This window comes from Syngnathus typhle, linkage group LG6 (assembly GCF_033458585.1).
Source record: "Syngnathus typhle isolate RoL2023-S1 ecotype Sweden linkage group LG6, RoL_Styp_1.0, whole genome shotgun sequence".
In the NCBI taxonomy this organism is placed as follows: Eukaryota; Metazoa; Chordata; class Actinopteri; order Syngnathiformes; family Syngnathidae; genus Syngnathus; species Syngnathus typhle.
The window spans coordinates 9885806-10143784 of record NC_083743.1 but is presented as its reverse complement, the minus strand read 5'-3'; the positions used below and the strand labels follow the sequence as shown (position 1 = coordinate 10143784).

General features: G+C 38.9%; 6 protein-coding genes and 1 long non-coding RNA gene across 10 annotated transcripts; 3 read left to right on the top strand and 4 right to left on the bottom strand.

The window, feature by feature from the left end:
- Positions 1-43713: 43713 nt before the first annotated feature.
- Positions 43714-46587, top strand: mrps22 (mitochondrial ribosomal protein S22). The gene is made up of 8 exons (XM_061281892.1): positions 43714-43869; positions 44140-44294; positions 44375-44539; positions 44886-45029; positions 45177-45260; positions 45334-45479; positions 45587-45695; positions 46367-46587. Exons 1-8 carry the CDS (start codon positions 43743-43745, stop codon positions 46457-46459), a joined length of 1023 nt encoding a protein of 340 aa, XP_061137876.1. The 5' UTR covers positions 43714-43742; the 3' UTR covers positions 46460-46587.
- Positions 46588-47420: 833 nt separating this feature from the next.
- Positions 47421-48915, bottom strand: LOC133156114 (retinol-binding protein 2-like). Its single transcript, XM_061281893.1, has 4 exons — positions 48798-48915; positions 48076-48254; positions 47830-47931; positions 47421-47551 (listed from the first exon to the last, which is right to left on the bottom strand). The coding sequence occupies exons 1-4, from the start codon at positions 48868-48870 to the stop codon at positions 47498-47500; spliced, it is 408 nt and encodes a 135-aa protein (XP_061137877.1). The 5' UTR covers positions 48871-48915; the 3' UTR covers positions 47421-47497.
- Positions 48916-66930: 18015 nt separating this feature from the next.
- On the top strand, positions 66931-202795 carry LOC133155591 (calsyntenin-2-like). The gene is made up of 17 exons (XM_061281034.1): positions 66931-67207; positions 127202-127324; positions 147644-147839; positions 152782-152990; positions 156291-156440; positions 162458-162643; positions 164232-164489; positions 164757-164878; positions 178503-178665; positions 186583-186749; positions 188817-188965; positions 191855-192066; positions 195190-195360; positions 195831-195976; positions 196742-196865; positions 199730-199914; positions 200081-202795. The coding sequence occupies exons 1-17, from the start codon at positions 67144-67146 to the stop codon at positions 200258-200260; spliced, it is 2805 nt and encodes a 934-aa protein (XP_061137018.1). The 5' UTR covers positions 66931-67143; the 3' UTR covers positions 200261-202795.
- On the bottom strand, positions 140388-200208 carry LOC133155592 (uncharacterized). Its single transcript, XR_009714700.1, has 3 exons — positions 200068-200208; positions 187454-187552; positions 140388-140506 (listed from the first exon to the last, which is right to left on the bottom strand). It is a non-coding gene; the product is annotated as an uncharacterized LOC133155592 (long non-coding RNA).
- Positions 202796-204044: 1249 nt separating the features above from the next.
- LOC133155590 (SPRY domain-containing SOCS box protein 4-like) lies at positions 204045-211501 on the bottom strand. 3 transcript variants are annotated; one of them, XM_061281031.1, is made up of 4 exons: positions 211185-211501; positions 209636-209702; positions 206861-207703; positions 204045-204803 (listed from the first exon to the last, which is right to left on the bottom strand). In XM_061281031.1, exons 3-4 carry the CDS (start codon positions 207561-207563, stop codon positions 204676-204678), a joined length of 831 nt encoding a protein of 276 aa, XP_061137015.1. In that variant the 5' UTR covers positions 207564-207703; positions 209636-209702; positions 211185-211501; the 3' UTR covers positions 204045-204675. The 3 variants fall into 3 exon arrangements, with proteins under 3 accessions (XP_061137015.1, XP_061137016.1, XP_061137017.1); XM_061281033.1 differs by having other exon boundaries at positions 204664-204803; positions 206806-207703; XM_061281032.1 differs by lacking the exons at positions 209636-209702; positions 211185-211501 and adding an exon at positions 208676-209520.
- Positions 211502-212408: 907 nt separating this feature from the next.
- On the bottom strand, positions 212409-221872 carry LOC133155636 (solute carrier family 25 member 36-A). Its single transcript, XM_061281103.1, has 7 exons — positions 221493-221872; positions 219688-219852; positions 218710-218787; positions 217527-217627; positions 215704-215770; positions 214998-215287; positions 212409-214929 (listed from the first exon to the last, which is right to left on the bottom strand). Exons 1-7 carry the CDS (start codon positions 221531-221533, stop codon positions 214736-214738), a joined length of 936 nt encoding a protein of 311 aa, XP_061137087.1. The 5' UTR covers positions 221534-221872; the 3' UTR covers positions 212409-214735.
- A 4553-nt stretch (positions 221873-226425) lies between these two features.
- Positions 226426-235645, top strand: pxylp1 (2-phosphoxylose phosphatase 1). 2 transcript variants are annotated; one of them, XM_061281445.1, is made up of 6 exons: positions 226426-226566; positions 228152-228298; positions 230770-230958; positions 231425-231551; positions 233314-233453; positions 233710-235645. In XM_061281445.1, exons 2-6 carry the CDS (start codon positions 228217-228219, stop codon positions 234735-234737), a joined length of 1566 nt encoding a protein of 521 aa, XP_061137429.1. In that variant the 5' UTR covers positions 226426-226566; positions 228152-228216; the 3' UTR covers positions 234738-235645. The 2 variants fall into 2 exon arrangements, with proteins under 2 accessions (XP_061137429.1, XP_061137428.1); XM_061281444.1 differs by lacking the exons at positions 226426-226566; positions 228152-228298 and adding an exon at positions 228309-229591.
- The last annotated feature ends 22334 nt before the right edge of the window (positions 235646-257979 follow it).

Here is a 257979-nt window from a genome sequence, read left to right as displayed (position 1 = left end):
ATTTGTTAATTGAAGCTTTCCGAGATGAAAGAAAGGCACGCATGGAAAAAGGAAGGATGGATGAACAGCAGGATGAGGGCGGGGTAAAAAAGGCAATGGGCCCTCAGCCCTCATGTAGTTCCTTCATCATGGCTGTGGTCTCTCTCAAAAGAGATGATAGAGCAAATAAACAGTGACCACCAGGTTTCCTCCTCCACCTCTACATCCCCCACCAGATTAAGTTTGGGGAGGGATGAGGGTTCCTGGGAACCTATTGTTAAAATGTGATTTAAATGTTTGCTCTAGGCCACCAACTCATGTGGTGTAAGACTTTTGTGATGTTGTATATTCATATATTTCCACGAGGACTACCTTTTTGAAAGAGGATGTTCAGTGGGTGGTGTGTGAGGAACATTTCCTTACTTTGTCCACTCCATCTCCTCTAACACACATAGTAGGTTTTTACAGCACTATCACCATTTATTCATTTTAATTGAAGGGCAGGTTTAATTTTGTATTCACGGTTCTAAATAGTTAGAAAAAGAAAATCAGTTTCAGAGTGAACTGTCACCATCTTCATAAGCATGATAGATAATTTGTAAGTGCAATTTGAAACATTTTAGTTTTCATATAGGTCTGAATTGAGATGGAAAAATAATACAATTAATTTTAATTCCTACAATAAAGCCACGATTATGACGGAAGAATAAAAACCGGAAAACCACTGAAATATGCACCACCCAATGTTGTTTTTTAAATTCACAGACACGCAAACCTTAAGAGAAACCCCCCCAAAACAAAACGTTGCATGACTTGTTCTTGCTAGTCAGATTTCACCCCCAAATCTTACTAAAATTAGCAGTAGTATAAAACCTTAGGGGTGTTTGGGTCTAGAGCAGGGGTCACCAAACTACGGCCCGCGGGCCGGATACGGCCCGCGGGACCGTTTAATCTGGCCCGCCAACCCTGAATAAATTGTATTATTAAACTTTTTTTTTTTTTTTTGCTCATTTTGCCTGCAATGACTGCGTTTCCCCAGTAGATGGGGAAGCGCTCGCCTGCGCATTTACTACCGGAAGCCGTGTCAGAAAGCTCGGTGCACACTCACAAGTGCGTGTACGGACATGGCGCACTCGCGCTCTATTTGTATCAGTCCCGAATTTAGAGCGTGGGCTGTGACGACAGCATTCTTGTAATTTGCGCGCTGAGCTTTCAGATGCAGTTTTGCGCTAAAGCCACCCACAAACCTTCCCCTGGAATCCTTCCGTTAAAATGTCGCCCAAGTAAAGCAGTGCCGAGCGTTTAAAAGAGTTGCCAATTTGGCTCGACGTACGCGACGTGACGTTCAGCCACATGAACGTCAACATCTGGGTAGTCACAGATCGAGGTAAACGGACCAACACCTCGGATCTCGCCTAAGAATTGCCACAACAAATTTTACTCCAGACTATGACGCACTATCAAACTTTAACAAAAAAGACAGCAGTGTCTACAAGCCTACTGGAACCTACAAAAGGATTATAAGGAAGGAACACAAGAACTTTAAGAGACTGCTCATATGTGTCAGAGAGGTTCTGCTCTGACAACTGAGCTGAACTTTTATCTGTTAAGATTGTGCATGGCACAACAGAAAGTTAATGTTCCATGTTTTTTTTTCTATGAAGAACCCAGAGAGAGTTATTTAGTTATTTATTTCCTGTTTTTTCTGTGAAGAACTCAGAGAGGGTTTAGTTATTATTTATTTCATTAATAGTGTTATTATTTGTTTCCTGACTTTTTTTCTGTAAAGAACCTGGAAAGGGTTATTAAATAACCGTTATTTGGTTATGTGTGGCTTTCTGGAAAACAATAATTTTTTTAAGCTCCCCTACGATCGTCACACTTTTTCTGTTACAAACTGCCACCGGCCCGCCATCAGAGAAGGGAAAGGTTATGTGGCCCTCACAGGAAAAAGTTTGGGGACCCCTGGTCTAGAGGTTTCACTATATTGCATGAAAGGTAGATTTAAAAAAAAAAAAAAAGAAGACGAAGACCAAACCCTATGCGAGTCATCAGTCAGTTACACGGTAATTGTGGTTGGGGCACTGAGCCATGTGCCCCAAGGCAGTGATGTGAACCAGTGACCTTCGCATGATACTCCATCCATCGCAACCAAAAAAACAAAACAAAAATTAAAAAAAGCTATGTAACTGGAGACATTATTTAAAGCAGAACAATCCTGCAAACATTTTTTAATAGCATACGGCATAAAAATATGAAATGCTCTATCCATTTTTTGTTGCATGTGCAAAAACAAGAAAATTATTATAGTTGTTATTATATAATTATTATTGTTGGACTGATGAAATGGATAACATGATGGAAAAAAAAACGAGGGACTGGAGGAGAAAGGTGAAAAGAGAAGAGCCACATTGTGTTCTTGCTAACCTTAGAGAGGGTTGAAGTACTGCAGCCTGCTGCCAACAAGCTTTTCTTTGAGGTTTTTTTGAACTGCTGCCAATACTTAAATGATTCACAGGAGCACATCGACTGTATGTGCGTACTGTACTCAAATACAAACTGATGTGGACATTTCTATTTTCTGTTTATTCTGTTCTTAGCATGCAAATCTAATGCAAAAAAAGGACGAGAGGGAAAAAGGCAGGCAAAAAAAGGTGTGCCAGGTAGCAACGGTCCAAACCCGGGGGTGGGGGTGTCGAAAAAGAAAGCATCAAGGCACACACATACTAAGTAAACATGTTCTCCTCACATATAAACGTCCTCACCCGAGGAACTTCTTTTCACCCTGGCAACTTAACAAGCTGCAGCCCCAGCCGTGCTCACGCTTCAAAATCCCCAAGTAACCACACACCCATCTCACTACCTGATCCCAGTTTGGGATTAGATTTCAGCCCAAATCAAAACAAGTCACTTCGTTAGAGGTAATTACACAGGTAGCCTACCACGCTGGGCAAACAAACATGGCTGCCAGCTGACACTCTGAAGACAGATCAAAGCTGAGGACTGACAAGAAACAGCAGAACATTCAAACAAGGGCTTGTTAACCACTCCAATACTTTCATTTTCCCCTCACACATGCACAGCACTCACACACTGTCTTCCTCATACCTCTCTTCAGTTGTGTCCAAATGGACAGATGACTGTGCACAGTTGAAAGATGACCCTGACGTGAAGAGAGTGATCTTTATAGTGAGCTGCATGTGAAAAGAATAACGCACAGGATAATGGTGAGGAATAGTAGAGCTGTCTTGTGCTGTGCTGCTCTGCTTTGGTGGTCTGCGCGTCTTGTGAGGAACAAAATGTTAGATAGTCTTTACCCAGTGGTAGCTGAAGGAATTTTCACCAGGGAGGGTGCTCAGCGGCCACTTCACAACGGCCATTTTAACGCCATCTTGGATGGATGGATAGACACTGACATTCTTGTCATGTCTGGCCTCTCCTGTGCTGAATTTGGAAAAAAAAGGAGAGGAGCTGCTTCGATTGGCCAGGAAGCAAGTTGGCTGTGCTCACTCCCACAGCAGCGCAAACGCCCATCACTAACTGTGCGTGTCCAAAAAAATATCAAAGGAGAGTCCATCCATGCGCATAGTTGGAATGCGCTTTTAATCTTGCCCTGGCTCTCTGAAAATGTCTTCCCTTCCTTTTATACAATTCCTTTTAATTGAATAAACGTGATTTTAGCATTTCCCACACACTGTTCTGCTAAATACAGTAAGTGGTTAAATGATCCATTTTTGAAATGCAGTTTTATATCCACAAGTTATTTGTTAAAGCAAGCCATTGTAATCAGATACATATTTTCATGCTCATATTCAATGTCCCCAAATCTGATGTCTACCCTGTCATTATTGGGTAACTGCCACTTTAAGAAACCATCTGTTGTCTCAGTTACACTTCAACAAGCATTTTGCCTTTCTTCACTGGAGGCTGAAACAATGGATAATTTCTACTCTTTTGTTTTGTAATTTTGACCATAGTACGTACAGTATGTAAATAATTAGACATTTTCAAGCTTAACATGTCCGCCCTGTCATAGTAAAATATCAATTGATATAAAAGCCTTTCAAATATATTTGTAAAACAGCAAAGAGCTAACCTAATTGGTCATTTATGGAGCTCCATACTGTACCCCTTTTATTAACAGTGCAAACACATCAAGCACTCTTACAAGCATTCAGAAAAGCATTGCAAAGAATTCAAGGTGGCTGAGAGGTACTATTACCATCAATATTTTACTTATTACGTTTAGAACAGGACTTTGCTTTGTAGGCATTTTTTTTTTCTTGCTTTCACAGTCGCATGTATGGCTCTTTCTCTTCCTTTTTTTTTCTCTGTTTTGCTTTCACACACCCTTCAAGTCTCCTCTAAAATCACTGTGTCAGGGCAACCACAAAGATATTTGTAATTTAGCTAACATGCCAACCTATCACTGTTTAATATAACAGAGTGTAGGTAGATTTCAGTGAATACGGCAACTGATGTTATCTGATCATTTCATGGAAAGAAAAGAACCTGAGACCAGTAAAGTCCTCACCAAGCACCAGCTGTCCATTACCGATTGATAGTCTTTAGCTATACCACTTAATCTCACTTCCTTCCGTTTTATTTATTATTTGAAGTTACCGAAGTAATTAAGTCACGCGAAATCTTTGGTATTGGAAGGGATGAGGCTCCAATAGAATCATGCTACAGACTTCATGAATGGTATAATGAATATGGAGTCATTGGTATATTTAAAAGTGAAAACAGTTTTGATTTTGGATTACTTTGATTTACACATCAGGAGACAATGACAGCCAGTGTTACGACTTCAAACGGACAATCCAGACTGAGTAAAATAATATAGGCACGAGATTTGCAAACCACAAATACACACACACACACCACCAAAGCACACTGTGCTCTGCCAATACTGTGTCATTCTCTGCCGGATCGGATTCCACATAGCGCACCACACAAGCCTCCTCAATTCCAGCTCTACTGCCTCTGTCATGACCACAATAACAAACAGGAAAACCAGGCAGTCGAGCACACAGGCACGAAAGATAACACACGGCGCACGCACACAGTGTGGCAGTGACTGAACAGACATGTTTGACCGATTATTTGACTTCTCAAAGAAAATATCACCAAAAATATACTCTTAATATTTTTATGACTGTTATGCTTCTTCTTCCTTTTGTTAGTATTCAGATAGTTTTATTATAATTGTGAAATTAATTTTTTCAAATAAATGAAAGTGTTGCCGCACGACTGGCTGCCGTCTAGTCTATGGTGTCTCTCCAAATGTCTGCCGGGATAAGCGCCAGTACCCTAATGAGGACAAGCGGAAGAGAAAATCAAAAGATGGATACATTAAAATGCCACCAGCATTAGAGCTACGTTCATCCTAGTGTTTCAATTTAGTACATCTGCACCTTTCTTTTGTTAAGATGAAAATTTCAGCCAGTGGATTGGCTCTCCAATAACTAATAAATTAGTAATGGAGAAATGGGAGATACTAAAAGTCATAACAAATGTGATGTCATAACCCTCATTAAATGGGTTACAAAATTTTCCATTCTTTGTTGAGAGGACAAAAGCAATTTTTGAGACTTGTCTGTGATTAAGGGCTCTATAAATAAACTTGACTTGACATAGTATCTGTCAGACATTTGGAGAAGAGCAGAAGTAAGTCGGGGAACACATCCCATGGCGAGTAGAGCAATGCAAAGGCAGAAAATGGGGGATAAAAGGGGGGAGAGAGAACACTTCCTCTGGTGCATTGTCCCCCGAGGGCAGAGAGGAGGAGAGGGCCTACTCCCCTGACAGATCTGAAGATGTCCTGTTTTGCTTTTCCCCAGTTCTCCCTCTTCCTGCAGGAAGTAACATCATGCTGGGCACCAAAGCTTTGGCAAGTGCAAGACAGCTCTGGTACTGATGTGTGCTGTCCACAAATGGGATGGGACATTGCAGATGTGCACAAGTCAAATGGAATCAATATGAAATGTTGACAAATTCCTCAAAATTGCTGAAGTTGTCTTTATTTGGTAAATGATAGAATTACATTTTGAATACAAACAAGAGGACACGCCAGGAACTTGACATAATCATAAGACTTGAGAGACACAGCCATACATGCTCACCCACATCACCAAAAAAATCCTAATCAGTGCATAATACCACTCTTAAAATAACATTCAAGTCATTTTTATTCATAAACTCAAATGGAAAATGAAATACAATTTCCGTTTTTTGGGCCACACTCAAATCAACTCATTACTGTCTTCTTTCTATTTCCACACATGAGCCACATTGTGCCGCCAATCCTGTCCATTCAGCCACACTGGCTGCCTCTGTGTGCATTTTCCTCTCATTCTTGGTGTGAGACCTTATCTCTGGATCAGATAAGGCTTCAGTACTGGTTTTAAAACTTCAGCGCAGATCTGTCCAAACACATGAGCTCATGCCAAAGCACCGCTGCTGCCTGTTAACTCCATGATCTAATATGTAGTCCATGTGTTGGTTGCTCATGCTGCTCGAAGGTGTGGCGGATTCTTTCTCCATCTCTCACTTCAATTTTCTCCTCCATTTTCCCCACTCTGCGTCCCTCTTTTACCAAATGTGTTTCTTATCTGTCACTTTTTTGTCTTTCTTTTGTCTGTGCTACATGGATCCAAAGTGATCATGCTACCGCTATCAGACGTGGGGATCTCAAACACACCGGGTAGTCAGGACAACAAAGCTCGACGCCACACAGGTAGCTCGAGTCTGACCTGCATGATAGTTTCCATGGTGATCAGCGTCACTTCCTCTAGGTGAGCAAAACGATGCGTCTCAGACAAAAAGCAATTGATGGGCAAAAGGTTTTTACGTGTGCATGTCTAGTTCATCACCCTGTGTGGCTGCTCTTGTAGACGTGTGCATTATATCTCCGCGGGAGGGGGTTCAGGGTACTAAGGTTACCCCCTGATAGAGGTAGTGTAGGGTCATCTCGTTGCGGGACATCTCTCTGGGGTGACCTCGCCGCCCCTCGTGGCCCCATGAACGAACGAGACTTCTGAGGAGAAAGGAAGAATGGAGAGACCCCCAGAGAACAGGACCCCTGGATTGCCCCAGACCCTAGACCCCAGCTCTAACAGGGTCCGACCCAGGCCCAATGTGTTCCCAATCAGGAGAAACACAAACAATTCTTTTATTAAAGAGATCGCCAGTCAGCCGCACACACACACAAAATCACACACAGTACGCAACGCAACCTGTGATGCATTAACACTGAAATGAGAACAAAACATTTGAGGTATTTGTCAAGAGAAATAAAACAAGCGTAAAACAATGCTGGCAAACTGCTGTCAAACCACCAATAATTCTGACTACCCCCAAAATAGTGTCTTCTCTTTCTTCTTCTGCCCATTTTCTTCTCAGTTCATCTTAGTCTCTATCTGGGAAAACAAACTGAGGGATTAGGGATTTGAGGAGGAGTAATGAGTGCCAGGTGGAGAAGTATGACTGTGGGGGACCTCTGCCAGATTAGGGGAGATGGTGGGGTTGGGGGCGTTGGGGATGACCCCCCCCCCCCAAACCCTCACACTCCTTCCTAAAGGCGGCTAATGTTTCTTTTGAAGAAATAATCCTGTTTGGCCATCTAATAGCACTCGGCAATTATGAGCCTTTGCAGGGCATGTATGGTATTACAAGAGGTGGCTACCAGCATGTGTATGGAGGTGGAGTGAACTAGATCAAAAGTCCTGAGCGGGTAAGAGATGTTTTCAAACATGTAACTAAATAAAGCTATATGTTAATTAAATGAAATTACTCACTTTTAAAATCCCTCTTTCGGTGATACGGAAAATGCTTACATTGCAAAAGGGTGGAAATAGCTGGAATCTTTTTGTTTCATTGGTTTTTGAAACAATATTGTATGTGAAAAAGTGTCATTCATATCATCAAACTTGAAGGGAACAATTAATCTTCTGCGCTATAAATGTAATCAGTTAATGTATTGTTGGTGTACTCAATATTAAAATGAATATTTTTGCAATACCATATATTGAGAATTGCATCAACAGTAACATTTTGGGTGAATAACCATTGCAGAAACTTCAAACTATCTCATGTGCTGACTTTTTGTAGATTGTGCCAGTGCAATATTTATTTCAATCGTTAGTAAATCATCCCCAGAATACAAAAAATTCATGAATTAAACTGTTCAATTTATTTTCATTCAAAATTCAACTATCTGTATCTCCTGATTCCCTTATATTGTACAAAAAAAAACATAGGCTTTTGTGATTCATTTGATTTAATTTCCAATTTCCTATGTACAGTATTTGTTATTTCTTACATAATTTAGGTCACAATAATTGTATGCGACAGGTTGGGGTTCAAATGTTGCCCCCTTGTGGATCACTTTAAAGCATAAAATGTGTTATTTACCAACTGTGACTGTCCTTCACTATTCCATTTGATCACATAATACAGTACAATACAATAATATCTGTGACGATGAGCAGTTGTTCATGCTAAAAGCTACAATTAATTGTTCTCACTCAGAAGAAATAATGTGTTCATAAAAAAAAATAAAACCTCTTCCTCTATAATTTCAGGTGAGCTTTATAGAGAGGAAGAATTGGCCTCTATGCAGAACTGGAGGTGAATAAGAAGTCCGACTTTTCACACCCACGCTGATCATGTACGCGCACACACGCGCACACACAAAACGCACCCATTCTCTATGCCAGCCCAAGCGTGACATCCACCAGACGATGGAGAGGTGCATGTATGTGTGTGTCTTTGGGCGTGAGACTCATGTAACACAGCCTTATCTTCCTCTGTCTATTCTACGTCTAAGACATCAACGGCTGCTGGACGGCATAACTATGAACTTAAGCCAAAGTCGGTTGAACTAAACTAAGAATGGCACTCATTTACTTTTCCGTGTTTCAAAATTAAAATGTCTTCTGTATTTTCTTAAATGCTGGCTGAATGTGTGGTATGATTCACTGACCAATTTGACCGGATTTACAGGTAATGAGTAGCCGAAATTCACTGAGACTATAGCTAACCAAAATAGCACGCAAAACATCTGAGTGGTCTCTTTGAATTTAAACGTGACACATCTAACACATTGCACTTTGGATACTGTAAACAAGATCTCTACAGGAGTGGTTTGTAAAACTTTTTAAATCAAGCATTACATAAAAAATAATTAGCCCACCGAGTATCACCATCATGACCAACATTAAAACACAGGACTGAAGTAGGCCCATGTTCCATCAAAAACGCAACATATAAAAATTATATTGAATATCATTATTGCTGTTTTTCTGCATTTTTTAATTAAAATTTACATCATTATAAAACGGATTCTTCTTTTTTTTTTTTTTTTTACAAATAAACGTAACTTATCACTGCGGAGTAACGTAATTTTACAGCATGAGTAAATAACATCAATTATTTTATCAGAATTATTTAAAGTGATTTAAGGTGACTACCAACGTTTCAATTAAGAGAAAGACTAAATATTAAAGTAATATTGTACAATTGAAACTGAGAAGGAAACGTTCTTACTTCTGCCAAAGGCCAAGATTCTTTGTTGAGGGAAGCTTGAGACAAATATTGGTGTGTTATACATCAAAGTCCAACACACGCAAGCGTAGTAACGCCCTAAACGAAAACCATGTCAAAAATAAACATCACCCTTTGTTCTGACAGCTGAGGCCTGTCTCATCCATGATTAGAGAAAGAGCAGGAGAAGAAGAGGATACGGGTGTGCAGGCGACATAATGATTGGCCATATTAGCAGCGTCTAATTCAGTATGGTGAAAAGACCGGAAGTTATCAGTCAGCGGTGACCCTGTCGCCAGGAAATGTTACTGTGGTGGGGCTATAATGGTGGCACGCCACTGCTAATCACAAATTGCTGATTAGCTCTTCCGTGTATGATAGCCGCTGACGATGGAGTGTAGTTGCAGAGAAGGGGAAATTTCTGAAAAAAAAAATACTGTACATGGATGTGTAAAATGGATGTCGCTTCATGTTCATGAAGTTGCTTTGAAGTTATTTCCTTCGTGCGTAAGTCCAAATTTCCGCTCAATTCCTCATTTTAGGCAGGTATGATAAATTAAACAGGAAAAACAGGAAAACCCTTGAACTCTTTCACACCCTCAATAAATTGTAGTTTTTCATGCAATGCTTTAACATGTTTTTATGGGGGAATATGCAAGTCAAATGATTATTATTCTATTTTTAGTCCTCACAATCTTTATGCAAGTACTAAAGTTAAATGACACTAAATATTTGGCATAATGGAGAAAATTGCTATCTAAAAACATTGTTACGATCTTTAAATATTTAATTCGGGGAGAAAATCAAAACAAAATGAAACAACACTGTGGCCGGGGATATTACATCTGACCGCTGTAAATCAAACACAGGTGGATGAACTCCCTTCTTCCTTTGCCTGACTTCCAGTGTGACCCTTCCTTTCTTCTCCCCTGTCAATCTTTATTCTTCCAGTCACTCTACACAGACACACACGTCACTGAAGACTATCCCAGAGAAAGAAAACAAAGAAAGACATTATTGTAGAATGAAAACATCCACGTAATCACAAATTTGAGATGTTAATAGAAAACATGAAGAGTTAGAACACGGTGCATGTGTTTACCGCATCAGCTTTGACTTTCTTTTTCCTCAAAGGCAATTTGATCAGAACTAAACATGCAGATAAAAGGTATGTGGAACTTATTCATTAAAAAGAAAACAAAAGCACAGGCATACAGCATATTTACAACCTACTGAGAGTGTGATGAGTGTGACCCTTCTCACCCCTGACCCCATACCCGTGTTGCAGGGAAAGAGATTGATTTAAAAAATATAATAGATTATAATAATAATGATGATATGGTATTCAGTGAATCGATTCTACAATGACTCAGAGGATTTGACGCAGGATGTTATTATATTTATGAATGAAATACAATTGTGATATGACTGCCCGCACTTCCATCAAATTCATTAAAATCACGTTACACAACCTGTGTCACAACTTAGACCATGTTCCAGCTGGTCTAAAGTTTAGTCTACCTCCAGCTACCAATTTGTCAGGCGTGCTCGGGACATGTAATGGAAAAATCAAGATGTGCCAGGTTTTTCAAGTGCTTGTGTGATGTGTGTTTTGTTTTCCGTGTCTTTTTTTATTTATTTCCAATACATTAGTTGCCTGTGTAAAATGATTCTGAGGCATTATGTACATGTACCACATTCATTCAGTCGAGGACACGGGTCCTCTATGTACAGTGTGCCCACATTCGTTGATAGAGAGTTGGAAAAAAAAATTAAAAATTTGTCTAGAATCTCACTAATTTACATACACACAGTCAAGCCCGGAATTATTTGTACCCTTGTCAATCTACTGTATACTCAGCAAAATTAATACATGCTCAATTCCCATGCACAGCTCAGATTCTTCGGTGACACAAATGTTTATTCCTCATCACCATAAAGACCTTTCTTCCATTTATGTTATGTAGGCTACAGATGAACCATTTTTTTTTTAAAAGCACAAATATTTTTCAAGCTGTTGTTGCTTCTGAGTTGAGGCTAAACATTCCACGCCGAAGGCCATCAGCTCAGACAGTGCCATGTCATGAGTGGTGTACCAATGGGGGGGAAGAGATTGTCGCAGACATCAGATATTGAACCAAATGTTCTCCAAGGCTGAAACCTTGATGATATGTCCCACAGTCTGGGGTTTTAGGTCAATTTTTTTCAGACATGACACATTTTTATGGGGCATAGTTTGACAGGTGTTCTCATTCAATAGCATGGAAAGTGTGTCAAAACTTTTTGAACGTTAAATTATTTATATAACTTAAACTGTGGGCAGTATGGTGGAGTAGTACCTCACACTTGAGCAGCAGCCACAGGTTTGAACCTGGATTCAGGCCCTTCTATGTGCTTGTGTGGGGTTTTTGTGGTACACCAGGTTCCTCACAAATTCCAAAAACATGTCTGTAGGTCAACTGAAGACTTTACATTGGCCATTGGTGGACATGTATGTTTATTTATATCGGTTTGTGCCGTGCAATTGGTCCAGTCCAGCGTGTACCACGTCTCTCTTGCCCCAAGTCAGCTGGACTCAGCTCATCTGCAAATCTAATGAGGATCATCCATCCATCCATTTTCTATACCGCTTGTCCCCACGGGGGTCGCGGGCATGCTGGAGCACACAGGAGGTGGAATCAAACCTGCACCCTCCTAACTGTGAGGCAGACGTGCTAACTAGTGTGCCTCCGTGCCGCTATCTAATGAGGATTAGTGGCGTAGAAAATGGATAGCAATTTTTTATGTGTTCATTACAAGCCAATGGCTAAGTTTGTGACCTTTGAAAAAAAAAAACTTGCAATGGGAGTTGAACAAGTGCATGTGAATAAATCACCACATCTACATTTTAACTCAGGCTTGTCACAGGTGCTATGCTGTAGTATTTCTTTTTGTATAATCGTTGAAAAAATAATTTCCTGTGTAATCTTGCCTTTGTATTATGACAGATCCAACACCAATATTTTGACACCCTGGAGTGTTACAAGTTTTTCATTGGTAATGAGGGGGTTGAGCTGGGATCCAGCTAGAAGGTGGAAAAGAAAAGATTTGCCAGCTCTGTTTGTATTAAATAATAATAATAATAATAATAATAATAATAAGAATGATGATGATAATAATAATGATGATAATAATAAAGGAAAGACTTGCTACATAATCTATGTAAATCTATGACAGAAGCCTGGCAAGCATATCCCTTATGACACACTCCTGAGCGGCTGCTACACAGAGTGTTATGAAAACATCTCGACTATTTGATGGATTGAGAGGAGTTTGCTTAAACAAACGCACACTGTCAGTAGTCCTTCAGTTCAGCCGTCGGGTCATTTAAGAGCACATTTCTATGTACAAGGACAGAGGGAGGGGGTTTGCCCCTTAAACGGGAGTGGGAGTCAAGAATTTAGATGGAAGACAAAAAACATTAATTATCGAAGGACACAAATACTGTAGATAGTAATACAGAATAGCAATACCCAGCAATCTACGGAAATATTTATGCAAAAATATGCTTAATTGGGGACAGGTTGAGATGGAAATTGACAGAGATTTTACAATAAACTCATCCAGTTAAAAGTATTCTCTTCATTTTAGTTTAATTTATTCTCTTCATTTTACAGTTGTTACAGTGAAAATAAAAGACTGAAAATATAAAATGTCTATTGTTTTTTGAAACAAATTTAATATCAATCTTATTTTAGCTTTAAAGGTATTCATACGACAGACATAATTTTGTTGTTGTGCCACAGCAGCCAAAGCAGAAGATTTTAATAAGCAAAATTAAATAATAATGGCTATCACTCATCTGTTACATCCTGACCTAATTTTATCTGTCACACTGGAGCTGTTGACACTCACAATGTTCCTGATAATTGGTACAACCATTTCTACAATGCCCCCGAGAGTCCTCTTCACTTCTTCCTCGTCGTTGCCGAGGCCATGGGCCTCATGGGAACAGCCTATCTCTACCCAGTGCCCTATCAGATTGTTGACACAAACAGATATTCTGGCAATGAAAATATTTTGCTTCCCCTAATGCTGACATTGGTCTACATGCTCCTGCATCTTTCCCTCTGTTGGGATAAACAGCTCCCGTGTAGTGTGTATGTGTGTGGGAGGATGTAAATTCTTGTGGGGGTCTGGATTTGCTGACAGGTGCATTAAATACACAGCTCAGCATACTTGATATCACTGAAAGTGAAGAGTTTATAAGTGTGCGTGTGTGTGTGAGTGTGTGTGCGTGTGCTCATACAGGAACTTGCTTAAACACCTAAATTTAACAGTGCAAATCTAATGATAAAGGACACATACTATGCATATTATTCAAGTTCCCACATGTGTAAAAGTAATCTGACATGCTTTGGTCGAAATATTCAATGCAGACAATACAGAAATGTGTGTGCATCTGTGTATCAAACAACACTGCTGGTTTTAGAAAACTAAGAAAGCCAACTATTTGTATACAAGCAACTAAAAACTAATTTTGTACAATAATATGCTGCTGCATATCTCTCTCTTTCTCTACCCCTGCGTGATATGATGCAAGAACAGCAAGAAATCAGTTGACGCTCAGAAATGTATTTGTTGTCATTAGAGTCACACATTTGATACATTGCAAGCTTCAACAATTACATCACATTTACTGGGTGCAGGTGGATACTCGAAGAATGAAAGCTGCATTGTAGTCAGCCCTTAAATAGAATTCATTGCCGAAAGGTCCAATAAAACCATTAGCTTGGTGGAAATTGCTTGGTAATGCTGGCATACTGGTTTTGCTTATCACCTGTGACACATCAACCACCTTCTTCACCATCGGCGCCATTAAGCATGCGTTTCCTTCTGACACTTTCTCTTATTCAATCGATAAGCACAATGTTGGTGGCTAACTTCCTCACTATCGCTGACATCTGACTTCATTTAACTTGGCACAAAAGAAATGTATTTTTGAATATGTAATTAAACATGGTTAGAGTCACAGAAGGCCTGATTCTTGTTAATCTATGAAAGGTTAACCAGACTGACAAATCCTCTGATACGGATGTGTTAAGATTGACAATTATTCTACTTAGGGTTGTAACGGTTGTGACTGACAATCATGAAGAAGCTTTTTTTGCAAATCCCTTTGTGTGCTCGACACTGAGTTTGACATGATTAGGACGTGAAATGGAACGACAGCCGATAAAGAAAGGATTTTAAGCTTATGTTGGCGTAGCAACTTGTGAGTGTTGAGTGTGTTGTTGTCATGAAGTGAATGGAGCTGGGCGATGTAACAAAATAACCGTGCTTGTATTTCTTCATTCCACTCTTTCTTCTTTTTATTATTGGTCAGGCTTCATGCCCTGTGGCATCATGCCAGGTCAGTCTTATCACACACCATAAGAGCAGTAGTTCTTCCTTGACAAGTGTAAGGAACTCATATTTTCTAAATCAGTTTTGATGTTAAAAATAGGTATGCGTATTGGTCGCTTGAGTAGGAATCGGTGGGCATTCCCCACTATAACCCACAAACTAGAAGTTGCTTCAACTTTGTCTTATACAGTCGATCCAACACTTCCCCTTGGAGAGTCAGCAATAAAAACAAATCTGGACCTAATCGGTCAAATGCATCACTGGGACAACATGATTATTTTTGCCTAACACAGGAAAGAGTCCTCTCATAATAAACGCAGGGCGAGGTGCTGACAGATTGTGTTAACCCCAATCTGAATGAAAGAGGAGGAACCTTAACCATCTCCTCGATGTTCTTTTTTGATGTTCAGTAGACTGTTCGTGTTTTTTTTTTCTTGCAGTATGAATATCTCATGTTAACTCTTGATGTGCTAAATCACTTGATAAATACATATTTCTGTGTAATGATTGGTTTACCTCACTCTGTAACAACATTAGACGGGCAAATTGGCATCTTGCATCAGCATGCAGTTGTGAATATTTTTAAATGTCTTCAACATAGTACATGTTGAAGGCTCCTGGGTTTCGTGTATGTTTGCTCAGTCTAATGCTTTACCAGTTACATCAACAGTAATTTTAGTGCAGCAAGTCACTGACAGATGTTACATGTGCAATGGTGGGTCAATCATACCTGATTCCAATAAATAAACAGTGAGCATATGGTCACAGTATGTGTTTATAGAGAATCTGATGTGATAACCTTACAAGGCAGGTTATGGCTTTTCTCACTCTTACTCACTCGTGGATCAATCAACACCTCACGTGATAGCAAATCCAGAATATTTTTAATCTGAGTCATTGATGTAAAAACGTTGGTCAGAGGAGGCTTTTGTAGAGATCTGCACTCAATGACAGTTAAATCCATACTTGGATAGAGTTTTACTTTAGATGATTGTTTTCCCTTTACATACCACCACAATGAATTTGAAATAAACTGTCCTGAATAAATCCAGTATCGTGGCCCTCTACATATTTTTATGAGCAAATTGATTCACCGATACAGGTGCAGTGTTTTCATAGATTAAAAAAACATTTAGCATGGGGGCAATGGGACCAAGAATATCCGCAAAACAATTTTTTTTACAAAGCCAAAGCAGTCTTCAAAAAAATGCTGATAAAGTTTCATTATGTGTTGCCTGCAGGGATGGGTGGAAATGTCTAAAAAAAATAATCCCTGCAAAATTGTAAAATACCCAAAAGTCAATTTTCTGGCCTGGCACCTGGGGCGGACCAAGCGTATTTTAGGGGAAGGGAGCAGTGTCCCCATGGACCCCTCTAGCTCTGCTAGTACTGCCACTTTGCATAATTCTCAGCATGTCTAGTTGCGTAACAATTTCTAATTTCCTGAGCACTGCAACTTTGTCTGTGCATTCACGATATGACAGGTGATCCAGCAAAAAGTATCTCAGCTTCTATTTATTTTGAACTTGGCTGTTCTCCTCGCCAACGTTTCCTTTCGGATTTTGAAAGACACGACTAACATTAAACTTTTTATGTTAAATAGGGGCCACCAAAATATCATGCTGCAAGCCACAAATGACCCCCGGTGTGCAATTTTGAGACCCAAAGATTTAATGATTGAAACATGAAAATTAATAGACACTTTTCCAGTTCATTGATTGTGATTATCTATCTCTAGTCCCACATTGAGCATACCCACATATTAGATATTTGATCAAATCAAACAGTTCCAGTTTGGCTCTGTAAAAAAAAAGTGAATAATGTGCAATCAACGATAAATCAAGTACAATCCAAGAAAAAAATGAGGAAACGTCACACTGACGACATTGTGGACTTGGCAGCTGGCCATTGTTCTGATGAGTACCCGTTAGGAAATGGACTGATTCCCTCTCTGAGAGCTCAAACCAATTTCCTGAGGCTTGTCAACTTCTTTGATGAAGGCTGGTACTAAGAGGTTGCGTGTGCCACTGGGTTGCCAAGGTGACGGGACATCCTGGCAGGATAAACAGGACATGAGGCTGATCAAAGACTGATTAGAAGTCCCTTTGCCCAAGAAGAATGGGTCTGAGTGGCCAGTGGTAGCATTACCTTCTCAACTTCTATCATTTATTGAGTTTGGAGATGCACTCGTAATGTTAGACTGTGGCTTTGTCAAAATTAACACAAATACACTGCCTCTATGCATGCAATGCATCATTTAGAGATAGAAAATAATGTGAAACCCCCGCAGAAGTTGTGCATGCAAGTATTCTATATTTTTACATGTTTTTTTTAAAAAATCCGAATACTGCTAATATTCGGGTTTTCAAAGTGTTATTGACATGTAACCAGTCATTATTTACATTCTAGTCATCAGTGTCTTCTTTTTTTCCTCCCACACACTCTAGGTCTTTGAAATACCAGTCGATGATATGGTAAAATGCTGAAGAAGGTCAATGCAAATTCTACTATCTCTAGCCTCTTTATCATCACTCTTGAGCTCTCTACTGAGACCTTGGGCTTATTATCAGACATAACACCTGGCTACATACAAAAAGGACAAGTGCTCAGCAAAATGGAGCTTCCAAAATAAAAACAATTATTTCAGTGTAACATCTACCCAGAGTAGGAACCAAATGAGATGAAGTCACTCCCAGGTCACTGTCACACATCTTAACCCTGTGAGTCGCAATTCATTCATTTGGCTCTCCTCTAAGGACCTTTATGAATCTATGTAGAAATAATATTGTGTTTGGATACTTAGTAAATCTTATACATGGTCTTATGTACTGTATTAGGGTGTGTTACAAGCAGTTCTTGTCACGTTACCCAATAATTTATACAGTATGAAATTCAGAGAAGGTCAGAATAAGCGTGCGGCCTAGCTGTATTTGACTGATTTTCTGAAAATTTGTAGGAGAACTTTACATTTTTTATCCAGATATTGACAATGGTACCTGTACCTTCACTGGACTATCCTGATGATATTCTGAAGATTTTTTAATTTTCCACCGAACTCTACTTTTACCACACTCAACCCTCTCCACTAAAGGTCCCTCAAGATCCGACGACACCTGTAAGAGGAGACAGTGAGGTGGTTGAGTGCTCATCACAACATTGAGCTGCTCATACATGTCCAAGGACAAAGACCCCCAACACCTGTGGGTGCAGAGGTCAGGGACACGGTGGGTGGGTTCTATTTCTATGGGTACATTTCAAGACATCTGAAAGTTAGCAACTGTGTCAATTTTATGGAGCCAAGCATGGTGTTTGTAGGTGGTTGATAGGAATTGTGTGTTTGAAGCTTAACTAGATGAAGTAAATGAATGAGAACGTTTTGAACACCTCTGGATGTGTGTGTGTGTGTGTGTGTTGGGGGGAGGGGCAGAGGGGATATAACAGCTCTCTGCACATCACTGCCTTTCCATACAGTCCAGGTGTGCATTGTGAGTCTATTGTCACCCAACTGGACTTATCAGCCCCTCTTCTTCTTGACAGCTACCTGGCCTTTGATGTCTGGGAAGTCTTTCACCCTTTTTCGGTGAGGGTCATAGAAATCTCACACAGACACAACCACACACACACTAACACACACACACCTGCACGTGCACACACAGACATGAAGAAGCATGTGCAGAAATTCACACGCACATGCAAACGCTTAGAGGGGAGGGAAGGCAGGAATAACAAGAGAGCAGGAGGGAAGGGAAGTACAAGTAAACACTTGCTCTATCAAAAGCACACGCTTTGAGTCAGCTCGTAGGATGAAGTCTTGTTGGGTGTTCTGGCGGACTGAGGGCGTTTCTTTTTACAAGGCGCACTGCAATAAATCCTGAGAATCCTTCGTGGAATCAATTCATTGGACACATTATTATTAGTCGTAGTATCTTTGATATTATTTTCAAAAAAAAAAAAACCTGGCCGTCACATGACTAAGGTTAGAATGCAGTCATATACAGACAAGAACCATTGAGTTGAAGGCAAGCTCCAAGTGGCCAATTCACAGCTTGTGATCCGCAAGTGGAGATCTTCTTGCAGTTCCTTATCCACCTATGTACACAGCCAGACTGTGCTTTAGGCTAGACTTGTGCTGGGCACAAAAATAGAGCTCAAAGAGTTAGTAATAGTCTCAGAATTAGGAACACACCTCTCAAGTCAAACAAGTATGATTTGGGTTTTATTTGAGGCTCAATTCAATTTGAATAAATATTTTTAGATTCAACAATGAATCTATATTTTCTGGAAAACTATTTCTCGAAAGTCAAACTTTGAACTGCCATCATCATTCAAGATCTAAGCATGTCTCACACTTAATTTTTGCGTTTACTTTACTTTTTAACTCTCCACATTAATATAAAAATTGCTGGAACATAATTTAGGAAATAATTCTAATTTGATACTTAAGAATTAAACATCTGCGACTTACAGTGGAGCACATTGTTGCTTGATAAAATAAAACAGCTGTTGGTCTCATAGCAAATAAGAATACAAAAAAGGCTCAAAATTACTCATATACTGTATAGATCTGTAATGATCTGCATGTAAACACCATGCTGTTTTGTCTACTTGCCACTCCCCCCTCCTCACACTGAGCCAAAGTCTGTGATTATTTTCTTAGTGCTCCTGATGGGCCGTGATGACAGATGACAGACTGTCAAGAGGGTCTCTGATTGCACAAACAGCTTCAGCAATACACTTTCACTCACAGTTAAAATCACTTTTTCATTTACTGCATAACTGTGTCAACAAGCAATTTGAAAAGGGCATAATTTCCTTCTTTTTTTTTTAACAAAATGCATTACTAAGCGTTATTGTTTTTAATATTTATTTTGACAGCGACTCTCATTCATAGGAAAATGCAAGCATGCAATTGTTGTCATTTTCAAACCCAAAGCGCTTTGTTGGAATACAATATTAAATACATTTACATAAATATAAATGTGACATGAGTTATCTGACGTTCACTTATTAGAGTGTGAGGGGGGGGGGGGTGGTCCTCTGGTTCAATTTCACAATTTGACCTTTGAACCTCATGGTGTTGTTTTACACCTCAGGTTAATTGGTGTCCCTGTCAGTATGTCTGCCGCTATGTACGTGTGTGTATGTCCCATAATGAGCGCGCTCTCTCTCTCTCTCTCTCTCTCTCTCTCTCTCTCTCTCTCTCTCTCTCTCTCTCTCTCTCTCTCTCTCTCTCTCTCTCTCTCTCTCTCTCTCTCTCTCTCTCTCTCTCTCTCTCTCTCTCTCTCTCTCTCTCTCTCTCTCTCTCTCTCTCTCTCTCTCTCTCTCTCTCTCTCTCTCTCTCTCGCGCGCGCGCGCTCTCTCTCTCTCTCTCTCTCGCACGCTCACTCTCTCTCTCTCTCTCTCTCTCTCTCTCTCTCTCTCTCTCTCTCTCTCTCACCAGGTGCATAACAGCAGTAGGGAGCTTTTATCCCAGGCATATCCCTGAGAATTTCGGGAATTTCTCCCAGACCCTCCTGGTCACACTGCCCTGGCAGCTCCTGCTCACTCACTCACTCACACACACAAATGCAACACTTCCACCACCCCTCCTTCACAACACAATTGATAGACACAGCCCAAAGAGCAGACACCTGGCTGTACGTGCACATCCACCCACACACACCCTGGGGAACCTCAGGGATCAGCAGAAACACTCTAGAGAAACAGGAGAAGACAGAAGGAACCAGATGCAAGATAGCACTCAACAAAACTGACTGAGAAGGGGGCGAAAGGGGGTGTTCAGCGAGTTGTGGGCAAAATTGTGACAGAAACAGACACATATAGGCAATTGAAATGTCAGTGTGTACAAAAAGCAAACAGCGTCAACGATCATTATGTTTAATTTGAATTATTATTTGGTAAACCAGGATGGCACAAGTACTAAACAAAGTATACGAAACTAAGTTTAGAAACATCCCACCCTAAGAGTCAAGCCATGAAAGTGTTAACAGTTTATCCATGCTTGTCAACAAGGGTGCAGCCGACCTGTCATTCCGGAGTTAACACCACCTGAGTGTTCTGTCAGCTTCACTTCCTCTCCTTTCTACTGCTTGCCAATCAAACATCCACCCCACAAAACGCACTTGTGTGCATCCAACTACAGAGCATGCTGTGTGATCCACAACTTTGGATTTTTTGGGAGTGGACGCTAATGTGATGGAAGCCGAGTCGGCATCAACCAGTCACCGATGACATCATTGATTTATTTCAGTACAGTACTATAATTTAAAAAAAAAAAAAAAAAAAAAAAAGGACAGAATCCTTTGCAATGATCAATAGTCACTGAAAACACTACGTTTACGCAAAACATACACATTAGGACAAGTGACTTGGAAACTTGTCCACATTCTGGACCCACCACAGCAATGGCCTCTGAATTGTTGGAAATTGCCCTCTTTGTGTGTGGTGGAATAATTTCCCACTCTCCTCTCACTTTGATTGTGTGGGCTGGGGAAAAAAAGGGTTGACCTACTGGAGTCTGGCGTTTTCCTTCTTGCTTCACCTTCACTTACCAAAGCTGCACAATCAGGAGTAGATAACAATCTAAGTTGATGACGGTGACTCAGGTGTTACTGGTAGCATCTCTGCCATTCCCTCAAGGACGGCAAAAATATGTGACTAAGAAATGGATAGTTGACCTCAAGCTCGAAAAGTCATTGTGGAGTAATAAGCTTGACTAGTCGATTTGCCTGAATGATGGTGGCCATTCTAGATAGAAACCAAAGTATGGAGTGGATTGAGCGAATGCCATCAAGCGCACGCACGCACACGCACACACAAACACACACACACTCGCACACACACAAGGTTTACTATCCAAACACTGCGGGCATAGTTCCAGTATGTGCTCTTCTTCATTTCTTTCCAACTGTGTCTGCACCTTTGGGGCCAAGGTAAACACGCCAAGCCCTATCTTTGTAAGTTAGTGCCTGTGTGCTCGGGATAAAAACGGGCGCATCTTCATTTTTCTGTTGCAGCAAGTCTAGTATAGCATGTTTGTGACTTTGGCAGACCGTGCTGCGTGTCATGAGGTGTTCTAGGAACTGATGGCTGATGTTTTCTATTTCACTACACCTGGTGCATTTGTAAATTTAATATAAAAGGTAGATTAAGTTAGTACATTTTAGACTTGGTAAAACCACGTCTAACTTGTGGCGCAGGTGGTGTAACAGTCGTGCGTGCAAGCTGGTCTCCAAATGTCCATTTCACATGTATTGCCGACTATAGTTTCCTCAAGGGGAGATCTTGTATGAACATGACCAATGACAGAATCAGTGATTCTATTTCTGCTTCTGCAATGTCAAACTCCGTTTGCTTCCAACACACCTGATTTTAATGCAAATGAGGGATTTACCAATTGGGCTACCAATCACAATGTGGAATGATGAAAATTCTTCCTTACTCCCAATTCTATCTAGTCTAGGAAAATACCAAAATAAAATACCTATGCAGACAATTAGAGTGTGCTAGACTTAGTAATAGGCCCCTACATGTGTGTAATAGTCGTATGTCAGCATCTAGCTCTAGGACAGGCCCACCGCTTCCATTTCCGTGGGTAAACTCAAATTTGAAGAGAAACAAAATTAAATCTAAATTAAATTAAGAACTACAGCTCTAGCTATATGCTATGATTTTAATGGGCTATGCCATGACAAATACTGTTTTTCTAACCTTTGTGCTTCTTTCAGAATAAAAATAAATTAAGTAAATGTCCGAATCCAGTCACATGTTTGCATGTTTACTGACGCTATTATGAATTGCTAAAATGTGATGCTGGATGTAAGATTTCTAAATAAATAATTGACTAAATAATAATAATAATAATAATAATAATAATAATAATAATAATAATAATAATAATAATAATAATAATAATAATAATAATAATAATAATAATAGATGAAGAAATACAATGATTGACAAATTAACATTAAGAGAGTGAGGTTTCATAAAAATACAAGGAGGTCTGCAGCATGTGAGTGACACTGTTGCCTCACAGCTGTTTGCTGTCTCCATCAGTCATCTGGTCTCTGTTTCACAGACAATTCCTCTGTGACTCGCTAATAGACTTACAACCACCCACCCAGCCATCCGTTCCGTCCTGAACTGCTATTGGTTCCCTGGGGTTCTGGGACCTCCTCCACACTTGGTGCACTTAAGGTGGTTGTGCAAAGGTGAAAGATCTAGTCACTGAACAGTGTGTTTAATCATGTGGGAAATGAAATTTGAGTGAGAGGCCATCATTCCAACATTTATCCTTTATTTTGTAATTCTGAAACAAAAATAAAGAAGAAAGAGCTGAATGAAAATTCTGGCAGTGTTCTGAGGAGGCCTGTCTATCATGTTTTATGCTGCGGTCTCATCCTGTGGGTATATAAGTGTCTTTAGAAAGCTCAACTTTGGAAGCACTTATACATGTTGAACTGTTTTAATCCATAAAAATGCTGAGTTTTGACCTCAGATGCTCCTGTTCAGCTTTTTGATATGATGTACTAGTTGCATAGATGAAGACGGTAACACAAAAGTGGGCGCATCCTCAGGTCACCAGTTGGTTGAGGATGCGCGTATACCAAACATTCATCATAATTGAACTCAGCAGTGTCTTCTCCACATTTCCAATAACTAATACATTTCAGGTGAAGGGCTTAAGGTCATCCCTGAAGTGGGGATTGAAGTGGTTAGCACATCAGCCTCACATTCAATAAGTTCTAGTTTTAAGGGTCTGATGGAGTTCAGTGAAGCCTCTGAATAAGTCGTCAATAAGTGTGATCACAAGTGGTTGTCTTTACAGTATGTGATTTCTAATGCGCCTAAATTCAGCCGGGAAAGATTCCAGCTCACCCGAGACCCACAAGCGGAATCTCAAATGGATGGATGGATGCTTCATAGAGTTCCAGAAGGAACTGGAGAAAGAATGGGTTAGTGGGAGGTTAGGGAGTAAAAGACAGCGCTCCATCACAATGATTTGTCCTGGCAGCGCTCCGACAGGAGCTCTCACAACATGAAGAGAGGGGCACAAGAGGAAGTAGAAGTCAGCCATCCTCGATCATCAATCACCATATGTGGTGCTGACAGTAATTGTTCACAGACAAAAGGGAAATTTGCTGGATACCAGCGGCAATAACATTTTGGCTTGGAAACAGAACTATGAAATCTTGGTAACATGATACCGGTATTTTATTTTATTTATCTATTCGCTCCCCCCTCGGCTCCTTCATATCAGATTGGATGGGAAAACTGTCACGTGAAAACTGAAACATACTGAATGAGTGAAGAGTGTAATTCATAGCAGTCAAGATAAGTGAAGACGAGTGTCAAGCAGACGCAAAAATAAATAAATAAAGCTCCTCTGTAATCCTTAAACCAGGCCACTATGTTCCTATGTTTGTATTCTTAAATTCATTGTTGCTGGATAATAATTTCAATTGTAATACTATTACTGTAATAAATGTTCCAAAAATACTATTGCCCATTATTAACCATGCTAACTCATACACACAGGAAACGTGCTGAATGTATGAGAGGAACTGAGGGGTGAAATAAAAGAAGGGAACTCAAGGACTTTGGCTCCTCACCGAGTGCTTAACAATATCTCCATCATCATCATGTCATCACTCAATTAAAAGGTTAGGCATGTTTATTCTTTCTATTAGCAACATTTACAAAACATCAACAAGCACCTATTACTGAGTCTCTCTGCCTCCAGGCAGTCACCGCTAATTGTGGTTCTTATGTAACGGTCTGCGTGAGTGTGTTTGCATTCTCTGAGGATTAGACAAATGGTTACAATTTTAAAAATTATTTTACAAAAAACTGTATATTCAGAGAAATTAAATCTCTTTGTCAGGTAAATCAATAAAAAAAAAGGCAGTTTAGTAAGCACTGCAAAATGATAACAGTCTTTTTTCAAACTTTATCCTGAGATAGTCCGATGTATATCTTTGAATTGTCAACAGAATTAATACAATCGCCTATACTAACTTCTAAACATTTCAAAAAATATCTGAATGTACATTAACAAATCTGTCTTGACGTATTCATTTGCTGTATTTTGAGCATTGCTGATTTTTCACATTGATTTTTTTTTTGCCCATTGCAAAAATGCTGACATTTGATTTTTTACTCGACATAAAAAAAATTCAAGTATGAGCTAATGATACCAACACCACAGCTACAAACTCACCAAGGATGGCTCTGCACCAGGTCAACATAAACCAACATAAGAAATCTGCGTCGCCCCAGCACTTCATTAAATAATCAAAAATATGATTCAAAATTATTTTTAACCCCAGAGGTGAAAAAAGTTTGACACACACGCATACACATTCACACACACACGTATATATAAAATAACCCCCCACCAAGACACTTTATCGTGTTTTGTTTGAGATAAAAAATTGAAATATACTATGCTTCTCCCACAGACCAAAGGCCATTCCAGGAAGATCTTGTGGTCGTCCTTCTAACCTTCTGTCGTGTTCATGCATGTGTGTCTGTATTCAATGAACAATAGGCACTCCTTCAATTGTTTTGTTATCAGTCCCCCCCCCCCCCCACACACACACAGACACACACACACTCACGGGATCTAGTAAAAGTGCCTGTATACTGAAATACTGTCGCTTTAGTTAAAACTTAATATTATGCATTAAATTCAATAAATGTCTGTATTGTGCTAAGCAGGAAATGGACCACTATGCAGCATGATGTCTGCGATAATGACGCGTGTGCGAACTTGTGGCTTACTCTGCTGCCAGTGTGTGTGAGTGTCTGTATAGTTTAGTCATATGGGGGGGTGGGACCGGGTTCAGTGGTAGGACAATCTCAACCATGCTGGTATTCGTGAGAGGCTCCCAAAACCTCTGATGGTATGAGAAGGGAGTGGAGGTGGGATGGTTGTGCCAGGGATGTGATCAAATCTTGGTATTTTATCTCTTTGAGATGAAAGGAAGTCAACTGGTGAAATGCTGTCATGGAATTTTACTTACTTCCACTGAGGGCGACATGTTAATATATAGTACACTCCCTTATATTTATATTCGTACCTCTCAAACAACAAATTGTAGACATGTGATTGATGTCAGTACTGTATATTATGTGCACATTTCCATTTTTAATATTTTCATGTCTTTAATTATATACATACTATGCAGATCAACGGATGCTGCCAGCTAAATAAATAAATAGATAGATAGATAGATAGATAGATAGATAGATAGATAGATAGATAGATAGATAGATAGATAGATAGATAGATAGATAGATAGATAGATAGATAGATAGATAGATAGATAGATAGATAGATAGATAGATAGATAGATAGATAGATAGATAGATAGATAGATAGATAGATAGATAGATAGATAGATAGATAGATAGATAGATAGATAGATAGATAGATAGATAGATAGATAGATAGATAGATAGATAGATAGATAGATAGATAGATAGTACAATTATGACCCAATGTACCCCAATGTAAACCAACTTGACATGGTTCATCTATATACAGTAGATACCACCTGCGTGTGCATCCATTTTAACTAGATTTGCACTGTTTCAAGTTTTTTTTGACACACAACAAATAAAAAAGATTATACACGAGGTAACCTATCAGCCATGTACACGTAAACTTGGCACAGGAAGTAAAATAATCAGATTGCTGACAAGAGCCAAAATAAACATAGAAAAACAATGAACATTGAGAGAGTGAGAAACAGAAAGAGAGAGAGAGAGAGAGAAAGAGTGTGTACATTTTGCCATATGCTGTTTAAAAAAAGCATCTTTTTTTTCTACTCTCCCTGAAACCAGCCCATCCTGCATGTATTATGTACTTTGTATGAAATAATAGTAAATAGCTAAAATTACAAATATAACTTTATACTTGGAGAAAAAAATCAGTTTTAGAGTTTTTCATTTCAAAGTTTTCATGCAAAACGAGTCTTTTGAGTAGTGAAAATTTCACCATAATAAAAATGAACTTGATTATTTATTTCAATTTATATTATATAAATTTATATGAATAATTTATTTTTGCTTGAGTGTATTCATCATACAATTTGCTTTTTGCAGTGTGATATACTGCTGGGATTTGCCGCTATTCTTTGAAGAATTTAAAATGAACAGGTTGAAAAAAAATAATAGAAGTGCTTACATTGCATGTAGGAGAAGCAAAGCTGTTTGTCTAAGGCCTTTGTACTCTTCCTTGTGTGAAGTTGGCTACTCGATAAAGACTGCTCGCCTCTTAGATATGAAGAAAAAGAGTGAGGGAGGGATGTCAAAACAAACACCAAAATAAACACAGGGCATCACCCCAAGCGCCTATCTCTCACAAACATTTACTGTACTGTGGCACAACAAATAATAAGTCGACAAGTGAGGAAAAATACAACTTAACACAAAATAGATATAGTATAGGAACTGTTCGAGAAGTAAAATGTAGTTCAAATTTACAGTTGAATCATTCCTTTCAGGTATTTTAATTGCCCAACATTGAATTGGAGAAGGAAGGAAAACATGAATAATTTAGTGGGCTACTTTTTAGGCCCGAGAACAGGGTCGGAACATGCAGACAAGGAGAAAATGAGGCAGACATACTGTAGTGTAGATGTCAAGATTAGAAGCAGCGAGAATGTGGAAAGAGCTTCGGTGGGACAGATGATGGAGAGATAACTAAGCCAATAAGGTCTTGAGATTGGAAGAAAGAGACTTTTCTCTACAGTTCAGGGTTCAGAATGTCAACCCAAAACAATCCTTGTGCCAAAGGAAACTTTATTCAACAAATATAATAAAAATGGAAAAATGTGATGAACTTTATGTTGAATTTAATTCATGGTTACCAACACTGAGCAGTATATGAACAGTAAATCTCTTTTCTTTCATGCAAACGCCCATCACAGGCTGAAAGCAATACATCTACAAAATCTTGTTTGTTGTTTCACAATTAAGAATTTAGGGGCTCATCAGGTCTTAATGAGGAATTTTCTCAATCAGTTGTGATTGGGAATTAGTCTCCCCTTCAATCCAGTAGTGTCAACCAGCTCAACAAGAACCAGATGGGGTCAGTGATTGCTTCTCATCTCCCCACTGCTTGACCTATGTAAGTACCCCAATGGCCCCATCAGCAAAGACGCTCAGTATTTGTAGCACAAACACTCTCTCAGAACAGCATGCTACTTCTGCACTCTTGATGTTATTAATTACCGTAATTTTCGGACTATAAGTCGCACCAGAGTATAAGTCGCACCAGCCATAAAATGCCCAAAAAAGTGAAAAAAAAACATATATATGTATATAAGTCGCTCCTGAGTATGTCGCCCCCCCACCCAAACTATGACAAAACCCGCGACTTATAGTCCGAAAATTACGGTATATCAAACGCCACTTTAAGTTGACCACACCTGAGCAGTGTTTAATTTCTTGTTTATTTGCGCCCCAAGGCAAAGAAATTAGAAGAGCTTGGAAGCCAGGAAGTGTCCTTTCAATGGGGAAGCAGCTTTAAAATATAATGACACACTTCATTGCATCGGACTGCAAATGTATATGGCACGAGACCTCGGGATAACCCCGCATGACCCTCCGAGCCGTTGAACTGCGGCGCCATCAAAACAAGGCCTCACCGGTCGATGCTCTCCTCTCGCTCCTCTTGTTATTCGTTCAGTGTGTAGAACAAATTTCCCCATGTTGCAGTCATATAGGGATCAGCGCGGCGAACTGTGCCCAACCTCGGTTTACCTTTTGGAGCTTGTTACGATGCCGTAAAGTTCATGCCTGACAGATCCAATAACCCCTTCTCTGTTGTTCTCGAAGAAAATTGCTCGGAGCTATCCTCTTGGAGAAAAAAGAATTTAAAAAAAACCCCGCTTGCCTCACCCCACGTTAAAGGTTAGGATCCTTATCATAATTAATTCAATAAAGAGGTAATGTGCTGCAAACCCGGCACCCCCCCACCTGCTTTGTCCAGTGTGCTGGGCCATATAAGCTTACACGTCCGCGTTCTCTCACTGACTTTAGTGTCAGAAATAATATGGAGCAGACAGCAGTTAGACAGCGATAGGTATGTCTGCACTGGTGCGAGTAAAGATCCCTAATTGAATTTGTTTTAGACTTTAAAAAGATACTTTCAGGGGTTTGTGTTAATAACCTAATAATAATAAGAAATGGAAAGCTGATCCGAGGGCAACGGTGGATGGAGGTCATCTCTAATTGGAAAAACTAGAATGGGCTCTTAATAATTTGCTACCATCCTGTGCCATGCACACACACTAGATTTAAGGCTTGCTACAAAATCAAAGGGCCACTTGGACAGGAACATAAAACTAATTTGATTGGCATCAAAACGTGTATGGACTAACCTTAACTGGGGATACAAAGATAAATTGAGATAACAGATCATACAGTGTTCATTAAAATTTAGAAAAGAAAATAGCCTGCATAACCAAAGAAAAAAGGTTTGTTTTCTTTCTACCTGCACATTTTTTTTTTCAAGTTTGTCCATTTGTCACTGGTTATGATAAAATGCGTTAAAATCTAAGAATATTTTCTGTGAAAACAGGATACTACTTGTAATCACAACATTTTAGTGTAATTGAGGATATGACCTGGCTTTAGTTGAAACTAAATAACTGGTTGTGTATATTGTTTAACACGAGCCTTTATTATTGCTGCAGCTTTTAGTAGAACTGGAGGAGTGATCCCAATTAATTTCCTTTTACAGTAAAAATAAACTAAAGATATTTGGGAGGCAAAACTAACTTTTGATGTTTTATTGCCAGGTATCACCATCGGGTGAACAACTTGGAATAATTTGTCCCAAAACATCACGTTTATAGTTTAGCAAAAGTATTGGAACAGATATTAAAATTAAACGTCCACAAATAAGAATATTTACTTGCCAATCGTTTGTTTACAATCATTTCTGCAGGCCTGTGGAACCTTTCACACAAACTGTGCTTTAACAGGCTTTTGGAGCAACGTCTTTGAGCGGTTGTTTATGACATTATTTCACGTCGTCTTCTCTTTAGCAGGTAAAAAGCATGCTTTGAGTTCAAGTTGACGTGACAAGTTTTAAAGCTTTTACTTCTTGCCGCTGATACTCAATTTTTTTTAGCAGAATTATGAATTCATAAACATTTATATATAGTATATATATTTTTTTAAATAACCTATTTCCTCCTCTGTATTTTATCGGAAAAGTTTAGAAATTTTGAAAATAAAATACTGATCACTCTACATGTTTCAATGTCACATCTAAATATTATCAGTCTATATAAATCATCGTAATAATAATAATATTTATAATCGCCGATACTTTTTGGTAGTAAGTATTTATATCTTTCCGTGGGAGTTATTTTTGTTTTCTTTTAAACCTTTATGAGGACATTGAGTCCCGGTAGTTTGCAAAGTAAAAAAAAATGAGTAAAACATTTTAAAAATTTTAATAAAAATAATTTTAAGGGTAACATACATTTGGATAAGTAAAGCCCTTGATCAATTAAACAGGTTGATTGAAAAATGTGAAAACATAACATTTCTTAACTTTTCAACTGTGATAGCTTCCATTCTTCTTTAGTCTTTGGAATGCATCTGAGAGAGTTTCTGTCCCATTACTTTAGTCCACATGTCATTTAATCCAACATTTAAGCTTACCGTTATATCCTATCCCAGTCAAAAGAGAAAACTGGTATAGCGAAAGCGGCATGCGGCCGCTCGAATATGAACTAAAGAACTTGTACTTGCGTGTTTACAGAGTGACAGTGGATGTAGGGTCGACTTAATTCTTAGTCAGATCAGGTTAACTGACCAACGTTTGCACCCTCACACCACTCCAAGCCTTCCCTCACTGCTAAATTGGATCAAGATGACACCAATAATTGGCTCAAGCTGGGGCCGGTGTGCAGAACCAATGATGCATATCTAACTCCTTTTGTTGCAATGGTGTCCCTTTTCCTGTGCCGTACTCCATTTGGAAGGGTTTACCTTGGCTCCCTCACAAGCGTTTTAGCCCAATCCCCCGCTGAACACAACAGCCGACTGACATCATGAGAGCAACGGAAAGGTTACATTTTTCACAGATGTCTGGGAAATTATCGGCATGCTTGGATTTTGATGGTCACACAATGATTCCCTTTTGTTCAATATCTCATGGGGGGGCACACGCAGAGAGAGGATGAGGTGTTTTGGGATAAAATGTCCTGCCTTGATATTAATATCTGTGACCTTTTGGGGTGAAAATAGATTCAGAGAGCCACATGGAGAATTCTCCCGAGTGCTGAGTAGTTGTGACTAGACTGTGCCATTCATGTAAAGTAATTCCAAATGCATAAATAAACAAGGAACAGTACACTGGGAAGTTGCATAAAATGATATTAACCTAATAATGATTGATAATAATGAAATAAATGTCCCTTTTAAAGTAAAATAGCTGCAGCCAAGCTCATAAGTAGCTCAATGATTCATTCCTTTCATGAAGCTAATTTATTGTTTTATGGATATGGCAAAGTTAGATGTTTGAAACTCTAATGAATTTTAAGTAAATTGTGAGAAAGTGCGGTGCAGAGAATGTTAGAAAGCTTAATTAATAATAATATACATCTCACATCACCAGCTAGCAACATGTGTTAAATTAAATAGAGATGACATGTTTGTTATGCTTGGACATTCCTGACTACTGGAATCTACTTACAGTCTTCAGGTTGCGAAGTTTCCTGGCCACAGCATCGGCTTGGCCCCATCTTTTCCTCACTTCTTAAAAGGTTCATGAAGAAAGTCAAATTGTTTGATATTTGATAGTCACATAAGCCAGTGCCTTTGCGAAAAAAAAAAAAAAAAAGTGGCCTTCCAAAGCACATGGGATGATAGCAACTATTTGACGATGTTGCAAATTATCAGTGCACAATCAGTGGTGTGTTTCCCCAACCCTGGCTGATACGTTCAAGTAGGTTGTCTGGAAATTTATCTAAAGCTTTCTATTATGGTGATGTTTGGGCACAAAAACTCACCTTGTTAAACGTGATTGAAGCAAAGCCTCATGGATCCCATCGCTTGGTTACCACGGATACTAATCAGATTTCCACCTAGGAGAACGCACAAAGGATTTTCTGATCAAACACTATGACTTGACCAAGGCGGCTGACCGCCTCCATTATCTAACATGTTTTCTATGGATGTGGGGTCAAGCGCAGTGTAAGGCTCACTGAGAAATTCTATACCTGTCTTTGGGGAGCAAGCTGTGGGTAAAGCCACCAGTTGCATAAAAAGGCAAGAAATTGATCTCAAGAGGGTCAAAGGCAGACCTCGGTTCTACTCACATCAGGGGACAATTGCAAGTAACCCTGAAACATATGACCATCTGTAACAATAGTTTGGAGAGTGAAGAGAGCAATAATGCGGGTTGAGCAGATTCATAAAGTACTTGATCAATTCAGGGCTGGTAGTGTGGCTTTAAACGCGTCAAAGAGGGCTACAGTAATGCTTTCAGTCAGAGTGAAGCCAATCACTTGCTCCTCTGTTTATTGACACACGACTGACCTTTGAGCCCAGCTTGTGCGTGCCAAGATGTACGGTATTAGTCATGGTCACACTGAGTGTGTGTATGTGTGTCCTGGTGAATATAGAGGACATTTGTGTGCGGGGTAAGTTAGCTAAAAAAAAAAACTTGCCAAAGCCAAAACCACACAAATTCCCCATGTGATAGTTTTAAGAGGTGTAAACAAGCAGAAACTAAACTGTTACAAAATGTTTGCTTTAGAAGAAAATCACTTTTTAACCTGCCAAAATCCGAAACTTTGAATTTGCCTGGCAAGCTACTGTAGATGAGTGGAGTAGTTTAGTTGTGATTAATGCATGGAATAATCATGTTAGAAAATAAAATAACTCTTAAGGGAAAAAAACATTTTTAAAAAAATGGCTCCAACGCCACCTGGGGTTCTCATATTAACAACAATCGTATTGTCTACTTTAATGATATTTTTAATGACATATTTTAATGGGGCTAAGAATGACTGATTGTGATTTCTTCTCATAACATGAGCACATTTTAAAATATATATAAAAGACTTACATATACCGTAGACAACTTTATTGTGTATTATGTAGATTAAATGTAAAACAAGCTGTTGGGTTCAACTCAAGTTTGAAAGGAATGAATCTGTTCACTGTCATTTAATAGTTAATAAATATACAATGTAGTTACGATTAATTGATTAAATAATTCAGTCACCTTGGCCTTCTTTTTAGCAAAAATCATTTACTATGGTTTGTTTTTTCAGTGCACTGTGGCAGGCGTAATGTCAGATTTTTTTTAACGTGTTTATCATGGCCTGATTTTCTGGACATATCTAAAACTGTGATGTTAACATTACCATCGTCCACCAGAAGGTGCAGCGTGCTGTTTGAAATTGCGTGAGGTGCATACCACAGAAATTTTGCAACGATTCTATTCATGGAAAGAGAAGTGAGAGAAAGAGGCAGGCAAATTGTTGGGATGGAATAGAAGACAGAAACGCAGAGTGTTGAGTGGTGAGAGTTCGACTGATTCTATTTCACTTAATGTAACCATGGAGTGCTGAGAGCCCGCTCTGGGGTCTTTAATGTAAATAGCCGTCACTGGCCCATCGCTCAGACACATGTGAATGCACCGAAGTCGTGTTATATGACTCTGTCTAACCAAACAGCACTCACGGACACAAAAGTTCTTGCTCCTGCTCGTTTCCCATCACTGACATGAAGAAGGAATGAAGGGAGACAGACGGAGCCAGAATGAGAGAGAGATCATGGCGGTGAGGGAGGAAGCATTTCTTTGGCATGAGGCAAAATACAATTACTAGGGAGACATACTTTTCCAAGACAGGAAAAAAAAAAATATGGAAGCATACAAGGAGACAGAGCTCTCCTGAAGTGAAAGGTTCATGATCAGGGTCCCGCGTAAAGTTTAGTCCTCCCGCAGGGGCTTGATGAGGGTCCCATGACCTGACTAGCTGCTTGCCTGATCTTGAGACACCTGATTGACTGTGGCGCATTCCATAATATGACCAACTTACATTTGTATTGCTCTACCCCATTAAAGAATGAGTTTACTGAAGACAGATAGGAGATGCTAAATTTGTTCAATAGAATTTGCAAGCAGTTTTTTTTTTTTTGGGAAAATAACTATGAAGTAATTCTGTCTTACATAATTGGACTATTCTTTACGATACTGATAAAATCACCCATAGAGACAGCAGTGAGAAGTTCAACTTTAAAGTTCATATTAGTTTCCACGCCCACCAAGTCAGCTATACGTCAGTCAGCGTCCTCATCACATGTGTCAAACCATGACGTTTGCCTCTGGTAGCTCTCGCATCCTCACCCTACAAGCTAAAACAATAGCACACATCCTTCCATTGTGCTCTGATGCCAAAGCTTCAGAGCAACAGGGCCCCCAGCAATGTGGGCATACATGTGGTGCCCATCCTGTTCGCAGGCATCATGCCTGGCCACACGCGTCTACCGACAGTTAAGGGAAGTGGACCTTCACACATGCAAGCATAAGTGGGAATCCATTAAGTTCCACGATAAACAAACTCAAAGCGTGCCGCTTCCTTTTCCTATAGTGGAGAATTTTCATCCACTTTGACCTGAAGGCTGACAGCTCGAGGCCCTGAGCCAGCGCGTAGAGTTGAAAGACAGGGCAATGCCTGTGGGTACAGTGTATAGGTGAGAGGTCAAAGACAATACAAATTATCACGCTTGTTACATAGTAATCGATGTGGCCGAGAGGTCGGTTTCTGCGCTCTGAGGAATTCCTGGACTATGTCAAAAGCTTTGCTATGTTAATGTCCTATGTTCAGCTTCCGTAATCAACTGTACTTTCCCTTATTCATCCAGTTTGTGAGTTTCCGTACTGCTCATACAAAAACCTCTCCAAAACCTCAAATACCAAATGTTGTCGCTTGTGCTCAACAACTGGCAAAGCACCAAGAGGATCTTTTGGAATGAAGGAAAGCCAACCCCAGAGGTGAATCCATGTAACAAGTTCTACAAAAGAATTACAGATGTGCATCTGGGGTCACGTTGTGTCCGCCTTTGCTTAACAAAAGGTGATTCTTTACTTGACATCATGATAAGAAGAGGAAGAGGTTTAGTAAAACATCTCCAGCAAATGGAAACAAATGGCAAACTAAAAATATAAAATTCTTTTTACCGCACACTGCAATGACGACGATTTCAACCCACCAATTCAAACATCCCCATCACGCAATGGAGCCCACATTACACAAGTGGATATTATTCATAACAGTAACAGCAGGCTCTGCCTCTGCAGTGCAGTAAACTAAGCAAGAAATTTCCCAAACTTGTATGGATCTTATCTGCACCACATCTCGGCTCATTCAAATTTGAACTTCCACTCTTGGTTTTATGGACACGCCTCTGAAATGGTCAAATGTATCATAATGAAGATTGCATGTCAGTGGATCAGCCACATTAACACGCCATTTAAAACAGATTTCTTCTTCCAGTTTGCACACACACACAGTGTGGTCCTAGCGCTGTCTCCATCGTAACTTGAGACCGGAGAGGACTTTTCAAAGGAAAGCAGCTCAAAGCTAAGTGAGAGCAGCTGATGTTGCATCATACTTCAAACATTCTTCAATTTAACAATATGTCAAAGGGTATGGAGAGTTCCTTGGGGTGCAGGCACACACACACGCACACACACACACACACACACGAAAAATCTTAAGGATCTCATTTAAGATTAGGAATAACGCCGACACCTTTACAAATAAGTCCAACCTGTGTGTCAAACACATTAATTCCGCTGAGCGCATCGCACAATATTAGTAACTCTTTCAATATTATTAACCAATTCTGTTATTCCACTGATATGTTCTTAAGCAGCGGGGGGTGAGATTCTCACCAGTGGTGGACATTGCAGATGTTTCTGGAACTTTCTGAAGCCATCTGTTGCAGTGTTTTCCCACCACATGAAGAGGCAAGGCCAACATCAGTATCAACTGCCCCACTGTGTCACGTGACCCACTTCATGTGACCAAGGCAGACAGGCCTGTACGATGACCGTCATTGCAGCGGTCATCTCAACCGGGTCGGCCCACGCAGGCCCGGGCCACTGATCTGAGGCGAGGCGGAGAGAGGAGGCAACTGTCAGCAACATCAAACGCATGAAACCTCCCACTCGCAAAGCACTCTGCTGGCCTGCAGATATAGACAGCAATGGTGGACACACTGAGGTCAGACACACAACTGGACACGCGTACAAGCACATTCTTCAACACATATACGCTGAGTTCAACCGGCCAAATGAAATCTTGTTCTGTCGTTTCACTATTGTGGCTTAGCAGTTTCTAACAATGAGTCTTTTTGAAAGCTCTCTGATTTTTCAGTTACCATGAGTACTTATTATTTATTTATAAAGAATTACATGGCTTGCTGACAAGACTAAGAAAGCAATTTATTGAAAAATACTCAAGTTTTAACTTTTAACTCACACTGCTCCGCCATTTTTGCTGAGATTGCACCTTTTTAAACTTTGTACAATTCCTGCCATTAATCCCAAATCTTGGTTAAAGGAGAACATTCCCTGCCTTCAATACAAATGTCGGCGATTTGATGGAAATCTAGCCAGCTTCTTGTACATAGTTTTCACCCTAAAGAACTGGAAGTTAAACTCATTTCTGTGGTTAGCTTCTCATATTTTGCAAATCTTATCTCCTCCAATACGAGAAATCCAAGGTTCCTTTTTGACATTATATAACATTACTGGTCTGCAACCACCTGCTCTACTAGTATCTCCTGATAAACGTTTTGTGAACAAAGTTGCTGGTGTCAAGGCTAGGATAACGCCTCCTTCCGTATCCTCCTTTCCAAATCTTCCCACGCAACAGCCAATCATTGATCATTTCTCTTTTGCCTCCTTGCAAGTCTTAACACCTCATGAGTACAATGAAGACTTCTTCTAGTCTATTAGATGAATAGCCCATCTGCAGAAACAAACCCACAATTGAGCATTTCCTCTGCAAATGGCAATAACAACTGTTTTTAGCATCTCGCGTGCAACTCAGTTTCCCTCTCAGCATCAGTACCATTGCATCCTCCTTCTTGTGCGTAATTCAATCGGGACCATCATGACAGTTACAAATCACTGTTTCTTCCGCTTTTGGAAGCTGAGGCTAAACTTGGAGACCGGCTCACTCAGCGGCCTAATTAAGAGCTAGAGTGTGTGTTTGTGTGCGTGCATGTGAGTGTCGTGTGTGTTTGTGTTTTTGTTGAATCCCATGTGTGACAAAGAAAGCTTGATTCTTCTCTTCATTCTTGACAACGCAATGTTAATCAAATATGTTGACAAGTATGTGTAAAACAAAAATCGTTTTGTCCATGATTGCGCTCACATAAAATGTCCATGACCCTACAAAACATTAAAGGATGTGACGCTAAAGTTTTGCTTGCAAAAAAACATCCTCATCATTGCTTAAGTGAGCAAGTGTCCACATGATTGACTGTGTATGACCATAATTAAATGGCATATTTGACAAAATATTCAAACAACACTTTGGTATCCTAGTAGAAAAAAACTTTTGTCGTTTTTCTCTACCCGAGTCTCACACACACTGCAACACAGAGCTAGAATGTGTGTCACCCTTACTGGGAGCAGCAGGAAGCTGGGAGGTGTAACCTGAGTGCGGAAGCAGGGACTGAATGGGGGTCCAGGGAGGGTAGAAGAAAGGCAATGGATTGGTAGGTGGGCAGGCAGGCGAGTGAGCGGTGGTGGTGGTAGCTTGTTTATTTAGTTTTCTTCATGTTGAACAGGGAACAGGTTCAGAGCGGGGTGAAACGGAAAGGTGTCGTGTGCGTGTGTGCCTCTGAGAGGGCGCGAGAAAGGGAGTGAGAGACAAATAAAGACAGAAACCAAGAGACAATGAGAGACAGAACTTTTGCGTACATTGTGGGAGATTAATTTATGGGGTGTGGGAATAGCTAATTCTCTAATTACATGTTGCCGTGGTATAAATGAGCTACCAAGTAAATTGCAATTGCGTCACAGCGCCACTGATGCGAACGAAGGCGCTTAGCATAGTGTAGTCGGTGAGGGGAAACTCATGCCACATGACAAAATGTGTCATCTCCCTGTTTTAATCAGGCATCTCCCCAAAAATCTGAAAATCTGAAATAGTGACTACTGTGGAGTCTGTTTTTGCAGACAGGCACATGTGTGTGCTTGGCCTAAAAACGGTCGCGTTTTGATTTTTGTACTGGAGCGAGTCTTGCTTACTGTGTTTGGGAATTTGGCAGACGGCGTTGTGCCTTGATGAGCATTCTGGCGGTCTGAGATCGTTTTATATTGCACGCCACTGGCGCACATGACAATTCTATAAAAATGCCAAAATAAAAAAAACACTAACTATATTTCATGCTGGACTTGCCCTGGGCACAAAAATAGGAACTCGCAACAAATCACTACCTTAATGCATTGTTCTCTGTTTTCAGGAATTACTGTTTCTTCAAACATGTTTTTTAGAAACAAATCTTTAATTCAATTCTAGCAAAGATAAGCTTTTTATAAAGTAAATGCATCACCTTATTTATTTTATTTGGCTTTTGGGGAGCACTTGATAAAAATGAGAAGTGTCTCATCGGTGAGGATGTGATCACACTGTGGAAACTTGCAACATTTCATTTTTTCCTATTCAATGAAGTCTTAAGCAGTAAGGCCATATTGCTTTTGACACACATTATTTTATATCATTCTGTAGCGAGCGCTAAGTTGTTGAGTGTGTGTGTACGTGTGTGGAGGGGGGGGTCTATGCACCTGCGTGTGAGACGTTGTGGCTTGAGAGTGAGAACTCAAGGTCGGTCTTATTCCCCCCCTCCTCCTCCTCCTCCTCCTCCCTCATAGAGGAGGAAGAATGAGCATGGGGAGAGTGCAGACTGAAGGCTAGAGGAGGCACAATGATAGGAACAGTAAGTGGGGGGAGTTGGGTGATAGTTTGGGTGGACAAGGGGGCACTGTGACATTACTACATCTGGCCTCCAAAAGATCCCTCTGAAGCCACTTCATAATTAGAATGAGCGTGTGCAACACATTACCCTTTTTTTCCCCATTAAGAATGACTAGAGAAGTTGACAGGGCAAGGAATTTGGGAAAGATGGAAAGATCAAAATGTAAAATTTACAAATAACACACTTGTTTTTATTTTTTAAAGGGCATTTGAGTGTAAACTCCAAGGGTGCTGCATTTGCAGATATCACAGCTCCGCACAAGCATAAAAACTGGCGTATCCTGATTTTTATGTCGACGCCAGCCTCGTTGCGCTTGCGTGAGAATTTGATAGACACGGACACTTAGCCAACGTTATGTATATTATCTTCCCTTGGAGATCAGCTTTCAGTTTCTAATAAATGTCTCAACCTATTGCAGGACAAAAGTAGATCAGTTTATCCTTCCGTCATGACAAGGACTGCATGAGAATCCTGCTATATTTAAAGAGACTGAGAGCAGGATCTTTGATTGGCATTAAATCAATTTGGCTATGTCAGTGCCCACAACGGCGCACAATGCCCTTTTTAAAATGTGCCATTCTCATCGCACAGGTTTGGTAAAATACCAAAACTTACTCCAGCTATCCCTTGCACATATTTTAGGCCACGCTTCACGCCAGACTCTCGATGGGCATGAAAATAGAGTGGTTAGCCTCACAGTTCTGGGTTTGAATCTCATCTCATGCCGTCCGTCTTGCGTGGAGTTTGCATGTTCTCCCTGTGCTGGGTGCTCCGGCTTCCTCTCATTTTTCCAAAACATCCATGTTAGGTTAATTGAAGACTAAATTGCCCATAGGTGTGAAAGTGAATGGTAGCTTGTTTGTCTGTGCTTTCTCATCCGAAGTCAGCTTGGATACTTTACTTTTATGACGACAAGCCGTGTAGAAAATTAATGGAGAGTTATGATGGGGGAAACATCAAAACATATGGAAGGTTGACCAGCATCCCTGTGACTGATTGTGTTAAATCATGGAGTTTTCAATTCATTCACTTTATTTGGAATAAAATACACTCACACATGCACACACAAACCTGACCTTCCGCTCACCTTAGTTCATCAAGTTGAAAATCAAACCAACGTAGCTACACACACAGATCCGAAAGACCTCTGCATCGTTGCATTTGTTAACTCACGACTGACTGAGTTCACAGGTTTGCATGCAACACGAGAGGCTGCCTACCAGCGCAAGGACCCCCCTCCCTCACTCTCACTTTGTTATTTTTATAATTTAAGATTGCATTGACCAAGGGATAAAGTGACAGGAGGAGCGTGGCACTGATAAGGCAGTTAATACTCTGCTTTCAAGAAGGTTAAAGGTCACCTTTGCTCCACCGGGGAAAGCATGGGTTGTTTTGAGAGACTATGATCATTTGGAGGGATAAAGAAGCTTTTATCTATCATAAAGTGTATATACTAATATCTCTATGAACACCCTTTTGGTAAAATCACGGTGGAGGGTATTTCAGAGCAGAAGTTTTGTCGTATTAGAGGAAATACAGGGAGATTAGTTGTCGGATGTGGTCAGGCAAGTGCTATTGCTTCAGCATTGCCTTTGTGTTCCATCTGCAGTCCAGATGAAAAAATAAATAAAAAAAGCTGTTTTCTAAATATGCTGCATCCCTTTATTTCGTCTTTGGTATTGATTAATGTGTGCACTCATCGGCCATAAACTGAATCATTGCAATAATAAAACTCTTGACACGTTTTTTGTTAAAAAAAAAAAAAAACAGACAGTGTGTATTATTTTGTGCTTTCTAGTGGGGAATTAATAGAATAGAATGTTCTAAATTTAAAGTACATGCATTTTGAAGCACGGTGCCACAGAGAGAACACATGTCGCAAGCCTTCTCAATGTTTTCAGCAGAGGTGCAAGCAAATGTCATTACATGTGACTTCTCGTCATTGCACATTTGTGATGGGGTGATTTGTCTCCTACGGGTAACAGAAAGATGGCGGCGAGACGTGGAAAATAATTAGAGGCCGACAATTATACTGTTATTTATGTTGATGTGTAAGAAGTTTAGAACCTATTCTTGTGTAGTATTACTGAGATTGATTGTGGGTTTTTAAAATGACTGAACACTGATAAATCAAAGCCGTTTACACACTGTACCTTTTATTTGAACTTTTATTTGGATTTTAAAGTTTATTAATGCTGTATTTATTAATAATTTAATGCTGTCTAGTTTGTGTTCTAGAGCTAGTCAGGAGTGATTTTCATATTTGTAAATATTTTCTAACCTGATTTTTTTTTTTTTTTTATCTGAGTCTGACAGGCTCCACAAGCATGTTTAAAGCGTTCTTGAAAATGTTCATACAGTGAGTGTTACACGTGTGCAGATGACTGCTTGTCACGTTTATTTTGTTCAAGTATTTAATACATTGAAATAACATCTAAAGACTCCTTCTTGCTGGCCTACAAATTACAAAGTATGGATGTTTATATTCACATTAATGCACAGCTTAAATGTTTTTGCACAACACACACACTTGACATGTCCACCTGCATTGCTTCACCACTTTTATACACTTGTTGATCATTTCCTGCTTGATAATTATGTCATGCTCTAGATATGTATGCAGTGTGATACTACAGTTCAAAACTTTGGGTTCCACTACATCCTGACAGAGAAAAAGACAGGCAGCAAGACTGGCTGAGAGAGACAGACAGATAGTCTGACTGACTGAGTTTAGGTCACATGGTTACTTGTCTTCCTCCGTCAGCAGTGTGACAGCTGCATACATCTGGCAGTATAGTCGGGGCCTCTTGCAGCTCAATCAACACATCATTCCACCGGTGTCTGTGCTTCTGGACATACTGCTGCTAACGATTCACCTCATTACCCACTTAAACCACACCTCCATCTGCCCCAACAATGTATAATTTGGTAGATTAGTGAACTGGTGAGGTAGAGATGTATACATTTCAAGGACAACCTAAATCCTTGACGATATTTGTTTAGCGTCTGAGTGGCAGAGTAACCTATATTTTTGTTACCATAAAAAACTGTATAAATAAATAAATAAATAAATTCCCGATACATTTGCAAGGAATAGAATAATGAAATAACTAATAAATCCTAGAAATAGAATTAATCTGGACTGCGTCAGACAAAACTTGGCAACCTTGAGCAAGGCACCATGCCAGTTCATCTCAGCTCAAGTGGTGCTGCACAATTTGCATTCCCCTTTCACTCTGATTTCTCCTTGCATGTCTGCATGTGTGCAGCGTTCAGCACAAATATAGAGCAGAGTCTGAGTTTAATTATTACAGTAATTTAGAGTAAATAAGTAGATACCATGACTGATGGTGTTGTGGTAGTACATTTGCTTAACTAGTCTCATTGTGAGTGTGAATGGTTGCCCGTCTTCATTGCATATGTGTCCGACATTTGAATATAGTGACCAGCACAAGATGTCATTCGAAGTCATGCTCAAGATTCCCATGACCTTAAACATGACGAGCGGCTGAATTACTGCAATTCTTCTTTACTTCTACTGATAATGGTGCTGTAGTGCTACTGTGAATGAAGAAAGTGGTGAGATTATATAGCATGTGTGAACACAGGAGATGAAAAGTCCTTTGGTGCATCATGTGAAATTCTCAAAGGCAGTGATTCCCAACCAAATTGTAATGTGTTCTGTTTGTAGATGATTTTAGATGTTGCACTTTTGGTTGGTGTAACATAATGAGTTGCCCTGCGTATGAAATGTGCTATAAAAATAATTGCTTAATTGTTTTTATCATTGTTGTTAATTTTTTAATTATTATTGGCTATGTTTGGTTATGGACAAACTCCTGCTCCAGCCCATTTATCAGTAATACAGTCAAAATTTGTGTGATTTGATTGTCAACATTTACACAAATCTATTTACAGTTTACACCCCTAAATATTGCTTGCAGCCGTAAATTTTCAGGTTAGGGTCAAAGTCAAAGTCAAAGTCAGCTTTATTGTCAATCTCTCCACGTCACAACACACAAAGAGACCGAAATTACGTTTTTCTCTATCCCAAATGTAGTAGTCTGAGTAGTGCATTGGCTTAATAAATGTTCTGACATATCAGCAAGGAACGAGTGTGACTATAAAGAGTAAAAATGTTTTTAAAACTCCAATCTAAGGTTATTATGCGCTCCCATGTTATTACACTGCCATCTTGTGGACAGACACAGACAGGAGTAGTGAAATTATTTAATCACCAAGGAAAAATGAATGTAACGTGCTTATTACACGAGGTGTCCCCATAAGAACAATAAGAACAAACAAGAATAAAGAAATAAAAAGAAACAAAGAGCATGGAAAATTACAGGAAAAAGTTTCATGTATAGTTAAGTTTATTTATAGTATGTTTTACGAAATCATTTCTGTATACTGTTTATTTCAATACTCTACACTACCGGTCTATATAGAACAGCCTGATGTTTCAATTTTTTTTAATTAAAATTCATGCACTTCAATTTCTGCCTGTATTCAGAAATAAAAGCATATAACAATTTGAGTTGCAAGGGGAATCATGGAATTAAGCTATACACCAAAATGTATTTTAAACCTTTGACTCATTAAAGTAGCCACTTATGGGGGCAGATCACACTCATGAAACTGAAAAATAAAGTACATTTAATACTGTACAAAAAGGGCAGTCTCCTTAATTGCATTGGGTTGTTTCAGAAGAACACAAGGTGGCAGTAATGCAACAGCAGCGACAGTGTGCGTCAGCGTGGCGTCAAAGAAGATGAAACCAACGAAGAAGAGGAAAAATGGCAGCGCTCGGTACAGCACGGTGCTTACGCCGAGGCTGCTCTTGGCTGCAAAGTGTTCAGAGAAATAAAAACTTGCTCGTAAAATGTAGCACCCGGACTTTTTGCATCGATACGCCAGACAGCGGTATGTATATTACACAGTCTGGATCATAACGTGCAATAGCGCAAACCATGTAATTGTAACGCTGACCTTGTCGTGTGTCAAAAATACAAGACATCCACATTTGGATTCGTTCTACAAACAATTATGTTTATATTTTACCATCCACAGCTTCTGCATTATTTTCTGTTGCTCAAGAATGCGCTGCCAGCTAGATATTACAATGGAACATTTTTACAGCGTTAATATTTGGTTGCTAGACCTTGATTATGATTGCATATTTCTCTTCCATAGTGCAAAACAATGCAAAGCCCCAGTTCACAGATCCAGTTGTGCAGGACATCCTGACCAGGATAACGGGCCTGAACCTGCAAAAGGTGTTCCGATCAGTTAAACAGGAACTGAACCCGCCAACGTATAAACTCATGACCGATGAACAGTTGGAGCAGGTAGGTGCCTTGAGTCACACTATCCTTTTCTTGCAGTCTCACACACGACTTGTTACTCAGTAGCCACTGTATGCTTTCAGGCGGTGAAGTTGGCCACAGAGAAAGCGAAAAAGATGCTGCAAATGCCACCTGTGTTACCTGAGAGGAAGCCCATCAGTGACATACTGTCTGTCGACAAGATTCTGGATGGCATGGATACAGTCAAATATGTCTTCACAGATATCACCTACAACATTCCAAACAGGGTTAGTACCTTTAACTTCATTAGATAAACAAAAAAATAAAAAGAAACGTTCTGGATAGACATTACCGCGGCATCCAGTGCAGAACTTTACTGAAAGCCAGTAAATACAGTATCAGAACTGTCTCTCAGAATGATGTTCAGTAAGCAGTTTCATTTAAAGTGCAGCAACTATTTGTATCTCCTTTCCTGTTGTTAAATATAAACATGCATTGTCAGCATATTACTGTGAATCTATTTCAGAACTGTACAAAAATGATCATGTTCCACATCACCTGTATATTGTAATAATTGTTTATTTGCACCTTGTCTTGATGCATAGTTCATTTGTGTGTTTGTTTTGCCCTCAGGAAAGGTTCATTGTTGTGAGGGAGACCGACGGCACATTACGAAAAGCCACCTGGGAGGAAAGAGACCGACTCATTCAGGTCTACTTTCCAAGAGATGGGCGCAAAATCACTACGCCGTTGCTCTTCACTGAGGAAAACCTAAAGGTAAAAAAATAGCCCATCAAAGCTGCTTTTTTCTTTCAAATGCTGCTGTGACTGCCACGACTATTAAACAACCAATGACAATTAAAACTCACAAGTAGTCCCTTCTTTTTATTCCCTCTTTTGCTTGCATATTTTCTTTTCTATTAGATGGTGTTCTCTCAGGACCGGCACGAGGATGCGTTGGACCTGTGTCTGGTCCAGTTTGAACCCGACTCATCGCAGTACATCAAGGTAAGCTGAGTGCCTCGCCATAGCAACCAAACTGCGATTGGTGGACTGCAAACCTGACATCCATTTGTGTCAGGTGCACGCCGCTACCTATGAAGATCTGGACAAACATGGGAAATATGAGCTTCTTCGTTCTACCCGGCACTTTGGCGGTATGGCCTGGTACCTGGTCAATGCTCGCAGGATTGATGGCCTCATTGTGGACATGCTGAAGAAGGAATTGTGAGTTTAATAGATGACTTTCTTCTTTTGCATGTTGATCTTCTACAGATTTTGTTTTTGGTGTTTACGGTGTTTGGTTCAGGCAGAATTGTTTTTGTGTGATTCAGACTGCAGGACGCAGTAAGCCTCGTGTCTCTCTTCCACCTGGTCCATCCTCACAGCGAGTCGGCACTGGAAGCTTCCAGACTTGAGGCTGCAGACACTGACCTTGTCAAGGTGAGAACACTTGCCATCATGAGCTTTTAAGATTAGGTTGATATCTCCTACCCCTACTGAGGCAATACTTTTTAACATTTCTATTTCTCATAGCCTTTTTTGTTTTGTTTTTATTGTCACGTGAACATTTAACGACAAGTACTGCGACTTGTTAGTATGCATTTCAGCAAGCACCAGTGTCATCAGTTTCAAATTATTTTAATGACGAATGTGGGTTTCCAACAATTTTGACTGCACTGTGTCTACAGACAAATAAATATCTTTTAAGATGCTTTTGTTGTACTCCAAAAACAAAACAATGCCTGATTTTCGTTGTTTAATTGTTGTTTTTAGTTGGGGCCTGATCGATTAATTGTACCCATTAAATCGGACGATTACAGCTCTTTTCAACATTGGCTCACATTTGACTCACCTGCTGAAGGGTGTCCTTACATTATTTGCCCACTAGGTAGCGCTGTGACTTCATTTACCCCTCAAGTCTTCCTATCAGTGACAAATACAGCCATAAAGCATGTGTCTGACAACGCTTTTTTCTTTTTTAACCTTACATTGCAAAGGTCTTAAAGTTGTTCCACCTGTACAATAACCTCCCTCCAATTTGTAGCAACAAGTAAAAACAATTTTGTGTTTGCATGACAGTAATAAACAAATCTATATTGCTGTCTCAACAGATCTATGCCAAAAAGGAATCCCAGAGGTCTGGCTACATTGACTTGGCCTTGCAGGCATATGAACAGTCGCCGTCAAACAGCGCTGCTGTCTAATTGACCCATTTCTCATTTGGAATTCTGCAATTTTTGGAAACAAATACATGCAGGTTGTGCTTAGCGTTTGTGTCCTAACCACATTGTGTACATAACTGAACAAACTCAATAAAACAAATGTCTTTGTACCTCTGGGTAAGTGGAATATCTTCAGGTCTGCCAAAAGTGAAAGACAACTGGCAATCTTATTACATAACACAAACATAAACACAAAAAATATGCCAGTGATGCTTGCCTGTATAATTATTAATGCACAGGACTTCAGGATGATGTCCATCCTCCCATCTCGACAAAGACGGTAGTTCTAACTGAAGCAAAATAATCCCCCCTCTAAAGCATGACGCTATCACAAAATTTGCAAAATTCTGAAACCTAGACTGAATCTTTGGGTCATAATCCTGAGGTATATTTGGCAAAACTGATCAAACAGTAAGGCCACATCCTCAGCCAACCCAACATTTGTTTTCATTTTTTTATATCACAAAACCCTGGCAATTGATCAGAAGTCTGTTGACTTTTTATCTTCACTTTAAATACATGACTCCATTTAGCTTTTTTTTTTTTTGCTTGCAATTATACAGACACTCGTCCTCAAAAAGCCCAAAGTCAGTCATTATTATCAGTTCGCCGTAGTTTGAACGCAAATAAACATTGAACATTTGGACCTTGCACCTTAAGTCAATGACGTAACAATTGAGCCAAATCACTTGACACGTTTCACTATTAAACCCACATTTGAATTACTATGTGAATGCTATATCCACCCCAAGATCCTCCCAAATGTTGTAGGCCCCGAGCTACATTAAAATAAATAATACCATAACAGTGTAAATATGAGAGCCACAATACATCTAAATAATGCACATTTGTGTGTGTAGTTTGTTTTCGCTCTTGTATAAATAATGAATGAGATCCAAACAAAGTCTTGTGTTTTGGTAATAAAGGCTCGGAGGAAAAAAAGTTCACTGTGTTATCAGTTTATTACTTTAAATGTTATAAATAGATTGTATCGTGCAATTTCGGAGACTTAAGCACATCTTACTGGGCCTTCTTAAAAACTTGGAGGCAGACTTTGTCCAGTACGTGGATCTCCTAAAAGAGAGGACAAACACACACCTTTAGACCAACACTGACAAGAAATCTTGTCTCTTACATCACCTGTCAGATCTTTTATCTCGAATCTTCTGATAATACAGGATAGTTTTATTATTATTGCCTCAAACTGTGTTCGGAAAGATTCCATCAAGTTAATATGTTTGAAGTTTCTTGCTGTCACTTTCTTGTTTCTCAGGGTAATTAGGTTGGTCGAAATAACATATTTGTATTGTTTTCCTTTGAATTTCTAGATGATGACATTTCTCCTTTCGTACCAGATGTAGCAGATCTCCCTCGATCCAGTGTTTCCAACCACGGTTTTCCTTTTCCCCCTTCTGAACACACACCAGTTTGTCCCCATCCCAGGTGACCAGAGTCTGTGATGTGGCATCCAGGACAAAAATAAGCATCCATTATTGTAAACCGCTGTTATCAAGATATCAACAGTGAGTACATGTTCACAAGTTACTTTACAAAAGCAGAATTGGGGCAACATTTAAAACTCAACCAATCGTCCTTACCATGACTTTTCGGTTGTCAAGACCCTTTGTCTGCTCTTCGAACTCCACCCCTACAGTAAAGTTAACCTCATAGTTTCTGAAGGTGCTCAACGTGTTTGTTTCAAACTTGTCTCCGTTCTGAACTATGATTTTTGTCTGGTGCAGCTTGGAAGCAATTGTTCTGGTGGCAAAGTCGATGTCTGCATACAAGAATGAAGGAAAATTGCATGTCGGTAGTGAACACACTGTGATTCCTATTTGCATACTCTGAAAACATAATCAAAATGTTAAAATGTCTTTTGTTAAACTATTTACCAATGCAAAGGAGTTTGAGCTCATTTCTTTGAGAATGATATTTGTTAGAGTTGTAAAGCCATGAACTTAACCATGTGAAAAATTGGACACGTCATCAGAATTGATGATTAGAAAAAGAACCGTGGGGTAAGAAATAACATTAACCTTTTCTCGTTTAATAAGCGGGCAAGCATGCAAATTAATATTTGTGTGTGTCTGTCCCGTTAATAAAAAGGCACGCTTTGGAGGAGTCATATCCCACCATGGAGCCCCCAAGAACCACGTGAGTACCCCACGGTCCTGTTCTAAAAATCATTTGAAAAGATAAAATCTTTATATTACATTTTCCCATATGTATCTGTCTTTATTATTATGTTTTAGTTCATTGCATCTTCTTTACCATTCACTGCATTGAGGAAATAAGATGATATATTTGTACGGCAACTTACCAAGGGCTTTCATGACATCATCAAAGTTTTTACTGCTCACCATCTCCCACTTTCCATTGTAATCTGCAGGCATGTTGAATGTGTGCGTGTGTCGAAGTAGTGGTTACTTCTCGAGTTGGTTGGCACGCCGAGAAAGAATTATGCGGTCCAAATCTTTTTGTAGACACTGTTTGTGTGTGCGCGTGCATGTGTGTGGGTGTGTTTGTCAAAGGACAGGGTCCGCCTGATAATTGCCTTGAGCCAGTACATATAGGCACTTTGAGATATCTGAAAGGTCAGGTGCTCCATGAACATTCTACTTCACGACAAAACTGCATGTACATCACTGCCCATCTTGGTAAATGCATGTGTGTGTGTACGTGTATACTTGCATGGACATGCTGGTGAACATTCTAATTCCTACTCCATCCCAATGACCTGGCAGCAAAATTTAACTCGATTGTATTGACTTTCAAGTGTCGCATGTAATGCAATATGGTTTTACTTTGATTGGCACCTTATAGAAATTAGAGCAGGGTATCTGGTTGACAAAATGCCATGATGTAGACGTGCGGATGTCATGCCCGCAGAAACAAGTGGAAATGATCTCCTTTACAAAATGTTATGTTAATGTATTTTTACAGACAAAAATATTAAAATATTGCTGTAGATTTTTTTTTTTTCGTGATAGCAGATTGATTTTTGACCTGGCTCATGTAATGTGTTGTCAGATATGATAAGATAAGTGATGACGACACAGTGATAACTGTCAGAAAATAAAAATGACCTCATTTCCCATTGGGACTGACAAAGGTCATTGGACACAATATGTGAAGGAAGACACAAAATGTCATTGCTGCTCAGGTTTGCTTTTTTTTTTTCTTTCCATCTGTCTTTCTATCCCAGTCCTCTTTCTATTAGTTTTGGCAGCAGGAGACAATTACTAGTAAAGTATTCTCACTAAAAGGATGAAAACGTACAGTCAATTTGTTAGCTAGATGCAAGGACAAAGTTGAACACTACAGACCCTATCAATGAAAAATTTGATTAATTGTGTCTTTTTATTCTTTGTAAGTAGAGTACAGATTCACTATTTAATTTAAATTACCCGTCATTTTTTTCTTTTAAGAATAACATTCTATTTATGTAATGCACAATTAATCTCCTTGTCTGTGGATAAGGCTTATTGCCTTACTTTTTTTCGTGGTATTTCAGTTTGATGCTTTAATACATAGCTACATTAATAATGACTATTACTAGATGAATCCATTCATATTAATTTGTTTCTACTTACTTTTCATGAGTTTTCGCTGTGTCCCTCAACTCTTTCCCACATTCCAAAAAACACCAACTGGCTGGCGACCAGTCCAGAGAACAGAGTAGACACTGCTTCCCACCCAAAGTTTGCTGGGAAAGGCTCCAGCTCACCCACACTCCTAATGAGGACAAGCAGTATAGGAAATGGTTGGATGGATGAGTCACTTTGGCATCATAATGGCACAACCCGTCTGTTGTTCATCCTCCGTGATCCAGGTGAGCAGATGGACAAATAAATGTAAATTAAGCTGCTCGGCGCTTTCCCCCCTTTATTACCTGTCTGACATTGCAGGAGGGGACGTGATTAATAATATAACAAATAAGAGCAAATAAAAGGTAGCAAATAAATGTTGGCCTGCCACATGTTGAGTGATGGTGAAATTGGTGGAACTATATTGTCATTATTTTTGTCTTGTAAAATGTTTTGACTTAAATAAATTTAAAAAATAGTTACAATTAGAAGTTATTATTTTCCGCATGTCCGAATCTTTTTGTAGACACTATTTGTGTGTATAATTATTATAATTAAGTTATAAGTTAAGTTTGTAAGGTTCACTTGACCTCCTCAGGTTCACACGCATAAATGTTTTTTATGTTTTGACCACACGGGGGCAATGTTGCTACACAAGAGACAAGTCCGCAAGCATTTGTGCATATGGATAGTCCTAAATTCAGACTGAAACAGCACCACATGTTATCCTGTGATCAATGTTCAGATGACACAAAACCATCTGCTAACCAAGGACCAGCAAGACCGAAATCTGTTCACTGTGGTGTGTAGTGTGAATAGGTTGAGTGAAGCTGCTTTCTTATTATAACTTCTCCTGTGAGGTGAAAACACATTTTTGATTTACAAATGAGATCCCGGATGCATAAATGAATAATCATCTAATGTTTTCAAACACATACCAGACTGTAAATGTAACCGATTGGTACAAATTTCCACATGCATGCAAGGATCTATGCTTATATGATTGCACCGGGGCATCCTAAATTTGTGCAACTGCAATTTGGGAGTGTTTTTAATAATGAAGCAGTTTCATATTAAATTCTGCCAAACAGACTCCTAATGGCACATCCTGCACTTCATAACCTTGCAAAGCGCGTGCACGCACACACACATGCTTGTTTTCTATATTGCAGTCCCCTGAGTGTTGATCTTTTTAGCCCCTGATCTCAATGTAATCATTCAGCAGAGATGCAACGTTGCAGACCTTTAATGTCTTATACGATTGGATAAAATTGACTTCATTAACGTGGAGCTCAGTGCTACATGTTTGCATCCCCTATCAGCTCCACCACTGGCCTTGTCATCTCTTCTATGTCATTCTTGTTTCAAAGCATCAAAAGGTTTTATGAATCAGTGTCCTCCGAGAAGACAAATGACTGAGAGGTCTGCTCTTTGTTATGAAGGTATACTTGTGTATTCTCAGCAGTGACGCAATAGCTATAAATTTGTCATGAATTTTCATCCCACTCATGGACAAGACTGATGCACGACTTGGATTTTGCTGTGTACTTTGATGTGCCGGCACGACAACAAAGAAGCCCAGCACATTTTAATGGCTATGTCTTTTATCTTCCTTATTGAAGCTATTTTTTTTTTTTGAGGGGTGGGGGTAATTCATCACAATAATACAGTATTATATGCATTAGTGCTACCTGAAAAGTAGTAATAACATGCTTGCTGCATGCAATCACAGAAAATGACTACCACATTTATTTTAGACAGAAAACAAATGTAACAAGGTTTGAGTGATTTTTGTTCATGTTGTGTTCGCCAAGCAGTGGAAATAAGGTTTACCTACCTAAGTGAAGTTTGAGTTTGCATTTGTTAAACTTGCTTTTCAACTTGTGCTCGGTGATAGTCACTGACAATTAATGATGCTCAGTCCAAGTTGAGACAATCTTCATATGGTTGAGGATCAAGAATTAAGGGGTGAGGAGGTGTAATCAATGATTTTTTTACTGGCTTGTGATTTCAAAATTAGTTATTCATTATTTATGTTTATGAGGCGATCATACATTGATTTGGGCTCACAGTTATAACGATCCCCTTTTGCTGAATGTTATATGGCTATGAATCACAACGTATGGTAAAATTTCCATCGCGCGTAGTTTTATGGGTGAGATTGCAAAATAAAAATGAAAATATCTCACAAATCTGAGATGCTAGGGGGAAAAACATGACCTTTGTAAAATCAGTGACAAAAGTACCATTTCAGATTCGAATTTGCTGTTGACTGTTGTTATAGTTGTCCTTAAGCTCCATCTATCAATTCCAAAGTTAAAGCATTACATTTATGATTATCGCCTGAATAAATTAACCTCAATGACTACATGAACCATTTATCAAAAGTCTCTGTTTGATTCAACTTATTAAAATGTAAATACAACACACCAGTCTTGCTTTTCCATTTCAAGCAGTTTACCTCATGAGAAATCTTTCTTACATTCCAACTACAGCAGCAGAGAAGGCAAAGCCAATCAGGATGATTGTGAATATTAGACTTTTTATACCACCCTGCAAGAAGAAAACTATTCTTTCAAACCTCTTTTGAAATTGCCCTGCCTTTGTTTACTCGTTGGAGAACGCTTTGGCTCTTTCCACCTGGAAGAAAACACATGATTATTGTCAAGTGATAGTGAATTATTGTTTCTGCATGTTGTTTTTCTTGGTCACTGGTCATAGCTTAGAAAATATGTCCACAATGTATCTTTCCATAAATATTTATGCATGATCCATGCACTCTTGCCTGTGGGTGTTTATCAGTTATGGATGTTAAATGCCTGAGCCTGCCTGACCACCATCTCTCAGTAACATGCTTGCTTTGATCAATTGCTCACTAGGCTCCATCTGAGGCCTCGCTTCTCACTACTTATAAGCAGCACAAATCAATCGTATGTTCCACTTCTACCAATGCCATCCTGTTCCCTCGGGATAAATGTTGCCTTTTAACCTCCACCAATGCATGTAATGTGCCCTCTTCTGCACCATCACTAGAAAGCAACAGCATCCTCATAACCATGTTGAGAAAATCCCATACAAGCACTGTCGTGAGTGTGTGTGTGCGTGTGTGTCCTCTCATACACACGTTTTTGGGGAAGTTTGGGATGTTCAGTGGGAATCGATGCTAAATTTTTCATGTTTTCTCGGTAATTCTATTGGGTTGCAAAGAGGCCTCATTTCCCACAGAAACCATGGGACTGATTGCAGGAACCTGGGAAGAGTTTCTCTATTTTTTGCTTCTCTGCTCTGAAATTGGCCCGGATAGTGATGCATTATGCATTGGGTTTCCTATGTGGAGCAGGAAAGGGCTGCGGGTCCTAAGGGATCAGCGGAGGACAGGGTTCCCAGATTCACATTCTGCTGCATGCATGGGGCCATACACGTCAAAGGAAAAAAAAAAAGAAATAAATGGAAGAGAGACTATTTTATTGTACTGTCATGTTTTGCTGTTAGAGGGCAACTGAATGGAATGCTATTCTGGTATTCATTTTAAAGGTGAAATGTGGAAAATGTGATGACACTTTGTCTTTAGATCCGTCCATCTATCCATCCAGGTATTGTACATGCGATTTTTTGCAATGGTTCTGAAGACAACTAGATGGAAGTCAACATGAGAGGAAAATAAAATGCCAAAAGAGAAGAAAGAAGAAAGGAGAAAAATAAACCCAAGGAATGGCAGACTTATTGTATATTCCTCCGTAAGGCATGTGAACATCATCAGCACCGCTGATGCGTGGCGTGAGAGTTGAATGAGGAAACTCTGGTCTGGGTTCACGTCTGATTTTTCTTACTTATTTGGCCTTTCCGCTTGCGAAGCTTTCAATCTCACAGGCCTTTAGGGGGTCCAGATTATCTCTTTCGTTTGGAGGAAAATGAGCTGAGCTGAAAGCTACATTACCCCAGCCTTATGTGAGCTCGTTTTTCCCACACCGCCATTAGCTCACTAAAGCCATTTGGAGATGCACAGTGAAGTGTCTACATGTTCATCAGAGAGTGCCTGGCATTTCTTCAGTCAATTACCGTCCAAATGGTCTCTGGGTGATTATTCATTCCCCGGGCTTTTGTCTCTGCACCACACCAACAAGTTTGTGGATGAGAGTTTTGAGTCCATTTTACTTTGACTTTTTATCAAGTCATCATTTCTTTCACACATTAAAAGATGTCTGCATTTCCTATGTGGAGTGAGAGTTGTAGATCCATGTTGTAGTTTAAGTTAAAAAAAAAAAAGAAACGCCATCCATAGTCCCCTGATCTCAATCCGATCGAGAACCTGTAGGTGATGTTTGAAGGAAAGATCAGAGGGTGACCGGCAGCATAGCCTCTAGACAGCAACTGTGGGAAGAAATATTTGCATATCATTATAGGGCTTTTTCTTGCAATGCTGTGTTTTGCTCTCAAATGGGAAGGCGAGTGCGGTTGGAAAAGACACTTGGCCAAGTGGCCTCCTACTTTGTGAACTTCTTTACGCATGAGGCATATTTTATTCAGCAATTCCAGAATATAGCTCACGCAAAGGTGGTGTCTCACTTAGAGTATTTGCGAACATTTTCTTGGTCAGGGTTTGTTAAAGGTTTAAAAGGGTTGCAAAGAGTCTTTAATTCATAACGTCCGTTTCAAAATCGTAACGCAATTAAATTTTGGTGTTTACATCATTTATATATTTCTACTCTGTAGTCAATCCATCTTGCACTTCAACATTTATACTTTGACTTGCTATCGTGGATTTTTAATAACAATGCTGTTCTCCTTGAGGTAAGCAGAAAATGCTGTGCACATGGCTTTGTCTTGCCTTGATTATGTTCATATCGATTTCCATTAAACTCAGCCAATTTCTCTCTACGCTTCTTTATGTTGCTCTTTTAAAAGCGGTCCAAACACTATTAGGTGATTATCTGTTTTATCCCGTAGTTTTAGCCTTTTAAATCTGTTTCTGTCTTTTCCGGTTGTCCCCGGCCCAGGCTGCACTGTCTCAGCTAACGTTTATTGCCAGTTATGGACTCTATGAATAATTGATCCTGAATCTATTTAAGAACCTGACTAGGACAAATGGTACAGGGCAGCACTGGCCAATAATCTCTCCCTTCACTGCACAAATAGGGGTCTTCTATTCCAGCATGTCTGCAGTCATTTTTCTTGCCTTTTCTATGCTATCATATGCTTTTCTTTCCAATCCTTTCCTATTCTTCTCTTACACCCTAACTTATTCCATTTACCTAACAATAAGTGAAAGCATTACAAAGAGCATGTCAACTTTTTTAAAGATGTTGACATGCCTATACCTTTCACGTCACTGCTGTTTCCTTGCGGTCTCCTAGTGAACTGGTCCTTTTGAGTCACAGCCAAGTGTGAGCATTTTAAAACTGCCTTATAATTCCAAAATAGTGTGTACTGTATTCCTAGTATGTTGCACAATGACCTTTTTGGTGGATAAGGCATATTTTCTGCTGCCTAACCCCCCAAATGAACAGGAAGGCAGCCATCTATTACAATAAATACAACATTCAAACTCAGACCGAAATAATCAGTCAAAGACCACAAGGGTTCCAAATAAATTCTGGCATGATTCATTTTGGTGATCCCAGCCAAGTGTTGAGTGTCAGAAAACTAAGCCATTAAGCCACTGAGCTCGAGGTATGAGAAAGGAAGACCATTTTGATATTTTATTTTATTTAGATATTAGCGTCTATTCTGTTTATATGTAATCACTCAGGGCACGCAGAAAGTATAAATAAATGAATTGAAAAAAAAAGAGAGGGGCTTCATGGTAATGTGTGTCTGTAACGTTATATGAGAAAAGTAATAGTGTCAGTTTATAGCAATACCATCAAGGATCAGTAGTAGTGAAATTGCAGATGAGCTTGAGACAAACTGTATGCTTTCCATTCCTTTTATTTATTTGGTTGTTTATACAATGTGACACTTGTTTTTGGTGTTGGTAGTTATTCCATGGATTTTCATCTTACCTTATCCATTGTTCTGGTTTTATGGGGGGGCTTCATGGGAATTCTTGCCTGAGGACGAACCCCTACAAACAGCTGTCGGTTTTAGCCATCTATAAGTTGCAGCATTTGCTTAGAAATGGTATGGTATAATGTCTGCTCCGATAGTCAGTATCCGGAACACACCTGTGTGCATTCATTTGCAAAAAGAGGCCTGCAGACAGCGTCTTTATCACATTCACTGTCGTTAGTGAACATGTTGAAGAGACGTCTCAGAAATGAGCACTGATCAATAGAGTTCTGTGATAATACCTCAGAGAGACAAAGACAAAGCAGCTTGATTTGCATCCTAAGTGTTACACAGTAATGCATTCCACCTTCAGGTTATTTGCATTGAACGTGTTCTTTTGGATTCCCGATTTAATTGGGGAGATCGTATTTTATCATGTGTCCGCAAGACTGGTACCTTGGACAGCGTATATCTCCTGCCAGGAGGAATATGTGCACCCGTTCTTCATATGTAGTACACATCAAAGTCCATTGACATTTTATTAAAAGAGAAGCAATACACAGATGACAATATCAGGCGGATTGATTAAGTCATTTTGATGCTATGTGAATTGGATAGAAGAGAGAATAAACCAGCCACTTATCACGTACGGTCCTTATATCATCCATTTATAATACCACTTAAAAATGTATTTATGACAAAAAAAAAAGAGGTTCATGACCAAACCACATTAGACAGAAAGTCGCTTAGGATTGAAGCGGCTAAAATCGAGATTTAGATGTACATACATACGTACATACATAATACAAAATTGGACTGAGAAGAAATATTAACATTTGCAAATCTGGCTCGACATTCCTTCCTTCTCTTAAGGATGCTTCTCATGCTGCTTGTGATAACTTTCAAAATAGACTCAAGAGTAACTTGTCATTTTGCTAAATCAAAAAATTGCCTAGTAATCTTGTTTCTGATTGTATTTCAGTTAGTGTGTGTGTGTGAGGGAGAGAGAGAGAGAGAGAGAGAGAGAGAGAGAGAGAGAGAGAGAGAGAGAGAGAGAGAGAGAGAGAGAGAGAGAGAGAGAGAGAGTGTTTCATCTTTCTCTGAGTTCCTAACAATTGGTTTATTTATTGAGCCATCTGTGTCAACATGCTGCTACTACAATGTTCTGCAGCATAACTTTTTGATCCCCTTGTTTCAACTTTGCTGGATTCAAAACTATCAGAATAATTTGGGTTCAGTGATGACAAACGTTTGTGCTTTCCATTCATTGTGAGAAAACTGTGTATCATAAGTGATCGCTCGTCTTTTATTTAGTTTTGTTTTTACGCTGTTGTGTTGTACTGTATCTCTGTTCTGCTTTTGCATTAGAACTGATCAGGTTAGTCAAAGTCAAAGTCAAAGTCTGCTTTATTGTCAATTTCTTCACATGCCAAGACACACAAAGAAATCAAAATAACGTTCCCACTATCCCACGATGACAAGACATAGTACACAATATACATACAAGTAAACAACACAAAATAATAAAACCAAGTTTCTGTCATTTTATCCTTCTTAACACATTTTATTCTTAACACTATACTTGAAGGACCCCAAGCCATTTTACCAGGAACTCTTTCATCTTCTGAGGTAGTATCAGAGACATGTGTAAGTGGCGTAGTAATTAACACCCAAAACTCACTGCCGCTTCCGTGCTGCACATTTGCATGCATGTAAATATCTTAAGAGCATTCAAATGTCTACGTGTTAGATATCATGCAATGTTCGTTTGCCTCGGGTGGACTCCAGCAGACCCGTGACCTTGAATGCCACAGAAGAGAAATGGATATGTGGAGTATAGCCTCTCTTTGGTATGCAGCCCTTATAAAAAATGTCTACATTAGTGCATATAAAACTGTCACGAGTGAGAAATTGCCTGCAGTTGACACCTTCATGATGCAGTTAATTAAACATTTTTTTGCGTTTCATATTTAAACATCTTGGTGGGCGAAAAAAATCACTTCTGCATGATTAATCTTGGAAACAAATTTCCTGCTTTGTAAATTATCGTTCAAGAATATTGTTCCAGATGTTTCTGAGGTCATAGAAATTAATCTTCTTTTTATTTCTTCTTGAAGCTGGAAGCACTGCCGACCAGTAAATGCATGTTGCGTATTTCGGGTTTTATATCAATGGCATAATTTTTGTCAGTGTTTATCCAACATTCTGTTGGATATTTGTATTTTTCTAAAAGCATTGTTAATAGAAACCTAATCACAGTATGTCCCTCTCCCTATCAGCAAGTAATTAATGAACGGTCACAGAGTCCAACTGGTCTGATTTGCTCTGAAGTCTAATGGTATTCAAATTGCAGATATCTGTGTAGACCAGATACACAGAGCGTCTTACATTTTACAAACAAACCAATTTGGACAGAATAAAGGTTCTGTATCTTTAATGGCGGTATTCTCCTCTCTCGTTAGTTCAAGATAAGTGGGGCTGTCTTTATGTCAGCATGTTGGCTTAACACTACTTGAAGCCAGACTCAGAGGAGGGATAGCAATAAACCCTCTGAAGCAGATGTGTATTTTTCTACTGGTTGGAATATAATTCCTAGATCTCTCTGTGCATGTGTGTGTGTGTGTGTTTTGTGTCATTGAGGCACAAAGCCGAACAAACTTCTGGTTCAGCCACTGAAGGAGGGTCTCATCTGACAGATATCCTCTTGTGTGTGTCTAGACTGCAGCGCTGGACTCTGGAGTGATTGAGGAACACTTTCCACTTAGACAGCAGGGGATGGAACTGGTTGTCTTGGATGTGCTATGAACACTCAGGGCCCTATTTTTGTGAGTATTTCAAGTCGGTATGCAAGGTCTGGTCTGGTTTATGCACGTTTTGTCCAAGCTAACGGCTAACTTTATTGCATGAAGGGATGTGCTGTTGTGCAACAATGGGGAGATTATGCTTCTCTTTGGGTAATCTTGATTTTATAACACTTAAAGTAGTTTTTAAATAACGTGTATGCATATAAACGCCTAAATAATGTCATCCAATATATCTACTGCAATTTCACATTGGATTGCTGGTTTGAAATTTACTTTTAATATTATTATTTTTAATATTTATTATTGTTATTATTATTAATTGTGCCCTGCGATTGGCTGGCAACCGGTTCAGGGTGTCCCCCCCCCTACTGCCTGATGACGGCTGGGATAGGCTCGAGCACACCCGCGACCCCCGTGGGGACTAAGCAGTACAGAAAATGGATGGATGGATTATTATTATTATTGTTATTAAGTAAACATTTATGTCAAAACTTGTCTGGTGTTTTATTCCTTGTTTTTATATTCGCCAATTAAAACCTAAAAATCAGACATTTGGTTAACTGCTTTATATGACAATCTGTGTTTTACGTTGTTATACGAGTTGGGGGTCCCCCAAATTAACAAGTGTTTTCAACCTTTTATTCAAACACATTCGGTATAATAACACCATCAACTACAATCCAACAAATACAAAATTAAAACATCAATGTCGGCATAACGTGTGTCGGCTGGCATAGCAGCAACGCCGTCTGTCACTCACTCGTAAATCTTCGCGAACGAACATGACATGGCGGTGTACCTAATAGAGTGTCCGAATGACGTCACAGATCAAACAGCCAATCAGAAAGTGGGGGTGAGGGCGGGTGTGGCACTTTTCACTTTCATTTAAACTTTGACCATGATCTTTCCCTAATGAAGTGGCCTGTTATTAGGTACACCTGAAAATGGCAGTGTACCTAATAGAGTGTCCGAATGACGTCACAGATCAAACAGCCAATCAGAAAGTGGGGGTGAGGGCGGGCACTTTTTGCTTAAACCAGGGGTGTCGACCTCCAGTCCTTGAGGGGCCGCGTTCCAATATGTTTTCCAAGTTACCCTCGTTAAGTGCACCTGCGTGAAAAGTTTTAGCTCCTTTCACGTTCTGCAGGAGCTAAAACTTTTCACGCAGGTGCACTTAACGAGGGTAACTTGGAAAACATGTTGGAATGCCGCCCCAAGGACTAGAGCTTGACACCTGTGACCTTTGAAGTGGCCTGTGATTAGGTACACCTCATGGACACTTCAATAGGTACACTACACGATTGAAAAAAAAAAAAGTTCCATTGGATTACTCTGCAAACTTGGGGGTGGGGCCACTTTATGTATTTACACAAATACTTGCATTTCTTGTTAAGGTTACAATTCTAAAAGCACGTGAGTACATGCTCATTACTGGGATTGAACCAAGCTCCTACCAAGCAAGAGCCCGCACCACTAACCAGTTGGCTATTTCGACCTGGTTGCCTTTGGCCGTCTGCACTCTTTTGTACTAGTGATGTGCATTACAGTTATAAATTTAACTGAGTCTTTAGAATCGGTTCACTCGAAAGATCTAAAAGGACGTCCGGGTGTGTGCCCACACCTGGTATCGAACCAACTTCTTACCAAGCTGAAGACCATGTCACTAGCCAGTCGGCTACTTCGACCTTGAGCCCTTCCCCGTATGAACTTTTTTGTACTAGTGATATGCATTCCAGTTCTCAAGTTTTAGAATCGGTTCACTCAAAGGATATAAAAGCACCATTAGGTGTAAGCTCACACCTGGGATCGAACCTAGCTCTTGCCGGGTAAGAGCCCAAAGCACTAACCAGTCGGCTATTTCGACCTACCAGCCATTGGCTGGCATACTAGTGATGTGCATTACAGTTCTCGAAGTGAATCTTTAGAATCGGTTGACTCAAAAGATCTAAACCCTAACCATAAACCCTAACCCAAACCCTAGCCTTAACCCTAACCCTAACCCTAACTCTAACCCCTAACCCCTAACCCCTAACCCTAAACCCTAACCCCTAGCGCTAATCCTGACCTTAACCCTAACCCTAACCCTAACCCTAAACCCTAACCCTAACCCCTAGCCTTAACCCCAACCCTTAGCCTTAACCCCTAACCCTAACCCTAACCCTAACCCTAACCCTAAACTCTAATCCTGATCCTAACCCTAAACCCTAATCCTGATCCTAACCCCTAACCCCTAACCCCTAACCCCTAACCCCTAACCCCTAACCCCTAGCCTTAACCCTAAACCCTAAACCTAAAACCTAACCCTAAACCCTAGCCCTAACCCCTAGCCGTAACCCTAAACCCTTAGCCTTAACCCCTAACCCTAACCTAAATGGTTTCCTCCGCCATTTTGGGGGCGGGGACACCTTTTGTATTTACACATAAATACTTACAATTGTGTACGCATACAAAAGCACAGTTAAGTACATGCCCACACCCGGGATCGAACCTAGTTCTTACCAAGCATTTGCCCTTGTCACTAACCAGTCGGGTACTTCGACCTGGCAGTTCATGGCCGTCTGCACTCTTTTGTACTAGTGATGTGTATTCCCGTTAAGTGAACTGAATCTTTAGAATCGGTTCACTCAAAAGATCTGAGAGCACATTTTGGCATATGCTCACACCTGGGATCGAACCAATCTCTTGCCAAACGAGAGCCCGTGTCATTAACCAGTCGGCTATTTCAACTCCTTGACAATCCGCACTCTTTTGTACTAGTGATGTGCATTTCAGTTCTCAAGTGCCGTCATTGCCTCCCCAGTCATGAACCTCACCGCACGTCACTGATGTAGATTTTGTGCACTACTTTATTAATCTCAAGACATCGCCACCTGGTTGGAAGAAAATGTCAAAGCTCCAATCTGTATCTTGAATAATCAACCCATTCAAGCATACATTGGATTTTGTCACGGAAGTAAATCATGTATACGAGACATCACCACACAAGTCGCTACAATCCCTGGAGAAACAAAGAAAAGAGGATTAGACTTTTTGCCCGGCCTCCCACCACATGCCACTTTAAACATTTCGGTGAGTTCTTTAAAGCTAACCTTCCAATGTTGGACCTACTGCTGGTCATCTTTTCTATCTTATCATGTTCTGCTTTTCCACCTTGCCCCTGAGAAACATGGTATCTTGATTTCAATGCACTTTAATACAGCGCCATCTTTGCCTATGAGTGGCTGCCAATGACAAGAAATCTCTCAACAGATGCTGTGCTCATTGGGCTGTGTGTGTAGTGAACGTCCCAGAGAGTGGGGCCTTTTCAAGATATCGCACCAGCTTCAATACACCAACCTGCTTTGAATTTCATGGACTGGAAATGCATCAATCGGCAGTAGTTTATTCTGAGCATGCATTAGTGTTGACTCAGCTGGCAGTCAATGTGGCGTCCACTTCTTCAGGTTCACAGACTCGATGAAAAGAACTGAGGGACACCTCAAGGACTTACAACAAGGTTCATGCTTTGTCATTGATCTGCAAATTCTCACAGCACTTTTCTTTCGAATGTCATTGGCTGTTTTATCAAAATATGGAATTCTAAACTTCTTGTATGCCTTGTACCTGCTAACATTTGGCAAGATTCTGTTGACAAATTTTGTTTTTACATTTGGTGTAGGTACTTGCAGTCCGGGGAAGCTTGCAGAGTAGGCTGAGGCTCGCCCGCACCATGAACATTTTTTAGTCCTATTGCAAAACAGCATTATACTAAAATTAGTAAGTGTATGCTTATGGGAGAGCAAATATTCATTTCAATTGTAATCTAGATGCACATTTCCATTGTTTACATTTCTTGATCTACTGTAATTATCCTAAAGGTCAACCCAATAGATGAATACGCACGATTAACCGTAACAAGTAAACTAGGTGAAGGTGGGTACAACTTCACTTGTTTGATATGAATTATGCTGTATATTAAAACACCTCACACCTCAAGAGTCAGGACAATGTAATAACTGTGTGTTATAATGCCAGAAACACACACAAAAAAAAACATACAGAGGAAGAAAACAAGTATTCAACTTTTTTAGTTGTGCCCTTTGGTGGATAAGATAACTGCATTATGAGAACTACCCACGTGACAAAAAGCCCCATCTGCCCGAATGGGTTTTTAGACTTCTGCATGATGTAGGTGGCACCACCTACACTTCCTCTGGGAAAGCTTGGGGGCAAACACCAATGTCTTTACCTCACCCTCCCTCCTTCCATCCAACCTCTCTCTCACTAAAGCCTGTGCCAGCTGTCAGTGGGAGTATCCTAAGTCACTGCTCTTTGTCACACACTGACTAGAATGGAGGCTTGTAGAGGTGCTGATAGAGAAATGTGGATGCTTTGACAATGGAGTGATTAGGTCATGTGTCGACTAACGGGAAAGGCTGAGACATTAGAGCAGAGTGGCTGCAAAAAGAGATATGGGAAGATAGATCGAACACAGAAATGGTGACTGGGTAACACTGGAAAAGCAGGAGCTCTCTGTTAAGGGTTTAATGAGGGGAAGAGGAAAGTGCTAGAGATGGAAGACGAGGGTTAAGAAGAACAAGTAGACGAGAGGAACAATTTGAGAAATAATAGCGCATAGATATATGACTTTGACATGTCAAGCAAACTCAAGTTGATTTAAAGTCCTGGAATTTCACAGAACTGGGGCAAAAAACTCGCTGAGTCATGCAACCAAAACTGGATAAATTGTCATGAAGTGAGTTCCGAAACTAGTTTTGATAAGTGGCTGAACAAATTTTGAATAGTTATGAATTAGTGCTGCAACATTCCAAATGGAACAGCCAATGCACATGAGCTTTCTCCCAAATATAAAACAGTACATTTATATAAAGTGTTTTATCATGTAGATGCTTTCTCTGTAGATTGCCCCAGCACACTCGACTGTTTAGTAACAGAAAGTAGACTAGACATTAGATCAGGCAAAAGCAGGTTTAAGTTGTGGCGCAATTGTGCATTCAGTACAGCACACAGAATGATTTGAGAAATAAAAACCAGGATCTGGTTATGTAAATCAGAGCAACCATACAGAAAGCACCACAACTTTTATGCTCATCTGTGTATTCCACAAATACATTTATTGTAATTATATCTGAAGATACAAGTTTAAATGTTGATATCTTGTCTCAAATTCAACTTTTGCTGTCAACGCCTACTGCAATAGCAAAGGAATTGATCTCACTGTTCCCATAACCTACTTGTGGAGGACATGTATACAGGTAAATAAAATGTAGAAATTTGACAATAAACCACCATCAAAAGCTGAACAAAAGTAATTCCTGGGATCAGTGCCCTCGAGCTACAAAACACAGCCCAGACTCTGATATCTCTTCAAAGCCTAAAGAGACTACTCCTAGAATTTGTCCTCCGAGATCAGTAAAGTGTAATAAATAGATTCATACTGCTGTGTTTACTATAACGCATAAATCTCTGCAAAGCACCTAAAATATGTACTGAGCTGCAGCAGCAGACTACAAAATGACTCATGTAAAGTATCACCCAGTGACTCACTAGTCTAGAACCTTCGTGTTTTGCAGGAGTTTATTATAAACGAAGGTCAAATTTAAGTAATTTGGCTCCACACCAAAAGACAGAGGCTACTGTACTATTCTTTTGTATGATACTATATAAGAGCAAATATCGCAAATACATTTCACAGTGCAATAATTCAATCAATGCTCGAAACATTTTACAATGGCGTTGGCGGTTGGAAAACGTTGGGAAAAACGTACCAAACAATTCTTAACCTGCAGGAAACCCGAGAGAAAAAGTAGCTGAGAAATGTAATGTACTGTATTATTAATCCTTCTAGGTGGGGGTGCGAGGTGCTGACACTCTCATATGCATGCCAATAGAAGCCCACGCACACATTTAATGTTGAAAAACGACATTATTTATTAATTTGATTGCATATTTCAGAAAGCAATGACATGGTCTAAACATAGAGAGCTTTTTAAAAGCTCACTCCATTATGTAACTAGCTGATGCTACGATGTGTGCTCAACATAGTCAATACTGATAGTTTTCTCGTTTTTCTTTGAAAGTCTCAGTCAATGCTTTTTGAGAGAATACATTATTTTAAATGTCTAAACGTAATGCATTTTCTCCATCCATTCATTTATTGATACACTTTTCCTAATTTGGGTCTTAGGTGAGGAAGGGAGGATTGCAGTGGAGTGTATAGATGCACTTAATAATGTGAATTAGCTGAGTGTGTTTTCCTTTACATTAATATCCACCTTCATTACTTTAATACATGGTGTACAGCATGACCATCTGTGCATTTGATGATTATTCCTTGCTGTGGGTGAGTCACATTTTGTTCTTGGCAATGCATCTCAGGGGATACATAGGACCACATTCCCGACCCAGGTGACAAAAATGCTACAATGCTTAAATAAGGACAAAATTAATGCATGTCTGTTTCATTTTTTACTGTACAGAACGGAACCACCTATATTGAAGGTTCCAGGTATGCCGTCCTGGCATTCTGTGATTTTTATTTTATTATTTATTAGCTCCTGAGTGGGCCTGTGGCTCAGTTCATAGGGTGAATTGCAGGGCACTGAAAGTTCAGCTGTTTGAATCTGAGCTGTTTTGTTTTGTTTCAGCTGTTGCTGCGACAGCAGCAAGACCAGCACAAAAACACAGAAAAACCGTGCTGGTCTCTGCTTTTTTTCCCAGCAGGTTAGTTTGGCAACAATAGGGTTTGTTTGACGTAAAGACGGGGATTGATACATTGTTACATAACAAGTCAGGTAGTTAAGGGTATTTCTATGCCATGTATTGTCACATAACTCTCACGACAGTTATCTCCGTGTTCCTGCGCCGTGGCTTCTATGGTCCATCAAAATATGTCCTTACACCAAAGTGGCTCATGGTGCAGAAGAGTTACCTTTCCTTATTTATTATTATTTCTCATTTTCCTAAAAACGTCTACCCATATTATCGATACACCTTGGCAAGGTGTAAGACTGGGCCCTTTATGTATGTACACTACCGCAATTTAGGCAATTTAGTATTTTCCATTGTAACTAACATCATTGCACAGATTTTCAGAGGTTTTCTAATCATCCATTAGCCTTCTAACACAATTAGCAAACACAATGGACCATTAGAACGCTGGAGTGATGGTTTCCGGGAATGCGCCTTTATGCGCCTATGTAGATATATCCATTAAAAATCAGACGTTTGCAGCTAGAATTTACCACATTAACAATGTATGGAGTGTATTCCTGATTAGTTTAATGTCATTATAAAGTCATTGAAAAATTTAGCAATTTTATTTTAGAAATAAGGACTACATGACCGCAAACCTTTGAATGGTTATCTATCTATCTATCTATCTATCCATCTATCCATCTATCCATCTATCCATCTATCCATCTATCCATCTATCCATCTATCCATCTATCCATCTATCCATCCATCCATCCATCCATCCATCCATCCATCCATCCATCCATCCATCCATCCATCCATCCATCCATCCATCCATCCATCCATCTATCTATCTATCTATCTATCTATCTATCTATCTATCTGTATATATAAAAACTAATGTTCACTGTCCCATTTTTCCAGTTCATTATCAATGTGCTAAATGAGGGTTTTAAATATATGTATTTCAATATATCATGCATGATATGTCTGTGTGTAAAGTTTTGAATGATACCCGTATATAACCTATAACATGTAAAGTAGCAAAAGTTGGCGACTATAGTAATTGTTTTAACAGATGTGCTGCCACGCATGGATTTGTTTGTTGTAAGCAAAATGCAATGAGCAATAAACAACAACAACAGCGGCAGCAGCAATATGAGTTTTTGTCAGCCGATCCTGCTTGGAAACGTGTGAGCGTGTGAGGACATCGGATGGGAGGCGGGTGAAAAATAAGGAGGGAGGGCTTTTGCAAGGAGAATGGGTGGGGTGGGGTGGGGGGGGGGGGGGGTTGTAAATGCACGTCTCTCCTCCCTGTGACGTTTGCACCGGTCCAGTCCCGGGCTCCTGCCGGCTTCTCGTCCCGCTCAAGCAGAAAGCTCTCCACTTGCTCGCAATCCGCCGACGCGCACGGTGCACCGCTTTTGCGTCTTTCCCAACACGCTGTCCCACATCTAGTCAGCGACGTGTCCCTGCTTTGCTCAGACCGAGTGGGGAGTGAACAACAGCAAGAGTGCGAAAGAGGCAGAAGAGGGCAAAGAGATAAATCCATAAAGGAAAGAAGAAGAGGAAAGAGGTCTCCACCGAGAAGATGCTGACAGCAGCCGGTGTGTTGGCTGTGGTCGCTCTGGGATTGAGCGCAGCTCACTCCAATGGTAGGAAAGAATATTAATGTAAATCATACTGCACGTGAAGAGTAACATCACTGTACTGCGTGGTGGGATGCTTAGACGATGGGGCGTTTGTCGATACAGAGCTGCCCCAGTGATGCAGATAACTCATAATTGCTGAGATTTGATCTTGCCTCTGTCATTTCACCTCACTCATCCTCTCACCTGATAACGAATTGCACCCGATGGGAGACATGCACAATAGAATAATACAAAAAGCTTCTTCTCATCATCATCATCATCATCATCATCATCATCAATTATTATTATTATAGCATTGTCATTTCTGCAGCACTGTAAATTTGATTTGAATTTCTTTACAAATTGTGCAGGTGCATCGTAGAAAGTGTTTGCAGTACTTTATAGCACTTAAGGGGATCCTTTTTATTTAACGACATCAAAACAGTAGTTAGCTCCTCATATTTTTATTGTAGCCCATTTCTCAGACTGGTCTTGGGGTGCATCAATTTCTTTTGTACTATAGGTTTAAAGTGACTTGTTAGTGCATTTTAAGTGTTGTTTTTTACCCCACCTTCCACAAGGTATTGCATAGATGTAGTAATTATTCAAAACTATATTATTGTATACCTTCTGCAACACCTGCTATTTAATATTTATTATATCCCATTACTTACTACAACATACTATTGTGGTCAATTTTATTGCGTTTGCAATCGAAACAATAAGACTTAGACAACAGCGCACTACACGATGACGACACAAGATGGCATATTTTTTCATATAAGGTGAAGGAGAAAGAAACAATGCAAATATTGTTTGCGGTCATTTCTGGACCCATTGAATTATGATTTGTGGTTTTATCAGCAGTGCTACTGAAAGAAACAAAAAGATGCAATTGTTTGTATTGTTTGTGGTCACAAAAATCCATCACCAGCACAATAACACTAAGCAACAATGTTCTCCCCTGTTTCAATCCAGACTTCCCTTAATTTATGTTTAATTAAGTTAGCATATGCATTATGTACCCTGCACATAAATGAAGCATTGACAGGATTTATCTAGACACTAATTCAATATACAGCTGTAATTAACTCATTAGAATTCCAAAACACCCAAAGCCATAGATATGTGATAATGACATCGAGATCTCATAAACATGTGCCATACTGTTGGCAGTCTCGCTTCATTGCTGAGCTAATTTTAGGTCTACCAATGTCCCCAATGCAGCTTGTCTGCTCGATTCTCTCATGAGTTTGGCATTGTGCCGTGGGTAAATGTGGCAACAGGTTCTTGCTAATCAACTCCCTGCAGACTGAGCTTGGCTTTGGCTCAGGAGAATAACAAGGTGACACCTGTCAATTTGCCCCGGCTGTCCTGAGACACTATGAGTGTGTAAAGACGTCACCATTGCTGCCTTTAGACACAGGTAAGAGTCTCCCTGTTGGTGCTTGGCCAGCTGCAGTGAAAACACATGCGGACCTTGACATGGCCCCCACGTTTAAGCTTTAACCTTGTATCTTGTGAACAAGCAACTTGAGAGTGTTGTGTGTCTTCTGACTTACTTTATGTGTACATTTATCAGGGATTAAATGACCTTAGTTGTAGGAAGGAAAATTACTGATCACTATTGAAGACATTTTACATAGCGACATTCATTTTAGATGAGAGAAGTTTAAAACATGAGTGAAAAATATTGACAAAGGATTTTAAAAATACGGGCATTGCGAAAACTGGCTGAAAGTTGAACATAGTAGCAAAAGTTGTGGTATAGGTATGGCTGAGAGTCTACTAGTTTTGTTAGGCTTGAAAATCCTGCTGATTTTGTCAATCTTTAAAAATTTCTTGTGGAAAACATTTCATTTGATAATTTTAATTTTCAGCTGGATTTATTCTTTCCTGTATTAAGTATACCAATTTTCCTCAAGCATCGATTTAAAGGTCAGAGAGCAACAATTTTAAATATTCTGCAATATTCCTCTAGAACCTCTTTACATAGGTGTCATAAAAATTCAGCGATACATCGCAGTTCAAATATGAAATACAATCAGAATGTATCATCTGCAATTTGAATCTCACACCCTCTCGTCTTTGGATATTTCCGAAGCCAAACAAATAAGTGACAACTGTCGCGTAGTTTTTACTGTGCATATTACAAGTGTAAAATTTTCATGCATGGAAAAGGCAGCTCAAGAATGTTACCGTGTTTAAACATTTCATGCATTATTTAGCACAATCGACTGATCCGTCTCTAAAGCTGTTGTGGTACCGAGTTGAAGTTACTCGAGCAAATATAAATAATAAATACAGTCGATACCGCGGCGTACACAAATAATACCAGAGTCTGTATTTCCAAATGACTCTGTATGGTGTTGTGTTGACTATTCTCCAGACTCCTTTGTCACAGTCACAGTCACTGCTTTTACTTCCATTTTCTCTTCTAGTGACCGGCTCTGGCTTCCTGACTTCAAACAAGTAGGGTTAAAAGCACCCACCTCTGTCTGCTCCTGTGTGTCAAAATACTTGAATTTTTCCTTGACTTTTTACTTTAATATTTCATTTGTGCAGTTATCTCTATGGTGTAGCGTGCTGGTGCTCTTCTAAAACATTACTTACGGTAAAATACCATAATTACCGTAATTTCCAGACTATAAATCACTACTTTTTGGACAAGCTTTTGAAAACCCTGCGGCTTATAGTCCGCTTTGTCTTATCTATGGATCTTTCTCAGATTTTATGATATTGTAAGCTGATTTTTTTTTGGTAATACAGGTAATAGAATTGATGACATTTCATTTAAAACACCTCTGGTTCATAGTCCGGTGCGGCTTATATATGAACAAAACAGGATTTCCCCCCAATTTTAGCTGGAGTGGTTTATATTCAGGTGCGGTTTATAATTCGGAAATGACGGTACATCCAGCATGCCTTAACCGTCCAGTAGGTTTGTAAACACTTGGAATAGGTAACTAAAACTAGGTTTTAGTCAAACTATGGTTGACAACTTGTAGGAAGTGTATGTCTTACAAAACATATTAACAATGAGAATATGAATTTTAACAGACTCAAAAGAAATCTTTTTAATCTGACCCTTAAATTTACAGCGAGGAGTTAAATGTTTGAAAAAGTTTAAAACATCAACCAAAGCATATTATTACGTGATTATCCCTACGTATACAATTGTTTTCACTAATTTATCATAAGTCCTTGTAATTCTAACCTATAGTGAGTTAAGCATTTGTCAAGACTGACTCTTGTTTCCTTCACCAGCCAAGGTTTAAAGAACAAGCAAGAAACAATCTCCAAATAGCTGCAAATCCAACACTTCTTACGATTGATACAATTAAAACCGTTCTTTCATGTCATATGTGCTAAAGGATCCGCTATTGTAGCGCTAGTATGCAATGCTGTTTTCCAGATAACTTTGAAGAGCTGCCGCTGCTGTCATTTTCTGTTTAGCCACCGTTTCGTTCCAGGGAAGCGTGGACGTGCAGCCTCCTTTAACCGCTGTCACCCTCCAGTCATCCTTTTAAAGTCGGCGCGTGTGTCTAAATGTGTGTGTATCCACTTAGTATGTGCTTCAGAGTTGTCAGCAATCAGGGCTTAAAGAGCCAACATTCTGTGCTGTGCATATGGATGCGTTTGGGGTATGTTTGGCCTCGCACGTGCGAGAGTGACAGATTGCGGCCAACATTTTGACAGCCACCAAGTATGCAAAAAAGATGTCGGTATAACCTAAAATATTGCCCCGCAGATACATTCCCCGGCTTTTGCCAGGACCGACCGACCCTGTCGCTGCTCAACAGGGAAAATCATCAGGCAGCCAAGCAGAAAAAGCTGCCGAATTTCTGCCAGTGCTGCCTCGAACCACGCTTTTGTGTAATTCCGAGCAATATAAACTCTGAATTTAGATAGCTCATTATCGACACAGTGTACTTTAATTCAGCTTCCCACTGCTTCTCTTTGTTGGTAGGACATTTTTGCAGATTCATTATGTCTATTTCGACTGCCAAATCTACATGTAAGAAACAACAGCCAGGTTTTAACTAGTTTTAGGTTTTATTGACATAGTGTTGTCTAGGGATATCACGTTTAATTGACGCGGGTTCCATAGTTTGAAACACAGGGGTTCTGCATGTGTGTGTGGATGTGTGTGTGTTGTGTTTATGCAACATCTGAAATGGGGGTCGGAAGAAAATCCAATGCACATTCATCTTTGCTTATTGGAGAGAGAGTCCGTGGCCATGCATTACAGGGCATGCTATAAATCCTCCGCTAAGGCTTTGAAACAAGATGTGGGCCAAATCCAAGCTGGGCCATTGCAGTCAGGCGTGCAGGGTTCAGCAATATGGAGGAACATGACAGATAGCGAATAATGCTGCTTTGCTCTGCGCTTGCGTGCTGTAACCATTTTCATTTGGGGTTGCAGATGGTTGCTTTGATGGGAGGTGGCGGGGTACTGCGCTCAGGGAAGTTCAACTGCTGTCCTGGGCAAACAATAGAAGACAAATGTGACTATTATGGACAAATGTTCATTAACCAAATGATTCTTTCGAAGTCTCTTGATTGGGTGCAACTGATTGTGTATTAATCAGCTCTTGAAGCATCTATTTGCTTTACTTCTATTAGTCGGGGGGGGGGGGGGGGGGGGCATGGGGTTAGGGTTAGAAGCCTTTTACCGGACTGGTTGCCTTCCGAACAAAGAGCACAAATATGCAACCATTTACACTGCACAGGCTGCAGTCAGCCTTTCACCTGAAGTCAGCTCTTACCCTGAACAGGCAAAGACGGATAGAAAACGCATGGATGTCTTTATGTCCATGATTGCTCTTGTACTATATACTAATGATAAATACAATGGAATTCAAAGTTCTGCTCTTGCTTGATGCATACATAAAATAAATACCCTACTCAATAATATATGTACGCACGCACACACACACACACAAAAACATTTCAATAGGACCAATGGAAAATACTGTACTATTTGCTTTCTCTTTACAGTCATAATCTCTTCATTCCACAAACCGCACTTAAGAACATTATAAAAGAAAACATTTAGTTGAATCACATTTAGTCAATGCTATTTAGTAAAACAGCGATTAGGTCAAATGAATTTCCTGAATTTTATGGCTTTCTATTTGCAACGATTATTGCTTGAAGGTAAAAGCTGTTTATTAATCTTGAAGTGCTTGTGTTAATGGAGTTAAAACAACTAGCCAACTTTCAACATTAAAGCTCCAGTCTTCTAATACCGCACTGTCCTTGACCAAAGGATGGATGATACCTTCTTCACACACACCACCAGTCCTTTTTTCGCCATACAAAATTTTACTGTCTGTATGTATTTTATCACAAACCCATTCAGACAATCTGCCGCCGAAATAAACTGAAACATCATGGAATTTTTGTTTGGTGAATGAAAGGAAACTAAATACTTGGACTACATTTGATATCTAATTCAATAAAAAAAAATTTAAAAAATTGGGCTGTGTGGTGAAGTAGCACTCTCAGCGTCCGTCTTGCTGTCAAGAGCTTTAAATGTTTAAATGTTGGCTCAGGCCCTTCTTGGTGACGTTCACGCTTTCTCAAGCATGTCTGTGTTTTTCCAGCTACCCAGACTTCCTCCCACATTCCAAATCTACGCACAATAGGTTCATTGAATAGCACAGTTACCTTGTCACTGGAAAGGTATTCAGAGCTACACAAGACAAAAAGAGACCCAAACATAATTTTCCTTCACTACTCATTACGTGGTTGGTTTTCTTTTCACATATTACAGATGATTTCGTTTTTTTTTTCAGCGGCTGAGATCCCCCCCTTATTTTCACCTTCCTTTGTTGTTTAAAATGTCAAATTAGGGTGCTTTATAATATGTGTGTGCAAGCCCATTGTTCAGTTGCCAAGAGTCCTGGATGCACTGCACAGTGAGTGGCTGTCTCCTCATCAGATTTTATTTGTCCAGTTTTGGCAGTAGATAGTCACTCAGACAGCCAAGACTAATTGATTTGCCCCACAAATTGGAAAAAATTGGAAGAAGGACCCACACTTAATGCTGGCCTCACTGGTGCAGATCTAAAACAAATGACTATGTTGACAATCAGTCTCAACAAATTGATCAGGTGTGTTTATCATGGCTATTTAAATTACTATGACCAATCTGGCATACATTTTGATATCACTGGTCAACAGCACAATTTGATCAGAGATGGCTTTAGTGTTGATTTAAAAATGTCTTTTTTTTTTCTAGCACATCAGGTTTTTTTTTAGGTAATGTTCCCTTTTTTCCTTTTAGGTTTGACGAGGAAAAGAAATCCGCCTGTTGCTGAACTTAACCCTTAATTCATAAATACACTCTATTACATATTATGTTATTGTTTATATATTACACTGCTGTTTTTTTTTTTTTTTACATCTCTTTTGGTGTTAATTGGCAGTCAGCACACGCAGCCCAAACAAAAACCATTAGCGTTGTGTATTTGCTGATGTTTTGCAAGGTTGATGATTATCCACAAGCAGCCTGCACAAACATATGTATTGGGTATTCATTGTTTCCTTCTTGTTGCACATTCCCACATGGCATGAGCTTAACCACACAAGCTTGTGTGACCCCATCACCCATTACTCCTTGATGTTAAATGCTCACACATTGTAAATCCTTTTTCTACTCTGTTTGAACTAATCCATCCATTTTTTTGCATGAAAGTATTTACTGTCATGACACATGTTTGCTATTGACGAGCTGAAGTGGGCCTGGCAGATATGTTGTACTGTACTTGTGCATATCATCACAAGTGTTTGCGGAATGACACATGCTCACGCAAACATATTTTACATAAGCCATAAATTATCTGTACGGTGTTGCTCAGCAGTTAAAATTCAGCCTGCACGTATGCATTAAATGATAAGAACTTTATTTAGTCACGATGGGTGTGTATCTTATCAGTGTCTGTCCCCCTGGCAGTCATCCAGCAAGTAAGCGCATTCTTTATTAGCTGACGATAGCAGATTTAAATATTGATTTATACATGTTTGAAATGTCCAAATGAAAAAGATTGATGGTGAAATGTTAAGTCGTTATGCTTCCTTGGCAATGTCGCTGAATATTTTTTTAGAATAACCACACTGCAGTGGGACAGTGTGCATGTGAATAAAAGCAAAATTGAAGTAGGGAACTGTCCTTGGTGCTGAAATGCGCTACATAAAAGCAATGAAGTAATTCATTGTTCAAACACCAGTGGACTTTAAGCATTTGTTTCCACTTGTTCCTTGCTGTGAGTGGCCGTATACATATACTAGAAGTGTGCAAGATGATTGGAGGGGCGGAGATGAGTGAGAAAACACTTCGGTTTTGTCAGGCTGTCACAGATATGATTAACTCCAGCGGTGATTGATGAGTGACAGATGGATGGGCATAAATGGGCTATGAATGTGCGACGTTCTAATGATAAAATAAATTTAGCATGTCCAACAAAGCGATACCGGATGGTCATTTTTCTAAAACAATAGGGTGCTCTCCTTACATTCATGCAAATAGGGGTCAGAGGTTTGATGAGAAAATATGACAATGGCAAAATTCATTTTTGTTGTTTTTGTTTTGTTATACTACCATCAATCTATTTTCGACAGAACTTCTATTCTGGGTTGAAGGAAAGGTGAGTAGGGGACTGCACATAGAGACAGACAATAATTCATATTTATATCCATAGGTAAAGTTAGACGCTTCATGAAATCAGCCACAAGATCCCCACACCATCAGAAGACCTTTTAAACTTTTGGGTATACTCATTAAAGGCAGAAAGTAACAATTGCTTCATAAATGTTTAACCTCAAGTGTTTGACAGATAATAAATGATTGAGTAGAATGGTCTGTTTTCTTATGAGTGGATGGCAAACATTTTTATTGTCCATATTGATGGGCTAAGATTTGTGTGGAAAGCTTTTTACAGATGTATTTATTTACAAATTATAATTCCTTCAGTTGTTGAGTCTTTGTAACAGCTACATAGAAACAAACAAGAGGCTAAACTGTGTTTGTGTGTGCGTGTGCATTTCCTGATGCAAATGAACTAGGTCTAGGTTGTTTCTGTTTTGACAGTACGCCATGCAGGGAAGAGAGACCAAACAGTATGGATGCCAATGCAAGCACAAATCCTCAAATTACAGTGAGCTATAGTTTAAGATCACATGACCTTGAGTGATTGAGTCCAGCTTCTGGACTTTTAACATTCCTTCTATTATTTGGTCATTGTAATTGTTGCTAATCCTACGTTGTATGTCTCTTCTTCGTCCTGTATTCACTCTCTGCAGATGCCGCCTTCGACTCCCCTACCCCACCCCATGCTAACGTGCAGGAGGATCTGGGTCACTGTGTACCTGCTCCTCCCACTACTTTGCATCCATTCACTCCACTCATTCACCCTTTGTTCTGTCATAGCGCCATCTATGGATTTTATTTTTCTGTCTTTGTCAATGATATCACAAATCTTATCTCCTCCGTCATCTCTGGCGATCATCCTGTTCTGCTCTCCCACTTGGTTACTTGGTGAAGCATTAGCACGGAGGCAATTACGAAGAGGAAGACTTACCCAAGTCTTATCACTATTCTTCACTTCCCTTAGGATATGTTTCTCATTTCATCTTCCTCTCTCAATTTCAGCCTTTCCCTGAGAATTCACTGATATCCTCCATTTGGAAAGATTTGGATTGACTACTCAAGTGTTTTTTTTTTCTTTTTTTTTATCAGACTTTTGCCTTCATCTTTCTCTCAAAGGAGACTCTTTGGATTTGATTTGAATGGAGGTGTTAATCAGGCCAAAATGTGTGTGAACAAGCCACACAGCGGTTCTTGTGTGAGAAAATGCTCAACATTCACACATACAAAGCTTACAGTTTACCTAATTAGTCAAAAAAACAGAACTCAGACATCTGGCAAGAACAGCTAAATCATTTTCATATCGATGTAATTTCATGATTCCCTCTCTCGTCAATACTTGTGTATTAATGGACGCAAAACATTTTCATAATTCGGGTATGATAAAAACCCTCAGAAATGGATGAGCATGAGACACATACAGATACTAGAGACTTATGTCGCTCCCCTTGCCCGCTACGAATATCTTGTCACTTGCGTACTCTAGTTGTGAGTGCGTGTGTTTACGTGTGTGTTTGTGTCTGTCAAGGTTGCTCTTTCTCACAAGCACACTTCTATTGTTACATAATGTCTCCGTACCAGGGTACCTGTGTCTCGCTCAATTGTCATGTTTATATGCGGTCACCTTAAAATTGTCGGCTGGTGATTTTGGCAAATCCGTGCCTATACACGAGTGTTTGGGCCAGCTACCTCTCGGAAAAACCTGCTTCCACCCTCACCCCTACCCTCGGGTTCTCATTAGGGGGAGTGTAGATGGCGGCGCCGAAATCAACATCTGTCTCAGAGAGCGGAGAGGCTTCATACCAACACCATGAGAAGAAAAATTGCATTTTGCTGCATAATAAGTCACAAAGCTGCAGCAATTTTTAAACAAGTTCATCTCTGTATTCAAATGTATTATCTGTTTGTATACTGTCACTGTGTTGTCATGCCATTTTACCGAATTTTGACCTACGATTAGTAGTTAATAGTATTGGAATAACAAGGTCAATTTATTTAGCGTTGTTGATATAATCATGTTTTACAATACATTATCCATGAGCATTTCCATTGGCTGCCAAAGGTTTGCATCAAACACATTTCTGTTTAAACACTGGCAGAGCTGGGGGAAGGGGGTTGGCACCGGATAACTGGCCCCCTCCCTGAAATATGCTTGGACCCCGAAGCTACCAGGCCAAATAATTGACTTTTGGTTATTTTAAGATACTTCTTTACTACACTTTCTACTACTGCATTTTCACCTGTCCCCTGAAGGGGACCTATAAGGAAGCGTTTTCTGTATAATTTTTAAAGTAACAAAAAAGAGAAAATGTGTTGCAGACCGCCAGAGAAACCCCTAGTCCTCTCATGGCCACCAAAAAGAAAAATAATCCTTGCTCCGCCAGTGTGTTTAAGACCACACCACCCCAATTAACTTGAGCTGTGACCCAACTCGGAAGAGCCTCCAAAAGCTCTTTCACCCCTTCTTCAATGAGAATACTACTGTCTAGCCTTTAGGAGGACATACATGGTGTCTTGGGAAACAGATTTCTTAAACTTGAATGCACTGTAGTGACAATTTGAAATATTTCGGACTAAGCAGCAGCACCTAAAAAATGTGGGGGGAAAAAACGTAAACAGTTTAACAAATGTGTGAAATCAGAGATCAAAAATTGCATGACAGTATTGTTTTATATCAAGACAAACTATGTGATTTGAAAACTTTCTTTTTCCTATTCACTAGAAGATCCTTTTTATGTATTTCTTATTTTATCTAGCAAGAGAAGACACCTACGGCATTATTCCAGTTCATAAATTTCTTTATATATATGGAAGCTTTCAGAAAGCAACATTGCGTGAAGTTTTCATTGTGGCATAGCTTCTGGTTGTGTGCAAGATACTTTGATGGTCCCATTGAGCTGATTCTTTTATGGCTTAATACAATTATTAATGTGTTTGTCCCTCTAATGGCCTTCCTGGCCCTGCTGTTGAAAGCAATCTACTGGAGAGAGAGAAATCTCTCTATTAGCGACATATGCCGCCATGCATGTAATGCTTGTGTGCCCTATGCGTAAAATACACTGGGTTTTTCTTTGGTCTGTCGGAAGTTTGGTGATAATTTGGATTGGATTTGGACTGTTTGAATGAGAAAGCCTGCTGGGTAAAAGGCCACTGAAATGACAAAGCTTTGTCGTGTTCAAATATTTCATTGTCCATTTTCTAAAGCGCTTCTCTTAACGAGGATCGCGACCAAAGTTATTTCATTACTCTAATTATGATCATAATAAAACAGTCAACCGAGTAACTGCAATCTGCATCATGGTCTTTAATATATTTATTGCAGACAGTGACTTATCATTGTGACTCTCAAAACAGGCAAATGTCACGCAAGAGGGATTGAATGTTTAATGTACAGTTATTTTTGGAATTCATGAAGGCAATTATTTTAAAAGTCAACTTAATAATCCTTTTTTGACATCACGCAGTTTGCTGGAAGACACGCAGCTCTCACCCCATCACCCTCTCGCTACACACAAAGCTGCACAATTTAAATATCAATGACCCCTCTTTATGGAAACCTGCAGGTTCCCAAAATCATAGATTTTGTCATGCTGTTATTCGACTTTTACCCCGCTGGGATTTTGAGGCACTCTAAACATATGAAATAGTTATTGGTCTTTATGTTTTATTTATGGGACTGTGTCCAATAAGGGATTTTGTGCTATAGAAGTGGACTTGAGTCATTCTGTGTCGATTTGAATAGGGAAAATCCGCTCTATCTCTGTCTCTCTTTTGCCACACCATACTGGAGCAGATATCACGTTTAACCATCAATTGGCAGAGAGCCGCTTCCGCATGAATCAAGCACAAAGAAAGAAAAAGCCACTCAAGTGGGTTCCGTGTGAAAGGCAATGGCTGGTACAATCCGGCTTGAATATTACTTCTCCGACGAGTCAATTTTGTCAAAACGTTTTTTTGAAATAAGCTATTGATGCTTTTTCCAGCGCTCTTTTTCCACTTTGCTCCCTTTTTGTCTCCCACCAGCCAGTTGCCTTAGTTTTATGCGTATACACCAAAGCCTGGTGCTTGTGGTGCTCCGTTGAGGGGCAAATGACTTGTCCTTGGCTGAGTGTGTGACTTTATTGTGGTATTGGTGTTTTCATCCCTGCAATCTCTTTGGAAGCAATGTTTATGAATTGACTTCGTAATCATACATTCCTCGCTCTTTCCAGCACCTTGGAATATCAGCTTTTATGCATATGCTGAAGAAAAAAGATGGCAATCGGTGACTGTTTCAAGAGGGCATAAGAGAAGATGGTAGAGAAATTGGTGAGGTGATGACTGACAGGTTGAAATAGAAGGTATGACAGAAATAAATTAAGTGTTAGTGAAAGCTTTTATTGAGCCTTGGCAAATTGGAGAGGGATTCAGCTGAATTGCATTTACAGATGCTATCTGTTGAATTTTCATATAAATAACCACTTTGAATTATGTGCCCCTGGTGTGAATAAACAGGAGCTTCTCTCTCTGCCTCTTGTTGACATACACATTGGTGGAATTTTATAGTTTGCAGAAAAATACCAGTGACCTCATTATTGCAAGTACACTCCCAAAGTGTTCGCACAAGAATGCTCGTACAAACAAGAAAGTGACCATGAACTCATTTTATCTTGACTACTCCTACTGAATCTGTAAAATTCCAAAGCTCACTAAAGCAAGTCACAAAATGCCGGAGGTGAAACCATGATTGTGCTTGATGTCTCCCTTTATTTGAAATACTTATTGTACTTACGAGGAGAGAAACATCTCAAGAAACCTATGGTGCAAATGAACAAAAACTCCTCTTGCGTGTTGAGGCAATTTCTGAACCAGGATCTGATTATTTTTGCACATTTTAGTGACCACGGCTGGCATTCCCACTGAGAGTGCATTTGAATCAGCTTCTTTTCCCTCCATGTGCCACTCCCTACTGCTGCTGTAAATGAACTGTCAGTAGCAACCACAGCGTGTTTAGCTCCTATATTCATTTGTTTTCGTCTGTCCTGTATTCCCCTGAGTCTCTGAATCTGCATGATGAAACATGGAGGTGACTTTGCCAGTGTCAAGTAAAAGACACAAAGGAATATGGTCACTATGAAAGTAGAGTGATGTAAACAAGAAGCCATAACATTTAACTATAAACACAATATTCATATATATAGTATATATACACACGCACACGCGCGCACACGCACACACACAGACACACATACAATACGTTCACACACGCGCGCACACGCATGCACACACTTCTTCCTTGTGTTTGCGGTTCAGCTGTCTTGGATCTAACTCTCGCTACAAGCACTGTAAACGGAACCTCTTTATAAGGGCAGTAAAGATATTACAACCACTTACACACAGGCCTTAGTTACAGGTGCACTCCTTTTCTAGAGAACTTTTGTTTTATTTTTGTTGTTTTACTATCTAAACTAAAAGAGAGAATTTTTGTTTTATTTATGTTGTTTTACAGCACTAACCCTCCCAGTGTTATATGTCGTTTTTTTCCCCCTTCTGAACACATGGAATTCAAACATCCATGAAGTTACATCGGTGACTGAACTTGGCGCTGTAGAATCAAAATTCAAAGTTCAACCGCCACAATTTGTGCTTTCTATAATAGTCCTTCATTTCAATTCATCACTATTCAATGTTGTATTAAAAAAAATAATTCTGACTAAGAATTATGCATGTTGTAATTCAATAAAATAAAAGATCGGACCAGAAAGTAATAAATGTGGTTGCTTCAAAGCAAAACTAATAAAATGGTACCATCACCAACACTGTATTTTATACTCTATAGGTGTTTTTTTTTCATTTATCTGTTGTCTAAATTAAGTACTTTCCAAGTACCACATTGATGCTGATGGGTTTTTCCTCTGAAGTGGTCGTATAGTAAATCTGCACAAAAATCTACAATGGATCAGGGATGTAATGAGAAGAGGGGCTTTCATCATGAATCCAATAGAGCCAGCCATCTATTATTTATGAACAGATGCAATGTATCCTCGGAGTGCAATGTGCCACCAGATCTGGTGAATGTCACCATTTTCCTTTCATTTTGTTTAAAGTTTAATAAGGATTAGGGGTTAAATTGCAACATTTAACTGTATCATTAAACACATTTTAGAGCAATATTCTTTGCAGACCAATTTTTAGTCATGCAGAATACATGTGTTCTGTATTTGCTGCAGAATACATGTATTTATTGCAGTGAACACCTGCAGCCCTGGTGAAAAAAGGCAAAATCTGGAATAAAAATGGTCATAAAATAACACACAATATCATTCCCTTTGGATTGAGTGATTATGGTTCTGTACTAAAAGCACAGACCCAGATTTGTCTACAAATTATCATCATATACCTAGCAAATACATAATTATGGACCCGAGTTACATTCATGACTGTATTTAATAATTTGGTTATTCAACACGAACAAACTACCTTTCATGAGTCTTATAAAAAATTTAAGAACATGCTAGCACAAACTGATCAAACACACGTGGGCATTTACATATTTCTGCATAAAATGTACAAGTCACTCTACTCACCTTTTGACATTCACACACAATAATAAATGTTAATGATAACGGCAATGGAAAATGGCTCTTGACATTCACACGCAACAGCCAACTAGACCACACTGGCTATTAGTTGACGGAAGCAAGCCATGCTTTCAGCTTCACGTTTGACCTTGCACAAAGTGCATTAAGGACTAACAACAGAGGCCAAAGACAGGTGAAAAACAATCACTAAAAACAGAGATGTTGCTAAAGTAACACTCTGTTGCTTTGCCTTGCACGCAGGAATAGGTGTGATCTTCAGCAAATTACAAAAGATGAAAGATATGAAAAAAGTGGGAAATGTTTTATGACAGGCTCCAGTACACGGTGAGAGAGATATTGATATATAGGATAAATGCAACATGTGGTTGGGAAATTATTGCATAATGCATCTGCCCTCACTTAAGACACTTTCTGCCAACATATTCCTGACAAAACCAAAGAGGCACCATAGTTATGCTCTCACAATTGTTGGCATCACAGTGGCATTACACTCACTTGTATTCCTCCTTTTTCTCTTGCAAGAATTATCACTGAGCAATAACCTTGCTTCATCACCTTTGATACAGGGCAGCGCCACATCCAGTAACGACTGCCAGGGCCAATGGGCAGGTGTTGTGGAACTGCAATGCAGCTCATCATGTGTATCTGTGTGGGAAGCGTGAAATCAGTTGCTTGTTTACCTCACATTTCACATTGTGAGTCCTGTCAATCTTTACCAATGGCTGTCCGTGACTGTATCCATTATGGGTGCATTGGTTTTCCCTGTCTATCTTCTTGTCTTGCTCAATGTGCAACAGAATAATCATAATACGCCATACAAGCTAGCACATTGATTCTTTTGTATGTGAGTACAAAGAATGCTTCCTCACTTCAGACATATGTTGAGCTTTGAATAGCTGTATGAGTGAAATGATTATTATTGATCTTCTTAATGGAAAGCACAATGCCTCCCCTCCATAGTGTAGTGATGTCACAGGATAATTACCGACATGTTCAATTGCGGCTGCCTGAAGAAGACAGAGATATAATCAATACGTCACCTTTTTTACTATTGATCTAGCCACCTAAAGCGAGGACAATGACCTGAAAAAGAGCCAAAATGGAAGGGAAGCTTCGAGAGCTACTTTTAAGTCCGCCTGCAAAATAGCGTTCCTCTTAACAAGCACATTCAGTGGTAACTGATGGGCTGAGCCTGTTGACATGAAACACTTGCTCACTACCATCTTGCCAAATGACAGTGATGGTTTCAACCAAGAACCAGAGAGCAGAGTATTTCCAACGGAATTTTATATCCTGGTCGACTGCTGCATCTATTAATCTTTTAGCAGCTGACTATCCGTTGATATCTCGTGATTTTATGCTTCCTTCTCTCACCTATCAAGAAAGAAAAAATATCTTCAACCAAATTTTGTTTTCAACCATTAGTTTTTTTTTATCCCGTTATTGCACACCGCTAACCACATTGCAAGAGAGCGAGCAATCATGCAACACAATATTATAATTTCTACAAACAAAATGCAAACGTGTCTATCTATCCATATTTTATACACAAAGATTAAAATAAACTTTATAAGAACTGACACGATATGACAATGATAGACACTGACGAGAAAAATGTCATGTCGCATTCGGAGAAGCAAGAAGAGATTGTTGCTCTGCGGCCTGCTGGAATCAACTTGTCCCATTTTACCGTTGATGAAGGGGTTATTAGCTGTGGGAGCAAGGATGACTAACAGCAGATTGGGTATGACATGAGGGATTTATTTCGCACCTGACGCGTTGCTTCTACGGAGCGACAAAATAATCCCACTAGTGAAAAATTCATGAAATCCTCGATGGATGAAATCCCACGTAACTCCAAAATCATCACTTTCCAGGACCCGCCAAAAACGACATGTTTAGTGGGAATTTGAACACCCATTGCCCTCACCCTGTAGTGTTAAAAGAAATTATGTCCTGCAAAATGGATTGCCTCATTTTTGTGGCCAGCACAAGTTTAGCGCCAAATGCGGTCAATGTGCATGGGTAAAGTTGTTTTTTCTTTTGGCATTTTTATAGACAGGTGTTATTAGAACGGCCTTTTGACCCAAAAGTCAATGCACTCACCATCAAGCACTTTCCTTTACTTGGTCCTGGCAGTTATTGGAAGCTGGCTGTGTCATTTACCTCGAGCCAGTCCGGTCCTCACATTGCAACATTGTAAATATGGTAGCAGAAAAATGTTTGTTGAATCCATCTAGTGACTGCAGCATCAGACCACTAAGACTATTTCCCATTCTTCTTCCACACAGAAGCAGGAAGTAGACCTAAGTTCCGATATGTCGAAAACTTGAAAGATGGCTGCAGGTGAGAGTCAAAACGTGAACGTAATTGGAAGGAATTAGAATTAAACACAACAAATTGTAAGGCCGATGTTCATTCATAAATTAAAACAATCTTAAGTGAACCTTATGGTATACGGCAATATGGTATCAAAAATGCAACGGAAAGCCTGAACAGTGATTTCAATTCATTTTGAAGTTCATCAATTAGTGTATACCAGTATTGCATCTTCTATCACAGTATGGCCCAGTTGTAACTGCTGCACTTCATCTTTGGAGGTCAAACAGAACTGGGTTACAGTGAGTTGGAAAGCATATTATGATCTCATTTGTTTCCTGTCATCTGTGACAGGAAAAAGATTTGTTGTTTACAAAAGCTGTGTAGATGTTGCTTAAAATTTTATGGCTCATCACTAGTATGACCATTAATTGGAAACATGTCATTCTCTAGTGTGTAGACAAGATGTCGTGCATGCATTTGCATTTCAAAATGGATACCAACAAGCATATTGTCAGTGCTGCTGTGTTACATACATTTACGTAAAACATTTTCAAAGGAAAATTCTGAGTAAAAGATAACAGGCATTGTCCTTCATACTTCCGTCCTCACTTGCTCCTGGTTGTTTGTCATGGCCCCTTTTAGACATCTATGCAATGTTACAACCAGTATTCCATGCAAAGATTAAACTGAACACAGAAACACGAAGAATGTGCCGAGTCAAAACGTGATTTGTCCTCAATGATTGGAGGCAAAATGGAGAATTTTTTCCTTGTGATGCAGCTATTGTAAGATTAATGCTGAGCACAAGTAATCTGACAGGATAATACAGTTGTTATGATGGTATTAGGACATAACCTGAAACAAGCGCATTCATTACTTGTGCTTATATCAGCAATCTCTGCGGATGAATAGCACTAGTAAGAATTATGGAAAACCACATGAAACATGTTGTGAAGTTCTGTTTTCATTTTTCGATCAAACTATTAAAGACAAAATGAAAATTGGAAACAAGATTAAGGTCAAAGTTTAGTCTGCTAAATAAATAGAACCTGCAGAGTGAAAGCTGATGAGTCCCATATGGACCAACTTGAAATGAGATTGTTTGCCTCTTGTCCCTCTTGAATTAAATGACTCATTGTGCCAGTGATTTTAGAATAAGGGGAATCAGCATCGGGGGATGAAAGGGAGCCCTCTGAATTCTGCAGCTGCTACAAAAAGATGTGTGCTTCATCACAGTGTGGTACTCTCGCCTCCCCACAATTCCTTCTTTCTGGCTTCTTCCTCCCTTTTGTAAACCGCGTGGGGCCACATCAGAGAATGAACAGCAGTGTGAATACGGATTTTATTTGTTGTCAGTGAATACAATCCAAAATGGATGAAAGTTCTGCTGAGACATTGTTGCTTTTTTAGCTGAGCTGTTAAAAAATAAGCATGCATGAGAGTGTGTTAAAAAATAAGCATGCATGAGAGTGTCTGAGGCTGCGTGGCTCTATATCATCATGTACAACTTTTGGAAGGCAGTCTGTTTCTGTTTCTTACGTGGCATTTTCTTCTGTTTCTGTTTCAGAGACTAATCCAGACTATTCCATGCTCTACTGTGTAAAAGGGCTAAAGAAGAACTTTGTCAAAGCCTTGACATCGCTATGTACATTTAGAGCTCTTGTCCACACAGCACACACTAGCCACAAACGACATAACCCTTAAGCCTCCTGTTAAGTACAAGGAGAAAAAGCTGTAGCTGCTGCTCCAGGCAACATTCGACCAGAGATTGCCAACAGACCAAGTGCATCAGCATCTGCACCGGTGCAATGTTTAGAGAGTCTATTACATTGATAAGCATCATTACACTGAATTCATAATGGAACCTGCAATGACAACTATTTGTGGCCATTATGATTTTGGCTTCCATTGCCTCATGTTCTTGTCTTCACACATGTATTTCCAATGACCTTTCACTTCAGACTTTCAGCAACAGAGTGTTACATTGATCCAATGCTGTGAAAATATATTTACCAGAGTTAAACAAAGTTCTACCAAAGCTAGAAAAAATGTGCTGTACTTGTTCTAAAAGTTTTTGAAATGTCAGACATCTCACTACATGAGAATGCGTTTTGTGTGGGGTTCACATGACAATCAATGGTAGGCTGATTGATCAATCAAAATTCTCAGTAGGTTCGAGTGCGAGTTCGTTTATCTATATGTTCCCTGCGATTGGCTGGCAACCAATTCAGGGTGGCCTCCGCCTACTGCCTGAAGTCAACTGAGATAGGCTCCAGGGTGCCCGCGACCCAGCTGAGGATAAGCGGTTCAGATGATGGATGGATGTATGGATGGATTGATGGATCGATGGATAGATCGAAGGATGAATATATATTTCAATAGAATCTGACTGTGGCAGAGGTGTACGATGGTAGGTGTCCTACACAAAAGCATGATTGTGGGTGCCAGGTCATCTTCAATTGCCACATCTTTCAGTTTACCTGTACAAATACACTGGCACAATTTTTGCTTCTGCAATGTGTGCACCTCGATCACCCTGATTTTAATGGGAATCACTATCATTACATAAGCATAGAACGTGAATAGATGAACGACGTGATTCTATTCCTCAAAAATACGCTCCGACTATATAGTTTCCGTATAGATATAATCTACTTTTCTGTGAGCAGACCTGTTGGGTGATTTTCACAGACATTACATTTAATAGCTCTATTAAATCACTGCGACAGTATGCAATTGCCACATGATTAGCAGCCCAGGAAAAAGCTTCTTTGATAGGCAGTGTGAAAGGAACTATTGAGTCATACAAGACGCCTTATCAGAACGATCAAGTGACCCAATGTGCCGAGAGAGCAGCGGGTTTCGCTTGAAACATCTGCCTGCCTCACCCGTAATTACATATCATACATCATATGACTGACAGCATCAAGGTGAAGATGCTTGTTCTTTCAAGATGTCACGATTGCCATTAGGAATTTTTTTTGTGTGTGGTTGTGAATAAGAGTCAGAGTGCCATTTGCTTCAAGCTACAGCAGTTGCGCATCAAGGCATTTTGATGCCTATTGCTCCCCTCGGAGCAACTTCCAGCTTGCTAATGTGAGTGTTTTAGGAAAGTCTAAATGTTTGCTTGGAGAAATTAGACATTAGAGTGTCTATACAAAGACTGTGTAGGTGTGACTTTTAAATAAACATGCCTATATAAATACTTAAGGGTTTAAATGACACATTTACTCGTGGTTTTCTTGTTGTTGTTTGCATCCCTTGAAGATACATACGTTACTTGTTTAAAACGGAATATTTTATGATGTTGAAAACATTCTAAAAATACATTCAGCATGAGTATAAGAGACGGCAAACTAGTTCAACAACTAAGGCGGAGTAACACACTGAACATGGCACTAGATCACAGCGGTCACGAACCGTTTTGAAAGTGTTAACTACTTCTTGGCCGACTGATTAGTGTGAAGGCCTACTAATGTGATAAACACTTCCTGAATAATGATAAATCACTGGTGAGCTATTTTTAGAACAGACCTATGGGCAACTTATGCGGTTTTCGCGTGTTACTTGCCCACAGGCAACGCATTGGTGACCCCTGGGTATTTTAAGGTCAGCTGTATGAACCACTCCACTTTCAATTACCCAATACAGTTCCAGTTGTTTTTGCAATTATGATTTCATTGAGTTTAGGTAGTGGTGGCAAGACTGCTAGGATAGGACACCTGCAATCCTCGTGACGACGAGCGGCTCATAAAATGGATGATGGATGGATGGATAGTCTGTAATGGGCAACCAGTGAAGTTGCTCTAGAACAGATGTGACGTGACTTCTCCGATGGGATCTTGTGAGAATATGTGGTGCAGTTTAAGTCCAATTAAAATAAAGAGGTGTCTTTTCAAAATGCAAAAATGATGCTAAAGGTAAAACGGAGATGAGGCTGTCATGTTATTTCATCCAGTTCAAGGTGTAGTGAGTCTGTGCAGAGTTAAGTGATATCCCACGGACTACCAAGAAATTTCAGAGCAAATTGTACTGACCAAAGTCAAAAAGCTTGATTTCAACCAAAGTGCATGAGTCCTTCAACAGAATACCCAAAAGAGAAAGAATGAAAGAAGCTGAATAATTTACTTTTGTACAAACCGACAGCTGATTCAGTTTGGTAACGAAATGTGGTCCAAAGTATCTCTCAACACGTGTTCGAGTATCATTGAGACTGACAGTTCCGCCTCATAAGGTTGAACAAAAAAAGGTATTGTTAATATACTGTCACGGGAAAATGTTAACACTCTCTGAGACAGGAGACATGACACGTCCTTAGAGAATAATGAGAGATACAGTATAATAAAAACTTGCATGCAGGGACTATTTCTCCAAATAAGATTACTCCTTAAACATGGTCAGATATGCAAACAAACACAGAGCTTCTCTCTGTAGATGCATAGTGACACAAAAATGTGTCAATATGCTGACGCGGAGTCATGGACAAGTCTTCTGAATGATTCTTTATCATGAATTGATTCGACTGAATGAAAAGAGGCCTCACACTGGCTCGAACTACGGCTGCCCTCAGCTCAAGAGGTGCAGTTGTGTTTGCAAGTATGTCCCTTTCACTTTGTATTCAGCAGTGTGAGTGGAATTCTGCCTTGAGGGATTATTCAGAGTATAATAGAAATTAATTAAGTGATTACTATCTACCATACACTGCAAGCAATTTACCTTCTTGATTGTTATGGTGGTGGTTGTAATAATCCTCAATTTTGATTGACTCTTAATGTCATGGGTATATATTCATTGCTTAATGCGGTACTGTGGTAGAGGTCTTGGCCAAATGTGCGGTGTTATTTTGTGATGTTGATTACATTTTCGGCTCTCGGAGATAGACACAATTTTGAAAACATCCTAATCTCTAGGATTTTGCAGTCTAACACTGTTCAATCTATTCCTACTCTCCCCTAATATTCTAATTAACACCTCTCTGAAATTCAAATTACAACGTGACGGGTTTCATTATGTTTGAATGTGCAGGTGAACGTGATGAAGCTAGACACTCGCAGTATGTCCTAGCTGTGTCCTGCTTTGTTTATTTTCAGCATTGCTGACTCCTAACATCCGTAGTTTCAATGTTATTCCACTTGGGAGGTTTGTGTTGGGCTATTACCGCAACAAAGCTACTGACAATGGATGAGTAGGCACACCAACATTTTTCTCTAAGCACACCCCTCAGATGCTATCACAGTCCTCAGAGGATGCGCCGTGATTAGCATGGTTACTATGATTGCTATCATCTTGGCCCATCACAGTCGTTATCAGCAGAACATTTCCCCATGCGCTCCTTTCAGCTCAGTGATGTTTCCCTTAATGTGAGCTGGGGGGAACATTGCAGGGAGGCGTCTTCCATAAACACCTTGTTATCTCTCGGTTCTTCCCCAATTTTCTCGCCATTCAATCACTCTCATTTATTTCCACATCTCTCAATGAGTTGTGTCAGGCTGTACAGGTGAACAACAACAAAAACCCACATGTTTTATAAATATGTTTTTAGTTTGAAACTCTGTTTATGAAGCAGGTCACTACATTGGAGTTACAATATAAAGTGTTTTATGTGTGTTTGGTGGGGTATGTGGCTATCAGTAAATGATTCTGGTTGCACGCAGACCTTTTGGCTTGGATTATGTTCTTCAAGTACTCAAATGATTTGGATTTCCCTCCTAAATTTCAAAAGGTGCATTCTAGGTTGAATTTAAAACTAAATTGTCCATTGCGTGAATGTTTTTTTTCTTTAGGCTGTACTCCACCTCTTGCCCAAATTTTGCTGGAATGGGCTTCATCTCACTAGTTACATGGTAGAATAGATAGATGGATGGGTTTGTTCAGCCCTGTGATTGACTGGTGATCATTTATATCATGTGTGTCCCATCTCTCACCCAAAATCAGCTTGAAGAGATTACATTTTCTCCATGACCTCAACTGGTATAAAGATTAGATGGAATTATGATTTATTTTTTGCAAAAATGTGTTATTACTGTGATGACATTTATTTCTAAATGCCCATCCATCCATTTTAGGTTTATGTTGGGGTTCAGCTGGAGCCTGTCGTGGTTGAATTAAATTGAGAGGCGAAGTAACTCCTGGCCTGATCATCAGCCGATTACAGGGCCTATAAACAAAAATTCACATTTGGAATATTTTTGATTCATTCATTATTAATAATTAATAAATATTAATAAATATGTAATTAGTAATTACATATTTGTGAAAGCGGGCGGAAGCCATAATAACCTGGAGAAAAGGCATAAAAGCATGGGGACAATATGTAAACTCCACACTAAAGTAGTATTTTCTAAAAATATAAAATTATAGTATGAAAAAATACAAAGACCTCTGAGGCAGAGGTGGTAACCAATTGCCCTTCATGATGCCAATAAGTTCTACGGTGATTACGTTGGAAAAGTCACTTTGCCTTCCAGTGAAGTGGAGTGAGTGCAAGATGTTTAATAAGATGCCAAACATAGTGGTACCTCCAGTAGCATTGCTTTAATCCGTTCTGTGATGGTGGGCAAACTATGATTTGGTCACAGTCTGCCATGCCAAAGAACCAATTAGTCTGCCATGACAGCCAGCCAATCAGTCTGCAACAACCCGCTATTTAAGACTCTGTTGACACTGCAATCCCGGTCAGAGTGTTGGACATTCCTTTCTGCAAGACACTACAATGGTACCACTGAATCCACTTCGCTTTCTGCCCATGACAAAGAGAACCGCCATTTCAAGTTGTTTCTTTCTGTGCCTTCTGTGCTCCTCATGGAGTTTTGCCAGAGTGCAATGTCCTATCGAGCCCTTCATGGCCTATGTCACGATGACGTCCCGGTATTAGCTGGAGGAAAAAAGATGGGATGCCAGCAGTTCACCCAGCTACTGTCATGTGGAAAAATGTCACCTTGTTGTGGTTTTAGTTGGCAAAACTGTAAAACAAAGACGATTCATGTATGTATCCTTGTCTTTTATCACTTCCACATTTTGTGAATACTATCACTGCAACTTGGGAGCCCAGCAATAAACAAAAGAATAATAAAATCTACTGACCATGGCAAATGATATACTGTACATACACTACCATTCAAAAGTTTGAGGTCACTTAGAAATGTCCTTACTTTTAAAATGAAAGAAGAAGGCTAATAGCTGATTAGAAAATCCTTGAAAACCCTAGCGCAATTAAATTAGTTTCCATGAAAAACACCAAATCGCCTGGGTGACCCCAAATCTTTGAATGGTAGTGTAAGCATTAAGCATATACTCATAACATTTTATTTCAATCTTGCATTAGTATTTGTGGGTCACTGGTCAAATGGTACTTGGACATTTTTTTAAATTGTTCATTAGTTTCTCAGATCTCTTATTCATTCTGCGTGTTAACCAAATCCTTTTGTCAATTATGACCAAATGGGAATGTGAAACTCCAAATACATTTGATGGAGCGCCGAAAGGCAAATATTTAAATGAAGTGCGCTTGTCATGAGAATGTGTAATCAAACTTAATGCTCATTCAAACAAAAATAAAATGAAGCGCTCCAAAGTAATATAAAGTCTCGGTATCTTTTGAGAAGCGTCTCCTACTGCTATGTCAGCCTGAGACAATAGAGACCTCCTATAATTATTGCTGGCTAAATAAAAGCAACTGTGACATGGATAGAAGACAATTGTTTTTGGCATATCTTGATTTCACAAGCGATTAATATTTTTTCCTTTTATCCTGTTGAAACTGTGAGGAATTTGGGACATACCGAAACCCACAGATAAATTATAAACAAAAAATTTGAGTCAATGTTGTGGATGGCCTTTTCTTTCCCCCCCCAAAAAACATAATCCAGTGAGACAAATCAGGTACCAGGTCGCTTAGGTACTATTATGGAGGGAAATCATAAATACATTTCTGTTCATTTAAATTACAGCACAACTTTGAGCCCAAATCCACAACAGTTTAAGATATGTATATGTATCTGGGAGTTCGAAAACACTTAACATATTGTACAAATTGTACAATTGTAATGTACATTTACTGCCTTGCTGAGTTACATTGTGTATGTGCAGCAAATTTTCAACCAACAAGACTGAAGGATTTTTAGAGACCACCCAGGTGGATTAACAATTGGTGTGCATTCATGCAGTTTTTTATTTGTTGCCATTATTAAATACAATTTGACTACTTCTCTCTGAATACGGATTCGTGCATTCTCGGTAATGACAAACGTTTTAGCCGTACAATTGCACTTCAAAAAAAGATTGCCTGCAACCCTCAGTGTATGAATGGTGTGTTTGCATTGGAACTGAAGGGATATAGTTGAATTCCCTGTTAGCAAAACACACACACACATATATACTATATACGTGTATATATATATATACTTAATTGCGGGAACATCAGTGAGAGCGTGCAAAGGTATAATAAAGACATGAAAAAAGACATAAAAAGACAAACAGTGGTGTCTTGAGATATATACGTACAAATATATATATACATATACGTACGTATATGTATATATATATACGTATATATACACACACATTGGTTTAAAGTCCATGTGTTTAGAACCTGTCACTATTTTTCTACCCTTGTCAGTCTTTGATGATGTTCTACACATGCTAGAACATGTGTAAGAATGTGTGAATACTTCATTTCAAGATGTGAGAATTTGTAATGTCGCTGATAGAGTGTGGTTTGTGACATCATGTCACTCCATAAAGTATTAGCACTGAGGTGTAGGTCTCGCTCTCTCAGCCCCCCCGCACGCACACACGCACGCACACACACACACACACGCACACGCACACACACGCACACACACACGCACACACACACACGCACATGCAACGTACAACCTTTCTTGCCCTGAGCTTTTATCAGCAACTCATTTCTTATTATCTCAAACATCAATCATACCCATTTGTCCTCAAATTCTGATTCTAAAGATGAAGAGAGGACGAGATGTATACATAAGGAGAAACAGGCAGACAGTCAAAGAGAAAATGGGCTTTTTTAATTAAGATTACAATCGACAGGCACTCTTTTGAGATGAAATTTTCTCTGTCTCATTTTGGGATTAGTTTGATCCCAACTCTTTTCATCGAGCCTAGGGTCATGTTTGTCTTTCCAAGCCCCAATCGCTCATTTCTATCACTCTTAAACATACGTTGTTAAGAAGAAATGGCACATGAATGTACCAAATGTCAAGTAAATTTGCATAAACAGATTAAAAGGTCAGCTACAGCGTTACTTGTAGTCATGAATTAAGACATGGCTGGATTACATGAAACCAACTAATTGTATTACATACTAATTTCTTTTGCTGCTTTTGCCAAAGTGACATCTCTTTAGGCAGAACCAAAATTAACCCAAACTTACTTGCCGCAACATTAGTTCCACTTGCAGTGTTGTGTGGTCCAATTCAATTGCTCTATTTACAATCGGTTGGACCAATTTCTATTTAATATAAAATTGATATTAATTAGAGACCCTGTGTTTTACGACTTCTGGTAATAATTTGTGTCCATCATTTTCTATTCATGATTATTTCTCACAAATCCAAATGTGTGTTTGCTGTTGTGTGACAATTGATGATTTAATCATGAAGTGCCACCTAATGAGTGCAAGTGGCAACAGTGATACGTATGTACTTCCATTGGTAGGGCAAATTTGGATGAGCAGTGGCTCATTTGCAGGAGATAGGACTGCCAGCCCCAAAGTGTCAACAGGGCTGTTTGTAGCAAATCATAGAGAAGAACTGTCTAATAAGAAGTGTGTGTGTGTTTAAGTGTGGGTGTGTGTAAGTGTGTGGTGGTTTCTTTAAGTACTCACGCTGTGAACGCTGAGCTTTCTGCTACTCTGCCCTCTCTCTGGCTCACAACTGTAAACTCCAAGTGATGCATGGAACACAAAACAACATCCTGACTTTTTTTTTTTTTTTTCAATCCACCCTAGCGAGCATCTTTACAGGCTTAATCTGTGGATGTTCACTTGTAATGTTTGCAGTAAATATTATCCTGCATTCCAATAAAGATGAAATATTTTGTAAAATGTAAATAAAAACATAACTTAACGATTTACAAAGATTTTTCAACTGAACGCACTACAAATATAAAATATTTATCATTCATATGGATAAACAGTAGCCAGCAAATATTCTCTCATTTTTTATTCTACATTCAGATGGTCAAAACATTGTACAGAGTTATGTTGGTACAAATCAAGGACCTCCTGAAATTTTTTACTTGTTACACATATTTATGTGAGGACAACATATCGAAAACAGCTCCAAGTATGAAACTGCATCCGCAACAACAAACACACCGGCAAATACAATAATAAAAGACAATTAGCAAGATGTGGTTTAAAACAACAACAACCTCACAGAGCAAAAAAAATACTTTGCTTACACTGTTGACAGACGGAACGAGCATCAATATCAACACGGTTTGTTCTTATTCACGCTGTGATGAAGACAGATAGTGCAAAGATTTTTAATCTAAGAGAGTCGCTTTCTGCGAAGACTAATTAATATTTATGTATATGGTACTTTTATGTACTAGCACCATTGTGTAAAACAAAGAAAACCATTACTTTTCATTCTAAATATATCTTGGATTTTTCTTGCAGTTTATCAGCACGTTTGCAGTGTTGTGTTTTCTGTGTATTTTAGTACCTTCTTGAAGCATTGCCTTGTGTCAGACGTTACCCATCATGCCTAGAGATGTTTGTGTATCGTAGGTGATGAACCCGAATCTTAGGTTTGATTTTGCTATGAAAATAAAGCAGTGTAAAAGCAGCTTTTTTTTGTTGTGCATGGAGGTCACAGACAAAACAGCTTATCGTATATACATAAGTGCCTTTCGATCTTTGTCCTTCAGGAGATGACGGAGGGAACTTGCACAATGACAAACAAAAGATTACTTTCATCTGTCTTCATTAGGTTTCCTCATTCTTTGTGCTATTATTAAGGTGAGCTATTCTATTGTTTTCCCCTTGCATCTTTTCTATTTCTCTCTGTGAAGCCATGCTACTATGTGCACTCAATTGCGGGAACATCAGTGAGAGCGTGCAGAGGTAAAATAAAGACATGAAAAAAGACATGAAAAGACGTGTATATATATATATATATATACACATGCATAGATACGTATATATATATATATATATATATATATACACACACATTGCTCGGTCTCAACATTCTAACGTTAACATCTTAATGTTGCAAATACCACTGCCACACTTCGACGCATTCTGCTTGGTATATCAATTTGTGAGGCATCACACCAAATGCCCGCTATTTGAGAATTAGATTTGTTTGTTCGATTTTTACCGTTTAGCACCACACAAAAGCCACACAATCCTTTCGTGAATTCAGCCCATACTGTTTTACAACAGTATTCACAATTGCACACATGGAAAGAAATAAGACTATAGACTGAGCGGGTCGGGCCGTAAATGGTGTGTCAACAGTTTGTCCTTGGCGGATGTCTGAAAAGAGGTTTTGTGTTACTCTGTATTCATTCTTTGCTTTACGTCTTTTCTGACTCATTTCCAAATGGAAAAAACATTGAAGATAGACACAAATATATAGACTCATAGATGACTCATATGTTGGGCACCTCAATTTATTCTAAAGAGTTCCCTGAAACCTCGTGTTTGCCTGTTTGAATAATGTCAATGCACCACATTTGTGCATTTGTTGTGTGTATGTGGTGATGAATTGCTTCTTTTGAATGTTCTTGAATTCCACTTTTTATTTAGTTGAGCTTTTAAGGATCTTCCCCATGTACAAATCGGCCTCTTCAGCAGTGACTTTGACAGCTAGACAGAAAAGCTTCTTTTCCTGGAACTCCAATCAATCATGGGTTCATCAAAAATACACAATTTCATACAGCTTCTCTGTTGGCAGCTCAGAGAATGGATAAATATAATGTTTTTTTTTCTGATAGCGGAGCAAGGTAATCATCTTATTTTCTCCATTCCGACTTTGTGATGGAAAAGAGGCAAGTGACTAACAAAAGTGCAGAAATTCATTTGACTTTCTGTACTTTGCTGTTGCCTGTTCTCCTTCTTATGCGAAACTTACTATGGCTGTTGGAGGATTATCCTGACGTCTCCCGCTCCCCATCTCTTCAGTTTCTCTGCTTTGGCTGGGGTTGGAAATGATCCCCCTTTCCTAGAACTGCTGGAGAAGGGAACAAGTCCTTGCCAAATCCTCTGCCAGGCTGCCAAGCTGTGGGGGGTAGATAGAGGTGTTGTGTTTGTACATGTGACCTGCTGTTTTCTGTTTGCTGATACAATCGACAATGTCGAGAAATAACAACACAAAGGCAAACTCACTTCATCATCGTAGTGCAAATGTAAACATTTCAAATAACAACAGAATAGGATAGAGAGTCTTGAAGTCATTGTTGCAGAAAATTAAATGTACTTTACTGACTTTGGAGGTTAAACAGCGCATTGAAAGAACCATACCACAACTACAGGAAAATTCAGAGATGATTGCTTTGAGATTGTAAGGGAAACTCAGATTCTGTACATTTCATTGACTGAATGTGCTTTTTTTTTCAGAATCAGCTACTTATTATAGGCTACCCTCACATGGACACATTTATTTGGATTAAAAGCCTGATCGAAATAAATATACTTTACGTACACACCTCATTCGGAATTTTCTGAGGGGATCAAGCCTATTCCAATGATGATTTTATTCAGAATGAGAGGGGTGCTTCATGTCGATTGATAGTCGCACACAAAAATACTTATCCTGAAAATTTGGAACAGACCGCCTTGCATGTCTATGGCATCAGTATACATGTTTCTGTGAAACTACTTATTTTGAGCCTTGTATGGCCACACGAATACTTTGCACAAATACTACAGTCAGGACGTGGCACTTTATTTCTCTGTCTTTTGTGATATTAAAATGGCATTAATGCAGGTTTTACAAATTACACAGTATCAATTTTTGTGTGTGGCTGGATTTGGAGAGTAATTCACAATGTCAAGTGAGAGCTCAGGTTCTCAGCTGCGTAAATGGGATATAAAATACTGGTGATTGTGTTCTGCAGGGGAGCATAGTGTCCTATAAAGGACAGAGAAAAATATGAGAGGGAGCCCAAATGACATCACTGTATATCCAATATACTACTATTATTTTGACTTTTGATGAATAGCTGTAATCACCTCCAGTAGATTTCCATTCCAGAAAAAGTGATGCCCCTGATACATAAACTTTCAACAAGGGAGTTTTCTCCTATGATCAATAAAGGCTTTTGATATAAAAGGTGATGCATTTTCTGATGTAACCTCCAGACATTCAGGCATTGTTATTCAGTCAATGTGCTGGCAGAATTGTGATACTGTTGATGTGCCAGGTTGGTTGTGTCATAAGATAAGCCAGAGCTTTCCGTAACACTGACAAATGCATGTTGGTGAGCTGCGATCTATTGGTGGCTTAGCATCCATGGCCAACTATGTACAAACTTGCTGCTGTCATCCTTGGGTCAACCTGTGCCCTGCCCCGCAGTGGACATCATCATGGTGTCACCATGGTAACCAAGTTGCAGTATGTAAGCTCCTTAACCCCTTGCCCCATCAGTGTAGAAGGTAACTGGAGCCAATGCCATCTGATTTTGAGCAAGGCTCCTCAATTTATCGACCAAGGATTATTTTGGAAGGTGGGAAGAAGCCGGGCTAGCCGGAGAAAACTAACAGCATGGGGGCAATGTGCGCCATGGGAAGGTCAAAATTCAACATTGTCCATAGGTGAGTGCCTCTTTCCTAATCCAAATTCATCTGGGATAAGATCCAGCCCACTCGCAAATTTAACAAGACCAAAAGATCTAAACAATGGAAGGATGGATGGCAAAACCTTAGATTGTAGGAGGAAGCTTGTATATCCAGAGAAAAGCTGGGATTCAAACCCAGAACCTTATTACTATGAGGCAGACGTTCTATCCACAAGTCAATCAGTAAACCTTTTGTGGGTGTAATAGATCTAACAAGCTTTTGAAAAAAGTAAGTCCTAATCAGGGAAATGCCAAATTTGGAATGTTCTCATGATATAAAACATCACAATGAGATTTTTGGTTGTTGTTTTTTAAGCTCTTATAAATAGCTTGGAGCTACAGCACTCAACCTGACAATATTCGTTTGAAGCTTGGAGCTCATATCAGGAAGAACAGTGACAGAGTGGGACACATGAAGACACCTATGAAAGTGGAAGGATTGGCTCCTTATCTTCATAAATATGGATAGCGTCAAGACTACAACACTCCAAGCTGTAAACAAGAAAGTTAAAAATATCATCAGCTGTAAAGAGGAGGAGAAAAAAAAATCACTCCCTGTCATATTTTTTCTTCATCTTGAGACATTAGGCAGTTATCTGGCATCCTGCCAATATTCTAAAAAGTCATACATCCTATTTGCATTAGCCACGGCATGTGTGAACACTTAAGCGGATTCGTATTCTGCATCTTTTTATGAATACACAGAGTGAATAGATGAATACAGCCTGCTGGGAAAATGAGATGTGAATACACTTACTGTATGTCCTCGAGGTCAAAGCGCCAAGCACGCATGCACATGTGCAAGTAGCTCTCTCCTCTTATACAGACATCTTGAAACCTTGAGGGCCTGTTTTGTTAATGCTCCCCATTACCTTTATTTGCCAGTGTAAGATGGAACCTCTCTGTCCGCATACACTCTCCCGTGTGGAGCCATTTGGGGCTAAGTAGTTCAAATACATACTATAGCCCTAAAAGCCTTGAGATCAGCTTTTAAAGCTTGCTTGTACCACCTGACCATTTGCCTGCTCTATCTTTGCCCACTTTAAACCTTTTACCAATGTTTGGGACCCTCTCACCCATCATGCATTGCAGGGTTATCAAAGGAAACCACCTGTAGTTATTAATCATGCTGATGGAAATCGCAAATGGAGTGGTTGCTCCGACTGTGGGAGTGGCGTAGCCATGAGCAAGCAGATATTTTGGAATGCATATGAAGTGTAGCCTGCCCTTAAGCAAGGCATCTTCTAAGACACCCCGGAAAGTTGTTGTATGGAAAAAAGATTGATTTTTTTTGTAAAACGCTTGTAATAGATCATTACTTGAGTAAAATTGTTAGTTTATTGTTAATTATGAAATGATTTATTGTAATTGTTAGTTGAAGAGACATACAACACAGAATAATAATAAGCTCTATGTACAAATGAAATATGGCAGTACATGTTATAAGCCCCTCTGACCTTATTACAGTTTAGTAGAGCTTTTGGAGATCAAGAGTGGATTAAACTCTCCTCTCGGTTCAGTCTCGCAGCCTAGTCTGCCCCAGACCCACAAGGTTATAAAGTCCAGTTTGAAGTGAATTTTAATTTGAGGTTATGATCACATCATCGTGTTATCCACACTTTGAGGTTACTTATGTTTTCACCCTTGACTGTCTAGGCCTGGCAAACTGCCATTAGGATTTTAATAGGCGGTGAGCATAGGGATGAGAGACAGAAACAACCTCCATTTTGAAAGTTATACAAATCACTGGTGTGGTATATGTGTGTATATGTAACATTTATTATTTAGATCTGTAGTGATAGTGAATTCTGTAAATTATTTATGTGTACATATTTGCAGGTGTATTTTGTGTTTGTGGGTGTGTTTATTCTGCTAAGAGGAAAAAAAAAACACATCTCAAATGTTTTTCAGTTGCACCTTATTTGAGTCGTTTTTGCAGGTAAGGGGGTATTGGCCTTAGTCTTTTGCCTGTGGTCCTGACTTCCCCATAGGCCAAGGGCAGGGCAGCCATTGTGCGGCTCTGTCTCTGCGGCTTTGAGCTGTTTGCAGCTGGATGGATGGATGGATGGATGGATGGATGGATGGATGGATGGATGGATGGATGGATGGATGGATGGATGGATGGATGGATGGATGGATGGATGGATGGATGGATGGATGGCAGTTATGTAGAGTCAAATATTAGTCTGACATGAAGTCAGCATGCCTCAAAGCAGTATCTGCATTTTGAAACTACATAGTTCTTATTGCTTTTTCTTGACACAGCGTCAGGGCTGTCAAATCATGTCTGTTCTGTACTGCATCAAGTCTCTGTAATGTTGGTAAGGATGCAGAGAAGTTATAAATGCTTTTAAATGTAATTGATTTTAAGGAAAAATGAAAATAGTCTATTATGTAAACATCTGTAAGGGATACAAATATAATACATAATACAATTCGTATTGTCCACTGTGCACATACGAGTGAGAAGCGATGGAATACGGATGGATCGATGTCGTCCATGTAGTTGAACAATAGTTTGTGCTTTCTGTACATTGCATTACACGGAATGACTGCTGCCACCAGGAGGAACCAGGTTCATTTCATTAGAGTAAATCCAAATTTAATGGTGACTTTTTTTAATCACCTCAGGGTAATCAGAAACTCCTAAGTAGGAATGGAGAACTATTCTGACTATTTAACTGCTTAGTAGGGTTACATTGCTTGGGAAAAAAAGCCAAATTAGAGATCCATTACCTTTCATAATATAAATTACCATAATAGCTATCCCGGGTGGTCTGGTGCGTTAACCTTTCTAGTTAATAAGCACTTCAACTATTTTATTACCCAGATCATATTTTGAGGAGGTACTATGTATCAGCTGACATTAGCAGATATTAACATACTTCATCACCTTCATAGATGCATGTCAGTGCAAAAATGGGTGGAACTAACTTGTTTGGGGCTATGCTACGCTCATCTGGGCGTGCCGGTGCACCTCTAATTTGAGGACAGAAAGTAGTCTGCGCTTGGTGCAAAAGCAGGGTCGTCATTATTTTTGTGCAGGGCCAATGGTTAAGTTCTCACACACTACCAACCACCAGTGTCCTTCAGTGTCACAGCAGACAGCAAAGGCAATTTTTGCTCTGCAGGCCAGTTCCACGCTTGGGCTGGCCTAAAGTTCTTGTCATGGAATAAATTGAATCCCTTCATTGTAAAAGTATATATTATCAAAACTATAATAGAGGTATTACTGAATCTGTTATATCATTCATTTCACAAAACTCAAAATAAAATTTCAGCAATCCATAGTGCAAAATAGTGCAGATAAAAATAACATCTTTTATTTTTTATCTTAGTTTCCCTGGGTGGATCAGTGTGCTTGCCATGTAACTGTTCTATTCCTTTCCCCTATAGACACTTATTGATTTACTTGGTAATTTGCTGTTCACAGTTGATTACGCTCTGTTGTAGCATAACACAGCTAGACTTGTGTTAAAAGTGTATTATGCCACCCAAGCACTTATTCTGGTGTTTTTCCACCCCACATTTCACGTTATATTAGAGATTATCATGGCTTCGCCATCTTCTTTTGATATTTCTTGTCACGTTGAATGATTAGCTACTCCTTGGACTCCTTTAGTGATGACGATACATCGATACAGCTCAGTCGTCACCATTCCCATGCTCTCCCACAATGGAGAGCAAGATAACTGACAAAAGAACTATTGTGTCCCTTTTTTTTATTTCCCGATAAATTAAAATAGTAATTATTGTGCCAGGTTTGAAAACACCCATTCCTGTTTAGAAAAAAACTACTTGGGCCAGATAAAACTGCACACCCAGAAGTTGACTCATGTGACTTTAAGGACGCATAAAGGAATTGGTCCCTGTGTTATTAACAGATAAAGGAGTCGACATAGCATACACATTGCCACACCCTTCGACGTAAAGCAATCTGGGCTGGCTGGATGGCAGCTTTCCCATCGCAGCTATTATTTTGTTATCTCCCTGAGTTGTAACATTGCTCTGACCCGAAAAGCATAACTGCTACAATATGAAGGAAAGTACAGCATAGTTTATAATATTGTAGCTGATAAGGAAAATTAATATATACTACTCCTTGGTGAGCAAATTATGAAACGCCTCACTGAAATCGCAAATCAGCATTTGTGTATGTATACAGTACAGTATGTTTCTTTAGCGAGACTATAGAAGAATGAAATTAATGTGGAATATGTCAGCGTTATGTAGTCCTAGTTATTGTATTCAGTTTTTGGTCTTTGAGTATGTAGAGCTTGCTTACATTCCTAAAAATATGAGGGAATGTTTGCTCGTTGAAATGATAAAGATGGACTGCTTTGTACAAGGCCGAGCTCATGTTGGAATGCATTCAAGCGTAGATTCAATTAAGGGTTGAATGCAGTGCCTTTCGGAATCTTTTTGTGTTTCTGAGATGTTTACGGGTCATTTGTAGCCAAAACCTATCAATTCAAATGTAAAACCTGGAGGTAATAGTAAGAGAGGAAGCTGTGCGGATTTGTCAGCAATAAATGATAGACGAAGTCAGAGTGCTGCCAGGAAGATGCGAGCTCACTCAGCCTGAGCAAACAGACGGGAAGTTATTAGTACAGAGGAAATTCCAGTATAAAGCAGCCAACAGGAGTTAGAAAACCGAGCTGCTTTAAGAACCTGCCACTTGTCCTGCGGCAGGAATAGATAATAGCTAAAAAAAATGTTTTAAAACAATTTAACGCTTCACAAAAACTGCATTATTGTAACAACAGAAAATATCACATAACAAATTGGCAATAATACAACAACTATCACTCCATATGCCTTGTTGTCGATGAAAACGGAGAGATCCAATGTCTCCTATCACCAGTGGATCAAAGGTCATCTGTGAAAAGTAAACATTTAACTGTAGCATCTATTAACAAATAGACAGACTAAGAGATGATGGTTCAGTTCCCCTCGCTTCAATTTCAAGCGCCGATTCACAGTTCGAGCACAGATATGCTGGTGTTCACGCTGAAGTGCACAAAATAAATGTCTGTTCTTGAGTGGAGTTGCAAAAAGACCGGTATTTCTTTAGAGTTTGACCAATGAAGAATGAAGCTACTAAAACATATCATATCATAAAAGTATCGTTCTACAGTCTGGACTTATGACCCTTGTGGTAATATTTAACAATAATACTACAGCATTCTACTTTATCTGTAATATACTCCAAGGGACTGAAATTACTGAACCAGATCATTATCGTTAAACAATGCAATTAGTGTGGACCACTGAGGTCGAACATTACTAGTCAACCTGTAACTTGTGGATTTCAATATTTTTTTAAAAATTAACTATTTATATTTTAAATTTAAACTAAAAATCAATTATACATTTGATTAATAATGAATCCAAGTTTTCAAAAGAATAATCAGCTTCAAAGTCAAATGGTCACAACATTCATCTTTTTTTAAAGAAGCCTATTAACAAATCAGTGAACCAATTTGTTGCTGTTCATTCGATCTACTGTTAATCAAATGACGCAAACTCGGGTGCGGACCGAGTCATTTGGTCTGATACCACCCCAAATCGACATGGTTCTTTTGTGGTAAGAAATAAGTCTCCATATTAGAAACAAAATAATCAAGCAACATCCTTAACAGCATAATGTTGACATAACTGTAAAAACACAAAGTAGATAAGACCATAGACATGATTAACTTATCTTTAGTTTCAGTGATTGGCTTGTCACTTTCCCTAAGATGTGTTCCACTATTTGCTAGTGTACTGTAACATTCATTTGAAAAAGGTCAATTTAGCTCCACGCTATCTTTACATGTGTTTTTATGCACTTGTGTGTGTGTGTGTGTGTTTGTTGGGGGGTGCTTGGGCAATCAAACATAGAGGTCACTGCACTGCATAAATAACATAGCTGACTTTACCTCTAGGGGTTTTGGTCCTTTGGGCTAAATAGGAGTTCTCCACAGCATCTAAGATTTAGAACTAAAGAAGCATTTTTGACCTAAGGTTGTAACACAGGGGTCAGCGATTAATTTTGCAAAGGGCCACCTGAGAAACTGTAACCCAAACCAACATTCTAACCTCTTCAAGTGTTCACTTAACAGATCTGTGATCTCCCTGGCCAACTTTATATCATTTTCCCACATTGATTGGCATCGAATTAGGCTGGCGATTAAGCCCGACAACATCGCAAAATGCCTCATTTTATATTTGCTATGCTGCACCCGCTAGTGCAGTTCTGCGAAAATACTAAAACAAAATGTACCCCGCCTCCTAACAGATTTAAACCGCACATCGTGCTAAACTTGCGTTGGGCATGAATATAGACCCTAAAATGTTAATGATCAATCTAATTCCAAACAAGGTCAAACTAACTGCAGGGAATTTGGTCAAATAAACCAGGTGGATCATTTTTTTTTTAAAAGTTCAAAATTGGAACAGCAAGAGAAAAAAACTGTATGAAACATAACATTTCCATTACTCACGCATTTTTAACTATAAAAGAATATTGTTTGTTAAAATGTGTTCATATATTTGTCCATTATGTTAAATATGTTGAAATATATGATTAAGTAGTTACAACTGTTGCCTCAAGTCAAGTGTTTGTTGTTGTTCTTCTTTTTAGCTTGTGAATTCAATTAGAAAACAGTCCAAAAAGGATTCTAGTTCATAGATGGAGGCAGGTTTGAAAGTAAGGCTCATGCTATACATTTGAGCACATGTCATGTTTGATTGGAGCAGCACAGCTTGAAGTGTCTGCCTTAGCTCCATTACACATCTCTTGCCCTCTCAGTTTTATCATCCTTCTGTCCAAACAGCTTGTCAAGTCTTCTCAGCTTCACATTCTAAATCCAATTAGTTGCATTAGATAGTGTGGAGAAAAGAAAACCCTCAATAACGACAACAACTCTGTAATCTGTACCTAGACATGTATTAGTTGCTGCTGTTCTTTGTTCCATGTGAACGCTATTGATCAGGAGATACACAAGGGTAGTGGAGTGCAAGACCTGGACAGCTAAGTGTTTTTGTGAATTAAATGTGAAAGTATTGCTCATTTGATTAGTGCTGGGATGTGGAGGGTGAAATTCTTGAAATGCAAATAGCGTCGCGTATGTACAAGCAACCTTTAGAGGGTTGAGGAAAAAGCAGGTGAATATTGAAGCGAGATGACGGTCTTATAGTGGGCTTTACTGCCTCGGGCTAAATCTGTCGGGCAAAAGTGATGATGCCAGCCAAGGCTACCAGACATTATGGAAGCTATCATAGCCTGGAGTTCTCATTTCAAGGTGCTAACAGGAAAACAAATAGATTATCATAAGCAGAGAGAAGAGAGTCTTTTTTTAATTTTATTTATTTTTTTCTAATCTGATTTTAGATTATGACATTTTTATGGCAAATTCCTTAGCCCAAGACTTTAAAGGGAATATAACACAACAGTATTGTCATGAGACTTGGTGACAATTTATTTTCATGAACATGTTTTGCATTTGCCCTTCGAACCATTTTAGAGGTGAACATCATCCATTGAAGGGTGGGAAGCTCTTCTATGCCTTCTAGTAATTAGTTATGTGCACTGGCAGAGCTAGGATTTTTTTTCCTTTGGGAGGCCAATGAGGAGCAAGCGTATAGTATAAGACGGTTCGCCAAAAAAAATTAAATAAAATCAACAGTGGTGGCAGAGTCATGCCTGAATACAAATAATTATAAGAATCTGTCTTTTGATTCGTACAGTCTTTGTCAATTATATCCATTATTTGCACACCATAGCAAATATACAAGCCAGTCCAGCCCTGCTCACCATCACAATAATGCAGAATGTTAAAATATTTTTAAAACATTGGTTTAAAAGATAGTAGTTAGTAGTAGATAGTAGAAATGTTGTATGGTGTGACAGTTTGAAAGCAGAACCAAATATCCATTTTCTATACAGCTTTGTCATTATTAGCGTGACAAGTGAGCTAGAGTATATCCCGTTCAACCGTAGGTGAGAGTCGGACTACATGCAGGACTGGTCGCCACTCAATCACAGAGATTAATTCCATCAAACTTGTCAAATTAGAACAAATCAACTTCTAAGTTTTAATGGTTATATGAGGGGAACAAAAAGAACATTCTTGAGTTTACAGAGCACATAATGTGACCGAGGCTTCCGTTATGTCTCGGCCACTCTCTCTTGTCCGTGTTTTCGCTGCCCCATGTTGCTATTCCTACATCCCAATACTCCATCTAATATTTCCAATGCAGAGAGCAGTATCACTGAATTATTTAGCACCTCTGGAAATGGGGTTGAAAAAAAAAAAGAAAAGTCAAATTCAGGTCTGCACATGTACATTTATTTGCAAAGAAACACAAAGAGAGTGACACACACTCGCTCCAGATTTCTGAATGACACCAGAATTTGCCAGAAAAAATATTCTTGAACTATGACCCAGGAAGGAGATAGGTAGATCAATCAGGAGAATTGAACCCTCTACCCTGATTCTCTAATCACCATCCACAGTCCTGTCCTGGTGCTGATGGATGACCACTCTCTCAACCTACCCTCTCTTTTTCAGCTATAGGTATTCAACCCACACGTGGCATACACACATACTCCCTACATTCACTTCTCTATAAATCAGGACGGCACACACACAGGGCCATCGGTCACATCCTTGAGCGTCTTTTTTCACGAGTATGATATTTAGACTGAGCAATCACACTGAGGTTTAATATCTTTCCCAGAATTTCCATCAGCAGTTTGTGCATGGACTATTTTGCACTCATTAGTATCTTGGGATTCATTCTGCATCTGCTGGAATCGCTGTGGCCTTTTATGCTCATGGGCTCCATTTGTATAAGTCATTATTTTCAGAGTGTCTGAAGTATACAAGGGAAAACAAAGTAAATGGATGTATTGTCTTGACTTGATCATCAGCTCTTCTTTCAAAAGGCGGACTAGTCACGGAAATACTTGCAAGGAAGACAAAGACGGGAGATTAAGAGTCAAGAGTTTTTTATTCAAGAGTTGGGACAAAATGGGACAAATGGGACAAAACTAGGGATGTTGTAAAATAAAGGAAAGCCACCATAAAGAGTTGTATTATATTTTGTACTTGAAAGGTGGATGGATTCAAATTCACTGTATTTCAACCAATGCGCAGAGTCAGTAACTTAGATGTGAATAACGTGAAACCAAGTTTGTTTTTGAATGTTTAACTCAAATTAAGTCAACACAATTGATTTCACTAACTTAATTTTAAATTAATCAGTCGTCCCTTTTGATCACTTTATCGCTTTTTAACTACCTCTGTGACTTCGATCCCAGAGATCGGAGAGTCCACTTCAGAGTCCCCAGGCCCTGCTTCCACAATGGAAGGCGTGTCGGTGGAATTGAGAAGGTCTTCTAAGTATTCTTCCAACTGACTCACAATGTCCCGAGTCGAGGTCAGCAGCACGTCCAAGCCATCCGGAAGTCATTCTCCATGGTTTCAAAAATTGGCCAAACAAAATTTCGAAAATAAATGGATTTATGTATTACAATTTTTTTGGAGGAGAGTTTAACAATAGTTTGGATTTAGAATTGATATCTTCATAATTGTCAGTTCATGTGTTAATCAGAAGCTTTTATAGAGGCACAACATGACCAAACTGCATTAGTATACTGATGGATGCCTCACTATTGACTCCTGACAGATTGAAGCCAAATGTGTGTGTGTGTGTGTGCATGTATGGTGAGCCTCTCCTAAGTCATCTGATTAACTCTCTGGAGCTCAGTGATGCAAACCACAATCAATAACTGGCCTCCAAAACCATCCTTCATGTACTCGACTATTTCTGAGGCTATGTCTGTCCTTTCTCTTGCTTTGTACCCTAATTCTTACTCTATAGTCTCGTTTCACAAGAGCATTGCAAAAAGCTACTGTCCGTCGTCAATCAGCTGAGAATGAGCTCATTGGAAACGCTCATTTATTTCTTTTATCATTTTTATCATATGTTTTGGTACATTACTTTACATTTCAGTTTTCCTTACACTCTCCTTTACTTTCTATTTGGAGCCATCTATTACCGATGAGTCGATTTCATGAGTCACTGGTGCGGACAGTGTACAGTAGAATATGTGCGCATGTATGAATAGCAATAACTATGCCTCATAGGAAAAATAGTACAGAGTAGAAGAAAGTTCACATTTATACTGTCAAACAAGTTTCTTAGTCTTTTTTGCTTTATTGAGGATTAATTAAATCCCTGACAGAATGTTTGTTTCATGCATTGTTGTGTCAGCCAAATGTTCTGTGCTTGCTTTGTATTTAGTATTTGATCTAATGAGCTCAGTTAGTTTGGCATTTTGTGTTGGTTAATTGTGTTTTTGCATGAATGTACAGGAATGAATGCCGTGATTAAATACGCACAAAAGGGATAATTCTCATTTGTTTGGTGTATTTGAATAAAAACACTCAAAATATGCATATTAATTTACCTCCTGCATATCCAAATACAATGCAGTACTTCATTCACAATATACTGTGCACTGCCAAACAACCAAAAGAAAATCATTCCTATTTTTTTCCATTCATTTTGCAAATGACATTACATCTATCATTAATGTTTTTCTTTTTTGGAGATGTCAAATATGTACTAGATTGCTCGCAGAAAAAAAAAAGTCCACTATAGAATAAAGCTCCTTCTGTTTTAAGATCGCTCATCAGTGTGTACTATTTGGGATCACCATGAAATGTTAACCAACCATTTATGATTTTGCATTTCGTAACTGGCCGTGGTCTGCGGTAGAGCACCGGAAGGTTAATGTGTGACACTTCATCAACCTTGCCATTAACACTGGCATGCTTCCATCAGCCTGGTCCACGACAACTGTGACTACTTACATAGTTACCAACACCAGAGTGTGAATGGTTGAGTGTATCGATAATGCATCTTCTGTGAGCGCTTTGAGTATAGGCTTCTATAAAAAACACAACTGTTTCATCTACAGTCTTCCCTGGGTGCATATTTTGTATAATCCAAATCCATCCATTTCCATATCTCACATTCTCAGATGAGTTACGACCTTGATTAGGCGAGAGGTGGAGTACATCCTGAACTGTTGGTCAGCTAATCAAAGTGCACATACCACAAACAACTATTCACACTCATGCAAACTCCATTCAGGAAGACAAAACCCCAGATTTCAACCAATGATCTGCCAAGTTGTTTGTCAATCTTCCTTATGATTAATTGTCACAGTATACCCTGACTATCGCCCAACGTCAGATGGCTCAAACATACCGTATTTTCCGCACTATAAGGCGCACCGGATTATAAGACGCACCTTCAATGAATGGCCCATTTTAAAACTTTGTCCATATATAAGATATGTACATTTGGCCCGCGGGCCGGACTTTGGACACGCCTGTTGTAGTGGCTCAATATTATAGTCCATATATAAGGGGCACCTGATTATAAGGCTTTTGAGAAAATTGGAGGTTTTCCGGTGCGCCTTATAGTGCGGAAAATACGGTACATTGATGCTGATAAGCAGTATAGTCTCTAGAAGGAGGATTCTTCGGTTTGTGTCACTCTTTCCAGATAATGTCAGCACACGGCACAATGCCAAGTTCTGTTTACGTTATCTTTAATTAATTAGCAAGCTCCAGCTGATGCTGTTATTCCCGTCATGTCTGCCCATGCCGAAGAACTCGCCAGATAAGGGTTTGTGTGAAGTACACATTGTTATATTATATAGTGAAACAGAGAATCACATTTAAACCAAGGGCGAGCCGAGCCGTTAAACAATTAGAGATGGAAACTACAAATCCGGCTGTAAAATGTTCTCTAGATTTCAGACTTAGTAGCACACTTTCAGTCATTAGGTGATAACGGATGACAGTGTTTACTTCCACCTTAATCTTTACTGGCTGCTGCTTTTTAATAGGCTGCCGAGAAACAAATAATTGTTTAGACAGAGACTAATCTCTCTCTAAATCCAATCTCCCCACCACCCAAATCCTACTGAAACACACTAATGACATTTTATAGCGGTTAATGGAAGATAATGGTAGCATGTGTGCATTTTCCCCCCTGTGCCTGTGTATGCCCTTGTGCCAGAGTATATTCAATCTGTACTGTATGTCTGTGTCCCTTTGTTTTTGACTGTCACTAAACCTGTTTCCATTAACTCTACCCTTTGCACAAGCGTTGCTGAAATTACATTTCCTACTTTTAACACTTCTTTAAAACGATGTCTTTACTGCTGGTTGCCCTTGGGGCAAGATGCTAGAACTAATTAAGGTGCCATGCTACGGGATGGACTGTCAAGTGTCTGGGGAATAATAACCATTTGCTTTCTGCACACTATAAAATTTGTATAGCCCTTTAAGTCCATCTGCAAATCGGCATGTTGGTCAAGTGGTTGTACAGAATTGCCTCACACTCCTGAGATCAGGGGTTCAAATCTGGGCTTCAGCTTTCCTGTGTGGATTCTGCATGTACTCGGCTTCCTCTTTCAATACAAAAACACGCTTGCTAGACTCACGGACAACTTGAAACTGCTCAGAGATGTCAACGTGTGCGTTTGTCAGTATGTGCCGTGTAATTAATTGGCTGTTGAATCCTGCATCTTGCACGAAATCTGCTGGGATCGTCTCCAGCGTAATCAGCAGCCAAGTGAGGCCAAGTGGTATAGAAAATGGAAGAATGGCTCGATGTTCAAAGAAAAATAAATGAGATGTCTGTAATATGCCTCGGTATACTTGCATCATGTCATACAGGATAGTATTATACAACACTTTTCTACTTTCCCATTCACACAATGATAATGGCTTATGATCTCATTATACACTCAGTAAAACACTGACAACACTGTATCAGAAGCCCCTGGGGTCAGTAGTAAGCAGGGGCCGATTGGCCCACGAGGGCATTAATGGTTATTCCATTTAGTATTGTGGCAAAATGAGCAGCCTGTTGTTTTTTTCCCCCCCAACTTTCTTAGCCTGTGTTGCAACTGCACCAAGAAAGTCACTGTTTTTCCATCTTTTCCCATAGTAAGTGGGTGATGGGCCATAGACAAAAATAGATATAGTATAGAATAGTAACATGTTTTATTTTATGGGTTAATGAGAAAAAGTAACACTCCTACAGTTGAGAGTACAGTTAAAAACAATACATATTGATGCCAATTTAAAATATTATTTTGTATGGCCCCCGTCAGCCATGGTCCCTCAAAATCTCCCACTTTTGACACCCCTGTATCAAGAATATTAATCACTAGTGACATTAATGAGCTGTTTGATACCCACAAGGAACCACCCTCCACATCACAACTAACATTACATGTGACTGGTATGCATGTGTTAGTGCGCGCAGCATAGATAATGCTCATCTGACTCTTTTGCTGACTCCACAGATTCATCATCATTAGGCAGCTGCAGTGATAAGACAAAGTGATAGAGGCCGAGAGGGATGTGGGGGTTGGCGTGGGTGCAGAGGAAAACGTGATGCGGTTCTGCAGCTGAGACATCAAGGGGATTATCAACACTACTCCCACCTACCTAATGGACTCCCTCACCAGGGCTGATGAAAGACACAGCTATTTTTTTAATTAACACATGATCCAGGAAAAATGTGACGTGAGAGAGCAAAAGTTGTATCAGTTTTGAGATTTACTTTACTTTGCATTCATTTCCACCCACACGTTTTCCCCTTACGGTAACTCTTCCAATTCCATCCGTGGTTTCATAACGCCTCCTACAAAGCAACTAAAAATTTAAACAAAGAGTATTTTACACGAGTGAGAGAGCATATACATTGATTTGCCATGTTTATCAAGGTTGCATTAGCATTCGTTATTATCTTGTGTTATGTATTTGGAAACTCTACCTTCTAGTCTTTTGCAACAACCTCTGTGTCTCCACTTGACCTTAACAGTCCTCCGACTTTTTTCATGCAAGTGTGAACAGGCAGTAATGGAGATAATGTTCGGGTATGCCCTCTCAAAGCTGGACTGGCTGTGCTGCTTGACAGTGATTGGATTTTCATTGATTAGTTTCATCCTAATTGGATGATAGGCTGTAGCTCAATGAATGTTTGAGGACTGAGAGGCCTCAATTGAAGCAGGGAAGTACCAGAAATGCTTTCACTACCCATGCAGTCAAGGTTATATTTATTTGTAGACTTCACAAGTGCTATTTAACTGTGTTTAATTTATATGCGATTAATGAGAAACATAATGATGTGGCTTTGTGGGTTATGAGGAAGAGCCCTAAGTTGCTGAGAGACGATGATTATTTACTTCATTTAAACTAATTGTTTTCCATGGGGGTTGATGTAATTAGTAACATGTATATTATGTGACTATGACTAACTACTATAACAATAATCAAATTTTCAAATAAGCATGCTCCAATAATTACATTTGCTAGAAAACATACTTTAATTTGTAACAGGGCCAAACTAAATATACTAATATACAAATTAAGGAAATGTAGATGTTACTTATTGGAGCTTCACAATACAATCAAACAACTAAAATTAAGTGTTGATGCTTTTTGTTACCATGATGACTACAGAGTTTAAATCAATATGGCTACATGCCACAAGAAGTGTAGCATGATTTAAATAGAGTCGGACCAAACATCTGTGGATAATGACATCACAAGATGAAAGAATACACAAACCATATTTTCCGGATTATAAACCGCTACTTTTTGCCTAAAATTCGAACCCTGCGGTTTATAGTCCAGTGCGGCTTATCTATTAATTTTTTACGATTTGTCTGATTGTATGGTTTGTGCTCTCATATTGGGAAATTAAACATTTAAACTGCGGAGTATAGTCCAGTGCTTCTCATATATAAACAATACAGGATTTTCCCCTAATTTTAGCTGGTGACTCTTATATTTGGACGTGGTTTATAGTCCAAAAATTACAGTACATAGTGTACGTATATATTCTTTGGACATAGCGATAAGTGGCTCACCAAAAGCTGGATAGTTTCACACTTAATGGGTGCACATGCACTAACAGAGACTCAACCATACGGTATGGATGCAAAAAAAAAACCCTATCCTCTAGCTAGCATTACTCATGATTGTTTTTTATAAAAGCATTTATTATTTCCTTTTTCCCCTGAGTTGTTAAGCTAAGGCATTGTGACGTACGGATTCAACCTTAAACAGTCAAGTAAAGATGGATGCTGCTGCTTATTCTGCAGGCTGTCTGATAAATAAAGATCTAATCTCTTGGCGATCATTAAAGGCATCACTCTGGGAGCAATGAGGGATATCTAGAGGGAAAAGAGCAGTAGTTGCTGTGTGGCAAGCAGGAAGCATGCTGGAAAACACAATCTTACAATACACGCCTGGTCTGGTTCAGTGAGACGGTTCTATTGTATGTACAGTATGTCAGCTCTTCTGGAGATTCTGTTGAAACTCATTAACAAAGCCTATTTTTGGTTAATCCATGAGTACATTCTTCTGACTATACCAAAAGTTAATATCGGAGTTAAAAGCCACAGAGATCAATTGTTTGTTGCTTGCTTGTTTTTCCATATTTTTGGAAACCCTTTTAAATTTCAACATGCTCCCTTTTCACTGGTCATACCCATCTTCCATGTCCTTTTCTTTCCTCCAAGAGAAGATTAGTGTCTCCTCCGGGAAGTACATCTTGACCTTAACCCTCCCTCATTTTCCCCCACACCACCTCTACCACTCCCCTCATCACCATTTGATGTAAATGCAAATGATTCATTATCTGCCCAGGACACTATCAGCACTATATGACTGGAAAGTGAAAAAAAGACTTTCCGCGGAGTGGTTCTCCTTTATAACGACTCCATGTATTTCACACGGAGCTTTTCAAACATTACTTGAACATGATATTGTGAAATGTAAGTACAAGTTGTGAACTACTGATCTACATCAAGTTCTACCTACATCTCTGCAAAGTCTTAAAACAACAGAAACTGACAATGTTCACGTAAATTACTTTTTTGTCTCATCACTACTTGCATCTCAAAGAGTGACTGCCACTTTTGAGCAACACTTGGACAGAAATTGTCTGACAGTGCGGAATCACTACTGGAAACTGAGGAGGAGCCATAGATGAAGAACAGGCTCGAAGGAGAGAAAGCGAGAGACCAAGATAAATGACCAATCATCAAAAAGCATTTGTTATTTTAACCAAGAGATACACTTTTACGATGCATTCTTTCGGTCTCCATCTCCTGACACCATCTGCTCAGCATCATCAAGGACTATCAAGCCAGCGGTTGGGTGGTTCTCGGAAAGTGAGGTCTGGGAGTGTGACATGAAAGCCAAAACATATCCATCCATCCATTATCTTTACCGCTTGTCCCCACAGGGACGCGGGTGTGCTGGAGCCTATCCCAGCCGTTATCGGGCAGTAGGCGGGGGATTGGTTGCCAGCCAATCACAGAGCCAAAAAATAAACTTGCTCAAAATCATTCATTCATTCATTCATCTCCCGAACTACCTATCCTTAGGAGGATTGTGGGCATGCTGGATTCTATCCCAGCAGTCTTTTTGAGGTAGGCGGGGTGTACTCTGAGCTGGTTACCAGCCAATTGCAGGGCACACATAGACAAACAAACATTCACAATCACACCTATTGACAATTTGGATATGCATGTTTTTTGGAAATCTGGGAGGAAACTGGCGCACCCATGCAGGCACAGACAGAGAACATGCAAACTCTATACAAGAAGTGATACAAAAATCTGGTTGAAAGTGTCCTATTTTACTGTGGTTTGCTAACTGGTACAAAGGAAGGTAAACAAATCACACTGAATATCAAATACGTACCTATATAGCAGAAAAACAAATGAGGCACAACATAACAAGGAAACTAATTTAAATTTCTGGATATGTTACACCACTGAAACCCATTTGTAAATCCAAGCGGGTTTATAGAGGACTCAAAATGCAGATGAGATGTCACAATAATCGCATTTAATGCGAGACTGATTCCACGGCAACATATCTGTTGATAAACTGATCTCAGTGGTTCAGAACCTCTGAAGTTGTTATAGCCTAGTCAGGGTCCAACAGTTCTTCTCCATCAAATAAGTAATTATTCTACATTATCATGCTTATCTTACAGAAAACGATGCTAAGTTTGCCTTTTCACTTCACTGGCTGTATGTCTCAAGGCGATTTGGGAGTAAACTAAGCAATGATTAGACTACCTAAATCATCCACCGTTCACACACATTGTTTCATTTGACTAGTGATCAAGATTCCCAATCTCCATGGGGGTTTGTATAATGAAAGTTGCATACACAGTTCACAGTGCCTGCAGAATATAAAATGAAGGGCAAATACAATTCTGGCAGCAAATGAACTCTATGCATGCAATGCCTACCTCTAAGTGTTGGGGATGAGATATATAGGCGGGGAGACGTAGCGGAGGGGTGGGCCTCTCCATTTTAATGCATCTCATTAATAACGAACAAGAGGCTTCGCTATATTGAGCTGAGAATCGGTGTAAGACAGGACTTGGGGAGGAGAAAGAGAAATGTGCGGAAGGTGTGAGCAGGTAATCAGGATTTAATTACATCCTTTTTTTATTCACACTGAGTGAGGGGTGTCTACATACACATGGATGTAATGGAATGGATTCCATAGCTATGCATAATCACACAACTTTAAAATGTAATATTTAAAAATGTAGCTAAAATAATAAAGTCTTTCTGCAGCTTTGTGCGAAATGAAAAAAATATTACAGATAAGGTTACTCAGATTTCATGACTGAAAAACATTCCAATTGGAAACAGATGGTTCACTGTGGCAACCCCTGAGGGGGAAAGCCGAAAGGAAAAGAAGAGAGAGCAAGACTATGCAAGGAGTATGTTGCAATGATACGCAATGATAATTTAATGAGGAAAATGTAGTCAAGTTGTTCATATACTTCCTTAAGGTTGGCATGTCAGAGATCAGTTGACCAAAAAACAGTTGAGATAATTTGTAATTATATAGTCACCTTCCTAAAATTATGGCCTAGGTCAGTATTTTCTGTCTTCTCTTTTTGAGTTTTTAGAAAACATAAAAAACTGAACAAAATACTGGTTTTATCATACAGGTAATAATTTCATTTCAGGAGTGGAGTTGAATAATCTGTTAACTAAGAATGTTTTTTGATGACGTGGTCAGTATCACAAGATGTTTGAGGAATTCTTTTTTACATTAAGCCATTTTCTTTAAGTGGGTGATAAGATCAACAGTAATCATGTGTAGAAAAAAAATTAGCCAGCCAATAACTAATTTAAAAAGGCTGTAATAGCTTACTGACGGTTGAAGGTTATGACCTCCAAAATGTGCTGTTACAGTGTGCGACAGAGCATGACTGACATCATCCTGACATAACATGCGCAAGTGGCTGGATAACCTATGGTTGATGCATTTATGCTGACAGTGGGCTGAGTATATAATGCACATGCCACAATGTATCTTGTTGTGATTGACATTGGATCATGGCTGTCTGTCCACTAGGCTTTCTGCAGTTCTTGAGTTGAATCATAAAGTGCCCTAAAACCGATAGCTGCTTCACGCGAGTTAAAAGTCCTGCAAGCACAGCATTTGAATTTGAAATGTCAGGATTTAAGAAGATTGCATACTGCAGATCAAGCAGGTAGCGTGTAGCCATTTCTCATGTTTTCGTTTCCCTTCATTTGCCCCCTCCTGTTTCCCTTGTTCTATTCAATTTTCCTAAAGACAATGAAGCATTGTAGAAAATACCTGGCTAGAGTGAAGCAATGTTATCATTCGTGTCAAGTCGGCAATAGAAGCTTCAGGGAGACAATAGAAAAGATCAAACCAACCTTGTTATTTTTTGTTTTGTTTTGACCTCTCCCTCCATGCGTTGATCATTGATTGACGCACAAACCTTAGATGAGATATCAGCCGTATTTTTTTTAGGGGTGGGGGGGGGGTTATTTGCACATACATGTTTTTTTCTTTTCCCCCAAAACTCCCTAAAATCTTAATTTATTTGACAGAGCTGTAGAGAAGAGAGGAGGATCCAGAGCAAACAGATGGAAATTTGACCTTTCTTTAATCAACCCTGTGTGTATGTGCTTGGATTTAATATGAGCATTTGCCTGAATACATTACGAAGAAGAAGCCAATCTGCTATTTATCCATTTCTACAGATGATGAGTGCTGCGCTGGAATAAGCAAATGGCTGACTTTGATCATTGTTGCTATTAACCACGACCTGCGCTGACTAACAGAGGAGCTAAAAGGTGATTGATGACTACACCAGCAGCTGCAGTGCAAGCCCAGAAATGTCTTTGCTGACTCTTGATAGTCTTACAAATTGTCACTAAATTCTAGTTCCTTTATTGTTTGCATCCAGGTTTCCTTTGAATTCTAGTCAGCTAAAAATAATACGCAGTGGGAGAGGTCTGATTCCTGACTGGGCTTTTCCTGAGTCTATCCTTAAGCTATCAATGCACCAGTAGGTTATTCCTTTTGATGCTTTCGTGCTTTTGCGCTGCAGCCAGTATCGCTACTGCTCTTGGTGGTAACCGTGTCAGATATACACAGGGAACAGACCTCAACTGGCATACCGATTAAGTGCTGCAGAGGTTTCATGTAAAGACAGGGTCATGCTACTCCGTGTGAACTCTGTCAAGAGTTCTGCCTGGGATGTAATGCGAGAACTATCAGTCGAATGGGTTATGTCATTTCATTGCAGTTGAGTGATACTGTTGCAATGCCCAAGGAGTTTCTCGTTCCGCACGTCGGTCTAGGTCTAGGTCGTAATTCTCGCAATCGCTGAGGGATTGATGAAAGACACTTTAGGAGAGCTAACATGCTATTCTGCGTCGCTGCATATCGTAGCGATTTTCTTTTTTCCCAAGAGTAACCGCATACCCAAACTGAAAACAATAACACCAAGATACAAACAGAATCAAAATTGAGAACCACTCTTATTGTAAAACTTTTAGAACTGTCTGTGAAATATTCATAGTAAGACGTGTGATTAAAACTTCAATCTGACCAGCAAGGAGCCTTACTTATAATTGCTTTATTATATGTTCGGTCAGAGCTGCTGAATACTGTTAGACTGCTTTGGAGGCAAATGCATAGAGCTATTCAAACTGAACAATATCTCAGTAAAAAGCCTGTTCAATCATGAGGGCTATTTGAGTGAAATTACATCTCCTTGGTGGTGAAAATTGTACCCTTAAAGCCAACCGCGGTAATTGCCTTTGTTGACCTGTCATCGCCAATACAAAATAAACGGAGTGAAGCTGCAGGGCGCAACCAAAAGTGAACCCATTCATATCACTTATTTGGAGTTTAGAATACTGTGATAAAATTATGGAGTTAGTTCCCTCATTCCAAATTGCATCCTTAGGTAATTTCCACAAGCAGAAAACATTTTTAACAAAACAAAACATGGTGAGGAACCAAGGTAAACTGCATAATAAACACAAACAACATTGATTGTATACATATCATTTTTGTACCATGCAAGTTTGTGTAAGCTCTGCATGGCTCAAAACAGTTACATTAGGACTGTATTTCCCCGCAATAGATCAATCAGCAAGCAAGACAATTGCACAAGGGCTAACTTTTCCCAGAAAGCTGCAAACAAATGTCTGTAATTCAAGCCAGGAAACTGGTGCGGAAATTTCAAATCACCGCAAAGTAATTTCAGATGTCTCTACATCCTTTTTCCTGGTATTTTTATTTACTGGCGTCACTGCTCAAAATGCATAGGCCTACTTTAAAGCTTAGCAAAACAGAAAGGTCATAGGTATAATGCGCCTGCATTTTGCTGTTCTCTCACTGCTTTGAAATGGCAATGGTTTTTAGAATGCATTAAATGTGTCTTCATAGTGGGCCAACACAATGCACCGCAAGCAGGTGTCTGGGATGAATCGATTCAATTTCATGCAGTGGTTTTACTTCCTGAACACATCTTCATGGAAACAAACAAAAGTTGAACTTGAACTCGACTTGAACTTTTATTATAATTCTGATCAGGAAGAAAACCCAGGTCCAGATATGAGACTGCAAAGCATGTTAGGATGCAAAGCTATATGTTTTTTTGTGGATAAAGCTGTGATTTGAGTCAAATGCTTCAGGGGTGAGGGGGTTCGAAGGACTCTGGGTGCAGGATTGAGACAGAAAGGGAACAGATTCTGAAACCACAAAGAGACAGACTGGAAACAGAAAATAGAGCAATAAGAACAATCAGCCAGAACACTAACTAGGATGCGCAAGATGGGCTTGACACAACAAAAAATCCAAAAAGAGCATAATTGATCTGGAAAGGTGGAGAAGTCCGAGACCGGCTTAAGAGAAGGTAGCTGCCAATCAGTGGAAGGTGCAGCTGCTAGTTGAGTCATAAACACCTCTGTGAAATCACAGACACGCATGCACGCACGCACATACATGCACGTACACGCAAAGTGGACAGGCTTTGTAAATCTTTCTACCACAATGAGGATGACAGTGTATACCTTTCTATGGGGGAAGGCCGGTAACGAAGTATGGCGCAATATGTTGCCAGAGATGCTCGGGAATATGTGTGGGCGAAGCAGACCAGAACTGGGTTAAAGGGCATCTGTAATTGGACGAACATTGCACTTATTTTACAGCTCTGAACTTGATGGTTATACTAAAATACCCGCTATTTCCCCCACAAGTGAAGCAGTGATTTAGTTTTATGTTTGTTTTTTAAGCTTAAGATGATATTGACTTGTGTCAGAGGCAGAGGATGAGACAATTCCCCCATCGCTAAGCCATTATCGTTTACACAATATTAACGAGTAAACAAAGTCATGTTGACTCTTTTGGATTTTAATCACAACCACTTTCAATAGTTTATTCCTTACAGTGTCTATAACCTTTTTAAAAAACTGTCACTGTTATTTAAAAAAAGAAATTCAATTTAAAGAATATTTAGCATTTGTTTTTATTCAATTATTCGACTCTCCATGCATATATAGGAATAGGACTTTACGTCTTTTGTTGTAATATAACAGATTTTAATATAGAAGCTGGTGTAACACTTTTTGTTGGTGTGTGCCTCGATATTTTTTCCAATGAAAAGGTGTGCCGTGAATGAAAAAAGGTTGGGAAACACTGCATTAGACTGTCAGTCCCACTCGGCCATGGCCCAAGACAATGTAAAACTGCACAGGCAGCCAATGTTGAATAAGAGTGGAGCTGGTGTCCAGAATAGTACGGCTATTGAAATAAAATAACACAGCATCTCTGTCATACGGGGCTGTTGTCTGCACAGGAAGGTCTTTGGTGCTTTTTTTTGCAAGAGCCGTATTGGGTGAAGAACATCCCAAGAGTTTGCAGCAGATTATGACGCAAAGACATTTTTTGATTGTGGTGGATATGGCTGTGGCAGGAGAGAAAGGCTCCAGGTGAAAAGGTTAGCAGAAAGCTGATGTTCTGAAATGGCAATCCAAAAGGACAAAAAGTCAGGATACTAACAGTACTGTTCTATACGGCTACACATGACTTGAGCTGAGACAAGGTGGAGTCCAAGACAGGTTTAAAAGAAGGCAACTCCGATTCAGGTGGATAACTCCATGTAGACTCCAACATGCCTGTGTTCGCCCATCCGAAAGCACACATCCACTCAGGAGCACAAGGGGTGGAATACAGGGTGCAGAGGTAGCAGACCTGACAAATTTGGTGCCAAATTTCCAAGGATTATTGTCTTTATGTAAATGAGATTGGTCCAGCACTGCCAGTGTCAAAATTGGCCACATCTTTTACCCACACAATACTCACCATCTTATAGTGTCATCAGAGGATGATAGAGCTATACTGCACATTCAATGAGTCCCTATGTTAATCACAAAATAATAGATTGTTTTACAAATAGACCTTTTTGTCCACATCTGTGACTTTGTGTCAAAAATATTTTTATGTACATGGTAGTAAAAAGCTACATTATTTAAAATGAAAACTGTATAAAATATAACTGTATATACACAACAATTGTTTCATTGATTCTATTACTGACCCCACTTGATGGTTCTGAAATAGTACCAAAGGTTTGGAGTGATGCTTACTTTCACAACAGGAAGATAATACAAGTACAACATTGGAATAACTTTGTAATGTTTATAAATATTTGATGGATGCAACAAGTGGCAAACTATTATTATATATTATATTATAAATAGCAACATATTTTTGTAAATAATCTGTCATGACTCTCCCTCAAATGTGTATGACTCACCATCTTGAACAGTTGTTACTCCCAACCCGTCATTAACTGTACATGTAGTGTTGGTGTATCTCATTATTCACTATACAGCAGTACATGTGCCGTGTGAGAAAAGCAGAGACCTGAAAGTACCATATTAGAAATTTCACATATACAATAATGGACTATGATGAGAGATCAAAATGACACAGACAGGGAATATTTGTGACTGTAATTTTGACAAAGAGGGGTCATGGCAGCTGGCGTTAATGGCATTGAACACGAATTTCCGCTTTACATTATCCACTTATGTGCATTTGGGCGTTTTTGTTTGTTTTAGCGATATTTTTATATCCATGCCACACATCTACCCAATATTTACTTCTCTCTGTTTTTCTTATACATCTCCTGGGGGCTAAGAACCACGAAGCGGTAGAGTAATTGTGCAGTCAGCCTTTTCCCTATCTTCCGAGGTTTGAAAGTCCGCATCTGAAAGTAGAGTCTCATGCAGTAACATCATCACGCAGCCAGGAACAGCTCAAAGGCAAATATGAATGATATGTATTATGTTTTTTTTTCTGTCACAAGGGGTACACAATAGCTCCGTCTCTAAGGAGGATGGAAAAAGAAGCTCATGGTAAATGTCTGACCTTTGTCTGGGCTCTATCATCTTGCTGCAGTGACAATGCTGCAGGGTTGGAGTGAAAGAAATGCCAAAACAAAAATGTCATAGTTCACTGAAGTACAATATATATATATATATATATTTTTTTTTTTATTTTTTTTTTTTGATATGTGGGCTCAGATTTCCTTCCTTCCTTCCTCTGAGTGGTTTCCCGGACGCCTGCCTCGTCCACAACTATCATTCTACATTTTGTGGTGTTTTATTTGCTCAGCAAGGTCCCATTGTGGTTTCACAGGTCTGTAACAAGATTGTTTAAAACCGCTACGCTGACCTGGCTTGGTACATGACAAAAATGAAAATCCTCTCTTTGTTCTAGAGCTTTTTCCGAGGTAGAAACAACCATTGGTGAACATTTTGAGGGAGACAAAGACAGGTTTAAACAAGAAGTGGATCTATTGAAGGTGTTGGTAACAGCATGGATATCTACTACATTGATAGGCTGAACAATCGGGCATTTGTCACCACACCTCTGAGGTCCAAGCAGTCTAGAATGCTAGAATAGATGAATGGCCATTGAGTTTATAGAAAGTAGGGCTGACTGCTCTGTGTTGTGTATTGCTTGTTCATTTTTAGTAGAGAGACACCTCTAAAAAATATATATGTGTATTTTTTTCATGTTACCTTAAAACCTGTTACCTTAAAACGAGTTACTTTCCATAGAGAATGGAATTAATTGTTGTTTAAAACCCTTTAATGTTATCTGTATACAAAATATTTTTATATGATAGTTCTGTGACTATTAATTATATTTTTCACATTAAAATGAACAACCAACACAAACGCCCAGTGTGCCCCTCGGCCGACATTAAACCAGGTGCCTCCCGCCAAGCTACCGGCCCCCCACAGGTAGCCTGCTTGCACCACAGCCAGAACTGAAGCACTTTCGGCTTCCCTAATAGCACAATTACTTTTTACTTACTTTAGACCCATATTGAGAGCTAATTTAGAGCAAAAAAGTTAAATACCTGCATGTATGTGCCAGTTTATGAACCGCAACATAGTTCGTGAACCGAAAGAGTATTTGTCTGAAAATCCTGTTTGTAAACCAATTTGTTCATGAACAGGCACAATCTCTGAACCAAGTCGTTCCAATTTTGGACTGCTTAAGTCCAAACTACATTTGAAGAAGGCCTAATGGTACACAAAGTTGAATTACACTATCATGTAACAGCATAGTAGCACATTGGTTCAGAACAAAATAACTTATTTTTGAGATCAGTACAACCACATTACATTTAACAGTCTATCATCAGTGTTTCTCTGTGAATTCACAAACAAAGACACTTGCACATATTGTAATCATTAATCTGAGAAGGGGCAAAATTACTTGGACCTTGGGTAAAATAGCTGAGACCCTGAGCGCAGGCATTGCTTGAGAAAGTGAAGGCAAAAATATGCATTATTTAGAAGTGTCAGTAGCAAGCAGACGTTCTAATAAAATATAATCACTCAATAGACCACAGACCTCACTCAAGGGCCTTTATGATAGGAAAAGATTGTTGTTTTCCAGCAGTGGTCTTAACCATAAATTATTAAAAAACAAAACATGAAAATGTGGCCGAGCACTGACAAGGATAACACATACTCCCGTCGCATGGGTTGAAAAATGTGTTTGCAGCTCTGAGGCCACAAAAACATAAGGGTGATACAACATAGTGGGATAGAAAAAAAGCAGCAAGCAGGTCTCTACGTACATAATTTGTGGTGTGTGAGGTCAACATGTTCGGCTGAAACTGCCAATGAAAGCATGCCGTTGGTTTGTCTGTGCCTGTACTCTTCCCCATCAATAACCTCATGACCTCACGATTGGATCAAGGTCATATGGGGCAAAATATACTGGAGGCTTGCATAATGATGATGCATTCCATAATGTGACAATCATTCAACAGACTTCATGTGCAGGTTGGTGACACTTTAATTAGCTTCCAGTCATATAATGCATATAAAAGTCCCTTGAATAAATGAGCTCACATAAAAATTGTATTTGTGTGTATATCCTGTATATGTCAGTATATAGGGGTTTATATCTAACAGAATTGGGGCCTACAGTATTAATACATGTTCTGCATATAGTACTATGTGACCAATGTGACCATTATTTGTATGAATTGATACAGCAGAGTATATTGTACAGGACACATGAATAATCTGTTATAGTATTATAAGTTAACAAATTTTTAGGGACTGATAAGTCGGTCTAGATTTTAAATTTTACTTACTCCTCATTTTGGTCATGCCGTGTAAACTGTGCCGAAGGTAGTAATTTATTGTTACTTTTTCATATTTACCAGTATATTTTGTATATTTAATCAATCAATCAACCTAGAAGTACTTATGGGAGAAAAAAAGGGGTTAAAAAAAAAAAACTAACTGACTCTGAGGGTCAACTATCTATTTACACGATACAAAGGAACCCACAACTTCAATCAATCAATCAAACCAAAATAAATGATAGGAAATTCAAGACTTCATCTACTGTCCTATAGAATCAGCTTTGAGGTTTTTGGACATCGCTATTTCCTGGATCATCACAGCTTACACACGGAAGCAAGCCAGAACACAGAGATGATTAGAGTTTGTAAAAGTCTGCAAGGTTCAAAGAAGCCATGGGTCGTTGAAATGAGGGGCGAGTCACATCCTGTGATGTTACAAAAGCCTGAAAGTCCATCATTTGCTGTGTTCCATTGATGGACATTTTTGAGGCACCAGCTCCTTGTCACTGTAATTACATGTTCGTTTCTGCTATGGCTTACTGCCTCTGCTGTGTTTACTTTTCATTTTGCTGATGGAATCTTCAAAGCCCCTTTGTTGACTTTATAAATCTAGGTTTAATTTCCTAGATTATTTTTCTATTTTAATTAGAACTGTTTCTCTTGCCACAATGACAACCTCCCACCGATGCATGTTCAGATTGCAGCAGACGCCACTAAGGAGATGGTACCCAGCGGCGCAGTTATGGTGACACATTGTGGGCTGGGTCAGAGTTTAATCAGCTGTCATAGCACCTCTGCCTTGCATAGAGCCTCCAGTCTATTCCACAGCTCACAACTTAATTGGTAAGGAAATAGCAAAGGGAGATAGTCCTGCTGACTGGCAGTGGAGGGCATCTAAGTTCTAACATTTACCTTTCATCTGTCACACAACCTGATTATATTAGCATGTACTGGTTAATAACTGTTTGGCACAACCCCTGTGGCTGAATTTAATTGAGCAACCAAAATGGTTCAGTGGCCTTTAACTCAACTCAAATGTGAGAAAACACATTTATAGAAGGTGCAGAAGATTATGCATACAGTTCCGGACTATAAATCACAGGTTTTTTTCATCGTTTGGCCGGGGGTGCGATTTATACTCAAGAGCAACTTATATGCGAAATTATTAACACATTATATCATTTCACGTCATTTTCACACTAAATAGCATGAGGGCGCTCTAAGCCTATGGAGTAATTGGAAATGCAACTGACGATGAGTTTGACGTAAGCCACGTAGAAGATGTTGGTTTGTCTGTGCATGTAGTTGTGAAAACAAAAGAGGGTGAAAAAAACAAAGTAATGGTTTAACCTTTGGCATTTTCTCTCTGTGGAAGGTCATGATATTGTAGACACGACAAAATGTTGTTTGGAAAGCGTTCTTCAGTTATGTCCAGATAAAAATCAGAATGGTCGGTGTCATCCCGGTGAATCCTAAAGCATTTTCATCAAAGGCCTCTGAAAACCCGCCCTCTTTCCATCCTAAACAAGATATGAGCAAATGCCATTTACTGGTTGGTTTTCGGCGTCAATGAATGTTGTTTGCTTCTAATAATTGGGGTCACTTGGAGTACAATTGAGGTGTGTTTTGCTTGAGCAAATCTAGAAGCGTATCCTATTAGCAGCTTCTGGAGCCTCAAGGCTGCAGTGTACATGAGTATAGCCCGGTTCAATCAAATTGTCAAAAAGACAAACATACCTATTGAAGAGAGTCTTTCACAGAAATGTTTGATATTTAGCAATGAGGACAACTTTATGTTATTTATTTTTCAACTTTCCTGCTGGATGTCTTTGTCGCATATCACTGAATCTTTAGTCAAGATTAACGATGCTTCATTTTCACTCTTTCATTGTTCCCTTCCTTTTGTTTTAATTGAAGCGCAAGATGTTCGGTTGTTTACTGTGCACAAATCCATCCAAGGATTGCTGGTTAGCCACTGTCGTTAGATATTCACTGCTGCAAGATAAACCCTTTTCTCATCTTTCACAACCTGTGGTGGACTGAATTGTTTGCAACAAAAGTAGACCATATCGGTGTACTCCAGGGGGAAGTCCCATGGTGTCAATCCACTGATCCCATTCTGCTCACATACCTTAGATTTTGTATTTCTTGTCTGTGATGGAATGCGTACGGTAAGCAATTGAGACACTTCAAATAATATTGGATAAGAGCAAATCATGATGGGGGGAAATATTGACACACTTAAGTCAACTCAAACCTGAGCTTGAACCATCATTAACCTGTCACAGCTGTATTGTTGGTCGCACCGGGTAAATAATGTCGATATCCTAAGTGCTGACTGCTGAATAACTGGAAGTGCATTGACAACCACAGAAATATTGTTGAGAAAACATTCAGGCCAGTCTTAAAATAATTGGTCCTAGCACTAATTGTCATGTCAGAATAATTAAAAGGTCCGTAGGGCAAAGCTGTATGACTGAACACAAAATCCCTAAAACACCCAGACTCAACATTAGGTATCACACGCTGTAATCACATTCACATCTTTTTGGAGTTATTCATAAATAGCGTACTCCCTAGGGCTGCCACTTTAAACTGTTTTGTCTTACTGGCAGTTTTGGCAGCAGTGATGCATAACAATTTCCCTAAAATCCAATTCACAGACGCACCAGGCTAATTGATCCCTAAAATCTTGGCTTTTGTAATTAAACCAAAAATTACAATTTCACCATTTTGGAACAAACTCATGCATATTCATCCCATAATAACATTGTATAACGTTTCCATCCATCAGTGCTTGTCGTGACTCTATCAGGGTTGTGAAATTAGCAATACTTTTCAGGTGGAAACTTAAAACATTGGTTGCAGTAATTTTAGTTTTCTGGTGTCTTGCAAAAAAGCTCTATGCAAAATTCAATTATTCAACATCTGGTAATAAACTATATGGACAAATACGTATACCGGAACACCTGGCAACTAAAACTACAAACAAGGTGCCCACAAATATACTATTGGGTCCCCGCTGAACTGTCCTTAAAATATTTTTACATTAAAATATGTTGTTGCTAATCAAGATTTACTGAACTTTCAGAACCTAGTTATGTTCTATTTTCAATACAACAGGTTGTTTCATTTTATTTAATCAATCTATCCAGGTTGTCTGTCAATGAAACACGTGTACGTGGTTCAGCACATTGCCACTCAATCCAGGGCAGTTTTAATCAATTAGAGCTCTTAATTATACCCTAAACACAGGACATTTGTTTAAACATGGGTGTCGATACAGCTCAGTTGGGAGTGCAGTGCTGATTGATCAACTAGGACCCATTGCATTGAAACACACAGGGGGGTTTGACAGGAGGAAAGAACATGCAAGAGAAAGTAATTGCAATGGAGATTAGTACAATAAGTGAGTGTGAAAGAATAACAAAAACATTCCTGAATATTTGCTGAGTCATACTTTTGTGTTGTTGAGTACAGATCATGTACACGTCTCCCAGCCTATAAAGTCTTGCCATTTCTGTTGCTGCAGCAGTCTATCCCTCACATTTCATATTTTGTCTCCCGCAGTGAATAAACACAAGCCATGGATTGAGACGTCATACCATGGGGTAATCACTGAAAACACTGATGTTGTTCTGCTTGATCCTCCTTTGGTGGCTCTGGACAAGGATGCTCCCATCCCATATGCAGGTAAGAAAGCAATGATGAAACCTTATTGTTCCAGTATACTCAACTTTTAATTTTAGCGTTACCAAACTTAAAGCAGCCATTCCAAAGGCATCTCCACAATATATGAATCTTAAATTGATGTTACACACATTGGTTGAGTGCTTAGCAGGGATGCATCACAGTTTGTGATTTAAATTATCTTACCCCTCTGATTGGGGCAATCATTAAATCCAATAAGTCCTTAAGAACCCATTTCATGGTTATTTTTTTGTCTCCAATTACCTCCGGTGGGTGGTGAGAACTGCAAGAAAGAATAGATGACTGTGACTGGATTAGAGTATACCCACTTTGTGACACTTCCAGCTTGTCCAAAGGGGTGCCAGCTCTTGTGGGAAGGTGTTAGTCCCTGCCAGGCTGCTAATGTGCCCCTTGCATATGTTTGGAACCTGTTCAAGTCTTTCAAGCTGGGCATGATTAGTGTGTGTGTGCAGAGAAGGTCCAGAAAGTAAAAGAACGGCCACAGTTTGGCTGTGTGTGTCTCTGTGTGGGTCTTAGTGGTCTAGTAGTCAGTTGCCAATAGTCTGAGAGGACTTGCTATAAAAATGACCCTTCAGATTGAAAGGAAGTAAATGCTAAAACAGTATGGGAGGTCAGCTGGGTGACCAACAACGACTTAGGTCCTGACAGAAGACGTTTGTATATCCCCCAATCTATAAACATGCAAGTACTATATAAGGGTTACATTCCACTTACGGGCCTCCCCGTGTGAAGTTTGCATGTTCTCCCCGTTTTCCGGGCACTCCGGTTTCCTCCCACGTCCCCAAAACATGCTTAGTAGGCCGATTGAGCACTCCAAATTGCCCATAGGTGTGAGTGCGAATGAGGATGGTTGTTCACCTCTGTGTGCCCTGCGATTGGCTGGCAACCTGTTCAGGGTGTCCCCCGCCTACTGCCCGATGGGCCAATAGTCTCCAGCATGCCCACGACCTGATGTGGAAGGAAACCGAAGTGCTCGAAGAAAACCCACTCTAGTTTCCTCCCACATCCCGAAAACACGCAAAGGTGACCAAATCACGCGCTGGTGCGAGCACAACTATTAGTTGCACCAGTGGGAGCACTAATGCATTTACGATGAACTACACCAACATTAGTGTTCAAATCATACAAATCTTAATGAGTGTTTTGCTTTTGGGATGCAAATGACCGCAGTAGTTTGAGTTCAAGATGACAAATTGTTCTCTTTGCCATTGTTCACATACTCCGTTATTAATGAACTACTAAAATGCAATCAACTTTCTCAATGAGCCACACAAATGAAGCACATAGACTTTGTAATGGGATTTTTCAGGGCTTTCAATTTTTTTGTCTTTTGATGGCTAACAAAATCAACAGAGGAAGGCAATATTTATTTTGCTGACATTTATTGATAATGTCAGGGTTAGGGCCATTATCTGTTCATTCCACAGAGAAAGGGGAGATTCTAAAGAAAGGCACTGCTTTATTAAAAAATAGAAACGGATATAGAAAACGGCTATTTTTCTTCTATTACTCGTTTGGTGAAATTGTGGGTGCTTATCAGCTGAGTGAAGCTTTTGCGTGCTCCAAGGGCACGTCTTAAAGCCACAAAGTAGATATAATAATTGAATTAAGATTTATCATTATTTGTATTAGTAGCAAAACTAGTAGTGAAGTATTTTTGAAATAATAAGTGTGCACAAAATAATTACAAAGACTGGATGCATGGCTGTTCTGATAAGAGAATGATATAAGAAGAATGAAGAAAGTAAAAAGTGAGCTGTTTTATTAAAGACAATAGATTTTGGGGAATGGCTTATTTATTCTTTTCTTTGCTAGAAGTGTTAGTTTAAGGGTAAACAGTTCCAATCCCGCAGTCAAGAGTGGAGCTCTAAAAAATAGACATTTAATTGTGAGTTATAATGTAGTATTACAAATAAATATAAAGATATACAATTAAAATGACTTGAAATAGAGTTGCCTTCTATTTGAATGTTGTTGATGTAGACAGGCTTGTCGGTGTCATGTTGCAAAATCTCGTTGTAAGGCACTCGAAACATGACTGTACAAGATCGGTCACCTGAATCCAATCTGCTCCCATAGCCCCCGTCCAGGAACTTGTGACAGTCCAATTAAATACAACTGCATATCAGGAAGGTTAAATTATTGTCATCCATCGGAGCATAAAATTGAGGAGCAACTCGGGAGAAGCAAGCGGAGATCTGCACATGCACGATTGACACGCATGATTGAGAAGTGTTTGTTGGTGCCAGAACTGCAAAAGAATAAAGCTTTTTATCAACATTCAGTGTTTCTACAGTGAACTGTCGCATAGTCTCAGCTCAGTAATCGCAAATTAAGCTATTCACTTAATCATGTTTCAAAAGTCTTTTTCTTTTAAAATTATTTTGTTTTCCTTACAAAATCCTGTCAACATTATGTAAGACTTTTAATATAAGGTCTTTAATTGCAACATTTAATGTTTATGTCTGCACAGCCAATGATAGCAACCAAACCTCCACTAAGCCAAAATGTTTTGCGATTGACATCCAACACTAGGATAACCAGGAGCGGCTAGATAAGACAAAGGCACCCATGTCCTTGTTGGCGTACTGAGTAAACAGCAGCAAAACAACAGGATTTGTAACATTAGCTCAGCCGAACTAACCGAACCAAGCCACAAAAACAATCATTTTTTGATCCAGTGGTCTGGCAACACTAAGTATCAAAGCTCTTGTAGCACTGAACTGATATCTCGCTCAAAGTCAGCAATAATGTATAGTGATTCCTGCGTTCTACTGTGCATTCAAATGTTCATTGTCTTACACCAGCCTGCACCGCCACAGTCATTTATCATCATTATAGTCATTATGATAATTGCCATCACCAGCAACCTCATCAACAGAACTGTTGATGTGTACATACATGGACAGTAATTTGTACCCTATGTTAGTCTTTTAGCTGTAAGCCATTTATTATATTTTGAATGGTACAACCATTTTTGAAAATGTTTTAACTATGAAAGTGTTTTGAGGGTCATAAGTTGTGATATATTTATGGTATAAACTCTCCATTCGGATAAATATTACATGCCTTCCAGGGGAGCATCGGTTATTTACAGAAATGTGCTTTTCGCAGCATGACTCTGTTCCTATCCCGTGCAAAAAGTGGATGTTTGGTAGACCCGTGTGCATTAGTGGTTATTCTTGGAACTTATCCCTGTTTTTTTTTAGCAATGCAAGAAGGATAACCATTGAATTATTGTGAAATATCTTTCAGCCTTTTACAATAAGGTCTCATTATCTAGCCGCTGCTTTGCCAAAGGCATGTGTATGTTTCTGGCTCCATGTGATGAAGAGTGAGAATCAGAAGTGGGGTCCGACAGGTGAGAACCCTGGCTGCAGGCTATACATACTTGCCAATGAAGGCTTTTAGTATTTAATTCTTCATTTCCGTTTTTTCACACTTGCAAGCATTCACTTCTGACCCCTCTTACTGTTCAGAAATCTCCATGTATTAAACCACTTCTTCAAATGTCCCTGCATGGCATTTTCTATAGTGGATATTAAATGTTCATTTATGTACATTCTTGAAGGGATAAACCTGTTTTATACTACAGCAAGACCGTTAAATACAATTAATCTAAAGCTTCCTCTGTTTAAGTGATGCAAATATAAAGTATCTCATTGCTATGCTGGAGCTTGCCACATCAAAGGTGAAGCAGAGAGCAAGACCAGGCAGTAAAAAGAAGTTCTCCTCAGGGGTACTGATACTACTCTATGCTGTGCTTCCTGGCATGCAGTCATTATCTTGTCTATATTTAGTTTATTGGCTGTACAAACAAGCCCTAGGCTTCGTCTCCCTCCTTGCACAGTTATTGATAATAATATGTGCTAAACAATAAACTAAACTATAAAGCAAATCTCATTCTGACATTTGGTTCTGCTGCCTCACATGAGTTAGTACAAATAGTGTCGTTTAGACGAGTGGGTGTAAAGGCTTTCACTTCAAGTGATACAACAAGTCTGTCTATACTGATTTGATTCAGAGTTTGAGTATAGGTAAAATGCTATTGCACATATGCAATTTTAGCCCCTTTAATTATCACAAAAACACACACATCAACATAGATAGTATGTTTAGATGTATAGATAGTACATTAAATTTAATTATATATGATTTATTTATTTATTTATGTCTACATTCATACATTTAGATTTGTGTATCTATGTACATTTCATTTAATGTGCAACCGGCTGTGGTCAAAGACACACATTGATATATACTCACACACACGTGCACACAATACTACTATATGTATAGCATGACTCCTTTATACTCTCTGTGGCAAAGAGTATAAAGACACACGACAGTGTGAAGGCATTATTTCTCTTGAGGAAACTATGTACACCTACCACTGATGTTATCGCAGCGGGATCACGTCCTCAGTGATGTAGAGAAATAGTGAGTTCAAAGGGCCCGAAATAAAGTAGCTCACCGAGTTCTGTGACAACACAGACAGACCCACTTGAGACTTACTGAAAGAGGTCTGAATATATGCAGGAGGGGCATTCATTAATGCACGTATAAAGTAGAAGAAAGAACTCATAGATGTGGGCAAGTGTACTATTTCAAGGACCCTATCAAATTTGTTGAGTTCTGAATACATGCAGGAGTAGCATTCATTAATATACATATAAAGTAGAAAAATAACCCATAGATGTGGGCAAGTGTAGTATTTCAAGGAACCTATGAAATTTGTTATCTTTTTCATCAATTACAATGTACATGTTTGATGGTCTCTTAATGCCTTTCATGCACAGAACACATCAATGAAATTGATAAGACACAATCATACAGCTGCAAAAAAGTAATTCAGAATATACTTTCAGAGAGATGTTTGATGAGGGCCATGAGCAACAACGGCTCATTTTTCGAACCACATTTGAAGGCCGAAACATGCACAGGTACTCATCAAACTTTGCATGCACATCTAGAGTGCCAAAAATATTTTAAAGTCGCCATCTATGATAACTCACCCAAAACATGCCCGCGAGAGACTTAACGCGGTGCTATTGCGGTACATTTGCCACGAAAATTGGCAGGCTTGTAAAGCAACCCAAGACACGTCTTAAAATGTACAAGAGGTCAACTTACTAAAAACAATAAACTAAAAAAAATAACTTTGTTGACATCAAGCTGAAGGGAAAAAACACCACTGCCACCTACTGCAGTGATGTGTAACTACACTTTATTTCAGTACACAAAAAATAACCAAATGACATGTACATAATAAAGCATCTGCTGAGCGATAACAAAATGCAGCAACTCCTAAACAACGCTAATAAGTAATAAAAATCTGATTGACCACAAATAAAAAACGGAATGAAATCATTATATGAAATAAAGAGCCACAGTGATGTTCTGCTCTCCCACTATTGTAAGAAACAAGGCTTTAATTGTCTATGTAAATCCATCCAGAGGCTTGTTATTCTGCTCTCCACTTACCCTCAGGTCTGGCATGATGTGAGTCACAAATCACAAGAGTTGATAACCAACTCTCTCAGCTCATAAATGTTTTTCACCTTCATCCACAACCCAAGTACGATTTCCAATCCAAAACAATGCGCTGCTCATACATTATTGGCAGTGATGACTAACACATACATGTTAAACTTGCAGTGTAACCCTGCCCATCAGCATTACGCCAGTTTATCAGCATAGAAGCTTATCTGACAGATGAACAATCGTGTTCAACTTCTGCTCTTGTCCACCAGTGTCATTTTTATGCCCCTAGCTCTTCCCTGCCATTTCCCCCTTGCCTGATTCCTTTTGAGATACTGACGTTTCCGCGCAGTCAGGCAGAGTAAGAAATATGGTAAACACTCAGTGCTGTGCTCTCCTTCATTGAAGCTGTCATACTTCATTGATATGAAAAGCCAAGAGGGAGCATAAGACGCTAAGCCAAAAGAAGGATAAAGAGGTAAAAACGAACTAGTGAGGGGAATAAAGGGTTAGAGTGTTTATCATCATCTGCTCTGCACTGAAGAAAAGTGACAAGCGGTACTGATAAAAGAAATATAGAAAGTGATATATGTGGCTTTGGTATAAACTTTAACGGCCTAACCTAGAAAGGGAGCAATTTGCCAAAATTTAATTAACTGTAACGTGATCAATCAGGGCACTAAAGGATGGAGCCCTTCCAGTGGGGCAGGCTGCCAGCCTTTCATCCTATAGCTCATTTTGCCTTCGCTAAGCACCAAAGAAATGCAGCAAGCAATACTCCTGACTCTTCTCGGTACAATACATGGAAGATTCCATTTCCCCATTTCTGACAGACGTTTTTCTTTCGAGTCATCAGTTTTGTTTTGAGACTTACATTTTACTGGGGAATTGCATGGTCTTACATTTGTGTATTTGCTTGGAGTTCAAGCAAAAAGGCAGAGGAACATGCACGGAAAGGCAAGGAATGCAGAAGTTCGACATTTGTGCGACACCAGTGAATGATGTTTGAATTGATTGGCATCTCGGGCTTATCTGAAAAAGCATGACATCTTACATCAAATTGAAAATCAAATTTGATCAACTGGGTTTGTTATGGATGTCGATGAGAACGACAAGAAAAAGCCAGTCTCACCACTATCCATGGACAATGACAAGATAAACCACACAGGGGAGAACAGGAGAAATCAAAATATGTAACTGAATCAGGATTTTGCAATAACCTGCAAGTCAGAAGACTTCATCGACAAAAGAAGTGTGGAGGAGGAGATGAACAGAAAAATTAGCACAAGAGACACTGGGAAGCCAAGAGGAGCTGAAGGTTGAACTGAGCAGGTTGATGGTGATAGCATGCAGAGTGACGGCCCGCAGGCCGACACCGGGTGCTCCCCGCTGGGTCTTGGTACGCTCTGACAGGCAGAGAAAGACAGGTAGACCAGAGTACATGAAATCATAAAGGGCAAATCAAGTGTGGGGTATCGGTTAAAAAGACAAAAATGTGTTAGCGACAAAGGCAAAGAAAGGTACTAGGGCTTGACCAAAACAAATGTGATCCAACTAAGTGGAACATGCAGCACAAGCAAAAGAAAATGTGACATTTGACAATGGTCAGAGCCAGCGCAAAGAGCGAATTAGACTGATGAGACAAGGCAGATCTGACCATGACATGAGTAGCTGGAGCTAAATGACACAAAGCAAAACTGAATTTATTTAGTCCCAACAATGCCAACTGCAATGTGTGTTGCAAATATATTCCATCATTACCAAGGCCACTAAAACGGTCCATGAATACAGAAAACAGTCTGGATACGTGAAAATAAATGACAAATTGCTGACATACTGTATATTATCCTAGCCTCATTGTTCCACTTGACCTTTATAACTCACTCCTAAGAACAAGAACCCTAATGTTTTATCCTCAGGTTCCAATTGATCAGAGATGCACATGGAAACAGTGCATGGGCAATCCTTTGGAAAAAAGGAAGGTGGTTGATAAAAAGGTGATTAAGGTCATTGGCCCTGAGAATGTGGAGCAAAGTGACTTATATCAGGGTTAGGGATTTAATGGAACTGTCAACGTGTAATGTATTTGTGCCTCTTGTTTTCCTGATAAATTTGAAAGTACTCCAGAAGAACTGTGATCAGCTCGCCTGGGGGTCTCACTAAACAGAACAATAACTAGCTAGCACACCAGTGCCCTTTATGTGAAGTGACTCATCAGCACTGATCCAATCCTTGCGTAAATCACAGAAATGTGATCGATAGCCTCCACTAAATGATGACTCAACGTGTGTGGAAAGCCCGTCACTGATAAGTGTAGTCTATGCACCTGCATGATGGATGTTTGCAAGTGTTCTTGCCATCAGCGCTGTTTTACAGGCAGTGAATTGTGGTCACTCTGACGGACAGGCAACCTGGGGCTCAGCCAGCTGCTGGCACGCCTGGAAGCATCTGGATTCACAATGACAGCAATAAGCACCATATTGATTAAATTGTTTCATAAGGCCCAAGCACTATTGATTCGTTCTTTATTCAGAATGAGAACATTAAGAAGTACCGTATTTTCCGGACTATAAAGCTAAACTAAAAACAGCCTTATAGTCGAGTGCGCCTTATATATGGACCAAATTCCGGCCCGCGGGCCAAATGTGTTGTCTGATTGCATTAATGGTGTGCCTTTAGTCCGGTACGCTTTATATATGGACAACGTTTTAAAATGGGCCATTCATTGAAGGTGCACCTTATAGTCCGGTGGGCCTTATAGTCCGGGAAATACGGTAGTTTTTTTAAATATTGAAATTTATACTGTATATAATGTAATATTTCTTATAGAAAGTACCTTTTTTTATCACAGCAGGACAAAACAGTTCCCTTATGTCCTATTAGCATGTCAGTGGCATGCTTTTGTCACTATACCATATGGATCAATAATTGCAGACATATGTATTTCTACAGCAGTCTTTCACTTTTAGTATCATTTCTTGTCATGTTGTAATTTATCCATTTTATGCAGTGAGCCAGCCCAGCTCATATATTACTGAGCCAATGGCAAGCCCTTTTGTTGGACTGACAACCAATAACCATCTGGCCGTCTTCTCTTCTGATTGCTCGGCAGGCTGCTTGCTTTTAGTTGTGTTAGCAGAGCCTCGGGTTTTTGAAAACAAGTGACAAAACAATAAAAGCATTTTTGTGACACATCGTCAAACACAAACAGCCTTTCTCCAGCGACAAATGCACTATAAGTCAAAGTGTTCTGTTCTATTTCAATGTTTTTTTCAACCAGAAGTATGCAAACACATTGTTAGGGTTATGTAGATATTCATATAAAAAATATATTTTCAATATGACAAGTTAATACAATAAAATGGTATGTGCCTTACAAGGTGTCAGCGTTGGAGACAATAACCTGTTGCTCACCGGAGCCAAAATCACAACAGCCGTATCTGTCAGAACAACTATGTCATTGAAGCTAAGATGACTGACAAAAAAAAAAAAAGAGTAGAACTTCAAAATTAGGTCTGATTATTATTCTGGTGAAGTGTTTTGTCCCTGATATTTCAAGTTCAAATGACGGGTTGAGGTGGATGTATTGAAAGGCGCACATCTTTTTGAGGTAAATCCCGTATTTGTGGTCAATTGAAGCATTCGTTGTTTTTGTTATGTTTTTATTTAGGTTACTTGTTTCTTTTCAAGGCAGAATTATTTATTTTTATATTTAATTTGAGTTAGAAAGTAGCCTATGCTTTAATACTCAGTTGTTACCTTCTACTTTTTGGAGAATTATCCCCACTCATAGGGGTTATGTTGTGACAAAAACATTCAGGGGTATCCAGGAAAAAACTGTTCTATTCTATTCTATTCTATTCTATTATTTCATGCTAATCTCTGATTGCCAGAAAACTGGCTAATGAAACCATATTCACCCCCACAATGGAAGAAATTGAATCGCATCATAAATTGTGGAGGAAGCATTTTATCACCAAGCTTCTTGCAAACTGGTGTGAGGCATTACAACAAATACCCTCCGTGGAAACAGATGATTTACTTGATTGTGTAATTTCACACTTCATGGTCTTGCAGGCACTCCAGAAATTCAACTTTTAGTATCCAACTACCGAGATACATCTTTCATGGGTAGCATCTAATGTTTAGCGCATTCACGTTCTAATCAGGGCTTCGATCTTCTTGTTCTTCACACTGGGAGAAAGGAACTGATGTTGCTTTTCTTTTACCAAATCAGTCTGTTGTGATGTAACAAGAACGGCATAACGTAAACTAATTTATCACACCATTGTTTGTTCTTCAAGATACAATTAGTGGTCTTGGTAAATAGTTTTTCACTTGCACCTTAGGACCTCAAAGTGCTTCACGTTGAATTCATATTCACCTACTGATGACGCAGCATCAGGAGCAACTGGTTTCTGTATCTTGCTCGAGAAAACGTCAACATGGTCACACTAGCCAGAGATTGAACCTGCAAACTCTGGATTAGGAGATGACCACTCACTCCACCAGTGAGGCCAGATGATTTTTCCATCACTAACCACATCCTCCCGGCTGCCTCCCGAGTTTGACAGTTATCATATTTATAAATGAAATACGATAGCATCCACCACATGTTGGCAGAGCTCCGAATCTGTCAGTGTGTGCTCTGATAAAATCCACCAAAATCGTGTTATACTACGTGAGCTAAAATTTAGACATGGTTACAGCTTTCGTAAAGGTTAGTCCGCTTTCAGCAAACCAAAATGTCAGGTACGGGGGGGGGGGGGGGGGGGGCTTGTCAAAGGAAAGGCTGAAATGCCCAGCATGGCATAGAGTGATGAACTCGGTTCCCCAAAAAGTGCATCAACGCTTGTGTCAGCACGGAAATCAGGATTCGGCAGTTGTTACACACGGGTGCCGCTGCGCTCTACTAATGTAGAGCCCATAGTGTTCGATTTGCACTGTTTATTTCATTTACTTTGCGATTGATTGATTGATTGATTCTCAGCAGAAAGTCAGTGGAAGTTTACTGTTTGTGTGTTCCTGCGAGGCTTTTAATACTCTCTCAAATACTTTTCAGAGACTCCCACATGCAACCTTGAGAGCTGATTGCGGCGTGGATGCAAATGAATTGATTCCCGTGTAAATGAACTCATGATACAAATCTATGCTAAGTGGCGCCTGTTTAATTTTATATTGATGAATGAATGGCTTGACGAGAGCTCAGAATAATGGTTTATAATGAGATCCTCTCTAATTGCAGAAACATTGATTGACTGTTAGGGCAATCTTGCAAGGATTGTGTTGGAACAATTTCTGTTTCTGTAGAGTGGAAAGATTGTCGAGCACAGGTGACCATATAAGGCCTGCAGTACATTTCTGGCCCATTGTGCGTCTTACAATACATTTTTCTTTTCTTTTTTTTAAAGAAAACAATTGATGCAATTGTTGTGATTGATATGATTGTAGACAAACAGAAACACTGATAATTTTCAGAGGCTTTACGACACTCCCCCAAAAGTATTGGAACAGTCTCTTTATTTTTGCCGCCTGATTATATATGGGTTTGATATCAAAAGATGAATATGAGACATGAGAACAAGACTAACTTGTCCAGGGATCTGAATGTCATACACCAATTAAAAGTGTTTTGAAACAGAACATACAAATTTTAGTTGATTTGTTTGCTAGGGTTTGTCCCTGCGATCTCCTCCGTAGTTGTTAAAGTACAGTACATGTTTTACAATTCACATGGCCTAAGTGTGGAGATGTAATTGGTCAGTCTAAAATCTTCAATTTATTTCCGCTGATAAACTCTTTTTTTGTCAATTTTTTTTGGGTCATTATCTTTCTGTGTGATGAAGGATCTCCCAATAAGATTTGTCGCACCATTCATTACAGTGTCAGACTAATTAATTTTGTAGCTGACATTATCTGTTGCATTACTGAAGATTAACGAGTCCATCCCAGAGGAAGAAATGTAGTCCCAAGCCATCACATTACTTCTCTACTGAGTTTCACTGTAAAACAAAGGATTCATATTTGTAAGCGTCTGTATTTTGGGTCAAATTTCCTTTTCAATTTGGTGATGAAACCTGGATGTGGTTTCCTCTATGAAACGTTATACAAGTAAACACTGTAGGTTGTGCTATCTTCATTTTTTTTTTTTTTTTTAATGTCAAAATTATTTTTGTCACTCTGCAGTACAAAGAAATGGTCTGACTGTTGACTTTGGAGATGAGTTTAAGTTTAGTGAGCATTCCATAAGTTCTGGAAGTATTACAAGTAACATGAGCCTCATTTTATGATTAGCACATAAGCATTCTGAATGTATTCTTTGGGAATTCTGTTAGTGTTGAATGACTGCAAAATGAACTGAATTCTGACAGGACCTGAATCAAATAAATATTTTGAATCTGAAGTTCACTACTACTGTATCATTGGATGCATTTAATGCTTCAAACTTACTTTGCACATCTTGAAAATATTGTGAGTGTAGATCCACACACATACATAAATGCTAAAAGTGTTCTTTCAGTTGCATGTCAAACTTCCCCAGGGAGCATCTGTGACAGAATCCGACTCTGAACCTCCTTGCAGTGAAATCCCAGCTCTTTTCTTTCTCCCTCCTCATGGTTTTCTATTTTAGATGAAAGAGCCCTCTCCAGCCCCTCTCTCAGTTGTTCTCTTCCTCTTTTTGCTACTAAAACTGTTCTGATCTCTTATCAGCAATATCAAGAATGAACGCATTTGAGAAAAGCAGATTTTGGTTTTTCAAACTCTCAAGGGGGAGTTGTATAGGTAGAATTGTATAAGTTACAACAGTAGTGAGCCTGGTGCCATGGCGCAATAGACTCTAGATTGATTTACAGTATAAATTTGAGATCCTGCGGTACTCTAAAATATACGAATGAACATAAAACAAAAAGGTTCTGAAAGTGTATTCTCTTTTTTGGAAATTATTCTTGCCATTAAATTGTATCCAGTTGCAACGTGTGTTTATTCGTCTTAAATGAATTCATAGCTTGCAGATAAATGAAAAAACAGCTTATTCTGCTGTATTTATTGATATCTACAAGCTAGTGATGTTTGAAAGAACCAGTTTCCTTTCAAATCCAATCCTGAGAAAAATTCAAGAGGATACTGATCCAATATTGATTACATTGTGTAATACTCCTAAAGGAAGCGATACATTTAAAGTAGGGTGTTTTAAATCAAATATTGATAACGAATACATGAAGACTAATTTATTTACTTATGTAATTAGGTGGCAGTTGGACATTTCCGTTTTTTTTTAACAATTCTGAGTGACTTAAAATTGCTAGCCAATACCTAACCCCCCAAATAATTCCTCAATGTTTGTAAAGATTGCATTTTCAATTATTCACTTAATAATGAAAGTAAAAAAACAATACATAAATGTTCTTCTTCTCATATAAGATAATCTCAGTGATAATCATTATTACTCAAAGCTGAACTGAGCTATTTGTTAAAGCATCTGTTGATTTTGCTACTTATTCAATAACTCAATTAACCAAAGGACGCCTAAAAGCAACAGTGCTTTGAGACACTTCAAGCTTCACATTTAGTTCCTCTGTAAATGAAAAGTGCCTACCTACTGTTTTGAAGGAACAGCTCTGTGCCCTCCTCTTCTGTCTGCATCGTTGCCTCACCATGCATACCTTGTATTCTTTCTTTAACCTGAAGGAACAACAACAGCAAGTCATTACCATTTTTACACAAACATGACAAATCGCATCTTAGCTGTTTGGAGCTACACGAGGTCCACACATGAGTCTTGGTTATACACTGACATATTGCTAATGTACAGAGTCACATTGGAACAGAAATATTGACAAAACAGACTTGTGCACTTAAACAGATTACACACTTAACTAAGCGTAAGGTAAACTAGGCCTCAACAAATGCATCTAGTCTGGCTCAGTAGTTTTGTTCCCACTGTGATCCTATATATATTAAGGTGGGGTCGGAGCTGGCACATTCGATCTTAAATCATACAGCAAGATGGCTTGATTTATCTTATTTTGACCTAGTTTGTTTTGTGGCACTCCTGTCTGACCTTTTGACCATTCTTCCAGAGAACTTCCCATATGGCGCTTTATCCACAAAAAGTGGTCCTCAAAGCACACTCACATTCATCCACCTTTGTACACATTCATACACAAGTGGGATGCTCCTTTACTGCAAGGCAGTGCCAGGTCCACTGGGGTCAAATTAAGGTCGCTCGAGGACTCTTCGACATGATCACTAGGGTTGACGATTGAACGTAGAAACTTCGGGTTGGGAGATGAAGATTTTACCACCGAGCCATGCCGTCCAGCTGGTAAGCATGTTGCCTTGTTTACAGCTGCTGAATGGTCAATCAAGCATTTAGCTGCAAAGTAATAACACAATCTATCAGATTGACTACTGCTGTTCAAAAAAGGAGGAGCACCTTCCAACCGAGGCAAGCCCTCGATTGCAGTTCACTTGCTAACAAAAACATGCGAGACATGTCGGATGCGACACTATTTCGGTATTTGGTCTGCAGCTAGGATAAAGCCTGTCACTTCACATTTTAAATCACTTAAAGCGCTTCATCTTGGATAGACATGTCACGCCCGGTAGACATTTGAACAAAGTTCGACAACGATAAACCTGCGGTGGCACCATTATCTAACTGGCAATGAACTGTAGGCGGTAGCCATGTTTACACTGAACATGAAGGACTCGTGAGGTTAAATTTCTCCTTAACTTGACTCACTGTAGTCAACTGTGTCTAAATTACAACCTGTAATATCGTCTTGTTAAAAAGCTCAAAGCCGTTGTCAAGTCGGCTGACTCAATGAGCCAGTGGGATGGATGAGGTCACAATAGCCTGTGGAAAACAATGTCCTCGGGTGTCAATTCTACTACTGCTGCTGGCAGATTGTATCTTCAGGGAGGAAGTCAAGAGGAAAAGAAAGAAATTGTAGAGTGTGTGGAGACAACATCAGGAAGTCAGGCATGTGTATGATAGGGAATAGCCACAGAGAAAATGTGATTTTGGTTTCTGGGAACTGTCTCCAGAATAGACCAATACAATGACTTCATGTTTAAATCGAGGCATCTATAAAAGGAAACAGACATCAGTGTATGCATGTGGTAGTCTGGTTCTTTTCCCTCAATGTTCATTCTCTCTTGTAATTCAATTATGCCACAATAAAAGTAATAAAAAGAGATTAAATCCACTACTGTACAGTAACTTAAGTGACTGTTCAAAATGGACACTACATGCCTCACTGAGAAGCAAGAGAACCAAAGAAAGTTTCAATCTGCAATAATAACAAAGTTCTCTTCTGGAAATCCGATTAATATTTTTGGTGTAATTCTTCTCTTATGCAAGAGGTGCAAACATTCAAATGTTAATTCCCATGTTGTTTTGTTATTCTTGTTATTGTAAAAGTCTGTCTCTGAATATCTTTTCTTTCCGGTTTGAGGCAAAATGCAGAATCAAGGGGAATTATTGAGGATACGCGATAGATACAAAGCATAGGTTTTCTCTGAAGACTGTGGCTTACTCCCACATTAAAAAAAAACCCTGCAATATAATAATAGTGTAATAGTGAATGCGAGTGTGAATGGTTGACTGCATGTGCATATGGGATAGGCGGTTGTCGCTCCCTCATGACATTGATGATGAGAAGCAATAAAGGCAGAAGATGGAAGGATGGTCTCACATACATTTAGGCAATTTATTTGTCTTTTGATTTCAATAGAGCGACAGTGCGTACAAGAGCAGATGACAGAAACTAGCTGCATGGAAGATACATACTTGTTGTATTCTTTTGATGCCTACTCCTCCCTTCGAGAGAAGATCCTGAGAAATGTAGCTGCATATAGCAACTATTGTTATGTTTAGAGGATGGGACACCAAAGATAATATAATCATGGGGATTTTAATATGGGCAAGGCTGAGCAGATGTCACTCTTGTCATTTTCGATCATTTTCCTCTGAGGACATGATCACACCAGCCAATTAGGATACCTCGCCCTTCAGTATCTACTCGAGCCAAGAAAATGTGTGCATGTGTCAGTTTCCACATGCTGTTTACACACTCCAAAGTGATCCCCAGAAATCTACACACACTCCATACATTTCACCTTGTGGCAGTTACCTTCAGAGAGCTGCCTGAGCAAATGAAAACTATTTTGTCAGAGGCCTGTTACTCTTTAGGTCTATTGTTACAGTGAGGAAACCAACACAAAGAAAGCAGAGATGCGCTAAATGTAAACATGAAATGATACGGATGATCCGAGGTTGCCATGTCAGGGCTGCCTATGCCTCATCCTAGCATGTGCAAACAAGGCCGGAGTCACAAAACAATTTGGAATGCAGACAGGACAAGGACTCTCATTCGTAGAAACATGGATAGAACGGCATTGCACGTCTTGAAAACTATAATCCATGAAGAAATGATGGTGCTGATGAGTGGTGCAGGGAATGCATGGAGGGATGGTGGAAATTGTGTTGAAGGCTTGAAAGAGAAAGTGGTAGAAACAGCTATTTGTTAGTATACGTGTGCTGTAATGAGTGTGCTAACTTTAGTATGAAAGTCAAATCGGTCAGGTGAATATTTCAAACATCTCAATTTTACCAACAAGCCTTCCTTTGCAAACTGTGTGTGTGTGTGCACGCGTGCATTCGTGTGTGTGTTTGGGGGGCAACTATAATCTACAAGCAACACATATAACTAGTTTGTGGAAACAGAAGTTTCAATTGTCAAACATCACACCAGGGTTTCACAGTGGAACATGATCAGTTTTAAAATTTGTTTCATTACATACTTGGGCTGAAAGACAAGTTTTGGATCAAATCCAAGTCAGTGAACCCAATGTGATTTTATGCACAAAGAGAGCTCCCTTTTCAGACAGAAGGTCGAGTAGTATTCAATATTCATAACAGTAATTAAACTGTGAATATTGGCAATGTCTCTTGCTGTGTTAATTTTTCATAAATGGTCGGGTCTTGTTTTTTAAAGTCAGATCTTTCATCTTACAACAAGAACAAATGTCATAGTATAATCATAAATAATTGGTAGAGAAATAATAATTGACTCTCAAATGCATTGCAAGGCTGTTATATTGAATAAGAAAATGATTGCATCCTTCCATGCCACTAATCAAGGAAAAACGTGCATAAATTATAATTAATTTGTGGTTGTTCTGTGTTTGTCAACTTGAAATGTATTTAGCACCACTTACAACTATTTGGTGTCTAATGAGACTCTGCAGCAGGGGTAACTATACAATTTACATTGAGGCTTGCTGCCTGACTATACGAAACAATGTTTTGAAAACAGTACATTGTAACGAGAATGAGGGGAGACGTTGTTTATTTACAATGAAACACAGCTACGGTATGGCCGTACTGACGCCAAAACACAAACAGCTTGCTCAATTGACGCAATCTCGGAAATACGACCACTCAAAGTAACAGAATATTACACGCCACCACTTCTCAACAGCAACAAATACAAATGAAACATTACAATATACTATGTAAGAGTGCTAAAAAAAATACGGTTCTCCTAATCTTTCCGATTTTTTTTTTAACCATTTTGTTGGTTGTGTCAGCTCATCAGCAAACTCTGAAGAAGCTTGAAAACAAGCCTGATCATTTCAACGAGGTGTGTTATTCCTTTAATTGGGTGCTTGACTCAATCCATTTTCCTATTGTGTAATTGCTCATTCCGTTTTTTTCTCATTTTGGCCTTGGATCTAATTAAGCTTGTCCCAGGTCAAAAGCAGCCTTAGTGAGGTAAAAGACTTTGTTTCTTTGTGAAGCTTAACTGAACGGAGAACATCCTTGGAGGCATTATTGGGGGTCAAACTCTTACTGTGATATCTGAACACAATGAACTCTTGCTGGCCTTGCTCACACCGGGAAACAAGCCGTTCCCTAAGGCCATTCCCATTAACAAAATTGAAAAATCCAACTATTAATGCGTGTCTGTGATTATTTGTGATTGATTTGGCTTGTTTTATTTTTTTCCTACAGTAGTAATTCAAAATGGTCAGATCCCTTGTGATTTTGTTGTTATGACCATACGACTAAGGATGAATGTGAAATATTAGTGTGCCATGTAAGATCATCAGAGGTGATGCAAAAAAGTATTCAATTTCACTTAATTTGTCAGAAAATTATGTATTTACAAATACTGTAAATTGTCGGTGCACCTTCTATATCACATTGTGGGAAGTTTAATATTTTTTTCAACATCTATAATATTGGCCAATCAACACGTGGGTGTTTTTTCTTCAATTTTTGACCAATCCCGTTAAAAATGACTTGCACTCTTTGAAAATGCAATGATAATGGTTGCACAAATATGCTTTTTTGGGTGTCTTCTGAAAAAGAGGTGGTGAATTTGGACGTAAAGCATTTCGTCGTCCTGTGAATATTTCACCATTGCGTTCAAATAAATACATACTGAATACATTTATGAACTAAACTATTAATTCAAGATAGCGCCTTTAGTAATCGTCCTTATCTGTAATTTGTAATTAATTAATCTGACAATGGCACTCCTTCCCTATCACTCATGATGCTGTAGTTTATTGCCGTATACACACACACATCATTAGAAAATTGAAATGTGTGGGAACAGCCTTTTAATGATCAGGAAAGGAAGGTGACACTAGGGTCAGAAAGCATGGTTAATGCTCCTCCATAACACACTCACACACACACACACAGACACATACGCACGTTGTAGAAAAATTATGTGTCTTTAATTAATGGAGAAATCTCATACCACACTTGCTGCATATGCACACGTACATAAACATACCACACATCCAAAATCAAAGTGTGCTGGTTTAATTAGTTTTAATCTTATCTCCAGGATGGACAGCTACTCTGTAGTCTTGGAGGGCGCCTAATTTCATGACAACCATAATCAAAGCATTTACAATTTTTTCCACATTGCAGAGTTCAAGGCTTGACAGTCTGTCTCTGTGCCGCAGCAGAGACGACTGACATCTCTGTCGATTGATTGCACAATCCATGGATCCAAGTGTGCTTGTGACCAAATGAGATAAGGAGATGGTGACTTCTGTGCTTGACTAATAGCTGAGTTAATAAGTGCTTGCTGAATCCAAATAAGAAATACTGAAGTCATGACAAGTGTGAAAATCACTTACACTAACGCCTCTACAAATTAGACTGATTTGCTTAAAACGGCAGGTCTGAATATTATGATAGGGAGAGCCAAGTATTGCCTGGTGCATAATATATTTGCTGACAGTAATCTGATTTTCTCTTCTGTTTGAGCTGATGTGACGTATTCCAGTGGTAGGAGGATGAAAGGAATAACAACTCTGATTTAAGCTGCCAAACTGGCACATTTTGAGTGTGTATCTATGTCTCGGCTTTGGTCACTTTCCAAAATACGGAGGGAGATCATATCTGGCTTGAGGCAACGGCCATTTTACATCCTCCTCCATCTCCTCCTTTCCAATCCCTGACTTTGTTTTTCTTTCTCTTTCCTAACATTTTGAGGGCCAGTTAACAGCTCCAATGGCTGTGTAATCTATGCACTTATTTGCAAGAGTGACACTTCAGGAAAGAAAAGCAGCTTACGAACATATGCGAGTATATATCGACGCTTGCAGCTCATCGTCGATGGTCTGTCAGGTTTGATAATAACTTGGGGCCTGGAGGTGCAGTGGCCCCGAATACTTTGTCACAGTCTTGCAACTCTGCAAACCTCATCGCCAGCAAAGCACTGCTGCCTTCGCTGATAATGAGCTCAGTGTCCTCACAGACACTCTAGTGTGGACGGGTGCCAGATTCCCATGAGGTGTTGAGCAACACATGACATCGACAAAACTCGAGCTTAGTTCCTGAGCACACATTGCCAATAAGTAATAAACAGGCATTCACTTCAATGTGATTAAATGAAAATAATGATGCCCAACGGGTAGACTTGACGCCACACAGACATCGAATTAGCACATCAAAGAATGAGACAGATAGAGGACATTTCAACGGAAAAGTCAACTGGGTTATTAGCAAAGTTTTCATGGTGGGTCGGTGATAACACAAATTACGAAAATTGCTGCCAAACTATTGAATATATAGCAGAGCAAAATCCATAGCCATTAATATGCATCCATTAGTCTTGCATGGCCAAGCTTCAAAAAGACACATTTCCCCCATAAATGTGCTGTTTCAAAACCCAATGTGACAGGCAGACATATTTAGATAATAGTTTCGACAAAGCCATTAGCGTTTGAAAGCTCTTCTGTCTTTGCCAAGTGCCAACATCTGTTCTTCAGCTCAGGCGGCTTCGGCCAACGCTATAAAACGCCCACCCTTTCTCCTGCCTCTCAATGGGTAGCTGTGCACTTATCGGGGTGTGGAGTCAAGTGATACGTGAGGCAGGGATAACTGACTGCCCTTCAAATTTTTGTCTGTCCATGCAGTACAATCAGTGTTGCTCATCTTGACTGATTAGGGTCTTATAAAGACATTATCTTGTTCATATATCTTCCAGATGATTATGATAATCACTAATCCTCAAATTCATCGTAATCTCACAATCAAGAATACACAGTGCTGACATACTCTGGCAGGCTTGTTTGAGTATGCTGATACTCAGCATTAAAACATACATTCAGGAGTACTGTAAAAGAGATATGAACAGTACAGCGGCTCAGAAGATGAATGAATGAATGTTTTCAAAGGGGCATTAGCTGCTTTATAGGATAGTACTCATCATGGGGGGTAATACGTCACAGTCACCTTTTCACATTCATTTCTCATCTGATGCTGATATTCTCTCTTGTCCCCAGGGGAGATCTGTGCGTTCAACATCCATGGGTTGGAGGCTCCATTCAAGGCAGTGGTGCTGAACGGTACATCCGGGGAGGGCCAACTGAGGGCTCGTTCCCTGGTGGACTGCGAACGGCAGAAGGAGTACACCTTCATCGTTCAAGCTCATGACTGTGGTTCAGGCCCAGGGGGCACAGAGGGCAAGAAGTCCCACAAGTAAGTAAAAGAGTTGAGAGTAATGTATGGTTTACATGGAGATCATTTTAACAGCTCTGCCTCGACTTTTACATAGATTTTTAGACAGGCACACACTCAGCATTTAATAGATTACCGTACAAAAGGAACATTGAGGCTACACTCTGGTATATCTGTCATTGTTTATTTTATTACATTTTTAATGTATGGTCGGTATTAATGTAATTCGCTAACGTGACTCATACTGGCCGTAGGGGTTTATTTCCTGGAGTGAATGCGAGTGTCATTTATACACTGTAGTATGCGTTGTGAGACTTGCAATCAGACCAGGCACACTGTGACCCTGAAAACAATAAGCAGTATAAATAATGATAAGCAAAGAAAATGTAATCTAATGATTTCTATATTAAATATACTGGATATCCTTAGTAGGTCGGATTTGTGCACACATTTCAAAAATCTTAAACAAATGTTCAGAATATTGTGATGCGTAACAATCAAGGCCAGACAATACACAGGTTGCGTCATATCCACCTTTTTTTTTATGTGCTAATAGCAAATTGTATGAACACTCAGTGTTCCAGTAAATGAAATGTCACTGTGATGCCCTTTGTGCTTTTTCTACACTAATTAATTTGCAAAAGTACTCACAATATAAATGGGAAAACAAAATCTACAGCCATTATTTAGTCAATCCCATTCTCTCTCTCATAAATAATGGGGCAAAGATTAAGATAATGTAGATGAATGTATACATGCCTAAAAACAAAGTTTCAAAATTGATTAAAGCTTGCTCTCAGACTCCTTCAACTTGGACAAAATATAAGAAAGAAAGAAATGAGTGAAAGAGAAAAGAAGAGCCACTACTTTCTGAAAGTTTTAAAATGACTGAGTATTTAGTTCTTTGCAATGGTGTGACGTTCCAAGGCTTCATATTTTCACATCTTGGTCACTAAAATATTAAACACGTTTCCTCAATCAATTGGAAAAAATACAGCCAGTAGTTTGATTTGTGTGTGCGTGCATGTGTGTGTGTGAAATGTTATGGGGAGAATTCCGTTTGACTGAAAGATTTTCTTTTTTGATTCAGACAGCTTTGTGAGGAAGTTTGCGAATCTTTGACATCAATCTGGGGAGTGTTCTTATGATGTTGTCTATTGTTGTCTTCTCTGGCAAATATTCACTTTGTTCAAAAGGTGGACAACAGAAATGAAGTAATGTCCACTTTGAGGGACAAGTGGGCTGAAGACCACCTTACGATTTGAAATTTTCCTCAATCCTTTTTTGCTCTACTTGCCACGTGTCTGCTGCTCTACGTCTCTTTCCCTTTGTTCTTCTTTGTGGCTGGATACAGCTGTCTGAGTCTGTCCTCCATCGCTGTCTCTGCCATAGTTGCCAATACATTAATATTTAATATGACCACCTCCGTGATAACAAAGGACTACTCCCTCCTTCTTGTGTGGTCTATATACATTTATCTCATGGTGTGGCTGACAAAAATATTTGTAGCGTTTCCCCTCTTAAATGCAATGATACAATTTGATCGCTTGTGTCTAGCACATGCCATCCCACTAACACAGGATTCTCAAGAACCCATAAGGCAGACACGTCCAGGTTTGTTTCTTGACGGCTGCTGTCCTCCATATTTAAGATGTCTCCGTCCGCTAACACACCTGATACAAACACTCAGCTCAACAGCTTACCCTTAAAAAGCTTAATAATGATCTTAAAAAATGTGTTGAATCAGGGAGACATGCAAAACATGCAAGACAGTTGCTCCCGAGAACCGGGTTTGGACACCACCCCGCCATAACGGGATAGAACTGGGTTAGTTCTTCTCAGCAAATGTGCAGGAGACAGTCTTATCCCAAATAAATTCAATATAACAATCATGATCATCGGTGACACTTGCTGGCCAATCCATCTGCCAGAGAGGCTAATTAGCCCACCTAGCAATTATCTGAAGGGCAATTATGGAGTCATGCATGTACACTCCCAGATACTTTCAGTATCAATTCATCAATTTTCTGAACTGCTTATCCTCACGAGGGTCACGAGTATGCTGGAGCCTATCCCATCTGATTTTGGGACCCTCTAGATTGGTTCCCAGGCAATCACTTTCAGACTATCATTATTCTAAAAATATTGTAGTAAACTGGAAAACAGCAGTGGTAGAAATGCACTAAAGACGTGGTCGGAAATACGAAAAACATTGACAGAGTACGACTACATCACGCATGTCATTTCATAGTGGAGATGTCACCAATATTACAGAATTACTTTGTATTTGAAGCCGTGTCCCACTAGATGCCACTGTATTTATTACAGAGTTGATTTGACTCACAATCCTTCCACCACAGCCTTTATTAACCTAAAATTGGAATAACGGCAATTTTTAATATTCTGTCTGTCTTTGTATAATCTATATCGTTACATGTTTTGGTTGATTAGGTTCCTCGTTTGTTATGCAACTCCATGTTATGCCTCTTTGAGGGCACTTTGTTAAATTGCTGAATTCAAAAGCAGTGATATTTTAACATAAGCCGTCATGATAAATTTGGCTGGGAAGCTCCACTCCTGCAAAACTATTGGGAACTTAATTATCGTTATAGAATCTCTGACAATAATTTAAATGGAACCTCATTCTGTCAAAACTTGTTAGTTGAAGTGATAACTATTTATCAACAATAAAATACCTCATGCATAAGCATGTTTATTGTCAAGCAATGCAATGTAATAGCAAGATTTGGTCTTTGTGTTTTAATTATGAATATGGGCCTGCAGGAAGTGAGCCATCTGTATTGTGCTTCTTCTCATTAGACACACAAAGTGACATCAGTTTCATTGTCACATTTAAAATGCAATTGCATATTGCAATAGATCAGCAGATGTTTGAAAATGTTCAACGATGTGGGGAAGACATATGTAAATGCAAAAAAAAAACCCCAAAAGTTCTTACCGCTGTAAGATTTTTTTTTTTCCCAGGAGGAGGTTTAGTAAGATGTTTTCACAAGTGAAAGAATAACACACACTGAGCTGTAGATTGGAAAAAGAGGTACCAGAGAACTGAATTTTTCAGGGAGGATTTAGACTATTGGACCGAATGACATTTAAAAAAAAAAATCTCAATACCTATACTTATCCCTCAATTTAAACATTCTTCTTCATTGCACCATGTTTCCTGCATAAGAAGATGAATTGTGTGCTCAAGCCCAAGACAACCTGAGTTAACTGGAACTGTAAATACAGTATGTCAAAACAAATAAAAATACGTAGACATCAGGTCAAAGTGGATTGAACAAGAACAACATTTGTTCAAGGAGCTGAAATACTAAAGGTGGGAGGTGTGGCAGAGGGCTTTGCTTTTGCATCCTGTAGACTGCACTGCCAACCTTATTGGAGCTGAAGCAAGGATAACTTCAGAGTGCTTCCTGCACATATTCCAAACCATGCATCACATTTAATGCCAATTATGTTCCTCATTATCTGGTACACAAGAGTGCAACACAAAACTTGACTTTGACACTGACATCATTGACATTACGTTCAAGACTTCAACCACAAACTATCAAATACATCTTTTATTCCATCTGTCAAAAGATAGAATAAAATTGCTAGTCTTTATACAATGCGCCCACAACCTGCCAGTTCCTATAACTATCATACTGTATAGTCAGCATTGCTTTATATGTATATCATATATATTCGTGTGCTGGCTTTAGCGTAAGAATAAAACGAATTTCTAGTAACAATTCCCGTACACACTAATGTGATATCAATCAAATAGATGTGAAATTAGAAAATGTTTAACTAGGGATGTCATCAAGTAGTCTAATTAAATATTGAATGACCTACTTGAGTATTCTCATTGCAACTTTTTTTTTTTTTAAATAAAATTATCATTCACAGGCAACTGATGATGTGTCGTGCATGTGTATACAGCAGAATGAAAACCATGCTCAGTCTTTCAACCGTGTTATCCTTTGCTGGCCTGGATTATAGTTGCTCATGTTTGTTGAGATATTTATGACTTATTATAACAGTTAATTTACTTGCGCTGCCTCAATGACAATTCCATTTTGTTACTTGAAATATGTATCATCCTCAGCCTCCAAGTACATCATTCTTGCTCTTGCCTTGCAAAGTTGATGTTAACAAGTTCAAAAATTGATTTTTTGATCTTCTCTTTTCTGCTAGGTGTGGCTAAAAAAGATAAAAGCTCTACGAAAGCATTTTATTTTTTATTTTGCTGGCTTGCAGTAAACAATCACACATTTTCATATACATTGTTCTTATAAAAGCACTTGGTACCCAAAGCAATCAATGCCCAAGCTTCCATTATTTAGCACATTTATTTAAGTGCAATGCCAACGACGGTGACAGCTCACAAATAAGGATTTGAGTGAATATTGCTCTGTATTAATCTTTTTGTCTTCCGTTTCTGCTGCTTTCGGGACTAATCCAAGATTCAAAATGTTTTGCTATCAGTGAAAATGAAACGGTAGTACTGGGCTATGGTCAAAGTAAAAATATATATTTTTTTACTTTCACCATAGCTCAGTACTACCGTTTTATTTTTACTGATAGCAAAACATCTTGTATAATCCACCAGTCGTGACAAAAAAAAAGAAGCTTTTTTTTTCAAAATATAGGGTTCTATTTTCATAGATAGGATGTGTACTCTGCGTAAAAAACGTTCTTAGTATTTTGGTGGACCAAGGGCATTTTCTTTTCTCCGTACACTAATTTTCCTCTTCCATTAGCCGGCAAACAAGCTGTGATGGTGCAAACACCCATTTCTACCTGCACATGTCGACGAAAATACAAAAAGAAAGAAAACTTCACCCAGTTCAACCAAGCCACACTTTCGCCGGGCACCATAATAGGGGCGCACTGCATTCTTTGTGAACAACTCATCTAAGCAGTTAAGTTAAAATCCATTTCCTTCATCTGTTGTTTGCAGGGCGGTGGTCCATATTCAAGTCAACGATGTCAATGAATTTGCTCCAGTGTTCCGGCAGCCCGAGTATCAAGCTGCAGTGACAGAAGGCAAGATTTATGACAGCATCCTCCAAGTGGAAGCCACAGATCAGGACTGTTCCCCTCAATACAGCCAAATTTGTAACTACCAGATTACTACAACTAACACACCCTTCGCTATAGACCGCAATGGTAAGTTGTCATCAGAATAATATCACATCTGCTGTTTTGTAACTTTAATGTTCACTCAAAAGACAAATTTATGGACAATATTTGAGAGTAAAGAAATCGTCCTTTTGCGAACATTGTAAAAGTCTCTGACATTTCACATCAGCTTATGAAAAATGGGAGCATAAAATATTGAAATAATATTCATATGATCCTTTATGACACTTAAAATATGTAATATAGCCAAAACATAGTCAGTAAATAAATACTTATTGTGTTTTGATTTTGTTTACAGTAATCAAAATGTCATTCTCCAGAAAAGACCCCTACAAAGAATTTATATTTACTGGTGATTTAACATAAAAGAACATTAAAGTATAACTGCCAATAGATTGCTAAGTACAAAGAAACTCTTCTTGGAAAATAACCTTTTTAGTGTAGTACTTATATTTGTGTATTTTCAGTCTTTATTGCAAGTTACTAAGTGTTGCCGTCTTTGTTGTGGTGGTGTAATAAAATGTGTGAAGGTTTGAGTCAGGGTTCATATTGAGCTGTTAATGATGCAGGAGGAGGCTCTTTTTTTCTCCATTTTAGGAGGCCTTGTTCAGCCACTGACTGCTTAGGAAAGCCTCTCAGAGCTCTTGAACTCAAAAGCACTTCAGTGAAAAAAGAAAGAGGATGGAGGGCGGAGGCAGTGTAGTAGCAGTGAGTGCCAAAGAAATCAACACTGACCTTTAGCAGGGGATGAATACAAATAGGTCTGAAAAATGCCCCCTTGTATTCTTTTCTTTTCCTTCTGTCTATAGGGTTCAAAGCAAAACAAAGAATTGATTCTACTAGTGCGTGACATGACACACCCGATCATTTGTTTCACAAATCCATGAAGGAAAGAGTGGATAGGAACAGTTTGCAAAAGGCCAAAGGCTGAAAATCCAGAAGGTGATTGGAATATATTTCCATTGTTACCACGCCTTAGAGTGGCTCATCATATCAATGAGAAGACTTCACATTTTAGAATATACACTGCAGTCACTCCGCTTCTCCTCTGTTGTGGTTGATGGTTGAGTTATGTATACCGTATTTTCCGGACTATAAGGCGCACCTAAAAACCTAAAATTTTCTCAAAAGCCGACAGTGCTCCTTATAGTCCGGTGTGCCTTATATATGGACCAAATTCCTAAATTTAAACTGGCCCAAAGCATTGTGTCATGAAATCAATCATAAGTGGCCCGCTGCAGACTATGAATCATGACTCAAAAAGACTATGGATCATTTTTTTTGTGATTATAAAATAATTTGTTGCGTCTGAAGTTGAAATAAAAAAGAAAATGGAGAATGATTTGATTTGGATTAAAAATCTGACATGATGCATTAATGGTGCGCTTTATAGTCCGGTGCGCCTTATATAAGGACAACGTTTTCAAATGGGTCGTTCATTGAAGGTGCGCCTTATCGTCCGGTGCGCCTTATAGTCCGGAAAATACGGTATATGTCCCAATGATCATATTTTGTTTTTGGACTTCTGTGCTCCACACCGATTTTCCATGACGAACATTCAAGCCAAATCTATGGTGTAGGAGGAGTTTGGTGAGGCTATGGAGAATAATTTCTGGATAGTTTCAAGGAAATTTTAGTCTATCCATTTAACGTCTGAGGAGCAGGAAGCAGTGCACCATCAGAACTTTGTTAATTGAAGATGCATTGACTACAGGTCAGGTGAATGTTTCAAACACCTCCTCAATTTCACAAACAAGACTTTCTTTGCAGTGTGCGTGTGTGCGTGCGTGTGTGTGTGTTGAGAGAGCGAAGGAGCACGAGAAAAAAAAGTAGTAATTTACTGGATGGCCACCCTTTCTTGTACTCACAACAAGCACTAACTATTGACATGGATTAGTTGCTGTTGTAATTGAAAGAGGTTGGCTGACATCCTCCATCTTGCTGAATATATGTGATCTAGTCCAGTTGTAGGGGGTTGGGACATTGTATGTACCCTACGGTATAGTCCCTCCTTTCAAAGATCTCCAGTAATGTCTTAGGGTCATTTTATTAGTGTTTCAGTTGTGTATTTAGCGTTTGGCTTTCTTGAACCATTGAACTAGGGTAGAGCAGGAATTTTTCATTTGTGTCTATATTTCAAAATATAATAGAACAGACTATTTCTTTTATGAGTATTGATCTGCATTGGGGATTTTTGCTTTTGCAGAAGTTTTGTGGATTCTTTAGAGGTCATACGTAGGTGATACTCTAAAACTGTCTATTTGAATATGCATTGTCGTTCTAACATTTCTGTGAGCAAGAGAAATGAAGCATGCACCACGCACCAACAATCACAAAACAACATGGTTACTACCTACTGTAGAGTCATCCGGTTCACCAATATGATGGTAAACCAAGGTGGAAGAGAGATTTCAAGCAATACTCTTCTCATTGCAATTGCAACAATGTATCCAAAATGGATATAATTTTAGGACAAAATAATTATGCATTGATGCCATGAATTATAATAGGAATGATATTTCGAAATAGAGTAGGCTTCAAATTAAATCTGAAGTTTGACATTTCATATGACACTTCCAATCCTTTTCTGGACCATCCAGCTTAAGCAGGGGGACACATCTGGCATTCCAGGATTTGAGTCCCTGGCGACGTAGTAGATGGTAGTCTTTGTTACTTTGGTCCCAGCTCTCTGCAGGTCATTCACTAGGTCCCCCCCGTGTGGTTCTGGGATTCTTACTCGCCATTCTTGTGATCATTTTGACCCCACAGGGTGAGCTCGTGCGTGGAGCCCCAGATCGAGGCCATTATTGACCAAATATTTATTTTCCACCACAATTTGCAAATAATATCTTTAAAATGTGATTTTCTGGATTTTTTTTTCTTTTTGTCTCTTATAGATGAAGTGTACTTATGATGAAAATTAGAGCCATCTCTCATCTTGTAAGTGGGAGAACTTGCAAAATTGGTGACTGACTAAATATTTTTTTTGCCCCACTGTATATGTACTTATATTATACTATACTACTATGTTATATTATAAATTGTATGTGTACTTAATGAGTTCGAACTGACTGACAATGGGTCTTAAGATCACAAAAAGTAACCAAGCCCTCACAGCCTGATAATTTTCTTCTGTTCAGATTTACAAAGTGATACAAAGAATGAATCACTTTTTACATTCAGCATCCTCAATCTGTAAAATACTAATTTGTATTTCCTGTGCATCATCCAAGGTTGTGTTTTCTAATGCATCATTCATCTGCTGTCTCTATCTATTTTGTGTGTTCCATTTCATAATGGATTTGCTGGTGACCTTTCTGTGACCAGGTAACATCCGAAACACAGAGAAGCTGATCTATGACCGGAAGCAGCAATACGAGATACATGTGACGGCTTGGGACTGTGGTCAGAAGAGAGCCTTGCACAGCATCCCTGTGCGAATTGACGTCAAGCCTGTCTGCAAACCTGGTTGGCAGGGTAAGATGTCTTTTTACCTCTCGTTTGTGCACAAGAATTGTAGGCGTTTGAATGTTCAGAATTGCAGATGCCTTTGTTCATTTGAGGTCGATGCCTTTCAGTGCAAGCTTGTTTGTGTGTTTTAGAACTATAGGAAGAAGGGTGGCACAAAAAGAAGAGCTGTTTAGGCTTTTTTTTTATCCTTGCAGCAACACAGATGTGATTATTTACATTATTTGTGTTTCTCCGCTTGCTGAAGTAAACATGGTTCTATTTTCTCAGTTTCTAATCCCTTTGCTGTCTTCCACATTTCAGTTTTTCCTCTGCCAGACCCAAAAAGCCTCTTCTCTTGATTTCTCTCCATTCTTCCCTAAAGAATTGTCTTGTCAAGTTTCTTTTCTGTGATCAACAGCACTTTAGAAAGTGCACCCTGACACAGTCAAGATGGCTCTTTGTACATCAGAGAGCTGTCATGACAGCTCTAACAAGAGTAATGCAAAGTGTCTGTACGCACAATAACTGTAGATTCAATGGAACAGCAGAACGGGAAATGAGAGAGCGAGAGAGGGACAGAGAGAGAGAGAGATGCTTTTGCAACCATGTGCAATCATTGTTTCTCTATCAATGACTGACTGATGCATGGGATTTCTTATTATCAAGGCATTTATGGCCACCCAATGTTTACCTGTGGAAAATAAAGGCCCTAGTACACAGCGGGTGGCTCTCTCTTTCAGCTTGGCAATCGGGCTTCTCAACGCGAGCGTCAGCACATGAATTGGTGTCTGGAATGATTCAATGAGAAAATCGGGGACTAACATTTAAAGATCTTTCTGGCACACCCCGCTCCTTAATTATTTGTTCAGTACATTTTGCTGTGCACTATAAGCTGCAGAATACTAGGCTTTGATTTTATTTTATTTTTTAAAGAAGAGAGAAGAGAAATCAGGTCACAGAATCAAACAGCAATTTGCAAGAGAAAACAAACAAGAAAAGAACACAATGAATTGTTCCCTTATTTGCTGTCAGTTTCAGTGTGAACATGTAATTGGTCCCCGCCTTAGTGACAACACTGGGCACCATACTGTGATGTGCATCTATTGCTGTATTTAATGCCAAAGGGTGAAGAAACTTAACAAGGATAGTACAAATTGGAAACAAACACTTCAAACTAAAGAATGCAATAATGCAGACACTCGTGAAACTCAGCATTCTACAGAAATAAACATGTGGACACAGCAAACATCTATTGCCATCAAAATAATGGAAAAAAATCATCTGAGAATGTGGGAGAGCTGGGTGTGAGGGTAGACGCTCAGTGTCAAACCACAACACGGAATGTCTTACAAAAATAAATGCTAATATGACGCAGCCAAGTCTCTTCACAATGACTCTCAATCTAATGACGGTGACAATCCTTTCAACATCTGTGTGCTTTTTTTCATTTGGGGATTGTCAGATATACAAACATAGACACAGTTTCCCTAGATGAAAGGGCATTTGTCCCTTTGAGCCATGGTTGGCAGGAGGGATAAATGGAGAGGGAGAAGAAAATGTCACCGCCACAGATCAGGGGATTTTTAATAGGCCTTGGGGCTGTAGCATTAGAAAAGCAGTGCTTGCAGTATTCTGTCAAAATGTCTGAGGCTCTCTTTTTCATTTTCCATTTCATAACATGAGAAAATGAGATTTATTGTCAAATGTGAAATCATAATTGCAGACTGACTGAGCTGACCTTTTTTTAACTTGACATACTATGCTTTTGACAATTTGGCCCTAACCTCAGCAACAAGGTTCATGTTTTTGGTAGAATCTCAGGCTTTGGCTTTTTTGATTTTGATTGTGCATTCTCTCTTGCTCCCACTGTACAAAATTAGATCAGAAGCTCTTCATTGTCCCTTAAATGGAAATGAATGTTGCAGAAGGAGCACATAGAGGGCAAGGCACACAAAAACAAGATAACAAACGACATAATTTAAAAATCCTAAACCCAGACTAAATGAATGAACGAAAGAACGAACGAACGAAGGAATAAATGGAAACATTATACTTGTACACGATTGCTAAACACGTTCACTTCAGAGCAAATATCATAAAACTATTAATAATAATTTCATTCTTCATCAGCTATTGCAAAAAAATGAACCAAGTAGATGTGCAAGAACATGAGCAACCTAAAAACTAGTTGTCATTTAGTAAATTTCCCCCTTGGATAAATGAAACCAGGCACTCTAAACCAACAGTGTGAGAGCAAAAACCTCAAACTCAAGGGATTTCAGCTAATTGATATTCATAATATAATACCAACTCAGTAGTTCGTAAGACCAAATGTAATGTTCTCATCAGCGTATTCTGTCAACGTCAGCCACGATAGTGATGGGAGTTCTTACAAAGTGATGGGAATTCTCACAAAGGGAATTGGATTCTGACCCTTGCTAATGTCTTTGAGCTTTGGGGAAAAGGTGCATGACGACCTAAGAAGTAGAGAGCCAAGACCCTGCGGCAGACATGCTGGGGGGGATTACAGAGTATATCCCAACAAGCTGTGGATTCCCCCTGGATATCCCCTGAGGTGATAGAAAACATGCCAAGTGGTCCATTTAGTCTTCTGCCATCTTGAGCAAAATGGGAAGAAAAAGACACCATTGCCAATGTGAAATTTATCCGGTTGCACCCAGTCACGTTCTTCGTATACTTACACGCCTTGAATTAGATGAATGTTGCTCCTCAAGATGGAGAAAATAAAGATGCAACCCTGCTTCTTTCAATTTTTGTACTGCTATTCCACTTATTGTATAACGAATTTAGTACCTGATGTCACAGACATAAGTTCACTCCTCTTAGTCACGGCGCTATCAGTCTAGATAGTTTGTTTGTGTGTTTTTAAACTTTAAATTATATATATTTTTTTCCATTTTATAACAGAACTGAAGGACTTTCTGAGCTTTCTTTTAAACAGATATTTTCTATTTGATCCTCATAATTAGGGATTTCAGTTGCGGGTTGGATTTGACGATTCAAGGGGCCAGATTAGATCCACGGGCCAGTAGTTAATAATAAACTACTCTCCAGCTCACCCACAACCATAGCGAGGATAAGCTGCATCGAAAATGGACGGTTGAATAAAATTTATTTTTGAATGGCCTAAATGAGCTCCATCTCATCTCCCTGTGGCAAAATATGCACCAGTTTACCTGAAAACAAACATGACTACTACCACACACATTATTCATTGCTCACACAATTTGTCACTGTCACACGTTATTGTTTTCATCCGCTGCCTCTATATCTACCGACAGCTGTACAATTCTTTATCATATACTCTTTTGACCTTCCTTGTCATGAGAAGTGTATATTACCGGCTTCAGAAGACTGATAATTATTCATCTTGATTTAACCTATGTATGAAATAATTGACATACTACACTTCCTTTGGACACTACTGATGTTTTTATTCGTAAAATGTAAGGTTTTTCCAGGTCAGGATGATTGAAAAAAATGTACACATTTCTTTCCACAATTTATAATGATTTGGTACTATACAGAGTACTTACAGGATCCGAAGCCTAATAATAGATTGAGCTTTGCATGTATGATTAGTACTTCAACACTCGATACATAGTTTGTGTCTTGGCAAGTAGTCACACCCCACATTTTTAAACAATACAGATGTTTCTTCAAAGCTCTTAATATTTCCACAAAATATTTGACTGTTTTTGAGCTCTAGGTCTTTAATGTTAGCAGGGCTTTGTTTTTTGTTATCAATAATTATATACGTATGATAACAGCAAGGAAATCAATGCACAAAAATAGACAAGGCCAAATAAAAGCTACTTTTAAAGGTCAATGTGATCACTACGATAAATAAGAATTGAAAATGTCACAGTTTGAGGTTCCTGCCCTCAAATAATAAATCAATCAACTATCTCTTGGCACGTATGTTGAGAGAAACCTTTTATGTGTTCACAATAAATAATAAAAATCAGCAATATATAAACATTAAAGATAGAGATATAAACTGATGACTATACCGAGGTGTTTGTTTTCATAACATATGCTGTACAGCAATTGCCTTTTACAAATAAAATGACCTTTACATTCGACATATGAAAATATATATCAAACAACAACAATTTAAAAGAGCATTAAACGAATCCTTGACTAAAAGGTAAGATCAAGCACATAAAAGTAGCACACACTCAAGCTTTAATGATTGCTTCCACAGAGAATAAGTAGTACATCTGCACTCAGCACCACAGGACTGTTTTTATGCCTGCCTTGCTTCCTATTCACATAGAAAAGAATTTTGGGGCTTGCTTTGCGAATTTTATGAAGTCTACTGCAGGCACACACCCAACACAGCAGAAAGCAAAATGCATTCTTTTAGCCCATGCTGAGGTTCACCACACATAAAGGATACATAATAGCCCACTGCTATCTCGTTGAAACATCAATACCATATACGGGTACAGTATTGTTGTCTATAAAACGCAATACTGTCTCAGATCAATAGAAGCATTTTAGAAAGTATTTAAAAATATATATATAGTATTGCTGTTACTGCCCCAAAGTTATTTCCAGATGTAAAAATCCACAAATAAAATGCGTTCACACCAACCTTTTGCTAAGTTTCACAAGTTTCTTTTGCTATGCCCACTATCTCAATACTCTGTGCTGACAGGATCTGTAAGAATTGCCATCTTGGAAATCCAAATGTTCCTGATGCGCGATTGATGAAAAAAGTAAATTGTGATGGCATCTACGTAAAGTAAGCTTATCTATCAGCCACACCAATATAATAACAACCATCGGTCAGTCTTGTTCATTTTAACGTCAGGTGCCATTAAATGTGTATCAAGAAACAAGGGTGGTCTCATATTTTTATCATTGGTTGTATATGAGACATCCGCCTCACAATTGAGTGGTTCGCAATAAAAACCTGGGATTTGTCTGGGTATTCTGACTTCCTTCCACCTTAGAAAAATATGCGTAGTAGGTAAAATGACAGAAAGGATTCATAATTGTGAAAAAGTACACAAAAAGTTCATTTACACAGTATGTGCCCTTGGAATGACTGGCGACTAGTTCAAGATATAACCTGTCTCTCACCCAAAAGAAGCGGTTACGGGTTCTGGTTCACCTGCAAAACTTATGAGGACAAGTGGTGTAGAAACTGGTTGAAAATTTGTACGACAGCTTTGCTTTCATCACACCTCCTGACAAGCTCACAAGTGCAAATGCTTGAGCATCCCTCAGCAATCACAGTCTGCAAGTGGTAAATCAAGTGCAAGACAGGTGCAGCCAGTGTATGAGTTACAGAGGAGAGTGTTTGAGGTAGTGAAAACATGACAGATTCAACAGACTGGTGAGCAAAACACATCTCTCTTCCTTTCTGTAGTCAGCATTGTGTGATGCTCCCCTATCAGCTTGCAAGGGATCATTCTAATGCTCTGCATAAATAGGTGAATGAGTGGGTACAATGAAAGTTGGATGGTAATTCATTTAGGCACGTTCAAGTTAGAAAAATGGGAGGTTTCAGGTAGAGGTGTAAAAATTGACTGATTAATCAATAAGTAATCGATTATCAAATTAATTGACATCTATTTTAACAATTGAGTAATCGTTCAGAGCCATTGTTTTACTTAAAATTGTCCAAATCATCTAATTTCAGTCATTCATAAAAACAGGCTGATTTAGCTTGTGTGTCAAAATAAGATATCGGCTTTTACATTTGAAAGAAAAAAAAAACAAGCAGTAACTGAATTTGTTTCAAACTGCTTCAGTCCCTCAGTGTGATATTCCCTAGATGTTTTTTTTAACAATTCTAAATAAACATTTCTAACAATTATAAATGATCAATTAAATAATCAACAAAAATGTTTTTAATACACTTGAACGCAAAATTATTTGTCTCCTGCAGAAAAAGATTCACATCTAAGAGGTAAAAACACACCTAATTGGGAACGATAACAGAAGGAGCACTCAATTTACTACTTAGCATCATATTTTTATACTTTGTTATTCTAACTCCAACTCTCTAGGCTGGAATAAACGAGTTGACTACGAGCCCGGAACAGGAAGCAAACCGCTGTTTCCTCAAATGCATCTGGAGACATGTGGTGGGCTGCTATCTTCTGCGAGAACTACAGTTGAGCTGCTGACCAATCACATTGGAAAGGGATGTGACCGTGAGACCTACTCTGAGAAGTCCCTACAAAAACTATGTGGTTGGTTCTACAGTTTGTCCTTGGTCATAAATTACATAGTCCAATTGGGCTTTGACAGTGTGGCTTTTAAAAAAATATTTTTTTTCTCTTCAACCTGTATTTTGATGACTTCCAGCCACTTTTCCTCCTTAAATTTTGAATTACGTAACCTCGCAGATGGTTGACTTGAAAGGTGACAATATAATTGTGGAATGTTAATGCCAGGGTTCATGAAATGAACTTTCATTCTGTGAATTGGATCAAGCTAATCCACCAGATAGATTGAATTTATGTTATGGTGCCAAAAGTGCAAGGTTTTTCTTTCATCACCATTTTGTTGATTAATTAGTTTGTTACATGGCAGGGTTACATAAAAGCAACTCAACCAATTTGAATGAAGATCTGGGGGAGTGTGGCACATGGGTCAAGGAAGTATTGTGGAAAAAAAAGATTGCTGTCTATAGTAATGGCTACCCAATTTGCAGTGTCTGCACACATTTTGCTTAGTGAACCACTTCTTCAACAAAATAACTTAAATTTGATTGAAAAACTGTCACCCCCGTGATACCTGCCACTGAAGATGTTGCCAAACTTTCTAGCTAGGAAACCAGTTTTGCTGATCCAATAATTCATGGGGTGCTACCATGATATCTAACTAAGATATTTCAAAATTAGCTATTTCCACTTAATCTAACAACCTCTGCATTGCTTTTACTGGCTAGCCAGTGCATGCATGATTTATCACTACGGAGTCCTTTGCAGATATCGCATAATAATTATGTGATAGCAAGAAAAACTGATTTTAATTGCCTTTTTAAGGCCTAATCAATTTCATATTACGTCCAACAACAGCAGGGAAAAGGCTGCAGCTACGTGCTGGGAAAGTCAATGTATATTTATTTATTGAAGGAATCTAATTACGTAATAGAGCGAGAATGTTGAGGCTGTCTCGTGTACGGCCTGAAGAAACATGGCGCAGGAGAGAGGAAACATCAAATACGATGCACGAAAAATGTTTTATCATAAGCAGGAATTGTCAGGTCTGCATTGTAATCTTCATTTAGCACAGTTTTGTGGCGTGTTTTTATCTGAAGATACGGCACGAAATGTATGTCAAGGTGACATACGGGACAAAGACTTCCCAGGACTCAATTCGTTGAAATTATTTGATTATGAATGTCAGGGACGATCAAGTTGCTTTTCGAGGGAAGATTAGAATGGGGTATGACTCAATACAATGATGATGAGTACTTAGGAAGACTTAAAAAGGTCAAGTAACAAAAGTAAACAATTTATGTGATTGGGTGCTTCAGTTCGTCCTTGCTGCATGTCTTTTGTGTAACTCATGAACAGACGGCAGCCACCTCATTTTACAATGTTTGACTCACATCTCTCCTCTGGAAAGTCAATTTCATTTGCCATGAATCAATAGTCACAGTCTATCAATTCTGGACCATTGATTATGTATTAAGCCGTGCCATCTGCTTTACGCAGTAAAGTAATCATAGCCAAGGTTGGAGCAATCAATGACACATCTACTGTGATTGTTTATGACACTTCTCTTTAATTTTTCTGTCAAATCCTTCTGTTCCAACGGCAATGACTCTAGGAGCCTCATCAGGCAGCACTGATCTTCTGCCTGCCCCCTCCGCTACCACGAACTGGACAGCTTCTCTGATGACAGACAGTGGGAGAGACAGTGACTTAATTTTTAGGTTTGATGGTCACCAGGCAGCTAAAATACCAGACTTGGTGGTGCCCCAGAACTTGACGGACCAGTTCACGATAGCAACCTGGATGAAGCATGGGCCCAGCCCTGGTATCAGGGCTGAAAAGGAGACCCTTCTTTGTAATTCTGACAAGATAGGTGAGTGTAAACACATCGACTCTTCTCATGTGAAATGAAAATGCATTTATATAGATTAATTGTTCCTAAACAAACCAGTTCTACTATATACTATGAGGCTTGGGGGAGAAACCAAGCCATTAATTTAAGCTTGTATTTGCAATGGTACTGCATGACAAAGTAACTTACAAAACCGCTGACTTTGCTCTGAGCGAGAATTTTCCTTATAAATATTCCAATAGATGTGTGGGTTTTTTCTCCAATTCTTTCATTCTTTCCCATCTACAGAGATGAATCGCCACCACTACTCCCTGTATGTCCACAATTGCCGCCTAGTGTTTCTGCTAAGGAGGGACTTTACTCAGGTGGACACGTTCAGACCTGCCGAGTTCCACTGGAAACTGGATCAGGTAGGAAGCATTAAGTCCTACATAAACAGTTCGTGTTCGAAAAGGAGTAGGAAGAAGTAAAAATGTTTCTCCTCCTGCCCCTTTAATCCCCATTCAATAAATAATTAACTCTTCATAATTTTTATATGTTGTAACCATAATACACAATGAAATCATTTTTAATAAGGGGATCGCCTGACTATTTGAGGTACATAATATTGGCCCAGTGTTAGCAAGATATTAATTCCAAAGCACTACTACACCCGTTAATAATAATAAACTATACACCTTGAACGTAATGATAATTTCAAAAACTCATTCTCAATCCCATTCCCTTCCTGTACTTCTTTAAAATGTTTATTTTCCATGTCTTTTTGTACTGGGTTATTCTACTCAGGTAAACAGAGATCTTCCAATTTGTGCCTGATTTAAGGATAACTAGAATACTAAGATTGAATTCTGACTTTCTGCATTTTGACCCTGCATTGCAAACATACTTGTACAGGAATATACTTGCTCCAGGACTGTGTGAGTTTTGGGTGGATAGCAGCTGCCCGATGATCAAAGATGTTGTCTGAAAGTCAGATAGGTCACCTCAACACACCAAATGAGGGTGTCTGTTTCCAGAGATAGAACCCCAGCTGAGCCTAAATATCCAGGTGTAGCACCCAGGGCTAATTTTATCTTCAAACGTCTGCCTTTTGGCTGCACAACGTGGAGGCAATCCTCAATTTAAAGGACTGCTCTGAATTTACCGCAGAGAAAAGTCATCCTTCCCATTAATTTTATCCAACGTTGTATGCAAGGAGTCATTTTAACAAAAAAAATAGTGAGAGCAGAAAATGAATGCAGCTTGGCAGAACTAGGCAGAAATAGGCAGTAGAATATTTGAAAACCATACTCAGAAGGGTGATGACAAGTTTATATATAGTATATAGCTGACATAATTATGTATTTAATAATATTTAATTAATTTTGTATTTAATAATATTTCATGAACACTACATGAGATAAATATCGTAACTTTTCTTAACTTTATAGTTTTTCTTTTTTATAATGCAATGGGCTATTAAAGACTAATGGTGAAAGAAACCTGGTTGCACCTATTAATTTGACCTGTGGGGAATGGCTGTGTTGTATCTGTTAACAACAGTTTAGTCTTAGGCAGCAATGGCAATGTGTCTAAAGGCCCATTGTATTTACTATGATCCACTGCTTTTTATGCCTTGTTTTCTTTGCTCTGGGCATTGTTGCCAGAGTTTTATTGAGCTACTTAAGAGCTTTTGCAATGGTATTGACTGAATGCTGTAGGCCCAAAGTCTCAGCCTTTAAATGCATCATTTCATTCAAGCATCTCGATGCAGAGGACTGGCGATTGTGAAAGGGTTGTTGGCAATTGCAAGCACTGTAGAAAATGTGATTTAGTCTGCACATGTAGAAATAAAAGCCTTTGGAAAAATGCAAAGGAAAAAAAACACAGGCTATGTGACCACATAACTACGGGTAATAGATATCATGGCGTAAATTAATAAAATTGCTAATTTCCCCTTTGTCAAACCAATAAAGTTCATCCTATCTTAAATAGCTTATCAAGGCAAATTTGAATGAATCATCCAACATTTTCAAAATAATTTTATCATTAAATTTTAGCTTAATACCGACACGATTCTCTTCATGACCATAACTGGTCGGGTTTTGAAATTTTTCTTTTTTTCCTCCATTCGCAATCGGAATTGGCAATAAATGGCATAGAAATGCTTCACTATCAAATCTTCTGATAGGCTTGGTAGTGTAATGATTTTTGAATTTGGAACGTTGCATGCTTGGGCAATAATAGTTGAAAATAGTTTAATGAGATTTTCATCTGTAGACAGAAATTCCTTTTTGAAATTTTTGAAACATTTACTCAAATTCATATCGCTAATATCGCCAAATTTACTCCAGCCAAAAGACTTTTTGGGCCCCATAAGTCTATTAATCACACTCTTCAATCTTTCCAATCACCTCTGGAGAACAATAATGTTTTGTGAGTGCTGAACAATGTGCAATGGGGTTATTCGCACACTGCAGACAAAACCTTTTTGCTGATGGTCCACGACCAAACAGGGTTACAGAAATTCATGTAGAATTGAAGCATGTAAAAAAAATAGAGGCTTTGCTGTATTTATATTTTATTTATATGTTTTCTAATATATTAACAATATTTAAGTATATTCATAATGTGTAATACTACTGTGACTGTGCCACATAAAATATATTATATACCAATATGCAATAACCATATTTATATGCAAAAGGAATTATCCATAAAATATGACGGTATTAACTTTTCCCTGTACCAGTGACCTTTTCCCATAACAATAACCTGTTCTCAATTATGTTGAGCAATAGCAATTTGTCTGCTTTCTATTCTACCTTCATCACAAAGCCAAGCTTTTATTCAATACTGTTTCGAAATAAACACAGCATCGGCGTCTATAAATCAGCACTGCTCTCTCTGTACATAATTTTAGTGGATTATTTTAAAGACCAAATAGAAGGCATTAGATCCAAGATACCCCAGTCTCTTTCTATAGTTAAAACATATTTCTTCTGATTATTGTCTTGGTATGACAAGAGTTAGTTTTTGGTTTGACAAGGGTTACCAGAAAAACCCCAATCAATTTATTCTTCCGCTGCAATTGCCTTCTCAGTCGTCTGAGCTCATTGTCAGACTCTCTAGAGCACAATTTGAATGCTGAACATCTGGCATGTTAAAATTGCCAATGTGTTGTTATTTAGAGCTGACTTACCATGCTGCTAAACTGTTGACTGTTTAGTGCCCACATTTACTGATGATATTTGGAAAGAAATGGACTGAGATGCAATTGAATTGAATATTAGGTCACAATCACGGGAAAGCTGAAAATCTTTTTCTCTTTGCAAATTGAGACTCTAGAGATGTCTACATGAAGAGGTAACAGACTATATAGCAATAGTCACATTGTGTCATGAATTATGTTTGCAAATTATTTTTAGTGATTGCTGTCTCTCAACTACGTATCCACCCACTATCAAACTATTCAACTTGGATGTCCAAAGTAAATATTAAATCATATTCTCTGAATATTATGGATGCTCTGCCATCTTAACATCATACGTCCATCTTGAGTCACAATGGCAAACTGATTGACTTTGGTGTTGCTAAAACCATAATCAGAATATAGCTTGGACTCTATACTAAGTATATTCTATGCCATAGAGCACCTTGCAATTACTGTAATCCATTGATAAAGCAACATTTGTTGGAACATTTCACTCTTTCCATTACTAATGTAGTCAATTGTAATAATGAAAATGGTCAAATGAGTTTAAACATTTTTTCAAAGAATAAGAGTCATATTTAGTGCATGCATAAAGTAAGAAACATGTCTAATGGGAAAAGATAAAGGGGAAGACAAATACACCATATCATCCATACAACTATTTTTGTGCCCAGTACAAGTAAAGTCAAAGTATAAACAATTAAAGAGAATTCAGAAATGTGTTTAATAATGTCTGAAAACAAGCCAAAATTGAAAACAATATAACCTTGAATTGCGGAGATATAGGGCTCTATTTTTGTGCCCGGCATAAGTCTTGTGTTAAGTGCAGTCCAGCTGTGCACATGGGTGGGTGTTTTCCTTCTTTTAGTATTTTTGGAGACAGACACATTTACAAATTGGTGTTTGTGCCATTGTGGCAGTGAACAAGCGACTTGCTTCACGGCCAGTTGAAGCGGCGTCTCCTCTCATTCCCTTTAAATTAAGTAAGTAAATTAAGCTCGTTGAAGTCCATGAAAGAGATTGAAGAGCGCAAAGCACAAATATAAGATACTGCTAGAAGAACTCCACTTGTGGATGCTATAAACTTGGCCGCTGTGATGTGACCCTCAATTGTATCTGTGCATGACAAAACACCCTCTCGCTTCCTCCTTGCACACACCAGTTGCGATCTGAAGCGTGCTTTTAAAAATAAATTAAAGATGCTAAAAATAATATCAATGCATTCAGTTAATGTATAACCAGAATAAGTCACAGGGATCAATACTCATCATATTCATGAATGAAAACACAATGAGATTCATCACAACGGAGCACACAATCTTTGGTCATCAATCCATCTTCGATACCGTTTGTCCCCATGGGGGTCACAGGCGTGCTGGAGCCTATCCCAGCAGTCATCGGGCAGTGGGCGGGACACCCTGAACCGGTTGCCAGCCAATCGCAGGGCACACAGAGACGAACAACTATCTGCACTCTTACTCACACCTCGGGCAATTTGGAGTGCTCAGCCGGCCTACCAAGGATGTTTTTGGGATGTGGGAGGAAACCGGAGTGCCCGGAGAATACCCACATGGGCAGGGGGAGAACATGCAAACTCCACACAGGGAGGACAGGAGGTGGAATTGAATCTGCACCCTCCTAACTGTGAGGCGGACGTGCTAACCAGTGCACTACCGTGCTGCTCTGCACTCAGGTCAAATCCACCAAAATGGTATTGCACAACCTGTGCCACAATTTAGACCTGCTAAAATCTAGTCTATTTACTTCCTGTTGTGTCATTAGAAGAAAAAAAAAAAAAAAAAACTTTCTTGGTCCGCCGAAACATGGCACAAAGCAGTCTATCAAATTCCCAACACGCTAAACTAGACTTGCACCAGGACAAAATTGAAGATGCTCCATTACACTGGGCACACATTCACCTTTCTATGAAAGCTGGGCCCAGACAACGTGGTGTCAAAATTATTACTGCATAATAGAAAAAAATATGCACACACGTACAGCTGTCTCTGAATTTGCACCAAATTAATGTGCAAATGAGGCAATTTTGAAACACACATGAGGCATAAGGCAAAGAGGGAAATAAAAGTAACACTAAAAGCACAACAAGCAACTCCTCAATAATCCGTCAATAAAAAGAGACAGTACCATCTGTGTGATGTGGTTTGAACAGTTTGGATTTTCCTTATTTAATTTTTTTGTGACTGAGGATTGCTACCGTGGCAAAAATGAGCCTTATCCCGAAAAACCAAACTAGAAAAGAGATTGGTTGGCAGATGTCTGGTGTATACAGTGATAACTACATTTGCTGAGGCCTGATGACAAGATGGTTTAAACCCATATTTTCTGGAATATTGTTTTTCAAAAACGAGCCTCATCCCGAATAACTAAACTAGAAAAGAGGTTGGTTGGCAGATGTCTGGTGTAGGCAGTCAGTGATAATTACATTTGCTGAGGCTTGATGACAAGATGGTTTAAACCCACATTTTCTGGAATATTATTTTTCTTTATTGCTGGCATCTTCGGACAAAAGTACATCCTTTATATGTACCAGCATTCTCAGTTTACTTTTGTGTTGCATCTGCCACAAAATGTTTGGAGACTTGCCAACTGCCTGTCATAAAAACAAAAAATCCACACCTTCACACTGAATGCAAAAGTGTATTCTTCACAGGAGTGACTACTATCCTGATTTTTAAAATGAGATGTATTGACTACTGATTATAATAACGATAAAATACCAATTAAAAAACTCTTCCAATGCAATTGAAAGAAAAAATGCAGATATTGGAAAGAAAGACATTTTCTTAGAAAAAGAGAGCACTCATTCCAAATGCCGTACAGCCAAAGGAAAACATTGGTGTTCCAGTTTCTATACTTCCAACTTTATGGGTACGATTTAGGGAAGGCTCTTTTTTTTATTCCAGAGTGACTGTGCCCTAGTTCACAAACAAAATTCATAAAGGCATGCTTGGATGAGTTTGATGTAAATGAACGTGACATGAAAAAAAAAAGTGGAATGAGGGTGAGTGAACTGAACTAGATATAGACTGCACAACTTTGTTCATATAGTGGTTATTACTTGCTTGTGATATCACTGAAATACATATCTGCTGTATTATTGGCATACACAATACTACACAATAGGATGTCCCGAATAACATGTTAAGCATTGACAGAAAGGAATATAAACTTGTCACAATTAATAAGCGTAATCACAAATGACAGGTTTGTGCTGAAGCACTCGGAACGATATTACTCACAGTTAGAAATAGCATCTTTATCATATTACAGAGGTACTGCTGGATTATTTGTTATCATTGTGCATTTCCCAAATTAAATTAGTCTTTATTGCAAACACCTTTTAAAACCTTTTTCCCGATGTTTGCAATCTCTCTTTCACATCCCCCCATCCCTATATTGTGTAGTGTCGAGATTTTTCTCATTATCCTTGAATGCCGCATCTGCTTCCCATGCAAATTGCTTTATTGCATCTGGAGGAATCGCATTGGTCGGATTTTACTGGTCTGAGTTGGTAAATGGGCATTGCTATCGCAAAAATGAAGTTAGTTTCGACAATGGAAAGAGAACCCTTAGGTTGTTACTGTAATCATTTGATTGAAGGCACGCTTACAGTATTTGAAGGGATGTTTCCCGAAAAGCGCCAGGCGCCACTGAGAGCTATTTAGGATTCAGTGTCTTGCTCAAGGACATGGTCACCAAGAGTGAGGATTGAACCAACAACCTTCAAGTTGGTATACAAACACAACCACTAAGCCACATCGGCCATTATGACTAACCTCTGGCATCCACTGATTAGACAATATTCAAGTAGAGAAACAAATTTTCCAATAGCATTCTATTTCAGCATGGATATGTTCATCAAATCCCCATGAGAGATTATTATTTTACTATTATTCTATCTCATGTACACACACACAAACTTGCAAACAAACACACACACACACGTGTCAGATCGTGTTGCTGTCGCCATAGTGGTTTCATTATGTAAATTAAATACAGTGCTTAACACATTTATCACCGCCATTAATTGGCAAATTTAAAACTGTTTGTTTCAATGACAATTGAATAGTGTTTGTTCATGTTCATTCCGTTTTTGAACAGGAAATACATTTAAAAATAATTCTTTTTTTTTTTTTTAATACATCCATTTTTATTGGCTGAATGCGTCCCTGAAAAGAAGATATACATTTGATGGTTCCCTTTGGCATAATGGTGCCCCAAGGTAATTTAAATAAACATTTTTCTTTTTATATAATCAATAGTTATGGTGAATAATTAATGCAACACCATCAGAATGGGACTGCAAAAACATTATCACGACTCTTGAGCAGAATACATTTCCATCTTCAAATTGCATTATGGAATGCCAATTTAGGCCCAGACCAAAACAAATAAATAAATAAAACAAATTGAAATGGTGACAAGCAGTTTAAATTACTCTTGCATAGTCCTTTTTTGTTGCGTTTCAATTATTTTCTTGAAAGTCAGGATTTAATATTCAGAAAAAAATATTTGAACTCATTTTCAAAAGTAAAAACAGTAGCCAGATATACATAGAAGAACAAAAACATCACAAGATGACTAAAAGCAATTTCCTTATCAACTGAAAATAAATGTAATGTAGCATAATGCATTCAAAGCATAACTTCATGGTGTATAGAAAATAAACAGTAAAAACTGCAGATCCTTGAAATTTGTCATATTAATCTTATTCAAGTCACCAGTAGACGCTCTTTGTTTTTGTTTCCCCACACATTTGTCTTACTTTTGAGGCGAATGACTGTTTGGAACTTCCATTCCAGACTTCCCTTTCCACTCAAGTAGTTTTTAAGAAGAAAAGTTAAGGTCCTTTGCTTCTGGTTTTGCTTCCAAATGGCTAAAGCACTTCCTGGAGGGCTGCTGTCAAGTGCGTGCAGTGAAGATTTATTGTGCACATCCCACCCTGACCTTAAGCATGGTCAAAGAAAATGATAAGAAGAGTTGAATAGAAGGCTGTTGAATGTGGTGTAGGAGTACTAAAGGTGCATGTGTTGTCAGGGTTTTGGTAATCAAGAGCGGGCGCGTGATGGATGCTACGTGTCAGCAGGAGAGCTTGAACAATGTTTATCATGATGCTGTCTCATTCTATCTCTCTGCCTAAGTGCTTCAGTTTATGCATTCAAACTGCAAGATTGTGTTATATTGCACGCTCAACCGTTAAACACATTGGAGCTTGTTAAATCTATCTGACATACGTCGCAATTTTACAACATGAATTTAAAATCTGCCATTGGCTTGCAACAATTTCAAATTATACCTGACCTCTTACCCAAAGGTCACATGGGATGGGCCGCAGTTCTTCAGCAAGCGGAATGATTAATAGAAAATGGCTGGATGGAAGGAACACAGTGATTGTGTATGACTGCATATCAAGATGATAGTTTAAGAGAAGAAAAATGGAGACTAAATATTCCCTCAAAGAGCGCAACCACAAAGCAGTGTCACCTGATTTTCCCCTGTTCTTGAAAAAAGGCCTTGGTCTTTAGAATGCAAGAACAACTCAGATCTTCCTCTTTTTCTTTTTTGCAGTTCATTGCAAGGTTAATTAGAGGGTGATTAGATTGATAACCTTAAACATTGCATTATTTTAAGTTGAACTAAATTCGCTAATTGCATACATATACCAGGCAAATATGAAGCATAAGTAACCAAGTAAAAGTAAATAAGCAACTTCACTGAAAACATAAGCATATGCCAAACAAACATCCACTTTGCCTTTGTGAATACTTAATTGATTGAGCCACTCAAAGTTCAGATAAATAGAGCTTGTACCTCAAACCAAACATTTCAAACAAACCAAGCATTAACCAAAGTACAGCATTTCTTACCAGATGTATGTGACCAGAAGCTGGGATTTTCCTTGTTTGTTCCCCCCAGCTCACATGCTGGTCTGTAGGCCACATGGCCATCCCTGGCATCTGACAGGAAGTTTGGTGATATGTGATGTGGTCATTTTTTCTCTGCCCCCTGCAGGTCTGAATGGGGAGTAGTGATATGATCTAGATATGACACTGAAAAAAAACTAATAAGTTGGGGCTACAATACTCATTTGTGGTGAACAAAATAAGTATAGTGTGCACACAATTTGCTATTATGTTTCCATAATACACAGCTTCTTCCCCACAAAATTAGTTCTATGTGCATATCAAATACTAATTTATGAGTTTAATATCATCCCCATGAACAACTTTAACAATTGGGTAAGCAAATGGACTGCACGTGAATTAGAAACTTCAAGATGCAATGTCCTTAAGGACCGTATCATTTCTTTTTCCCATCATGTCTAGGACTGTAATTTTCATTGTATAAAATATATATTTTGGCTTCCACTGTATTACTTAACTTCTTTGACACATAATTATCTCATCCAGACATTCACTCAATTACAGTTGCCTTGGAAAAGGAGAAACCAGTTTACTCAATCACTGGGGATGTAACAGAGGGAAATGAATGACTCACTGGGTCGACACTTGGTGAGTCAGCCCTAATTTCAATTTATAAAACGGAAGGACAAAACATGTTTTTCTTTATAAAATGAGTAATTTCAACATTTATCACAAAGGCTCGGTTCACACTTCAGGCAAATGCGTATGTATCTCATTTTTTTGCGCGACAGTCTGAACGGCTCAATTTCGATTATTTTTTTAAATCAGACCTGGTCACTTTGTGGTCCTAGACTGGATAAGTATCAGTTTTTTTTTCCAATCTGACCTCAGTTTGAATGGCCAGGTGACATAGATCCAAAATTGACAAAAGTCTAAAATGTGTGCCGTGTGGGCACAGGGAGAGTTCAGGGAGCAACAAAATTGAATCTGCCAATTTTTTAAGCGTAACAGAATTTACTTTATATTTGACTTCAAATTAATGCCACTCGAAAGATGAAGCATAAAGTGGATATTTATGATGATAGTAGTACGGTTCATTTATTACTTGTAGCAATGGTGTGATTTCATCTTTAGTAGAAGTCTCTGGAGATTGAAAAGCCTTGCCTCATTTCCCAAACATTTATACCTCCTCTTACATCGCTCCTCTGTAGATACGAGATGTTAAACAGATGAGCTCCGACACGCTGGAACACATTTTCCGCAAACACTATGTTGTCAGTGACATCGTTGCTCCTTCTAGAGGTCTCTTGGGGGCCGCATTTGGTTTACACACCAGACAGTCTGAGGCCGCATTTATGTGAAAGCTGAGATAGGAATTGAATGAATTTCACCCAAAAATCCAAATTAACCATGAAGACCTGCAGTGTTAAACCAACCATAGAGTGGATGTGTGGAAATCTGGGCTAATTAGCGTTTAACTAGGTGAAAATATTTTACTTAAACGGCCAAACACGGATGTGATTGTGTTTGCAAAATGCAGCTTTGTGGATGTGAGGTAGCAATTCTGAGTCATACGACCATTGACTCGTGTCACAGCTTTGAGCTGCAAGATAATTGCTACACTAATTTGTTACTTTTACAAGTCAGTAATTCATAGCTTCAAGTATATCTCCCTGAAACAAACACACAGACAGAGGAACACCTGAAATGGCTGCTGCGCTATCACTCATGTAATTGTCGCTTTCATTTCATAATTATATGCCTTGCACACTGCCAATTTGGGGCTCTTACATAATTGTCCAAATACTAGAATGGATTGAATGATGAAACATTTTGTTTAGACATGTTTCCCCTCAGACTATAAAATGAGAAATAATACTTCTTAACAAGAACAATGTCAGAGTTTCATCAAATGAATTACTGACAGGCGAGAAGAGGAAGTTGGCAAGATTCGAAATTGCATCTGCTCGAATGTTGACAATAAGTGTATAATTTTGTTCATGTTCACTTTGCATTTACAGCAACTTTTTTCTCTTTTTTCCATAACTCACCTCCTTGATTTAAAGTCACCTTCATTCCAGTGCCCATCAATCTCTGTTAATACTCTCCTTAAATTTCTTCCTCCAAATAATGTTTCTCATTTTCTCAGTCCCTCTGTGTGGCTCTCCACAAACAAGTAAAAATATAAACAGCAAAATAAAATTAAAAATTGCTATACTGTCTGTGTTAAAACAGATTATATGTACACTGTACACTTCATAAATGCCTGTTTCCCATTTTGTGGGGGTGTTTACAAAAGCCAAATTAATTACCAGATAAAGCTGTGCGGCATCAAAATATTATTGAATCCCTCCCAAATGAAATGGCACATCTGTAGAGTAAGTAATATGTTGTTGTCAGCTCATGAAACAAAATAGCAACTGCTACAAAATCCTAACATGAGGCTAATTACAATCTGTGACACTAGCGACTTAGCATTTCCAAAGATTGTAATAATAAATAGAGACAGATTGTGCTCTATGTAGTTTTACAGTAATTTTCTTATTAACACTTTGGAAATCTTCATGGGGTCACTATTATTTCTTATTCTTAATGCGAGTGGGCTGGCTTTTGAGATAGGACAATCGGGTCACAGCCTTTATTAGAGCAGAGGCACTATTTGACAATATACAGTATATTGCTACTTAGAAGTTATATTTCTGTTTCTTTTCCAGGACTCTTTCCAATATCTTGGAAAAGTTGTTTTTCCGATAATTCTATTCCTTTCCTCATATTTTTCCTATCTGCACTCTACCCTGATCCATCTGTGTCATCTCTCTGGCCACCACCTTTTCGCCTCACATCGCCTTATCTATCTTTTTCTACTATCTTCCCCCTCCATCTCTCCTCTTAAGTTCGTAGGATGGGTGCAGATAGACTTTGAACTCCAAAGGAAGGATATGAGGCAACCGCTCCCACTGTCAGGTTCTAATAGAGAGACAAGCATTGAGAAAAGGCGAGCAGATAAACGAAAAAGAGTGAGATGGAAGTGGGCAGATAGCAATTCTGTTTTCTTCTTTCCACCAAGTGCCCCAAGAGATGATGAAAAATCTTTGATGTGCTACGCTTTTGTTCTCCCTCTCTCGTTCACTCTGGTTTGTCCTCTGGTTGTTATCAGTCCTCTCTTTCCTTTGTTTGCAGGAATATTTACTTCGTTCACCATTTCCATCTGTCAATTTGCATCAGGCAGAGACTCAGGGAAGTAATCGGGGAATACATAAGTTTTTGCTCGCACAAGAAATATGAAGTGGAGATTCAGAACTGAACATCAACTCTGGCTTAGAAGATTTTTTGCTGACAAGTAATGCAGCTCAGTTGATGTTTTTGTGTGCAAACAACTTCTGGTGGGTAGTGTGTTGTTAGAGCAAGAGCATCCTCAGAGTGAGTTTGTAGGACGGATATATGGCTTTTTGCAACTCTGAATGTTGTGAAGGCTTTGATGTATGCTGCTGAAACAAAGTTTGTAGGATTGAATATAGATTGTGCACCTTTTCAAAAAGGACTGTTTGATGCTAACACAAATCTCATTACCAAATGAACACCGCACCTACTGTGAAGCAAAAATCATCCTTTGGTGCAAATAGAAGAGAAATAAAGAGCCAATGTAGACAAAAATGGTGGTTGATGTCGAGAGATTAGTCTGCTTGCTAGCTAAACTCAGATAGTGTGGTTCAGATAATAGGCAGATGCATGGATATTGGTCACATTTTTTAGATCACAAACTCATGAGATTTAAACACAGGTTGGTAGCTTTTCTTTCCACTTTTCTTTTTACGTAATGGGTCATTCTGAGGTAGGATCGGAGCTGGTGTAGTCTGACGTTCAATACCCGAGCATCCCTGCCCACAGCTCTTTGTGTTGAAACCAGTTATCACCACTAATTCAATCATCTCATTGCGCCCTTGTGAATGCACATTTCGGACACTGCAATGTTCCGCTTCGGTGAGTTCTGTCAAAACAAAACAGATGAATGAATCCAGCGCTACCGTTACGCCTTTGATGCATCAATTTACTAGGAATCCAGTGTGAAGGCAACAATAGACATGCAAGCTGTGACCTTACGCTGAACCTCCAAATCAGAAATGTCTGTTATTGATCTGAATCCCACCATGATCCTCTATTCAATCTAAGCACCAACTGCAGATATCGATGTTTTGTATCAAGCAGCAGTGATGAAAAGATCACACCAAGTTGCCTCACACAACCAAAAACACCACCATCGATTACAACTCACAGCCGCTGTGTGTGCAGAGAGAGGTCAGCCATGGTCAAGTGGTCGGAAGTTGACCCACCTTGAATGAGAGGAGCCGAGAGGAAGAGATGAAGCACAGCTAAATAGGAATGGCACTTCTATGGCAAAACAGAAGGAGAAATTATGCAAAACATAAACAAAAGGCATGAGGGTGCTTGTGCAATCAATTACATCGTCAAAAGAGGGCCAAACATGCAAATGAGTGGCACTGTCAAGCTTTCCTCAGAAGAGGTTCAAACACTAATGTATTAAAATCAGCATCACATTCCTCTAAGTGTGGGCCCACTTACTCTTCTGCTTGGGAGAGTCAACAAGCTCCAAGGCAGTTTAACATTAATAGAAACATTTGGGGGCATCAGATTGTTAAAAAAAAATGCTTTAAAAAGTATAATTCCATACATCCGTTTCTGATTAATATTTCAGATGAGCTGTTCCAGCTGACTTCGGCTAAGAGGTGCGGTACGCTCTGACCAGGTCACCAGTAAAATGTAGGGCAGATGTTATCAAACTAGCGTTCAACCTCACATTTTATTGGTGATCTCCAGTCAACCAAACTCTACAGGGAAAGTCTGGAGCCAATGTCCTTCTGTGGGATGTTTTAAAAAGTTGAAATATATTATCAAGTCCGTGTGACTTTGACCGTGTTCTTTCTCTCTGTGTGCCAGATCTGCGACAAGGAATGGCATTACTACGTCATCAACGTGGAGTTTCCAGCGGTGACACTCTACGTGGACGGAGTGACATATGATCCCTATCTGGTGACAGATGACTGGCCCATCCATCCTTCCCAGATTGACGTACAACTTACAGTTGGTGCCTGCTGGCAAGGTGATCAGATTTCCTTCAGTTTCATTTAGACCGTTTCATAGTTCTAAGGAATATAGTGTTTCTTTCATTGCAAGCTGAATCAAAAGTCAGCAAGAATCGTTCTACTGTGATTAGAGTTGCGAGCCATGTTACAGAAACTTTTCTTGAGGACATGCATATTTCAATGCAAGTTTTAGGTTGGCTTGGCTTCTTGCCCAGGATTGGCTGGCAACTGGTCCAAGGTGTACCCCGCACCTTGGTCAAAGTCAGCTGAGAGACTCCAGTTCACCTGCAACACTAATGATGGTATAGATAATTCAGAGCTAGTTAACAAATCCCAAATTATTCATGCTGATATTATGTATTCACCACATTGTCCTAAAGGAGGAGTACCCAATACAGAGGAACCAAGGAGAGGACATACCAATATAAAACAACACATATATATGCACCTCCTCATATACAGTTCTCAAAAAAACTACAAGTATGAGAACCTTTTGGAATCACTTCAATTTCTACATACATAGATAGATATTGTTCCTGTAAAAGCTTGAATACAGATGCATCAGCACAGATATATTAAAAACCTGCAAACTGTTGCAACAAGCATATGCTTCACAGAGTGAAACAGAAAGAAAACGACTTGGATGTAAAATAGGGCAGATTTTATGGGCTGCAAAGCACACCAGACCTGATGTACTATTTGACTCTTGTTGTGTTTGGCATCCAGCCTGAAAAATGCTACTGGGCAATCTATTCATTATGTAAACAAGGTCATTCAGAAGCTTAAGGCTGCAAAAGGCTTGGCTGAAATTTCAACATTTGGGGAATAATGGTGCTTTAGAATGAAGTGTTTTAAGTGATGCCCATTGGGAATCCTTACAGATGGAGGCACACAAGATTGGACATTGATCACCTTCATGTAAGATGCAGGGAGGTTTTCTCTTTGTTGGTAATCCAAGAGGATCAGATGGTTAGTGAGAATCACCCTTGCTTGTGAGGCACTTGCCATGTCAGAGGGAAGTCCAAATCCTGTGCTCAAGGCTCACTAGCCTTTATGTTTTAGATCTTTCCCCTCCTACAACACAACTAAGTCAAATGATCGGCTCATCAGCAAGCTCTGCAGAAGCCTGATCATAATCATGAGTCGCTCTTTGGGATCATGCCACAGAATCTCAATTGGTTTTTGGTCAAGACTCTGGGTAGGAAATAATGTTGAAATCATTCTGTTTTTAACTTTGGGGTTGTTGTCCTTCGTCACCCATCTTCTCTTCAGCCTGACAAATTGGAAATATTTTTTTCCGTCGAGGCAGCAATGCAGTACCAAAACCATGATGCATCTTCCACCCGTACATTTCTGTACATTTTTTCTTCACACAAAGTGTCATTTGTTCCTCCCAAACAACATTTTTTTTGCATTCTTCTATCTAAACTGACAGTTTACCAGTAGTGCAGTGGAACTTCTAGGTGTTCTTTTGAAAAGTTCATTATTTTTGGGGGGAAATTGGCAGCAGTGTCTTTGTATGTGGTGTCAACCGATAATCATGATTCATCGTTATTTAATGATTTATTTATTACACGATAGCTTTTAAGCTTTTGGAAGTACTTTTTTTTTTTTTTTTTAATAAGTTCACAATTTCTAATTGCGGGTATTCTGAGAGCTCTTTTGTGCAAAGTATGATACATGCTGGGCAATGAGAATGGAAAATGTGCTTTTTAAAGACACACCTTCTATTATATACTCAATTTGATGACAGTAGACTAATTGACTCCTTACTACAATAATGTTTTTGAAAAGTCATCAGACAAGCAGCTCTTATCCTTTCTCAACCCTGCACTTTGTTTGCTTGATATTCCTTTAAACAGGCTGTTTGTCAATTGTTGTGACTTAGATTAAAATTGGCTCAAAATTTACGGCCATTTTAATCGGATAAAAAGGTTTCACGTACCTTTTCTTGGGAACTGCATACTCAGACCTTCTGTGCTATCAGTCTTGTCTTTAACTAAATGGGAAGCAATTGATTCACATATGAAACGTGAAAGATTAAGATCAGAGTCACAGTAAAATTGGTATTAAATGTGGCATTATGCTGGTTTAATACCTCTTTCATATCAGAGCAAACCCAACGATATCACTAATATTTTTTTTGACACATCATTACTAAGGGAACCAAAAAGCGTGGCACTTGTTCTTTAGTCCTGAATGAACAATTTGATTACAAAGGACACTGTCTTTGACAAATAATTGAACCAGTTGGAGTAAAGTCATACAATTAAAATGTCCTCTAAACGAATAGCTGACATTAATCACATCAGAGTGCAAAAAATAGCACTTTTTTGTAAAATTACAATTGTTTTGATAGTCCGAAAAGCATGTCATTGATTCTTTGACTCTTGAAAAAGAGTGACAATGCAAAGTGCCAGACCAAAGGGCCATTAACCACTACAGATTGCCTTTTGAAATCACTGAGCTTTGCGTTTGCCGATGTTACATTCAAAGAGATAAGAGTTCCCAACTATTTTGCTTTTTAGATTATACACACTCTCCTTTTATGTGGTTCCGGTCAGACATCTGAGAAGGGTACTTGATTACCCCAGAACTTAATTATGATATGAAACGATTACCTGTCAATCTTTTAAGCAATTAACTTGACTCCTCTATTTTTTCTCATAATCCCTTTGTGGGAATGACGCTTGTAGGAAGTGTATTTTATGTGCTGCCACAGAGGCAATGATTACTGATTTAAAAGTGACTCAACCTCTGACTACTCACATGTAAGTGACTTGAATGCCTAGCTAACTCTTGGTGATTAAAATATTGGAAAAATGTACTAATCTAATTCTCACTTAATTTTAACTACCAAACAGAAATACAAAATGGCACTTTGAAATAACTACCAATTACACGTAGTGGAGCAATAAAACATGTAGCTTTTCATTTGTGAGTTCAGAATTCACTGGTGTTGGCTCATAATCTCTGGAGGTTGAAGAGTTTTAATTGGGGTGAAGTCAGGGCTCTGGAAACGTCTGATACAGCACACTCATCGTACCATGCTATCATGGATATTGCTTTGTGCACTGGGGCCTTTTGGAGATGGTCGTCACCTAAATGGTTCCCCAAATATTCGGAGTAGACGAGGAAGTTGCAGAGTGACTCACTAATAACATCTCTCCGATCTTAACAATAATATAATGATGCGGATATGTACTAGCAATAATCAATGTGTTGGGAAAAAAAAGTTGAAGAAGTTACTACAATTGGCTTTTAATGTTTCACTCTTCAATATTTTTTAAATAAACACATGGCTACAGCAACACAGAGCAATAATCATGAAAAACATTTGTGATCATATCAAAATTTGCTAGTTATTTCTCTTAGTATTATAACATTGTAAGATTCAGGTAGAAACAGTGTGTAGTACAAAACCTGATTGATTAAATCACCGATTTAGAGGCGTGTACCAAAACCTCCATGCAGGGACTTTTGTTATTGTATACTGTCAAGAGTTCAGACCGGAAAGCATGAGTAGACAAGCAATGGGTGCAAAGCAAACAGAAAGAAAATGTCAGTCCAAACAAAGCTTAGTTGCATGTAGCAGTGACATTTTCATTATATTCCTTGATGTAATTTCATGGCTCATAGCCATTAACTGGCCAGTCAGCATTGTTTGATGTAAATAGATTCTGTCATGACCACAGCAAGTAAATGTAATTGAGAATGATGACATTCTTGATATTTATGCTATGAAACTTTGAGCTTGGTGGCACAAGATTGTACGCTTTGGTAAGACGGTAATTAAATCAGTACCAACCCACCATTAGCAGCTGAGAACAAGCATTAATCAGTTGTGGATGAAAGTAAATGTGAAATAATGGCCTGCAATAAATTATTTTCATCAGTTGATGAAAATGAATAGCAATTACCCCCAAGCATGTCTCATTGAAATATACGGATATACTGACAGCATTAGCGGCAAGTATGAGCGTTTGTGGATTTAGCCATTGAATCATTTTGAGCAAGAACATACAATACAATGCGGTAAACTAAAATTAAATTGTATTATTTTTTTCACAAGGTACAGAGAAAATATGTTGTCAGTATTATTAGACGTATGTTTTCTAAGATGTGGATGCTAAAGTACCAATCGTTTGATGGCTTCAAATGACCATAGAAGCAATGGCATATATTTTCAAATATTTGTATTAAGACTTACAATATGTTAGTCTATTGACAATAGCAGTAATGCCGTAATAAAAGCACTTAGAAAAAACAATTCTACCATAACTATTTGCATATCACTTGGAGAACTATTAACTTATCTGACGAACTGAATCATGCATTTTCATTTAAATCGCAATATTTACAAATAGAAGCAGAAACAGGAACTGATAACCTTACTTTAAGAAATAAACAAATGGAAACTATACACAAGGAAAAGATACCGCGAGTTTCTCAGCAAAGTATGCACAACAAAAATAATCAGATATCACATATTCAGTCCACATCTTAGATTATTTTAGGTTTAATTCAAATCCGATGTTCTGGGAGAAATTAGAATACCCTAGTATTAAATAAACCTCATCATTATTTAAATTGCATTGGTTAAAGCAGGAGAAACCTCACAGTGCCCTATCATATGCATGTTTTTATATGAAGGTATAAAAATAGCCAGAATGTCAATGTTAGCTGAAACTACAACCTTTGGAAGAGTCGGCCATGTTTGATTATCATCAACACCGCTTCTATATTTACAGTAAGTAATGAGAGTTATTCCCAGTTTTCAATAAATACTGGCCTTCCCACAAGTAGACACAAGTCGTGATCATATTTCCAGTTCTCTCTAGCCTCTCCAGCATCAGAAGCTGCTCCTAGATGCAAATGAAGCTGAGCAGACGCTTCAGTGAGCACATGGAAGATGTAGAGCGAGCTGAGGGAATGATCATCTCATAAACAACAGCCACTGCAAAGTGGGATATTCACTTGTATCATTTCTGCTCCACGGCAGCTCATAATTCTCAAGAAACCTTCGTCAATCCGTGGCCTATACAGATAACATCTGAATGGATCGTTATCTTGAAAAAACAAGGCTTTATGAACTTTCCTCTCACATGGAGCATGCAAAGCAAGCAAAAGCTGAAGTTATCTTACTGCAGCCTCCAGGGTGGAGCTGTATTTCTTTTGGCATTTTCATGGCAATTGAAGCTGCTGCCCTCATTCTCTTTTAATTCAGCGCAAGTGAGACGTGCCGTCTCCATGGCAGAGATCTGCACACGCAAAGTATATTTATAAAGAACAGTGAGAAGATCTCTACTTGTGGATGAGATGAAGTTGGCCGCATGTGAAATTGTTTTTTGTGGACCCACACATCAACACAACCCAAACGAGGATGTAACACAGCAGACGAGCCAGCCGAGGAGAGAGGATCCTGGGTTGGCTTGCATGCAAGGTGTTGGCTCGCACTCACGACGACTCGTGGGATATACCCCAGCCACGAGAAGCTTTCACGATTCTCAGGCTCAAACATGTCAACGTAAGGAAAATATGTGGTGTTTGACAGTTAAAAACAACAAGACAAACTTTCAGCACATCAGCGGTCACACTACAAGTTAGCTTGATTTTTCGGGATTTTTAAGCCTCCTTGGCAATTTTTCAAAATAATTTTAATATGGCAATGTTAGTAACAACACTGCGGTGTTTCAGAATCCCAAGAGAAGTTTATTTCCTCTTTACAGGGATGTTAGCAAAATATATTTTAGAGCAGTCTCAGGCATGGCCCACAGATCTAAGCAAAGTTAAGAGGGAGGGGAAAAAAATCAAGGGTTAATATAGTTTCCACAGGTCTAGACTAGATGTTGTGTTTCCTTTTATTTGGAAGAGTGTGTGAGGTAACGGAATATACTCAACCCTTCATCTCAACTATCTGTTCTACTGACAATGAGGAAACCTATCAACTGAAATAACAGCAAATGATTATGGCTTAAATGTGGCAAGTTTGGGAGTAATACATTGTTTATGTTTTCACAACCAGGAAATAAGTGCATGATCAATTGTTTCTTGTGGTGGTCAGATGTTCATCCAACTGCTCAGACTGAGCTTTTGAGCTCACTGATACATCATTCCGAGCAGTGATACATGAGCCTGCAAAGTGAACTGAGAATTAGAGTGAACTGGGTCAAGCTGGACATTGTCTGACAAAGTGCAGGGAAGGATGCTGAAATGAGGCTTTGGCTCCCCTTTACTTCAGTTGTAGTTGACCATGATTGCTTCTGTTACCATCCTGATTGTTCTTCGCAATGCTCATCATTGTTAGTCACTCAGCATTGCAAACAAGACTGAATGCTGATTTGTTCTGCTACTTGACAATCTGTGTAGGTTAGAGCAATTCAACGGTGATTTGACTTATATCCTCTTTCTCAAATATTCAACTAATGTATTTCCCGGACTATAAATCAAAGTTTTTTCCATAGTTTGGCTGGGGGTGCGATTTATACTCTGGAGCGATTTATTTGTGTATTTATTAACACATTATTATACAATTTCACATGTAGTTTTTACACTAAACCACAAGAGGGCGCGCTAGGCCTGTGGAATAATTGGAACTGCAACTGACGATGAGTCTGACATCAGCGCCGCATCTACTTCCGGAGTCAGCGGAGGTGTTTATAAGTGACACAGAGGACTAAGATTTCGATGGATTAATGATTTGGAGTGACACGGATGGCTCGATAAACTTGTTATTCATGTTAGAGTTATTTGAATAATTCTTAATATGTTACGTCAGGCGTTCTCAGTTCCTCGTTTATGTGTTTATGTAACGTTAGCATAGTGTACCGTTCAGCCTGTTGTCGCCTATTCATGTCTGTTCTTGGTGTTGGATTTTGTTTAAATTTCCCCCAAAAATTCGCGACTTATAGTCCGGTGTGACTTATATATGTTTTTTTCTTCTTTATTATGCGTTTTATGGCTTGTGCGACTTATAGTCCGGGAAATACGGTACCTGCCTTCTTAAAGTTCACACTTTCAAATTCAAGTTTCACATGAATATTATCATTTATATGGCAACACACTTGATACATTTGCAATTTGAGCTATTTCTGGTGTAGGGAGTGGAGAATGCTATAACTCTAACCAGCTCACTGACACCATTTACCCCCATTTTGTGCATGAAGCTTTCTTGCATACAAACCCGTGATCTAGCTCGTACCTGACCACTTTGTGAACCAATCTTGCAGTATTGGTCTCATAAAGCTTAAAAGACAGCTAAAAATATCTTCCCACACTGGGCAATCCATACTGTGCACCTCTTGAAGTCTCACTTGTGAGCTCTCCAGATCATGCTTGGTTCTATTCTGTGTTCCATCTGAAAGAGGCGAACTGGGGCACAGCATAGTTGTGTGATGGTGGTAATAATGAGTTAGAATAATGTGTTTGTATTTTATATATGAAGGTCGTCAAATTCATAGAAGTGAAAGCCAGATGCATTGCTAGGCGGCACTGAAACCATAGACAGCTCATTTGCCTTTCTACAAATGAGAATATGAATGAATACATGGCTGTGATTAATAGATGTTATCATATATATTAAATACAAATACAAATGCAAATGCAAATGCTCCTTCCTACAAAAAGTTGATTTCACACTTGTGACATATTTTACAAATGGATCTCTTTGGAACTCACGACTCAGGAAAACATGATAATTTACTTTAAGCATGAGAGTAGAAGTAGAAAAGCTTATATTTTACTTTAGTTGCCAAACCTAAAACGAGTCGTCAGTTCTAATATGATTTTATGGCATTTCATACTTGGTTCTCTGGTTTTATACATAAAATACATTGCTTATTTTATTTTGATATTCAGAACTAAAAATGAAGCATTGTTGGTGGAGGTTTAATATTGGCTGTTGTTTTTTTCTGTGTCTGCATGTCCATGTCTAGGTGGTGAGGTGACCAAGCCAAGGTTTACTCAGTACTTCAGAGGCAGTTTATCTGGATTGACCATCCGACCAGGCAAGATTGAGAGTCAAAAAGTAATTTCCTGTCTGCAGGCTTGCAAAGAAGGACTGGACATCAACTCCCTTGAAAGCTTGGATAAGAACATCAAGGTACAGAGGACAACAAGACAAGGCAGTTTAACAAGTTCCGTTAACAAGTTCTCAAAAAGAACCGGCTTACAGTTATTTGTTTCTAGAAGTCATTGGTTTTCTTGCAATAGAATCATACTGTACTTATCATATTATAATATAAAAATAAACCAGTCACCTATTCCAATCGGTCAGGTTCAATCAGTTAAGTATTTTCAAGACGCTACACACTATTTGTGGTTTTAATTCACTTTACATACACCTAAGCACACAGACTTAGAATGACTTCCATGTATGTACTACTTGCAAAGCCAGTTGCCAAACGGCACAACTTTCTTGTTCGTCTCTTATTTCTTCTTTGTCCTTTCTTTGCACAATTTACACGATGCCCCTAGTGATCAGACGGAGACACTACAGTTGGATAGGCCTACAAAAATTCAACAAGCAGTAGCTAGTTTGTAATTATTTACCCCTGAATGCATGTCCATGTCCACAGTGCCCATAATTTACAAAGTTGCACAGTTTAAACATTGTCTATTTTAAAAGAATCTATAGGGTTCACAGTTCAACATTTTTCATTCATATTTGTTCTTCTCTTCTCACCACATAAATAAAACATTGACTGTATATTCAAAGTTGAAGAGAAACAAAAACTCTTGTCACTACTCACAAGATGTGGCGAGCGTCACCTGGGATGTGAGAATGATGAGTGTAGTGAAGTTTACCTTAAGAGGTTCTTTACTTTTTCAGCTGCCATGATTCTGTGTGTGGCTTAGGGATGTCATCTGGCTAGCCTGTAGAGGGCTGGCACAGCACGGTGAGAGCTAAATAACAGAGAAAGAAGGGACTAGAGCAGTGCTTCTCAATTATTTTCTGTTACGCCCCCCCTAGCAAGAAAAAAACTATTCGCGCCCCCCCTCCCCACCGTGACTATCCTAACTTGTCTTGTAAGTCGTAAAATGTTGCACTGTCGCAAACGTCACAGAAGTAACAATGAGAGCGCCACTGCCCCCTGCTGGGAAAATGCGCAATTACACTTTATTCTAGTACTGCCAAAAAAAAAGCCTGTTCCCCAGGGTCACACGCGCCCCCCCAGGTATAGCACCGCGCCCCCCAAGGGGGGCGCGCCCCACTATTTGAGAAGCACTGGACTAGAGGAAGTGAAAAGAAAGCAAGTGCAGCTGCAGAAGTAGATATGAGGACGATGGCAAGAAAGGAAACCTACGAGGAGGAAATAACAGGGGAATGGCTGAGTGTGAAGACCCCCATGGTGCTGCTAAGAGCCCAAAATCACCAGACCAGCACACCATCTTTCAAGGAAGATTGGCCACAAATAACTATGTTCAAGTTGTGAATGCAGGAGAGCCAACAAAACTATTGGTCCATATTGCTTTCCTTTTTTTTTTTCACTTCTTTAAAAAAAAAGAATCACGGATGTCAGTTTACTCTTTTATAGTTACTCATGACGTTCCCTAATGAAATTTAAGAGCGTCTGCTTCAAGTTTGTTGATGACTAAGGTGTCCGTAGGCTTCATTTTCATTGTTTGAATGGTCCAAAACTTCAACCCATCTATGTTTATTCTCGAAGGAGGCAGCCATTCCAATCATTATTCAATTCATCATTCTACTGACTAAATTTTCATTTTCTGTTCTTACTTTTCCAGACTTTACAGATGATTGCTGTCAAAACATGAACAATGTTCATATCAATGGATAAAATAGAAAATTGTGTGTTTCAGGGAACTTCAGTTTGCATGCAATTCTTCATACATTTTCTTTTAACTAAACATTTTCTATGTCTAAATGTGGATGCTATTAATGGTCCCAATTGACCCAGTTCCTCCAAGTTAATCTCAATATAATTCTTACAGGTCTTCGGCCATATTCTTCAACTGCATTTGAAAATAACAGCTTTGGTTTTGTGATCTAATGCTTCACTAGTCCGGAGTGACAATTCTAACCTTTATGCCATTTTCAAATGAGTTTTAGCTCAGAAACTCTTGAGGAAAAAGTAAATGCGTTTCATTCGATCGTGCCGTCACACTAATCATCATTTAAATGTGTTTGTGCGTGTGTATTTGTTCTTAGTTTCACTTTAACCCAGCTCAGTCAATCCTGGTGATGGAGGGAGAGGATTTAGAAAACATGAATGTTGCCGTGAGAAAAGTCTCCTACATAAACTCTCGACAGTTTCCCACTCCAGGAGTGCGACATCTCCGCATCTCTACTACTGTCCAGTATGTATAAGAACTTTTTTTCCTTTTCTTTGAGTTGCCATCACTTACTATACCTTCATTTCATTGGGATTTTTCTACCCATTGAAGACTTTTTATTGCAATCTCTGCATGCATTAATATAAACCATTAAGCCCAACTTCTCTTATTAACCTGAAATCTCCCTTTTAACACCTCTCTCTTCTACCAAAACTCACTGCTGAGCGTATGTGCATGCGTATTTTGTTTACTGCAAAAACGAGAGGTGAGGAATCACTGAACCGGAGGTAGCGGTCAAATCAGCTCAGCCTTTTCAAAATGTATCTCTTTCAGAAAAGGTATATTTGGAAAAGCCCTGCATTTTTTTATTGCATTGCTTTTCTTGTAGTGTTTGTAATGTCGTTTCTGTTTAAAGGTGGACTTGTCTAATGATGCTGATAGGACTGCCAATGTATGTTCCATTGTATTCTCCACAAGACAGATTCTTCTTAGTTACTTGTTTCCACCATGAGCAAATTAGCAGTCGCCAACTTCCATAGAGAGTATCAATCCACACAAATAAACAGTTAAACAATTCGGAATGACTCCAAATTCAATTATGTTTGTTTTAGCTGATTTCTAATAACGGCAAAGTAAAGTAATTAAGGCTCATCACCAGTTGTTTTAGGATCCCTTGTTATATTTCCTTATAATTAAGTTGGAACTCCTCCAGGTTCATGTTTCAGCTCTGCTTAGCAAACACGGCCTCCGACCCACTGCATCATTGTACAGCCCTCAGTCATATCACACATGCACGCATGCACAAACGCACACACACACTTGTACGGTTTCCCTCAACAAAAACAAGAAGAGATCAGCTAGTTTTTGTTTATAAAAAAGACAGCTTCCGTCAACTGGCATTACTAAGAGACAATATTTACTTTCCCATTCAGTTGTCAGGCAGGAAAATTAATGGATTACTTTGACATTTTAAGATAACTGTTTCCCTCAGAGCTACCGGACTGATAAATGAGACATTTAGACACCTAAAGTCATGTCATCCAAATTCTTACAAATGGATTAGTCAGAGAACAATCATTCATCTTGTATGATTGTACTTTCAGGGACTGAAATGAAAAGTTTTCCAGGGCTTGAACATATTAATTCAGAAATATATCATCCAAGCAAGTCATTTCAATATAATGGCGTATAATGGTGTATCATTATGATCAACTTCCAGTTTTTATTTAAGGTTTAAAAATACATATTACTATGAAATATTACAGCGACTTCATTCTCATGCAGTTGTGATGGTAAAGGAATTCCATCCATGATTAATTAATTAAAATTATGGTCTTATTCATGAAGATGTCTGTATTACCCTATACATGTTATATGAAATGAATAAATATAATTCCTAAAGACTAGACGTAATAATATTCCAAAACCTTCCTATTGACTGTTCACTATTTCAGATATGTTCTAGCGCTATTAGGAACTTACCAACTTTTGGATCTGATTCTAGTTAACAGAAAAGTTTTAACCACCTACTAAGTCTGCACTTCACATTTTCACTCTATCTGACCCTTTAAGGGACATTTGAGGATACAATGCAATACTTTTTGTCGTGCCTGTTGAATGGACTGTTGAGAGCTCACATAACTATGTCAAACCTTAAGATTTGTGTATCACTATAGACAAAGCAGACACGCAGCTAGCTGCTTGACCACTGGAGAAAACATTTATGAATGACTACAGTGTGTTGTTATTATTATTGAATAACTGCACTTTCTAGTAAGGGCCTGAGATGTGATGTGTGGATCAATAATGACATATGGATACCTGGGTGAACAGATCTTTATGCTCCAATCAAACATCTCAAGTAAATATATTGGCACATTGGAGAGTGCAGTCGTTTGAGATAATGTATGTGCAGGAACACGGAGGAATGAAAGGGTCCTGAACTATTTATTAGGAATGTGTCTAAAAGTTAAACGTTAGGAACTTCTTCTTCCGCATGATGCCTATGGGCGCATCATGCTGCTGGTCAGTCACTCAGTCTGACAGTTGTTTTGTTTGTGGAAAATGGTAGAGTTGTGGCAACACGACGAATCTTGCAAACACTTCAGGATAAATCACAATACAAGGCATTTATGATGAGGCTGAGAGAAGACTGTGTTGTTCCTCCAGTGCTGCAGGCAAGCGCTATCCAGGTACAGAGGGAGGAAATGTGGAGCTAAGCACTCTTGCTGTGGGAGGGGTTGAAATTAATGAATGCGGTTATGAAATCAGTAACGAAATAAATAATGTACGTGCTTCAACAAAGAGATGCATGACGAGCTGGGAGTAAGAATACTGTAGCTGTATCGCTGAGATCATTTCACATAACCCAAAAAACTAAATTTACTCAGGTAAGGCTTCTTAAAGAATGTAGCAGTAAAACTGCATTACACTTTAGATTAGATGTCACTGCGTGTCATGTAAACCCATTGTGGACTGTTCTAAGCATTTTAGCCGTGACATTATGCCAGAGAATATCTGCTCGTTATCATGCGCCATTTTATTGAGCGGAGAATATTGGTGAAATTAGACATGTCGTTTGTCAACAATGCTATAACAACGAGGAGTTACAACCAAGTGGACCTGCAAGCTGTCAGATGATGGTTGAATGCATCCTGGAAGGGATATTGAGACAGCTGGCGCTAAAGTTATTCTTTCAAGTATAAAATTAACAGTATAATAGGATAACTAACTGTATAAATAAATATATAAATAAATAGAATTCTTTACAAAACTAAGATTTGAAATAAACTAGTTTTTGCACCTTTACCAGATGCATTAGGGGTATTTCAACAAAATATCTGTATCAGATCAGTACCTGATTAGTATAACGGACATCCTCTCATTAAACTTTTTCTCTTGATTCATTCATAGGTGTTTTGGTGAAGACACTTGTCTTACCATCCCTGACATTGAAGCAGTAGTAATGGTGCTGCAGCCCAGCAAGCCCATGATAACCATCACCGGATTAGAAAGACAGAGTTGGCCAGCTTCTGACCTCAGGGGGCCTAAAGGTGTTCGGCTATTCCAGCAGCTCCACATCATCAGCACGGTCAACAGGGGAGATGCTGCTGCCCATAACACAGGTAACATACTGTAGTGTCAAATGTGATATGCAGCACTTTTTAGAGACCACGAGTTTGCACTTAAACGTGTAGTCTCCGTTATGTATCAGTCAGACGATATATGTGAAGCTACTATACCTTTTTATAGAGGTATCAAGAGGGGTGTAGGTGCACAGATGTGGACTTGTCTTTACCCCAGTAATTAATGGCGTGCAAGGAGACAGAGGTTTCATAGTGATGACACAGCACATCAATTGACAGAGATGGAATGGTCAGAGGCAGACAAGCAACTGTTTGCACTTCTGAGGTTCAGGGTAACAAATACAGGCGTCGGCTTCCCACATTCCAAAATCACGCATTATCAAATCTTAGTGGAGCTTATAGATTTCAATTTTGAAGAAAGATTTACTTTGTTGGTTGGCTTCCTATCAGTCCATGCCGATATATGATTGACTTCACTGTGAATCATGACAATCAAAACAAACTTGAGCATTAATGGATTCCATGTTCTTACTGAAATCCAATTTCCTTGTAGACTTCAGAGTTCAGAATAGACTACAGACTCATCTGATAGCTAGCCCGCAGTCCATCTCAAACTCCGGACAGACACTTCAGTTGCTGCAGAAAACTCCTCAAGTGCATCTGTTTACCAAAGCATATCTTCAACAACAGGAAAACACAAACATACACACACTGGTGTGTGTCTTTGTATCCCTTGAGCGAAACAATTACTTATTGATAAATGTATTATCTCTGTTGGTATTTACATCTTAATATAATTAAAACAACAAAGCTGATAGTAATGCAAGGTAATGCCATGGTACTTTAAGCATCCGAGGATGAGAGCCCAATTTTCTCAGCAGTAAACTGTAATTAAAGCGAAAAGTTTTTGAACGCAGATCTGCTTGCTCACTCCTGCAGCAGCACTTTACAGGGCTCCCCCCAGGGGACACAGGTTAGTCTACATGAGCTCCTTCACTTCTAATACACCCTCACAAGTACTGATGTCAGCGCAACTTGAGACCTGTGCCGACCGGCTGTAAGAATCACTCACCAAAACCATTGAAAATTGAGTATTTAAATCCTCTTGTCCCTGACCGCCACAGCAGGAACATCCCGATTTGGCCTGGCCCAGAGCTAATTAAGAGGAGATAAGAGTGAAGGAGGTCTGAGCCCTCTATTGTGAATAAGGCAGTGAAGGAAGCGGAGCAGAAAGGAGCATCATGCTTTAAGAGTTGGTGTAGTGGAGCTCTCCCTGCCAGTGAAATAGAGCCGGCAGCTGGGGAAAGTGATTAGCTGGAAGCCAAAGAAAGAAACAGTTGGAACGAAAGAGGGTGAAGCAGAGTGAATGTGCCGGGGACACACAAGTTGAAGTTCCTTAATGAGCCGATCTCATTTTCTCATGAAGTTTAAAGGATTCAAGAAGAAAATCATTTTAAAGCCTGGCAATACATTTCTTTTAGACCCATTTAATCATTCATTGTCCTCTTAGTTGCTTTCCATGTCATTCATTTACTGCAGACTTGGCGCTGCTTCATTTCCCTTTTCCATCTCGGAACATCGTTTCAAGGCTTAGTTGGATACTTTTTCTCAAGGCCAGCCAAGGTCCTTAATTCATTAACTCATAATCAACATTTTGTCGCTGTTCATACCCTTGCCTCAAAGTCTTTCAGTACAATGTAACTTCAACAGTTCCTCATTATTTCCTTCAGCCTGGCAAGTTTCATGCCACTCGTTCTTCTTTGTGGGCCATATGATGTTTTTCCACGGCACATTACAGACTAAGCCCCCAATCTTTGTCCAACTCAATATGATATCTACTTTCCTGCATACATTCTTTATGAAATGTAAGTGAACAGTACATCAACTTTTCTTAAACTAATACCACACTGTGACTTTGCAGTATTTCACTGAATCAACAAAAGGTGGAAAAATATGTTTGTGTTGTGTATTGTTATGGCTTTTTTTGCGGAGTGAAATTCAGGTCATTCCAAAGGGTCCATCCACTTTTTTTTGCAACTGTATTAAAAAAAGAAGACTTTAAAATTTGTTATTGAATAAGGGAAAGAAAGTTTCCGAAGACATCTTTAACTTGAATGGCAGCTTAGCAACTTCCTGGATAAACAGTACATCTCAGCAATTTAAATTATCAAGAAGAAAATAATTAACTTAATTAAAACTTGTTTAGTCAAAGGGAGTATGTATGGGGGAAATGATGTGAACAAAAAGGCTCTCTGTTATAGAAAGCTAAAGGTAGTTTTAATATACAGGCTAACTATAATGCAGGCCTTGGTTTGGAGGGAATACTGGTGCAAGACACAAGGCAATGACCGAATGACATCTATGTCTGAAAATGTGGAAAAGCTGCTGTGAAGCACTTTGCAGATCAATTAATGCCCAGATTACATGCTGCCTGTCGCACGTCCCCCTGCCTAGACTTTTCTTGCATGTCGTCCAAATTGATGGACTGTGGTGCAACGCACTGAATTGGTGATAGTTTGATATATTGATGTATTTTGTGATGTCATGCACAATAGCCACTGAGCATGCATGCAACATAGATAAGATGCTTTCCTTTTCCCTTAAATTGAATTACAACTTTTTTCAACTATAAAGGGATTTAATTAAAAGTCAGCATTTACCGCAAATCATCAAACTGTTTCGCTCACTCATCCCCTATTCTCTGCTTGATCTCTCTTGACCCAACCAAACACACTCACACAAATACACACACTGCTATAAGCTGCTGGAGTAACGAGTCCCCTCAGACAGCAATCGCAGTCTCACTTCGAGTCTAAGTACTTGCATCATGACCCAGCGCTCTTCCTCACTGTCTCCTCCCGAGAGTGAGAGCAGCTTTGCACATTTAACAGCCTCTTAAGACACACTCTGTGTGCGTGTGTGTGTGTGTGTGTGTGCCACAAGTAATTGGTGTCATCATCTAGGAGACACTGTGTTGCAGTTTCTGCTGTTGGTTGTTCAGAATGTGTATGCACCTCAGAGGAAAATCGCAATGGAGAATGACAGAAGCACACCAAATGTGCAAATTATCCTGTCATCAACAATCTATTCAATTATACAGTAGGAGTTACGTCAAAAGTTCACATGATCTAAAAAGCTGTGCGTGCGTGCGTGTTTATTTAGAGCAAAGACAAGGACGCCTGGAGCAGATCATTCACAATTTGGACTACTGCGACGTTCTGGTGTTGGGTGAAGAGTTGAGGCCTGACCAGGAGTCACTCCAGCTGCAGCGCAACATTCTGCTTGGAAAACACCTAGATGCCACTAATTCCACATCTGGGATGTCCGTATATGGTTAGTATACAAGATGCATTAATTTCCCTGAACTTGTATGTGTATATTTCACAGCTTCTCAATCGTAGAAATGTTTAATTTCATTCATTTTATGTCAGTTCAGCGAGTGACATTTGTATATTGTACAGATTAATTAAATAAGTAATATACCACTACCCAATTTTCAAATTAAAAACAACATTGAATGTAAAATACAAAAGCTGATTTAACATGACTAGCACTCATGCATTACTATTGTTTTATCTTTCTCTCAGGCCATGGCCAAAACCATAAAGTGTCTGTTGTTGGTTTGTTTTTTTCAGGTTATACATGAGTTTAACTTTTTGGAATTGAATTACTGAATTTATGCTTTCCACGATATTTGGATTCAAATTTATTGAGATGCACCTGCTGTGTTCTTTTTATGCTTTATATTTTCTGTTTTATTACAGTGAGCATTCGGATTTGTTTATTTTCATGTGTCACTGTAGGTGTGGAGTCCATGGCTAATTATGAAAACGTGATCCGAGAAGTGCGTTACTACAACTGGCGACCAACGCAGCTCACAGAGAGAAGGTTCCGTCTTACATGTTCAGAGCTCAACGGACGCTACACCAGCAATGAATTGAACTTGGAGGTCAGTCTAACGACAGCTAGCCTGATCATTAATGAGCGAGAGAGCAGCCAATATTCACTGCCTGCACATCGGAATCGTAAAAGTATCATTAAGTTAAAAATCAATGACACATTCTGTTAAAATGTGAACGACTCTGCCATAAAGTTACTAATTGGGTTCCGAGGCTTGTTCCACTTAAATTCGCTTTGTGCTTTATAGCCGGGATGTCAAACTCATTTTCTCCCCAGGCAATAATAGTGTTATGGCTGGCCTTAGCGAGATGCTTGTAAATGAGAAATGTATAAATGTACTGCATCTTCTGCTTGTATTATTACATAATTGCCTCATGTTTTGCATGGTATTCATCTTGGAATAAATCTATTAGGAACTTATTTAGGCAGTATTATAGAAAAGCTATATCAAACCGTGTATGGAGTTATTTTTCTGTTAACCCAAAGCTTGGTGTTGCATTGATTATTTGTTATTGTAACTACTAAGAAAAAAATCCCAGCATAACTTTTTAAAAATGATATATTGCTGAAATGGGAACTAACATGCTGAGAGGGTTACAAATTTAGTGTTTTTCTAACTAACCTACTGAGATCATGTGTGACAAAAGGCAACAGTTGTGGCAAATCTATTTCGCACTCACATTTGCTTTGTAGTGAGGACGATACATGTTTGATTAACTGAGGTCTCTAAATTGTCCTTCGGTGTGAATTTGAGATAATGTAAAAACTGAAATTAAATTTTGTCTCAAAGCAAAATGATTCTGTCTTTTCACAGGTGAGCGTACTCCACAGTTCAGAGGTGAAAGAACACGTCAATCAGATCGCGCCTTTACCTCAGCACATGAAATTAGTTCACCATCCAGCTATGATTGATGAAATCTACCCTGCGCATAGCTCAGGTAGGAGAACATATTTGAAATGCTCTGTGTGTCATCGTCACCAACTTGCGTCTAGTATTTCTCATTTTCAGTCCTGTTGACTTTCAGCTGTTTGTTTTTCCTGATATAGTCTGGTTGTTTCATTCCCTGGTTCAATATAATGGAGGGGGAATGGACTACAATTTGCAATACATTGGACTTTTTTCATTTGTGCTAAAGCTTTGTCTCATTCTTAACTGTGTCTTTCCCTCTTATATGTTCAACACGCATTTACATTTGAAAAACAAAAGGAACAGAAAGTAAGGTTTTATGTAAAAAGGTGACCTACTTTTAAATAATTGTGGACCTGAGATTGATAGGGTGCACAGGCAACAGTGTACGCCAACTCAAAATATAGAATAAAAATAGTTGACCATTGTGAATTAACACTCGCAACATCTACAACAGACTGAAAGTCAAGTGCAGACAATTCAGCTTGTATTTTCTTTTCAAATCACTGTACCTCTGCAGTGTAATTATGGTGTGAAGAGATTTTACAAGTTGTTCTTTCACAAAATTTGACATAGTTAAAAATCCCTTTGACCTTGTAGTTCCTTATCAGATTGTTCATCAGATTGCTACTCTCACTCCTCGGAAAGTGGAGAGGCACAGCCGAGTGCTCTTCAGTCAAGAGAACATGGCGAGACATTGGTCTTATTCTGCCATACGAGGTTTAATTATTCATCAGACCCCAATGGATTCTACTTAGTACTGCAGATATCACAGCGCTAAGTGTGTGCATGTCTTTGTGTGTCTGTGTGGGCGGGTGTGTCTTTCAGAGGCAAACGCGACAAAAAAGAAAGTCAAACAAAGTGGGCAGTAATTGAACTATTGTATATGAGTAAATAGTATGTAGTCAGTAGATGTTAGTAGTTAGAGCAGGATCATGATTAGTGCATGTGGCTGTTTCAGGAAGCGTGCTTTATCGTGTCAGTGAACTCAATACAAAACAGGCAGCGGTTTGTCAGATAGAGAAAAGAGGCTTTTGTTGTGCAAAAAGGAGCAGCTTATAGTCTGAAAAATACGGTAGTTATGAAACTTCTTTGTTTGTGTCTGTAATATGACAAACAGTAACAGTAAACAACAATAAACAGTAATATGCTGCCTCCAGTGGCCAAATCACGCTGAAGTTGCGATTTATTTGTGATGTACTAACTGTTTAATTATTTTGATTTGATTATTGCATTGTTATATGTTTCATAATGTACAATATTAGTGTCTGGTATTTTTTTATTGAAAAAAAACACCAATTACAAAAATGATTTCTTTTTAGATCACAGATCAGCCCAGGCCTTGTAATTGTTGAGTATCTGTAAGGGGTGCTGATGCTTATTTATATATATATTCAATTAATTCAAGATTTAATATTCAATCGTTCCTTGCATCCTGGGTATCGTTTTGCCCTAGTGTGAATCTAAGTGTGCCTAAGTGTGTCTTTTCATGCAAAAGTGTGAGCTACTTGCCCTTGCATGAATTATGGGGGCATGAAAGTCTTTAGTTTTTGGGTGGGATTCACAACAAAGTGAAATAAATGATCATCTGAGGAGTGCTACAAGTGTCTGACTCATAACAAACACACACAGTAACAGCAGCAGTGGGATTGAGGCCAGATTCATAAATGTTATGCTCTTTCAGAAGGGTAAAGATCAGAGCATGAGAAATAAACATTTTAGATCAAGAAGAAAACTGTGTGTCTAGTAGTTGTTGTTGTTTTGAGTATCCGATTGAAGAAAGTTTATTCTGGTTTTGCTCCACTTTTGTTGCTGTGGACTGCACAGCAACTAGGTTTATATGTTGGGGATTATTTTACTTTTAGGTACTTATTTTACTTATTATACTTTAAATACAGTAGACTTTTTTTTTTACATTCTTTAAACCTTAAAGACTTTGATGCAAATATAATTAACTTTGTACATTTTTATGAGCTTTTGCGTCCTAAAATTTATAACAGGGGTCCTAATTTTTATTTAGTCATAAACTAAATACAGGATATTGGTTTGCCTATCTCACTTCTGTGCATGGAAGCGTGGGTTCAACTCCCACTCAGTGAAATGCGAATGCCAGACTTAATGGTTTTCTCTCTAAATCCAACATTTGCTCTCTAAACGATTTCAGCTGAAGTCCGCTCTCACTCTTTGACCCTAAACAAAATAAGTGGTATGAGAAAAAAAAAGGAGGATATTTGTTATCATTTTAAACAACAAACAAAACAGCCTAACTCACAGCTTTCTCTGTGTCTACGAGACAAGGCTAATGGGATTTTTTTTTTTACAAAATTGTGGAGTGGCTAAGGTGCTTGTTGACATGTTTTCCCTGCTTAATTTAACTGTGCATTTTCCCCTGTGACTTTAGTGACATATTCTCTCCTAAAATCACTCTCAAAATAAGTTTAACTATTTTTTTTAATTACACTTTTGGACGATTAGGAGACCGACTGTGGCTCTTTTTGTTTTTTTCCTCACTCAGAATGTAGTCAAAGTCTGCTAGTTGTCCATCCCTGGTGTAGGAAACAAAAGGATGGATAGATTAGTTGCGGTAGCAGTCTTTTAATCATCTTCTGAACGTTCTGCTGACTCCTTGGCCAGAACTTGATGTTCAAGCTTTTTTCTTCATGTCTTCTAGTATATGCATACCTGAAATACAACCGTTTGTTTTTTAATACGTTCCAAGCGCCCGGCTGTTGCCCAGTCCAGGCTGTATGTTGCCTTTTAGGACAACATCAGCTGGGATAAGCTCCAGCTCAACGGTGACCCGAAGTATGATCAGTGGTAAAAAACAGATGGATGGACGGACGGACGAGTGGACTATCCGAACTTTAGGATTGTGTTGTTGTCTGTCATTATCAGGGGTCCCGAGTGCCGTCACAGTGGTCATTGTGATGTGTATCGCCGTCCTGGTGGTGGTAGTGGTGTTAGGCATCTACCGCATCCATCTAACCCACCAGCAAGAAATCAAGCTGTCTGAGATGACCAAAGAGGAAAACGGAACCTGGGACGACTCAGCCCTGTCCATCACCGTCAACCCGATGGAGGTACAGTAAATGGAGAAAAATGGCGGTCGATAACGCTTGGAGAAATTACACGGAATAGGACTGCCATTGTAATGAAGTAAAAATGTGCATCTTTTTAAATCACAATTTAAAAGGGAAGCGATAATTTACAACTCCTTGGTTGTCATTTAGTACCTGCTTCTCTCAGAATCTGCAGGATCCCCAGGCCACCGAGCAAGAGGTGAGTGAGGAAGAGGATGAAGACGAAGAAGAGGAGGATGATATCACTAGTGCAGAGTCGGATGACAGCGAGGAAGAAGTGGACGTCCAACTACCCAGGATGCAGGGAACGAAGCGTCTGAACTGGGACAAAACAATATCTATTTAAATTATCAATCACAAACATTCACACGATCAATATGGCTGTAAGAAAACATCAAATGATGATGGCTGACACACACTAAAACAATCAGGTAGACGTACAAACTTTGTGGTATTGAAAAATGATGTAATATCGCCCCCCACTGGATTTAACTACACCCGGCCTAACACCTAGCACATAATGTAAAATAGAAAAATAAAAACAAATTAAAATTTGACCAAAAATTGAAATACAACTAAATTTACTGTTAATAGGTACACTAAATGTCCTTTCACTACAAAAGTCACACAATTCAGCAAAGCTTAATGAAACAAATTCTGCAAAGATTTCTGATACAAAAGAATGCAAGTGGCTAAAATTTCTATTATTATTTGGATTTTTGTACAATGTGTGATGTAGCCATCTTTATCTCGGCCCTTGCAGCAAAGTCAGGTGATTTTACTGAAATGGTATATTTTCAATGGAACTCTAAAAGTAACACACAAAAAAAGATAGAAAGCTACAGTGCAGTGTCCAGATGTCATGTTAAACTCAACAAGGGATTCAAATTTTGTGTTTTGGGGTTACACGGCGAATCCCCATGGTACGTTTTTATACACAATCTTGTAAATAGAGAGTACAGTACCGTAAGTGATTTCCCATCTAAGCCTCTCCATCCTTACCCCAATCATACAGACTGCACCCAGAGACCTTTCTCTCCACTTGTACACAACAAATATCATCTCGCTTCATTTTCATATGCAGATGTTAGAATCTTTACTCTGCAGAAATAGTCAGTGGCGCCGCAGTCCCTTTATGTACATGTCAGCTCAGTGTTCAGTTGGGTTTGTTTGTTTGTTTGTTTGTTTGTTTGTTTGTTTGTTTGTTTGTTTGTTTGTTTGTTTGTTTGAGTGTTTGGATGTGCCATGGATGGCTCCATGGATACCAGAACTAAGTCCATGCGGCAAGCTGTACATATTTTCAAAAAGAAAGCAGCCTTATGAGTTGTAAATGTGCACCGTTATGGGCAAAACAATGGCAAAAAGCAGCACACAACACTGCAAACAGTGTTGCGGGATTTGGCTGACAATATGGCTGAAAACACTAAGGTAGGATTCAAAGAACTTTTTTCATATCAACACACATGAAATGGCTACAAAGTAGAACCCGAGGTCCCAGATATAGACCAATAAGTACCCAAAAAATACCTATTGTATAAAAGAGAATATAGTAGACTTTATACACACACACACACACACACATATACACACACACACATACAGGACTGTCTCAGAAAACTAGAATATTGTGTCCTATTAAGTCCTTTATTTTCTGTAATGCAATTAAAAAACAAAAATTACATTAATAAAAGGCTTGCAATATTTCAGTTAATTTGTAATGAATCCAGAAACAGTGCTATATATAATATATATTATATATATATACACACAACTACTAGGAAAACCATATCTTTGTTTTTTTCTTCTTTCCCAATATTTCACCAATGAAGAAAACACCTATATTAGTTGAGCACAAGTAGTAATATATATTTGGGCTATCCAATAGGTGCTGCAATATAAAATCTGGTCCACTTTGACATGCAGTCTAATGTGTATTGACACAATGGATAGCAATAGATAAAAATGTGTGTCATAAACTGGAACAATAAGGAGGGAAAATATTGATCAGCCCGTTGGAATTTGTGTTCTGCGTGATGCGGTCAAGGTTGAGGTTAACGACACATTGATAGCACTTTAAGGGTGAGCGTTAAAAAGGAAGCCAACCCAACCCAACCCAATTGTCTTTACAATAATACTATGTTGTATGCTCCCCTGTTAGTTTAAACACAACTTTTTGATTACGATTCCATTGTGAAATTTGAAGCTGAACCGTGACATCTTAGCACCGAGCAATCGTGATGTCATTTTTGGTTGAGTCAGTGGCAAAATGGATTTAAGAAAGAAAATATATATTTTGCTGATTAAGTCATATTTCACAGACACAATATTTATTATAATGCTGTGGTGAGCCTCGTACAAGGTGCATACAACATTTTTGTGAAGAGAATTTTGATGTTGACTTTTGCATTAAAAAGAAATTAAACAATTGGATAATCATGACATTTGAATATATAATAATAATAATAAAACAAAGTCCCTTTGATGGTTTCTTGTTTTATTTTTCTTAGCTGTAACTCACCAACACAGAGCTGTGTTAAATGAACACCCTAAAATGGAATATGTGTATACTGTAGCACTACTATATGTTCATGTAAAATACATGTTGTTTAAAGGTTTACCACATTAGTCTCGTGAGGTCATCCTTTTCACTACCTTGCTCATCTGAAACCTTTTGGTGTTTTTTTTCCCATCAAGCCCTAATGTTGACCTGATATGTGTTTTAGAAGAGGACAATGCAGTTAACATGGAAACCTTGTATATTGTGTACAACGTTGTTTTATTTTTATTTTTTTCTGGACTCTTTTGTCTGTTTTGCTTTGGAATGGTCAGTCACTACAGCACTTTCTGTAAATTGACCAATAAAACCCTGTTTTGGAATCGAGCCATCAATTTGCACATTGATCTTTTCGTATTTGGCATTAGATTCCCGTCAATCCATTTACGATAAGAACACAATTTACACATCACATTTTAGTCTATATGAAAGAAGCATATGAAGTGTAAGGGCCGTTTGACTCAAGAATGTTTGTTACATAAATATGATGGCGTAGGACCGAAACGTCAACATCTAAATCCTGTGAATTTCATATCATCATTATTTTGCTAATTATTGCTCTGAAGTGGTGGAAATGGCTTGCTCACTTTATTGATGTACACACACACCCACGCTATATAATCCATAAATAAACATTACATATGCAGGACAGATTCATTCGTGGAAACCGCGCATTTACTAAGTGGAACGCAACGTACAAAATAATATTTATGTCACCGTATCTAACTGGAAAAAGGTTGCAACAACTAAAGATGACCAGAAGATGGGAGCAGTAGCCCAGTGCAAAACCTGTCTGCCTTGTTGCCAAATATTTGGTACATTGGGTTGATATGGGTGTGGTAATATTTCTTTTTCCCCTAACACAAATAGTGTTTGATGTGACTGGCTGTCTATTTTTCTAGAATGTGATAACTCTCCTTGTAAAATCACAATTTGATCAGGTATCTCCATTTTACTGTACAAACATTACAACTTTTGCAGTGAAGGCTTATCAAATTGAATGCCACTAAAACTTGGCCACAGTGAGTAACTTAAATCACGCATTCTTTGTTAAAGTTGGCCCTGAGACAATTTCTCATTTATTACAAGTCGATACAAAAATCTGACACTTTAAGGAGTATTGGAGGACTTTTAAAAGGTAAACACAAAAAGAATGTATGTATTACTGTCCCAAGGCCAAGGTAAATCAAGTATCTCAGGAATTCTAAAACTAACATAGGGTGACATAAAACCAAAGGAATTGTTTATTTTAGGCTACTTGTGCAGCTGAGAATGGCTTGTGAAGTTGTATTTACTCAAATCACTTGCTTTTTCTTATCGTTTCATTGACGTGGCAAGAAGAATCCTTTTAGCGTCAAAATTCTTATACTTTGTCTCATATCGCCATTTCAAATTGTAATCACAGACGGATAGGTCTTTTGCTGGTGGGAGGAAAAATTTCCAAACCATCCTCTGTTGAATTGCTGATGATTTTCACTGCCCCGTTTCTTTTACCAGACACTCTTTAAGACAGAAGGGGGGGGGTTAGAATTGTATGGTTGTGTGAAAGTACATCATGAAATTGAGAGAGCACACATTGTAAGGAGGCGTACGTTTTGCCAAGTTTATTGTTATTCACATTTAAAATATGCTTATGTCCTTAACGTTTCCCAATCTCTGCGAGATCATGCCCTGGAGACAAATCTCAAAATATGTAGAGATAAAAATTGTTTTAAAAAGTATTTTAGGGGTGAAACCCAAATTTAACACCATTTAATGGTTTAAAAAAAAAACAGCACTTACAACTCTAAAAGTAACTAATGGTCAAGTCTGTTAGAGGTTCCTATCACCTGAGAAAGAAAAAATGTAAGTGGGAAGTAGGTAAGACTGCAAATCTATACAATATTTGGCTGCCTGCACGTAGATACAGCAATTAAGGCCTTGAGGTATCTTCATTTGACTCGTTTGCTTACGCCTCTGATTAGCAGAAGACATTTCATTTTATCGCGTTCATAAAATCCTATAATCCATTCCACGAAGAAACAGGAGAATAAAAACATTGCATCATATTCATGCTTATCTTCTAGTCACAGTCAACGCCCTTCTTGACGTTTTCAGCAGATATCTGGGGTTTTAATCAAGTTCAATTGGAAGGGTCGCAGTGAGAGTAACAGGTGAACAGTACCTCCCACGTTAAAGTTCCAGTGAGAGTGTGCGGGCGGACTTTGTCACTGGTACTGGAGGTAGTTCTTGAGAGTCTGAGGCAGCGGGAGCGTGTCGATGTGATGGATGCGCTCCCTACCCAGAGTCAGGCGAGCTACTCTTCTACATAGCTCCATGAGTGGGAGGGGTTCCGCTGCAAAAGAGAAAAATTGGTTAGGATCCAATTGCTGGTACCAACAACATGAACAACAAGCAACGTGAACTGCGTCATCATCTCATTGTAAATATTTGGACCAGGCCATCTGATTAAACGCTGATACAATCTTTTTCTTCAGACAGTAAATGCTGTTCCGCAAGTATGGCTAGCAAGTAAAGGACATCGCTTCATGGCAAACAAAAAGACTAGAAGAATTGTAAAGGAATGTATAAGAAATGTAATGCTAACTAAAACGTACTGCTTGAATAAAAAGTTAAACTAATCACGTCATACTTTTGCGTATTGTTGTGTCCATGTTTATGTATTTTTGAAATGTTCTCTTTTTTGCAAAATTAAACAAACACTAAAGGACAAAGTTCGGTAAAACAATCAAGAGTTCTGCTCATATTTCATATTATTTTGTTGTTTTATGTTGGGAACTTTTACCCATTATGTATATTCTTGAAAATAAATGTTGCTGATTAATCAGTTCTCAGAATTTGTTTTCCTGCCAAATATCCAAATCAGCCCAAATATCAGTCATGCCCTACTACATGTATTTTTTGTTCATACAAATTCCAAAACCACATCTCCACTATTAACAACCAAGTAAAACACAAGCAGTAAAAAAGAAAAACAGGAAAGGTGTCATTTATATTAAATAAAAAAAAAAAAAAGAGAGAAAAAAAGTTAAATGGGGTTCACTCAAATACAAAAGAGGACAGCAGTAACGAAGTTGGTGGAATGTTCCCTTCCACTGGTCGCTTTCCTTCAGTTTAATTGGTTGACTAAGCATTTTGTCATTAGCCGAAATGCCACAAGGCTTGTTGTCATGGAGACGGTTAATACTGGATAACAATACAACAATAACAAATTGGACGACTGGGACTTTAGATGGCACGAGTAGCGTTTCCTTTTTCTGACATGGATTCGCTCCTGCAGGCAGGCCTTTATGCATCCTTACATCACTGGTTGTTCCAGACCGCAGCCAAATACTTCACGTATACAATAGGCCAAAGTGACCTTTATCAGAGGTAGCCAAATCTTCCCTCCCTTTTCCTCCGGTTGTGCTTTCATGCACCATGATATCCAGGGGCTCCGCTGCTCAGTGTAAGCCAGTGGTGTTGGGTCACCAAAAACAGATGAAAATGACAAAAACAAAGGCAAAACGACAGAGTCTGACCACCACCGAGTGGACCACCTGTGTTGTGCCACCTAGGTAAAAAGATGTTAAATGCTGCAAAGTGTGGCATTTACTGATGTTGGTGCTCCAATTCTTTATTAATAGATCAATCACCATGTGGGGAGAGAGAGAGAGGTTTTTGAGACACATACAGTATGTATAGTATAACTCAAGAGAAAGGGGGTGTGTTTGATAAAGAGTGGGGAACAAAATGTTTTTTCAACGGCTGCACTTCTGATATCCCAGGAAGCTATTGCAGTTTTCCAAAAAATACAATATCAGCCATCACTTTGCCACAAAGCATGCAAACTATGCTAGACGCTAGAAGGGGCGGCTACTGCATGGAGGTTGGTGGCTACTATACAGACTGCAGAATTTTTTTCCATTGACAACTACGAGTCGACTATTGCAAAAATGTTGAAATTGTGCAATTTGTTGGGTAACAATATGTTTGATGTTGTTGAACGTGATGCCGTTGAAGCAAAGCTGACACAAAATGCAGGGCGGGGGGAATAGAGGATAGTATGAGGACCATCACGATTACAGCGTTAAGCTTTTGCATGGTGATCAACTTGTGCTCATTGAAAACCTTAAAAAAAGAGAGAAGGTCAACAATGCACAAATAATCCCATGGCAGTCGGCTCTAAAGATGAGGGGCAGTCAAAATGTTTATTGGTGGACACCCTTCCAAAAAAGGAATTCAATCACAACATCCAATGATAGTCATTACCAAAATGGCTGACAGGAAGTTGATGCATTCAAACATTCATATTGTACTAGTATTTTAATTCGGGGAAATTGAACAGGGCTCTTTACCTTTTGACTGCCCCTCATGAATAGTTCGTCTTTGTGTTGACGGAGATGAACTTACGATCTAGTCCGTTGACGTAGCGAATCGTCACTTCACAGTGTCCCCACACAGCACTGACAATGGGATACAGTCTCTTGCCTTTTAACCCTCGAAAAGCCACTCCCAAATACTGTCCGTCCACCATGAAGCTCAATGAGCCCTCGTCCATATCAAGTATTACTGCCAGGGAGTCTGGGAGCACAAATGACTCATCTGGCTCAAGGAAGCAAGGGTAGGTGAGAGTTGTCGAAGAAACGGGGTGATTCTTTCCATCGTGGTAGAGTCTGTTTCGACACAGGTCCCAGCCCCAGGACTCGGAATCTGATCCCACCAAGGCGGTGTATCCCACTGAGTGTAAAGGTGCTTCGACGGTGGCCACTCCTACAACGGCATGAGTGCCTCTCTGTCTGGCTGGCCAGTGTATACTCCAAACATGGAGGCCCCTAGTGTAGCCCACTTTGCCTCGGATACAGTCTGTGCTCTGGGCTACTGGGTGTCGGTGGAACGTCAGCTTCTCGTCTTCTTTGACAAAGACGTTGAGAGACCGATCATCGGGATTCCAGGCGTGGCGTAGCTGAGTCTCGGGACTGGCCGGGGGCATGTCTAGCAGTAAATCCAGTCTGGGTGACAGGCAGAAATCTGGACCTTGCGGTCCTTGTCGCACGGGGCTGTATGAAGGCTCCCCATCCACCGACTTAATGCTCACTGCAATCTTCTGGCCCATGGCGAAGTGGTCTTGAGGGAAAGAGAGGGTAAGGGGAGGGGATGAATGCACTAAAGATCCTAATAATTAAGTGGTGTATCCTGACGTTAACTCATTTGGCATGGATATAGTCAACTCTTCTACCAGGGGGTGTGTGACTCCTGAAACACAGACACAGCATAAATCTGTGAACGGATTGTGCAATCCATACAAAACAAAATGAGATGGTGTATTTCTAAATCCAGGTAAGCACTTTTAAGAGAAGTAATATTCCCACTCACAATTTAAATGACAAATGTGCATCATCAAACTTTACCTTTCTCCTTGCAGAGCACACACAAAGACTCCAAAATAATTAACTTCAGGGGTGTGTTCAGTTTGGTCCTCAAGAGCCTGTTTTAGGTGTAGCCCTATGAGAACACACCCGATTCAAATAATCGGCTCATCAGCAAGCTTTGCAAAAGCCTGATAACAATGCTAATGTTTTGAATCAGGTCTAGAGATACATCTAAAACAGGCTGGATAGGCACTCTCGAGAACTGGACTTGGGTATCCCTGATTTATGTACAGACTACTTGCACACTAACATGCATTTTTTGGTAACACTGTGGAAAGAAAAAAATTCTAATATACATAATTGCGCATATTATCTCAGCCTTTTCATCTGCCCCTTGGATACAGTACACCATGTGGCTTTCCCATAAGCTCTGGCCCAGCTGTGCTGCTCAATCCCCTGTAGTTTTTTCGCAAAGGAATCTGTGTTACTCTTCGAGTTGTACAGCCAAATATATAAGGGCAGCCCAAAACAAATGACACTTTAGTCACTGTTAATGTTTCTAATATTAATCTATATTGAATGACAATCCGCTGATCACAAAATGATACTCAATTCTGTTCAACATCAATATAGCTAGTGCTAGTGAACTTTAATAAGGATTTTTAATAAAAACAAAGGATTGTCACGTTGAAATCGCTTTCAGAATTTCAGGGTCGGAAATAGATCGAGAGACTCCAAAAGCCCGCTGGAACACTAACACGCAATATTTAAGCCAAGAGAGAAATGGGAAGATATCGCAAGACAGAAAGCACCATAAAAAAAAACTCATCAAGTGGCCTGTGAAACGACAGCTTACCATGAAAGCATTGCACCGGGCAGTCAGGAGTCTTTCACACAGAAATGTGAACACACAATCATAGCTGCCAAGTGAAAGAGTGGGAACACAGTTCTCAGTCCAAAAGGGGGGTCAGTAAACAGTCAACAGCAAGACGATTGTGGGATAGGGCACAGACAGCAAAGAGTGTGCGTGCGTGCGGGCGTGTCATGAGTCAGTAAATTCCAGCTTGTGACGCAAGGATGGAGAAAAAGCCTGGCTTCCCAGTTTGCAAGAAAACAGCTGCTGAAGGAGACAGCCAAGGAAGAAAGGTGAAGAGGAGCCAGGGCTTATAGAGGAGCACACTTTTAGTCCCGAAGCAGCTACTCCACAACCCCTTCAAAACTGCCAGCACATAAGATGCATAACGCTAGAGTCAAGATTTAGTCACCTCCCCCTTGCAAACAAACACTTGCAGATGGGGAACATTGTTATTTCCAAAGTACACATGGGTTTCAGCTTGAGCCGCTCAAGCACACGGACATAAATTAGATATGCGACGATGGGGCTCAGGCTCATTGACATAAATTAGATGAGTGACGTGTCAGCGCAATAGCAATAATTGCTTTCAACATGTGCGTATGTGAACAGTGTGTCTTTGGTGTTAAACTTCACGCAGGGGTTACAGCTAATGGCAGCAAATTTGTCCGAAAATCGCTGCATTGGATAGCCAGTGTGAAAGAAACTTCTCAGAGATGCACTGACAGCTAAAGGCAGCAAATGCAACCGAGGCAGACAGAAAAAATGTGGTGTCGCTTTAAACTGCGATTGCAGTTGAAAGTCACCCTGAAAAACATTGAAGAACTACTTTATGATTATTTATATAGTTTTGTTGAGTTTCAAAAGGGTAAGAATTGTTTTCCACCGATACTGAGCTTGCCAAAGCAAATTTTTTTGCTTTAATAATTTCTACATGAGCAACTTGTCTAAGCAGATGGTTACCTCGATGTTTGCCCGTAGAATTCTCAGGTACAGTTCTGAATGCATAGTTTAAGGATGGTGAGTCACCCTAGAACAGACAGAAAATACATAATTTAGAGGTTTCAAGGTTTAACTTTGCTATAAATAATTCAAATATTTAACACGTAATGTTTTGTCAAGAAGGGGTGACATTGAGAGGCAAGCAGGCAATGTGAATTATATCAACTTTTCACCTCATATTTAAACATAAAACCAAAGTAACAGATAATTTATTTATTTAAACTAAAGTTGCACAATGCTTACTTTTTTTTTTTTTTATTTAAAAAAAAAAAAAAACTTGAATGGGCAGACACCCTTAACATTTCAATCCAAGAAGCAAGAAGTGTCCATAGCAGCTACAATTGCTGCAGTTAATCCGTCTGACCATCTGCTGGTACAGCCACACAAAATACCATTTGATATGGACGATAGCCTGGCCAGGGGGTGCTAGGCAGATGGTGTGCTTAAATCCAAAGTATTTAATTAAATGACATCTTTACCCAAACCAGTAATTAACTTGAACAAGATTTAAAGATAAACATGATAAACTGGAATGGTTGCAAGACAAACAGAGTGAAGACTTTAATTTAAATTGCAACCAAATTATGCCCTGGAATACATGAAAACAGTGGTCTGCATCACAAAATTCATTATATATTAAGACAAACGTACTGTAAATACTGCAACTGCGAAACCAACTTTCAAAAATGCCATTGCTGTGCCAGTGAGTCTTGTATGAAAGTAAAACACAGTGGTGCCATGAGCTATACTTCATAAAATCATAACACAGTAACAACTAAATAAACTATAAAAATGAAACAATTTGAATTTCATAATTTAATGCTGCTATCCAATTGATGGTGCTGCTCTTGCAAGTGTCCGTCTTGGCCACTTGGGGGCAGTATTGTACTGCGCAGTTAAGCACAGACAAAGAGGAATATGTATGTCATACATACAGTAGATACCTAAACGTCTTAAACTTATTTTCGGGTAACCAGATGTCATTAATAAATATTTATTTTATATTCTAAACACACACTGAGGAGTGAAATGCTGGATAATTAATTTTGACTGGTGTTTTCATTTAACATGATCAGTGTCTTCACATGGATAAAGATGATCATAAATAGATAAAATCGTTGAATTAAACGTTATTAGAGCAAAAGTATTATTTGCTGCCCTACTCCACTCCCCACTAACCAGGAATATGACTCACAACCAACTTCCTGTTTGCTTACACGCGCAACAAAACACGCTCAACTGGTATGAGTATAGACCGTCTGGTACATGCCGAAAATTTGAATCAATCTTCAGATATCGGAAAATGTTTTAGCCTTGTTAATACTACGATCTGTCAATTTTTGAAGGACGAAAAAATAAATAAATAAAACACTAACACGACCAGATCTGTAATCGAGTTCGTCCCCACCGCGTAAACCCAAATAATCAGTACGTTTGGAGAAAACTTTATGCTCACGGAAATATAGTTGGACACTAGATGATTCGTCGTGTAAAGACTTTTAAAACTTACCTGAAGTAGACGCTGCCCTCCGACACAAACTAAGCAGCTTGCAGAAGTTGCAACAAACCAATGAGTTTCTCCGTTGCTCAAATTAAAAAAAAAACAAGTCCCAACACGCCTTAGATAAAAAAAAAATAGAAAGTCCTAAAAACAAACGTAAAGCGTGCTTGATGGCATGCCTACTATCCAGATTGACGAGGCAAACAAATCAGACGACGTTCTTTGTTCTCCGTGGATAACGTCTAGTCCGTGGACGTGGTTTACTGTGTTATCACCGTCCGGGCGTCCATGTGTGCTTCCTTGTAGCTGATTGGCTGCAGGTTGAGGATCACGAAAAGGTAACTGGCGTCAAGTCAGTTCGCGTGATCACGCGTCCTCTCGCGATGTTTGCAACTATAAGCGTTTGTTGGGGTATGCACAAAAAAATACTTATATTTTTCTTTCACAGTGTGATCACTAAGCAATTTTGGTCTGATGGTATATTTCTAAAAAGCATTTGAAACCCCCCATATTCTTAATCTGATGGATGTTGTTTGCTATTATCCTGAAGTACCCCAAGTGATTACAATTTCGAATATCTAATTGTGTTTTTATTGCTGTCATTGATGCAGTCAAGGTGAACATTTATAAATTGAATGTATATGGCCTATTGCAGTCTTACTCTTCATATTCCTATTTGAAGTTAAGTGACAATTTTAGAGTCAATGCGTCTTTGCTTTCTTGCAGAGATGAGAAAATGCACACGTCATTGTGAAAATGGTAGCTTATGTCAAGGTGTTGTTAAACTTTCCATACAGGTCCACTAAAAGGCAAATTGAAAGCAAGTCTTTTATATCAACATCTGATGAAAACAAGACTTGTTGATTAGAACATGAAGGTATCTAAAATATTCCCACTCAAATATTGTTATTAAAATTGTATTCTACATTTAGAAAGTCTGCATTTAAAATATGCATGCAACCATATCTGAAAGGATTGTATTGCTTTCATGTTCATTTTTTCACTCTTGAAAAAACTCTTGAATGTTAGTGTTGTTGGCTGAACGCATGTTTTGGAAACAAACTTGGTACTTGGCCTGTGATATTTTGTTTGCCTTCTGTTGATGCAACGTTCTGCAGTTGAGACTCAGAATACAACATTCTGGGATAAGAAAACTAACTCAACGGACTGGACAAATACTGCCACCTGCTGATAAAATCCCATATTACAAAACTAGACCCCGTGAATACAGCATGAGTTGCACTCTCGAGTTTATTGACTCACATATTCAACAAAACAAGTCATGACAATGCATAGATAGAGCCACACTTAAAGTAGGCTCATCAACAACATCAACTACAACATGGAAAAAGGTCAGCAGGAGAAAGGCAACAATTTATTTAAAAAGATAAAAACCTGCAGTTCCTTTACTGAGTGCATACATAATTCCTAGTTTCTTACGCTCAAGACATGACTGAATGACAGACTGTCATTTAGGCAAACACACACAACACATACACATACACACAAGCACACAATGCAAACATGTGTAAAACAATTACCATTGGATGAAAGGAAGACTGTATGAACAGCAGGCAGACATGCTGTACAATATAGTTGAAAAAGATGCATACTTAAGTTGTATTAATATATTTCCAGTTCAAGTTGATTTTGCTGAAAGTAAATACAATATTTGTTTAATTGTGTTTTTCTGACAGTATTCAACATATTTTTTGAGGGGATGAGTCAACCACCCTTATAAGGTTTGGTAAAATTAACTCAACCAACCCATCTATTTGACTGACAAACTTTAAACCCAATTCAAGCAGAACGAGCTTGGTCACCCAACTTGTGCGCATTGATGTTAAGGGTTTGCAAAAATGCTTACATGGGGAATAAGCTAATGCACTACTCACAGCATCTGACAAGGGGTCACATAGCTGGGCGATTTCCACAATCCAAAGTACAGGTTAGGGGTTAAGCAATTTAGATGTCCAGCCAAAACCGCCCTTTCACTAAAGCTAGGCAGATAAAAATGTTTCAACATGTAGCCAGTTTGAGTTAAATTAAACTGACCAATCACAGCAAAAATTGAAATTAGATTTACTGGTTGTAAGCAGTCAATTTGATCTAAGGACAAAAAGCCAGTGACAGAATAGGTTAATAATTTAGTATCCATCTTAATCATTATTAGGTAACAAATACTGTTTAAATCTATACTGTATAAGCAGCAATGAACAACTAAGTAAACTATATTAAAAAAAAAAATCAGAAATTATAATGTGTATTTATTATTGTGCGTTTAAGACAGTCATATTATTCAAATTCATCAACACAAACTGACCCTCCAAATTCCAGGGCAAAACAGGGTTGTCCTGAACACCAAATATGGATTTTCTAAATGAGAAAAGGGAATAAAAATTCCCCCAAAAGATTGTGAGACACCATAAGTACAGGTAGGTATTGGAGGGATCAGATTTTCACAACTGGAGGCCCAATACAGATGATGGTTTCATTTGCCTTACCAGTCAGACAAATTAAATTATATTATTTAAGCGAATGTTTAATACATCAATATTACAATGTTAAAACTATTTATTTCACGACTATTAAAAATGTTTCAGTGTTTTGCTTCCTTAAACCTGCATATGTATTTACATTCCAGTAGATCTAAAGCAGGCCAAACTATGTGATATTATTAGTCCTGTACTGTAACTCAAGAATAAACTGTTAATCTACTTCTGGTTTTATGTGGGGATGAGATCATTCTAAATGCATAAAAAGCAAGAGCAAAAGGGTGAGGTCAGGCATGTCCAGCTCTAGTCCTGGTCGCTGACCTGCCTTTTTTTCGATGTCTTCCTGCTGCAACACACCTATTCAAACGATCAACTCATCAGAAAGCTCTGAAGAAGCTTCATAACAACCCTGATCATTTGAAACAGGCAGGACAGCGACCCTCAAGTACGGAGTTTGGACACCCCTGGGTTAGGTCGTTGCAAAACCCAAGTTGACTGTCCTGTATACGATGAAACCTAAGTTTCTCTAAGTGCCTGAAATTCCACAATACCTTTGTGCAATTAAATGACTTCACATTGTGGAGAGTTCTGTTAACCAGGGTTTCACATCCATCCACCAAGCACACGCGTGTCCTAAATCACATCTTGTTTTTACACAAGGCACATTCCCCTCCATCTACATCTCACTCAAAATTGCTTCATTACAAATTTGGCAGCACAACAACAGATCTGAGAAGTCAGAGGCATTATTACTTATTAAGTGCAACTATAATTTTCGAAATTATTATTGCGGGGATGGGAGTAGTATGAATAGTTCTGAATAGGGTAGAGCTACTTTGGACCTCAACACCCCAAATCAGCATGGGTTCCATTCAAACGTCCTTGTGCCTTTGGTAAGAAAACAAAACTTGTCACTTAAAATCATCAGACAACATTGAGACGCTGCCTCTGTCGTCACGTGCGCATGTTGTAGCTTATTAGCAGTTTCTTCATGTTCTTTCGTCTCTCCAACACTGAACAAGGGCCGGATTACAAGGGTCGAGTTATAGTAAAGGAGTGAAGCCATTAACCATTCAGGAAGTAGACCACCATCTCATAGGTGCACATCATGATGGCGGTGTTGGGAATCTGCCGTACCAAGTGGGTGGTGAGGCCGCGGTACAGAGCGCGAAAACCCTCCTCTTTAGGAACTGTCGTTAAAGTCTGGAAGAAGGAGCGGTATCTGGTGCCTTCCTCACGTAGTCGCGTGCGGATCACTTCTGCAAAGACAAAGGTTGAAACAAAACGATAGACAAATCTAGGCGATTTTTATTGGCATCACGCTCACCATGAGGATAAGCAATGGATGTGGCACATGTCTTGGAAGTGGCAGCAGCAAGCATCATCCCCACAAAGTCTGAAGCATCCTTGGATACCTCCTCTTGTTCGTCCATGTTCTGGGGGGCTTTGGCTTCTAAGAGCCGCCGCTTGATGTTTTCATAGATCATAAAGTGGATCACAGTCTCTGAGATGCCAGCATAAGATGCGGACATGCCCCTGTAAAAACCTCGTAGGCCATCTGACTGATATACCCGGCGCACACATTCAAATGCACTCATCCTACGCTCCCCTCGATTTCTGAAATAAAAAAAAATAAAAAAATAAAAAGAGAGAATAACTTCAAGATGTCTGACCAGCACTTGCGCAAGCAAGAAAAAACATGTGAAGAAAAAAAGACAAGCAGAACTTGCAAAAAAATGGTTTAATGTCATGGTTAAATTTCCAAGGATTTAACCAGTGACTCAGATTACTGTATCAAATTTTCAAAGTAGTGTCTTGTGTTTGGGGCCAAATAGATTAGGCATTTTTCTCAAATGGGGTGTACTCATTACTGTTGAGTACAGTACATCCTCATTTTATTTTATTCTCTTCCCTTTGAATCCTGGGATATGTGATGTTTCTTATGGTTAAAAGCCAACAATTTTTTTTTTCTTCACGAGATAAAAAGGTCAGTCTAGCTGTGCACAGCATCACAATGTTGATTGACATTTCACCTGGCATCCAGCTGTAGGCGAGTCTTTATAAGCCATACTGGATTGGTTGCTGTAATGGCTGTAAAACCTTCAGAAAGAGGGGAAAAACACAATGTGTTCAATGAGAAGAAACAAAGCTAATATGCAGCTAGTGACCAATTAATCTGCCAGAAAACAACTCCCGACTATTTCTTTTGAAAATCGGTTTTAACAAAGACATAAAAACTTGACAAAGTATTTCAAAATTACCCGTAATAGAGCTAATTGCCTTTTGAAAATCACCCTACTGCAATTGAATCGCGTCCAATGGAGGGTCTACCCAGCCTCAGGGTTAGGTGGGACTGGGTCTAGAAAAGAAATGAGTGAATGGACGTCACCCTATCACCAGTCACTGCAGCCCACTTGGATAGCTCTGCACAGGGGAGTCTGTGTGACTAATGCTGACCTTGACTGCAAAGGTCTGAGTCACACTGTGCTAAAAATGGCACTGTAGTGTACCTGTGAGATTTAGCTTTACACAGACAGATGACTTTCAGACTGCAGCTCCAGCAGCTTGAATGACCCACATTGTAAAGTTGTGCCTTCCCGGCTGGATCACAGCTGTAAAGGGGTACATAACGTTTCTTGAAATACGTGTCACAGAAAAACGTGTACTCTATTTGAAAAGGGATCTTTTGTCTTGTTGCGTTTTATGATGCACTGTTTAAATGGCAACTATAAGAAGCAAGTCATAAAAACATGACGATAAGGGTTACTGACGCGTGATTTATATTTTCACAAAAAAAGGTTTACTCAAAACACATTAAAAGAAACATTATAAAAATAACACAAACTTGAAAAAAAAACTTAAAATAAACTTGATAAAGTTATCTACAGTAGCTATAAAGTCTATACACTCACTTTATTAATTGTAGTTTTTTATATCTATACTTTTAGTTATTTTTAACTCAAGCCACTTTGGCTTATTTGTTTTAAATCCATGCTGATTTATGTATTTGTCAAAGTTTATATTTTGAAAAATAAATGTTAAATTAAACTAAATTCCAAAACAAGCACAAACAAAATGGTATCATTGAGTACCAGTAAAAACTACCAGTAACTTGGAGCAAGTTCAAATGAGAAATGTAACCATTCCTACGCATAATAACGGTTCTTATGAACCTTGTCTACCGAGTCCTTGTCTACTGACCCGAAGCCGCCCAACTACCAAAGAGATTCCTCATGCTCGTGCGGTTGCGTACGCTTGCCGATCGAAAGTGCGGCTTAACTTTGTTCAAATAAACGTGCAGTCTCAGCAAAACACCTTTGATGAGAAGATATATATTGTCCTCGTGCTGAAGTAACAATTAGTTAAGTAAAACAAATAAATGACAATAGGCAAACAAGTTAAATCCGCTATATGAAGAACGACACGTGACCAAACACAAAAAGATTGATTAAAATATAAAACATTAATATATTAATTTTGCTGGTGTCGTTGAACGAATGTTAATTACATTCACATTACTTTACTTATTCTAACAAATATATGTTACATAAGCAGGTTAAACATTGCCTTTTGTCATCTTGAGTGAATAATGCAAGATTTTGTGGCATTTTTACAGTCGTACTGCAGACAGTACATTGGAGATCGCCTACACACGTCCAGCATCAAACAGAGTTGGCAGTTAAATATCCGAAACAAGCAGTGTTGGCATTCAGTGATTTCTCCAACAAACATATGGACAATCCGGTAGGATCGGCATTTCTCTGCATTCTTTTTTGATGCATACAGTCGTCACTGGGTTGAAATACTGTAGATTAAAAACATTCCAAAGTGAGGATAAGAGAGCTTGCGCATATACCTGCCATTCCAGCTGATACCATATGAACCTGTGTGGAGTCAGGTTCCAGTACATTGTTCAGTTTCTCTTTGGCTGTGGAGTAAGCAGCAAAGTAGATGGCTCTGTTGACACAAATCACACAGGCTAGCATCACTAGGAAGCAAAATATTTTTTATGCCATTATTCTGTATTATTAGACTCATTCAAGATTGTGCCTCCAACAGATGTATTTTCAAATCACCCCCATCCAATATCATTAGGTCTATTTACTCAATGAGACAACCCGCATGTGCACATTGCCTTAATCTGTTGAACAACACTGGAAGGCAAATTGGCGACAGCACAAAAGTAAACCGCTTCTGGTGATCCTAACTGAGACCTTTCCACCCTTTTGGTGGTAAACGTCATTCGCGGTTTGTCTCTGCTGGAAAAACCTGAAATACTACGAAGTATTGGCACCCATCAAGCGATGCTGTTGAACCCAACTTAACTCTTGCGCAGTAATTGGGTCGGCAAATATCCCAGAGACGCAACTATTTGCATGCAGCAGTTGCCAAATGTATTTGAAAGATTAAGAAGAGGACTTGGCTGTCTCGCTCTCTGTTCTAGTTTTACCTCAGTGTTTATCGCAGTCAAATTCTTGTGTGCTAAACTAGACCGTCAAACAGTTCTTACAAAACGGAAAAAGTCTCGGCAAACTCTAGTGGCGCGTGTATTAAATTATTTAACTGTTTCCTAGCGCATTTACATCAGAAGCCACTGCACAGGTATATGGAAGCTACATTGGTATTAGTATATTGCTCCTAGGTGGTTTAATTCTTGATGCTTGATTCAATTATGTTCTTACAGTAGGGTTTCATAATGTGCAATATTATATAGTGTAATATACTTGATCAAAAAGCACATCAGACACTTTTTATTTTTATCAGGGGCTGGAGCAGATCAATTGCTTTTACATTAAATTTAATGAGGAAAAAAGATTGGGGATACAAATGTTCAGAGTTATATAAAATATAACTCTTACCTCAAGCCAAAAGTGTAGTAACGAGGAAGAAAAATAATGGATTCAAGATCAATAATGTCATGGGTGATCAGTGACGGAATGAAACCGTGGCTCTGTACATTATAATGAATGTAATGGTGGCTAGAGATTCCAACTCCGAGCTGCTAATGTAAGGAAAGCGATATGTTGTGATCAACCCACCTGGAAGGTGCCACACCCACCAGGTTTGGTCCCAAGCCTCTGAAGAGTGAGCGAGGTCCTTCCTTCTCTATAATTAATCTGAAAATAGACAGAAGAAGAAATGTGATGCTACAAGATTACACGAATATTTAACATTACTACCCTTCACTGAAGAAGACTTTTTCTACTTGTGCCGGGTAACATTCCGATTGGTCTTATAAAACTCTGTAGGTATTGCCATGCTCGCTGCTGTCATCAACATGGCTTGCTATGATCACATTTCATCATATGAAAGTATGTGTTCCTCATTCTTAAAAGAACTAGTTGCGTAAACGCCGAACAAGTAATTATTTGAAAAAACTCATCTATTTATGATCCATGCATTTTGACTAAGATTCACGTGGCTCGTGGAGGGCTTCGCAAGCGGAATTCAAGCCACAAATCCACTTCAGAAGTTGGCATCTTGGCAAACGAGCGATGGAACACAAAACCATCCAAGCTTTATTTAAAACTTTATACTTGTGCTGCATCTAACTTTAGAAGCAGTATGATGCACTGTACTTATTGTACTTAAAGCAACACACCACTCCAAATTCAATTTTCTTCAGTCCATTAGGCAGTTTGAATGGACTTTAATAGTGCAAATATCAGTGGCATTTGATTCCCTGATAAAAGGTTTAAGCCGATTAAGTATCAATACAATGATAGACATTTTTGACAAGTTCACAATAATGAACGTGTTGTCACACGGGCTGTAACACACTGCTGCTCATTTTGGGATTATTTCCTGATCTATGGTGCCATGTGTCATAATTCCAAAATTTAACACACAAGTTTGTGATGTTTTCCAAACATGGGTGATATATTGGCCTTGTTGGACTGAATAAGGCACGACTTGGATGAGCAAGCATCAACTGGAGCCAAGCTTCCTTGACAGCTAAATGCAAGATGGATTGTATCGTACAAGAAATGCAACAGAGCTGATGAATGAGAACTCACTTGAGGCAGTGCAGGGGACCTGGTGGAGACATCCGAGCCACACTGGCCCCATTGACGGTACTCAGATGAACCTCAGAAACATAGAGACTGATGGATGATGACTGCAGACGTGTCTTCACTACTTCCAGTGGGCAAGTCAATATGGCTCCTACAGTGCCACCACATCTGGTAAAAGGAAAAAGTCAAAATCTTCTGATTTCAGTCTCTCAAAAGTAATTACTCTCTATTTTATGTAGTACTCACTGAAAGCAGACATATCGTTTGTTCATCCATTTATTTACAAACAACAGCTTTTACTATATTTTTACATTTTCTGACATATTAGCAACCAAAAAGTAAATGAACCATAATCTTTTCATGGAAAAATATCATTGTCGGTTTAATTTATTTAGAAAATAAGCATTATTTGCAGCTATAGCACAAATACCTGCAAAATCTATTTTTACTCCATTATTCGAATACCTGCAAAATCTATTTTTACTCCATTATTTGATGGCATAATGAAAAAAATGATCAACACTAACATATTTTGTAGTCACAGCCCTAGTTGTAGCCTATCCCACCTGACTATGCGTGAAAGACATGGCCCAACCTGAACTAGTAACCTGCTATTCACAGAACAATCGAACAACGTTGTATAATGTTGCCAGTGTCTTTGTGGCATTCTAACGATCTGTAGCATGTAGGCAAGCCAAAACAAGAATCGGAATGTTTTGCGTTTCTCGTGAAATAACAACAAGCTTCTATCTGTTGTCACATTCAATCAAATGGTAGCATAATAGGTTTAGGAACGTGCAAACAGCAGCAGATACCTTTTGACTTTACTTGTTGACAAGCTTGAGAGTGAGTAACCTACACACTGACAATTCACTGATAACGTTTAAACAAAATGGACATCTTATATGAGGTTGTGGGACAACAAACAAGCTAAAACAGGGGATAACAAATATAAAAACTTGCTTTGGACAAGTTCGGTCATATGTCCCATTTAAGAAAAGGAGCGGAATTGATAAAAAAATTTGGAAATCGTATTGCCATAAAAAAGAAAGGAACATTCTGTTTACGCCATATTATTCAAGCCGACAATATAAAAGGAAATAATCTGAAAAGATACGATGCAACTCGATTAACACTATTGGGTCAGGTCATACCATAATAGAGAACGTGCGGTTATCTTTAGTTAGGGGATCATTTACAACGTCAAAGATAAGAGATGTCAACAAAGTTTTTGCCGGGATCATTGGTTTTCTTGCACGAGCCTCAGAGAATAAAGCAGTACATTAGTAAAAAGGATCATTTGTATGTGCAACATTGGGGAAAAAAGCAAGGTTGGAAAATACTGTGCACAAATTGATGCATAGTCATGACCTCGTTTTCAAGAAATAAGAAAGAAAGAATGGCGTGGCGGTGCGTGTATCAGTCGCATACCGATGCATTGTATTTTTATTTAATTTTATTTTTTTTAGCTTCTGGTGAGAGCCTAGGTTAAACACAACAAAAATAAATATTGATTCGGAATTTCACCTAAGATTTGAAATGACCCACGAGGGCGCCCGCCCTCATACGTCCACCTTTGCCTGACGTTTCACTGAAACATTGACATGTCATTGATCCGTAAGGCTTACGCAAATATGCCCGAGAGAAGCAACTTGACCTAAGATGAACGGAGCACCGCAAAGCAAGTCAACCACATCATTTGAGCCTCTCCAATTGTTTTGGATCGGCGAGATTGAGCGACGACAGACGATGGCGTGGAGCTAGCGCTAGCTCTCGCTGTAAATGGCATGACAATATCTTCTACTCACCCTCCTGCAAAAAGATGAACTAGTGTATCTCTTTGACTCATTATGTCTCATATTCAGGAACCGTCAACTGGCAATCATAAGAGACAACTGGGAGTCAATACTCAGCAAGCACGTCTGTGTGTTGTTGTAGAGGTCAGTCAGTGGCTGCCGGGGAAAAACGACGGCATGCAGTTGCTCCCCTTGCTAGCCAGCTTCCGGTGGGAAAATTCTTCTTAGAGCGACAGATCAGCGTCGCCACCTTTATAAGCGGTATAGTTCATCTTTCGTGTGGTTCTAGTGAATTCTTGCCTCTCACGCGGGACAGCAACCGATACACACCCAACAGGCTTGTCTGACAGCCATGAAGGAAGTCTACTGCTTGTAGTTGAATGAAAAAACCAATACAAAAGCTGTGATTGGTTAAGGGCTTCTGTAGCCCCGCCCATCGATTTTACTTCACGTGATAGTACTTTTATTTTGTAGGGCAAAGATAGGCTGCCAACTGGTAAGATGCCAGAAAATGCGGCTGATCTCTGTTTCAACTACAAGAGAAATACTTATTATAAAGTAATGTTGCCTTATTGAAGGGTTAACTAGTACTACAAAGTGGCTTTACTATTTTTTTTTTATCAAATTCATTGCCTTATCACGACATTTGTGTTGCATCATTTATTTTCAAAATATCAAAATAAAAGTTGTTGTTTTTGCTCTACTTTTGAGGTTTTGTTTTGTTTTGTTTTTACCAATACCAAGTTTTGCATGTAGTAAGATGTACATTGTGTCAGTCTAGCAATTAGAATATTGTAATAAATATGAAACACTTTACTTTGTAAAGCATACAAAGGTTACGTAACCATGAGAGGTGAACAGTAACTCTCAACCTTGTAGACATAACGAAGTTTTCCAATTTGGGCATGAGAAACAAATCCTTACGCACCTAATTTAAATATGGCTGCAGCCTATTAAATCACAGCATCATGTGCTGCAGTTGCATCGAATAGTGTCTGACTGACTGTAAGACAGCAAAAAGGGTCTCCATGGGGTCACTGCTTCTAGAACAAGGGTTTTCAACTGGTTTTGTCCAAGGGACCACATTATAACCAAGAAGCAACCAAAAACCTACACTTTCCCCTTGTCAGCAATATCCCCACATCTCCACCCCCTATGACTTTTTTTTTTTTACTTCACCCTTGGGCATTCTTTTTTGAAAGCAAAATACTGTATCTCCATATATGTTCTTGATGGTGTTCTGTATTCTTAGATTCAAATAAATAATTTTCATACTGCAAACATTTGCAAAACATTGCAAGTCGTGAACTTGGCTGAGTGTTTTTGTTCTGTTTGTTCTGCTTTTCTGAGCTGTACAGACATACATCTACTCATATCTACAGTTCTTCCATGTAGGTCTATTTCTGGAAATGGTCAAATAAAATGTTATTTTGAACTTTGAGAGCAAACATTCTTTGGGGTTTTTGGTTGCCCCGTGAACACAAACAAAGACGTAAAAGGTATGATGCAGAATATAGTTTGTGTGGTTAATTATGGTCGTGAAGTGTTGTCATAGATTAGACAGGAATATTCATGATTCAACACATAAAACAAAACAATAAAATTGTTGACAATACGGGAAAAAAAAACTTTCACGGAATAGGCCATTTTTTTTATCACATAACAAAATATACCATGTTGTATTTTCAGTTATGCTATAAAAAATAGACACCACATTATGTTTGTTACCTTATATCACATTTGTTTTGAAGTGACACTAAATCAACCTGTATTGCCGCTGTATAAATGATCAAATATAAGCAAGTATTATTGCACAAACGTAGATTTCAAGTGTAGCCTATATTTAATCCTTCTCTTTTAGTGCAAAGAAAGTGTAGCTGTTTATCAACCACATTAGGATGTGATGCTGCAAAACTATAAACACACAAACTCTATAAAATATTCCTGATAGATTATTTCTTAGTACAGATTATTAACAAAGTTACAGCATTTATCATGAGTTTTGCAAGCAGTAAATCTTAGAATATTGGGGGTTTTTTTATTCTGAGAAACAATAGAGTCCAGTAGGCTACATATTTGAAAACTTTATTCTGGAACATGGGGTAGGTCAACGATCTTTAGTGTCAATGATCAAACTTTGTTGGACAATAATGGGCCACAGAATTGCTTTCTTTTTAAAATATTTCCATATTATATTTTTGCAGTATGTTATTCTAGTTTAAATCATTGAGTGCTAATGAAGTGTATGCTTTATATTTGTATGTTTGTGTTGCTATACATAGACTGTGAAATCCAAGAGCAAAATGAGTAGATACAATTTAACTTGATTTGTTTTCTTTCCGGGGCATTCGGTTCATGTTCCCAGCACATGTGACTTTTGAGCCGTTATGGAAGACAGCCAAACAGACAGCGTACAAGTATAAAACAGAGGTTCGCTTTTGTTGAACTTTGCTTTCCCAGACAATAACAAAATCAAGCACTGCAACTTAAAACTTGCTCATGTGTGTGAGATCTGTGAAATCTTTGGTTATTTATTTTATGCAAAATTTCATTTTGTCAGCTAGGCCTGAGCCCTTGCACTTGACTTGCAGTAATTGCACAAAGCAAAAGGGACAATGCATTAAGGGGGCAGAAAATAATTTACTTTTGACACATGGGTTAATTGTTTTGGGAGCAATGTGAGCTTTTGCAGGTGATCCATAATAATCTGCTGAACTATCCAGGTTATTTCAACAATAAAAACGGGAATGTTAATGCCAAAGCCATTTAGAAGGGTAACAAGTGACATGTTACAAGATAGATGAACATGTTTGGAGGTTTGCGTTCTATTGATTACTCTTTGGATTTGTTTTATCATCTTAGAAACCAGGTCTGAGAAAGGTTTTTCAGGTGGAGGCATACACTGATAATATTGAGTGAAAGAAGTCACATGGCAACAAAGGTGCATTCACCCACTCATGTGCAAATGCGTATTTCTAATCACCCTGTCTCAGCCTGTCCCATGACTTCTATTCCCGAAAAGATTCGAATAAATGGTTGCACGTTCACAGATTAGCTCATATGACTGCCATTCCTTCAGAAATTACTGCGTGAAAGGAGTCATTTGAAGACAATGACTGACCAAAGGCCTCTAGCTTCCTGTGGCATGCCTCATTCAATCATCAATAATTACAGACGCACACTACTGATTTCTTTTTTTAAATTAAGAGATGAGTTCAAGGCTGTTTCAGAAAGTTTCTGCTTGTGGACATGGGCCAGGGATTTTGACGTCTGGGAAAAAAAAATTATCATGGGGTGTCCCACCACTTCATTGCCACAAATTTAAATTATTTCCTAGACACCCCCCCCCCCCTCTATTGATTTTGTCCTCCCATACCATGCTGTTTTTCTGAGACGTGAAATCCTAACTGCAGCGCTACCATTTGCCTTATGTGTCTAGCGAGCAAATACTGTAAAAAAGGCAGCTGCTTATATCCGTGTGATTTTATATCCACAACTAAAAGTGCTGAATCAATTCATTCTATATGAAGAGAGTGCAACGCATGGCAAATTTATTCCATTAGTGTGTTATTTACAATAAAATGTGCACATATTTATTATGTAATACTAAAGAATGTTTATTAAGGTGAAAGTGGACAAAAAGAGACACACACACAGTTTGTAGCACAAACACAAGGCTGTCTGAGTATTTGAGTTTTTCTGGTTAGACTAGCAAAAGCTCAGCGGGTTTAAAAAAAGGAAACCACTGTATTAGAAATGCAACAGCATATAGGCATGCTGCTGGAAGGGTGACATTGATTAGAGGATGGCATGTGTTAGTCTGAGCCACTGTTAGTATGCGGTTGTCTGCAGTCCATGTGGCTCTTGGCTTTGTGTCAGGGTTTCCATTTAAAACTCAGACCTAATTTTGTTCCTCCATAATAGCAGAAATTATCCAATGTCTGTTGAGATTGGGCACTGGTAGTGTCATTCATTTTCTTATTTCTGCAAATCTTAAAAACATGACTGTAGATTCAACTTTTTATAATATTGGGAAGCGAGTGCTGAAATTGTGGCTCAAACAACATTTATGGGACTCAGTCCTAATCTTTTTTTCTTTGATTTTGATTATTTCGGCAATTACAACACACTTATTCCAACTTCATTTCAAATTTTGTTTTACATGACAAAAAGGTTGAAGCAATTCTGCTTGTCTACCAAGGTTTCACTGCCAGACACACAATCCACATCACTACAGTCCTAATTATAATACTATCATGATAAGAGAGAAAAGGATATGAAAAGGAGGTGGAACATCTCGGGTTGCAAAAATAACAATGGGAAAAAGACCATGCAAAAGTGGTGAACTTGAAGAGGAACAGGCATCACGTGCACTGTTCACAGTGCTCCACTAGATGGCGGTGTTGGATTGAACTTTATTGTTTATTCCGTTTATCGCTGCCTGGTTAGAATACTGGATAAACGGACAATGAGCAAAAAACGACCGGTTAGCAACCTTACAAAACAAAAGCATTATATTTGGTCCTTATACAACTGGATTCAATTTCTACTCAGACAATTAAACATAATATATGTCAATAAATCAGCGTCTCCTTAATCCGTCAAGGCAGATATTTTTTGTTCTCTTTTCAGACTTGCCAATGTTCATAAAGGGAAATTATGGAATTTACGTCTTATTAGTGTTTCCAACTAAATATCTTGCAGAATTATTTAACCTGATAGCCGCATTTCATTCTTTGCAATGACAACAAATATTGCAAGTGAATTAAAAAAAAAAAACTGCTAAAAAAACACCTCTAATCTAGAATCCAAATGAACTTCAAATTGCTGAAGGTTATAACTGATCTACAGATTGCATCTATTGCTAGTATTACTATTAAGTGCATTACACTATTACTGTTTGTTACTACTACGTACTACTGTTATAGTTGGGGAGCTTTGCTATGCGTTTGAAAGCGTCGGTCGGAAGTAAAGCGTATTAGCATCCTTTTAACTGTGACTTCACACAGCTTGTCGTCGTAGGTGGAAAAAAGAGACGGTGCACAAAGTCCAAGCGCTGCGTAGGGAAGTGGTCCAGTTTCTGCAGGTAAACAGCTAATGCATTTATTCTGTCTTGTGATGTGCAAACGTTATAGGGCTCGATCGTCTTCTCCGTTGTATATGTGGCATGTAAAATGATTATCCTCATCCCGTCTGGAGTTTTGAACGCGAATGCGAGCCGGCTGGCAAGAGGATTTTCTCCCTCGATTATTACAATGGATCAACTACCGTATTTTATAGTGACTGTTATTGCGCAGAATAGACCCAAACATTCACACTGGTAACAAAAAATAACTGATGCAAACTCCAACACGTCACTTCGTTTGAATATTTTAAGCACACGTTTAAAGCACGGGTGTCAAACTCAAGGCCCTGGGGCCAGATACGGCCCGCCACATCATTTTATGTGGCCCGTGAAGACAAATTGTGCAAATTCGTGTCATTACTAGAATTGCAAATTGTCTTCACTTATAATAATATCTTTTTTGTTTTTTTTAATATTTGACCAGTTTTTACTCATATGATTTGAAAACGAGTTATTTGTCAGTTTGGTTTGTAGCTTTTACTGTATATAATATGAGGTGCTCATACATTTATTTGGGTTGACAGCGCTCCGAAAGAAACTATGACTACAATGCGGCCCGCGAAAAAAAAAGAGTTTGACACCCCTGCGTTAAATTGTACATCTCCATTTTAATAAGTGTACTGAGCTATCAGGCTCAGTCGTCTGTTTTATAAAGTTAAACGGAAACATTCACAAATCAATAACTTTCTATAGACCCCCACTATTCATCCTTTCAAATGCATTGGAAAAAGTGGGAGTAAAGTGTTTATGCCAGTAAGGTAAAATGACTTTGTGTTAGACCTCCTAGTTGTGCTGGATGATGACATGCATGATGCATTTTCCAGCATGATGTTTGTATGCACAGTCAGTGAAGAGTCAGAAGCAAGGATCATTTTATGGTGCTTTAGTGAGAGACCTGTGCTATCTTTAGAACGACTAATGGCAGTCATTTTTGCAAGGCTACATTAAGTGCACTTTTTCCTCCCCCTCTTGTGTCAGCATCATTTCCAACCTTCTATTTTCCTGGTGCTGACTATTTGTAGTATGCCTGTGCGGCTGTTGAGGTTAGAGGAAAATGGAACCAGCCTCCATAATTTACTGGACTCATCAAGTGCAGAAAGTAAAGGGTAAAATAAAACATACAAACTATCCAGTGGATGTTTAACGTTTACTCTTTTTAAGCAGGGCCACCAAGAGCGAAGTGGTGGCATGACAGTGTACTAAACTCACTAAAATCAAGGAATTTTAATCGCCAGCTCTTTCTGTTTTGTCTTTTAATCTTGTCCGAAATTACTTTTAAAAGAAAACATCATACAATTGTGAGCAAAATATTTGAGAAAACATTTGGGAAGATGAGAGCACTATAAAATACAAACTTGAATGATGCGGTGTTAGGTAAGTGAAGCAAGATGGTATTTTTTAAAATGGTCTGAAAAGCAGTTATTCTCATGGTTCAAGTTAGTTTTGTGTTAATGCAGTACATTCATTTTGCATTCTAGATCTTTATTGAAGATTGTTCCTTATGTGTCTTATTTTAAATGAAGTCATTGAACTGTATGTTTTACAGACTGCAGGTACTGACTGAAGGCTGCATGGCTAACGGACAGGGACGTGGACCGTCCACATGACACTATGTTGGCTCGTAACTGCTTCTTCCTCCTGTTGGTGGTGAGTGGAGCAGCACTGGCCATCATCAGTTTCACCGTTCAGTTCTGTAAGTGCACTTACTAATCAGACTACTATGTAAATTTGCCAAAAATCATAGTACATCCATAATATGAGTGCATTTGTTTTCCAACATTTCAGTTACAGCCAATGAAATGTGGAACAATTTTCCTGCTTCATTTGTCCATTCTAATCTTTGTCATAGCAGAATAACAGAAGGACATCCGTTTTTTGCTTCATCTGTTTCATTGAATGATTCATATCACCTAAGATGCATCATCACTGATTTCATTTAATCCTGTATTAAAATTGTTTTTCTCATAGCCTACCTTTTCAATTTTACAAAATATAGCTGAATTGACCACAAGTTGCTCATTTATTACTGTGGTCTTCCCACGAAGAAAGGTACCGTGTTTATTTTTATTTCGAAGCCACACATCCTCCTGCTCTCTTGTTGAAGACACCCCATTCATTCCAAAACAAAGTCAAGTCCCCTCTGGACATCCTAAAAATACTATGAGATTTCTGGGTGCTCTGAAATACATGGAGAAGCTGTGGGCACTCGCTCACATCACCTGTGGAATGCCCCTTTGTACACAATAGTCATTGTTCAGTGTTACATTAACAGTAGGTATTGACTAGTATCCCCTTAAGCCAAAGTGAATTGAAGGAAACGGCAATTGCATACATTGAGACTGTTGATACCGGCCTCGGAAAGCAAACAGTGTGAAGCTGTTGTGTGATATTCCTGAAGAAAATGTGCATCTCTTCTTCAGTTGTGAGACTTTCTTGTACTGCTATCAATGCAGTGCAAGCGTCTCATAATTGAAATGATTTGAATATCATCGGTTGATTCTGAACAAGTGAACACATACACCAGCTTTGGCTGGGTAGCGATGGGGCTAAAACACGTTGCACGGTCGCTTCGATTAATCATTGCCTCCGCGACAGCAAATAAGTTACATTACTGAGGAAAGACTGACAAATGTAAAAGAAAAATAATTAAACAAAAGAAACAAAAAGATTACTATCATAATGTGTAGTTTTGTGAGTGTGGGATTGTGCTATGCTTTATTCCGAATACATTTTGTTTCCATCCATAATATGTGTCAGTCTTTTACAAAAGCCCTTTTGTGTATGTGCCTGGAGAGAGCTGTTTCCAAATTTTGTTTAGCTCAGGCAGGCGTGTGTCAATTGGTGGGCGGGGGTGACAGAATGTAAGAGCGAGACTGGCTGTGGTTCTGAATGGACTGCAGTGTGTGTGACTGGGCCTCAAGTCTGTGCGCAGTCGACAAAATGCTCTCCGCTGTTGCAGCACGCTTTCTCTTCTCTCTCATCATGGGTAAGTTTGAGAAGACATACAGATAATATTTTCTCAATTACTCATCGGCTGAATAGCTATGCGGCTCATTGTTAAGTATTCAAAAAATAAGAGCGCTCATTGTTTAGTGATTAAAAAATAAGAGCAAAAATAACCCTTTTATCAATTGCATTGTATTTTCATTGAAATTGACATCAAATTACTTAAAATGGAATTTGTAATGTTGTCAACTCTATAACTGAATGTTGTATATTCTCTTCAACTTTTGTAAGTATCAAACAAATAATCAAAACAGACTATTGTATATTGTATATATGTGGACAAGGTGTGTATATTCAGCAAAATCAAAATATTGGAATATAATTTAATTATTTGGATATAAAATTATCTGCGTTAGGATATAAAGTTTTATCTGCACGCCTCACCTCTGGTGTTATGGCTTGAAATGATTGTTTAGAATTTTGGGGATTTTCTCTAGGCATGTTGCAACACCCCAAATGTTATCAGCAAAGAATCATTTTCTTTTGCATTATGTCGTGAACCTCTCCTGCCTACACCACATTTTGAGTTTGTCTGCAATTCCAAAATCTTTCGAGGATATATTTTTTTTATCAGGCTGACTAGCCCTATCCCCTTGAACGTTTACACAGCTGTACATTTACGGTATGTACACCACACAAAAAAGTAGACTACACACGGGCAATCCTAAAAGTCACAAGAGTTAGTTATAGTGCTGGTTTTATTTTCTCTAATGGTACCACCGAAGATGGCATTTTTTATTTTATAATTTTTATTCGCAGTGCATAATTTGTAACAGTGCCTCATGAAATTGTTTTTCTATCCTGACTTGTTTTTCTGTTATTTTGTGACATTAGTCTTGTGAAAAAGGCATGAGGCCAGTTTAGTTTCTTTTGATTCAGTCCTTTTGAATGGGTCTTCCAATTCACTCAATGCCTCTGGAACCTAATGGATTTTCTCACGGGGATCACTGGTCATTTGTGTCCAGGCAACTTGCTGGTTGCAGTATAGTGTTTATTTGCTCAGACTTTGCCATGTAAATTCCTATAAGTATATTATTTTTTATTTTATTTTAATTTTATTTATTTATTATTCATGTGTTTTTGCAGTTTTAAATTTTCTTTATTTCCCTCTAATTATTGACATGTCTACACTGTTTTGTGTGCCTTTTTTTTTTGCAGTCAATCTAATCCCTATTACTCCTCTTGTGGAGGAGAGACCTCTCCACGCTGCTGATGTTGCTTTTCGGGTGCCTCAGGCCAAGACCAGAAAGCGGGTTTTCCCAGTGCCCCACACCGAGAAACCCAACCCCATATCTGAAGTCTATGGCTACTGCAACACCCCCAGTCATACTGAACAAGTCTGGGAAGGTGCTCACACTACCAATCTGACAACATGTTGCCTTGATACCAATGACAAGAACTACTCACCACTAACCGGAATTATCTGCATATCTCAGTTTAGCTTATGATGAGAGATAATAGTCAGTGATCCCTTTGTCATGCTTATTTGTGATTTGTTTGGTTTCTCTGTGATACCCAGTTCATTGTTATTCTGCCACACTTGTAGGCTAATCTGCTCTCACCCTGGTGGCATTATTTTCTAAAAAAAAACCTTAAATTTAGAATTTAGTGGTGGCTGTTTTGAGTTGTTTTGCAGGTGAATGGGTTGTTTTGTAATTCAAAAACTTTACTCAATTGACGTGTGCACAGATTATAGGTAAAGTTTTTAGAGCAGTCTTGTCAAAAATAGAAAGCAACTCAAAAAATACGCTAATACATTTTACGTCACTTTGCTGAGGTTTGCTTTGTGATTTGGAGGATTTTCTATTTTCAGGGCACAGTCCAGCAGACTATAAGCTGCTGGCTGTTCATGTGATGATTCGCCATGGGGACCGTTACCCTCTCTACGCCATACCCAAGACCAAACGCCCAGCCATCAACTGCACCCTGTCCGTTAGCAGGTACTCTGCCATGTTTCATATTGACTGGCATTCCATTCATTCATCGCTTTATCCTCACCAGGGTCGTATTTGTTTTAGTTCACTCAATATGACGTGAAATTTGCAGATTACATAACGTGTCATTTTGCTTTCTTTTAATTAACCATTATATGTTCTTTAGTTACCGTATTCATTCATTCATTCATTCATTCAGTCAGTCAGTCAGTCAGTCATTCATTCATTCATTCATTCATTCATTCATTCATTCATTCATTCATTCATTCAGGTTTTCCTGGCTTTCGTCCAATCTTAAATGTTAACATTGATACAACGTGTTGATGTTATGCAGAATTGAAATTCATATGGTTGAGAAATATCCTCTTAATCTCAAAGCATTAGTGGTCTGGATTACATGAATTGAACTCCTACCGTGTATTAAGTAAATAGATGTAGAATATGTAGTGGAGAGTATATAGATATTTTTGTGAATTTTTCACTGGGTGTGTTTTGTAACACTTTTTTCTATTGTATGTGTAGTTTCTCCAGTTCTTGTTTGATGCTCGAACATCAAGACAAACCCACCTGCAGTTTTTGTTATGTGCAACAAAATTGTTGACACTAGTATGATTCAAGGAACACTCCAGTTACTAAAGCAAATCATGCAATTCAGCTTGACAGGGTGCCCAGAACTGGCTCACTTGCACCAAAGTATGAATATAAACAGTACATAGTGCATATTAGAATGAAATACATTTTTCTCTCTATCATTAAGTCACTGAAATCATTCCCCACCAATAATTTTAGTATTTGTCACAGTGTCTCTGAACAGTGTCATGGTTGTGTTGTGCTTAATCTTCAGAGCTGGCATAGTGGTGTGTCCATTTGATTATTTTCAGTGTGTCCTTGACCTTAAGCAAGTCAGCAAGCATGGATTTTGTGGGAAAGGAGATTCAAAATCACATTAACTAATGCCATCACTGACCTGACCCAGATGATACAGTGCCATGTTTTTAGTCCATTGGATTAAAGTGTAGGTTAGATTTGTTGCGAGCAGTGCCATAAAAAAATGCTGAACTAAGTTTGCGTACAGGATAAAGTTTCTCAGTACCACAATGAGGTTTAGTGAATAGTCATACGTATCGTTTATATTATAATAGTGGTTATTAAATTGATGTCTTCAACATTTTTTTTTTGGAACGTTCCCAATCTATTCATATGAAAAATGTTCCCAACCCATTCACATGAAATGCATTACATTCAATAATGACCGCAAAAGTTCAGTGTAACGTTGTGGTGTAAAAGGAATGACAAAGAGTTGTTTTTTTCCAGTGATAAGGCCTTGATCTGACCTATGTTCACTATGGTAACAGTTATGTGCACAGTTGTGTGTTTTTAATCTGACTTGAGCTGCAGCTCCGGCAGATTTGTTAAATCAAACCGTAATCTCCAATCATTTTTCAAACCAGATGAGCAACTGCTCCCCTTGCTGCCATCATTCCTCTTTTTGTTTGTGCATTTCTGCGAGCATACCGGTCTGTGTGTGTAAATGTGAACACATTCTTAAATCCTGCTACATCATGTTACACTTCCAGTCACTGTCAGTATTGACACCCAACTGTGTATAAAGCTTTTTGTTTTTATTTTACAGTTTTATTTCAGACCTCATATAGCGTTGACACCTTCAAAAATACATCAGCATAGGAATGTGGATAATATTTTCATTATTGTACAACTGAGTCAATCAGAAACTGAGCACCGCATCTTTGTATTGTATATTTGCCAGAAATCCGTCACACCCTCTGCTGGGATCCTTCATAAATCATATGGGCAAGGGAAATCTTGGACACTGGGAGTCCCCTTTGACCTCCCTCCCTCGTCTACCCAACCACAATCGTTGTGAGATGGGAGAGCTCACACAAACTGGTAGGCATTAGGCAATACAGTATTTTTTTTCATATGATTCCAGGGACGCTCACAGCTCTTTCAAAAAAATTGTGATCATCTAAAATGTCGCTTTTAGTTTTTCTGTGATTTGATCTAAGTTAGAATTTTCCAAAAGCTCAGTTAGATCTCTGTAAAGTTTCAAGTACAGTATTCCCCTAATTCCTGTGAAAAGTTACCAGGGGTAAAGTTTTACTTATCAAAAATGAAAAATGAAAAACTGTATGCTTCACTTCAGGTGTGGTGCAGCACCTACGTAATGGGAAACTCCTTCGCCAAGCCTACCAGCCTCACAGCCTTGTCCCCTCCGACTGGTCACCTCAACAGGTATGGGTGGAGACCACAGGAAAGAGCCGCACACTTCAGAGTGGACTGGCGTTCCTCTTTGGTTTCCTCCCAGATTTCAATTGGAAGAAGCTGACTGTACATCACCAGGGGAGTACCTTGTTCTGTGGCTCTGCTTGCGATTGCCCTGCCAGGAACCGATATCTCGAAGAGGAGCAGAAGAGACAATATCGTCTCCGAGTGGCCAATGGAGAACTAGAAAGAACTTACATCGACATGGCACGCACGTTAGATATTCCAACCCGTAACCTCCGAGCCGCAAACCCAATCGACTCTTTGCTGTGCCACTTGTGCCACGGTCTTCCTTTTCCATGCGTTGCCAGGAAAGATGGTAGCACAGGGGAGTGTCTAACAATGGCGCAGTTTGCTGTGATTCGTCAACAACAGCTCAACGATGAAATAGATCGGAGAAGAGTGGGACTGTATCGTAAATATGCACTCCTGGCTATGTACCCCTACCTCAACCGAACCGCTACCAAAATGGAACGAGTCGCCAAGGCTGCTGCGAGTAGCCGGCCGCCAAGAGCGGGAGGCAAAGAGGTGTTCACTCTTTCCTCAGCTCATGACGTAACTGTGGCACCTTTGCTTAGTGCCCTGGGATTGGAGGAGGCCAAGTTCCCACCTTTTGCAGCAAGATTGGTATTTGAATTGTGGAAAAGCCCCGCAGGGACTCCGCAACAGCAGGAGCGGAAAGCTGGCAAAGGTGAGAGGCCAAAAGCAAGAGATGGAGGATGTTTTATCAGGGTGTTGTACAATGGAGCGGATGTAACAAGTAACACCACATTTTGTAGCTCCATTGAGCGAAATTCCAGTCATCCCCTCTGCCCTCTGAAGAAGTTTCTTGCTTTTGTCAGGAGAGACATGTTCAGTCTTGTCAATGCTACTTCCTACCATGAGGCCTGTTATGGTCATACGGGTTAACACAGGGTAAAACAATGAATTAGCTTTTTGTTTTTTTCACTTGTAATGGGAAAAGCAAAAATGTAATGTTCTAGTATTGCACAGATAGAATTTCATTTATTTAAAAAAAAAAAAAAAAACACAGAAAAAACTTGCTAACATTCCAGAGGAAACACACATCTAGCACTATAATTGATTAAATGTTTGTTGAAGTTTTTAACATTTACATAAAGTCAAACTGACAACTATATGCATTTTTAGCAATGGCATTGTTATGAAGATCTGATAAGAATAATGAGGATGGGTTCTTTACTTTAGCAATAAAATCCCTCACAATTCTGTCACAAACATTTGTAAAATGTAGCACTATGACACTTTATTCTTACATTCCAGACAGAAACACAAAGAAATTGTAATTCTAAAATGTTTCTAAATGCTTGAAAAAGGGAACATTTAGTACTGATACTGTATGCTGGATTTCTCATTTCTAGAATTTTTCTGTGTCTATAATTCAGTGCATTTGTTGTATAAATCAATTAGATCATTTTCAAAAGTTAAAGGGTGAGTTTCTTGTTTAAAAAAACAAACACTTTTTGTCATTTATGTTACCTGACAGTAGAATATTATTCAAATAATTGTTGGAAATCTTTTGCCTCTTAATTTTTTTTCAAACTATCATCACATCTTCATTTATCAATCATTTGCCATGCAGGCAGCATGTAGCTGGTAAGTCACCTCTTTTGTTTTTAATTAATTTTACAGGTCCTTAAAAAAAGACTCAAATTCCTGGAATGTGTTCATATTTTGTGACCTTCCAATCACAAATTTTAATGTTTTGTTGAGATTTTATGTAATAGACCAACACGAAGCATTTAATTGTGAATTGTAACAGGAGTGATTGACGTTTTTCAATAAATTTAGCAAATCTATGTCTGAAAAGTGTCAAATTTTAACTACTGAAATTACTATCAAAATCATAAACAATAGGAAACATTGTTTTGATGAAAATATACTCTGTATATGCTGTATTGAACATTAGTACTAACATACAGTACTATGTCAAAGTAGAGAGGATTCCTCACCAATGCTCAATAAATCCCTGGGTCAAAAATGTAGCTTTTGACTGATAGTGTATAGATTAAAATAAATTTAATCACTTGGCTTGGGTTTGTGTCAATCATGGACAGCTATCAAAAGTTCTTGCAAGTTATCAGTAGATGGCACTGGAGTTCCATATTATTTTTATTCCCATCATCCCTTCTCCCAGGATCAGGGTTCTACTTTGTTTTTTCAATTGTGCTGCAGGACTCAAGAACAGATTGAATCATTCATATAAATGGGAAGAACACAAGTTCTTTGAGCAATTAGCATTTTTTTCTTTTGAACTCCAGCATACCAGCCTATCATTTGACTTCATAACACGCTACATAATTTATTTGGGAAAAACAACAACATGGAAATGATGTCATTACTTGCTATTAGCACATCTGTCTTATTTGATAAAAAATATACAGGAGTGAAATGGCTGACCATAAATGAACTGAAAGAACTCTGCATTACAATAAAGGCAATTATTAAATTAAAAGGCAAATATGCAAATTTAGTCCCAAAACGTTCTCTCTTGCCATTTCCCACACAATTCTCATGATGTCAGACCCTTAATGAGTTGTTAATGATAGTTCTCCTTCTCTGACGGATTGGACTTATCCCGCTTTTATCCCGACCTCTCTGACCAACGCCTCGCCCTCCAGTCTTAGAACCCCCTCTACCACACTTCTGGCATCATCCTGCCAGAGTGAGGTCAAACTGCATCAGTCCACCGCTACTTGCTCAATCTTTGATGTCGTCAATGTGCCCCTGGCTTTGGCAACTGCGCCGGAACACATCAAGGTTAACGTGTTGGGTGTGTCTGCCTTTTGCTCTTCTTTTTGTTTGGCCCCAAAACCATGTAAACATGAATCAACTTGGCTGCAAAACAACAAAAACAAATGTTCATGCACATCCAGCAACAGGGCAGTGATTGAGAAAAATATTCTCGTGGCACATTTTAATGAATGCTATGCAGTGCAAGAGCTGTATTGGCATTCTAATCTATTACCAGATTTCTATTGATTTCATAGTGGTAGTGTGGTTGTTACCATGCTTCACACTACTTTTCAGGCTGATAGGAAATAACTTTAATAAACAGGTTCAAAAGTTTAAAAGAAAATCTCTGGTTTAGGGGAAAAGGAGCCAGGCATTGACTTGAGAAGCAAGCATGCTAATGCGTCTCTTGAATGGACTCCAAGTAGTTTCTTCTTTCAATGTTCCGCTATAATTCACAATCGATGAGCAACCTCAGATAGCCTTTTTTAGTTTTATGATATACTATAACTCCCAATATGTCACAGATATAATTCCAGTCCAGTGCTGGAATTCATATTCATGTCAGCAACATTTTCACTCTGGGTTTCTGACATTATTGCCATATGCATGAGAACTTTGTTCAAAACCTGTTTTTTAAGGAGGTTGGAAGTTTCACTCCAGATGTAGATGGTTGCTATGCAAAATCAGATCTTCTTACTATGAGCTTGCATTCAAATTTCCATTAAGCAAGATAGATTTAAAATTGAAAACTGGTTAGGCAGCTAGAGTAATATTCTTGGCACGTAAGCAGCATTTTATATGAGGTGACATGGCACAGGAGGCAGTGTGTGTAAAGCTGGGGGTCAGCTAATTGGGGTCCAAAATGTGTGCGTGTCCTGTCTGTCAGTGTCTAGACTCTGCCACTGTTGTGTTTTCTCAGATGTTCGGCTTTATTAAGCCCTTCACTTATGGAAACAACCAAGTCATCGTGAATCTTACTAAATTTGCATTCACCAGTCACAATATTAAATGTACCTACAATAAAAAAATTCATAGAGAAATAAACAATCATTCCTTTTTATTCCCTGCACCGTAGAAGTCCATTTTTAGTCTTTTATATCCCTCTAAAAGTCAAAATCATAAACTGAGCTTTCTATGTTTTTTCCCTTTAAAGACCTTTTATGTACTTGTTAAACTTGCTTCTTGTGTTATCTCTGTCACTGATAAGAGAGTTGATTTAGATTTAGTTGAAATAATCAGCATATTTATATGAGTCTGTCTGGGCATAGGTGGTAGGCCAGATAATTCATCCCACGTAGATATACTCAGATAGGCAGCTACGTTAAGTGAGTTTTGGACATTATTGTCATTTGTCTGTGAAGTGCTCAGTCATGTATTTGCGCGTTTTTTTTTTATTAGTAAACTATTTGTCTTTCCGAGTTAGGGTTTGTGAATCAGCTATTAAAATCTAAATGAGTCAGTAACTTTCTCATCCTTCCACAGGGAAAGCAAGACGGGCAAATGAATCGAACCCATGCATATGCCAAAGGCAATGGGGCGATGGTGATGCATACAAATATACAGAAAATCAAAGAAGAAGTGAGATTCAACGAATGCGAAGTGGGGTAAAATTGCGTGGAAAATAGGTCAGGACTGTCTGCAATCCCAAACACATACAGACAGTGTGCTCCCAACAGAGTGAGATTCTGACGACTGCATACTGCTCAAGAAAACCAATGTCGAGGGGAAGAATGAAATGGAAGATCTTGTAGAAGGAAGAAGCAATGAGGTCAGACGAATATCAAGACAGTTAGTTGGACTTGAAGTTTCCACTACAGGTTTTTGTCAAAGTCATCACACCTGACTCTGACTCTGACTCTGACATGCACATGTGCCAGTTTGTCACTGTAGTGACTCAAATCAATAGTTTTACTTGGATGTCTAAGAGCATTGCTGACAATCTACCCAATTTCCTGGGAAAAAAATCAGTAAAGCATCTACACATAGCAATGATCATTTTTATTATTGTTGTTTGGATTAGTGGTATTGTGTAGAAGACATTTTGAGTGGTGGGAACTTAGAGGAACATAAGCAGAAAATGTGTCTCAATCAACAAAGGTTTACAAAAAAAAAATATTACAGAGATTCAAGTGAACTTTTATTGATCATTTAAAATAATAATAATAATAATAATAATAATAATAATAATAATAATAATAATAATAATAATAATAATAATAATAATAATAACAGCCATTTATGTTTTATATTTGCTGTTGAGTCATGATTCTGTTTACCTTGTTAAAAAAAAAAAATGCATCTGCAACTGATTTTTGTTGTTCCTTGACTGGCACTATTCTTAAAGGTCGCTTGTGACTCATATTTTGACTTGCAACACAAAGCAGAAAATTAAGCAAGCGACTGCTCTTAACTCTTCCAAAACGTGTAAATTGGAGCAGTTGTAAGTCAAGTTAGAACTATACTTTGCTGCTAAACCATTTTTCTGAATTCTGATTATTTCTTTAACCGCTGTCATCAGAAAGTGACATATACATAGTACAAGGTTCTGCGATGGATTTCATCACATCTATCATTATATCATTGCTATTATTTCCATGAGAGTAAGAATATGTATGAAGTGTAGAAAAGCTATCGCTTCAGATCTGAAATCCCAGTTGTGGCTCAGGTTGCTACTGTGAAGGCCACACCAGTCATTTTTTATGGCATACTGCTGCCTGATGAAAGGACACGGTGAGTTTGTTCTGTATCAAAGGGGGAAGAAAGGAGACCGAGACAGACTGTCACTGAAGTGAGAATTTCTCTATGGCTGCTTGGTCTGAACCGATGAAAGGGTTAATCTCATTTGACATGACACAACAATGAGTAATGACTCCAAAGTTAATGTCTTTGCTGTATGTCTCATGCAAGTATTTTCCTCAAACATGGCCTTATTTGCTCTGAATCTTCAACAAGTCTTGTTTTTCTTGATTGGAGATCTGTTGTTTGCTTTCCGTTTGTGCCTAAGTAAACACGTGTAAGGAATAGAAGCCAATCCATCATGGGTGTGTTTTCCCGGAGGCGCTGCTGTGCTGCGGTATCAGGTGGAATGGTTCCACTTCCTGTCTTTGTGGGCAGGTTCCTGGCCTGGAAGGGGACAATTTCTTTATCGCTCCCCTGTGGATTGAGCATAAACCTCAAGGGATTTGTTGCAGCACTAGTTGGCGCCATTACTTAATTTATGATTGTGGTACTGTACCCCATGGACTAATATGTTTAAATCAAGGTTATTATAGTTACCAAAAACTGAAGAAATAACTAAAACACACAAAAAATATATAAACTAAAATAATGAGTGCTCTTAAAAAACAAAAACTAACAAAATCCATTTTATGTATGATGTGTGAAGAAGAGAAACTTCTAAATCAGGTAGGAGAGTGGCGCTCTTGGACCGGACTTGCCTACCCTTGCTTTAGTCCCTCTTGGTTACAAACCATCAATTAACCAAAACACCAAATGTGCTCTCCATGTCCAAATTTGTCCGAAGCGTGGTGTCAGACAGATTTAATTGATTGCACTGTGGGTCAAGAAATAAGTCAGTCAGTGTCCCCACACTCCCCCTCAGACATACGCACGTACACACAGGAGGATGTATGCTTTTCAGTAAACTGCACAGATTCTAAAATGAATCTCTTTTGTCCACGCTGTGGGTGACCTTCCCTTTCAGGGCTGACAAGTTCATGAGAAAGTCATTGCAGCCTCTGTGATTTCATCCTTATTGAGCCAGACACTGACAGCCAGAGCAAGAGACTTTTATCATACTCCTAGTGCATTTTGTTTCCCTGGCATGTTTTATGTATTTGAAATGATGTTAATTAGTACTACAAGATACAATAAATAATTCGTGACCCTTTCCAGTGTTCAATTATTATATTGTTACATTTCTCTGAATTACATGCATCATTGCACAACAATATCGAATTCAGAAACCTCATTAGTAAAGCAAAAGCAGCAATCTTGCTCCCTATTATTAGTAACATAAGATTAGCTTGTTATCAATTTGTTTGTCAGGTATTATTACTCTTACACATCTCGTCTTTTTGTTGTTGTTGCCATTTTGCAACATCTAAGTCAAACATATTAGGTTGAGCACAAAGGATGCTGATGTCTCTACGCTAATGGAAATGACACACTAACAATGGCAGAGTTAAGACAAAAAAGAAATAAAGTGCAATGTACCAAAGCTTGTTTACACGCCTAAAATAAATTTTGATGCTCTTTAGCTGCGACCAATGAGAAGCTCTGCGGGTATAAGATCAATAAGTCTCTTTACGGTGAGCCTGCTGTTACAGTAAAAATCTATAATGCTGTTTTCAAATCATTACAAATCCATTACTCTTGTTTTTCCCTGGTGCTGTAAAAGAGGTGGCAAGGTTGTTTAAACAATGAGAGAAAATCAATGACTACGGCAAACAAAACATACCCTGCAGAGCCCTCAGCATAGGTCAAGCCATGCTATGTAGCATTATGATTAGTGCTATTCAATATTTCCTCCTTTGTTGAATCTTGGGAAGTTTACACTCTACCCCGAGAGGGGGCTGGGAATAAAAACCTGTGTAACTATTTTTCAAGAGGTAATGAAGCCATCATCCCCTGTAGATACGAACATGCCTTGCCTTTTTTCAACTTTTTGTGAATCGTCCATTTATCAAACTTTTCCCCCATGTGTGCCTGCATAGTTTATACCGCCAACAACACATCATTAACACTCTTAAAGATGACATAGTAGATATTAATATGATGGATATAGAAGGAAATGCAGTGGATCATGTTTGGTTTTATTCTACAAGGATATTTTCGTCGGGAATTCATTAAAAAATAGGGCAAGATGAGACAAAGATGTTTGGTATCTGCCCACAGTCTGCTTTTTTTCTTTTCATTTTCTTCCGTGAATACAAATTCATTGTGGTACTGATCATCCAAAAAGGAAAATAGTAATGATAAATATATGAATGTTTTGAACATTTTAGAAGAAATCTTACTTCTAATGTGCTTTTAACTTTTACTAATAGCGACAAACAACATATTTTTAACTTGACATGAAAGCCAGCTATGCTAAAATTTGTTTCAAAGATGGTGAAAGTTTGTATCTAGAACTGGCACTTATATTTGTGTGTGTATGAGTGTATATATTTACATACTGTATGTATTTTCAGTGAACAGTCAGGTCCATAAACAAAAAAAAATTGTGAAGGTACTGCTTTGAAGACCATCATATGGATTTGAAATGAAAAACGCAAGATATGCTTTAACTGCAGAATTCGATTATGTTTACATCCAAATCAGACGAACGGTGTAGGAAATACAAGTTGGTGTTTATGCCTTCCACTCTTTAAGGGACTAAAATAGGACAAATTAACAATCATTAATCAAACGTTCACTTTTGAATGCTTTGTTGTAAATCCTTCACAGTTAGAGGTCTGGAATGCATAGACTTCACAAGATGCTGAATGTTCCAGGTGATGCTCTGCCAGGCCTGTACTGTCTTGGATTCTTAGGACATTTCCGTTCAGTTTTGTCCCCAGCAAGTGAAATGCATGGTCAATCGGATCCAGCTCATTGCATAGCTTTCCACTTCTTTTTCTTAATAAACCTTTTAGTTGCTCTTGGTGCATGCTTTGGATCATTGTCCATCTCTACTGAAGTGTTGTCCCAAATGAGCAGATAATATTACTGAGAAAAACCTTTGTCCCAAGTCCCATCAATAAATACAAAGGAACCAGTTCCACCGGCACTCATAGATGGCCAACTGGCATTGGAACAAACCAAGGATCCAACCTTACCATTTTCCACACATTCCTTACAGCCTAGTAGGGACCACACAGTTTTAGTTGGAGCATATAACATCTTCAGTGTGATGATTGTTTTGTACTTTGAGCATGAGCACACACAGCGGTAGACTTAAAAAACAAACATTTGAGTCACAAATGAGTCAGTGAAACACTTAAGAATTAGTGGCCAGCACTCTAAGAGAAAGGGAGGATCCTGAAAATGGTTGAGGAATTGAGGACAGCCGACATCTTTGCGAGACAGATGCTGTGGCTCTCTGAGAAACCAAAATCATTAGATTTGTTTTGATGCCATCTGACTCACTTTTCCAACAAACATGCATGCACAGGAAGCTTTACAGATGGAGTATGAATACTTATAAACACAATCATCAATTTTGTTGACAATTAATGATGGAGCAAAAAGTGTTTATGCTTTGAAAGCCATCCTTAAAGAGGAAGTCAACCCCAGAATTTTCTTTACAACAACATGTTTTATGTGTCCGTACTAGTCCAAACACGGCATTCTGATTAATAATGCATTTGTGAAATATAAGTTAAGCAGCGAAATTCACTTGTTTTCATCCATTTCAGGGGGCGGCCATTTTGCCAGTTGCTGTCGACTGAAAATGACATCTCAGGTTGCAACCAATCACGGCTCAGCTTCAGAAAACTTGTCGGACATGTGGGCTAATGGTAACGTGTGCTTTCCTCTCCAAGGAATGGATATATAATTTGGTAAGTATTGTATGACTGCAAAACTGCCACATCTTCCAAATGACGTATGCTCATGTGTATAATCTCGCTAATCCTATTTCCTCCTCTCCAGCGTGCCTGTGTAATTGTGTAGCAATACAAGTAGGAAGAAAAGGCTTCATAGGTTTAGAACACAGAGACTATACACATGCCTGCACATACATCACCAGTGGTTGAACAATCTTTGGCTCAGATGGCTGAGTATCTTAATGACCACATGACACAGCACCATGGGGTTTATGGATGTGGGCCCGTTTAACTAACTCAAAGGTTTATCAAGGTATTGTAGGGGGTTGGTATGCATGAAATACAACCTGAGAGGAAACACTGTTGCTTGAAATGCAGGAAGTGTCACCAGAGAACTTCAATGCCTTTAAAGGAGACATATTGTGCATCTTTTTTTGCAATTTAATTAAGTACTCATGGCTTTTCAACAATATGATTGCGTAATAGGTATACTACACGTATAGAAATTTATATCCATCCATCCATCCAAGCATCCATCCAAGCATCCATCCAAGCATCCATCCAAGCATCCATCCAAGCATCCATCCATCCATCCATCCATCCATCCATCCATCCATCCATCCATCCATCCATCCATCCATCCATCCATCCATCCAAGCATCCATCCAAGCATCCATCCAAGCATCCATCCAAGCATCCATCCATCCATCCATCCATCCATCCATCCATCCATCCATCCATCCATCCATCCATCCATCCATCCATCCATCCATCCATCCATCCATCCATCCATCCATCCATCCATCCATCCATCCATGATATGTGTTTTATATTTATATTTTCTATGATTAGTAAAGTTCTTGTTAGCATGCAGTTGTTGTCTGCGCATTATTGGAGACACCAATTTGGTGACAAAGATGACGTTTCAATTTACGCCGCTAACTTTCTTCCTCCCTGCCAGTCCTGAGATAATTCTGGTATGAATTGATAATGACCGCTATTCTCACCCACCGCAATCTTATTTTTTGTAAATTTTCAACTATCTATGACTCGACTAATTGTTTAAGCCCCTAGCAGTTTAGAGTCAACTATCGCTTCACAAGCAATTAAAAGGCACTTTTTCAAAACTTGACCCCATTAAAACTTCCATTCTGTCCTAGCCATTTTTTTAAATAACATTTTCAGTGTTTTAATTGACACTGAGTGGAGTACTTTTTATTTGTTTTTTTCAAATGAGGCCCAGCCTATCAATGGACTACTGTTGATTAACATAATTGATAATCATTTGTTCTTCAATCCATCCCTACTCTAGTATGTTTCCTTCTAATCTTGACCTTTTCAATTTTCTCATTCACCTTCTTCTAAGTATCCACTCTTTGATGTCCCTGTGGTGTTCTCCGTTCCTCTGTCCGGACTCCTCTAGCTCTAATCCTTAGCTGGAATTGATTGAGTCATCACAGCTTCATTCCCTCTTTCACCTTGTTGGTTGCAGCCCCCGGGCAGAGCTCCAGTGCCAGTCTTGAAAGAGACATGCTCAGGTTACATGTCGACTCTTAAAATATTTCATTTTTCGCTGACTTACTTTCCCCTATCTGCTCATTCCAGGCAGCAGAGTGCGCTTGAAGCGTTGTCCTCTCATCACCTCATCCATGGATTCACTTTGATGACCATGTGTCAGACAAACCTGAGGTGAAGACTCAATTTAGAAATGTATCATTGTGCTTTAAACTGTTCTGTTATCTTAAGCATGGTAGTGGTCTTTTGATCTGTACCAAGTTTGTGATGGATTTAAGTTCAACTTTGGTTTTATCGCATACAGCAATGCACTTGAAATAAAAATAATTTTTGCACTTGAAACAGGTGTTTATGCTGATAGAAAGTTCCCACTTGACATTCCATTTTCCAAAACAATCCCACAAGGGCCTCTTCAGGTAGAGCATTGTCACCCAGAGCACCCTACTATATACCGTATTTTCCAGACTATGAATTGCAGCTTTTTTTCATAGTTTGGCCGGGGGTGTGCGATTTATAATCAGGAGCGACTTATTTGTGAAATTATTAACATATAATTACTTGATCATTAACACATTACTTACTTGACTTATTGTTATTAGGCATTTTATGACAAGTGCGACTTGTATTCCGGAGCGACATATAGTCCGGAAAATACGGTAGGTATATTTTTTTACCTCTAGAAAGAATTATGTCATTACTGGCTCATTTTTGTAGTGTACATACTAAAAATCTCAAAACAGGAATACACAGTAAGTTTTGTGAGCTCACTGAAATGAAGTCTCTACAGATATGATAACAATCTGCCATGGCTTAACATGATGACATTTACTATTAATGATGTTCATTCTACTTTGGAGAATATGTTGATTGTATTACTGATGATATATCATCTGTATTTTGCTTTAGAGGTTCTACAAGAATAGCACAGATAATGCTGTTCCTTAAAGCATTTTAGCAACATGATCATCTTTTCAGTCCAAACACCTTGATTTTCTCGTCATGCACTCAGTCACTCCCTTTCACTTCCACAGGTTTCAAAATGTGAGAATGATTGAGTGCGCGTGAGTGTGTGTGTGAGCGTGTGTGTGTGTGTGTGTGTACTGATGTTTAGTGTCTCACTTAACTCCCCCCTTGTCCTGACAGCAGTGAGTGTATGATTTGGGAGGGCTGGTTTGGTTCTCCAGCAGACTCCTGTTTATTTAGCCGCAAATTCCACTTCTTCTCCGTGAATGAGAGAACCGGCGACCCTACCTGCTTCGCTCTTAAATGTGTGCGTGAAGAAAACGGTTTCATTGCTGCCAAATGGAGATGCTAACATGGCCATATTGACAGTAGCATTAGTATCTCATCTTCATCATCATTGTCATCATCGTTATTATCCCCTTGTTGGAGCACTCGAGCATAGTCAAACCTTATAAAAAAATTGAATTTTATTTTACACAGCCTCCTCTCTATGAGTGTCACGTTGAGAGAAAAAATGAAGCATAATTTTCAGGATGTTCTGTCCCTCCTCACCCTGCAATGGGAGTTTATTTACCTTTCACTTCTCATTAGGCAACAGATTGTGGGCGCACTGCACGGTGGCCATTTCAGAACATTGACTCGCCACACTCCACAGAGGCCTCTAATGAGTCAACTAGAGTTTCTGTCAATACTACCCACATGTACGTCTTCATTTGCCTCTGTTTAGGATTTTCTCTAATTGATATTGAGTGCTGACTCGCCTTTTGCTGGCCTTGTGTTGAGCTGTTTGTCACTCAAAATTAGCACTTTTTTAACAAGCTGTAATGTGTATTCTGGAACTGGTTCTTCATGTGTGTTTAGTTTTACTGTCCCAGATACAATGGATACATTTTGTCATCCTTAACATTTTGCTGTGATTGATTCAAAATTCTTTTGGTTCTGTTTTATTTCTTCTGGAAACCCCAGAAACATATTTCAGTCTACATCGGGAATTTGGAGCCAGAAGTTTCTCATCAGAGAAGGTCCAACCCCATAAAATCCCTCTGTTGAAGCGTATTTATTTTATGTGTACAAATGTGTGTGTGCTTCAAGCGGACATTTGATTCCGATCCACCGTGGGCTGTTATTGTGGGAGCGTTTTGGTGGAGAAGTGTGCATGTGTCTGTCTACCACTTCTGGTTTGTCTCACTCATTACTCTGTCATAACAAACACTCTAGTGCTGTATGTCAGCTTACATGTGCATCGCCAGAAAATACACACTTTGGCTTTATGCACACCTCATTAAGCTGCAGTAGAGAGAAGAAAGGCAGAAGCAAGCTGGAGAATATAGACACAATGAGAAAATACACATTGAACCTTGGAAACAGTCTTGAATTGGGAAATAAAAGTGCTAGGACAGAGCTCCCAGACATTCTGAAAAGAAAGTCTAGGAAATGAGAGTATTATTTGTTTTTCATTCAGAAAAGAATTGTCTGCTTCTGCTGGCAATAGCTAAAAGGCCCATTTCACCCTGGATCGGTAATCACCAATATTCACACTCACATTCCTACCTCATAGCTTTTAGATTTCAGACTTTAATTAACCTACCAAGCATTTTGGGAATGTGGGAGGAAACCGGGAGCACCTGGAGAAAATCTACGCAAGCATGGGGAGGGCATGCAAACTCCATACAGGAAAGACTGAACTGAGATTCAAACCAGAACCTCTGACTAGGAGGCTGACAAAGACTCCAAGTGCTCACATTACAGCGGCCGACTTTACATCCTCTGCAGCATCCTCTTTCATTCCTCATAAATATACTTTGTACTTTGCATGTGCCAATATCCTGCATAGACCCCAATGAGCAAGTCCGTTATGCTTCTCCCAAGTTTACTGCAGGCCTCTCCTCTGCTAAAATGTAAGGCAATGAGAGGAGCCATTTCCATTGGTTAGGAAGTGAGTTGCCTCCTAGTATATCCAAATGCTTATCAACAATCACAATTATAATGTTTAATAGTCATCATATCTATGGGTATATTAATTTCAATTCCTAAATTATCATACCTTCATCCAAGACTCATTATATGATAAATATTTATGGCAGCTGTGTTATTTCCTCCTGTCAGAAAGCTGATTGTGATAGTTTGGCATTCTGAGAGTAGCCTTGCTCGCCAGGGGATGATGAGGCTGCAGCCTCAGGGTCTGGATGCCATTGCAAATACCTGCTTTACCCCTGGGCTGTGCCAGCCTGACAGAACCAGTGAGAAAATAATATCCCCCTATCCCCCCATGCTGCCCACAGCAAGATAGATTTATCAATTCAATCTGGTTTTGGTCTTGGCAGCAGCGGTGATAGACGCGTCATACTTTATCACTGTCAGTCAGAGGAGCTTGGATAGATGACGAACTAAATTATACTGATTAAATGAACTGTTGACTCATTCGGTCTGAGTGGAGCTTTCCTGTTGATCAGGGCCAAAAATTGTGGGCTGCCTAAAAAAAGGGATACTTGACAAAATTGTGATATTTAATTAGATTTCAAAACCAGGCTAAATTGATGTTCTCTAGCAAGATTAAATTACAGGGGTCAAACTCAAGACCCGCGAGCCAGATCAGAGCCTCGACATAATTTAATGTGGCCTGCTAAACCTATCCACAATTTCTCCTTGACATGAGTTCAAAACTACTGAACTAGTTATCAAACGCATGGACTATTAAGCAGTATAAAAAAATAGGGTTCCCCCTCACAAAATATTTTAGGTAAGAGACAAAAAGAATATTTACCTTGTCCTCTACCCACACGCATATCTGTGTGTGTGTGTGTGTGTGTGAGAGCTGTGTTTCTCCCCTTTTGCCAGTTGCTACCTATGAATCTTCCTTCCACTTTGTTCCAATCATAACTAGTGGAGAGAAGAGCTTAGAATGAAGGACTTGGAGGCTAGAGGTGATGGATGACTTTCTGTATCACATATCTTCTGATGCAGCTGCAGACATGAGGAAAAACAACAGGCTGGCATGATTGAAATCAGATACAGAGAAGGGCTCACATAAATCTTAGATTACTGCACTTTATGGACAAGGGTATTGAGAAAGTTAATGACTTAATGATCAGTCATTGGTGATGCAAGACCCTGATTGCCCTTGTGACGTAGTTCTTAATCACATCAAGGCATTTTGAACAAACGTGTTTCCATCTCAGCTCTAAACAATTTGGGGAAGGCCCTTTTCTGTCCCAGTTTGAATGACTATGGCCCAGGGAACAAAACGTGACTTGCCAATACCGAGCCCTCACCTCAACTTAATTTTGATTAAGCAGGATGAACAAGAACTGAGATCTGATCCAAGCACTTTTGTCCAACATCGGTGACCTGTGACCTCACAATAGCACAAAATTATAAAGAGGAATAACTGGAAAAATGGAAAGTAATAGCGCTGTAGATTTTGCCAACATCAGGATCATTGTTTGTATGTTATTGTAAGCACTGTACTGCAAATATACCCATTGTCTACCTTTTCCCATGAAATTATACCAGTTATTGTTCTGCACATCCTCTTTCGGACTATTACGTTTTTAATGGTCAAACTTTGTTTTTATTTAATTACGAATAAAATAAATGCACAGTTGGGCAAAATATTTAAAAACAAATCTAAGCGAATAGAGATTGGTTTTGCGGATCCAACTATGGCAATACACCAAGGACAAATAATGACAGAGAGAGAAAAAAAAAAAAAGGGAACAGAGCGTGTTCCTGAAGCTGCTCTTTTTATCATTTAATACAGAAAATGTATTATACACAATTTTAATCGTGACGTCTGTATTCAAGTTGAACAAATGACGCTATAGCCTAAACTGTGAAATTGTATGCTCACAGTTTTGTATACAATTTGATTGTTATTGTAAGTTGACTCATAATATTTTGACTTGTAAGGTGGTGCCCATTTCCTAGTAGTTATACTTTTTTTTATTGCAATACTCCCACAATCTGCATACTGCTCAGTGTTAAATACATGTGTGTAATTTTTCATTTTCATAGTAAATTAGCAATTAAACTAAAAAAAACATACAAAACACTTCTGCGCAATTTTCCCTAAAAAAAGAAAAGTGAACTTGGCAGCCATAACTGAAAAGCTATAATCGAGCAGACCATTGAAGAAAATCGGATTCAAAATCAGAAACAGCACCCCTCTCTTTCTGTTTCTTATGGTTGAAAAGGTGGTGATTGGAAGTGACTGCACAGGGTAAGAGGGGTTTCCGCTAACACGAGACAAGGAGTAGCCTGTGTATTTGTGCATGCGTCTGTGATCCAAGCAACTAGATTAGATGTGGCTGCCAGAGTGGCGGAGTGGGGCTGTGTCAGTGGCCGCTATGGACAAGAGGTGGGTGACGAAAAGCAAAAAGTCAAGCCAAAGTTGACAGTCTGGTCTTTGTATCGTCCGGAGTAAATGAACGATCGCAGGTCGAAGCTGTGGAGAAGACTTCCTCCCCACTTTTGAACTTTTGCCGGAATGGGTGAAGAATACCTCAAATTATTTGAGTCAAATTTTCAAAAAAAAAAAAGACATTATAATGAAAACCATGCAAGTGTTGTTCTGTGTGTTAAGGAAGACAAAGCTGGTCTCTTTATTTCCTGTCAAGAAGAAATGCCATACTTGTCTGGTTTGTCGCCACGTGTGAAGACTGAACGGTCTTGGCAGAGTAAGGATAGGATTTCATACAGGCCATGTTGTCAAAACAAGCTCATAAAGAAAGTCAGCTATTGATCTGAGCAGCAGACAGCCATATGATATCAGTAATGAGTCCGTCACCCACACTAAGACCCGCACTTACTTCATTCAGCATGGGATAAATCAATTCTCTGCCATGAAACACCAATTAATCACTCTGGGGAGACAGATACATCCTATTCTACTTTCGTGTGTTCAATAAAGAACAAGACAATGATCGCACGCCTGTCAACATACTTTTTTCTTCCAAGATATGCAGACATGGGATGAGAAGTCAACATATAACTTCACTGTGTGATTGCATATTGTTATTATACATCAAAACGTAGCTATTTGCAATCTGAGCCCGCTAATAAAAAAAACACAATAAATGTAATCGACAATGGGTTGATCAACCTTTTACACTTTTCCAGAACAACAGTTTTTTTTTTAGATATTTTTGTTTCTTTTTTATTTTTAAGTTTGACCAACAAATGCTCACACAGTCTGATTTAAACCATGAATTGTAATTATAGCTATGATGTTTCAGGGGGAAAAAAATATACCTACTGAACTCTACCCTTAATCAATAAACATTACTATTACAAACAACAAAAAGTGATTTTTTCCCTACTCACCCTTTTATTAAGGTACTTAATTATTAATCAATACTCAAAAAGCATAAATATTCATTGCTCTTAGGCCATCATTTACTTTGAATTTTTAAAAGTATAATTTCATTTTGGTTTGTTTTCTCTTGCATAAACTCTTAAAAGTAAACAGTGGAAAAGAAACACTGTAAACACATTGTCACAAGCTGTGAGAAACTTAACTGACTCATAAACGTTGGTTAGTCATGCAAAGCCTTTTTATGTGGATGCCGTAATTGGGAGTATGTTTGCTTCATAATATCCAAACATTAAAATACGCATGAAAATGTGACTGTGAAAATGTGTTGTTGTTCAACAGCATTATATTGTGGCTCCATTAAACAGTGACAAACAAAAGTGGTTTTGGAGCATGTGCACCACCCCTTGTGATGGAAGCTCATCGTATTTTTCTTTAAACCCTAAACATGTGTTTCCCTTTTTCAAATCAACTCCCCTGTAATACTTTTAGTCATTTTGAGCTTTGTTAACATGCACACAGGGTATAAAAAGGTGAAGTGTGAAGATACAAATATAAGTAGTCATACCTAAAAATAAAACTCACAACTGCATGTTTATCAAATGACAATTCAAAGAAACTGCAGCAGGGCCTAGTGAAATGCCATGCGATATTTTAACTGCCAAAGCAGATTGTTGTGGTTCTCGGTATTCACAATATCACGATATTAAAAAAAAAAAATAGTGAGAGAAACAACAACAACAGAATCACACTATAAACAACTATTTTGCAATTTGAATACTAAACCTTTGGCTTTGTCATAACTTCTAATTCAATGAACATTTTTTGACGTTAAAATAATAATTTGTAATCTAATTAATTTGGCTCAACAAATTGACATACATAAAAATCAACAACAAAACTGACAAAACTATTATTTACAATTAAAAATGTGTACAAAACATGCAGATGAATCAGCAGTCTTGGGTTGATTTGCTAAATACGTACAGTGCATATTGTGAATATTGTAGTGGTTCATGTTGTTTTTCACACAGATGGTTCATGTTCAAACGTGCTCCGGTTCCAAGCAAAGATAAAACTGTTTGCATTGTGTCAGGAAGTTCACCCAATGTACAAACAGTGCCAAATAACCTATGTGATTCTGTGTGGTGACCCCTGACAAGGAAATGTCCAAAGTCACTTATTGCTCATATGAGGGCAGAAGGGCAGTGATACCTGGACTTTGGGGTTAACTCCCCATTTTCTCCTCACTGCAGCATTTCTCGCTTTTCCAACCTCTCTCTTGTTATTTCGCTCGCTTAGCGCTCAAATGTACCGTCGACATGGCACAACATATTAATCTAATAATGAAAACGTTTTGAAATGGTGATACTATAATCTATAATTTAATCGAATACATTTTTCCTTTGTCCATTTACTCTTCAGAGTATTAATGTTATTTATAGGAAATATCACTGGTGTGTTTTTTGGCCTCTGCAAAACTTTTTTTTTTTTATTGTTTCACACCCGTTGTGGTGGTGCACTTTACTCCTAGTTGCTTGAGGTTGATCGTATTTTCAAATTTCTCTTGCATATCCTTGAGCCGCAGTGTATCTTTTCTGCTGACTCGGCTTTTTAAGGTGATGCTCGGCCTTCTCATAATTTATAAAGTTTACTTCAAAATTCCACACGCTTACGCATTTCTCTACACAACCTTGGGAATAGACAGAGTTAAAGTTAGAGAGGTGGGGGAAGTAAAGGATAACTACTTTCCTGTTCTCTGCATGGGTTCATAATTACCCGGTGAACGATGTGTGTATGTGTGTATGTCTGTGTGTGTTTAAAAGAGGGTACCTTTGGGGTGGTCCTGTAGCCTTTGTGCGGATGAAATGCTGATGCAGTGTGGAGACAGCTGGGCAGAGTGGAACTAGGGTCATTAAGGTTCTACTGGCAAGAGCAAAAACAACCATCTACACTCACTGATTTCCCTCACCACTCAATGAGCCTTTTACTTTGGAAAACAGAGGATGCTTTAAAAAAAAAAAGAAAGAATGAAAACTTTGCTGGTGACAGGCTCTCTATGGGGTCTTGGAGTAGAAGGATAAGGGAGGGGTGGGGGGCGTCTTGAGATGCCAGACAGCAACAGAAGTGTGTATTTGGGTAAGCAAAAGGTTTTGAGTGGGTCCTAAACAAAGCAAGGGATTATGGAAGATCAGAGGAGAACCTCTGCCATGACACCCGCTGTCCTGTCCTTCTCCTCGTACCCTCTTGATATCTACCCTGTCAGCATGGACCGCCACTTCAGGGGTCCTGCAAAAAGAAAGACTATGAGTCTTTGTCTTACTACAGTGCATTTCACTTACTCTTACTTTTTTTAGATATACCCTTTTTAGATTTTTATCTGCCTCAGAAGAACAACTCTGCAACCATTTTTTTCATTGATGCAAAGTTGATCGTGTTAGGAAGTTCATCACCACAGTCACTCTAGAACAGTTAGATGAGCTGCACCACTGCAGTGTGCACTGGCTGTCAGCCGCAGTTACACCATCCAACCTAATTTTATTAACACCGTGATTTGTTTCTGTTTGTGTGCTGCAGTGTTGGGAGGGGCGGCGAGTGGAGAGAAAGATCGAGTGCGGGGGTGGGGAGAAAAAAAAGCGAAAGAAAGATAAATGAACGAGTGAGAGTGAAGCAAAGTATGTGTGAGAGAAAGCGAAGGCTTTGGAAGAGCGATTATTGCGGTGGTATCCATCACCGGAACTGTGCTGCACTGGTCGATTGCCAAAGACACTCAGGAACAGTTTATCATATACACACATTGTATACACAAACCCAGCCAACAAAACATACACACAACCACAGACACACACACACGTTGCATAGTCATATGTATCCATCCATTTTTTCCAACTGTTCACATCTGCTACTATTACTTTCAATCATTGCTTTTCCCCCTCCACTTTACTGTTCATGCCTGTTAACTTTTTGACGTGTTTTATTATTCCACATTTTTATACCCTCGGAAGTTCGTTGGAGAATGCCCTTATGTCTGACTTTTCTCTGTGAAGCAAAATGGAGCAATGTTAGTTGCTCAGTATGTGCATTATCTAGTTATCCATCTGTTTCACCATATTGTGTCACTTGGAGAGTTTTGGAAGTTTTGTATAAATTTGTAACTATGCAGGGGCGGAGCCGGAGAATGTTTGCGGCAGCACAAAACATATGTATGTATGTAGTATAATAGAACTCTATAAAACAAGGAATAACTAAGTCACCTTGTCACTAAAACCCATGAGCGAAACGCACAATTTGCAAAACTGTATTTCTAAACATTATTGAACCATTAACAGAGAAACTACACATATTCAATACTATTGCAGTATCTTACTACAGATGTATTCTATGATAAATGTGGTTAATAGGAAATAACTTCATAAACTAAGTCCATGGACTTTGTTTGTCTTGAGTCAACAGATAAAACTCTGAGACTGCTGTCTGTCATCAAGTTGGTATGAACGGGCATGTATGTGTGCGTGTGTGCGTGTGTCAGTGTGAGAGAGAGAGAGAGAGAGAGAGAGAGAGAGAGAGAGAGAGAGAGAGAGAGAGAGAGAGAGAGAGAGAGAGAGAGAGAGGTAGCTATGTATGGGAGCAATTAGAAGCAGTGTGTGTGTGTTCAGTTGACAATTTTGGTGAAAAAGGAAGTATTAAGGCAGATTGAACCCATTACATTCATTTGCTGGCTGCTTCTTCTGAAAATCCCTCCTCTTCTTCTCAGTATGGACCCTTGTCTTCCTCACTTGCAATTTATAGTTGCAATGTTAATACACGATAGATGAAAAAAAATATATGTGTGAAAATGTTCTGGCAAATCAGTATTTTACCATTTCCTGGTACCATTTGGTTGCAGGTAATGGGAAACACAGGCTTCCATGTTTCCAAGAACGGACAAAAAGTTTGTTCACTGCTGTTGGCGGTGGTGTGTGAGAAGGATTTATTTCCCATCAGGGGCCAAGGTTGGCAGAAGGAAGACGACAGTGGCTCCGTGGTGCTACGGGGCACAGTGCCAGGCATAAATCACCCACCTGGAAGAGCAACAAAGACTAGCATCAGTTGGGGCACAGAGCCTGCCGGTATACGTCGTTTATGTGAAATGGGGGAAACAGGTAGCGATAATGGAAAAGAAATCAGATTTAATGTCCCAGACTGTAACAAGGTCCCCACAGAGGAAAGTAAAGCCAAAATGTGATGACAATCCTCAAGAGAACTAGATTAATAGAACATAAAAGAAAATAAGGTAGAAGACAAAGGGGAAAAATACATCCTTGAGTCCTAAAGATTACAAATCAGCACAGCATCAAATGCCAAACACATCAAAAACGACATGAACAACAATGAAAAATCTCACCTATGCTCTGTAAGGCACAGACAAGTCCTCTAAATCATTTGTCTCTTCAGGGGAGAGATGAGAAGGAAAGTTGGATGCACTTACAGCGTATGTCTTGCACAATCAATTCCAACAGCCCCAGGGGGTAGTCAAGATTCTAATATAAAAGTCCCTCAATGCCCCAAAGGCTACATTTGTTTCATTAAATTTTCTATTAAATAATCAGCAAATCTCAACATTCAGTAGCTGCTGCATGTTGCAAATTTGTGACAGGAATGCCTTTACTTTAGACTGGACTGAAATGCTGACAAGGCATTTAACAAGTACTGAATAAAATCCAATTTGACACATACAGTGGCCACAACTAGGCCAGCTTTCAGCTCAATTTGGAAAATAGATAATAATTGTGATTGTGAAACACACTGCATCATGCTGAAGCTGCAGACTGTATACACAGTTATTACATTTATTGATTGTGCCTTATGAAGTGACCAGGGAGTCTACAGTCTTCCCTGACAGAAACCAACTTTGGGTCTTATATTCTTTCTGATTCCTGCAACCCTTAAGGGAAATATATTGGTTCAACATACTCAGCAAGACCGCCCCCCGCCTTCGCCTCCTTTCCCCCAGAGTTTTGCTAACTTTAAAATAAACAGCTGCCTCTAAATGCTGTGCAGGCACTATGCAATCAGTTGCTTTGAGGCCTATACTTTTTTTTTTTTACTGTTCCATGAACCTGATGAGATAGGATTGAATCAATTAAAATGCAGAAAATCAAATCAATTAAAATGAAAAAAAAAAGTTTAACCATAATGTGAGAGTCAGATTTTACCCATGCAATCTATGTGGTTGTCATGATCTGCTTAGAACGTTAACCACTGGCAAATAAAATGTATATAAATGTCAAATAAAAGTTTGAAGGGAAAAAGCATACAAAACTTGAGGAGACATGATTATGATCTTGGAAAGAGTATACCATAGTGACAATGATTTTGCGCTAGTATATCTTAATTTTCTGAGGTTTAGAAATATTTGGCCCAACTAAAAAGAACCACAATTTTGTATTACTTTATTGAAAATCCTTTGCTCTGTGTTATTGCCTGAAGTCTGGAGTCCTAAAATCAATTCCCGAGATTCCTTCCTGGAGATTGAAGCCAGCTAGATCGTTGCTCTTGTTTTGTTGTTTTGAAATTTCTGAGTTTAAATCTCTGGGTTTTCATGTTCTCTCATCCGAGTACTCTGGTTTCCTCCCACTTTTCAAAGCATGCATTATATTGGTGAAGACTCCATTGGAGTGAATCGTTGGTTGTAGTATATGCTCTGTGATGGACTAGAATTATTTTTTAATCCATCAGCTCAATGAAATCATGGAATGAAGTGAACAATGCAAAATGTTCAATAAACTTTTTATAATAACCCTTTAACATGTCATTTCACAAATATCGCATGCACCATGAATGCATGAATGCTCCCACTGTCGTTCTTTCTCTCTTTCTCTGACACACACACACACTCATTTGAAACGCCATCAGCATTCAAGGGGTGGCTCAGTGTCAGCAGTGCTTTGACATCAAAGAGACAAAGAGAAAGAGGGCTAAAACAGAATCAGATCGAAAAGAGCCAAAAAAGAGAGAAAGGAGAAAGCAACACAGGGATGGAGAGAAGGTGATTTTAAAAAGTGAGCAGTACAAGCTTTGATATTTGATGCAAGTGAGACAGAGTGACAGGTAGAAAGAGAGGGGTGGGAGGGAAGGGCTGAAATATGACATTGGGATATTTCACAGAATACAAACTTTAACCCCTGGGCATGACGCTGACAAGCTCAGACTGCTTATCACTTCCGCTGTCGGCCGCTCGGGGACGAATGTCTGATGAATGTTCCGGATAGGGAAATGAGGAAAAAATGTGGGCCAAAGCAACAACAGAATAAAAACTTGGGGGATTGAAGAGCTGCATTTACTTTAGTTGGGCCAAACATCCGAGTGATTGCCTCAATTAGCAAAGTGAGAAACGTCACATTGTGGACAGAAAAGTATTTTAAGCTTTTTGCGCAGTTACATAACAGTTCCGTGTGTGTGTGAGTGTGTTTGTGTGTACGCTTGTCTGTGGGTGGGTGTCTGTTTTCTAAATATGACAACAGATAGTGACTGCCTCGGAGCCAGACTCACCGTCTCAGCCAAATGATGCCACCTGTCTCTGCGTGTGTGTACCAACTCTCCCAAATGATGCCACGTGTGTGTGTGTGTGTGTTTGTGGTTATGTTTTTGCACACGTGATGATCGAAATGAGCGGGAAAGAGTATTACTTTACTATTGTGAAAAATGTGTCAGAATGAAGCACAACATACTTAGATCAAGCATGCCCATAGTGTTTCTTCAAAATGACATGTTATCTTTTATAGTTAACACAGAGCTGCGAGTACATCATGATTTTCCGTCTGTCTGTCAGTCTGTCCATCGGTCCGCCCAGCATCCCATCTATCCGTCCCTCCGTCCGTCCATCCCTCAATTTTATTTATCACTTATCTTGTTCTAGGTTAGTAGAGTGGTGATACCGATGGCTTACAGTGCTGTTTATTTATTAATGTTTTTTTTAAATGTATTTATTTACTTGCATTTCCTCACTCTGTATCTCTGCGATTGGCTGGCAATCAGTTCAGGGTGTGAGCCGCCTCTACCCAAAGACTGTTGGGAAAGGCTCCAGCATGCCTGAGGATGC

Excerpts from the sequence above, each read along its gene's own strand:
- LOC133155590 (XM_061281031.1), bottom strand. The coding sequence starts at position 207,563 with ATGGGCCAGAAGATTGCAGTGAGCATTAAGTCGGTGGATGGGGAGCCT. Across the intron at positions 204,804-206,860 it reads CTACGTCAACGGACTAGATC|CGGAACCCCTCCCACTCATG; the intron begins GTAAGTTCATCT and ends TCTCTTTTGCAG.
- pxylp1 (XM_061281444.1), top strand. The coding sequence starts at position 229,495 with ATGGACTGCAGTGTGTGTGACTGGGCCTCAAGTCTGTGCGCAGTCGAC. Across the intron at positions 229,592-230,769 it reads TCTCTTCTCTCTCATCATGG|TCAATCTAATCCCTATTACT; the intron begins GTAAGTTTGAGA and ends TTTTTTTTGCAG. Across the intron at positions 233,454-233,709 it reads GGGAGAGCTCACACAAACTG|GTGTGGTGCAGCACCTACGT; the intron begins GTAGGCATTAGG and ends GCTTCACTTCAG.
- mrps22 (XM_061281892.1), top strand. The coding sequence starts at position 43,743 with ATGGCAGCGCTCGGTACAGCACGGTGCTTACGCCGAGGCTGCTCTTGG. Across the intron at positions 45,030-45,176 it reads TCACTGAGGAAAACCTAAAG|ATGGTGTTCTCTCAGGACCG; the intron begins GTAAAAAAATAG and ends CTTTTCTATTAG. Across the intron at positions 45,480-45,586 it reads GACATGCTGAAGAAGGAATT|ACTGCAGGACGCAGTAAGCC; the intron begins GTGAGTTTAATA and ends TGTGTGATTCAG.
- LOC133155636 (XM_061281103.1), bottom strand. The coding sequence starts at position 221,533 with ATGAGTCAAAGAGATACACTAGTTCATCTTTTTGCAGGAGG. Across the intron at positions 217,628-218,709 it reads GTGGGTGTGGCACCTTCCAG|AGCCATCTACTTTGCTGCTT; the intron begins GTGGGTTGATCA and ends TTGTGTCAACAG. Across the intron at positions 215,771-217,526 it reads GGTATCAGCTGGAATGGCAG|GTTTTACAGCCATTACAGCA; the intron begins GTATATGCGCAA and ends CTCTTTCTGAAG.
- LOC133155591 (XM_061281034.1), top strand. The coding sequence starts at position 67,144 with ATGCTGACAGCAGCCGGTGTGTTGGCTGTGGTCGCTCTGGGATTGAGC. Across the intron at positions 67,208-127,201 it reads GAGCGCAGCTCACTCCAATG|TGAATAAACACAAGCCATGG; the intron begins GTAGGAAAGAAT and ends TGTCTCCCGCAG. Across the intron at positions 152,991-156,290 it reads CTTCGCTATAGACCGCAATG|GTAACATCCGAAACACAGAG; the intron begins GTAAGTTGTCAT and ends TTCTGTGACCAG.
- LOC133156114 (XM_061281893.1), bottom strand. The coding sequence starts at position 48,870 with ATGCCTGCAGATTACAATGGAAAGTGGGAGATGGTGAGCAGTAAAAAC. Across the intron at positions 48,255-48,797 it reads TGATGTCATGAAAGCCCTTG|ACATCGACTTTGCCACCAGA; the intron begins GTAAGTTGCCGT and ends TCTTGTATGCAG. Across the intron at positions 47,552-47,829 it reads AGGGAGATCTGCTACATCTG|GAGATCCACGTACTGGACAA; the intron begins GTACGAAAGGAG and ends CCTCTCTTTTAG.